This window comes from Neovison vison, chromosome 2 (genome assembly GCF_020171115.1).
Source record: "Neovison vison isolate M4711 chromosome 2, ASM_NN_V1, whole genome shotgun sequence".
NCBI classification, from domain to species: Eukaryota; Metazoa; Chordata; class Mammalia; order Carnivora; family Mustelidae; genus Neogale; species Neogale vison.
In genome coordinates, this window is record NC_058092.1 from 200,366,949 (window position 1) to 200,655,306 (window position 288,358).

At 44.8% G+C, this 288,358-nt stretch overlaps 6 protein-coding genes and 1 pseudogene across 12 annotated transcripts in view; 4 read left to right on the plus strand and 3 right to left on the minus strand.

Moving 5' to 3' along the window:
* Window positions 1-18,777: 18,777 nt before the first annotated feature.
* Window positions 18,778-90,474, minus strand: ERCC6 (ERCC excision repair 6, chromatin remodeling factor). 2 transcript variants are annotated; one of them, XM_044240007.1, is made up of 21 exons: window positions 90,369-90,474; window positions 86,258-86,694; window positions 84,288-84,408; window positions 82,250-82,361; window positions 77,801-78,518; window positions 62,525-62,650; window positions 57,083-57,241; window positions 50,868-51,003; window positions 39,753-39,923; window positions 39,183-39,359; window positions 34,781-34,897; window positions 30,944-31,039; window positions 27,917-28,132; window positions 27,367-27,477; window positions 26,857-26,976; window positions 26,134-26,228; window positions 24,486-24,631; window positions 23,699-24,400; window positions 21,748-21,952; window positions 21,077-21,155; window positions 18,778-19,930 (listed from the first exon to the last, which is right to left on the minus strand). In XM_044240007.1, exons 2-21 carry the CDS (start codon window positions 86,677-86,679, stop codon window positions 19,511-19,513), a joined length of 4,449 nt encoding a protein of 1,482 aa, XP_044095942.1. In that variant the 5' UTR covers window positions 86,680-86,694; window positions 90,369-90,474; the 3' UTR covers window positions 18,778-19,510. The 2 variants fall into 2 exon arrangements, with proteins under 2 accessions (XP_044095942.1, XP_044095943.1); XM_044240008.1 differs by lacking the exon at window positions 62,525-62,650.
* A 37,453-nt stretch (window positions 90,475-127,927) lies between these two features.
* SLC18A3 (solute carrier family 18 member A3) lies at window positions 127,928-129,839 on the plus strand. The gene has a single exon (XM_044236610.1). The coding sequence runs from the start codon at window positions 127,928-127,930 to the stop codon at window positions 129,479-129,481; it is 1,554 nt and encodes a 517-aa protein (XP_044092545.1). The 3' UTR covers window positions 129,482-129,839.
* A 3,886-nt stretch (window positions 129,840-133,725) lies between these two features.
* On the plus strand, window positions 133,726-179,417 carry CHAT (choline O-acetyltransferase). Its single transcript, XM_044236611.1, has 14 exons — window positions 133,726-133,776; window positions 135,937-136,125; window positions 136,887-137,005; window positions 138,454-138,507; window positions 140,157-140,337; window positions 142,357-142,534; window positions 161,302-161,471; window positions 164,124-164,224; window positions 165,122-165,250; window positions 167,803-167,925; window positions 170,754-170,895; window positions 171,023-171,085; window positions 177,265-177,402; window positions 179,148-179,417. The coding sequence occupies exons 1-14, from the start codon at window positions 133,741-133,743 to the stop codon at window positions 179,415-179,417; spliced, it is 1,893 nt and encodes a 630-aa protein (XP_044092546.1). The 5' UTR covers window positions 133,726-133,740.
* Window positions 179,418-183,085: 3,668 nt separating this feature from the next.
* On the plus strand, window positions 183,086-183,421 carry LOC122898954 (annotated as a pseudogene).
* Window positions 183,422-187,292: 3,871 nt separating this feature from the next.
* C2H10orf53 (chromosome 2 C10orf53 homolog) lies at window positions 187,293-197,393 on the plus strand. The gene is made up of 3 exons (XM_044236612.1): window positions 187,293-187,389; window positions 196,528-196,647; window positions 197,329-197,393. Exons 1-3 carry the CDS (start codon window positions 187,293-187,295, stop codon window positions 197,391-197,393), a joined length of 282 nt encoding a protein of 93 aa, XP_044092547.1.
* Window positions 197,394-216,902: 19,509 nt separating this feature from the next.
* OGDHL (oxoglutarate dehydrogenase L) lies at window positions 216,903-243,098 on the minus strand. Of its 3 annotated transcripts, none has more exons than XM_044240010.1 (24): window positions 243,011-243,098; window positions 240,662-240,732; window positions 239,029-239,233; window positions 237,042-237,200; window positions 233,188-233,290; window positions 232,655-232,770; window positions 232,397-232,551; window positions 231,495-231,641; window positions 229,982-230,072; window positions 227,512-227,691; window positions 227,130-227,258; window positions 225,980-226,159; window positions 225,534-225,686; window positions 224,889-224,991; window positions 224,185-224,313; window positions 223,031-223,181; window positions 222,437-222,564; window positions 221,647-221,825; window positions 220,199-220,270; window positions 219,993-220,118; window positions 219,816-219,888; window positions 218,387-218,550; window positions 218,069-218,223; window positions 216,903-217,663 (listed from the first exon to the last, which is right to left on the minus strand). In XM_044240010.1, the coding sequence occupies exons 3-24, from the start codon at window positions 239,230-239,232 to the stop codon at window positions 217,540-217,542; spliced, it is 3,021 nt and encodes a 1,006-aa protein (XP_044095945.1). In that variant the 5' UTR covers window position 239,233; window positions 240,662-240,732; window positions 243,011-243,098; the 3' UTR covers window positions 216,903-217,539. The 3 variants fall into 3 exon arrangements, with proteins under 3 accessions (XP_044095945.1, XP_044095944.1, XP_044095946.1); XM_044240009.1 differs by lacking the exon at window positions 243,011-243,098 and adding an exon at window positions 242,747-242,831; XM_044240011.1 differs by lacking the exon at window positions 240,662-240,732 and having other exon boundaries at window positions 243,011-243,083.
* Window positions 243,099-287,270: 44,172 nt separating this feature from the next.
* PARG (poly(ADP-ribose) glycohydrolase) overlaps window positions 287,271-288,358 on the minus strand; it is a 125,166-nt gene continuing 124,078 nt past the window's right edge. For all 4 annotated transcript variants that reach the window (XM_044240013.1, XM_044240012.1, XM_044240015.1 and 1 more), the window contains exon 18: window positions 287,271-288,358. This exon is cut by the window's right edge and continues 593 nt beyond it. The gene's annotated coding sequence lies outside the window, so the exon portion shown is untranslated.

Genomic DNA, 288,358 nt, shown 5'->3' on the forward strand with positions numbered 1-288,358 from the left:
GTCCCTCCCTAAACATGCTCCCTCTGGCTCAGCTGGGACCAGTACCAAGAAGCAAGCTGTCTCCCAGCCCATCACTGGTGGGTGGCTGCCCAAAGACCCTGCTCACCTGTGACAATGGTTCTCCTCACCTTGCTCCTCTTAAGACTGTTTCCAGGCCACACCCTTTCATAAGGAAACCCTCACAGATAACCTCACCCAGACCTAGTGTGCTACACAAGAGGGACCCCGGAAGTCAGCCTGGACCCCTTCCTGTCCACCCTATCCCCCACCCGACTGCCTCACCGCAAGCTCCAGAGGAAGAGAAACACACTCAGCCTCTCATCTCTTCCCAAGAGCCCAGCGCAGGCCCTACTCACTGCGGGTGGAAGGGGCCTGTTGATGAGGAAACCAAGCAACCATGGGGGCACCTTAAGGTCAGTCTTCTGGGGCCTCTCTTGGCTTCTCCATGCACCATCAGGCCCCATTTGGGAATGTAACCAAACCAACAAGCCCCTGGGCCCTGGGTTTCCCTTACAACCCTCACCACTAGCCCAGCCAAAGTCACGAGACCCAGCCCGGGTGGCACAGGAAGTGGGACTACAGACACCCCATCCCTTCTCCATCCTCCAGGCACACTTGGATGGAGCCCCAAGGGTATGTGACATGGCTCTGAAGCTGTGTTGGGGCCACTCATTCGAGGGAGTCCACGTGTGATTGGAGGAGATGAAAGTTCCTCAGAGCAACTGGGCTCTTTTATCTTTCTTTCATTTTTTAACAAAGCAATACGAATATGTTTTAAAAGTCAAATGCTACTCCAAAGCCAGTCACTAACCAGCTGTACCCTATGCCTTGTCTGGCGTGGGACTACTACACAGGTGTACACATTGTCCTCAAATGCTGGATCCTTCCCTCCCTGTTCTTATTGCATAAGGAGGCATCAAACGTGAAAGCTCCATGTGCAAGGACAGAGCTGGCTGCTTGATGACCATCCTGGGGGTCCCCCACTATTTGGAGTCCCCTCCATCCTGAAGATCCTGAAGAGTGAGGTCTTTTCTCTTGGTCATTCAGTTTTTCCAGAAGAATCTGCCAATTTCCTAAATAGGGGATGAAATCTGGTCGCTGGGATTCTGGGCCCAGGATGGAGAAAGTGGCTTGGCTCTCACCATCTCTACAGGCATCCACTTGATTTCTATCTTGCCAATGTCTCTGTACCCCTACTCTCTGCTGTGCCCACTGCCCAAAGCCCACAACTCCCCCAGTTCACTTCTGTAGAGGATGCACATTCCTGCACTGCCTGGGAAGCAGAAGGGATCTGGCATTTCCAGACTTGGAGGAGATTCTGCTGCATTTAACCTCCAGCAAGCCCTTGGGTCTCTAATTCTGGCTTTCTGGCCTCTTCAGCTTGTTGTCTTCCTCCCCCTTCAGATTTTTTCTGCTAGATTATTGACCTCCTTCGTCTGTATTGTCTTTTTGAAAATATTTTTGGTATTCTCATCTGCTCTTTCCTCTTCTGTTCTCATGCCCTTGTGGACCTACACCATAGTTCAGGCATGAAGGGAGATAGCTGTGACCTCAGCCATACTTTCTAGCTAAAGGGCTCTGGTCAGTTTTCTAAGTTGTTATATTGCTTTGAAGTTTCTTAACTTCTCTGGGCATGAGTAACCACCTTTTAAAGCCAAGAATGATAACTTTTGGCAACTTCAAGATCGCAGACTGCTCAATGACCCAACTGCCTAGGTGTGTGGTGTAGCCAGGATTCAGCTCTGTCTTTGGAACAGCAACTTCTCACTCATTATGGAACAAGGCTTAGGAAATGGCAGCATAAGGCGAAGTTGCTGCACTAATGTTTGATGATGCTGCTGAAAGGAGGCCCTAAAAAGAGGGAAGGAAAGCATGTGCACTCTGCCCCAGCGCTAGGTGAGTCACTTCCCTCCTGTAGCCTCAGCTTCTACATCCTTCCGTTAAGAAGAAATCCTATATGCAGGCTCTAAGGACCAAGAGAGTCTTCTCGATGATGAATGGAGAATGGTGAGTGGAAGTGGATGACAGATGGGGAGTGGAAGTGAATGGAGGTAAATGGAGGTGGATGGTGGTAGATGGGAAATGGAGGTAAATAAAAGTGAGTGGAGGTGGGGAGAGTGGGTGGCTCCGTCGTTAAGTCTCTGCCTTCAGCTCAGGTCATCATCTCAGGGTCCTGGGCTCGAGCCCCACACCAGGCTCCCTGCTCAGCAGGAAGCCTGCTTCTCCCTCTCCCACTCCCCCTGCTTGTGCTCCCTCTCTCGCTGTCTCTCTCTGTGTCAAATAAATAAATCTTTAAAAAAAAAAAAGTGAGTGGAGGTGGATAGTGGTGGATGGTGAGTGGAGGTGAACGATGTGTATCGAATGGAGGTGGATGGTGGGTGGGAAAGGAGGTGGGTGGAGAATGGAGGGGAGCGGCAGATGATGAATGGAGTCTGGGAAGCTCTTTCCCATCTCTGAGCAAATGGAAGACTTTTTCACATTGGTATAATTCTCATATCCACTTTCAAAAGATTTTTTTCTCCATACCATTGGAAAGAGTAGGAATTTGAGGTTGGCTCTCAGATAGCATCCCACTCCTGGAAGATAAGTTCCAAAATAAGTAATCCCCAGAACTTAGCTCTAACCCCTAAATTTAGGTCCTAGGGACCTATCTGGTTGTTACCTTCCAGAATATAAAGAGAGTAGGTGGCTCCCAGAGTGAGGTCCTTAAAGCCTCAGCACCACCCAGGATCTTGTGAAGGAAGCAGATTTTAGGTCCCACCCCAAATCTACTGAATCTGGACTTCCAGAGGTGGGGTCCATTGATTTAGGGAGCCCTCCAGGACATCGCGATGCCCACCCAAGTTCAGAACCACTGTTCTCTAACACTCACACAAATCGTAGAGATCTTGTCAAAATCCAGGTTCTGAGGCCTAAGGCCCTGCGATTCTCACACGCTCCCAGGTGATGCTGATGCTGCTGGCCCAAGGACTTCACTCTGACTCGGAAGGCTCTCAAAAATATAATCTGAGCCATGGATTGAATTATATATTTTCTGGAAGCCACATTTTTAGAAAGTAAAAGGAGAGGGTGCCAGTGTGGCTCCCTCGTTAAGTGTCTGCCTTTGGCTTAGGTCAGGACCCCAGGTCCTGGGATCAAGCTCTGCCTCAGGCTTCCTGCTCACCGGAGAGCTGCTTCTCCCTCTTCTTCTGCTGCTCCCCTTTCCCCTTCTGTTTATGATCTGTCTCTCTCTCAAAAAAATAAATGAAATCTTTGAAAGAAAGGAAGAAGAAAGAAAGAAAGTCAACACTAGAAGTGGTTTATGAGGTGAAGAAAAAAACATATTGAAAATTAGAAATTATAACCAAGTAATGATGACACACAAGCTTAGAAACTATCAGATCCACCAAGGAAGTATTTAAAGGGAAATTTATAATTTTAAATGCATGTATTAAAATACAAGGAAGATTGAAGGATCATGAAACAAGAACCCAGCTCCAGACATTATTAAAGGAATAACAGGCTAAAACTCCAAAACCATAGATGGAAGAAAATGATTTTTAAAAACATGTTCATTTGGGGAAATAAGTAAAATTGAACCTCTACCTCACACTGTACATAAAAATGAATTCCAGGTGGATTAAGTACTTAAATGGTGAAGTGAAATTTTTAGTAGAAAATATAAGTAAACATCTTTCTGAATTTACAGTAGGAAAAGATTTTTTTTAATAGGAGACATCAAGTACTGGCATTAAAATTATGATAAATTTGACCATATCAAACTAAGAATTTATGTTCAATTAACACCTTAAAGAAAGAGCAAAGACAAGTTACACACTGGGAGAGCATATTTGCAACATGGAAAACCTACACCAGATTAGTATCAAGAACCCCTACAGATCAATGAGCAGGACAAACAACCCCATAAAAATGAACAGGAGAAAATGAAGAAGAAAACAGATACTGAGAAATCTACAATAGCATTTGTGAATCAATGATCAAGGGAAAAGCAAATTAAGATTAGGAGGAGAACAGTGCCTGGCTGGCTCAGTTCAAAAGGCATGTGACTCTTGATCTCAGGATTGTGAGTTTGAGCCCCATGTGGGATGTAGAGATTATGTAATAAAACTTAAAAAGAAAGATTAGGGGGAGATTTTACTCATTTGACCCACAAAAACTATGAAGTCAATAGCATCAGCTGTTGAATATGAATCAACAGGATTTGTTATCATTTGCTTGAAGGGGTGATTTTTTTGGAACAACGGGTATAATTGCATTCCTGGTTATGTCCAGTAAAATATGTCCCAGAGATGGTCTTACTCATGGAATACCAGGGAGCATATATCAGAATGCTGATAACGCAAAAACATGGAAAGTACCGAATGCTTTTCAAGAAGTGAATAAATAGATAACTTACAGAATATTCACCAAATGGCGTGTCATACAATTGTGAAAATGGAAGAAGTAGAGCTACATGCAGCAACATGAATGAGACACAGCAGCGTGGTACTGACTTTACAAAACAAGTCCTGGGGGCACCTGGGTGGCTCAGTCGTTTAAGCATCCAACTCTTTTTTTAAATATTTTTAAAAGATTATTTATTTATTTATTTGACAGAGAGAAATCACAAGTAGGCAGAGAGGCAGGCAGAGAGAGAGAGAGAGAGGAGGAAGCAGGCTCCCCACTGGACAGAGAGCCCGATGCGGGACTCGATCCCAGGACCCTGAGATCATGACCTGAGCCGAAGGCAGCGGCTTAACCCACTGAGCCCACCCAGGCACCCTAAGCATCCAACTCTTGATTTTGGCTCAGGTCATGATCTCAGGGTCGGAGATGGAGCCCCATGTTGGGCTCCACACCGAGTGTGAAACCTACTTAAGATTCTCTCTCCCTCCCCCTCTGCCCCTTCCCCTCACCCCCACCACTTGTTCACACTCTGTCTCTGAATAAACAGCTCTCAGAATATCATGTAGTACACAATGCCCTTTATTATATTAAGAATACTGAAAAATAAACAATGTACATTCAGAAATACCCACAAATACAGAAGCAAGGAAATAAAAAGCACAAGATTCAGAACAGTGATAGTTGGAGGAGAAAGCTGAGGGAAGGGGGAGGAATGAATGGGTAGATGTGAACGGTTGTGGGTTGTCCTTTCTCTCATGTTGAACAGTGGGCTCCCACGTGGTTATTGTTACATACATGAGCCAATAAAATGGGCCATGACAGCATAATGATGAGAATCCTGAGCCAAGAATTCTCGCTTATCCCATTCTGAGCACCTGAGGTCCGTTAGAAAGTTAATAACATAGTAATCAAAGAAATAATAGAGAGAATGACAAAACCTAAAAGCTGGTTCTTTGAAGAGACTCATAAAAGACAAATCTCCAGCATGATAGTGAGAAAAAAGAAGGAAAAAACACAAAAACAATCTTGGAAACATAAAGGAACAAAATTACAGACACAGTCAAAATTGAAATAACCATCTGAAAATAAGATAAGTAAGTTTATGCCAATAAATTAGAAAACCTGGATAAAATGAAGCATTTTCTACAGAAATATAAGGAAAGTCATACACCAGATTCATTTATGAACACAGACTATAAAAATAACACTAAATGAATGAAAACGCAGAATAGATTCATATCTATTTCTTTAAGTAGAATTAGTAGTTAAAACTCCTCCATAAATACAGATACATGAAGTGAAACAGGTGGGTTCTTTCGAAATTTCTAGGCACAGATAACTTTATGCAAATTTCTCCAAAATGCTGGAAGAGCAGGAAAACTCTCCTAACTCAACATATGTTCTAAACAAGGATAGTATACAAAAGGGGTGCCTGAGGGGCTCAGTCAGTTAAGTGTCTTCCTTTGTCTCAGGTCATGATCCCAGGGTCCTGGGATCCAGCCCCGTGCATTGGGCCCCCTGCTCAGTGGGGAGCCTGCTTCTCCCTCTTCCTGCTGCTCTACCTGCTTGTGCGCGCTCTCTCTCTCTCTCTCTCTGTCAAATAAATAAACAAAATCTTCAAAAAGAAAAAAAACAGTATGCAAAAGGAAAGTCATACTCCAGATTCATTTATGAACACAGATGCAACTACCCTCGATAAAGCAGAGGCAAATGGAATCTAACAGTATATTCAAAAATAGTAGCAAAGTAGGATTCATCACATGAAAAGATCAAAGAAAGAAATAAAATCATCATCACCTCAATAGATGTAGAAAGAGCATTTGATAACATTTAACACCATTTTTTATTATGATTCTTAGTAAAATCAGTGAAGGAAATTTCCTTAGTCAGCTACCAGAACCTAAAGCAAAAACCATACATAATATTACTACCTTTTAAACAAGGATTAAGAATTTTCTGCTAAGGAGAAAGTAAGAGAACTTAAAGGATAGAACTAATAGGTCTATGTTCATCATCAGTAGCCATCAGGGAGGTTCAAATCAAAACCACATTGAGATACCACCTTATACCAGTTAGAATGGCCAAAATTAACAAGACAGTAAACAACGTGTGTTGGAGAGGATGTGGAGAAAAGGGAACCCTCTTACACTGTTGGTGGGAATGCAAGTTGGTGCAGCCTCTTTGGAGAACAGTGTGGAGATTTCTTAAGAAATTAAAAATAGAGCATCCCCATGACTCTGCAATCGCACTAGTGGGTATTTAGCCCAAAGATACAGATGTCGTGAAAAGAAGGGCCATCTGTACCCCAATGTTCACAGCAGCAATGGCCACAGTCGCCAAACTGTGGAAAGAACCAAGATGCCCTTCAACGGACGATTGGATAAGGAAGATGTGGTCCATACACACTTTGGGGTATTATGCCTCCATCAGAAAGGATGAATACCCAAATTTGTATCAACATGAACGGGACTGGAAGAGATTATGCTGAGTAAAATAAGTCAAGCAGAGAGAGTCAATTATCATATGGTTTCGCTTATTTGTAGAGCATAAGAAATAACATGGAGGACATGGAGAGATGGAGAGAAGTGAGTTGGGGGAAATCGGAGTGGGGAGAAGAACCATGAGAGACTGTGGACTCTGAAAAACAATCTGAGGGTTTTAGAGGGGCGGGGGGTGAGAGGTTGGGTGAGCCTGGTGGTGGGTACTAAAGAGGGCACATATTGTATGGAACACTGGGTGGGGTATATAAACAATGAATTCTGGAACACTGAAAAGAAATTTTAAAAATAAATAAAAATTAAAAAAAAAAAAAGAACTAATAGGTCTAATCAGAGGATTTAATCACCTGACAAATACATTAACAGGTAACAAGAAATGTAAATTGTTAAAAGGTATGAATCCCAATAGCAACAAAATCTGTAGATATCTTTAACTAAATCTAATAAAAGATGTGTACGAATTTTTATTGTTAAAAGTACAAAACTTCATAGTAGGATATAAAGGACCTATAAAAATGGAGTTTGAATAGACTATTCAAATCATAAATATAGCACTTCTCCCTAAAATAATCTATGAATTCCGTGCAATTCTAATTTAAAAACAAACAAGATTTTTCATAGAACCTGAAAAGCTGATCTTAAAGCTCCAATGAGGGAAAAAAAGAAAAGCCAAGCCTGTTCTTAAGACTGAGATAATAGGGCGCCTGGGTGGCTCAGTTGGTTGAGGGACTGCCTTCAGCTCAGGTCAAGATCCTGGACTTCCAGGACCGAGTCCTGCATCGGGCTCCCAGCTCCTTGGGGAGTCTGTTTCTCCCTCTGACCTTCTCCTCTCTCATGCTCTCTCTCACTCATCCTCTCTCAAATAAATAAAAAAATCTTAAAAAAAAAAAAAGACTGAGATGATAGACTCTCCACTTCACATGTCAAATCTTATCATAATACCACAGAAATTGAAACAATATGATAAATATAAATGTCATATATATAAAATCATATACACACACATTGCGTGTGTGTGGGGGGCACAAAACTTGTTGTCTGACAGAGGTAAAATTGTAAGTCAGAGAAGAAATAAATAAATAGTGCTGGGTCAATCAGCTATCTATATGGGAAAAGATAAAATTAGATTCCTAGTTCACATCCTCCACAAAAACAGATTCCTCACATACTGAAAACATGAATATGAAAAATAAAACTTTAAAGGAAACACAGACGATCTTTATGAGACTGGGGAGAGGGAATGATTTCATAAACATAGCACAATACGCTCAAACCATAAATAAAGAGACCGAGGGCTGAAAACTTCTCTGATAAGAGATAAGTTATACAAAGTAAAAACACAAGCTACTCAGAGACAACTTTTGCAACATACAGATAAAAGACTGATATCTAGACTGTGTAAGTCATAAAATCAGTAAAAAAAAAAAATTGGGGGGAGGATGATAGAAATAAGCAAATGATACAAGCAGGCAATTCACAGAAAAGGAACATGATGAACAGCCTTTTGAGCAAATAAAAAAATGTCCAACTTTTCTAATAATCGGAGAAATGAAAATAAAACAATCAGATACAATTTCACTATCTACCCATTTAAAATACATTTTAAATATGTATTCCACTTGACAAGATGAATTCAATGAACATAGGTAAATGTCCACAAACGTAAGGTTTTCACCAACAACTCATTCATAGTAATTCACAACAAAATCCACAACAAAATCATTCATAGTAATTCAACTGCTTTTGCATTTGGCAGTAATGCCAGACAAGTGAATTGGCTGGTGACTAGCAAAAATGACCCCAAGGCCACATAATCATGAGTCTTAGCAACAGAGAAACCCTGAGCACCCAGGTCAGGGCAGGAGGTTGGAGCTGGCCCCATGTGATATTATTTGCCTAACTTTCACTTAGGTCTTTGCTACAACAAATGAAATGTATGTCCTTTAAGTTACCAGAGAAGAAGAGAACAGAACAAATATTAGTTATCACCATTCTGTAACGATGAAATGAAGATATTTCCTGAATGTATAATTAAAAGGAAAAAAGTCTTTAAAAAGAATATTTATCATTTCTATGTGTTCATCATAAAGCTCTATTTCTGAATCTTTTAATGTTTTAATATCAAAGTAAAAACAAATAAATACTTTTTTGAATGTATAAACGTTCTCAAAATCTAACAAGTATTGGTAAGGGTGTAGCTCTCATAAACTGTTGGCAGGAAAGTAAATCAGTATGTTTACAGAGAGCAATTTGTTAGTTCCCAAGATAAGCTAAAAATGTAACCCCACAGCCAGATGCCTGTCAGAGAGAGGCCCTTGCCTTGTGCACAAGGAATCTGGAACAGAGCTATTCACAATATTATTCCTAATAATAGCAAAAATGTCTATCTGTAAGGAATTCGATCACAAGAGATATTATACAGCAGTCAAAATGAACAACCAAAATAATACATTATATGTTAATTTAAAAAAGGTATTGTGGTATAAAAATTTTTTAAAAATGAACAACCAAGAGCAATGCATTACCAACAAGAAACGTTATCTCAAGAGCATACGGTATGTTAAAAAGTAAGTTGCAAAAAATATGCACAGAATGACACTATTCTGTTTAATTTTTTTTCTAAAAATTACTCTATTTAGCATATGGCTAGGTATAGAGTCAAGGAATAAAATGCCTAGAATAATATATGCCAACTTTAGAAGATCAACGTATGTCAACATTAGGTAGCTAGTTACCTCAGGGAGAGGAAGCGAAAAGGAATGGAGATGTTTGGTTCATTTTGTCACTATTATTTCTTTAAGAAAATAGATCAGAAAAAAATTTTGCATAACCTTCATATTTTGAAAGTGGGTCAAAATATCATTTAATTCTGCTCTCATGAAAGAGCATAACTTAAACGGCACTTCATTGAAAACTAGTAACTTAGAAATAGGTGAAATTCAGGGGCCAAAAGCACCTTACAAATGAAGATTTATCCTCAGGAATGAGAAGCTTGAGGGTGGGAGACTGAAATGGCTGAAGAAAGAGATGAGCAGGAAGGCGGGGAGTTACAGGCCTGGAGAGACGGGGAAACAGTTAGAAACCTTACTAAAATATTACGTTCCTGCCTTGACATCTCAGGGTGTTTGAGGTTCCAAGAGGTGGTTATTAAATGAAGGAGGGCACCTCTTTTTAAATGCAAATTAAAAGTATTCTAAAATGTAACTATTATAGAAGTAGGGCTAATGAAAAAGAATTTTAAACCCACTTTGTCCTCTTAAAGGCAGAACAGTTGTTTACATCTTTCCCTGTTCCTTTGTATCTTTACAAGATACAAACTCATTTTACACAGTGTACAATCCTGCATCCTGGTTTCTTAACAGTAAAATGTGTTGTCCCACGGAGGGTGCCGCACGGGGGCGATGTGGGGGGGGGTGCTCTGTGTGCTGCTGGTGTCTCCCAGGGTTTATATTTTCCACCCCTGGATGCCCCAGAGCTCATTCCCTCCCACAGCACCAGCAGCCTGTCCAACCCTAGTGCAGCTTTACAAAGCTGTTTTCCCAGTTTCATTGGTTTTAAACTGGAGCTTTGGTTATTTTGATTACTGATTATGAGCCACTAAAAACCAAAAGGAGATGAGACGGGAACGTGAGAGCATGGGGAAGGAATGGGTGAAGAGAGGGAGAGCAGGTGCTTCAAATTTAAAGTAAAACTTCGTCTTGTGAGATAAGCCAGGAAAGGCTCCCAGGAGCCAGGGAAACCTGGGGCACCTAGGTCCCTTTCAGGGAGATCTTCTCCCACTCCAGGGTGTTAAGGACTCCTGCCATAGAAGCACCCCTCTCTGGCCCAGGGAGGGGGAAGAGAGGGGATGCAGATTAAGTGAATAGCAACAGTTGCAAATGTACAACTTCCTTCCCCAACCCCTTGTCACCCTCCCCCACCCCCCAGGCAGAGGGTTAAACTCTATTTTCCTAGTTTGCATCACTGTGGTCTAGGTTACCGGAGACTGTGGACTATGCCCCTCTCCAGGCCTCCTCCCTCTGCCTGCCCGGTGGGAGTCCCCATGCTGAGGGGGAGTGGCCTGGTCTGCCCTGATTGCTGAGAAAAACAAAAAGAAAGCACATTGGTAGACGTCCTCCTGTCATACCTACAAGGTTAAGGGCACCAAATTCACTGTCCAAAAGAAAATGATAAACGGCGGTGGCCAATAATCAGATACACAGTTTCTCAAACCAGGGTACAGGTTAAAGTGCTGTCCTATCTCCTGCTCCAAAGAAGCAGAGGGTTCTAACAAGCAACTTAGCAGTTCTTGACGGGAACAATACGGATGAGACTGTAGTCAGTTGCAGAGATGCCTTTGTCTTAAACTCGGGGCTATCCGAAGCAATAAGCTAAATTTTAGAAGCTGGGGTCTAGCCTTTTCTTCAAATCCGAAATCCACAACACAGGTAAAGGAAATATGCAGAACAAAGGTTATCTGATCTGAAATCTGAAAACACAAAAGAGGAAATACGCAAAACATAAGGTTGGGTGCAAAGGGTCTGCGGCACTCTTGCTGGGTTGGTCTTGCTAAGGAACACAAGAACTAAGTGGCCACAGGACTACGAAGAATTTCTTCTGTTAAGATGGACTGAGATTACGATGCTGTTACATGCTTCACCTCCAAAATTTCATTTCTTTACTGAAAAATATTTTCCATTTAATCTCGGACTACTTGCTCCGCAAAATGAAATTTTTATTCTCCTGAAATAAAAATTTCAAAATTATATTCCATTAATTTGAGGGTGAAAACATATCCAATCAACTAAGAATATTAGTGATGTTCTTCGCCTGTCGTTCCTTTGTTTGCATTCACTTCATACACTTGTGCCAATGCAGGTATAAAATGTCCCCTTGGTGTGACTGGATCATCAGGAGGTTACCTTCCCGGCCCTCTCTGCATAAATGACGTTCCCAGAGATTTAACAGCAGAGGACACTGAATGCGAAAGTGAAACTCTACTTCTAAAAAAACCTTTCCCACTTGGGCAGTAAATTAAGATTCAGATAAAAAATATGTTCTAAAATTACTCTCATGAATTAAGTGTTAATACATTTAGGTTAAAGAAGTTAAATGAGAGCCATTATATGAAGACTGATCAAATGGTAGACTGAGCATAAATGCTTGACACCCCTTCCAGACAAAATATATATACACATATAAAAACCGTCGTATATAGTTGTAGGATATATATACATAATCAGTATCAGTAAGTGTTGGAAGATGAATAAAGGAGGGCCACTGTGAATCAGAAATCATGAAGCATCCCTGAAGGGAAGACCCCACGGGACGAGAAGGCAAGCTTGGATGGAGAGGTGGTGGCTGCCACGGTGGCAGTTGCTGGGTGTTGAGCCCAGAGGCAGCAGGAGGTCATCGTCTTAGGATCAGCCAGAGGTGGGGCCTTCCCTCCCCCGCCTTTGTCCACTGTCATTGCAGCCATGTGGGCAGGCACTTGGACAGGGCTTTGCCATGCCCTCTGCTAGAAGCAGTGAGGAGAAATGGGGTGCCCTCACACACCTGAGACTTGCTTTGGAACTCTCACCCCCACAGCAGAGCCCAGGTCCCTCCCTCTCCAGGCAGGTTCAGATCAACAAGAGCATCTCTGAGCAGAACCACAGAGGAGCTCACACATATCCATGCAAACATAACTAAGAATCAATCGTCAAAGAGGGAAACCAACATCACAAAAAGGAAGTACGGAAACAACCAGCTGCAGCACTGGAGTTCCCGGAAATGAACTGACTAGAGGAAATGAAAGGAGGTATTAAAGGTAATGAACACACCTGAGGGACGAGAAATCCTACCACACCCCTGACAAAGGAACAGACTATTAGGAAAGAAGGACCAATGACAAGTCTTAGAGACGAACAATATATTGTGAAATTAGAAGAATCACAGGAAGGCATAGACAGAGGAACAGAATGGACACTGTTGAAAAATCAATTCAATGAGCCTAAGGATCAAGCTGAAGCATTCACCCAAAGGCACCAAACCCAGAGCTTTACAAGCATTCTGTCAAAGGTTCACATAACTCCCATATGGTACTAAATCATCTTAGAACAAGGTGAGAAATGTCCCAGCTCATTTTCCAAAAGTAGAATGATGCCCCCCATACACATACACAGAGCACATCAAAAAATGAGAGAAAAAAAAATCTATAGAGCAAATTCTTTTATAAACCAAAGGGTTAAAATAAAAATATTAGCCAGCTGAAGCCAGCAATATATTAAAAGCAAAATATATCGTGACCCAATAGGGATCTCCCACCTCCAACCCAGTAATGAGAACATCCCAGGAATGACTGAATGAGTTGACTCAATAAAAACTAGATCTACTATACCAAACCAATTCAGAACATTAGCAGATTAAAGATTATCTTTAATCTTTAATTAAAGTTATCATCTTAGTAAATGCAGAAAATGCAAATGAAAAATTAAACATTTGTTCTTAATAAAAAATAATTTTCAAGCTAGGAACAGGAATAAAAATTCTTAACTCATTAAAAAGTATCAACCAGGGTGCCTGGGTGGCTCAGTAGGTTAAGCCTCTACCTTCAGCACAGGTCAGGAGCCCAGAGTCCTGGGATTGAGCCCTGTGTTGGGCTCTCTGCTTGGCAGGGAGCCTGCTTCTCCCTCTCCCATTTGGGCTTTCTCTCTCTCTCAAATAAATAAATAAAATCTTAATAAAAATAAAAGCTATCAACCGAAACAGTGCAAATATACTTGACACATGGGAAGTATCCTTGATTCAAGTAGGAACAAGACATAGGTGGCCACACTATTCACCATTCCTGGCTAGCAGAACTAGTAAGTAAGAAAAAAAAAAAAAAGGAGGTAATAGTATTGAAAAGCAAGATACAACCCTGACATTATTTGTAGATGGTATTTAGAGTACCTAGAATATATAATCAGCTGTAAATTAGTAAAATATATCAGCAAGATTGCTAGATACACACCAATATGTAAAATCAACAGAATTCTTATGAACTACAAAACGTCTTTTCTTTTCTTTTTTTTTTTTAAAGATTTTATTTATTTATTTGACAGAGAGAGACCACAAGCAGGCAGAGAGGCAGGCAGAGAGAGAGAGGAGGAAGCAGGCTCCCTGCTGAGCAGAGAGCCCAATGCGGGACTCGATCCCAGGACCCCGAGATCATGACCTGAGCCGAAGGCAGCGGCTTAACCCACTGAGCCACCCAGGCGCCCCAAAACGTCTTTTCTTAATGTCATTTACTATAGCAACGAAAACCATAGGATAATCAGGCATAAATGTAAGATGTGTATGACCTTAGTATAAGTGAAAGATAATAGTGCAATTATGACTTCATAAATGTGTTAAAAATGGAGAAATATCTCCCATTCATAGATAAGAAACTCGAGATCATAAACAGTCCTCCCCAAATAATCTGTATAAATCATTACAATTTTGATAACAAGAATCTAAATGTGGCAACCTGATCCTCAAGTTTACATGGAGTCATGAACTACGGCATCTTTGGAAGATGAGAGGAATCATTCTACCATATGATAAACAATTCTAAGGCTACAATGAATAAAACAGTGGGTTATTAGCAAAGGTAGCTAAGTGGACCAATTTAACAGAATACAGAGCCCAGAAATATTCCCATAATTATATGAAAATTTGATATAATCATAGAGATAGCTTCACAAATCAGAGGGAAAGAATGGGCTTTTTTTTTTTTTAGAGGTGTTAGGAAAAGTAAATATGAATTTACAAGAAAATTTATGAGAAAGTAATCATGACCTCAGATTAGGAAAGGGACTTTTACATAAGGAAACAAAAAAAGGGGAAAGACTGAATTTTACTATACTTACATTTAAAACTTCTGTATGATAAATGACATCATATGCAAAGTAGATACATGGATGTTCTAATTCTCCACATTTTTATGTAAGAAAGATCCCCAACCAAAACTAAAAAACCTTTAAGACCTAAGAATAAGCCTAATATGAAATGTGGCAAGAACTTTATGAAGAAAGTTATTAAAATTTTATCCAAGAATATAAAATACTTTAACTAAGAAAATGAGACCTATCATGATCCTAATGGGAAAAACTATATTAATTTGAAGAAGTCTATTATCGTCAAATCAATGAATACACTAATGCAATCTCAATCAAAAGAGCAACACAATCTTAGTGACGTAATAAACTGATTCTAAGATTTACCTGGAACAGGAAATACACAAGACAGGGGGGGGCAGAGGACCAGAAGGACTAGGAACTTGCCTGTAGATAGCAAAACATAGTACAAAGTCAACAGTGAAGAGTGTGGTTGGCAGAACAGACATCTGGATCCATTGGTCCAGGAATAAGACAACTTAGCATACCATAAACTTGGCATTTCAGATGGGTAGAAAGAATGAGCAGAGAAAAGAATGAAGAATGCAAAATTTCAATAGTAATTGGGGGTGATCACCTTTTCATTTTTGTTTGGGGGGAGGAACCCTATAAGATTTATAACCAATTGTAAAACTAGACAAATGTGATGTGAGCAGGGAATACTCAAGATCTACAAATGGTCAACAAACATGGAAATGTTTGGTTGTCTAAGTAATCAGGGTAACTGAAGTTCAAACAAGGTATTTTCAACCATAAGATTGGTTAAGAACAAAACAAAACCAAAAACTTCCCAAGACTGATTGGTGCTAAGGTTGTGGAGAATGGGTCCTCTTATGGGGGTATAAATGGAAGGAAGCAGTTTCACTACATCAATTGAAACTAAAAATCTGGGGCGCCTGGGTGGCTCAGTGGGTTGAGCCTCTGCCTTGGGCGCCTTGGGCTCAGGTCATGTCAGGGTCCTGGGATGGAGCCCTCTTCTCTCTCTGACTGCCTCTCGGCCTACTTGTGATCTCTCTCTCTCCGTCAAATACATTTAAAGGAAAAAAAAAAAAACACCTAAAAATATCATTCTTTTCAATTACGTGGAATTTAAGAAACAAAACAGATGAAATAGGGGAAGGCAAGGAAAAATAAGGCAAAAACAGGAGGAGGCAAACCATAAGAGACTTAACAAGAGGGAACAAACTGATGAGTGCTGGCGAGGAGGGGCGCGGGAGGATGGGTAACTGGGTGATGGGTATTAAGGAGGACACTTGAAGTAACGGGCAAAGCTGGGTATTATATGCAAATGATGAATCACTGATTTCTACCTCTGAAACTAATGAGACAGTATATGTTAATTAAATTGAATTTAAATTAAAAAAATTTTTTTAAATTTAAAAATCTATGTCATTTTTAATCCAGCAGTTCCATGAAGGTAGAGCTATTAATTGCAAGGAAGAAAAGATGTCTTGCATGTAACATTAAATGAAAAGTTAGCTGCAAAGCAGTAAGGATGACGGGCGCCTGGGTGGCTCAGTGGGTTAAAGCCTCTGCCTTCGGTTCGGGTCATGATCCCAGGGTCCTGGGATAGAGACCGCATCAGGCTCTCTGCTCAGCGGGGAGCCTGCTTCCTCCTCTCTCTCTCTCTCTCTCTCTCTGCCTGCATCTCTGCCTACTTGTGATCTCTGTCCATCAAATAAATAAATACAAAAATTTAAAAAAAGACAAAAAAAAAGCAGTAAGGATGATATAATCTCATCTACGCTAAATCACACCTATAAAACTAAGCTGGTTCTATAATAAAGAGACTCCAAAAGACAGTGGTTTAAGTAAGTCAGCAATTTATTTTGTTCTCAAGTAACAGGTGGAAGGAAAGCAGTTCAAGGCTGGCAGGCCAGCTTCTCCAGCCTCAACACACAAGCTCCACAGCTCCCATATCACTGCTTAAGGTCCCCCAGAATCTCAGCCAGAAGAATATATACCCAATCCCTTATTTAAGGGCCCAATCAGGAAGTTCCATTCACATCCCACTGCCCAGTCACGGGGCCACAATTTAACTGCAAGGGAGGTGGGGAAGCCAAGTCGTCAGCAAAGCAGCCAGGTGTCCTGGCAAAACTCCAGAAATTCGTCAGTAAAGGAAGGGGAAAACACATGACAGCAGCCTTCTCTGCCACATGTATTTGCAAATACATGGAAAAACAACTTGGAATAAATAGACACTAATTGTCTGAAATTGTTTTAACGGTGATAGTACGTTTATGTAGAACTAGGAAGTTTTAAAATTTCACAAAATTTAAAAATCCTTTATTGTTGCTTGATACCAATATAACACATTAAATACATTAAATCTGTCTACATCGTACGAAGCTTTTTAAGTTCCAAAAAGTAGATTCTATCTAAACGAATAAGTTACTCTCTATTGTTAAAAACATTACACTTAGAGTATCTTCCTCTAAGCCCCTCCACCTGGGAGGCCTGATGACCATGCTTATAGATGTCCACACTAAGACACGGGCAGAATGGCAACCTGCCCAAGGTCCCCGCATGCTGGTGGCAGAGCTAAGAACGAGAGTGAGGACCACCCTGCTTTTACTGCATAACTTTTTGATGGCATTTTCTATTTGATGAGAAGGTTACAACTTCTCTCACTCTGGGTGAGCACCTGGGTGGCTCAGTCGGTGAAACACCTGCCTTCGGCTCAGGTCATGATCCCAGGGTACTGGGCAGGTTGTGGTCCCAGAGTCCTGGATCCAGCCCTGCAATGAGCTCCTTGCTCAGTGGGGAGTCTTCCTCTCCCTCTCCCCTGCTCATGCTCTCAATCTCTCTCAAATAAATAAATAACATCCTTTAAAAAAAAAAAAAGATAAACCTCTCACTCAGTAGAGTTCAGATTTCAGAAAGAAAGAGAAAATGAACTGCATTCAATCTGACAATAAGGGGGAAGCTGTTTCCTTACAGGCTAATGATTACAAAAATAAAAATAAAAAAAGAACTTCCCAGAAACAAAAGTCATGAGTTTTGACTCCCTTCTGAGCCAAATTCTCAAGTTTAAGATTTATTGAGCTGTTTAAAAATCCTTTCTATGACTTCCAGATAATGACAGGAGACCGAAGAAAATAATAGAATCTTCTTCCGCTAATACATAAATCACTCTAAAAACAGAGTAAGATGAATAAGCCAGAATGTTTTTAAAGAGCAGCAGAAAATCCTGGTGGGAATCATGACTCTAGGACATCTCCTCGCTACCTCTAGGATTCTTTGGCCCGAGCTATTTAACAAAATCTCCGGAACGGCGGGGTAAAACGCAAATCCTCCAACCAGAGCTGTGTGGAGCCCAGCACAGGCTCTTCCCCACTCCCAAACCCAAACCCCTTCTGTCTGGGTCACGGGCAAGGGCATACAGATATGGACGGAGCTCCTTACGTGCAATATAAACAAGGTGTCAAGAAACGGCATGGGAGGAAGACGAGCAGGATACACGATACGGAGAAAGCAGAGAGGAAAAACCGCCTGCCACAGAGAACACGCCCAAGAAAGAACTCCACTGTGACAGCGCGAGAAATTTAAGTAATGTAATGAATTTAAGAAAACAAGACTTCAGGGCGGAGACGATAAAACAACAGAGAGAGGGAAACAAGAAAATCGAAGCTAAGAAAACAAACTGAGGATCGAAACAACACCATCACAGAACTATAAATGCATAAGCAACAGCCAGAAAACAGCTGAAAACCAAACGTCTAGAACAGGAGCATCGCAGGGAAGGCAAAGAACAAAGAGAGGTGGACACAACTGGATAGAAGATAATACGTAAGGAGAGTGATGGTGTCCGATACAAAGTAATCAGCATCCTTAGAGAAGCAAACAGTAAATAAAATAAAAAAATGCTCCAAGTCCCTTCCCAGCACATAAGCAGAGAGAGGGGGCCACAACAGTGGTCACGACATGGTAACGGTGGCACACTGGCTGTGGTCCGGAGTGACGTTTGGATGCCTGTGTGTTTTTATTTGACTCACTTTTGATTCTGCTTAAGATTTGTGTATTTAAGATAATATATTTTATTTTCCTAAAACCAACAGTCCCCACAGAGGGGAAAAAGACGTCCTTTGCTTTAAGTTAAGCCAATGTAAGCGGAGTACACTACAACCTTCTGCAAGGACAGGCCCCATTATTTATTACTGAGCTATTTCATGCTTTACTAGTGAAAATACCTGCCGATTTACAGTACCTTAAAAGGAAGACTGTTTAAAGGCAATTAATATATTCAAAAGACAATAAGTCTCATTTGTTTATGGGTGGCAAATGATAAATTTAAACATTTAAAAGCTATGCACCAAAAATAAATATCTGTTATCAGATATTGGTGAGCTAATTTATTGAATAGGTCTGACTGAATGTAAGACGTGTTTTTAGCACCAATAAAATGAATTCTTGAGATTTCTTGTCTACAAACATCTAAATGAGTAGTAACGGGCTCTCTGATGGCATCTTTCGGGTGAACAAACAAATGTGATCCAAGCATTAACTGTTAGGTCCCTGATTTTGTAACATAATTCATAGTGCCAAAATAAAAATATCAACCCAAGTATTTTTAAAACTTAAGTTTTAGAGATGAATTTCTTCTTCCTTAAAGTTTTAAATTATGAGGTAGATATCAAAGTAAACATCAGACACAGCCAACTTCTGTTGACGAACATGATTATTAATCATAGGATTAATAATCGGAAATTCCCACTAGGAAATTGAAAGTTTAAAAAGTAATGTTGATCAGCAGTATTCTGGCTTAAGTTTCCAAATTCCTTCACCATTAGAAGTTCTATGAAAAGTGCAAAGATTTCGCAACAGTTCTCGGAAGACACAAGACTGTGAGGCTGATAACTTGGATTCGAACTCCTGCAGTATCTCGCGAGTGCTGGCCTGGCCATCCACGTGGGCCTGAAAAGCGATGAAGTTTCTCATGTCCACCAGCAGGTCATCGTGTTCGGTGGTGGAGGGTGGTGGCGCAGATGCCTCGTGGTGTGTATTTTCACTTTCCAGCCGCTCTGGCAGAATCAGGTGGTTCCTAGCTCTCATTTTAGCCAACAGTGAAGACGAAGAGAGGGCCGCGGGTGAAGACTCTGCATCTTCCATTTTCCCACTGAAGTGCTCGGAAGCATTATCCTTCCCATCCTTTCTCGTGACACCGTCCTGGAGAAAGAACACCACTGCAGTGATGCGCCAGCTTCTAGCTCCTGGTCCCACTACTTCCCCAAAGGCCCTGAGGAGCCACAGACCATAGAGGAACACTCGAGCCCCAGGCAATGAGGCTGACAGCAAAGAATGAGAGAGCATCAAACAGAAAGGGAGGGGCGAGAGACAAGCACCAAAATCCACCCAACATTAAAGAACGTTTCTGGAAAAAACCCAAATCCCCCAAACTACACTTTTCACTTCATCATCATTCTGTGCGGTGAGAGGAGGGAGGGGAGGTTGGGGGCACCGAGCCTCCCTTTGGCGGGAAAGCCAGTTCCAGGAGGCGCGGGTTCTGCAGGCTTCTCCTGCAGGCTTCTCCTGCTCTTACTCCCAAATCCACCCTGACCAAGGCACTGAGGGACAAGGAGCTGTTACACAGCTGCGCTTCCTTCTCCTCACTTTTCAGTCTTTGGACTCTTTCCCTCTTTGCGCCTCATGTGAGTTGCCCTAGAACAACACAAATCTAACTTCTTTCCACATCCCTACGGCCAAAAGAACCTAATATGGGAAGTCAAAGAAGGTTTGCTATTCCAAGTGTGTTCAAGTTAATCTAGAATAGGAGTCTCAACTTGGGAGTCTTCAACTTTTATCAGCAACATAGCCCTTGACTAGAAAAGACCAGAGAGAGCACTGAATGACGGGGTTTGGTCTAATCTTTACTCAGTGAAGCACTCAAGGCATCCGGGGGTTACGGGACCGGGAGAGACGGTTGCAAGGCTCCAGCAGCCAGTACGTTACACACAACATTCAAAGGGCTCTTCTCCACCCTCGTTTTAGAGCGTGGTACTCTCTCGAGCGGGTACCTCACCCCTGGATGGGGCAGGCGGAATGGGCAGCAACTCACACATCACCTATCCCCTGTGTTAATTTTCTCAGGCCCAAACAGATTCTGCTATAGATTTGAGGTTAATACTTGGTCTTTTACAAAGTTGGCTGGTCCTTTTAGCTTCAAATGTAAGTGCTTCATTCTTCGGAGCCTACAACACACACACAGGTGTCATTACGCAAGTGTTCTTCCTCACATCTGACTCAGGTGAAGTTTTCATGGCAACGCAGCCACGTAAGTCTCGGACAAGAGAAGCAGCTAGGCCATCGTATTACCTGGCATTTCTCCTTTGAGCCTGTTGGAGAAGGGTGCTGCACAGAGATGTTGGAATTCCTTTTCTGACCAAATCTACTCCTAAACAAGGAAAAGAATCACAGTAGATAAAACGTTTGCTTTTGTGACTTAGACATGAAAATGCCCTTTTGACAACTTAATCTTTTCCTGGAAAAGTTTTCTTCTGCAAGGTTATTCTTTCATAGCCACTATGCTCATCCCCTTTAATTTTTCTACTTTACCCTCCTAGGAAGTAACTGCTGCATTTCAAGTAAGAACCACTCAATATCTTGTTCAACACAGGATGGAGACTATCCTCAGATTCTAGGTAGGAAGATTATTCTCAACGAATCTACCGAATAGCACAATGGTTACTGACTGCTGAACACTGGCTAACCATCTCATTAAAGTGTAACTGCTATTCTGTTATCTTATTCTTAACATCATCTCTTAAACAAAACAGACCATGTCTCCTTTCCCTGAAACTCAGCTTTGGAAAGCAGGGGACAATGTAAGGCAAAATGTAAGATGATATGTCGTTCCCCGTGTCCTCCAAATCTGGATGACCCCACTCACTGCTCCCTGAGCAATTTTCTACCGCGCCTGCTCTGGCTGTACTCCTAGCCTAGGTGGTCTGGCCTCCTCACGTGCATGGAAGGTAGTCATCTCTTACTTGATTCCTGCTGGCGCACCAGAAATGCCCCGGTGGCCCGTCCAGGTGGGAACACCAGACGCTGCCCCCAGACACCGCTGGCGAGAGAGCCTCAGCGCTTTCAGGGCGTCCTGGGCTACCCGGTTGGCCTCTGCCTCCACCAGCACGTAATCTGGACTGGCTCCGTCCATGATGGCATCGTGTTTCATCACACTGTGCACTCCGACTAGCATAAACAAAGGGAACAGTGACATGTTTCAGTTTGTACACAGTCACATTTTTTCCCTCTGTATAGTCTAGTATGTTGTAGGTAGAGAAAAAACAGTGAACACTTTCAGCTATTTGCCGAGGTGATTCTCATGACCCAGGGACTTTACAAATGCCACTGCCACTCACCTCCATCACCACCCTACAAGGTAGGGACCAGTCGCTATCCCTGCTTTGTAATAACCAAAGTATAATGCCTTTGTCACAACTTCAACATCCCTGCTAGCTGGAAAATTTTAAAGCCTCCTATTAATCAATCAATTCTTTATCGAAAGGAAAAATATAAAAATATAAACCAGAATTATGGAATTTTTAAAAAGTAATGATCATGAAAGTGCTACTTATCAGCAGAACTTAATGTAGGCACCAGTGGAAAATTCACAGCCTTAAATATTTATATATCAATAGAAATGAAAGAATAAAAACAAGTGAATTAAATTTCCAAGTCAAGGGCGCCTGGGTGGCTCAGTGGGTTAAGCCGCTGCCTTTGGCTCAGGTCATGATCTCAGGGTCCTGGGATCGAGTCCCACATCGGGCTCTCTGCTCGGCGGGAAGCCTGCTTCCTCCTCTCTCTCTCTCTCTGCCTGCTTGTGATCTCTCTCTGTCAAATAAATAAATAAAACCTTCAAAAAAAAAAAAAAATTTCCAAGTCAAAGAGTCTTATAAAAGTTCAGCCAAAAAAACCCTCACCAAAACACAACAAAAACAAAAGCACAAGACAGAAAGTAATAAAGATAAAAGCAAAAACTAATGAGGTAGAAAACAACCATAGACCTAATTAATAAACTAAAATGCTGGTTTATGTTTAAAAAAAAAAAAATCACAAAATAGTCAAACCACTAGCTTAACCCGACCAAAAAAGGGGTGGAAGAAATATACAAAATTAGAAATGACAAGGGAGAAACTATCTTGAGACAGGAAGAAATTTTTAAAAAATTATTACAAGAATATTTTCAACGCCTCTGAGCAAATAAACTTGAAAATTAGGCAAAAGAGATCATTTCCTAGAAAAACAGACCAGGAATTATAGAAAAAAAAACAGAAAGTCAACAGTAAACTACCTTACAAAAAAGTTCCAGGCCCAAATGGTTTTTCCTGAAATGCCATATAGAAACCTGGCGCTCCTGCACCCAGAACGACAGACAGTGACCTCTGGGAACTCGGGGCCGTCATGCTGTGAACACAGTGACTGTCAAGGCCCGAACAGGATGACACCCCAGGGATGACGATGCTGTGCAGGACTGCCCGTCCTCCCCTGTTCTGAGCAACTGTTGAGTCTGCTTTCCTGAGTTTTCTCCTCTGACAGGAGCAATCAAGCCTTCCGACTCCCAGGAAGCCTGCCCTGCCTCTCCCCCACGGCTGTTACTTTAATCTGCGGCTGGAAAATCAGGTGAAGACAGCACGCACAGAAACTTCCTATCACTGGTCAGTAGTACAAACCTACTCAGAGCACTGCACCCCTCCTGTGTGTGGCTATAAATCAAGTACTGTTGTGCTCCAGAGTTTCAAATTCCTCTAGGTCTTCAGAAGAGAGAGGTGAATACGATTTTCAAAATGCCGATACATTTCAAATCTGAATTTTAGAAGAACAGATACTTCCAGTCGCGAGCCCACTCTGCCCTGGGAGTCAAGGCTGTGCTGCTAGAAACAGCCTACTCCTCTCCTGTTCCTAGCACACCTGTGACAAAGTCAGCAAGAAGATTACCTGACTTTTTGAAAAGCTTTTCCAAAACATAATCATCATTGCTCTGTTCGCTGGTCTCATTCTCATTTTCACTGTCCCGCTTATGGTACCGCCTTTTCTTCACGAGGTGTGGAATCCGAGTTCCTTCAAACTTAGCATCTCTGCGATGCTTAGAGCTCTTCAGCTTCCGCGCGGGCCTCCCAGGCTGCTCCAGGGGCTCCTCCTCTGGCGCACTATGTTTCGTTTTTGACTTGTGCTTACAAAAATTACCTTCTGATTGCTTTTTCTCCCAAAGAGGCTCTGTCTGAGCCTGGCAGTTTTCTCTCCCGTCAGAAAGACCCTGCTTTTCATTAAAACTTTCCTCACTAGAGACGCCATCCGGTTTGCTGATTCTCAGAGAATCTGGACAATCCCCCTGTCCGTTAATCACGGCCGACTCCTCCAGTCTAGACACTGCGTTTGTCCCCTCTCCAGGCCCATCACTGCCAGGTAGATTCCGAGGTGTTTGGGGGGCATCGTTCAAAGGATCACCTGGATCAGAAGTTACTGCATTTACTTCAGCTCCTGTCGCTGTAGATTTCTCTTCAGTGGATGGGGCCTCATTTGTGGATGCAGCAGAATCAGGAAACTTTTTGCATATTGGAACATCATGGTCTGCTCCAAAGGCTGGTGGAAGTTTTCTTTTTAAATGGAGCTTGGAAGCCTGAACTTCTGAGCCAGTTCCTGTAAAGAGGAAAAACACGCTCAAGTTACATGACATAATTCTTCTGTACTTTATGATTTTAAGTGAAATTATTTTATGTAATACCTGCAAAAATCGCGCTCGTTTCAGTGCTCTGGGAAGGGTCAGGACTCGTTAGAGTGAAGAGCTCATAAAGATCGTTGGACTTGAAAAATCGCCTTTGCTTTGGATCTTTCAGCACTCTGTTTGTCAGAAACTGCTTGAAAATTTGTCTAAAAAGATAAAAATTAAACTGGTATAAAACAATGTTTAGCTGCAGCTCAAAATCCCAGCTATAAAACAACATGAGAGATAGGGTAACTGTAGCTGGACAAATGTGTACATCATCCCCAAGCTTTCCGCCTTAGAAAATTACAATTCAAAGTTCATAAAATATCGGGCGGTCTCCCATGCCTGATGGAATTTAAATTACAAAGAGTATCTTATTATTTATACCCAGTGAGCTTTTTCATCTCCAATGTCACATGTCAGGAATCACCTTGCTACATACAATCACATGACTCGAAGCCTCTCCAAACTGGAAAGAGTTGGATTCTAGGACTCCTGGACCAAGAGTCCCCAGCCCTGCCCTCCTCAGGACCCCTCTGTGATGGGATTCAGGATACTCTCTTACCGGGCCTTTGCGAAGCCTTCCCTGGGAGCCATCTCACCCACCTTCCGCCCACTGATTCACACTGCATGCTAAAGCTCCACATCATCGTCACTCTTGCCCAGACACCCCCACAAAGCAGTTCTGCCCCTTCCCGCACCCCCTCCCACCCTGAGGCGAAAGCACATCTGAGAGGACGCTCTCCCTCACAGGGCACAGCTCGTCTCCTGCCCTCTCAGAATAAGGCCTGGAAGAACACATAACCTATCTGGGAGTGCCCCAGTGCAAGTGGAAAGCAGGGAGCTTCCCTTTAAAAGCTGGGGTGCAGTTCAAGAATAAAGTCCTGGCAGAGGAGGGGGAGAAGCTGGCCGTATCTCCACCCCATTGTTAAAGAGCCCCTTGTCTAAACCCCTACTCGTACAGAGAGATGGAAAAAGAAACAGGTGTCCTGGTCAACCTCCCCCTCGGGGGCATTTGAGCCAAAGACCCATGCTGAACACAACTGCAAAGTGTGTGAAAATTCCAGGACATATTTCAACTTTGTTGCTTCTTAAAATTTTTACAAAAAAGGGCACCTGCATGTCTCAGTGGGTTAAGCCTCTGCCTTCAGCTTCATCTAGCCCCACATCGGGTTCTCTGCTCAGCAGGGAGCCTGCTTCCCACCACCCCCACACCCAGCCTACTCTGTCTCTGCCTACTTGTGATCTCTGTCAAATAAATAAATAAAATCTTTAAAAAAATTTTTTTATGAAAAAAAGATGGTACACTATAGTAGATATGTACATTCTCTTAAAGAGTAATTAAGATGAAGTTGACACACAAGCAGTCCTTGAGGTTTTATAAGGTAGAAGAATGATCAAGTTCAAAGACATTTTTAAAAAACTCAAAATAAGCCGTTTAAGCTTACTTTAGTGAGAAAGAAAAAAATACAAAAATGAAACAACAAAACACCCCCACATATCCTTTAAATTACAGCAACTATTGCTCTAAGATAAGAATACTTTTTTAAAACAATGCATTTAAAAAATTCCCTGCTCAACCCTGGTGGCGTACTTCTATAGCTATACCCTGACCACACGGCAGCCAGGAGAGCTGTCTCCGGTCACAGCCGCCACCTGTACTGACCGGTGGTAAATCTTTTCTTCAATGGTGCCGGCAGTCAGAAGTCTGTACACAGTTACTTGTTTCTTCTGGCCGATCCTCCATGCTCGCTCCCGGGCCTAGAGCAGAGATGCACTTCAACAAGCACCCTTCCCCATGACAAGCGCTCAAGAAAACAAACAGAGCTGGCCGCTTCCTCCCCCTGCCAAAGCCCAAATTCTGCCTAATGCCACTAAATACACCTCAGGCCCATTAAGGAAGATAAAACAGGCAGATGATAAAGAAAGGCTGAGCCACCTCTAGCTGAAAAACAATGTGTGTCTGTAACTTTGCCCTCTCTCTTTGTACCCCAGACACGGTGATGAACGCTGCAGATAAAACTGCTGGCAAGAAGCGCCTGGGTGGCTCAGTGGGTTAAAGCCTCTGCCTTTGGTTCAGGTCATGATCCCAGGGTCTTCGGATCAAGCCCCACGTTGGGCTCTCTACTCAGCGGAGAGCCTGCTTCCCCCTCTGTCTCTCTCTGCCTGCCTCTCTGCCTGCTTGTGATCTCTGTCAAATAAAAAAAATTTTAAAAAAACAAAAAACTGCTGGTGACTCTGCCCACCTGTGAGGCCGAGGGTGCCTTCCTCCTTGCCTAGGACTAGGTTACAACCAAGACAGGGGCTCCGTGAGCAAGCTGACAGGGGCACCAAAGGCCCCTCCCAAGGGCTGGCCACTCAACTGTCTGTCACTCGTACTCCCCTTTACCTGTGTGTCTGTGCTTGGGTTCCAGTCAGGATCGTAGATGATGACTCTGTTTGCCCCCGTCAGGTTGACTCCTATGCCACCCACCCGCGTAGTCAGAAGAAACACAAATATGGATGGGTCCTAGAGTAAGACACACAACACTGAGCACGCAGTTAGGACTAGTTTCAGCTCTTCATCTCTGTCTTTACATATTCCACACACTGAAACCTCCTCCTAATACAAAGGATGGGCTACATCCTAGAGACCGCTGGTCAGTCTAGATGCCATCTCACAACTTCTGCTTTTAATACCAATTATAGTGGCAATAGCTCAGGGGTGGCTTTTCAAGCAGGAATACATTCTTTGTTTACACACACAGAATCCAGCAATGCCCAGGGGTAAAAGCAAAAAGTCCCCCTCTACCTGCCACCCATCCCCAGGGTAAGCAGGGCTCAGGTGGGTGAGGCTGCTCTTCCTTCCTCTGCACAGAGCAGCACTACTGGGTTCTACTGTTCAATTCCCCCGTGTCACCTCATTGTATCTTGTAATCAGTGGCTGTCTTGAAGCAATTGCAGTGGTACCATCCATCTTGAGATAAGAATACTTTTGAGCTCTAAGGAATACTTCAAGGATGTCCAACATCTGTTTGGGAGAGGGGGTGGGGTAAGAGTTTAAAAATCAAATACACACCCTCGGTGAGGTCCACCTTTGTCTAAACAGTCATACCTTCCCACAGGCTTAAATTAAAAGGGGCTTCTTGCTGTGAGGCAGATAAATGTAACTACTACGAGAGTATCTGGTTTTTCCCTATTGTTCATTCTTATAGGCCATCTACCTGAGTTCAGACCCAGACTTGCTCACACCCTAGAACCTCACGGTAAGCCTTTTAAGAAAGCCAACTTCTGGGCACCAACTCTAGAGAAAGATCCAAGCTCCCAGAGAGATTTACAGGCTGCCACCTCAGTATCAGCAGGTGAATTTGCTTTTAGAATCATTATTTTAGATCATAACCCATTTCTTCACAACTGGCTGTAAGTCTTAAAGAACCAAACTGTTTCTTGTACGACGTCTGTATACTCACTTGTCTTGACTGAGAAAATAGCAATACTCGTTGACCCTGCTTGTGCCATATCTTCAACAAGGACTCAACTACTATCATTTTCCCAGAACGTTTCCAGTATCCAAACTGATCTTCTTCTAGTTCATCATCTGGAATACCTTTAGCATTCTTTGGACCTCCAGAAAAGAGATCAGGGTGGTTGCAGATTTTTCTTAGGGCTACAAGTCCAGAGAAAATCTATGGTATAAAAGAATTAGGTGCATTTGGATTATGCCATATAAAATAACATTCACTTGGGAAGGAAGGGAAGGAAACTATCTGATATGTAACACAGATTAAAAAGTAACTCTTGGGGTGCCTGGGTGGCTCAGTGGGTTAAAGCCTCTGCCTTCGGCTCAGATCATGGACCCCGGCTCCTGGAATTGAACCCTGCATCAGGCTTTCTGCTCCGCAGGGAGCCTGTTTCCTCCTCTCTCTCTCTGTCTGCCTCTCTGCCTACTTGTGATCTCTGTCAAATAAATAAGCAAAATCCTAAAAAAAAAAAAAGTAATTCTTGGGGTGCCTGTGTGGCTCAGTTAGTTAAGCATCCATTCCTCATTTAGGCTCAGGTCATGATCTCAGGGTCATGGGAATTAGCCCGCAACAGGCTCTGCACTCAGCATGGCGTCTGCTTGTCTCTCTCCCTCTCCTCCTCCCCCCACCCACTCTCTCTCTCTTTCTAAAATTAATGAATATTTTTAAAAATCTTAAAAAAAAAAAAGGAATTCTTCATCAGCTTCTTAGCTTCCTCCCTATTCACAGCATATTAGGAGCTACAAGAAATCAACCTTCATTCATCTTTTCTTGACAAGGGAAGTTCTCTAGAAACAATAACATTCTATTGGATCAAACATCTACTGGTCATATTTAATTGCTAATGACTTATTTTCTCCTATTAGGAAAAAAAATACATAATTCACAGTATGTAAAAAAATGACTCATCTTTTATGTGAATAAAAAAATGTCAGGGTGCCTGGGTGGCTCGGTGGGTTGAGCCTCTGCCTTCAGCTCAGGTCATGATCTCGGGGTCCTGGGGTCGAGCTCCGCATCATAGCCCTGCATCGGGAAGGGAAGCCTGCTTCCCTTCTCTCTCTGCCTCCCTCCCTCCCTGCCTACTTGTGATCTCTCTCTGTCAAATAAATAAATAAAATCCTTAAAAAAAAAAAATGTCATGCCCATCTAAACTAGGAGAAATCAGGTAAATGACTTAGCAGATGCATTCAAATACTACATTAAGTGGGCGCCTGGGTGGCTCAGTGAGTTGAGCCGCTGCCTTCGGCTCAGGTCATGATCTCAGGGTCCTGGGATTGAGTCCCGCATCGGGCTCTCTGCTCAGCAGGGAGCCTGCTTCCTCCTCTCTCTCTGCCTGCCTCTCTGCCTACTTGTAACCTCTCTCTGTCAAATAAATAAAATCTTAAAAAAAAAAAAAAAAGAAGCACTTCAAATACTACACTAAGTACCCCTCATTAAAGGTTCTGTAGTTAAACATATGCGTCAGAGGTTGAAGTTCCACCTACTTATACAGTAGAATATCAGAAAACATATCTGCATGGGAAACACAAATGGGAAAGATATCGCGGTGGTTCACGCAGCAGAAGAACACAGGAGACTGGGGGTGCCTGCCCTCCAGGCCCCAGCAGGAAGGCATCCTTCACAGCTTTCCAAGTGTGACCCAAATCCACCTCGTAAGTACAAAAGCTCAAGAAGAAAAAGATAAACCATAATTTAAGCCAAGGTAGTTCTACTGGCAAACAACAGTTAAACAAATAATTAAAAATCTGAATAAATCAGGATTATTTCAGAACTCCCATGAAGAGTCATGTGTAACTCCTCTTTCTGCCTCCAGATTGATGCTTCCAGTACAGCGGCCACAAGCCACAGAAAGCCAGTCTAAACTGAAATGTGCTGCAAATGTAAAATAGCCAATTTGGGAGACATAGTTTTAGGAAAAAAAGGGTAAAATACCTCACGAATAATCTAAAATTTTTGATTACATATTAAAAATGACATTTTAGATCAAATTAAATAAAATTCATCACCAAAATTGACTTTACCTGTTCTTATCTTTACCTTTTCGAATGTGTCTGTTAGCACAATTTAGAATCACACATGTGGCTTACATTCAGTATTTACAGGTCAGTGCTAATCTAGATCACCTGAAGCTTCACAACTTGAAGGCACATGAAGATAAGGGCAGATTTAGGAGAGATGAATAAATGTGAATGATGTAAGAACCTCTCATGAGGCCAATCATAGATGAAATAAGAGAAACAGTGAGCTATGGCCAAAAGAACTGAAATGACTTCCTCTGGAAGAAAAAGCATGCAGACATGTTGGGACACAGGCAGCCACAACACCCACACTCATCTCTTTAGCAACCTCTGCGTATGAGCAGGAAGTGTGTTTCAGAGAGTAAGATGCTTGCTACTTAGCTGTACCTCCCATGAGGACAGACCCAAGACTAAGAAGTTTTATATGTCTAGTAAATAAAACACAATTCACACTTTAGGACCCTGAGGCACAAAGAAACTGATTAGTTCATATGGAACTTCAAAGTATATGCTGATTATAAACCCACTACTTATGCTTACTGAACAGACCTTTACCAGCATCTGTTACTGAGTATTGCCAATAACTAAAATGTTATTACTTACACAAACACTTATGATAGTTAATTCTTCCTTCAGGCCCCCGCTAACCCCAGCAGTCCAGGGCCACTTCCCTGTGTTCTGCTCGGAACAGACATCCCTGTAGGACTCAGAGTTACAGACCCTGTACCGAGCACTACTCTTCTGCTAGACCACATGATGTGGGGTTCAAGTGTAATGGTGCTGCAATATAGACAAAAGCAAGTGTGCTCAAATGTAACTGCCCGTTGTCTTACTTCTGCAACAGCTCTGAATTAAGGGATGGTTCACACCCAAGTTTTCCCCAAGAGGAAACTGTGAAACAGGACTAGTACTAGCTTCCTTTCCTCCCCACTTCCCTGCTCTATAATTCATTTCTGACCTGCATATCTCCATTGAGAATTCTGTAAACTTCTTTGGAATCAATAAAATTTTGGTAGACTTTATGTTGCTCCTCTGTAAGACGGCAAAATAAGACCTATGGGGGAGAGGAAAAAAAAAAAACCCAGAGAATTAAAAAAAAAATAATTAAAACATCAACAAAGTTTTCTAATCAAAAAAGCACAACCTATACAATATTAACAATGTACCTCTTTTTTCAAAAAGCCAAAATGGTGCCCCAACCCGAAGCTAAACAAAGACACAGTCACCCCTTCTCATCAGTTCCTCCACTTCTGTCATCCATCAACCTCTTGGTCCCCACCCACTATCCCAAAAGTCCCTAAAGATTGGCTTCCTTCCCAAAACAATGTTCAGGACGAGGTGCACAAGTCCTCCTCCATCATAGCCTCCAAGCGCTCAGACAGCCCATGCGCCCCTCGCTCACACTTCACTTCAGCAAACTTGACCAGGGACCCTACCCTCACTTGACCTGGCCCCTTTCCTAGAGGTCAAAGCACAGGTCCGCGAGTTTACCAGACCTGTCCATCCTTCCAGCCCAGCTTTGCCTGTTATTCCATGCCAGAATGTTCCCTTTCTGCCTCTCAATCCTCCTCTCCTTCTTCATGTTCACTCTATTCCTTGGCTAGTCATAAACCCAAGACATTTTCCTTTAACTACCCCTCTGCCACTTACTACCTCTGCCTTGTAAACTTTCACATGAAGACTGACTCAAACTCCTGCCTTCAGGTCATAATCCCAGGGTCCTGGGATCGAGTTCCTCATCGGGCTCCCCGCTCAACAAGGAGTCTGCCTCCCTCTCCATCTGCCCCTACCAGCACCCCTACCCTGCTCATGCGGTCTCTCTCATACTCTCCCTCCGTTCAAATCAATAAAACTCTTAAAAACAAAACAAGACCAAAAAAATGGACCAAACATCAAAGACAGAAATCAAAGCTATCAGTCATGATTCCCTAGTTTTCACCCCCTAAAGTTTATCTACTTTATCTACCTCACTTTGCTTTCTTTGTTTTGTTTTGTTTTTTAATTTTCAGGGGAACAGCTAGTTTCCTGTTTGGGAACTGGGACAACCCTCTGACCTTCCCACCAGATCTAAAAACCCTCTCCTCTTCCTCTGGACAGTGCTCCACCACCTTACTCTCTCCAAAAACTGAGGGGGGAAAACTCCCTAAAAGGATTATGTGTACTCACAATCCCCAAACCCTCCCCTTCCGTCTCTTCCGGGAAAAGCCTGGAGGGCATACCCACTGAGAAAGTGCTATGAACGAGCTCACTAATGATTTCCCAGCAGCCAGCCACGCCGAGTCCCTAGGCCTCATGCTTCCACTTCCCCCAACTCCTTCCTGCCTTTCTGCCTAGGCCTCCTGTCTTCCCAGCTAGCCCCTCCAGATACCGGCTCCACTGTAACTTCTTTCCTCTCCGTCTTGTGTATGTGCCTCGGGCAACCTCACCCCTGCTCATAACTTCCACACCTTCCTGGCTCTGAGGTCACAAATATATCCCTGCCTAGAACTCTCCTCAGAACCCAAGACCCACCTATAACTGCCTTTTGGGCAGGCAGATGTGCCGTGGACACTTCAAATGACCCGAATCAACTCACAACTATCTCCTCTATGCTCTGTCCTTTGGAAGTGCCGGTCAGCAGATCCATCCCAGCATCTAAACAGGAACCTGGGAAGCACCCACCAGCCCCACACCCTCCAGGGCTCAGGCCCATCCCCTCCAGGCCCTCCCCACCCCGCTGTGGACTCTGGAAGGACTACCTAACTCACCCCTTTGCCTCCACTTTCCTTCCCCTCCAATGCTTTCATATGCTGCCTGAGTCATCTTTTGAAAATATGAATCTGAGTATTTCTAATTCCTCACTTCTTAAATTTGTATTTCAGTCTTTAAATACAATGGCAACAGAGAAAAGCCTTTTCTCTGATAGCCACAAGGTTAACTGAACTAATCATTCAACAGATGCTTAGTGTCTGCAAATCACTGTTTTAGGTGTTGCGTGGCACTTTAAGGTCCCGATCTCAAGGAGATCTAGTCAAGAGTCCCGATCTCAAGGAGATCTAGTCAAGAGCCTAGTGGGATCTTACAACTTCAGTGTGTGGGAAAGCTGGAGGGTGGGGTGAAAAAACGTCCAGGAAGAGGGAACATCACATGCAAATGGAAAGACAAGTGGCACATGTCTGGAAAACAGGAACTGTTTCCAAGCCATTTGTCTTGGATGCCACATGGATTACAAAGAAGAGACGTTCTGGGACCCCATAGTGAAAATAAATTGGTGCAAAGAAGCTAAATCAGGATTCTTGATGGGAAGAGGGCCATGAAGGTGTGTCAGCAGGAAGACGAGCCTGGGAAAACAAAGCCAGCGATGCTGTGCGGTACGGAGTGAGGTGGAGAGCGCCCACGGCTGCAGGCCAGTAAGACCGTCCGACGCTGGCCGCACTACTTTACGAGGATGAGGCGCAAAGTGAGCATGCGAAAAAGGACAAAACAGCACAACAACTGACGGATTTGGATCGGTCACGGCAGAGAGCACTGTGGCCCAAGACACTGGCGGCAAAGGGAGACCTGTCAGGAGATGTGGAGAGATCAAGGGTTGACTTTGGAAATGAGTTTGGGGGGAGGGAAGAGGCGGGGATGAAACCAACCTTGGTGACAGATCTCCGAGACCCTTTATAGTTTCAACACTGAGAATCTACAATGTATTTACTGTTCAGTGTTGAAAAGAGGGTGCAGTCATCTATTGCAGTAACAGAACACTAGGATGGGCTTTAGAAGAATGCCCCTTCTACAACCTGAGTCAGATAACGTCACTCCTTGGCTCCGTCTCTACCTATGAACCGCTTCCTCACTCACAGTAAAATCTGAAGTCTTCACCACGACCAGCAGGCCCTGGTGACGTAGCCAAATAACTGACTTCTCCCTGCAAGTATTCTCATCCTTCTTCCTGCCCTCAGGCCACAACGCCCTCCCTGCTGGTCCTTCGAGGTAACAACACCCTTCTACTTCCATCAACCTGGAATGTTCTTCTAAGAACCCCATGATTTGCTTCCTTTACCTTCTTTAGGACTCTGCTCAAATGTCTGCTTATCAGAGAGGAAACATCTCACTGTCCCTTTTAAGAAGCCCACTTCCGGTGCGCTTGCGTGCCTCAGTGGGTTAAAGCCTCTGCCTTCAGCTCAGGTAATGCATGATCCCAGGGTCCTGGGATCGAGCCCCGCATCAGGCTCTCTGCTTAGCAGGGAGCCTGCTTCCCCCTCTCTCTCTGCCTACTTGTGATCTCTGTCTGTCAAATAAATAAAATAAAATCTTTAAAAAAAAAAAAAAAGCCCACTTCCCCAAATCCTCACCCTATATGCCCTATCCCTGTGACTCTGCTCAGGGTTTCCTCCACATTACTGCTGCCTGCCAGGTGGCATGTGTGTCTGTGACTGTCTCCCCTCCTCAAGAATGAAGGTGAGCCAGGAGAGCAAGCAGTTTCTCTGTTCACTGCTATCTCCCAGGAACAGGCCTGGCACCTCCAATTTATGGCATGAATGAGTTGGGGCTTGAAGAAAATGGGTAAGTTCAAAAGTGCAGCCGCAGGAATCTGTGTGTAAATAGGACAGAGATCACAGCCTGTGAACTAAGGAAGAGTCTTGCTGAGGGCAGGTGCCACAGCAGGCTCACTTGTCCCATACAGGTATATACAGATAGAAACCAGCTTCCCTGAGCACAGCAACCACACCCCTTAGCCTTACCAATTCTGCATGTGAAAAGCAGAATAAACAGACAGGTATACCCACACAGTAGGAGTGGGTTGGTAACTCCTGGATTTACAGACCTGTTCATTTTTATCTGGCAAAGAAAGGCTCATTTTGACATCTGACTTCATTCTCCGCAACAGGTATGGATTTATGGTATCTCGTAAGACACATGCACATTTATAAGCAGTTTTAACCTTTAAAAAGAGAAAAGGGCAAACAATTACTTATGTTTAACAAATGCATTTGTTCTTACTCTCAACTGATTCCAATGTTTAAAAAAAATTTCCAAAGACCTATGGTTATACATAATTGGCTGGAAATGGTTGAAAATAGTTTGGAAAAATTAGGATAAGTTCCATATACTCCAGAAGGTGGTACCTTTCCAAAGGTATCATCAGTTAAAAAAAAACTTATTACTAAAATGTACAACAAAAGAACTGGTAATCTAATCTTGTGTCTAATTCCTCCTCCATACTTTGCTTTAATTATTATTATTATATTGCTAGACCCTACAGTAGAGATTTCTTCGGTTCTCGACTACCCTCTAGGGGAAAAAAACGGCTTTCAAATGAATCTCTGTTTATAATCTTGCATTCTCCTAAAGCTACAAGGGAAGTGCTGCTCTGCAAGACTGAAGATCAAAAGCTAACTCTGGGGGAAAGCTGCAGCTATGGGAGCAACCAGATAATAAGCAGAGATTACTGCCCACTGGGGATTTAGGAGAGTAAGTTCAAGAAAAGCCCTATGATCCCAGAAATGAAAGGTCACTCTAGCCTGAGAAGGAGCATATGGTTCTGTAATGGAGCATAGCCACATGAGATGGGTATTAACTGTATGTAGAAAAACAAAGACCCCCAGCTCTGGAAACACTCCCTCTGCAATTCACTTAACGGCAAACAAAGAATTCAGTAAATTATTGATACTTAAAAAAAAATTCTGAATAGGCTTAACAACCTAGTAAATTACTATTTAACGGAACAAGAAAAATTTTAACCAAAGTCTAACAAAATTAGCTGCAAAATGAATGAAAATAGAAGAGCTTGAATGTAACACATACAGAAAAATTCACATTAAAAAATTAACATAGGGGTGCTTGGGTGGCTCAGTCAGTTAAATGTCTGCCTTTGGCTCAGGTCACGATCCCAGGGTCCTGGGACAGAGCCCCACATTGGGTTCCCTGCTCAGTGGGGAGCCTGCTTCTCCCTTTCCCTTTGTCCCTCCCTGCCCCACTATCTCTTTCTCTTTCTCTCAAATAAATAAATAAAATCTTTTAAAAAAAATAATAGTGAAAAATATTTTTAAAAAACCCTAAGAATACCCTCACTCAAGTACATATACATGTATACACACATATGTGTGTTCACCTTGTGTGTATGTGAGCACGTACAGAGAAAAAAACAGGATTTATTTGGAACAGCAGACAATAACAAATAAGTTCAATTAATCAACAACTTCTAGTTACAGGTAATATCATAACTGTATCATTCAGCCACTGATTACAAATTATCCTTAAGAGGATGATCGGGTACATATTATGGTTTGGAATACAGAGATAATAAATTTCAAAATTTAATGTGATATTACAGTCCCGCCAAGAAGTATACTGTTAAGATTCTTCCTAAAAATATATACAGTATGTTAAGGAAACTATCTCCATATCCCCACCTCTACTCACGTATTTCTCCTCCAGAAGCACGAGTGAGCTAGATGATGATGCTGAAAAACCAGGGCTGGGTTGGTGAGTACCTGGCCGCTCATTCCCACTTTCTCCTGCCTGCCCACCCCTCTGGAGAGTTCTCCTTCCACCACCCCTCCCTGTTCCTGGCCCACTGTGGTGAACTCACAGGGGTCAGACTTCACAGTGGCTGGGGATGGGTCTGTTTTTCACACCCAACTCTCCTTAGAGGAAGAACTGAAACTCTGGAATGTGGTGGGGACAGGAGAGCAAGGAAGACTAAGAAACCCAGTTTTAGCCTTGATGTTCAGCCACATATTCTGTCCAACCTTCCTAGGCAGTCCTGTGCTTCAGGCAGTAATGTGGATTCTAAATTTTTTTCCCATCTGCCTCCCTGTCTCTCTGACCACACCACATGGTAGGGATCCAGAATTGTATTTCTCTTAACTATCACTCCCGACCTCCCAGTGCCATGGAAAATGGAGACCAACTGAACATCTAAGTTTCCTTCCTATTCCTGACAAGGCAGAGTGATATTACTCACCAGTTATGCCTTTTCCAGAGCTGAGAAACCTTACCTTAGGCCAGTCACCAAACCATGGAATCTCAATAAACCCTGAGCAAGAATGAGGAGGTTCTTATCAGTTCTAAAATCTAAGCTTAACATGCAAAGCCAAGAAGCAGGCCATATTCTTGGTAACTAATGTTCTCCCCCCTTACCTTCCTCAGCCCAGCACAGTCATCTCTCTTCCAGGAATCCTTTCTTGACTCCCACAAGCTCTGATATTAGATATCTCCCCTGATCATAGTCCTCATTACCCTGTACTACAATCATCCTACTGGACTGAGAACACAATTCAAGGGAAGGTTCTGGTTGCCAGCCACCTCTCATCATTTTAGCCCCAGCCTGAAACAATAAATAACTGCTGACAGATGATCTTCTTGGGATTCAGTAACTCGTGGCAACCATGGACTTAAAACAAAAAAGCAAATACAAAAACAGCAGCTCTGGAGCCCCTGGGTGGCTCAGTCAGTTAAGCATCTATCTGCCTTCAGCTCAGGTCATGATCTCAGTGTCCTGGGATCAAGCCCCATGTCGGGCTCCCTGCTCAGTCGGGAGCCTGCTTCTCCCTCTGCCTGCCACTCCCCCTGCTCAGGTTCATTTCTGTCTGCCTCACTCTCTCAAATAAATAAAATCTTTAAAAAACAAAAACAAAAAGTTCTGCTCCCAAAGACCTTAAAACCTACAAAGGGAAAACAGGTAAGTACATAGACTTCTAACACAAGGATGTCAAGGAAAAAAGAGAATGTTTAGAGGGTTTCCAAATCTCTCTGTAAAGTGATTTATTAATTCCAAAGGAAGTGGTTAATTCAAAGTTTAGAAATCTGGTAAATACCGCCTCACCCAAGCAATCAGATACTACCAACTGCCACTACCCATGAAGGATAAACCAACAGCACGTGCTAAAGTGAAATACCAAGAAAGACAAGTCACAGAGAGTGGAAGACAAACCCAAAGGGAGGCACATTCTACAAAATACAAGGCCCGTCATCTGGAAAGTCACAAAAGGCAAAACAAAAACAGAGGAAGTGTTGCAGATTAAAGGAAGACTAAAGAGACAAGGAAACTACTGGAAGAATTGACAAAATGTGGATGACTACAGTCTAGACCTCAGAGTTGTATTGTGTTAAATTTCCTCCTGATTTGGATATTTTTACTGTGGTTATATAGGAGGCTGTCCTTGTTCTTAGGAAATACACAACTGAAGGATTTAGAATAAAGGGACATAATGTCTATAACTTGCTCTCAGATGATTCAGGAAAAACAAACAGTATAAATTTGTGTGTATGGGTACACAGACGTAGGGAAGGAAAGATAAAACAAATGTGGCAAAATGTTAGCAGATGCTAATAACTGGTGGATCTAGTAAAAGAGTACAGGAGTTCTTTTTATAATTTTTCCAAATTTTATAATTTCTACCCCATTTCCTTTATCTTAGGGGCCCCCACGTCTTGTTTGTTTAATGGGAAAAGATGCCATTTGGAACTTTTGCTCCCCACCTTCTTTCTCAGAATCACCATCCAAGTCCAGGTTCAGGTCCTCACCACCCTCACCACCCTGACCCCTAACAATTCCCAGAGGTCCCTCAAAGCCAGCCTCATTCCCATCACCACCTGCAGCTTGAGTGGCCCTGGAAGAGCAGCCATCTTTCAGCCTCCCGCTCAGACACCTTCGGTGGCTCTTTGCTGCCTGAGAGCCTCTGCCTCCCTTTCAAAGCCCCCATCTCTGGCACCCACACCTTCCCGGCTACCTCACAAGCATCTCCAGGGCAATCAGGCATGTCTCTTCACTGTGGCCCATGGCCACAAAATATGGCTGTGTTCACACCACTGCCCTGATCTAGAATGCCCTCACTTTTCTTGGTCTGTTTTCCCAGAACTGGGTTAAAGAACATTTAAATGTTGCACTAAGTCCTCTCTGAACAACTCAGTCCTCCCTGGCTTTCCCTTCTCTAAGCTGTTACACTATCTTATAATATACACTAAATTATAGTGTCCAGAACTGATTCATTCTTGTTTTACACTTTCTGACTGGTTCTGAATATATTAGATAATTTTTTTAAACTCATCTGGAAAAACAGGAGCTCTCAAGCAAAAATAATTTTGTGATTTGGGGCAGATACCAGTTTATAAGCTTGGCCATTTCCCTTATATTATGAATGACTTGGCTACAAAGTACAGTATTAAGTAGGAACAGTTTAAATATTAAAACGCCTACAAGTGTTAGCTGCCTACTACATTACCTGCACCGGGGAGGCATTTGAATACCCCCCCATGGTGATGGGGACTGAGAACTGTTCCATGAACACAGGCAATGTGCCTAGCTTTCCTGGGAAGATGAAGTCAAAGAGCGACCACAGCTCCCGGAGGTTATTTTGCATTGGCGAGCCAGACAAGATGATGCGATGAGGGGTGCGGAACTATTTGGGGAAAGAAAACACTTTTTGTTAAATCCATTTTTCAAGAGATGATCACCATCCCTACCCCAAAATATGTCCACACAATCCTGGTTATTTAACATTTTTACATATCACTTTAATCTCCAAAATGTAGACATTTTATGCAATATAGAAAAAATAAAGAGGGAAGAATATTCAAGTTGAACACTAGGAATGAGAGTTGGATTGGATTACATTCAACTGATCCCTACGAGACACAGTCAGTAATGTGAATAATTTGAATTTTTTAAAACCATGATTATGGGCAAGAATAAAGAATTTTCTGCACTAAGAGTCAGTAAGTGTAATACCAGAGTTTATTTTCAATTAAATACTATTGTCCCTGGAAATCTCCCTTGTTATAAAAGCTCATACCTGTTTGCAAGCAAGGGTGACAGCAGCATTTGGATTTCGAATTTTGTGTCCCTCATCCAAGATCACATAGTGCCAGTCATGCCTACTAATGTCATCTTGCATCAGCCGAATGTAGGAGTAAGAAGTGATCAAAATGCCATGACAATGAGCAATATCTCGAATTAGTTTCTCCTAAAATGATGATAAAATGGTAAAACCAGTTTTAAATAAGCTCATTGAAATAAACTAAATGAACATGATTCTTTAAATGGTAATCTTTCAATGATGTAATCTAATGTACTTTTAAAATATGTATACAATCACAATACATACAATTACAACTACATATTATCAGCACTGGAAGTTTATGTTTCATTACTCTGTAAACACTGACTACTAGATCTACTTAAGGAGGAGGGCCCTCAAAAGAAAACTAGAAAAAGTTACAATAAGTAAACACTTAACCAATATTTATTTTTCTAAAATATCCTTTGTGTCAATTCTTGTTAAACTTAAAACAACAAGATAGATGGGAAGTGATTTGTTATTTTAAAACCAGAAAAAGAAAATGCGAGAAAGGCCAGAGAGACCAGAAAGACAAATTCAGGCACTCTACTGATACAGAACATGAATTCCAGGAGGAGAGAATAGAAAAGGATATAAAAACAATGATTTTTTTTTTAAAAGACAGAAAAAAATTCTGAGGAGAAACAGGAGTCTATAGAGCAAAAAGTAATGGAGTGTCAGGGAGAAACACTGAAAAGAGACCTATCGCTAGGAATATATCTACCAGAATTCCAAAAGTAAAGAGAAAATGCTGTAGCTTCTAGTCAGAACAAAACAGAAGATTCCCTTCAGAGGAAAAAGACACCTCTTCTGTTACACTAAACTGTCAGAAAACAAAGAGCCAGACTTTCCATAATTGTAGGGGAAACGCTCTGACCCTGGAATTCTGCACTGATCCAAACTAGCAGTCATGCTTGACAGAAAAAATAAATTCTACCTCCAGACAGACAAAAACAGAAAATAAAGCAGCCAGAGAGGCCAGGTATAGTACATGATATATCCAGCCAGGTGTGGTCACTGAAAGAACACGGTCCCTTTCCAAGGGCAGAAGAAAGTGTGCCGGGAACACACAGCACTCTGCAGAACAGCAGACAGCAGAGCTCCCAGGCCCAGAATGCTCACTGCAGACAGAGCACTCCCAGCAACTCCTTGAAAAAGGACAGAGTCCTTATGAACCCCTGGTTTATGGGGGGAGACTGTAATAATATATCAGGTCACACAGCTGGTAAGTGGAGGAGTCAAGATGTGAACATAGACGGGCAGCTAACTGCAAAGCTAGTATTAACTAAGTATCAGGCAACGTTGTCTCATACCTAACGGTGAAAAAAAAAAAATTTAAGGGTAAATTACATGTAATATTACACCAGTTCTTTCAAATATTACAGGTATCCTCTGCTTTTCCAAAGTTCAGTTGGCTTCTTCGCTGTTACAAAACACATACATTAGTACCCGTTTTTGCCCACCCAAAGAAAGCCAAAGAGGATTTTCACTTTTATAAAAAAGGTGAAAAGCAAAAGCAGCGTTCTGTCTTTGTTGTGCAGTGAGCCTTTATAGAGGCAGCCCACGCCCCGAGCACGAGAGGGGCGCCACCAAGCTCCTTGCCTGAGAACTACACTCAGCATCTGGGCAGCAAGCGCCGTAGCCTTGAACCGGATCTATAAGCATCTATGCATTATCTCGATTTATTTTGTGCATGTTAGTAAGATGTATCCTAAGGTATCAGAAAAGCCTAAGAGAGGTTACTGTTTGGGTAGGTAACGCTCAAGAACTTTTCCATATAAATTAATGGTAAGTGCTTCTTCACTTCAAGCCGTTTCAGGGTACGAAAAGGTTTTGTAGGAATGCTCTACTTTTGGACAGCAAGGAAATCTGTTTTAAAACAGTAAGTAAATGTTTAAACACTGCTTTAAATATTAACTAAACCTTTAAGAATAAATCTAAAATATAAAGAGGGGTATATTTGGGGACGCCTGGGTGGCTCAGTTGGTTAAGTGTCCACCATCGGCTCAGGTCATGATCCCAGGGTCCTGGGACAGATCCCCACGTCAGGCTCCAGCTCAGATGGGAATCTGCTCTCCCTCTGCCCCTTCCCCTGCTTGTGCTCTCTCTCACTCATTCTCTCTCAAATAAATAAATAAAATCTTTTAAAAAGGGGGGTTATATTTTTAAGTGTCACTATAATTCTAGTTTAATATAACAAAATCTTGAATAACAACAGGAGAAATATGTGTACTAAAAATCCCGCCCTGTCCAAGGGTAGAAAGGGGCAGAGATGACAGACACTGTCCACTTTTTAACTGTGAAAGAAAACCACGTTGGATTATATTTGTAAAAAAACAAGCCCATCTACTGACCCACAGCTGCTACTTCCACATGAATACAAGAAAAGAAACAGACTGTGGAACTGTCAAACCACTCTAGGGGGAAAAAGTAATAGAAAATAGAAAAAAAAATCAGGAAAATAGAAAATATAATCGCTGGTTTCAGATGAAATGTACCAGGAGTCTCCACAATGACAGGGTTATTAGCAGCAAGACTTTCCCGTGGGTACACACGGCCCAACCCTCAGACCCAAACAAACCTGGCACTGAAAGCTGAAAATATGGGCATTACCCAAGAAACGCAAACAGAAATGGGGCAGGACTAGAAATACAAATAGCAGACAGAAAGAACTGAACAGAAAAAAAGAGGGATATTTTATATTTTAAAGGAGACCGTGCACACCGGAGAAGGAGCCCCGCACCAAACCCGGGGCGCAAAGCCGTCAGAGCTGTGCTGATGAAGCAGGACATCCACAGCCGGCAGGGGACCCGGCACAGCCTCCCAGAGTCTGACAGACCAGAAGAGAGAAAGTAAGATTAAAGAAAACATGAGGTCAAAAATTAAGATACAAATGATGTGAGCACCACCATCCCCAAGCTCCTTTACATAGTATCAGCAGTTTCAGACCACACAAAGAGTACTCATTCTTTGCGCGGCACTGACTCTAAACTCAGGCGGAACAGTCAGCCAGCGCAACCTGCTAAAAAAAGGAAAATGAGAGAATAAGGTAAAAACAAAACTCAGTGGACCCTAAAAAAACAAAACTGGCAGAACTGAAAAACCATAAAATGAAATAGCCCACTGAAAAAATCAAACAAAACAGACAAAGATCTGTCAAGTCAGCCCAAAGACCAGACTCAGACGCAGAGCATGAGAATGTCGAAAGAGCAGAACGCAGATGGAGACACTACACAAATGTGGCTTCTCTCCACCACCACTAGTAAGCTAATGCCAAAACCCTGAACACTTTGACAGAGGACAACTGTTCAAAAATAATAATAATAATAAAGTACCAAAATAGGCCCAAGAAAAATGAGACAAACCGATCAGACCAATTACTGAAGAACTTGAAAAAGACGGTATATGCTCTTCTCATCAAAAGCCAACCAGACTCAAAGGGTTTCATGAGCAAAGTAGAAATCCATCCCATTGTTTAACCTATCTCAAAATGCAGGAAAAGACAGGACGCATTGAAATGCGTTACTCTAAGGCCAACAGAACCCTGTTTTCAAAACTAACAGGCACAACACACACGTGTACTCCCTAGCAGAGATCCGTTATTTATAAATGAAACCTAGCTGTATATTAACCTAATAAGGCTCATCACAGTAAGAGTGAAATATCAAGAAACCTAACGCAGTAGTTCATGTAATTATAATTAATACAAATTTTTAAAAATTCAACATCTTCAAAAATGATTTTAATATGTTAATAAACTAGGACTGAAATATTTTTTTAACTCAACAGAGTTATAAAAGGGTGTAATAAGAGCCAAAAAAATTTTGAAAGAGAAAAACAAACTGGGAGAAATGACTCTCTCATGTCATAACACACTCAAAACTTCCCAGTTCATAAATCTACGATACCAAGTACACATCAAAGGTTTAACAGGGAGAGCTGTATTATCTACTACTACTTTGACTACTACTTTGCTGTCCTCCTATTCACAGTTTTCAATGCCTGCACAGTCCTACACTGAAGACCACACCTGACTAACCATTTCCCAACTCTGTACCTTATGGTGAATGCACAGTAAAAACCTCAGACCTCAGAGCTTTCCAAAAACACAGACAGGTTTCTCCTGGGACTCACCTCTCTCCCTTTCATCCTGACTACACTGCTTATCCACCACCACCGGCCCCCCACAGCTACCAGTGTGCATGTAGAAAGGTGGGCTGTCCAAAGACACACTGCACCACCTCGATCGCCTCATCCACAAGTCCCGTGATTTTCAGAAGCCAGAGCAGATCCTAAGAGCTCTTCTGTATCTCAATTTTCCATTGAGACTGGGGACAGGCAGCTGCCACCAGCTCTACCCTCATTTTCCCCACCAAGAGAGCAGTGGCTACTAGAACTCATGAAGCAGTTAGGACCCGAGAAGGCAGCAGACTGAAACTGAGAATGTCCATGCCCAACTCCCCTCTAGACCTGGAACTCTGTGCATACACAGAGACAAGAGGGGGATGAAAACAACTACCAATGTTTGGGGCTTCACAACCAAAGAGGATCAAATTACCACCCACGTTTATAAAATGTCTGGGTCATAGACAAGCCCTACAAATGTGGGTCCACTTGTTTGGGACCCTGAACTCCTGTAACTGCTGGACGCCAAGACTCGCCATGGCCATTCCCTTAAACCCTGCCAAGGAATGCTACCCCAAGCTGGATTCTGGATATCACTTCACCACAGGAGAACAAATGAGATGCCAACCCTCTCAAATACACCCCACTGGCACTGTGGTCACCTTCTTCTGCATGTTCAATAAGGACTAAAGTTTACTTGGAAAATTCTACAATGTTAAGCCACAGAAATATACAATTTCTACCATACTCAGAAAGATGTATGATGATGAGTAAAAATCAAAAAGACTTTTATAAGAAGCATAAGAAATTTTTTTAAATGTCCTATTGAAAATGTAACTTCCACTTAACAGCCACTGGGTAAAAAACACCATGTAAGACTTTTTGTTTTCACCTGATTCAATCTCAGAATTCTATAACTGCCTAGACTAGAGTTTCAATAATGGCGAATTGTTGAATATTATGGACGTCTCTATCCAAACACTTAAGACAAATCATCTCGGGCGGTTTCAAATTAAAAGCTTGTAAAATATGTAACCTCTCCTAGTTTTTGCAATTAATAGGGTACATCTGCAATTAGCCTGACTTACTGAATGCAGTGCTGTTGTCATTAAAAGATGTCTGTGAAAGTGCTGCTGTTATTATGGAGGCTCAGGAGACCAATCCCTCCTAGAGGGCAAACAGTGGACTGGTAGAAAACAACAGCCATAAATCACACTGTCAGGCAGCGGGGAGAGCGGAGTGGAGCACAGGCACATGAAGGCCATTCACGGTAAACACAGCACGGCAGCTTCCCAGGCAGGATTTACTGCACCTGTAATTAATTAAAATTTCCTTCAAGCTAAATCTTTAATAAACAAGGATTTGTGCTGACAATGAAGAAAAAAAGGGCTCCAGCAACATAATTTTACAATATACCTCACAGAACAAGCATAGCATCTATCATTTCTTGTATCAGGTGTATACACCGTCTCTGAAGTTAATAGGAATTACATCACTTTGTGTTATAATTTGTGTACTTGGAATTGGTTTGAAATATTTAGGATGCTTGAGGGACCATGTGGCCCTTTTCTACTTTAATTTTTATGTTTTTTCCTGACTCCCTTCCAGCTCTTTAAAAAGCCAAGTCCTTTGACTCTACTGTTGCAGAAAAACGGGCCTTTTTAAAGAACACGTGATTGCAGTTTCATCAAACAGCCATGTTTTCCATGGTTTGTTCTTTAATCACAACTTGTGTTTCGCCAAAAGAACTTTAACATGCTATTTCATTGTTTCCATTTGGGACCAAATGCATCTGGATGTGAGAAAAAAGGTCTAGATGGGAATGCCTGTGAACGTGTTTGATAAAGCAAGTGTGAACCTTCAGTCTAGCGAGTATTTATACTGAATCAGTCAGCAACAGCAGAGCATCTTCTCTTCGGACTACCACAGAAGAATGGGTCTACAACATTCTTTGTTTCTAACAGTAAGAATTACCTGAGTAAATGAATGAGTAAAAGAATTACCTGAGACACTAAGCTTCTCGTGCATACGTATTACCTCAACAACTCTTCACAAAATTACCAAAAATACTCATTTTTTGAGAGACCAATCTAGGCTCAGAGAAGCTAAGTGATTTGCCCAAGGTCACAAAGCTGTAAGATTCAAACCTGGGTCTGGTCATAACAAAAGCCATGCTGCTATTGTTGTGATTCCCTCTAATTGTCATGAGTTTGTCAAAATGAGATAAAACTCCTTACACCAGTTAGAATGGCCAAAATTAACAAAACAGGAAACAACATGTGTTGGAGAGGATGTGGAGAACGGGGAACCCTCTTACACTGTTGGTGGGAATGCAAGTTGGTGCAGCCTCTTTGGAGAACAGTGTGGAGATTCCTCAAGAAATTAAAAATAGAGCTTCCCTACGACCCTGCAATTGCACTCCTGGGTATTTACGCCAAAGATACAGATGTCGTGAAAAGAAGGGCCATCTGTACCCCAATGTTTATAGCAGCAATGGCCACAGTCGCCAAACTATGGAAAGAACCAAGATGCCCTTCAACGGATGAATGGATAAGGAAGATGTGGTCCATATACACTATGGAGTATTATGCCTCCATCAGAAAGGATGAATACCCAACTTTTGTAGCAACGTGGACGGGACTGGAAGAGATTATGCTGAGTGAAATAAGTCAAGCAGAGAGAGTCAATTATCATATGGTTTCACTTATTTGTGGAGCATAACAAATAGCATGGAGGACAAGGGGCGTTAGAGAGGAGTAGGGAATTTGGGTAAATTGGAAGGGGAGGTGAACCATGAGAGACTATGGACTCTGAAAAACAGTCTGAGGGGTTTGAAGTGGCGGGGGGGTGGGAGGTTGGGGTACCAGTTGGTGGGTATTATAGAGGGCACGGCTTGCATGGAGCACTGGGTGTGGTGAAAAAATAATGAATACTGTTTTTCTGAAAATAAATAAATTGGAAAAAAAAACAAAAAAAAACCCTCTTTGAATTATCACAAATATTCCACAGAATTACTGTATCTGCAGGATACAGCAGGGAAAGGTGGGAGAGACAAAGTGACAACTGTTCAAAATATAAGGAAGACAGGGGCGCCTGGGTGGCTCAGTGGGTTAAAGCCTCTGCCTTCGGCTCAGGTCATGATCCCAGGGTCCTGGGATCGAGCCCCACATACGGCTCTCTGCTCAGTGGTGAGCCTGCTTCCCCCTCTCACTCTGCCTGCCTCTCTGCCTACTTGTGATCTCTCTCTCTGTCACATAAATAAAGAAAATCTTAAAAAAAAATTTTTTTTAAAAATATAAGGAAGACATTTCTCATTAAACATCTTCCAGAAAATTGAAAAAGGGGTCCTTAATAATTAAATAAACTTCATAACACAGTAGCTAAAGATGCCACCATCCACTGTGAGTTATAGCATAAGTACCACAAAACTCCCTTCTTTTATTATCTTTTCAGGCATTTTCTCTCCCCAAGAAAATGGCTAGATTTTCAAGGTCAGTCAAAAACACCATATGCATTTTTTGGAGCGCTAACAGCCTCAAATACAATGCAATGCAATGACAATACAAATGCAATGTCATGTTTATAGTTACTAAACAAGTAAGTGTTTATCAACTCACATATCAGGTTTCTCTATGTTAGAAAAAAGGGATCACAAAACATAATGAGAAAAAGAAAAATCTTAGATTCCTAAGAAAGAGATTTCAATTGACCATTAAAAGAAGATCCAGACGACTGAAAATGTCTGTATCTGATTTGATTGTTTGGTTGAAATACCAGCCACATATTTTTCTGCATGGTTGCTGGGTTCACATTTGATAATTCTAAATTACGCTGTCAATCAAAGAGAGTATTAACAAAGATAATACAGGGTCATGTGGTGAGAGGTGGGGAGCTAAAAGGCAATGTAAGGAAGAAGAATGACGGATGCGCTCCATTCAGAAACTGATCATCTGATGCCTGTGCTCTAAATGGAAACTTTGATTTTCAAAATTTTATGTCATATCAGTTACAAAAAATCATTAGGAAAATAAAGGCAATCTACATGAATGATAAGCAGAACAATTCTTGAATCAGTACTTTCAAGTTTTCTAAAGAGAAATTCTCTTTTCTTCCATATTTTCTCCAGCACTGAATGTCCCTATGCCAGAGAGCTGTTATCTGGACAGGCCCGGGGGCACAGAAAGCTCCCCCATGGAGAAAAAGAATCCTAGTTGATAAGGACAGAAAGGAAGTCAGGGGTTAGATGCTGGGTTGGATCAGACACTGAGAGAATATTTGAGATATGAATTTAAAAAATGTATTTAACTCCAATCTAACACATTATCTGCAAGTCAACAGATATGCTGGAGTGGTGACAAAGATCTTCAAGAACAAATATTAAAAGGAATGAAAAAAGGTATCAAATGTCACTTTGGTTTTTTAATCTAGCAGCTGGAATTCTGATCGTGGAAGTGTTACTAACAAGGTCTATGCAAAGGATTTAATGTATTTTCAATATCCTCATCACAAATAATAAACTGATATTAACAATAATAAATAATAAATGATGCAAACAAACATCTTTTTGGTCTTTTGCATAACAACTTACATATTCAGAGATCTGGGATTCTTTATAACGAAAAAGAAACAAGAGGGTTGGGAGCAGTGGTTGGAGAGGGTGGTTGGGTTATGGACATTAGGGACGGTGTGTGCTATGGGGAGTGTTGTGAAGTGTGTAAACCTGGCAATTCAGACCTGTACCCCTGGGGCTAATAATATATTATATATTAATAAAAAAAGAAAAAAAACCTGGTAGAGTTAATTAAGGGTCAGAGGAAAAACACCCGTCTACTGCTTTTCCTCAAAAGTTAAATAAGAAACTTCAAGTTAAGGTCCTTAGCAAACTGTAAATCATCAAACAAAATTATGAAAAATCACATGTATACATGCGCTTGTGTGTGCAAAACAACCTCAGAAGATGGAATCCCTGCAAACAAGTGAAGCGTCTCTTCTCCAAAGCTCTACCCTCCAAACAAGGAAGCAAGGCACCAACAGAGACATTTGGTTTACATGAAGATAGTTTTTCAGGTTATAATAAAAGAGGAAATGTAAGTAAGCTATGATAAAGGTGAAATTGAATATATACCCTTCAGAAGCCCAAAAGAAAATAAAAAGATAAAGAGAACTTATGAAAAATGTGCCTTTTCAAGAGAAACATCAAGTAAGGAATCCTGCTGGATTCTGCAACACAAAACATTACAAAATGTCAACAGATGATGGAAGTGAAAAAAGACATCAAAAACGTTTAATAAAGGTGTCAAAAAGAGGGGCGCCTGGGTGGCTCAGTGGATTAAGCTGCTGACTTCGGCTCAGGTCATGATCTCAGTGTCCTGGGATCGAGCCCCACATCAGGCTCTTTGCTCAGCGGGGAGCCTGCTTCTCTCTCTCTCTGCCTCTCTGCCTACTTGTGATCTCTCTCTCTGTCAGATAAATAAATAAAATCTTTAAAAAAAAAAAAGGTGTCAAAAAGATAGTTACAACCATTTAGTTTGACTAGAAAAACAATCAAAATGGTTATTTTCATGCTGTTAAAAATCACTGTTTTGTTTCGTTTTGATCACAGCATTAACCCTACTTCATCACTTTAACTCAGTTTGTTTTTCATTTATCATTTAAAATTCGGGACAAAGTCACTTGGCTTTAATAGCAGCTAGTATAAGCAGGATTCCACCTCACTGAACTTGAGCTACCCAATTACAGACACTCCTGATTCACTTCTATCGAAAGTTCCACTTACTCATAATCGTGAATAAAATGGGAGTTTGGAGGAAAGGGGTACTGGGTCAAACTCCAGAAACAATGGCGCTCAGGGGCTCACGTGTGTCTAACTCAGTGAGGCAAACATTCAGCAGCTTTTTCAGGCACACTGCTCTTGTGGGGGTAAACAAGGCTCACTCAAGAGCTCCAAAGACTTGGGAAAGAAAGAACTCATAACAAACTACCACTTCATCTCGAAAAAGTAACCTGCAAACCCACAGGGAAGAAGTGTAATTATCAGCTATTCAGCAAACGCTTATGGGCCCTTCACCCAGCTCACAGTCTGGATGGTCAAGGCTGAAAATTTAAAAAGCATAATACAATCTCTTCATGCTATCCATCTGAGCACAAATAAACCTCCTTTTTCATCAGGTGACTAAAACTACAAATAAGTGAAGAAACCCAACTTTCAAAATACAGTGATTAGGCTTGCATGATGACCAAGGATTCAGAGAACACAAAGCAATTTAACTAAAAACAATACAAATTGGGGGCGCCTGGGTGGCTCAGTGGGTTAAGCCTCTGCCTTCGGCTCAGGTCATGATCCCACCGTCTCTGCTCAGCAGGGAGCCTGCTTCCCTTCCTCTCTCTCTGCCTGCCACTCTGCCTACTTGAAACCTCTGTCTGTCAAATAAATAAATAAAATCTTTTAAAAGAAACAACCAAATAAGAAAAACAATACAAATTAAGAAATTCTCATAATTGTAAAGGTTGTTCCTTTGTTCATTAAAAATATGCTGAAAACCATGTTAAATGTATGTACTTACCAATGATGAGTTATTACATTACTTTCCTAAAACTGTAGAAAGCTGCTAATGGCCCAAATCCGACTACTTAACCATTCTGGAAGCCCCCAGTGCATGGTCCCACTCATGCTAGCAGGCTTATGGTGCCCAGTCTGTGCCCAGTTGTGTTTTGTTGGACAACAAACATATCTCAAGGCACTATGAACTGTTAGAATGATAAAGCCTACATTCACGTATTGTTTTGAAAACATACAGCTCTAAATTAAATCAGTAACAGTAAGTTAATGCATAAAAGCACACAGGAACATACACTTGAGAAATACAGGAATCAAAGGAAAAATATGTAAAGTGGAGAAGTTTAAAAGTAAGCAAACCAACAGGTACTGAAGTATTGTAGTGTTACCTTTTTGTGCGCATAGGAGCCAGTTTCGTGTAGAATTGCCACGCGGAATGGAGGCCACCACGTGTGAAATTCCTTCACCCACTGATGCATCACTGTCGTTGGACAGACAATTATAGTCGGACCCAACCCCTTGAACCTGCACCCAAAACATCCAAGAAAACACAACCATGAATGACAGCATATGGACGAGTAACCACCAAAAAAGAAAATAAATAGGAAGGTAACAGCTTGAAATAGAAAAGCCTAGCTGTGGCAATTTATTGATATTTTCTGTAAAGAAAAAGCTGTTTAAGTTAACACCCAGTAAATGAAATTCAGAGTAAAATAAAAGAAAATGAAGCAAAAATTACTTAACAAATTCTAAGTGAGGGAAGGTATTACATAGCTCTTCAAACCTAGGAGAATCTTAGGAGTTTCCACCCACACAATTTCAACCAACCTCCCAGCTGTGGGAAGTAAGCAGGACAGAAGTGCTCTGAAGGTTGGCAGGCCCAAAGGGACGTGGTTACCAGTGGACGTGGCGATGTCTACAATCAGTTTTCGAACTGCCATGGCCTGCTTTCCTGACACCGCATGGCTGGCTTCTCCATAGTGTGTGTGTGTCGGGGGTGGGGGGGAGGGAGGTGATCACAGTGACCACTTCCCCTGGAGAGCCCACACCAAGAGTGCAGCTGCGCTGTTCTTGTGGAAAGCAGCAGAGCACAACACAGCAAGAGTATTAAGGGCAGTCCCCCACTAACCCAGCAGTCCCAAACACACATTGATGGACCAGGATACCCACCGCAGCATTATCTACACTGTGGAAAAAATGGACGCTACCTAAACATCCATGAAGACGAGGGTTGGACAAACCATTCCATTTCTTTAATTCAGCACAAGCTCGTCATTAGGAGCACTGCCTGGGTCTGAATTCCAGCTCTGCCCACATTAACTGCATGATCTTGGGCACATTACTTAACCTCTCTGAACCTCAGCTTCCCATCTTAAAATAGGAATAATAATAGTACTGATTACACAGGACTAAATGAAGATTATTTCAGTTAATACCTATAAAGTGCTCAGAATAACAGTGCCATATAGCAAATATTATAAGGGCTTGTTAAGTAAGATGGAATATCACAGAACCATTAAAATCACTTTTGAAGAATATTTAAAAACCTGGAGAAATGCTCCTAAGAAGTTTTAAAAAACAAAACTTTACAGAAATCACTCCAACTCGCTTTCACAGAGAGCTGGGAGATTGGTCATGGTGGCCACTATCTCAACATCCCTCCCTCCCTCTCCCGCCTTCCTAACAGAGCCACTTTGTGCATGTGTCCCCTCTTCCATCCCACACTTGTACTTGATGGGACTCCGCCCACTGCCTAGCTGCGGCTGAGATGGGAGAAGCAGGAACTCGGGTCATCCACAGCTGTCAGCACACAGTACCCCTTCTCCCCACCCCAGCCTGGTACCACTCACTCTCCCACTTAGGGCCTGGTAAGACCGGTTTCCTTCAGTGTAGGTAAGGAAGGAAGGACTTCCACTGCAGGCTGGAGGAGAGTTTTCTCTCGAGGTCTCTCCATGAACAAGGAAATATCACCCAGTGGCTGCGGGGCATTTGGGCTACAGTGCAAGGACATCTGATACTATAAGGAGAACTGAACTTGGGAGAAAACTGAAGTCTCTGGGTCCCTGATGACAGCACTGAGCTGCAGATCACACTGTGTCTACTGCCCACCTCCTCTGGAGGTTCCTAAGTGTATCACACATTTGGGAATATCTGACTCAGTGTAAGGTTTTTGCCTACTTGCAGCCAAAATATCCTGATACACTGCATACCACAGGTAACTGACTGAACCTGCACCATCCTGCCCTCCTTCCTCCCATTACAGTGGAACAAGTGTCCTTCTTGTGTAATTAATCCGTCTGTCTGTACCTAGGAGCCCACACCCCACTACATCAAGGCTTTAATGTTTGCCCACTGTTCTTGAATAATCTACACACCTTAAACTGGCCTATGACTCTGCTCACCTTTTCAGCCTCACCTGTCTCACTGCCCCCATCCCAACATATGCCTCTGTGGTTCCACACTCCACCTGCCAGCACTGTCTTCAGTCCCTGCAAAGTGCGTATTTCTCTCATGTCTTGGCATTCCCCTTGTCCCTTCTTACCCTTTATCCGAGCTGCCATCTACTTGAGCATTAGCCCCTAGCTTCTCTTAGAGTCTTCCTTTTTCTCTCCAAATGGTTTAAGGATCCTTCCTTGACATGCCCACACTAGTTAGGACCCCATACTAACCCTACCACCATACATGTATCACTTGTATTGTAATTGTGTGTTAGATCCTTTCTAAGCCCCAAGGGTAAGAATGGCTTCTTCTTCAGATGCCTAGACCACAAGACGTAGTTCATGAATACTGGCTTTATTAAATGGAGACATTTTCTTAAAGGTTGTTAGAAAATAATGTTCAAAGAGATTATTTCTGAGTTAGGGAATCATGGGTAATTTTTATTTTTTTGCTACAGCTCAGTAAATTCTGAGCTTAAAAAAATTTTTGTTAAGTCACTCAGAGTAAATCACACAGTGCTTGAAATATTAAGAATAATCTTCCGCACAACTCAAAAATACCTGAGGTTCTAATACAGAAACAAGCCATAACTGAAATGAGGTACCCTTGTATTCCAACGTGTCAAAAAGCCTCTACCCACTTCTAATGCCTCTCACCCTTCAACTACAGCTACTGCCCCAGCCCACTGCTCCATATTAAGGGCTCAAGAAGTAGGGACTACAGTAGCAGACTTTGACACTTCCCAAAGAATTCCCAAGGAGGCCCTGCTCCTCACTAAGGACAGGGCCTGCGCAGGCGCCCCCTCAAGCTCCCTGGGGATGGCATAACTCTGGTCTGGCCCCTTCCATGACAATATTTCTTTCTAAAAGGATTAAATGCACCAGCTTCTTTATACCCTCCACGGGGAACAAGAGTTATTATCAATATGCACTTAGCAGGGATTAGGAAACAACCAATCAAAACCTGTTTAAAATATTTACAAACAAAGTCACTTTCAAATAAGCAAAAATATATATACATGCTTTATTCAGCTACATAACATTTTTTTTTCTTTTTATTACATGCTTTCTGCAAACTACTACACTGATGACTCACACTGTGTCATTTAGAGCCAACACTTTATCCTAGCTGAACACGTATCTGGCATTATGATGCCCTTTCACTGCTGCCATTCTCCCCCTATTAGAAGACTATGGAGGTTTTCACACTGAGTGGAAATCCAGGAGCAGACCTAGATTGTTCCTGAACCACAGGAGGGGCAATCAAATCCATTAACAGTCACATCAACTGAACCACCCTTTTCCAACCCTCAAAACCAGTGAGATGAGCATAAGAAATGGCTAAATGTACTAGAGTGATTAGCATCAATTACCAAACTGGCTAAAATTCCTTTCATCTTTGATTAGCATTGATTATCTAATGAGTTTAGGACAAGCCACTAGCTCCAACGGTCAAATACCTCAATCTACAGGATGGAAATCCTGCTATCCACAGGCTAGGACTTACCAGGAATTACAAAGTAAAATATTAATCTTTGAAAGTTCGTTAATTTTTTCAGGCCACTTTATTTGTAACCAGGAATTTAAAGTCTTGGATATCATTTAGTAAATTACTAACTGAAGTTTGAAAAGTAAATAATTTATTTCATCATGAAATTCAGGGGACCCAGCGTTATAATATGAATAGCCAAGGGAAGAGAAGGCAGTATACACATGATGAACTGGGAGCACAAAAACCAGTATAGACATGTACAGGTACATTGTAATACACTCTCTTTTAAAAACACACATGCAAAACACATTAAAAAACAAAACCAAAAAAACTTCTTTAAAGTGAAGTTTCTTCTTGGTAACCCAGAGACTTAAACCATTTCAATGATCATGGACCACAAAATGCAACACAAGTTAGGGCCCCCAAATCTAAAGCTCACAGGCGTTCAGAGAAATGTAAACAGCCAAAATGAGCCATGTCAGCCCACTGAGAACTTCATTTGACCATTCATCCATCTTTCTTTAGGACATAAACACAGACAAGAACTCCAAGTTCATCTAGTTGCAGAGGTGGACAGGTTATAAAACTGTGAGAAAATTGTGATTACAAAATGCGCTCTGGCACATGGAAGTGGAGGGGACCAAGCTCCCGCAGCACACCTCTATTCATAAAGAACCTGGTTGTTCGGCTGACACAGGACTGCATTCTGGGAAGCCACTTCTACCAGTACTATTTTAATAAAGACAATCTGGGCTATTGTCCAACATGCCACACTATTTCATTATGGAAAAGAGGATATGAGCATTGATGGTTAATTGATTACAGCTGCTGCTCATGATTAGCCCTGCCTTCACTCCTAGTAGGATTGCCACCACTCTGGAGAGCATGTTTTAATTTTTAGATCAAAACTACACTGCAGGGATGACTTGAGTTTTCGTAGGCCCAGAGTAATAGACTCCGCACAAGTTTCATGATAATAGGAAGGGAAGGAAAGATAAGAGATGGGAAATAAGAAAATCCCAGATATCATTTAAGGAAAGAAAGACAGTCCTAGAAACCATCTGGGGCAGCCTGGGGCATTCCAGTTATCCAAAAAGAAAACAAACAAACAAACAAAAAATACCCAGGTAAAGATGCAGAGCCAACCCAATCAAAGGGCTTATGTAGAACAGAGAAAGCACTTTTTAAAATGCTAAACTAATGACACTCATAGATAAGAAAACACTAAACGCTCATTTTCAGCTCTGACTTTTCCCTTGGGCTGGGCTGTTTTCATGGTTCCAAACAAAATATGCAATAGAATTCTAATATTTGAAGGAAAACCTCTGCTTCAATACAATTTCCATGTAATAACAAAAAATATGGCATTTTAAAAACTTCAAATGCTTTTTTCCCTTTCCCCCATCATGTAAAATATTCCCAAAATAGTCTAGAACTTTAAATACTCATGAGAATTGTGATCTTTTAAATTAATGGAAAAGTTAAGGAATAAAAACCGAACACTACTGAAGATCAAAAAAAAAAATTCTTTACTCAATAGTTTATGGTTTGCATTTGGCTCCATACTAAACATTTCTCTGGGGCTAAACCCATGTTATAGGACAGTCACTTTCTGCAGTTGCTGACTTAAGGCACAGCACACTGTTAAAGGTATCTCTAAACCCTGTTTAGTGAGTATCTGAGGTTGCTACAACATAACCATCTGGTAAACATACTGCTGTTTATTCATTAGATAAACCTACTGGAATCCAAGGAGCTCTTAGATTATCTGGGTTCAAGATTAAATAACCTATATAATTCACCTCATATTAGTTTTACCAATGTTGACTTACATAAAGCCGATTTACAGCTTCAATATGGAAATAAAGGCTCACTGTACTTCACGATAAAATACTTCAGTCCAAACATACTGAATTTACACAATCTAAATGCCAATTCTTTCTGAATATCATAGCTTTAATAGTTCAACTAAATTCCTAAAGAGAACAAAGATCACAATCGAAACATAATTTTCCGCAATCATTTAGGCTCTGGCTTTAGGGTTGATATAAAATTCTTGAAGACTAGAGAGGGAGAGAGAAGCATAGCGAGCAGACAATTTCATGTTACAAAAAAAAAAAAAAAAAAAGCCACTACCACTACCTATAAATGCTATCACACATAATGATTATAAAAGAAATTCAGGAGAATGGCTTCTCCAGAGCTCCAACTTTCCCCAGGAAGAGACTTTGTACTTACTGTAATGCTTACCTGGTCTCTTGCCAGAACAAATATTTTAATGTAAAATTTAATAAATGGAACGAAAGGTATTATGCCCAATTTAAAATTCCATATTGTGTAAACTATCGATATTAACATAATTGAGTTTGTAAACAATCCATTTGTAGAAGCTAACCTTAGACACTGTATTGACCCAAAATATCTAGTGGGGCTCATCTGCAAAATGAAGCATCAATGCCTGGAATTCATTAAAAGTGTTACATGTTTAATTTCTCCTGCCCTACAGCTCCATTGTCTCGTAAAAATTTTCCTTTGATGTCCCCCACTAAAAGAATTAAAGGAATATTGTAATTGAAATGTCATCAATAATTCACAAGACCCTCCTCCACAGCAATACATCTGATGAAATATTAATTGAGCTCCACAGACTGACAGTCTGCAGAGGAGCACTTGCCTGTAATTTGAACCACGAGTCCTGATCTTGCTGTAGCTCAGACCTGCCAAGAAGGCAATTATCTGGATGGTCTTGCCCAATCCCATTTCGTCTCCCAGAATTCCTCCTGCCTGCTGGCAGTGCAATTCCCACAGCCACCTAACACCTGTCTGCTGGTACCTACAACAACAAACACCAACAAGAAAGAGAAAATGGCAAATGGTGGATAATACAGATCATAACAGAAAGTACTCATGAATTAATCATTTGGCTAGGTTCTAGTACCAGTCAGAGAAACATGCCGGATGTGTGTTTTACATGAGTATTATATTTATAAGGTCATACATTTTTGATTACCTAGGCATAAAATCACAAATTTTTCTTTATAGAACATGTTAACACATTTCTAATTAAACTGATAGATGGGGTAATTAGGGACTATTTCATTTCTTTTTCAACATTAGAAATAGCGTAGTAAACAAGCATAAATTTATTATCTTTTATTCAGTATCTTTTCAGGAAAAAATCTCGAATATTTTTAGTTATATAAAGTTCCAACATTTTTTCTATGAAAAAGAAGCATTAAGTTTTTCTATCTCAGCAGCATCAAAAAGCAAAAGACAGAACACAATTTACAGCCTATACTGTTGAAAAGTCACTTGACAATTATATTATCCTTTATAGGAAAAATTTAATTGAATTTCAAGGCCATAAACAAGTTTGAATAAAAGGGTTGCTCACAAAATTAGTATATGACAGATGATCTCTCATATTATTAGCAGATGCAAAAAAGAACAGTTTAAAGACTCAACAATACAAAAAGTCTTTTTAATATTTTAAAGCAAAACTTGATTCAGGGGCTTTATCACAGATACAGAAAGACCAGAGCTATTAAAACTTTAAATAAGGAGTACAAGACAAAGAAAAATAGTATGTTCCCCTCTAAAAACAAAGTTGGTATTTCCCTTTCTCCATCAATGGCATATTTAATCTATAATCAAAAAGTGAAGGTAAAAAAAGGAATAATACAAGAAACATTTTGAGAATGAAGGCAAGATAATATCACACAATGATATGAAAATTATACACCAAGTTTAAAAATAAATCTAATGTAAAAAATATTCAAAAGACCATGAAATCTAAAGATTATTTTTTTTCTTCCAAAGAAAATATCAAGGCTGATGAGCTTCCCATCTTAAACACAGGTGGTTTTGGTGCTGGTTTACTGGCCTGATATCTGCTCCAGTCTGTGTGGTATGTCAACCTAAAAATCTCACTGTGAACCCTAGTCCTTGTTGAACTAGTTTTATTTCATCTCTTAATCATGTGTTATAATTAATTTCCCCCAGTAGTTACCCCAGAATCAATTCCAAAAGTTTACCTCTAGCTGTTGCTATTATGACTATATAAGGAAAACTTTGTATAAGAATGTTGCTGCTCAGTGGGTTAAACCTCTACCTTTGGCTCAGGTCATGATCTCAGGGTCCTGGGATCAAGCCCCACATCGGGCTCTCTGCTCAGCAGGTAGCCTGCTTCCCCCCATCTCTCTGCCTGCTGCTCTACCTACTTGTGATCTCTCTGTGCAAATAAATAAATAAAATCTTAAAAAAAAAAAAGAATGTTACTGCTTATTAAGTTTGCTATTATACACACTGGCTATGCATCCTGAAGAAGAGGATTAAAAATCAAAACACAGTAAAGTCTAGTACGGATAAAAGATCATTAAATCGAGGAAGAAGTACAAGTTCTATTAGTACCTGGTATATAATCAGAGAATAATGGTTAACTAACTCCTTAAGACGCCAACTGCTGGGGAAACAAAGGACCTCATGGTTTGGATAGAGCCTCGAAACCACCCTACATAAAGATGAGCAACCCATTTTACAGTTAGGATATGAAAGCAGACAGAGGTTAAGCAACCTGCCCAAAGGTCACACTGTTAGGAAAAAATGAGCAAGCCAGAACTGAAATCCAGAGCTTTTCCTTCCAAAGTGACTCTACTTTGGAGAGAATCTTGACCAGCAGTTCTTGATGGGGAATTATTTTGCTCCCTGGGGGACATAGCACAATCCCTGGAGTCATTTTTGGTCGTTCAAACTGGTAAAGTACAATTGTTTCTAGTAGGTAGAGTCTAGAGATGCTGTTCAACATCCTACAATACAAAGAATAGCCCTCAAAACAAAATAATTATTCTGTCCAAAATGTCAGCTGTGCTGAGGGTGAGAACGCCTGATCTAGACCAAAAGCTGATTGTGAACCACTACACTAGACCAATCTCAGCTGTAGATAATGATATAGTGCAACGAACTGATGTAGGACCAGAAGCACTAAATACTAATCAACCTCCTTTTACTGAAGTGGAGAACAACTATGGGATCAGCTCCTCCAGGCAGAGTAAGGACCAAACTCTCCCAGAGTTTCTCTAGTGTTCCACCACTACAGCACACTGCTTCCCCAACATGGGTCCAATACCTCTTTTTGTTTGGAGCCAATCAACTGAAGGCGGGGAAAATCCAGAGGAGCACTTGAGAAACCATGAAAGGAATAAAAAGTAGCAACCTGCACAGTATCCCAAAGGGAGTTTAGGAGGGCTTTAAGACGGCTGCATCCTATGTGACCCAGGAGAGGCAGTAACAGTGTGATGGGTGTCTCCTCCCCTACAAATGTAATCTCCAAGGGCATATGATTGTGTGTTTATAAAATGATTAACACTAAAGAAATGGTTTAAGGAAAATTATCTACTAAGTGGTCCTATAAGTCACATCACTACACAGAAATTCCCAATAACTGGGGCATTGTGCAAAGATGGCAAAGAGTGGCTCGCTCTTTCTACAGTGGCCGTCGAACTGCATCAGCACACTGGCTGGCAGGTGTGTGTCACTGGAGGAGGAGGTGTTAGGGGGCCTGGGTTTTGGTTTTAGCAGTGCCACTGACTGACTTAGGTTCTGTTGCATTAATTTCCTAATAAATACTGTAAACAATCAAAAGCAGGTTACCGAACACAGTTTTCAGAAAATTTGGAAAGCATATAAAAAATTACTCCTTGTAAAGATTTTTTTTACAAACTACTGTACAATAGTTAAAAAATGACGATACTCTGCTTCCCCCATGAGACTGAAGTACACAAAATAACCACAAATAATTGGTATATCTTGGCATTGTCACACTAACCCAAGATTGCATTTGCTAGTGTGGCTAAATGTAAGGTCAAAGATTGAAGTTTGTCATCTGATTGCTAAATTACACAAATGAATGCATTTGCTGGGCAAACTTTCAACATAGAATTTTAAAAGTTAAACATGACCTTGCAGAAAATAGCACTTAAATGGATAATTGTACCTTCTGACTCCCTTGTGTACAACTATACCCTGTTAATTTAATTCCACAGAGTGCAATAAATACAGCAAAAAATATATCTATGGTTTAACATTAAACTGGCCTGGCTAAATGTTAATCATAAAAGAAAAATGGAAACTTATCAATCCTATTAATTTTTTTCATACCACGAAAGAAAAGGAACAGAAGTTTAATAACACTTATGAAATATTTAAAAACCCATTTTTGAGAAATAAACACAAAATAGTTTCCAGAAACATGTAATTAAGGCTAATTAAAACAAACTGACATGTATTTATATATTTATATAAATACAACTATATAAACAATATATTTTTATATATATACACATATATCTACATAAACTACATATTTATACAACTACATAAATATAACTACACTATAGAGTTAATAGTCAATACGCTGAATCCTATTTACTTTTTTTTTTTTTTTTAATTTATTTGAGAGAGAGAGATCACAAGTAGGCAGAGACGCAGGCAGAGAGAGAGGAGGAAGCAGGCTCCCTGCTGAGCAGAGCCCAATGTGGGGCTCGATCCCAGGACCCTGGGATCACGACCTGAGCCCAAGGCAGAGGCTTAACCCACTGAGCCAGACAGGTGCCCCTCCTATACACTCTTAATAAGCAAAGTTTGGTTCTAATAACTGAAATTTCTTTGGCAGAAAATCTTACACTTATACAACAATGCACATTCAACTTGACTCTTGAGGATACATACCAACTTACTACACATGCAGAAGTATCCATCTTCATTAAATCAATTTAATTTATAATGTGAATATTCCTTTTGCTAGTAAAACACTGATACTATTTGGACTGCTCCTTAACAAGCAATCATTTTAGAGATGATAAAAAGAATTGTCAATAAATGTTGTTTACATACCCTTCCATAATTAATTTTCATTGGGAAGAAGCAATAAACAAAGTAGCCACCTCTCTGGGCTACAAAATGATTTGTCTGCAAAAATTACTAGAGCGATTCAGATTTGAGCTTCTACGTAGGTCAGCTTCTGTCCCGTGATGGCAACGCCGCCAAGATACTTCACGTTTTTAGGATTTCAGCTTTCCTGTATATTTAGCGGGATAAACTAACACTCCCAACTCCTCTTGCCCACCCTACCCTCACTGAGGTAAAAATTAAAACCATAATATAAGCCTTCTGACGGGAAACATAAAAAGCATGTTATTTTTAAATAGACATCTTGCACGAATTTAAGGCATGGCAGACAACCGAATCTATGAAGGAGAATAAGCATAATCGTCTCAAAGAAAGAAGTTAAAACATCCTCCAGCCAATTACCAAGTGATGCTACTAAACGGAAAGTAGCTCTTTAATGGTTTAACTTCCTATGTGCATGCATCAAGAAGTCTTCCTAAAGTATCTTGTTAAGTAAATCCCAGGAGTGATGAGACTGAAGCTGCACCTCAGTATTTTCATTCATCATGGGGGACTGGCCCAGGCCATGCAGGCCAGAGGCATCTATCACACAGCTTCCGGTTATCTAGAACACTCGGCCACTTCACATATGAAATAGTCAGTTTCAAATAACAACTTAATACTGAAGGTGTTTGCCTTGATCTTCTCTTTTGACATTAGAACAAGATCTACATAAAATATTTAGATGCACATTTGGTCAGCTCAAAAGTATTATACCCTTAGGTACAATATAAAACACTCAAACTACTCTCAATAGTTTTTATTTCTACACGGAAGAAAAAAAAACACCCCAATATTGATTTTAATATACAGCTCTTCTGACTTAATTCATCTGACTTAAGAAATTAAGAGGTTTGGTCCCTTAGAATCACTAAGAACAAAAAAATAATTCAGTGTAGATGGCTTTTAAACGTGTTGCTTTAGCCAGCCGAGACAGGTCCACATAGATTCACCAGCTTCCAAACGTGCCCCATGCGCACTTCAGTCAATTTATTATCATCTACTTTTAATGAGCAGCACGTGGCTAAAATTTCATGACAATATCTATATTTGCAATGAATTGCTGCAAGTACCTTAAGGGCCCATAGGTAACTACTGTGTCATATCTAAAATATCAATTTGTACACAATGGCTTGATTACAGATATAAAGGAAAGAACACAGGCACATACTTAAAAAGCTTTTTGAACAGAAAACCCGGCATTTTAAAATCATCAAACTCTGCATCGCTCTCCTCAGAATCATCTTCCAGCTTCAGAGACTTCTCTTTGTCCCGCAGCCTCAGCTTATTCCATCTCCTACCATGAAAATAAAAATCATATTTCCATTACTTTGCTTACAAGACAGATTAAAATATAGTTCTAGATAATGCACAGGAAAAAGAAGGAAATTAGAATGGTCTTTTAGCTTTCTGCTACTGTCATTACCCAAAACACTGATAGTCAAAGAAAAAAAATTCTCTTCTCTTTCCTTCCTTTTCAACTCAATTCTTCTTTGAATTATTACATCTGCTTTAGAAATATTTCTGTAAGGTCCCATTTCATTATCAAAACTACTTGTGCCTCTTTTGACTTTACCCTGAGGGGAAATTTCTCTGCTACTTCCTAAGATATATGAATTTAATTCTAGAAAAGATTCAGTGAAAATTTCAATATAACTAAGTATCTCCAAAATAGCAATATAACAAAAAATAGATGTTATTTATCATTATTATTTCTGTGCTAAAGACATGATAGTCATAGCATAAAACAGCATAGTACCTTGAACATAAAGCAAATTTTGTGTCAAAATTGCTATATATCAGATTAACATACTGTTTACTTAATGGGGGGCATCACCAATATCAAAGGACTAATAAGTAAACAACTTAGAAAAAGATGTGTTCACTAAATAAAATTTAAGTTATAAATTCAGTAATATGATGCTTTTCGGATATAAAATGAGAGTTTACATTTTACAGAGGTGATGCCATGCATGTATACCAGAAGAAACGTCTAAAGATCTGAAAGTCTTAATAAAGACACACTGAGGTTTTGGGGAAGATATAGTCCTTTAAACAGACTAATTCTGCATCCAAATAACTACATAATGGACACCAGTGTCCTCAGTTAATATGTGTGTGTGTGTGTCTGTGTGCTGTGTGTACAACTTACACACACACACACACACACACACACACAAACTCAAGAGCCTCATATTCCATTTACTTCCAAAATAAAAGGATGACCTTTCTCAGTACGCATGCAGCTCACAGTGTGAATTTCACAAAATGGTGGCAATGGAATAAAGAAATACAGATAAATGCCGTCTAAGTAAAAACCTCACAGGAGAGAATGAGAACAGCAACATGTATGAGCAGACCTGTAACGGCCACTAATTACACAAGAACACTGAGAGAATGTGTGGGGGAAGGTAAAATGAGGAAATGGAAGGATCGTGTCATACATGCTGCCAGGTCGGACCAAGGGTGTTTTCCAGGGTCAATGACCATACCTGCACAGAGGCCAAGTACAAGAGCAACAGGCAACCCTATCCGGGTAGCTGCCGGAGGACCTTAAAGCATGTCCTCCAAGAGTCTTGCCTTGAGAATGTCAGCTCTTTACAGGAACAAAAGGAAGGGCTACCTGAGGTCTAACTGTAATCGATAAGGAAGAAGTCGCTGGTGATGGGCAGCTGCTTCTCAGGCTACTAAGAGTCCCTATAAATAAGCACTGTTGGTAATTTCCAGAGAAGAACAGCTAATGTAAGAGGCAGTATATAACCAAGCCTAAGAAAATAGCTGTCATATAACCATGAGATAGTCTTTTTGTATAAAATATTTAATGACCTTTCTGTGCTTAACTTCTAAAGGCAATCTCTTCCTCCCTTTTTTTTTTCCTTAAAAATTATCTCCGTGCAACTGATGAAATGAAGTACCTCTTGGTGGCTATAACTGTCTTTACTATTCTTCTGAGTTTCGTATTATCTACAAATTGAGTTACGTGCGATGGTACACAGCCGTGGTTCTCAACCAGGGGCAGTCTGGCCATCCTGCCCACCCTAGGGTAATCTGACCACGTCTAGAGGCATATTTGGTTGTTACAACAGCTGTGGGGAGGGGGATACGCTACTAGCCTCCAGCAGGTGGAGGCCAGGGATGCTGCTAAACACCCTACAAATGTACAAGCCAGGCCTCCACAACAAAATGTTACCTGCTCTCAGATGTCCACGGTGCCAAGGCTGAAAAACCCTGGTGTGTAAGTAGACCCACTACTGAAACTTAGAAACCAAAATGACGTACATACATTTTCCTGGTGTATATATCTGAATTCTTGCTACCTTCTATCTAATTTAGTAAGCAAGCAATTTCACATAAAAAAATATTCCTCAGTATCCAAACTCCTTACCATCAGAACTCAAAACCAAACATCTGCACAACAAAAGATACTTGTATTTAGCAATTTTATGACTAATACAAAACTCAGAGAAGAATCACAACAACTACCATTATCCGCTTAAAAATACTCCATTTTGCAATTATGCAAAGAAGATTTTACAGGAAGAAAAAGAAAAATACCAGAAGATACTGGTGTTAAGAAGTTTGGCATAAAGTCAGTAAATATTTTGCATAAAGAGTATCACATATTAAACTCCATTGATAGATGATAGCTATTTCCTCAGACTTAGCCAGTAATTCCTTGTGGCTGTTCAATTTCCCACTGCATAACTCTGAGTCAACAAGGTTTCAGCTTCCTCCTTCTCCTCCCTTCTAAAATCTTCAGGCATCATGTCACCACAGAACACAGCACCTAGGAAACCACATAAGCCACTGCAGAAATAATTGCATTCCAGTGCCTTCCGCTTCATAAAGATGAGAAGAAGCCGAACATTTATTCAGTCTGGCTAAAGGATGACTAAAGGTGGTAGGGAAAAATCATTATTGCCTACAACCATCTGTACCACTGTGAAGACAAATCGCCCCAGTAGAATCATATACACATATTAGAGACAGAAAATACCAGGGTTATAAAACCACACGCATATGCGGCTCGGGCTAAGACACCCTTCTGTTATATAAAGCAGTAATTCCTCATGTGGCTTGTAGCCAAAACAGACCTCTGACCACCTAAACAACGCCCACCGAGTGCCGACAGACAAGAAGGACGCCGTGGCAGACCAGGGAGGTGGAAGAGCGCCGGATTCACCTGAATCGAGAGAAACAGATGCCCTTCCCATCCAAGATGCCATCAAGGGTCTTAAAGTTGCTCTCTTTTGTATGCTTAACCGCTTGTCCTGCAGCCTGGGCGGGCTGAGCGATCTGTCTGGCCAGCAGGTGTGAAGAGATCTCTGAGCTCTGAATAAACTGGGTCTGACGCATGGCATCGGCACAAGCCAAAACCCACAAAGCCCATACCCGGATGGTCTAGAATCAAGTCCTGACTGCTCCTTATCAGTTCTTTAACCCTCAGCAAGTCACTCAGCCTCTACGGTACCTACCTTTCCTCACATGTGAGGAGGGGAGAACAATGGCGTGTACTTCCCCAGATTTAGGGAGGATTAAATGAGGTGTCACATGAAAGCACTTAGCATGAGCCTAGACTGTAAGTACTCAACGAATAAACACACTGTTCTGCATAATCACATCTGCTCAGTGAAATCCTCACCCAAGCTCACACATGACCCTCAGAAGCCGGTACTGTTACTCTGTTCCCGAGAAGAGAAGGAAGTGGAAGCAGTATGCGTACAATACAATCTGCCCGCGATAAACCAGTGCACCATAAGGCTTGACAGAATGACCTGAACACGTACATTTGAGCAAAAACCAGGCTTGTGAATCAAATGGATGCTCAGAAAATTGTTATGAATAATGTGATCACTGATCACTGTGAGTAAACACACCTTCCCCTCAGAAGGTTCCTTCCTGCTGGAACACCTCCATTTTAAAATTCTGTAGTAGGTGTGTAAACAGTGAGCTGTCATGAAGTACAGCTGCTTTCAAACTGAGGGCAACAAAAAAACAGATACAGAAAGACTTAAAAATTGGTTGGGGGTGGGTGAAGATTAAGATCTGGACCCCAGAGACTTAAAATCATAAAAATCAGATATGGTCCCAAAATGTCTAAATTCTGTTATTTCAACAAATAAGCTAGAGAATGGATTTTAAAAATGGAAGGGGACAGTCAATATTTATATCCTGGAAAAGAAAGAACAACTTCATATTTTCTGTGCTCTCACTTAAAGACCTCCACACATGTCATCGTCACAGCTGCAGCCACATAAAAGCAAGTGGGCCCGGTGTTCCCTGGCAGCGTCTCTAACTTCACATGCCTGCCATCATCAGCCCACTAGCGACTCCACTGGCAGCAACTTAGAAAAGAACCCAGCAATAAACATAAACTTACCATTCCAATCAGATGCAGGCAGAGAAACTGCTCCCGGCTCAGCTACATTCATGCAAGAACAAGAACCCGGCCCAGGCTGTGGGGCCTGGGGCCAAGACCACAATAATGATCTTGCAGAAGCAACTCAGACCTAGGGCCGGGCCTCGGGTAACAATGCTTGGCATAACCAGTTGAACCATACCAGGAAAAACACTTCCTCCAGGTGCCACGCCACCTTGTCAATGGAAACTTAAGAATACACCTGGCAGCTAGCTGCCACCATTTCAACTTATTTTCAAAGGAAAATTTCCAGAATGCCAAGGATGTTCAAAATACCTAAGTGGGAAACACAGCTAGCTGTCATTATGCCACTGCCTCATGGTTTCCTCCTTCCTGTGCCATCTGTATCTTGTACTGTCCCCAGCCTCCCTCCCACAAACACACACATACATACCCTCCATGGGGTCTTCAGAGCTCTGCTCTGGCAGTGCCTTCAGAGGAGGAAGACTTCTCTGACCAGCCCCAGTAAGGTGACCTGTCCTCCAGGTTCTTCTCAAGCCCTCGGCACCACGGGCATACCTGGTGTTTCTAAACTAGAGCACTCACCAAGTGTTCAGCATCATTTGAAAACCATATCTATCTCCTCCATGAGACCGGGAGCCACATGAGCCCAGAGACTGTTTTGGTCATTCTCATACCTCTAGAGACCAGTACAATGGTTCACCTTAACACAGATACTCAGTAAATGCTGCGTGAATCAAGGAATGAGGTTCAGAACTGATCTGAAGATAAGGAAGATACCAGGGACAGAAGCATGGCTTGAGAATGGTGGAAGTAGGTCATTTAAAAATGGGCTCAAGAATGCACCTGTTCTGTTTCATTTACAGCCTTAGCTCCTGCTGCATTCCTCCTCTTTCCACACATATGTTAAGGTACTACTCTAAGATTAATCCACTGGACAAACATGGTTAAGGACCACAACAAAGAATAAGACATAGCAAGGACAAAATCAGAGAAATTCCCAATTTTATTTAAAAAAAAAAAAAAAAAGAACAAGAGAGGAAGCTCATTATATTGAGTAATAAAAATATTTTAACTTATTTTTAAGTCCTGAGTTTTGTTTTTTGGGTTTTCGAGCAGATTTACTTTGCAACAACACTAGTTTCTACACTCTAGTCCTTGGGAAGAATCAGGAACCCTGAGCTGGGGTCCAAGCTTCCTTAGAACAGGTGTAAAAGGGAGGTTAAAAGATTCAACTTTTTTTTTTAGATTTTATTTATTTATTCGACAGACAGAGATTACAAGTAGGCATAGAGGCAGGCAGGGGCGGGGCGGGGTGGAGGGGGGAAGCAGGCTCCCCGCTGAGAAGAGAGCCGGATGTGGGGCTCTCGATCCCAGGACCCTGAGATCATTACCTGAGCCAAAGGCAGAGGCTTCAACCCACTGAGCCACCCAGACGCCCCTCAACTTTTTTTAAAGAAAGAATTCATCTTCTGACAGAGGTGGAAAAAGTTTAACTAGCCCTAGTGACATTACTAGAAAAGAAATAATGCTTTTGATGGTCCCACCTTCATCTTTTACTTTAATCCACACATGTAATAGTCACAGCTGCAACCAAATAAAATGAAGTATGTTAGTCACTGGGGAGATTTTCTAACTCTGATAGTTTCGCAGACTTCGGTGGCTGCCACTGGAGGAGAACCCAGTAAAAAAACTCAGATTTCAGAGTCCCACTAAGAAGTGAAAACTAGATGTGGGCCGAGAGCTAAATTTCAGGTCTATAAATGGCAAGGGGCGATCTAAACTTTAGAAATAGTCTGCTTCGCTCTCTGACCTTCTCCTTGCTCATGCTCTCTCTCACTGTCTATCTCTCAAATAAATAAATGAATAAAATATTTAAAAAAAAAAAAAAAAGAAATATCATTCAGGGTCACCTCGGTGGCTCAGTGGGTTAAAGCCTCTGCCTTTGGCTCGGGTCATGATCCCAGGGTCCTGGGATAGAGCCCCAAGTTGGGCTCACTGCTCAGCAGGGAGCCTGCTTCCACTTCTCTCCCTCTCTGCCTGCTTGTGATCTCTGTCAAATAAATAAATAAAATCTTAAAAAGAAAAGAAAGAAGTATCATCATTCAACATCATTGCATTTGTCTCCTCGGCCAAGAAAGGAGCCAAATAAGCGGTTCTCACAGCACTACAGGATAATATATGTACTACACCCTTTGGAAACTACTTATTTTTTTTATACTGCATACATGCCAGACCCCATCCCACAACTAATTATTGGCAAATTATACAAAAAGGTAAAACTGAAACATTTTAGTTAATTATAGGTTAAATAGGAATAAAAAATAACAACTGTGAGAACACCAACTGCAATCTTGGGCAGGCAGGAGTCAGATGTAGCCCCCAAGTCTAGAAGGCCCTCGTGCTAGTCCACCCATGCCATCAGCCAAGAGTAAGATTATCACAGACCACTTGGGGAATGATGTCCTGCTCATCTAGGTCAGCAAGGAGTATGGAAATCAAGCCTTACAAGACACAACAGAATAATCCAGAACACTGACCTGAGAACAGAGAACACCTTGAGGAACCCAAGTGTAAGCCTGACTTACACACACTTAGAACCGACCAGCAGGCTAAGAAACTTGAAGAGTGCCCCCTGGGCAGAGGTCTAGTGCCCCCTAGTGCATTCAAAGGAGAAATAATTATTTTATTTCTCCCCAAACTATGGATAATGTGCTCCTATTTGTACAGACATTTTATTACTAAGTGGACTTTATCGTGTTGATAAAAAAATGTGAAAGAGGTAAGAAAAGCCTGACATTAATATAACTTACATATTATAATAGCTAATGATCTGGTTATGCATACTAATACCAACTGTAAACTGCCTTTTACTTTGGAAAGAGGACACCTTTTCGTAAATATCAATATATATGGGCTCTTCTTCATGATTCTCACAGACCCTCTTACTGGCTTGAAGAAATCCTTGTAGCAAATGTTTTAGCTAGTGGGCATGCAAATAAGAATAGCTAGTACTTACTGAGTGCCTGACATATGCCCAATAGCTTAGATATATTATCTTTTACAATCCTCACACGACCCCTGACCAAAGTACTGTTACAATCCCCATTTTGCAGATGAAAAGATGTAGAATATCTCACAGCTACTAGGTAAGACTCTGGCATCTGATTCCATGGCCTGTAATTTCAACTCCTATGTTACATACCACCTCCTAAGTAACATTCACTGCTCTGGACCAGCTGTGTTTTGGGAAATTACACATACAAACACCATACCATATATGTGTGTGTGTGTGTGTGTGTGTGCATGTTTGCATGTGTGTGTGCGTGTGTGTGTGGATGTATTTTTCATTTAGAGTCAGAAAACAAATATTAAGTCATAACAAGAATAGTTACCAATGTTCACTGTGTGCTGGGCACTGTTGTAAGCAATTTACCAGTATTAATTCACTTAATCCTTACAAACCCTATGAGGCAGATACTATTTTTAATCTCTTTTTCACAGCTGAAGTAGGCAGGGAAAGGGTGCAGCAGCCTGGCCAAGATCACCAACATGAAGATTCAAACACAGATAATCGGCCCCCAGAGTCTGTACTCCTGTTACATATCTTGCCTCTCAAAAATATTTTTTCAAACTACCTCAAACCACTTCTTTTCTCATAGTGTGAGCTAAAGAATCAATACTCGCCTCTTTAAGCACCATACAAGGAAAACAACTGTACAAGAGCAAACCAATTTCTAAAGCTTCAATTCAAATTTGTCTCAAAAGATGTCCTTCCCTACCTCAGTACTGCACAGAGCGAGTCAAAACTCATTCTTCACAGCACACCTGCCAACTCTGTCAAGTAACACTAAGTCAGCTTAGCAATTCCTTTCCCTACAAATAACCTGGGCTGAACAAACTCACAGGATACATTTAATAAACAGAAAAAACGGTGCCTATACCAACTCACAAAAGAGGCAAAATACACTGAACAATAAGAACTGTCAATTATCAGTAGCTTCAGGTCATACAGTAATAAAACAAACGTGCCCATTCCAAAGCTCCAAGGAAGTCATACACTGAGCTGCTTGAAATTCAAAAGTGACCTAACTGCTCTGCCTTCATCTTCACATTGCAAGGGCCACCAGGCTCAGAGTCTGGATCTGCACTGTGAGGAAAAAGCCACACACCGCATAGTTAAATCATTCTCAATATGGGGTGAAATTTCAATCTCGGGCTCATTCTCCACTATTGCAATATCCAAGAAAGAAATTCTACAACAGAAGCACAATGAGCACAATTTGATTTTTGAAAATATATTCAAGGCACCAAGCTGGGTATTTAATATTGTTTTCTTTTCTGTAGTGCGGTAGGTTTTCTATTTCAGACAGCTAAGAATCCCTTACAGATTAGTCTAATTTGCTAAATTGAGATACTCAGTGTTTTACTTTTCTTATCTGCCTTTTTATGGTCTATCTGGGTGGACTTAATTGGCACATGTGAGCAGATGAAATACCCTCAGTTAGGAGTCCAGATCTCACAGAGTAAATTAAGACTGATGCACACAATTAGGCGCTGGAGCTGGGAATGAGAGGTGTGTACAGAGCACGAAGCAGAATTAGTCTTCATTTGTGTCTCAGCTTCGTCATTTAAAAGGAGCCAAGATTCTCTCTGAGAGAACTCTGTAAGGGAGTAACTTTTTCTTCTCTCTTTAAAATACAGAATCGGGGGGGGGGGCGGGTTTATTTCCTGAAAAATTAACTCCCAGAAACTGATGATAAGAACAATCTTCAAATCATTAGGTTTCTTGATCAAAGTAGGTTTAGGTTTCTTGATCAAATTTAAACTTCTAATAAATTCAGATTTTAGAGAACAAATGATTTTTTTTAAAAAGTTATAAGCTCTACAATGTAATCTGGCCTTCCTTCCCGAATGTGCTAAATCATCATCCAAGGCAAACAAAGATCCAATTAAAGAATAAATGAGACACTCGCAGTGCAAAGGGAGCCAGCTCTGAGCAAAGAGAAGGCAGCTCTGGGAGGACAATAAGATGGAGACACGCAGCTAGGAGAGTGGTTCTAGGAGGCATGGCCTCCTAGGAACGGGACCCACAAAAAGTGTGGAGGTGGTCCCCATCAAGCGATGGCGGAATCCTGCTGCTGAAGCAACGCTCTTCTCAGTCCACTGTACTGACCAAGCCGATAATCACTCCCACCTACCCCAATCCCCTTCAGACCCCCTCCCCTTCCCCCAGGCTTCTCCATCTATGCTCTCTTGGGCAAATTATGTGAGCTTTCTGGGCTCAGGTTCTAGTTCCTCGGGGTTGTGAGGATTAAACCAGCAAGCCCACTTGACATGAAGCACTGCCAAGTACTATGCATTCAGTGATGCTAGCTATAGTTGTTCTCAGAGAACCTCCTTCCATCCCCCACAGGCCACCCTTGCTCAGGCCATCAAAGCCTCCAAATTTCCAAACCCAAGAGACTTTTTTCAACATTTACCCCACTTGGCTTGAACCCTGTAAGCATCTGAAAACACTGACAGTCTTTCTCTTCTCAGTCTCTTTTTCTTCTTCTCTTCATGTATATACAGCGAAACCCTCCAAACCAGGATCCAACCCACCCCTGGCCATAGGGGCCCAGTGCTCAAGAGGAAGGACAACGGAGATATTGTTTACTCAGATGATTAAGCATTGCAGTGTGAAGACACTGTGTAAGATTTGCATAATGAATGGAGCCATTTAAAGTTAGTCACATAAGATAAAGTAAAATTTTAAAAAGGGGGGCTGAAAAGAAAAATCTTTAAGGTTTAAAGATATTTTATTAAATGGATTAGAATCCAGTTACACCAACAGGCATCATGACTACAGACGCAGGTTAAACAAGATATGACACAAATCCTATCCCCATCCACACATTATCTGTCAAGTCTTCTAGACTCCCTATAATCTCCCCAAGTTCCCATCCAAGGGACTTAGGTTTTTGGTTGTTTCTATCACAGGGAGGTGGAGGCAGCTATGTACTGATTCTTGGCGCCACCTTGTGGTCATATCTAGATATCACACATTCCACCCAATCCCACAAACAGAAGGAAAATGACATTTACACAACTCTGTCCTGGCTTCAAATCCCAGCTCTATCTCTTAACAGTGAGATCACAGGAAAGTTGATCAGCTTGAACAGGACATGATCAAATGCTTGAACCTCTTACTATAACTTTAAAAACTGAAAGATATGTATGCGCAGGATCAAAGCCTGGAATGAAATGTAGACAAATAACAAAAAATAGAGATGTAAGTAGTTATTTCATCTTAATGTTATCATAAGTTCACTATTTAAAAAAAAAAAAAAAAACAAGGAATCATCAGAAGTACAAGGTGGAGAGTGTGGAAAGCCTTCAAACCATTCACAGGGAGCAACTCAAATCGGTTTCAGGCTGTGACCTCTGCAGCTTGGTCCCAAGGACCTGATAATCTGAGAAGACTTAGGCACCACCTACTCAAGAGTCTGTGAAATCTACTGCCACTCGCTGAGGTGGCAGTGGAATGCAGGAGGGGGCAGATTTATTCCAGCAACAATACCAAACTGACTCTGGGCTAGAGTAGGGGAAAAAAGCATTTCATTTTCAAACCCCAACATCCTTACCCATAGTTCTTTCCAACAGTCTCAAGGGCTTCCTCAGAGGGAACACAGTAAGGGCCTGTAATGATAAGGAATGCCACCAACCTCACCTCAGAATCAGCGGGAGCTCAGTCTGTACCCACGCAGTGCCCATCTCCTCCCACCCCTGACCTGCAGCCTCAGACGCTCTAGGCTGAGTCTGGAAGATGCTTTCCAGGTGATTCTGAAGCATATGGTCTGATAGGAAGGAAATGATCTATTACGTACAGCAAGTAGCTGAATGAACTAACCTCAAAGTTCCCCTTCAAGCCCTCCCCTATATAAACAAACTTGTGCAGGGTATATATAAAGATTTTAGAGAAACAAATACAAACTGAATCTGCCAAAAGCCATAACCTCAAAAAAGAAAACAGTATATAAAATCTATTTATACACAACACGTACTTCCCAAACTTGACAGTGCATCAAACCACCTAGAAAAGCTTTTAAATATTACTGCTTGGTAGCCCCATGCTAGCCTTCTTGAATCAGCACCTCCAACGGCAGGGCTCCCAGGTGATTCTGCAGATTCAGGCCATGGCGGGGGAACCTCTGCTTTAGTTTACGCTCACTGCCAAGGAAATACAGCCCATCAGGTTAGCAACTTAAATAATAACGTCTGGCAAACAGAAACAGAAAGAAGAGCTTCAGGGTATGGGTTTAAGTCAAAGGCTAAACACTAGCCCTACTTGTGCCAGCAGGAGACAACATGTATTTGGAAATGCATCCTCTCACTCCGGACGGAACCTGACCTACAGCCCAAGCCTGACCCAAGCAGTGCTGACCGCTGCCAGAGAAGGCCAGAATTGGTGGCATTTTTTGTTGGTGCTGTATCTCAAGATTGGCAAACAGCTGGCATGAAGGCTGCTGCTTCCCCCAGGCCCCCATGCCCATGGCAGAGACCACTAATGGACTGCGCCACTGTTTCCCGAAGAGCCCAAACAGGGTCTGTCCCCCCCCACCCCGAACAGACTGCCACTACCCAAGATGGGAATTGTTCGGCAAGGCGAGGGCCTGTGTCTGGCCTGTCCTGCGGCGGATGGCTTAGAAGCCAGGCATCTGTGCACACCACGGCGACCACCCCACCAATCCAAATGAGAAATAATGTGCCTCCAAAGCAAACAAGTATTTTCCTTCTCAGTAACCTGCACCCTAAGGTCTATTTCAAAATATCTGAACTACTCAATAGACAAAGCCCTGTGCTAGAATGAATCTCCTCCCCAAAATCTTCCGTGTCTGAATTCATTATTCCCTTCACATTGGGCCTACTGGTGCCTGTGTCCCCTAATAAAAGATCACTAATTCCTTTCTGGAAACCCTAGTCCTGGTCCTAAAGCACACATCTGCATTCATACAGCGAGAACAAGGAGGAAACAATGGGAGTTGCTTTCTATCTCATCTGTTAATCAATCAGGAACACTAAGGTAACAAGAACTGCTGATCTTTGATCACCTTGAGGAGAAAGGTGCACCTATGTCTGGTCTTCTAGGCCACCCTGATCTGTTCTGGCTGTACAGACTAGATGAGGTAAGTGACATATAAGTGTTCACCAGGGACACCTAACGCTCCAACACTGAATGTGTGTCATTCCTATTATTTGGCTCCTGGAGCTCCCAGACCCTAGTTTTGTAAAGCAGCAATGTATTTTAAGAAAAGCTGAACCTCACAACTAAAAGCAATACCCTAATTGATACTCTGCTGCTACAAAATGAAAATTAGAAAATCATGGATGTTTTCTAGGCTCTGCATACTAAGGACATGAGTAAGAACCAACAGAGTATGTACTTCTAAGAACTAGCTCATCCGTCCTGGTACGTTATCAGAGGTATGAAAATCAGGGAACACCACTAAGGACACAGACAGCCTCCAAATGCAACTCAGTAAAGAGAAGCAGGATACAAATGTGGAAAGGGAAAAATATATGGGCAGTTTAAAACAATGGGTAACACTTCCAAGACTGTTCTGAGGTCTTGGGCTAAGTCAGAGAAAGTAGGATCCTAAGTGCTATTATCCTATTCCAGAAAAGGTTAAGCTCTAGAGAAGGCTTGATAGGAAATTCCCACTTGGCAACAGCTAAAAACAATGATACATTGGGACTAAGCTAGAGCTAAGGAAAGAACTCTGACGCTCGAGCTGAGAGAATTACGGGGTTAAGATCTCTAGGAATGACTCACTTTCACTTCTAAGCACCACAATGCTCTAAATGAGCATAATAATTAACAGGGCTATAACCAATACAAGAAAGCACCTGGCCTAGGAACATATTCCTAAGTTCTAACCATAAAGGAAAACTCATTTTCTATGTTGCAAACTCTATAGGGCTTTATTCTGATCATCTGTCATCAAACCACTGCTAAAATAAGGGAGCCTGAAGTCTTTTTTGGTTTTGTTTTGCTGTTGTTCGTTACAATTTCAATACGTACACAAAGATCAGCAACAACAAGCAACAAAATAAAAAAGCAACTGGCAGTTCTAAAATGTTCTTAATGCTTCTTAGACCCTGCCTTTTCTTTTACCATCCCCCAAACCATAGAGTACCAAAGGAGATGTCATACAAACATTTCAATGTGTTATCTGCAGTTTAACAGCCTTAATAACTGTAGCCATAAAATTTTAAAAGCTATAGTATTTTGGTGGCAATTAGAGTTATTGATATTTCTGAAATTCAATTGAGATTTTACTGTAACTTCAGCAAAAAACTGGCTTTGATATGGCTTTCGAAGTAACTGTTCTACGGTCTTGAGATTATTAAGAAAAACGTGTTGCCATGAATTTAAACTAAATCCTTATTTAAAATTCAATAAAAATAAACCACTTCTGCTCAAGATACTAATACATTTAAAATAAATATTGAATGAGAAGAAAATACTGTTCCATTTACAATCAATACTTTGAGATTAACACTTTTATTAATTCTACAGTTAGTTAAGAGACTGACAGTGCTCAAGGTTCAAGAGTATTCAGCCATATCCCTCAAACAGCTCTACAGATATTAAATGTGCAAAATAAAGTTGCAATGAGAAGTAACAAATATAAGTCCCTCCTCAACTATGCTACACTGGTCTACCACAGTGTGAGTGTTAACAGTTCTCAAGGACCGGATTCAGGTCACAGGTCCTCAACCTCTTTGTGAAAAGAACTATGCCACATCTGCTTTTAAAAGACTAGGTAATGGGGCGCCTGGGTGGCTCAGTGGGTTAAGCCGCTGCCTTCGGCTCAGGTCATGATCTTAGGGTCCTGGGATCGAGTCCCGCATCGGGCTCTCTGCTCAGCAGGGAGCCTGCTTCCTCCTCTCTCTCTCTGCCTGCCTCTCTGCCTACTTGTAATCTCTCTCTGTCAAATAAATAAATAAAAATCTTAAAAAAAAAAAAAAATAAAAGACTAGGTAATGTATGTGATAGTCTGGGTGTGGGTCATCAGTTCTCAACAGAAGGAAAAAAATTATCAGGACAGTTTGCATTCACGAAGATCAGCAGAAAGCTACAAGAAACATGATAAATGAGGTCTCCCTGCATAGCAAACAAGAAAAAAACTATTGAGGACTGGAAAAAGGCCAGCCCAGGAGCAAATACTTAAAAATGAATCCACTAAACAGATTCCCTTTCCCTTGGACCTTCTTAGTGCTGAGTAAGCTCAAGTGGGAGGCCGGGGAGGGCCGGGGTCATGCTTGGTGGGCACACCAGGTACCTACAGCGTCCAGACCATTTTTCAGGGCTCACAAAAAATATGTGGCAACTGACTTCCCAAAGGAACATGATCACCTTCCCTTTCATCTTATTTGCATCATCTACTGAGTCATGGAAAGAAAAGCCAAAGTCAGTGTCCAGCATCAAAACTGAAAAGTGAAAAGGAAGGGTAAGCGATTGCACGTGAAATGCCTTTCTGGCAGCATGATGGGAGTTTGTAATTCTGCAGGGGACTACCTTCTCAAGACAAGGAAGGAGGGATTTAAGAACACAAGTTTATTCTTTCATATACTAAAGCTTAAATTTCAGCTCCTTTTTGGTAGAAAGTCCTGGACAATTACTTTCCTGCATCAAAAGAAAAAAACCAACCACGCAACATACACGACACAGGCCAGTGTTTTCCTTTTCCTGACCCTCCCTTCGGGGTCCTCTCTGAGTATAAAGGCACACGGCTCTTGCTTCAGTCCTCTGCATGCCTCTGGCCTGGGCCCTTCCCCTAAGCTCTTCTTCTGAGACATGCCCCAAATCTGAACGAAGATACAAAAGTTAGGGGCACTGGGGATTAGCTCCATTGGGGATTCAAGGGCTCTGCTGGTTCAAGGAGGCTAAAGCTGCAGGGATTCCAACCTTTGGATAAATGGGGGCCTAATACATTAAGCCAAACCTAGAATTCTTATTCAATAAACCTGCAGCCTAAGAGAAAGCAAAGAGCACAATCTGTTTACAACCTGCAGACTGACCTTAACCGCTGCTTATAATAATCTTCATCTCCATCATCTCGGCATCTCACTACTTTCCGACTTCTTCCTCCACAGGCAGTTTCTGCTTCTTCCCCAGAACTTGGAAGGAAGTCATCCTCGATCTCCTGCCCTGTGACTTTTTTCTGCCGTTTCCGGTGCTTGAGCACAGGCTTCAGTTCATAGTCCGTGTCCTCTGCCGTCAGCTCGGCCCCCTCGGCCTCTTCCAGCTCCTCCTCCGTGGGCAAGTACTCGGACTCTTCACCCTCAGAGCTGCCCTCCACCTTCGGCCTCACGTCAGACTCCAAAGGTTTCTTTCCTTTTGGCAAGCCCACCTTCCCCTGGAAATGAAGAGCCCTTTTCTGGAGCTTCTTCATGTGCTTTTTCAAGCGCTTATCTGTTTTCGAGAGAACTTTGCTTTGCTCATTTGGTTTGTTTTCGTGGAGTGCTGTGCTCAGTTCCGAAGTGACCGAGGCCGGGGTTTTTCTAGGAGCTCTTTTATTACAAGCTTGCTTCTTCCTTTCAAAAGACAATTTTGCTTGATCTGCCAAATACTTTTCAAAACCCGATGCTTCATTGAGCATTAGTTTTCTAGGCTTTTTCTCCTGTTTCTGAGGGATCTGGGTTCCAAAAGGCGTCATCTGGCCCGTGCGGATGAGCTCTTCCCAAGCGGTCTCCTGGGCAGGCATGAGCATGCTGCCGAGACAGGACGGCCCCGGTTCTGAAAGAGGGATGACAGTGCATTGGGCACTAGCGGAAACCTTTCCAAGAGCACAACACAAATAGTCACTTCTCCAACAAACAGCAACTATGATTAACTCACATTTTTAAAACATACCATGGATGGGGGCACCCGGGTGGCTCAGTCTTTTGGGCCTGCAACTCTTGGTTTCAGCTCAGGTCCTGGTCTCAGGGCTGTGAGATTGAGACCCTCAGCGGGCTCTGCACTCAGTGCAGTCTGCTTTAAGATTCTTTCCTCCCTCCTGCTCCCTCCCCCTCTACTCCACACCCCACTCGCATGTGTGCTCTCTCTCTTAAAAAAATAAAAAAATTTTAAAAAATTAAAACATACCATGGATGTACAAAAGCATATTGTGTATAAAGAAGAGAACAAAATTTATTATAGCATTCATCATGCCAAATTCAGTATACTGAGTCAAAAAGCTGAATCCTCAAAAACTTTTTCTTTTTTCTCTTTTTTTTTAAGATTTTATTTATTTATTTGAGAGAGAGATCACAAGTAGGCAGAGAGGCAGGCAGAGAGAGAGGAGGAAGCAGGCTCCCCACTGGACAGAGAGCCCGATGCCGGGCTCGATCCCAGGACCCTGAGATCATGACCTGAGCCAAAGGCAGAGGCTTAACCCACTAAACCACCCAGCTGCCCCTCTCAATAACTTTTTCTAAAATAATGCATTATAAATATACTCTCTATGCAGCCAGAGACAGACCTACCCATATGTAATGTTCAGACAAATGTGTCTGTTTCCTTATCGAAGAACAGCCCCCAAGGAAGCACTCTCCCAAGTTTCCATGCCACTTCGAGTACCAGGACCCGCACAGACTTAAAATGCAAGAAACAGCAAAACTGCAAATGTTTAAAGAATCAACATGCACCTGAATAGGTAAAAGTTCAGTGTTTGCTCCGCACAATGTGGCTATTTAAATTTAAGTTGAAAACTCAGATTCTCAGACACACTTGCCATATTTCAAGCGCTCGATGAGCCGGGTGGGGCTAAGGACGACCACAAGGGACAGCACAGACAGCACTCCTATCACTGCCAGCAGGTCTACAGGACAGCACTGTTAGATGTGCGCCTGACAGAACGGAGGGTGTAAACGGGAAGTTCGGTCTTAATAACATAAAGTCACCCGGAAATCTCTGAACTTCATCTCCAGCAGCATTACTTTACCCAGAGCTGAAACTCCAACAGAAGTAGGGCTGAGCATGAGGAATTCACATTCCACAATCTACGTTTCTCATGGTGCAGTAACACCACAGCCCGTTCTTCACTAAACTTGCAGTGAAGAAAAATACACATCAGGAAGTGCACAAATGCCAAGTGCACAGCTCAGTGACTTTTCACAAAAAAACACACTGCACACCCATCTCCAGATGGAGAAACAGAACCTGCTAGCACCACCAGATGCATCTGTGATGGCACGTCCCAGTCTCTACCCCACTCCCAGAATAATGACCCACCACAGCTGTCCCTGGCTTTGAGCTTTATGTAAACGGAAATGTTTGTACACTTGTGTCACCTTATTTGGCTCAACATTACATTTGATATTCATCCCCATTCTTGAATATAGCTGCAGTTGCTGGTTTTCACTGTTGTTAGTATTCTATCACATAGCTACACTGTAATTTTTCCATTCCACTGTTAATGGACATTTGGGTAGTTTCCAGATTTTAGTTACTATGAATTACGTTGCTATGAATATTCCAATACACATCCATCAGTAATTTGTGTATACGTAATTCTTTGGGTATGTTAAGCTTTAGCAGAGACTGCCAAATAGTTTTCAAAATGGTCCTATTAATTTTAAGTTCCACCAACAATGTTTGAGAGTTTCGATGGGTCTACATTCTTGGCATCATAGCTATTCTAGTACGTATGCAACCGTACCACTTTGTGGTTGTCATTTGTATTTCCCTACGAACTAAAGGACTAGGGCACCTCTTCATAGATTCGTTGACCTTCTGAATAGTCTCTTTTGAAGAAAATGTTCAGGTCTTTAGCCCTTCCCAAGAGTTCTTTAATACACTCTGGATTCCTGTCCTTCAATTAATACATGTGATGCAAGAATCATCTCCCACTCTTCAGCTTGCCTTTTCACTCTCTCGGTGTTCTCTTTTCAACAGAAGCTGTGAGACAGCTCACTCATCAAACCTTTTCCTTTACCATGAGCATTTTTATGTCTCATTAAGTCTTTGCCCCAAGATCATGAAAATACTTTCCTATGCTGTATTTTAAAAGCCTTGTTTTACCATTCACATTTATATTTAAAATCTATTTTTCATTTATTTCTGTACATGGTGTAAGTGCCCAAGGTTCATTTTACCTTGGTGTGAATGAACCCAGCACTACTTACTGAAAAGATGATACCTCTTCACAGCACTGCACTGCTGTATCTGTCATAAACCAAGTGACCACGCGGGGATGGTTCTGTTTGCTGGTCCCTATATTCTGTCCCACGGGTCTATTTGTCTTTCCTTGTGCCCATACCTCACTGTCTTAATCACTGCAGCTTGATAACAGGTCTCGATATTTTGTTCCTCTTCAAGATGAACTTTTCTTGGCCCAACACATTTTTACATCAATTTCAGAATCAGCTTGTTGATGCCCCTACCCTCACCCTACACTTCCCACCCCAGACTTTCTCCCTCAGAAAAGAAAAACAAACAAAACCACCCACTGAAATGGTCAGAGGGCCAAAAGGAATACCAGGAGAGACTGGGATCCTGGAAGGCACAGAAATATCTGCTGCTAAAGACAGGCCAAGTGAAGCAAGGGTGAAAAGGGGCTTCTGGAATTGGGGAAGCAACCACTAATCCTGGGCAAAGTTTTACCAAGGAAGCAAGAGGAGGTAAAATGCAGTAGAAGGTTTTAGGCAGCCAGACAGGAACAAGAAACACGGCCTCTCAGCAGCAGAAAGCCTTGGTCGCAGGCCCAATAAATTCTGAGAGACTGAAATGTAAAAGTTCATCCAATATTTTTTCTATTGCCTCAATTAATTCTTCATAATAATTCTCCCATGTTACGGAAACAACTTCAGAAACTAGTAGAAAATATCTGCTTGAAAAGCTTAAATGCGAAGAAGCCTTAATCTATATTTCAAATATTAAATGACTGAGCAGCTACCCACAATTTCTAAACACACACCTACACATACACACACACAGACCACAAAGATATTTCATTTCGGAGCTTATGCATTTTCTCAAAACATTCTCCAAAAGACACCCATTCTGGGGAGTAATAAAAACAAAATCGGAGCCATAGTATGATAGCTTTTCTTAAACAAAAGAAGTGATGATGCTTGGAAAGCCTGTCAAATACATCCCAAAAACATATGTAAAATCAAGTCTATGAATGCTGACTGTGATGCTGGGCTTAAAAATGTAATTCAATCAAGAAGTCAGTTGTCTCTACAAAATTAACTACACAAGAATGCTAAGCTCCCTAATTTATTAAACTAATACCAAGAGTACACCAGCAGTCTCTAGTAGATGGAGTTGAACATTTACTTTCATTCTCCAAATACCCCTTATAACTTAAGAGATTTGGTTCTGCAGGTGCAGACAATAAAATCTTCCTCATCCATTTTAACAGTAAGGCAAAGAAAGGGATTTTTCCTGAAACCCCGGCCAGGACTGAGGAGATACCGTCACCGCTACAGGCATCAGGCACCAATTCAAGAACAAGGAGACATTGTTTCCAGTAGCCTCACCTATATCCTCCTCCTCCAAACTGGCATGGTCGACTTCAACTTGTACCTCCGCTCCTCCAAGGATGGCCTGGAGACGTTTTTGTTTTGCTGTGATCTTCTTTAGCTGTTGTTCCTTGAGTGGTAAATATTGAATATAGAAAACAGCAATGAAGTGATTTATTGCTAAATACAAAAGATAAATTTAAAAACTTTAATCAAGGCAAAATAAAACAGAAATTCCTATTATCATAAAGAACTATTATCATAAAGAACCATATTTGAGCCAAAAGACGTAGGACGTAGGCCTGAAAGCATTCCCATCGGGCGGGCAGGCATCCCTGTGCCCACCCACTCTCCTGGCTGGGCAGCCCAGCTTTCTATATGCCTAAGCACTGAAGTTCCTGGGCACTGACACTGCACTAGGAGGTGGAACTGCTCTAGTTAGGTTTCCCCACTGCCCAGTGGGTAAATGACTAAACTTCTGTTTCTGACTTTAGCAACGGACAGGCTATGAGGTCAATAGGCTGTAGGCAGAAGAAACAAACACAACTGTTCAAACACATAAAAAAGCACCTTTGATCATCTACCGTCTTTACAACTGTCCTTTACAGTCTTTTATAGTATTCTACCCAATTACTAGACTTTAAAAGGAATATACATTTGAATATACTCTTTTACCCTACCCACCCCAGACCCCACTTTGTCTTGTCTCCCTCTCTATCACCAGAGCTCAGCTATGCAGCGATTCCTAGGGCCTCTCCAATTAACTAGGCCTATGGTACCTGGTTGTTCTTCCCAAGGTCAAGAATGTTTAAACACCAAATATGAGAGTGCGATGAGGAGAAATGCTGAGTATAAATGTCGTGTTATACTAAACTGCAATTCCTTTTCCTTCAGTTTTCCCTCATTTAATCTCATTTAAACAGCCTTTCTAAAAAGAAACAAACAGAGCCTTTCTCTCTGAATAGTTTATCTCTAACCATCAAAGGGCTATTTTAGAAAGATAGGAATCTACAGCTGACTCAGACTAGTATGTAAAACGGCCCAAACTCTGGTCCTCACTGCTCCTTGAAACCTCAGCCCACCAGAAGTCCAAGGTCAGAGGTCTCTGCACATCCTTTCACATGCTCCCACAAGAGGCCAGATGTCCTCTCTCTGCTTTGGGGAGACCTCAGCTGCTTGAGGCCACTGCTAACTCTGACTTTTGGGCTGCTATTCTGGAGGTAGGTGATAGAAGATGGGACAGTGAAGATAACGGACTGGTGAGTGGAAAACAAAAGGAAGCACTCTAGAGACATCACCAGTTTAAATAAAGTAAATGAAGTTTAAATAAAAGATGCAAGGACTTTACTCGCAGCAGTGGGTCAACTGCCAGCATAAGGACATCTGCTCGTCATTTTGGATGGCAGAAATCAAATGATCAAAACCAGGCATTCCTATCCACTCTGATCTATTTTCAAAAAGCATAAATTCCAAAAAATGTTACAAACCTCAAAAAAACAGTGTCATAAGTAACAGATATTCCCTACCCTGAGGTTGTACAACCCTAAGTGCAGATCCATCAGTGTGTCTGGGTGGTAACCATAATACCTAAGAGTAATGACCCTGAGTATATGTGGGGTGATGGCTGTGGCCATACGAAACACAATAATCAGGACAAGCAGGAGCCAAGCAAAACAAACAAACAAACAAAAAGAAAATTCACACAACACAAGGAGATGGATGTGAGGCCCATATGCCAAACAGGTGCCTAAGCTAGGTAAAAGAAAATGGCACAGCAAGGAAGACTATAATCATCAACATCAACAAGACAGCATGCAAAGCCAGCAAGAGAAACTTCTCTCAAGTATATGTGATGTATGTGTGTATTTTAAAAGATGTTCTTTAACATAAGATATTAAACAGAAACAGCTGAAATATTAAACGTGAAAAAGGAACTCAAAATTTTCTATTATACCTATTTCCTTCACATCTTCTTTTCAGAATACTTCCCAAATATTAAATAAACAGCAATGATGACTTTTTCAAAAACGCAATACTTAATGTTATTTGGAATCACCTTATTATACTTCTGTCGTTTTACTGAATCTAGTTTCCTGTTGATGTCTCTGTTGGTGGCAGCTTGAGGGCTAAGTTGTTCAATAATTTTATTGATTTGCCTTAGGGATGTTGTACATGACCTGAAAAATAAAATAAAATGTCTATTTTCCACTCTGGTAACATTTTTTTGTAGTGTAATGTGAAGACAGAAATGCTACAAAGATGTCATTTTACTTCTTATTAACTGACAGATAAAAGAAACTAAACCAGAATGCATGTTCTTGTTGCCACATACACAACTTGAAGGGTTATTACAAGTTTAAGATAACTGCTAGTATTTTCTTTGATCTGGCTGATTAAAATCAGGCACATTCCCATTTGTAAGCTGTTTCATTCATTCTACATTTTAAGTGTCTACCCAATTCAACAGACTGTGCTAAAACAATGTACAATAATTGTCCTTTTAAATTAAAATAAAATGATATACGTTGTTTGGTTCTTTAAGATTTTAGTTTTTCAGAGCAGTTGTAGCTTCACAGCAAAATCGAGAGGAAGGTACAGAGACTCCGATATAGCTCTTCCCCAAACACACACAAGCTTCCTCATTATCAACTACCCATACATGGGTTTTTAAAGCCCCTTTTGGAAGTAACCCCAAGTCTGGAAAAGTACTAAAAATGATGACACTTTTTTATAAAGTCAGATACCTGTGACAATATTTTTTTTCACAATACTGGAAGACTTGTTTGCTGTAGCATAATATTTTATAGTGTGAAGGGGGGGGAACCAATCTCTAACATGATTCTTCTAAAACAGACACAGTAGAATGTAACTCCCAGTTTTCAAAACACAAATTTAATCTTGACACTTGTATACTTTGCTATTTGTATCCTTTGTGGATATCAGGACTAAAGATGTTATCAATGCAAGTTACTGGCAGTCTAACCACATGTCACCACGGATGTCATGTTCATCCATGAGGTAATTCCTCAGCACTCTGTCACCTAAGCAAGCAGGAGGCACATATCTAAGATCAGATGTGAAAGTATGTTCCTTATCAGGAATCGAGCTCCCGACACCTAGAATACCATAAGTACTCCCGGGTACCTGCCACTCAGGAGGCCAAGAGAACACACCAGGAAGCTGCTGGCAGAAAACATGTCCTTGAAGTTCCAACCGCCATCTGCACCACAGTGTCCCCAGCCAAGGGTAGCCAATAGCTCCTCATTCTTCCGTCCTCTCCCCTTCCCCAGCCATCCCCATCTGAGACTGCACCATTCCTCCCCCCACTCCTTTTCTCTTTCAGGCTTGCCTGACACAGCCTAGAACACTGGCCAAGACAGGGCAGACTGGCAATAGTGAAGAAGCTCCACCGTCGCCTGCCCCACCCTTCCAGCCCAGGTCCAGAGCTGCTTCTCCTCCAACACACAAATGAAGTTTCCATGGGACTTCATCTTTTCTATTGAGTCAAAAGTAGGACAGAAGAAAGGAAAGGCAAGGAGTTGTTTCACATTATTTCTCGAAATGCAAATCTGAAAAATTATCAAAAGACGGACATTGGGTTTAGACACAGGAAACTGAAAAGAAACTAGAGGGCAAGAAAAAAATGTAAGGGGTAAAGGCATGATGTGTTCCTGGTGTCTCAAGTTGCACACATCACACCTTTAGGTACACTTCTCCTGAAAACCATTCTGGGCACATGGTTGTGAGTTCTGGGCTACTCAGAACACTATTTCTCTCTAGGATGTTATGCATAAACAGGTTGTTGTGAGCTGACCTGAGACCCTGACTACCACGTTCAATGTTGCTCCTGCGGGAAAGGACTAAAGCTCATGCACACATGGTCGAGGACTGCCCTAACTGACTCCATCCTCCAAATAAGAGGTTCTATAAATCTCCCATATTTCTGGAATACCATGGCTATTACCTGCATTTCTCCATCACATGTAAACACAAAATCTGCAATCAGAGAAGACAGTCCACACTCACGTGAGGTCATCCAGGACTGATCGGTACTCCTTCTCCGCATCGGCAAGCTGGGCCGCACGGCTGGCCTCATGAATGGCGCTGTCCACTTGCCGAAGCACTCCCTGTTCCAGCACATCTTGGTCATACACATCCACACCCAACCCCTGCAGTTCAAGGGCCTGTGCACTTGGCTCCACCGTCTGTATGTGATGTCTGCTGATGTGCAGCAGGGCCGGCCCTCTCCTCGAAACTTCCGATGAACACCCCTCGACAGAACTGGATGGTCCATTAGCAGAGGAACAAGAGGGGAGGCTTTCCTCCACCTCCATGTGGCCATCCTTCTCTTGCTTGATGGTCATTTCTTGTTTATCATTGACATACTGACTTTGCAAACAGTCTTGCTCCTGAGTTGGACTTGAGTTGGAGATGCTCGCATTTTGCATCCTCTACAAGAATACCTAAAGGGAAAAAAAAAATGTAATAAACCTTTTTGGTTATAAAGAATTGATATTTATATAGTTTCTTAACATCTTTATAATTAAGGAACACTGAATTCTCAAAAGATCAACTAATAATCCTCCAATTAGATAAATTTGAGTTTGCAAGTATTACTTTTCTTAAAAGGGCAAAAGCTATACATCTTCTTGAGTTCTGATAATAAGAAGTATTAACCAAAAAAAGAAAGAAAGAAAAAAAAGACAAGAAGGAAAAAACAGCATCAACAATAAAAGACATTTGGAAAGCCATGTAAGAAAACTGGCACCCTAAGAGTCTTTTCCAAATCAACTGACGTCATTTGACTGCTACTTTCCAAGTTAGCATCTTCACTGCATTGTGGCACAAAAGTTTGATAATACAGTGGCATGATGAACTGTGATACACAAATTTAGTGAAGTAAGCAACAAGCTTCTCTATGAATCTGACTACTAGAAACTTGGCTACTTAATACGCAGAAACTCTGAATGAGACATAGTATCACCACTAAAATCTGGCATCTGAGAAAATTCTCAAAAATTACCCTATTCCAACGTGCAACACAATTTCTTGCCAATCAGGTTGTAAAAAACAGGTTAGGCCTGATTATGTCCAGCAGACAAGGAAGATCCACCCTCACACAATGCAAGAAGCAATATGAATTACTAAAGCTTTTTTGGAAGGCAATTTAACAATATCTATCAAGATTTAAAATGCACATGACCAGATATGTATTCCAAAGAAATACTCACATACATGCAAGGAAGGCTATTCACTGTAGCATATCAACAGTTTAATATAAGCGTATAAGCATTAAGTATTTTCAGTGACACTGATACAAAAGGCTTATAAACTGAAAAGAAACCACAGAGTATGAACACATTTATGTTAGATAAAAAAAAAAAGTCTATCTGCATCTGTGTGTATTAAATGCATTCAAAGTGATCTGGAGAGACACACCAAACCTGCAACCACTGGGGAGGAGGAAGCAGGATAGGGGAGAATAAAGGAAGATTTCACATTTCACTCCACATACTCAGGATCTCCTTCAGTAAAATGTATTCACTATGTTGCCTGTGTAACTCTAATAAATACATTAAAAAGCAACACAATAACCAAGAGACAGCCTTGCTTTTTATTTAACTAAATAAACTAAGGTTTCTTTCACTACCGAAACTTTGTTTATATAAAAATACCAGGAGTTCTCCCAATAAGCCCCAATGATTTCTCATTAAATAAAACCATCTTGGCAGCCAAGCACAAGTACAAAAACACCAGGAACTTAGCACTATCCCTTCCAGAGTAGCTTATTCTCTAGGGGAGGAGAAACATGTCAATAACAACACAGCAGGGTAGGTCTGTAGAAGAGGCACCAACAAGAGGCTGCCTGGAAACAGAGGAAGGGACAATGCTTTGGGTCTGGAGCTAAAGAAACTTATACAAGCTAAGATGTGAACCCCTGATCACTGAAGACTTCTGATACACTGAAGACACCCCATATATCCTGAAGGGAAGTAATGTTCAGAAAGGAGTCTAAGATAACAAGTCCAATGTGGACAACTGAGTCACTGGTGAATTCAGCCATAAAAATAAGAATCTCAGAAAGGAAGCAGATGGGAAACAGAAAGAGGGGCTGGAGAAGAAGACTAATCTGCTAAAAATGTCCTATAGAAGGGAAAAGCTGATGGGGAACAAACCCTGGTGACAGGTGTGGAGGGCCCCCCAAAAACACAGATTGCCAACAATCCCCAAGGCTGTACAATTTGCTCCTTGGGTAATTAACAGTCCAGGGAAATGTCACTGTTGGGAGCTTTCAGAGCAGAAGCAGCAGAAGGACAAAAGCGCATGGGTACAGATGCTGAAGAGAAGAGTAGTTCAAGTAACTGAACTTGGGGTCCTAGCTGGATAGATTAGAAAAAAAGAAGAAGAAGCCAGAAGGTACTAGGATAGGAAGGGAAGGAAGGAGAAAGGGAGACATCAAGAAGCCACTTGGAGAGTGACTATGGACCAAAGGGCCAAGTTTCCTGAGAATGAAAGCTGAAAATCAGGAAGTTTTCATCAGAAACTAAACAGTTTCAGATGTGAAATAAATCATTCATTTAACAAATACTTGATAGTCAATTATACCAGACAGTGTACTAGGTTCTGTCACCATAGAGCTTAGTCTCTTGGGAAAAACATACATTTTAAGAATTATATACATAGGGGCGCCTGGGTGGCTCAGTGGGTTAAGCCGCTGCCTTCAGCTCAGGTCATGATCTCAGGGGCCTGGGATCGAGCCCCACATCGGGCTCTCTGCTCCGCAGGGAGCCTGCTTCCTCCTCTCTCTCTCTGCCTGCCTCTCTGTCTACTTGTAATCTCTCTCTGTCAAGTAAATAAATAAAATCTTTAAAAAAAAAAGAATTATATACACATACACATATTTATACATTTAAACATGTTCATACATAAAATTATACCCACACATGTAATTATGGTAACCGCTATAAAAGTACAGGATTCTTTAGGACAAAGTAACAGAGGAAACTAATTGACAGTGCAGAGTTAGGGATAAGGAGGGAGACCGCTCTGATAATGATACCTGAGCCAGTGTCTGAAGGATGAAAAGGATTAAACAGGACAAAACTGAAACGAACATTTTGCAAAGAAACGTGTAATTTCTAAGGCTGGTAAGAGCTGGTGCACTTGGAAAATGAAAGGATGGAACACAGTGAGAATTTTTTACTTTATACTATGCGCATAACTGAGTTAAAGTTGCTGATAAGGATTCCATTCATTGTATAAATCTTACAGATTATTTTCTAACACTGCAAGGAGCAATCATCTGGAAAAACAGTATCTTCATTGTCCTCCCCTTTGAGCACTGGAACTTCTGTGGGAGGCACTGGATTCTGGTTTGCACTCGGTTGTAAACATGCCTAGCTGGGGAGGGAGTGGGGCATAAGTGAAGATGTAAAGAAGTGAAGATGGAGGAGGGGTAGCCAAGATCACAAAGGACCTGGTAAAACATGAACTTGGATTTCATTCCAATGATTTTGAAGACTTTTAAACTGGGTGATGATGTCATGACCTATTTGAATTTCCTAACAGATCACCTGGGCTACTGTATGGATAACGGACTGGAAGAAACAGTACAAGGAAATGACGGGTGACGCACGGGAGGCAAAACGACTGCAGCTTGGAACAGGCTGAAGATGGATGCTACGTAGGAAATCCGTGTTACAGCATTCGTATACGGACTGCTCAATCCCTTACACAATCCCACTTGACAGTATCAATGCCCAAAGCGCCTGACTTGTATTTACCCCGACGCTTTCTTTCAAGTAACAACTCCAGTTATTTTTTTCATCGAAATCGAACAGGGCCGCGCTGATGCTGCGCTCTGGGCCAACACAAAGCCCAGAAGCTCAAGTTTCCGGGCCGGCCCACTAGCCTGCCGCCGGCCAGAGGCTGGGACCCACCGCCGCCCCAGGTGAGAGCGCTGTGCGTCACTTCCGGCCGCAGGTGCGCGGGCCAGGAAGGCGCGCGCCCGACTCAAGGGCCAGTTCCTGGTCAGCCCCGCGGATGGACTCCCTCAAGGCAGCCAGATGCCCAAGACGAGGCCATAGGCTCCTGGGAGTCCGAGCTCGAAGTTCAGCACGGCCTCCCCAACACTCACCCCAGGGCCCCGCGGCCACCAGTACGGAAACGCAGATGCCACCGACGACCGCAACCGTGGAAGCCGGACCGGGGCAGCCGCGGCGCATGCGTCTTTTGTCCGTAGTAAGCACCGCCTCCAAGCGTGACCTAACCACGGCGCAAGTGCCGGAAGGCCCTGGAAGGGCGTGCGCGGCCACGTGATTGGACGGATGCGTGTAGCCCCGCCTTTCTCTCTGCGTTTTGTGTGTGAGGGTTGTACGGGATGGTGATCCGATGTGTGACTTGGGTCCGGCGTTTCAGTGCTGGTCAAAAAGTACCTCTTCAGGGGCGCCTGGGTGTCTCAGTGGGTTAAGCCTCTGCCTTCGGCTCTGGTCATGATCTTAGGGTCCTGGGATCGAGCCCCACATCGGGCTCTCTGCTCAGCGGGGAGCCTGCTTCCCCCTCTCTCTGCCCGCTTGTGATTTCTCTCTCTCAGTCAAATAAATTAATAATTTTTTAAAAAAGTACCTCTTAAGTAAGACGATCATAAGAATGGAAGGACATGTTTTCAGGAAGAAAGAGAGAGAGGTACTGTGTGCCGTGAACCCCGAAGAAAATAAGCTTGGGGAGGGGAGCCGGCTGGAATGTCCCATTTCAGTCGCCTCTCGCGGCGGGCGTTGTTGCTCGGTCTTGGTCATCTGGCACGGCTGTTCGCACGCAAAGAAGAGGGAGAGGCCTTGTTTGAACCTGTTGCCCCTCCAGCTCCTACACACACATCTGGGCGGGGAGGATGTGTGTGTATAGTGGACCCACTTGAATGCCTTGATTGCACTGGTGAGTCATTTAATACCTGTCCTCACATCAAAGCAGTAAGAAGGATTTGGGGCCAAATGAGAATTTTTGCTTGGAGCGTTTGAAGAAACAAAATATCTATCCACCCCTAGGTTCAGAACGGAGGGAGGAAACTGAGCTACTCCTGAGGAAGGAGTAGCCCACGATAGGTGTCAGCCTTAACCAAAAAGGCAGCTTCTCAGGGCTTCCACTCCCGAAGAGAGTGGATTTTCCAGGGCCAGCGCCGGAAAGTCCTCTGCAAGTAGCAGTGATTGAGGGAAGGGCCTTTGTGTTGGGGGGTGGGGAAAGTTCTGTTTAGTTTGGTTTGGTTTGTTTTTTTAGGAAAGGATCTTTGGTCCTGGGTAGGGAAGTGCCTTCCTCATTTTGAAGCCTGAAGTCAGACAGTAGGAAAAAGGGGCTAGGAAGCTACTTGGTAATAGAAATACCACCCGCCATATCTCTCTTGTTAGCAGCACCAATCTACGTTTGCCTTAAGTCATCCCACATAGAAATGTTTCTTTGTTTTTTTAAAGGAATAAAGGATTCTGGTGATATCCTGAGTACAATAATTGTGAACAGAAAGACATTGGTAAGATACTAGTTTTAATGCTTGAATGTGAAAGCTGTTTCTCCCAGATATACAGTGCTTTCCAACCATTTTGAAAATGAGGTCCTGGGGCCGGTGGGTGGCTCAGTGGGTTAAGCCTCTGCCTTCTGCTCAGGTCATGATCTCAGGGTCCTGGGATCCAGCCCCGCATTGGCATCATCAGACTCTCTGCTCAGCAGGGAGCCTGCTTCCTCCCTTCTCTCTCTACCTGCCTCTCTGCCTACTTGCCATCTCTTTCTCTCTCTGTCAAATAAATAAATAAAATCTTTAAAAAGAATGTAAGAAAGAAAATGAGGTCCCCTTTTTAATGTGCACTATTTTGGTGAGTGCCTGTGTGTCAATTAGAATTTGGACAGGAGGCAGGTGGTACACTCTTAAGTAGTTGAGGAGAAATAACAACTTTTTTTTTTTAAGATTTTATTTATTTATTTGACAAACAGAGGTTACAAGTAGGCAGAGAGAGAGGAAGGGAAGCAGGCTCCCTGCTGAGCAGAAAGCCGGATATGGGGCTCGATGCGGGACTCTATCCCAGGACCCTGGGATCATGACCTGAGCCGAAGGCAGAGGCTTTAACCCACTGAGCCACCCAGGTGCCCCAAGAATTAACAACTTTTATAAAGGTGTGGGCAGGATTAGGAAAACAACTCAGATAGCACAGTATACCCGGGCCTAGCGAGACTTTAGGAGATGTTCCCATATATTATGAGCTGGATTGCATCCCTCCAAATTCAGTTGAAATCCTAACCCCAGTACCTCAAATGGGACTATATTTGGATATAGGATCTCTAAAGACACTAAAAATCTTTTATTAAGTTAAAATGAGGTTATCGGGGCAGGCTCTAACCCAGTATAACTGGTATCCTTATAAGAAGAGGAGATTAGGGCATGGACATGCACAGAGGAAAGACCATGTGAAGACACGCAGAAACAACAGCCATCTACAATTCAAGAAGAAAGGCCCCAGAAGAGACCAGCCCTGCCAGCCCTGGGTCTCAGAGTCTCCAGATTGTGAGAAAATGCATTTCTGTTTTTTAAGCCATCCAGTCTGTAGTACTATGTTATGGCAGAACTAACAAGTGAATACACCATCCCTGGGCATGAAAGGGTCTTCACGGGAAGACATAGGTTCAGAAGAGAACAATTGAATGGAAAAGACCAGTTGAAATGTACCAACCCATGGTCACTCATTGGGAGGGAACTGGGAAATCCATACCCTAAACTCACTACCCTTTTCATTATTTCATCTGTGGCTGCCTCCCATTGGTCAAAACCTACTGACTGCCAGAGGGTCATGCAACCTGTCGGTGCCATTCTGTATAGATCAGCCTCGTTGAGCACAGGGTAGGGTTGAGAGAGATGGAGAGTAGGTTTGGAGCACCAAACTGGAAAGATGCATCATTACCCCACATGATTGTAATTATCCTTTTAGTATCCCTTTAATTTAGAGAAGGCATCATGAAACAGTCACTATTAATTCAGTAAAGCTTTTTAGATGAATTTGTATTTAGCTAATTAAAGGCTCTGTGTACTTTAAGCCAAGTTTCTCCTGACTTCTGTTGCCTGAGAGTAGTAATAAGGTCACATTAGCAGCAACAGCTCAGATTTTGATGATTCCTGTGCCCACCTGAATACTCAGGATCCTTCTTTTCACCCATGCCCTTATGAATGGAATTTAGTGCCCTTATAAAAGAGGCCCCAGAGAGATCCTTCCCCCCTTCTGCCATGTGAAGACACAGCAAAAAGATGGCAGTCCGTGAACCAGGAAGTCAGCTCTCACCAGACACCGAATCTGACAGCATCTTGACCTCATATCCCAGCCTCCAGGACTATGAGCAATACATTTCTGTTGTTTTTAAGCCTCCAGTTCTGTAGTAGTTTGTTATCAGCCTGAACGGGTTAAGATAGACTATAAGAAGTGGTGGAGGTTTTAGTAACTTACTTATTGTAGTCATTTACAAACTTAGGTGTCTGAATGTCAACCAAAACCTTTCTCCTTTCCCCCTACATCCATTCAGTCCCCAAATTCCACTGGTTCTGCCTCCCCTAGATTATACGTCTATCCCATCTTCCCTATCCCCTCTGTTCAATTCTCTTGACTGTTGCAGCCAGTCTCCTAGCCCAGTCTTGCTCCCTACACAGGCACTTGGGTGGGGATTTCAGACCCTTCTAATCCTGTCTCTTCTCTGCCTCAGACCCATCCCTGCAAGATAAAATTTGAGGTATTTAACATGTTATCCAAGCCATTTTATTATCCTGCCCAATCTGATTTTCTGCACTCTGGATGCCTATGCCCAAGATTGAAGGAACTATTTACTATTCTATTTGTGATGGGCTGCCATCAGCTTGGACTGGCTAGCAAGTCTGTTATGTGTACCTTTTTTCAACTGTCTCATTTTTCTCAAGCTGCCATAACAGAAATATTATGCACTGGGCGGGTTAAACAACAGTTACTTATTTTCTTACTGTTCTAGAGGCTGGGAAGTCCAACGCAATCCCAGTGAGGACTCTTTACTGGGCTTGCAGATGGCTACCTGCTCACTGTCTTCACTTGGTGGAGAGGGAGTTCTGGTGTCTCTCTTTTTTTTTTTTTTTAAAGATTTATTTATTTACTTGAACGAGATAGAGAGCATGAGGTGGTGGGGGTAGGAGGTAGAGGAAGAGAGGCTCGCTCCCAGGACTCCGAGATCATGACCTGAGCCAAAGGCAAACAGTTAACCAACTGAACCACCCAGGTGATCCTGTCTCTTTCTTTTCTTATAAGCGCAGCAGTTCAGGACCCTCCCAACTCTTAAGATCTTATTTACCTTAAATACCTCATAAAGGCTCTATCTCTAAATCTCGTCACATTATGGTTAGGGCTCCAGGGTGCCTGGGTGGCTCAGAGGGTTAAGCCTCTGCCTTCGACTCAGGTCATGATCTCAGGGTCCTGGGATTGAGTCCGGCATCTTGGGCTCTCTGCTCAGCAGGGAGCCTGCTTCCTCCTCTTTCTGCCTCTTTGCCTACTTGTGATCTCTGTGTCAAATAAATAAATAAATAAATAAATAAATAAGGGTTAGGGCTCCAGCATGTGAATCAGTAGCCTCACATTGGGAACTTGAAATTGGGGGTTGTGGGATTTACACTACCCAAATAGAAAAAATCTCCAAACCAGGGTTTTTGGTAGGAGGGGGGCCGTTTTATTTTTTCCCAGCATATCCCTACTTCTTATTGTCAGGCCTCTGTGATTTTGCACCATGGGTCTCTCTGCCTGTAATTCTCTCACCCATTCCAAAGTTTCTTTTTCTGAAGCTTTCCCTGACCCTCTAAACAGAATTAGGCCTTCACAGCTTCTCTGCATCCCAAGCCAATATTTTCAATATCCCTACTGTGGCACTTCCTTCTTTTGGATTTTAATGCATTTTACGTAACAAGCCCTTTTATAGCCCTCACTGTGTACCAGGTTTTGTCCTGCTTTACAAATATTAACTCATTTAAATATGACCAGAATTGTCATTGTGCCTTTACTTTCTATGTAGTGTTCCATGTAAGAAACTCTCTCCCTACCCTTACAAAACAGAACAACTAAGCTGATTCTCACTTTTCAAAACTTCAGGGTAGTGGCAATGCCCCAAATTGATTCCCCATTTCCCATAAACATGAAAAAACTAATTAAAAAAGCAAACAAACAATAGAGATATACTAGAAGTGGATTGAACACTGTGCAAAATTGATAAAGCTAAAAATAGGGGTAAATGCATATTTAAAATTATGTCAGCAACCACTACAAAAAAGTGTTAAAAATATTTTGAATAAATGAATAATAATTATAAAAGCAATGATATATGACAGTGGTTAGATAATTCCACTGGAACCTACATGTATATCTGTGTGTTTATGTGCTTGTGTGTCAACAGTAGGGGAATACAGTGTGGAGATGAGGAACAGTCTTCCTACTTTTTGGTCATGTCTCCACCATGGCCTTCTGTGCCTTTAACTTTCTTAGTCTCACTCTTTCATACAGTCTATCCAACTTTGTCTTTACCCTGACTTTTTCTCAAATCCCTCCAGGATTAATTTTGGGCACTGCCTTTTTCCCCTAATCTTTTAGGGTCATTTCAATAAACTTCAACTAACACCTTGCTCACCGAAGCTGATACATAAAAGAAAAGAACAAGAAATCTTGTCATATGCAACAATATGGATGGATGGACCTGGAGGGTGTTTTGCTAAGTGAAATAAGACAGAAAAAGTCAAATACCATATGATTTAATTTATAAAATAAAATACCTTAAAAAAAAACATGAACAAGCAAAACAAACAAATAAAAAAAATAACAGAGCCAGACTTATAAATACAAAGAGTAAACTGGTGGTTGCTAGAAAGGAGGGGAGCAGGGGATGGATCAAATAAGTGAAGTGATTAAGAAGTACAAACTTCGAGTAATAAAATGTCACAAGGATGCAAAGTATAATGACCTAATATGGTCAACAATATTGTAGTAATTTTGTACAGCGACAGACAGATGGTAACTGCACTTAAAGTGGTGAGCATTTCATAAGGTACAGAATTGTCAAATCACAATGTGGTACCACTGAAACTAATATTGTATGTCAACAACACTTCAATTAAAATTTTTTAACAAAATAAATGAATAAATAAGTAGGAAAGAAGAAGAAAACATACGCATGAGCAAAGCTCTGCTCAAACTTCAGGGGAAAGTACAGGTTACTCTCAATGCACCCTGATTTTAGCAGACTCTGCTATCTCAGGGTGGTAGTACCCAGACCCATGGTAGTAGTACCCAGCATGGTAACTGACATCTGCGCTTGTACATTAAGGAGATTTTGAAGGGAACCATGGTGATACTGAACATAGGAGAAGGAAATTTACTGCTGACCTAGTCTCTGTATGAGTGGAAACTGATTCAGAGTATAAACATAAAGAAGAATTTAGCAAGAGTAAGAATAACCTGAGGATGAGGACATGTTCACAGGGTAACTAATTCCAGATGAAATCTGCAGAAAGAAAGTGGAATCACGTGATCTTGAATGCTGTACAATGTGGAGCGATTCCACTTGTTTGTTGGAGCAGCCACCTCGCAAAGAAGGCTATTCAACAAATGGCCACTAGAGAAAGCAGAGCACCAGCGCATGGGTTTGGTTAATTTCATTTCAGCAGATACATTCTATCCAGCGGCTACTATCCTCCCCTGTCCTGATGGATGTGGGGGACACAGAGGCCAACAAGGCAGACAAGGTCCATGCACTCATGAGACTTTCATTCTAGCGAAGGTGGAGGGGTGACAATAAATGTGTGAAGCAAATAAAAAGATAAAGTAATAAATGCTATTCAGGAAAATAAAACAAGATTACAGGTTGGAGAGTACCTGGAATGCCTCTTTAGTGGGTATAAAGTAGCGTCCTAATAGGGGGCATTTTGACTGCAATCTGAATGAGAAAAGATCACTATCTGAGGGTCAGGTGGGAGAGCATTTTCAGCAGCAAGCAGTAGTGCGAAGAGGATCAGACTGGCACAAACTTGACAAGTTTTAAGACTAGAAATTGGGCCACTGTGACTGAAGCCAAGGTAGCCAGGGGCCGGGTACCTGGAGTTCTGTAAGCTAGGCATGGAACTTAGCTTTTATTCCAGGTACAAATCAAATCCATTGGAGGATTTTAAGTAAGGAAGTGGTAAATAAATACATTTACATTTTAAAATATTATTTTGGCATAAGGAAAGTCATATAGATCAATGGACTAGAATCAAGAGTCCAGTAAACCCATATATCTATAGTCACTTGATTTACAACACGTGCCAAGACCATTCAATAGAGAAAGAATAGTCTCTCCAACAAATGGTGGTGGGAAATGAGATACTCATTTGCAAAAGAATGACATTGGAATTTACCTCACACCATATGCAGAGATTAACTCAAAGGGAGTGAAGAACTAAAGGTAAGACTAAAACTATAAAACTCTTAGAAGAAAATTTAGGAGTAAATCTTCATGACCTTGGATTTGGCATTGGATTCTTAGATATGACAGCAAAAATACAGCAACAATAAAAAGAAAAAAAGATCAATTGCTTCTTCATCAAAATTTAAAACTTCCATGCATCAAAGAGCATTATCTACAAAGTGAAAAGACAACCCACAGAATAGGAGAAAGTATTTGCAAATCATTTTTTATGAAGGACTAGAATACAGAATATATAAAGAACTCTTCCAAATCAGCAACAAAAAGAACAATCAATTAAAAATGGGCAAAGCATCTGAATAAACATTTCTAAAAATATATATATATATAAATGGCAAAAAAACACATGAAAGGCATGAAAAGATGTTCAGCATCATTAGTCTTTTCAGAAATGCAAACCAAAAACACTTTAATTAGTATTTGCCAAGGCCTGCGGGAAAGGGGAGTTGGAGAGTAATTGCTAGAGTACAGGTTATCTTTTTGGGGTGATAAAATGTTCTGGAATTAGTGATAATGGTTGCACAATGTTGTGAATATCCTTAAAACAAAACACTGGCTATTGCACTTTAAAAAAGTGAATTTTATGATATGTGAATGATATCTCAATAAAACAATTTTTAAATAAGATCTAATACATTAGGGCTTGAATTCTTGTTTTGGAAATCTTGTGACAGCTGCCATTTAAATAAGTCAAAGGGACATTAGATAAATTCTAGATGTGTGAGTGAGGTCATCCTAGAGCATTCAGTCCCATGTGAGACCTGGGCCTTTAGCTGACTTCAGGGATCAGCAAAGCTGACCCAGACCAGAGAAATTCCTCACTGACCCACAGAATTGTGAGAGCCAATAAATATTGACTGTGTTAAGCACTGTGTTTTCAAGTACCGTGTTATATAGCAAAACCTAACTGATCTGGAAGATGACCCAGGAGGCTGTCACAATGCTCAGTGCCAGAGACAGGGAAGACAACAAGGGGGCTCCCTCCTTAGGAGTCGCCGTACCAGAGAGGACCCAGGTCACCGCACTGTTGCGTGGAGCAAACACATCCCTAGGGACTCCAAAGGCTGCACAGAGGACTGACATTTAAAGCAGATGCAGGAATGAGCCAGCAAAAATAGAGCCACTCCTCACCCACCGTGAGCAAGTGATCCTTCAGTGGGACTCTTCCTGGCACTGCCTGATGAGTACAGACACCTGGGGCTTAGAGTTCGGGAGAAAGGGAGGCCACGTGCTTTCCTCTACCAGAAGCCCACTGCTTCTGAAGACCTGGGCCGAGAATCCTAACACTCCAAGAACCTGAATATTTACCTGAAAAGACACAAAGGTTTTAACCCTACGTTAGAATATTAGCCCAGTGTGACCTGGGTGATCTTGTCTAGCAAGAGACCAACTTTTCTTTCTCCCCGCTTTCACGAACAGAAGAAGAAACTGAGAAAGCAAAGTTGATAGTAATGGTTATCAGACAGGGGGTGGAGGGGTCACATTTGTACATTGCTAGGTTAAAACTGCTCAATTCACCCTGTTACCTTTTTTCACTCATTTTTCTCCCCCTAATGTTTGATGTTAGCCACGTGCCTGATCTCGGGAAGCAGAGGAATAAACATCGGAGTCTTTGCTCATGTCCTTCTCCTTTGTGATGATGGATATTCTAGGAGTCCTCCATGATTTAATTCAATTCAGCCCTTTAATAAAACTCTCCTGACCCCTGTCTTCCATCTGCAGGAAATTCTCCTTGCTCTTCATCCTCAATTCCAGCGCAGCATTCCCAGTCAGCTTTGCAATTGGCTGGGGCAGTGTCCATTTCCCGAGATCTCAGTTGCTCCCACAACCTTGACCCTTTCCCTCCAGCGACACAGGATGCCACTCCCAGCCTTGTCCTCTCCTACACACAGGACTGTCAGGGACTGCAGGTAGAGACAGGCCACTCCCTCAAGGAGCAGCAGCCCCTCGGGGACTGCAGATATCAGAGCCAACAGCTGTGCTCAGGTTGTATGAGGTGGCGAAGCTTCCAAAACACGCCTCCTCTAGCCTGGCAGAGCCCCTACCCACAATCCACCTCACTTCTGTGAGGTCTGTGTTTAGAGACCCACAGATTCCTCAAGATGCTTTTTAAGACTTCCTGCTCTTGGCTGGCAAATTGTTAATCAGTTTGTGGCAGCATAAATAAAATTAGAGGGTTTAATTAAAACTAATGAATGAGTGAGCGGAGACCAGCCTGGCCACTTTGCTCTATGAGCCTCGGAGCAGTAAATAATGAAAGTGTCACACCGCGAGTGATGGGTTTTAGCAGAAGTGTAGGGCCAGCAAAAAGGAAGCCACAGAGAGCTCCTCCCCCCGGGTGCAATTTGCAAGTTGGTGCAATCCCCATTTTAGTGTGTCTTATTAACTAATTCTGCAGAAACTGCTCCAGTTTTCTGGCCTTTCAAAAAAAAAACCAAAGGAAAAACAAAGTAACACTCTGGAGGCCCATTGTCTCCATATCCTTGGCATGCTTTCACAGGTCACTCCTTAATATCTTGGTCCTCATGTTGAGGACCAGGGAGCACAATGGTGAGCAGGGGGAACTACAGGCATTTCTTGGACAGGGATCTGGAATTCTGACATTCTCGGTGGGTAGGGCATAAAAGGGAGAATCGTCCTAAATCCATTTGACCTTCAATTGCTTCCCTAGAGATGTATGTAGATTTAAAAACAAAAATAAAAACAACCCCCCCTACAAAAACCCACCTGTTTATAATTATTTGGGCTTATGCCTGAGCTCCATGTAAACATGAAGTCCCTTTTGCACAATTTTACCAAGGACATGCAACTACCATGCGGGCAAGGGAAACTGGGACTTTGCTTGATGGCATTTTAAAAGTCACATCCCCAGTGGCAACACCCCTCTTAGTAGCCACATCTCGAGTATAACACCTGCATCTGTTCTCTCTGTCGCTTGTCACTTCTAAGGTGATTCCACATACAGGGACAAGCATGTTACTAGTATGTATTTCATTTGCACGCGAGTGTGGGTCTGCCTGGATATTTACATGTTGAAATGAATATGATTTTATAATGAATTACTTCCCTTTTGTTTTACTCAGGTAGAACCTTATGCCAATTAAAAAAAATAACTGTGTGTAGGGGGTGTGAAGAAATATTTGTCATAGAAACGGGTGGGTTGGATCATATGAGTGCGAAAACCACAGCTCGTGCCAACATGTGAATGTAAAGATTGTTGAGAGGGTTTTGGAGAACAAGCTCTCCCACTGCTCCTTCTGTTCCCTGTCCCCACCATCTCAGCAGGTCTGATTCAAGTTTGCGGGGACTTCCAGAAGCCGTTTCCAAGCCCCTGGAGCATCACATCAGCCTGGACAAGCTGTGCCTGGTCTAAACCCTCCATCCAGCTGGCTGCCATGCTGAGTCTGTCCCCAGCTCTCTGCTCACACTGTACACCCACTCCAGTTCCTGCGAGTCTTGGGCAAGGCCAGGAGTGTTCCTTACTTGGTTTTCCTTACTTTTCCACTCACTACTATGTCCAGGGGTTTGGGGCTATGAAGGTGGGGATCCCAGACCTGGCCTGGACACCGGGACAATGTGTCCTCCTGACTGGGACACAGGGGCACTACCTTTGGCCTTTTCCCCCAGGATGCAACACTAGGTGTGATTTACTATCTTGCGGGGTGGGGGGAAGGGAGGGCAGCTGTTTCAGAAACTTCTCCTTGGCCTTCCCTGTTGCAGTAGCTCTTACTCTATAGGCCAAGAGACCACTGTGGGCATTCCATCGATCACCAAGTATGTGCCTCCCAGTGATCCACTTGGGGGCGGGGGAAATAACCACAGGGTGGGTCTGTGAGTCCTTCCACAAAAATTGTTAGCTCAGTGAACAGGTTCTCCTTTGTCCAATGTGTAATGACCGAGTCATATAGGGGCACAGAGGGTAGCCTCCATGCCACAGCTCCAAGCATCTACGGACGGCCAGCCCAGCCCCAGGACTCTCAGGGGGTTAGTTCTGCCTTTCTTGCAACTGCATTTCCAGCTGAACTGCCTGCCTCCCTGCACCCAGCCCCACTTCCCTCACTTCCACACTGCGTGGTTACCCAGAGCACTTCCCAGTAAACGTCCTCTGCCTGAGAGTTGTGTCCCCAGGGACCAAGACCTGAAACAGTCGGATTCCGGAGTGGTTCAAGGAAGCGGACTCTAAAATGGGATCTTACAGGCTGCCAAGGAGGGCCCCATAACTGGATTAGGAGGAGCAGACAGCCCCTAGCATGTGAAGACAGCGCAGTTATTAAAACTTACACCAGTCATGCACTGGAATGGGTCAGGGGGGAAAGGATATTACAGGAGCCACATCTCAGGCTTCTGAGAAGTTCAAGAGAAGTAATGGTCATAAAGGCAATGAAATTGGCTTGCTTTTTTTTTTTTTTTCCATAAAAAAAGAGCCCTGGGGCGCCTTGGTGGCTCAGTGGGTTGAAGCCTCTGCCTTCAGCTCAGGTCATGATCCCAGGGTCTCTGCTCAGCAGGGAGCCTGCTTTCCTTCCTCTCTCTCTGCCTGCCTCTCCGCCTACTTGTAATCTCTGTCTGCCAAATTAATTAATTAATTTAAAAAAAAAAAAAAAGAGCCCAATGCTGGGCTCGATCCCAGGACCCTGGGATCATGACCTGAACTGAAAGCAGAGGCTTTAACCCACCGAGCCACCCAGGTGCCCCTGAAATTGGCATTTACTAGGTGCTCAGATCACATATGAACTCGGTGGCCCACAATTAAGCATTCAGTCTCTACGAAGAACCAGTAACCGGCCCAGTATTGTCTCTCGAAAGGAGAGTAGTTACCTGTGGAGAATGGCAGGGCTTTGTCCCCAAGGGCCTGCATTTCAATTCCTCTCCAGGGACCTACCAAAGTCTCCAAACCACATTCCTCTCTGCCACGGACATTTCAATTAAAGACTGGATTTTAAGAAACAATAAGTAAGTGTGGGGCTTGGGTTTTTTCCATTTGAGTAACAGCTTCTTCCATGCTCCATAAATAACACTTTAAAAATACAGCATGGTGCTTTATCAGTGTGGACACGGATCCCACTGTGTTACGAGGCCCTGAAGGCAGGGACAGAAAGAACCCATTATACCTCCATACCCTCCCTGCCTAACAAAACGCATCTGTTTGGTTTTTATGAGATGGATGGGAGGCTGGCCCATGGGCTCTGGAAGGGGTCTGCCAGGGTTTCCTTTTACCACCTGGCTCTAGCACACTCTTCTTAGATTGGAGCAGTGGTTCTCAAAGTGTGGCATGAGGCACACCTGCATCAGCATCATGGATGTGGTCATTAAAGGCAGATTCCCGGGCTCCCTTCAGACTGCTGGAACTGGGATTCCCAGGCCTGTCTCCCAGCCTTGGCACCTGCCACTTGCTGAGTGGCAGCCTCTGGAGTTCCAGACTAGGGAGGCATTTCTGGTTTCTCAGTGAAACCTCTATCCTTCCTTCTCATCCTCACTAATACTCTCCCACATTTGGCTCTTTCCTTTCCTTACATGTGCCTCCACCTCCTGGTTATGTCCCTCCTCTCACACCAGAATTACTGCTGTGAAGTCCAGTGGTAATATTTTTCATAAAGTCCCATTGCTTCATATTACCCACTCAAGAAATGCGGTATTTTGTTTGCAACTGGCTGTTCTAGCCAGAGTCGGTACAGAACCGATACAGGTGGGGACCGACCAAAGGTGCAGAAATTGGGAAAGGTCCCAAGATAAATCCCAACTTAACAAAACAATACTCAAGAAAAGAATGCAAAAACCTCTCGGACAATTCATGCCTTGAAATCACGGCTCTAATTTACAATTTTTAAATCCTTATTGGGGGGACGCCTGGGTGGCTCAGTTGGTTGGACGACTGCCTTCGGCTCAGGGCGTGATCCTGGAGTCCCAGGATCGAGTCCCACATCAGGCTCCCAGCTCCATGGGGAGTCTGCTTCGCTCTCTGACCTTCTCCTCGCTCATGCTCTCTCTCACACTCTCTCTCTCTCAAATAAATAAATAAAATCTTTAAAAAAAAAAAATCCTTATTGGGGATGCGAGTTGGGAATCACAGCCCATGTGGCATGTGTTGTTTTCTCACTGAAAGGGGCATTGAGGCCTTTGGTCCAGGGCAGAAAATGCCAGGCTCAGCAAGATTCCAAAGTGAAAGCAATTTGGAAATGGTTTGGAGATCAATTCCCTGCCCAAATGATCCAAACAAACCCAAACTAGAGTGTTTTTTACACAAATGATTAGAAATGAAAGCAAAAATTTCGTCAAAGCAAAGGTGTGCATGCAACATATTGGCCCCTTGGTGTCCTTTGAAGGAAATTAATGTGGAAGGCCAAGGAGATGGAGTCTGCAGTATGCAATGCTCCCGAGACCTGCCTGTGATTTTGTTCCTAGTGTAGCAGAAATAAATGCTCCCAGCAAACCTTCAGGGAGAAATAAGACATGTGCATAAGTAAGATTAATCAGTAAAGCTACCGTCGACCTAATGAGTCATCTTTGGCATCATAAAACTTGAAAAATACAAGGTTGTAGTCTGTCCGATCTGTGCGTGCTCAGAAGAAGCAAAATGCAGGCTGCCCAGGTGCCCAGCTCTAGGCACTCTTGGGGGCATTAGGCCTCACAGAGCAGAAGAAACAGAAACATGGCTGCATTGGGGGTTTATGGAGCTACTGTAGGGCTGTTTCTGTGGAGACCTGGGGTGGGGTTCTGGGGTAGAGAAAATCGAAGGTATGGGGGCTAATGCACCTTTTGCATTTTGAACTGCTATTCAAATGCAGTTCCCAGGGACTTGGTTTCCATCCAAATACACCACACACCACGATTTCCTGGGAGGCAGCAGCCCCTCCTGGGAAATTGGGGAGAGGAGGGCCACAGAACATGGCCAGGACAAGACCTCCATGGGGCAGGACTTCAAAAATTTCCAGATCCCACAGAGAAGTGTTTGGTGTGGCCTTATGTCTACCAAGCTGCCTATTCTCCATTCCCATTTGTCATCCAATCCTCATGGCAGCCGCCACCTAGAATTAACCCTTCTTCTGAGCTATGCACCCACATCTGCTCACACACATCCTTGACTTCCCTTGGGCCTGAAAATCACTTTGTGTCTCTCTTCGCAGCTCTGATTATCCCCAGACTCAATCAGGGAAAGGCTGAAGGTCATGTGCAGTCCTTATATATCACGGTCCCTTTTGGAAGGCAGTCTGTGCCTTAGGTATCCCACTCCTGCCACCCTTAGCCATCAAAATACCAAACCTCCTCCTTAGGGAATCATGGATGCATGGCAAGCCAGACCATGGCCTATTGACTATATACTCCCCAGATATGTCCCAGGCTTGAAAGCTTTCTTTAAACACCCAAAAAACTGAAATGCTCCCTCCCTCTGTTGACTGATTCCATGTCGATGGTGGACAACATATCCCGATCAGTCCTAGAGAGTCCTTCGTGGTTAGAGCCTGAAGGAACAGCCAGGTCCCAGAATGCCTGGGTGGCTCCATCAGTAAAGTGTCTGCCTTTGGCTTAGGTCATGACCCCAGGGTCCTGGAATCAAGTTCCACATGAGGCTTCCTGCTCAGCTGGTAGCCTGCTTCTCCCTCTGCTTCCCTCTTCCCCTGCTTGTGCATGCTCTCTCTCGTGGGCTCTCTCTCAAATGAATAAATAAAATATTTTTTTAAAGGAAAGGAAAAGAAAAGAAATGAAAAAAGAACAGCCTGTCCCCTCTGCTGTCACCATGCACAGCCAGTCTCTGTGGGAGCAGTGTCCAACTTGCAGGAATCAGAGCACCTCGTGCCAGCACTGGCATCTGACCAGCATCTAGACCTCTCCAGTCCTCCACACACAGTGCTGGTCCTGCGCTGCATGGCCAGATGCCTGGCTTACTCCACAAGACTCAGCTGCAGCACTCGGTGTTCTGGGCACACAGCACCACTGCCCTCATCTCAAGTGGCTGATCCCAGAAGTCCTTGGCGAGGGCATCAGATCTGGCCCACTTTTCTGGGCAAGTGCACACTCCCCGCCATGCATGCACCTAGAGGAGAGTTTTCTGGGACCCTTCCTCATGACAGCCATTGAATATATGGAAAGGCACAATCTTTGAGGCCATGTGGCAACAGGCTTGTCCTGGTGTCCTGGATCAGCCCCTGATATGCATCCTGGGAAGTGAGTCAGCATCTCAGAGCCTTGGTTTCCTCATCTTTTATTCATTCAGTGATTCCGGTTCCTGCTGTGCTCCTGCCCTGTTCTAGGCACTGAGGAGACAGCAGCAAGTAACAAAGATATGACCCTGCTCACCTGGAACTGAAGAGAGAGGTCTGAAGTAGAAACAGAAGTTTGGAAGTCTTCAGGACGTAGATGACAGATGAAGCCATGAGATCAGACAAGAACAGCACTTTGTGTCTATAGGACCCACGTCATGGGACAAAACAGTACAGTACATGCAAAATTCCTTATGTGCCAGGCATGGGAGGGCCACCTCTCACCATTAAAAGGCCTATTGTTGTCTACCTCCCAGGCCTACAGCTCTCATGAGGCTCTTGTGGGCCACTCTGTCCCAAATTGCCAGTAATTTTATAAATAGAAGAGCAATGACAGCACTGTTCCCACAGGAAATCCACTAGAAATTGTAGTGAATATTGGGTAACGAAAAACTTTCCAAGGAATGGACCCAGAAGGATTACATAAGAGAGGAGAATGGAAAGAGGAATGAAGAGTGTGTAAACATTGCCAATGTTGCAGAAAACAAGCTTTGCCAAAGAGAGAGGAAAGGATGATTCTAAACCTCATTAAGACACTGGGACCAAACATTTAGTCTTGATTGCACACTGGTTGCTGAAACAGACTATCTATAAAGGAGCTGGGTTGACAAGAGATGTGAGTAAATTTTGGGCATTTTGGAACAGAGCATGCAATCTGAAACTACTATTTCAAAAGGTAAAATAACCCAGTTATTTCCAAACATCCCTATTGTTTCTCCATGTCTTGAGCAAACCGTAAGAAAAGGCTCACAACAACAACCATGAGCTTTAAGTACTTGACTCGTGTGTGTGTGTGTGTGTGTGTGTGTGAGAGAGAGAGAGAGAGAGAGAAATGCACAGAAAGAGTTAAATAAGGGAGTAAATTAACCTATTTTTAAAAAAGATTATTTTATTTATTTGAGAGCGAGAGAACAAATCATGTGAGAATACGAGTAAGAGCGGGGCAGAGGGCGTGGGAAAAGCAGACTCCTCACTGAGCAGGGAGCCCAACATGAGGCTTGACCCCAGGACCCTGGGATCATGAACTGAGCTGAAGGCAGAGGCTTAACTGAGCCACCCAGGTGCCTCTAAATTAACCTTTTGAAAATCATATTTCTATGTTAAATACTGTGTAAAATGTTTCTACTTAAATTTTTCTCCCCTCTTTCACCATCTCTCTCTCTCTCTCCCTCTCTCTCCTGCTCTTTCTCTCTTTCTCAAAGTACTATTGGATTTTAAAATTTGACATTACAGATACAACTCTGTCTGGCTAAACAAGGTCCTACATTGTGTTCCCTATACTAAGTAAAAAGAAAGCAGAAGTAAATAGTGCAGATTATTTTGGATTCTCATAGACCCCCAGATGGCCCCAGTATCTGGTCTGTTTAAATGAGCTAAGCCCAGGGACACCTGGCTGGCTCAGCTGGAAGAGCATGAGACTCTTGATCTTGGGGTTGTGAGTCTGAGCTCCATGTTGGTTTTAGAGATTACTAAAAAAATTAAATAAATAAAACCTTTTTAAAAAAAATTAAAAATAAAAGAGCCAAGGCCAAAGATGAGAATCAGTCACTTGTTTTCTACCTCTTGCTGATACTAACCTAACTGCCACTCTGGGAGGAAGCACAGAGGTGCCCACAGAGAAGCACCACAGTTCTGTGCCCACATCAGCACTTCACACAGACATTATGCTTGTGGCCTTGCTCCTTTGCCTTGCTTCTTTGTTAAATACCACAGAGCTTTCTGGTTCTCACGCCCATGCCAGCTCTCTGACTGGGTCTGCGTTGTTTTTTTCTCTGCCATTACACTGGACTCTAGTGACTGTCCAGTGTCCTCTAGCCTCTCTAGTCTTTGATTCTCAGCTTTTTCACCCTGTGCTGGTTCTCAGCTCAGTTAGACCATGTTCTGCTTTTAGTCAACCAATTATTATTGTATTGTTATTATTATTATTGTTGTATTATGTATACACAACACAGCATCCACCCACCCACCTGTCCATCTAGTGAGCATTTATTGATCACCTTCTCTGTTTCAGATCCTATACTTGATGCTGAGAAGTCAGTAATAATGAGAAAGTAATAATAACACAAAACCAGATTTTGAGAGGGAGTAATAAGGACCATGTTTACCGCCCCCCCCCACACACATGGAACAACCAAAAATCCAGTCAAAATACATGAAACAATGGATTTCGACATATTGGACACCAGGCAATGAAATACAGAGATGGAAAAAAATCAAGATGAGCCCGAAGATTGCCTCAGCTTTCCACCTTGAGAGCATTTCCAGGCTGTAATACAAACAGGAAGAACTGAAACAGAACCAGAAGACTCTCTGATTTGAGAACATGGAGCTGAGAGTCTAGGATAACAAAGACAACTAATGTTTAGAGGGCAGAATACCAGAAAGGAGTGAGGACTATGGAGACTTACAGACTTACAAAGAGTCTCCCTTGAGTATTTAGCAGAGTATCAACCAGCATGATTATATAAAAAAAATTACCTAGGTCAGGGGAAAGAGCCATCTAAAAAGATTAGAGGTAATAATGCCTATGCTCACACAATGACTGGACTACGCCTGCTTCGACCAGACAGACTGGAAATCTTCATAATTCACAATAGAAGTACTCAGGAAAGTCTTGTCTCATAATGCCAAACAATCAACCCAAGACTGGGTACTTCTCCAGACCCACCAAACAAATTATAAGTCAAACTTAAAGAATCAAACTGTCTCTGAGTAAATTATACTGCATCCCAGAACAAAGCACAGGAAGATTTTAATAATAAAACATATTCAGCAACCAGCAAGGCAAACTCATAATATCTGACATTCAAAGATTACCAGGCATTCAAAGTAGCAGGAAAATAAGTTTCATAATGAGGATAAGGAACTTATAAAAGGACCCAAGTTAAATTCCTGAGATGAAAACTGCAATGTATAAGATGAAAAATACAATGGATAAGATTAATGGCAGAATATAAATTGTAAGAAAAAAGATTAGTGAACTTGTAAACAAAAACTATCCAAACAGAAATAGAGAAAAATGAATTTTTAAAATGAACTGAGCATCAGTGAGTTATAGGACAACTTTAAGCAACCTTATCTGTGCGTGATTAGAGTCCCTGAAAGAGGGCGGGAGCACAAAACATTTGAAAAATAATGGCTGAAAAGTTTCCAAACTTGGTGAAAACAATGAACTCACAGATCCATGAAGCTTACCAAACCCCATGCGTAAGATACATGAAGAAAATTACGCCAAGGCTTATCGTAATCAAATTGCTCAAAACCAGTGTGAAAGAATCTTAAAAGCAGTCAGAAGGGAAAAAAATATCATGTACAAAGGATAAAAGATAGAGAAGACTGAAGATTTCTCTTTGGAACTGTTGCAAGCAGGAGCACAGTGGAGCAATATCTTTAAAGTACAGATAGGGAAAAAAATCAATCTAGATTTTCATACCCAGCACAAACATCTTTCAAAGACAAAGATGAAGTAAAGACTTTTTCTGACATAGGGAAGCTTAAAGGATGTATCAGGAGTAGATCTGCAATATAAGTAATGTTCAAGGAAATCTTTCAAACAGAAATAAAATAATACCAGATAGAAATCTGAATCTATCAGGGTGCCTCAGGTCATGATCTTAGAGTCATGAGATCAAGTCCTGCCTTGGGGGCTCTGCACCAGGCATGGAGCCTGCTTGGGATTCTCTCTCTCCCTCTGCCTCTGCCACTCCCCCTCCCCCCATGTTTTTGCTTCTTTCTCATAAATAAATAAATAAAAATAATTTAAAATTAAAAAAAAGAAGTCTGGATCTATACAAAGAAACAATGTCATAAAAAGTAATTATATGGGTAAGTGTGTAAGACTTTTTTTTTATTATTTAAGCCGATTTAAAAGATAACATAGTTTAAACAGAAATGTTGATAATGTATTACAGTAATTACAGCATATATAAAGTATATGACAAGAGCACAAAGCCTAAGAGAGAGAGAGTAAGTACACTGTTACAAGGTTCTTTATCCTATATGTCAAGGTTTCTCAATGACTTCAATAATGACATTTTGTACCAGGTAATGTTTCACACTGAGAGACAGTCCTGTGCACTGAAGGATTTTTAGCAGCATCCCTGTCTTCTACCCACTAAAGGCCCCTAGTGTCTAGACATTGCCAACTGTCCTCTAGAGCACAAAATTACCCCCAGTTCAAAACCAGTGTTCTATGTGAAATGCTTTACTATGACTCAAAGGTAGACCATGATGATTTAAAGATATATGCTAAAAGCCCTAGAGCAGCTACTAAAATCACAAAACAAAGACCTAATAGGCCAACAGAGAATATAAAACTGAATATTAGAAAACATTCAATCCGAAGAAAATATGAAAAGACTTAAAATGGAACAAAGAAAGGATACACAGAAAACAAACCATAAGATGATAGACTTGAAATTAACCATATAAAGGAATCACATAAAATGTACATGGGTTAAACATCCAATCAGAAAACAGAAATTATCAGACTGGATGGAAAAGCACTACCAAAACTACATGCTACAAGAAATGTACCTAAAGTATAAAGACAGAAATAGATTAAACATCACGGTAGAAAAAAACACATGCCAAGATAACACTTGTCAAAAGAAAGCTACAGAAATTCAGAAATATAGCTTTCAAAAGAAACCTATATCAACATCAGACCAAGGACACTTCAGAGCAAAAATATCAGGGATGGAGAAAGTCACTTTATAAAGATAAAGGGACCAATTTATCAAGAAAACAAAAAATCATAAACATTTATGACCCTAATAAAAGAGCTTCCAAATACATGGAATAAAACCAATAGAACTTCATTGAGAAATAAATAAATAAATAATAGATAAATCCACATTATATTCAGAAATTTCAATACTCTTCCTTCAGTAATTATAGAACATGGGCACCTGGGTGACTCAGTTGGTTAAGTGTCTGACTTCAGCACAGGTCATGATCTCGGGATCCTGGGATCAAGTCCTCATCAGTCTCCCCACTCAACAGGGTGTCTCCTTACCCCTCTCCCTCTGCCCCTTCCCCTACTCATGCTCTCTCTCTCAGATAAATAAATAAAAATCTTTTTAAAAATAATTCTATAGCAAGCAGACAGAAAAACCAGCAAAGACAGTAGACTTAAACATTCTCAGCCAACTTGACCTAGTTGACATTTATAGAATGCTCCCCAGCAAAGTATTCATTCTTGTCCAGTGCTCATGAACATTTGCCAAGACATTCTGGTTTATAAAATAAGTCTCAATATTCAATCTCATTCCAGTGTAATAATCATATTTCTGAAGTCATTCAATTTAAACCTACCTTCTACCTTAGTCCCTACCTGTTCCAGACTGGAAACTTCCAGGGAGCCTGGAAGATAAGGTAGGTATAAAGAACATATCTTCAATACCTCTTTGTTCTGCTCCCACTACCACCAACGGCTAGACTGTGTTGAACCAGGAGGAACAGATGATTAACAAAAGGCACAAAATCCCTGGTCATCTAGTAAATGTGGGCCCTGGATACCAGATGTATAGTTGCTAATGTGTTCTCTCACTCAGGGATGGCGTAGGTTCATTGGTGGTCCCTTTTGGGGGAGAATCATCCTCTTAAGAGCTCAATAGTGGTGTGTGGAGAATAGTGGCAAAAAAGAAAGAAAGAAAGAAAGACAGACAGACAGACTGGAGCCTTGGAATCAAGGAAAGTAGCTCACTCTTACCTTCCCACAGACCGCAACCCAGATGGGACAGGGACCCAGATTCAATTATGAAACTAGGGCATTCATTGTCAAAGTGTGGTCCCAAACCAACAGCTTCAGCATCACCTGGGAATTTGTTAGAAATTAAATTTTGGAGTATATAACAGACAAAAGTAGAAACTCGGAGAGTGGGGCTCAAGTCTGGACTCAGGGAAATCAGACACAATTCTCTCAAACTGCAGTAGCTTCCCCTTCCTGGATGCTCAAAGAACAACCCATGTTCCCCGCATCTGAGCACCTAGCCCGCAGCTTCTGAGCATGGCTAGGATTCGGACCATGGTAGATCCAATATGAGACTAAGGGCTCTCGGTCACTAAGTAACAGTGCTTCCTGTCCCTTGTCCCTAAGCAAGGCATGCCAAGACCTTTATGTGTCTTCTGAAAGGAAAGTGGTCTATGAATCTTCTCTGAGGGAGGAGGACATGTATCTTCTGTTTCAAGCAGATGTTTGAGAGCCCCTTTCTTTAACAACCCTACTTGTTTAAAACTCAGTTTGAATGAGTTATATATCATAAAGACATAATTCATTTTTTAAAACTTATTGGCTTACTCTTTTGATATGTTTCTTAAATAAATTGGGGGAAAGAACTTGTTTTTTTATGCCTAAATAGAACCAAGGAGATATGTTATAGCTGTCTCTGTGGACCTATAATTTTGCCCCAGAGAGGGTGATGTTGGTCAGAACAATCCCCACCTTTTTCTGCCCAGTTGTCCTTAGAGGGGCTTGACTAAGAAAACAAGAAAAGCTAATAGGTCCCTCCACCCCATCCCATTGCCAGGCAAACCCCTATAGACCAGGGCCACATGTGTAGAAGTTCTCTAAATCTCAGCCATTCCAGCTGATAACTCCTAGATGTTACATGGTGCTGTATACATCTGGGCACACAGGAGTGAAAACCTCAGACGACAGTTGGTGTCCAGGTGATGAGCTGTTTCCATTTTAGGAAGGATGAAGCATCAGAGTATAGTCTGGCCTGGATAAAGACAGATGCAGCCCAGGTCTTTGCAGACCCTAAAAATACCTATGACATGCCAGGGCTTTACAGACCTTATGTTACTAAATTTTCAGGAAATGGAATATCAGTAACCCACTCAGGATCACACCAACAAGTAGCGGATCCTAAACTCAAATCTGGGTCTTTCAATTCTGATGGTTTCAAATGTCTTGGTTCATCCTAGAAAGAGATCATTTCATAATCCTGAAATTACCCAGACAAAGCAGGACATTTTGACTCTGCCCATTTAACTTCAGCCACATTTTGACCAAATTTCCTGAAAGGGTGGGGGACTTGTGAAAAACAGTCAACACAAAAATACAGTAGGTATAAAAGCATAGACAAAAATTTTAATTGATTAAGTAACAGATTAACCCTCTCCTAAAGAAAATTCATGGAGGTAGTTATGTTGGGGAAATTAGACATGGATTATTAAAATACAGTGGATAAGTAAAATCTTCATTGAGGACTTTACAAGGACAAGAGTTCATCCCCTTGAAGATACTTTCAGAGAAATCAACATTAATACCAAGAGCCAGGGCGCCGGTGGGGCTCAGTTGATTGAGTGACTGTCTTCAGCTCAGGTCACGATACTGGAGCCTTGGAATTGGGTCCCACATCGGGCTCCCTGTTGAGCAGGGGGTCTGCTTCTCCCTCTGACCTTCCCCCTCTCATGTTCACTCTCTCTCATTCTCTCCTCTCTCTCAAATAAATAAGTGAAATCTTAACAAACAAACAAACCAAGAGCCAGATGAATGGACGCATAATGGACACCTCAGAGAAGAGCATGTCATTCTCAAGAGTAACCAGACGGTGGCAGCAAAGACCAGTAACAGAGTCAAACCAGCCCGCGGCTCTCTAGGGAGGGTGTCAGAACCAGCAGCCCACTCAGGAAAAGTATAAGGTAATCTCAGGCAAGGGCAAACAAAGACCTGCTGGGAATTAAAAAAAAAAACAAAAAACAAAAACAGATTCCCAGACTCACTGAATCAGAAACTGTGGGACCCAAAACCCTGTGTGCTAACACGCCCTCTGGGCAATGCTGATGCCCATTCAGGAAACTGTGCGGCCAAACACAAGTCAGCTTTCCCCTTTTTGTGTGACCTCCTGGAGCATCCATTCCAGGGAGAGGAGACAGACAGTAAACACAATCTATGCGCATGAGGATTCACACTGGAAAAGAAGAAAAGCAGCCAAGGGGGATAAGAAGTGCGGGGAGAAATTTAGGCAAGGTGGTCTGGAAAGGCTTCGTTCACAAACGCAGATCAGAGGGAGATGAGGGAATGAGATGTGCAGAGGGATTATTTTCCAAGCAGTGGGTGGAACTCATGCAAAGAGCGGATCAGCTGTGCGGAGGACCTGCCGAGCAGCTGGGATGGTTGTGTCTAGACCATAGGGCCCGGAGGCCACTGGGAGGACACGGTGCTGATGTCTAATCTTCAGAGGGCAATAATGAAACAGAGGATGTGGCTCCCCTATGAGATTGTTGGTTTTTAAAGATAAAAACTGGTTGCTGTCAGGTTGGAAAGAGGCACTTCGCTGTGGGAATGGAATCGGGAATCATGCTTTTAGAAAGCCGTTTGACTTCATGTATTAAAAGATGTAAAAATGGTCCTACCACTTGGACCCATCATTCTACATCTGGAATTGTATCCTTTAAAAAAGGGGGGGGGTTCTTATTTTGTTCCTTTCAATTAGCCATTCATTCCACATCTGGAACTGCATTCTTAAAAAAAAAAATAGGGATTCTTATTTTGTTCCTTTCAGTTAACCACAGAAAGGTAGTTGGTTCCCAGGGCCTTGGCACAGAGCCACTCCAACCCCAGGGTTTTGCACTCCTGCATGTCCCCCCCATGCCCAGTACCCCCCCAACCCCCCACCTGCAGGTCCTACCTCTGGGTGTAGCCTCTGTCTTTTCCTCCCTGGACAGCACTGGTCAGTATGTGCCTCTCTCCCCAGCCCTCTGGCCTGGGGAAGCCCATTTACACTCCACCCCCAGCTCAGGAATGAGTTCTCTTCCTCTCCCCAAAATGCCCAGGACTGCTCCTACAACAGGTGCTTCTCTCCATCCCTCCTACAAGGGTCTGAAGCTGGGCCAGTTGGACAGGATCAGAGGGGACAACTTGGGCATCTCTTATTCCCACCACAAGTAGAAGGTCTTATCTGGTGGTCCTCCATGTGGGGTACAGACTGGACCTTTTCTGAGCCCTTCTAGAGCTCACTGGATCCCATGTCTCAATAGGGATGGCCAAGGAGGGCTACTCAGGGCAATGCTTGGCCCTGCTGTTTTCTCTTTCTGGCCACTAGAGGAAAGACAGAGGCTTTCTGAGCCCATCAGCCCTGCAGATTAACTCACAGGGAGGCTGGAATTGGCTCAGTATCTGAGGAGTCAGAGAAAAAGTACATTACTTCAGGTCAAGTAATCTTCTATCAGATGGCATCTGAGAAGTTCAGGAGAGGACATGGCACCTGTCCTCCTGTCATTTGTTCATTTACAACCCCACAGACTGTTCACTCTTTGTTAGTTTGGCCAGGCCTGGAGCTTGCTGATAGTTGAACTCTCTGCTCGGGCCTCCTAGCCCAGGGGACACAGGCATGGTCCTTATGAGGGATGCGTGCACGTATCATCAAGAATCAGCTTGAAATGGGACACCTGGCGGGTACAGTCAGCTGGGCATCTGACTCTTGGTTTCGGCTCAGGTCATGATTTCAGGGTCGTGATCTCAGGGTCGTAGGATGGAGCCCCACTCTTGGGCTCTCCACTAGGTGTGGAGTCTTCCTGGGATTCTCTCTCCCTCTCTCTCTGCCCCTCTCGCTTGTGCTCTCTCTGTCTATCTCTCTCTTGTACGTGTGCACAAATAAATAAATAAATCTTTTTTTTTTTTTTTAAGAATTAGTTTGAAACCAGCATTTAACTAGAATCTTAATTATCTGAGAAAACAATGTTCTGGCTGGTCTTCCTGATTCTCAGAGTTGATCATGTTTTCTGAACTGAGAGTGCCCCCACTCATCTCCCCACAGTTGGCACCCCATCTGCCCAGTCCCCCACACACCTGTGGGCAGAGAGGAGAAGCCACGTCTGCATTCACACCTGCAGCTACAAAGTCTCTGTGCCCCTGTCCATGTCACCATCAGGAGCTTCAGGACTAGTCAGGGGATCCCCTCTCCCAGGCAGGCAATCCTGAGTCAGATCTCACTGTAGAATTGGACACATGTAGTTAGTATGATCAGAGGGTAGGTCACTTAGAAGTGTCCCTGGCCACCCGCCCATACCTCATAGGACCATTTCTTTCCATCAAGATATAGGTTTTTCCCTCCAGAACCTCCCATGACATCACCAGAAGTTTGAGGGTTGGAATACACAACTTTCCATCCCAAACTTGTTCTCTCCTGGGGACCTTCTCTAGGGGCCTCAACTTGCCACGTGGCCACTAAGCAGGCCTCTGAGTTTCTTCAGATGTGTCTTAATATCTTCACACCTCAACAATGAGAAGTCACAACTCTGGTCCCTTTTCTCCCTGCAAACACATCCAGAAAAAGCCACTTTTTATTCATTTTTCCACACGTGTCAGACACAGAGCCAGGTCCTGGGGACACACTGATGACAGATCTGAGGGAAGCATGGTTCCTGTCTATGAAGCATTGGCCAACATCAACTTGCCCAACTTCCCATCCCTCCGCTACCTCGTCCCAGCCTCACTTGCTGAGTGCGGACCCCAGGTGAGGAAAGGATCCCAATGCCCCTCATTCTGGCACAAGTTCACTGTCCTTTCCCTCCCGGAGGTGCAAGAACAGCAGTCAGACCAGAGTCACCTGGAAGCTGCAGCCTAACCTCAGGGGGAGATAAGGCACCAGCTCTTTTCTTTCCTGTTGGCCCTTTCCCAAGGGTGTGCAGGGAGCTGGAAGCCTCCCCTGCACGGGGCTCAGTCTGACCTCCTATCTACCAAATCACCCTGCCCCGCAAGCCCCCAGCAAAGCCACATTTGTGCAAGTTGTGAGCATGGGCTCTGGGACCACCTGCCTGGGTTCAAACCCCGGCTCTTGCTTCCTAGCTGTGTGATGTGCTTTTTTTGGTCTCTATCTCATCAGATATAAAATGGAAAAGAATAGCAGTGTAATATGACGATGTTGTTGTGAGGAATGAGGGAGGTGGTACAAGCTTTTCAACCCACAGGTTACCAACTATTTGCTGGTTATAAACCCAAATTAGTGGGTTGTGATCAGCATCTAATGTAACTATAGTAGAAATGGGAGTATGCCTCACTTGGGATAGGTCAGTATACACATATCTCTATGTGCGTGTGGAAGAAGCCATTCCCCAATTTTTTTTTTCCTGTGAGATCCCGTTGTGGGCTCAGGAGATGTTAGATGGATTAAATACAGGCCAAGATGGGGAGAAGACATGCAACCAAACCCTAGAATCCCTCTTGCAGTGCTAGGGGTAAGGTATGGGTACGTGGGCCATGATGCTCCCCCATAGTTAGCAACTCATTGTGTTGGGAAAGACAAGATAGCCAACAGTGGGCTAGGCATGGCAGGACCCAGGTGTCCTGGGCAGGCAGCCAGGTGCCTATGGCATGGAGTGCTAAGAGAAGCAGCATGAGGAGGAGCTGGGGACATACATCGAAGGCTTTGAAAGCCATGGTTAGCTTATGAACCTGGCCCTGGGCATGGGAACTTAAAGCTGAGCTTGTAAGGGCACTGGGTGGCTCAGTTGGTTAAGCATCTGACTCTTGATTTCAGCTCCAGTCATGACCTCAGGGTCATGAGATCGAGCACCACGTCAGTCTCCACACTCAGTGCAGAGTCTGCTTGATGTCGTCCCTCTCCCTCTGCTCCACCCCCCACCCCACTCATGCTCTCTAATTCTCTCTAAAATCAATCAATCAAGCAAGCAATTAAATCAATTTAAAAAATAAAATAAAGCTGAGCTTGTGAACTTGACCCTAGGCAATGGGAATTTAAAGCAAGAGGATGACTGACTTAACAAATATCTATTAAGTGCCTACTGTGGGGGAAGATTTATGTTTTTAAAAAGTTGGCTGTGGGGAGTCAGGAGCTGAGGGAATCAACCAAGAGGCTACAGTAATAGTCCTGGCAAGAGAGAATAAGGACAGAGGTCAGAATGTCTAAAGAAAGAGGAAATCCATCCTCTGTCCCCGGGGCTGGATGGTCCCCAACACCCAGAAGAGGATGGCAGCCATGACCCTCCCCCTGTGGGGGAGAGCAGAGTTTTGAAGACCGCAGAGAAATTCCACAAGCCTCCAGAGGACGGAAGCCACATGGCCAAATGGATAAACTCACGGACATGAATCAGACAGCCAGGTGACCTCGGCACATTACTCAACCCACTACACTGCCAATTTATAAAATGAGGCCCAGAAGAAGACTTAGCTCATAGGAATTTTATGAGATTGAAAGCTAATAATGGTAAAAGCCTTTCACGGTGTCTGGCACAGGACCTGCGCTGGGGCTGCTTGCTGGCCTCTCTCTTACATCATAGACATGCCCGGAGAAGGCACTGGCAGGTAGCCTGGAAAAGGACAAACTTCTGGCCTCTCAGACACAAATTGGGGGAACTGAGATGACTCTGTAGTGTCCCTGTCCCCTCCAGGCCCATGTTTGAAACTCAGACCCATCCATCCACAGTTACTTGGAAGCTGAGGGCAGTAAGCAGGAGGACCAGCCTTCTTACCTGAGGGGGCCCTCTCCTTGCATCTCCACCATCTACAGCTGGCACCCTTCTGAGAAGGAGTCTATTTTCAGAGCCTTCAAGATAGATGATCTTGAACCCATGATGACACTATCCAAGCACAGAGGATTTCCATTGTTCGCAGGGGAGATGGTCAGTACACATACCCATTCAGACAATTCACTTCCAGACAAGCATCTCCCTTGGATTTGCACTGAGCCCTTCTAAGTGCAGAGACTGTGCTAGGTGCTGGGGATGTACTGATCACATGCCTGGTGTCGCATGCATTCTGGAACAGTCCTCTGCCCTCGCTCTGTGCAGGACTCTGAGATTTCTCTGCCCTAATCTTATACTTTTCAAGTCTGAAAATGGGAGTGGTTCTGACTGATCAGTGCTTGCTTTTCTGATCAAGACAAGCCTCTAAAAACAAAAAGGGTTGGCTGGCAACCTTCATCTAGCTTCCTGATTTTCCCAACCTAGCCAGCTCTGACTGTAAAATGTAGCATTTCCCTTAATATCTTTTTGTCCATCCAACTAGTCAATCAGGGGAGCTTTTTGGCTAGGCTGCAGTGGCAATGTGTCTTAAGGCCAATCTCTTTTCTGGCTCTCCCCAGGGTACATCTAGGGCCCTTTTTCAGGTACACTTTAGCTTTCCTCTAAGTGTCCCTCTGTCTGCTCCAGGTTCAACAAGATTTTGGCAAAATGAGGAAGCCCTATTCTTTTCCAAAATTGACATACAGACTAATTCTTCTTTGCATGGTCATCTACTGGGGTGTTGTATACCAGGCACTGAGTGCAACCCACCTTCCTCAGACCCTACCCTCTGGTAGAAGAAAGAGACACATGACTCACCTTTGCAACAATGTGACAAATACAGGGATAGAGACATGGTCTTGGCACAACACAGAGAGCAATCAGTTTTATTTGAGGAGTAGGACAAAGAGACTTGATTTGACCACAAAAGACATGTTGGAGTCATCTAGGCAGACAGGAGGGGGGATAATTAACAGCAGCAACCACTTACTTCACGAGGAATCTCATTGCAAACCCTGGGAGGCATTGTCCATGTACCCATAGTATAGATATTATTAGTAATGTTTGGAGAGGTTAAGCAACTTGCCAAGAAGGGACAACTGTATGCTTTTAAATGTCAGAAGCTAGATCCAGAGCATTTAAGAAAATGTACCCAAAGTTAAACTGATAGAAATTGATGGAATCAGCAATCAAATCTGGGTATTACATTGAGGCCACAGAGGTAGATGGATTAGAAACACCCTGTTACATCAAGCTAAAGAATTTGGAGTCTCTCCCATTGATGATGAAGAGGCTCTGAAGGGTTTTAACTGATGTTGCAACTTCACATCCACTCCAATCTATCCTGCCCACTATGCATAAACCATAAATTCTAGCAGTAAAGATATAACAGTGATTTTTATTCACAATGGACATGTCCAGGGAAAATATATTTGCTTTAATGAAGTTATTCTATTTAATAATGATATTGTATATAATGAACATTCCTACAACTCAGGAAAGAAAGAACAAACAACCTCATAGAAAAATGGGGAAAGAAAGTAACAGGCAATTTATGAAAAAGGAAACGCAATTGGCCCACAAACACAAGAGAAGGTATTCGGCCAATAAAATATCTAATTAAAATAATATTGAATGCAATTTTTCTCCCAACAGATTGACAAAGGGGAAAAAGGCAGAAAAGAAAAAGTGTTGCTAGGGTATTGGAAACGTGTACCCTTAATTACTACTTACAGGGGTACACATTTATGCAGCTACTTTGGAGGGCAATTTGGAAATTTCTTTCAAAATTCAAAATGTTCACAGATTGCTGGGATCAACCAAGGTGCTGGGAAGCACCTTCTCCCGGGAAAGCACCTCAACCCAAGCGCATGGAGAGCCATTGTGGCGTTACCATGTCTAAACATCAGAAACAACTCAAATGTCTCTTGTGAGGAACTCACTGTGAACACTAGGGCATGTTTATAACAAAAAAAATACCACACATCAGCTAAGAAAATTGATCTATTTCTTTATGGACTAAAGTGGATATATTCTTGAATGGAAAAGGAGAGAACTGCAGAATGACACATGTATAACAACCTTAAAGTTTAAATATAGATATTAAAACACAAAGGCTGCTTAGTTACATTTTATATGGATTCATAGGTATGCCTGGAAAAGGGTTTGGAAAGCTCTTGGAAAATACATGTAAAAACAGTAACAGCGGTAGCTTCTGAGAGGAGGCAGAGGGGCCAGGGCTGGGGACCAAAACTAATAATCATCATGTTCTAATTTCTATGAGCGTGTCTGTAAGCAATTTTTATTCATGTATACCTCCATGATTTTCATTTTAGTAAATGTAGAGATAGATTTAAAAGCCAGTGACATATCCATTCCTATGCAAAGTGCTGTGACGGATGCTCTGAAGGCATGACAAGCAGATCTTGTTAACAGACACACTAGGCAGATAATGCCTTCAAGGAGCTCTCAGGCTGGCAGGGGGGAGCAGGTCCAATACGGTGTGAGACAAATTCCTGAAGAGGAGTAGAAAAATGCTGTAGTGGTCATGATAGGGGGAGGGGAGGGCGCTCACAATATTTTAGGAATCAGGGAAGCATTTATGGTAACAAAGGAAAGGCCAGGCATGGGCTGAGAGAATTTCAGGTTCCGAGGTGCAGAGATGGGAGCTCCAGGGGTCTGTTAGGGAAGACAAGGAAGACAGGAAAAGTTGGGGACTCATTGTGGAAAGCCACAACACTGGAAGAAGAAGCTGGACAGCAGCAGGGTGCCCTGCGAGGTCTGTAATCATGTGGGAACTTGCCTGAAGCTTTACAATAAAGAAGTTTGGCATCCATGCAAGAATTGGCCAGGTCTGGAAGCAAGGGACAAGCTTGGGAGGTGATTGGCTGTCCCAGTGTGAGGGAAGATTAGATTTTTTTTCCAATTTATTTATTTTCAGAAAAACAGTATTCATTATTTTTTCACCACACCCAGTGCTCCATGCAAGCCATGCCCTCTATAATACCCACCACCTGGTACCCCAACCTCCCACCCCCCGCCACTTCAAACCCCTCAGACTGTTTTTCAGAGTCCATAGTCTCTCATGGAAGATTAGATTTAAGGGAAGACTAGGGGTCTGGGCAGGGATGGTCTCAATGGAGGAGGGAGATGAAATTCATTGGATTGAGAAACTCATTGGATTGGGATGTGGAGAGTGGAGGGAGCATAAGCCAAGTGATTTTGAGGCCCTGCTTCCACTTCATGAGAAGTGTTGGGAGTCAGAAGAAAAGCAGGTAAGAGCAGCTTCTACTTTGAGAGCTGTAGAGGGGTTCCGAGGCCTGCCCACAGGATGAACTTCGGCCCCCTTACTCCCCCACTGAAGCCCAGCTATGCAGTGTGCATGACAGGTCTGAGTCCTAAGGACGCGCTACCCAAGGGCAAGCAGGCAGGCACGTAGCCCTTCTGGCTTCCAGCCACCAGACTCACAGGCTTCCAGGAAAAGCTGACAGGGGCTGCTCTGTTCCTTTGAATCTGAGAATATGTGACTGAGGAAGCCTAAGTTAATTAAGTGATTCTGAGGCCCTGAGGAAGCACACAGGGTGAGTAGTGAGACCAGGGTAAATGGCACCCCCTCCCCCAGTACTGGAATCCAAAGAGGCATCTGAGCTTCATTGGAATTAAGCCTGCACTTAAGTGCTTCCAGGGAGACAAAGAAATCATAAATCAGGAATAGGTGCCCCGCCCACAGGCTGCCACCACTGCTATCAACATGCTTCTCTATAGTAACATGGTCATTTCTAGTCTCTGAGAACAGATGTCTCAGTGAAGCAACAAATGGCATGGCCCTGGAATTAACATGATCCACAACCTCCCAGAAAAGAGTCCAGGATGAGCTGATGCCTTCTTCCAAAGCAGCACCCACATGTACAACTCTCTCCAGATCCATTCAGGCATACACACACCATACATCCCTCAGGCACATGTGCAGGAAGGTTCTCCTTCCACACCCTCCTCAAGCTCCCACATACCAGGACTCCCCATCGGCAACAAGCAACACTAGGACCCCAGTCCAAGCTTGAGGAAAGGGCTTTGTTCTAGAAGATGGAGGCCACTGCTGTATCCAGTGGATAAAATGAGAAAAGTTGTCATCAGGGAATCACCAAGCTGTCTCTGTCCATACGAAATAATAATTAAGCTCCTATTAAGTATCAGACATTAAGCTAGATTACTTTCAAGGAAGTCGACTTATGATCTTCAGCCCTCCTGGAGGAGGATGGCATAGTGGTTGAGAGCTGGGTGTTGGGGCCAGGTAGTCTGCATTTGAATCCTGTCTCCACCATCTATGAGCTCTCTGACAGCCGATAAATTACTGTCCCTCGGTGTCCTTGTCTGTAAGAAGGTAATATGAAGGTTGGTATAAGGATGAAATGAGTTAATGTTTGTAAGATGCTTAGAACAGTGCCTAGAACATCATAAGCACTTCTATGTGCTTAAAAATAAATCCCTTCCTTTTACCTTTTGACTTACCTGGAGAGCAGATATGTACTCTGTAGCAACAGTTTCTATACCTATTTGAGAAAGCAGAGAAGAAAATGTTGCCATTTTCTCCAATATGATTAGATGGGAAGTTCTCTTCTTCCTGCAAGTCACTCTCAGATAGAGAAGTCTCTGGAAAGGAATTTAACAAGAGTTCTGTTGAAGAGGAAGCCACAGACACAGGAAAACAGGAGGGACAGGGTCCCCGCATAAAGCTGGTTGGCCAGCTGCGAAGCTGTGGCCAGTACCTTGGACAGCTCCCCACAGGCCAGCTCAGGAGCTGGGATTGTTCCCCGTTCTGCCGAGGTTCAAGCCCTAGCTTTTTGCTGAGGGAGGGGGTCCTTAATTCCCTGCGACTCCTGTCCCCTGGTCCTTGGAACTCTGACTGGTGGGATAGAAGACTGCCTTCTGAGCTAGAAGTTGGAGGGTGGGGAGTTTAATGTCCCAAAAGCTTCCTTAGGGAGGCAGCCAAGAAATCTTCCTCCTCTCACCAATCTTCATCTGTCCCTCTACCTTATTCTGCTAAGGTGTGGCCACCTTACAGATGGACAAGCAGAGGCATACTGAAGCACAGGAAACAGGAAGTTCATGAAGACCACAAGATGGGTCCCGCAACCTTAGTTTAAATCCAGGCCCTACTGTTGGGATCTCAGGCAAGTGACCTGGTTTCTCTATGCCCAGATTCTTCATCAGTAAGACAAAGGAAAAAACACCTACGCTGTGCCAGGATTGAGTGAGATTAAATGAAACAGCACACATAACACCACTGGCATAGAGTGCTTAATAAATGAGTCTGTTTCCTGCCATTGGAGAATGGAGGGCTGAAGGGTTGAGCAAGATCTCAGAGATAACTTGGCTCCATGCTCAAGAACAGTTATGAATTATGAGGGCTAGCAGGCTGGGAGAGATGTCTGCACCTTGAAGTCCCTGGAAAAGTTTCTTTTCTCTAAAATTCCACTAAATTCTTCAGCCACTAGACAGAAAAACATCTGCTTTAAATTCCCCCCCTCTTTTAAGATCAGACAGGGCAAACAATATATGCATATAAAATGATTGCTCTATAGGCTGGAAGACTGCCTCTCTAAAGGTCTTACAATGAGAGAGTCAGAAGAGCCCAGAGGTCTGTGCTGGGAAGCAGGAACTGAAGTACTGTATTAAGAATATGCAGATTATGATGTGTTGAAAGAGGAAGCATAAACCACCCACACAGAGGTGGCAGTAACCTCCCAACCCCAGGATCCAAGCTCCCATTCTGGGAAAGTGAAACCCATGGGGTCACTTCAATTGAAGATGCAGGTTTTTTTTTTTAAAGATTTTATTTATTTATTTGACAGAGAGAAATCACAAGTAGATGGAGAGGCAGGCAGAGAGAGAGAGAGGGAAGCAGGCTCCCCGCCAAGCAGAGAGCCCAATGCGGGACTCGATCCCAGGACCCTGAGATCATGACCTGAGCTGAAGGCAGCGGCTCAACCCACTGAGCCACCCAGGTGCCCCTGAAGATGCAGTTTTAATACAACTGTACAAAGGAGGCAGAGTCACAGATTTACAGATCCCAGAAGAGAGGGAGCGGGGGATGGGGGGAAGATCAGGGTGGGGGAGGCGGGGAGAGGGCTGCAATAAACAGGGGAAGGGCAGTCCTCTGGTTCTCTGTTCCAGGTCAACAGGGAGCAGTAGACAGCAGGGTAGCAAACACTACTTATAAGGTGGTTGAGGTGGAGGTCACCGATATTTTGTGGGCTTAACTCTAAGTAGTTATTTTTAAAGGTGCCCCAGGAAAAGCAAAATGGGAACTTGGGTCAGAAATCCTAAACTCAGGGTGCCTGGGTGGCTCAGTAGGTTAAGCATCTGGTTTTGGCTCAGGTCATCATCTGAGGGTCCTGGGATCCCCCAGGCATGCTTAGCAGGGAGTCTGAGTTCCATGCTTAGCAGGAGAGTCTGTTTCTCCTTCTCCCTCTGCCCCTTGCCCCCTCACCGCCTCATACATACATACATACATATACATATATATATATATATATGTGTGTGTGTGTGTGTGTGTGTGTGTATAGATATCTATATACACATCTATCTATCTATTTATATATATCCTAAACTCAAGTCCTTATCTAAATGTCCAGACTCTGGGTGTGTGTGAGGCTGTCAAACTGCAAAAGGCCTAGGCAGACCCTGAGAAAAACAAAAGTTGTTTTTCTTGGAAGTTGTTTTCCTCATCACAAAGTTTAAAACTCAAATGACTGAAAAGCGTGGCAGGTGACATAAATGTGCAAAGTAGTTGGAGGGATGCTGTGGTAAACTGAAAAGTGTAAGCTGACTCAAGGCCTTCGAATAAAATTAAAAATAATTCTGTCACCCCGAAGAGCCCTTCTCCAGTACCCACCTCCCCAGGGAATGCAGTGAAGGGGGTCCTTCCTCACCTTTTACTTAATAGAGACAAAGGCTGGAGACTGAGAGAGGCTGCAACTTGCCAAAGGTTGGTCAGAGCCAGATCGGTCTCCATACCAGGCTCCTTCCCTGTCTCAGGCAGAGAGCAGGTTGCCCAGGACACAGCGGGCACCGGGAGCTCCTTAAATGGAAGAGTTTCTCCTGTTCTTCCCTGGGGTGCTTAGTGGGAGAGGTGGGCAGATTAAACAACAGGTACCAAAGCCGCTGTCTCTCACCCTGACACACTGGTCTCTATCACCTCATCCCACAGCATCTCAAAGACAGAAGCCAACATGCCAATGCCCTTGGACCTCCCACAAGCTATGACAAAGTCTGGAATCACAACGCCCGCCTAACCACAGGGACTAGCCAGGAAGCCAAGATGCCCCTGTACCTTTTACCTGCTCTTCACAAGACCTGCTACCGTGAAAGGAAGATAAAAGAACATGCTTTACAGAGAGTGGCGACAACAGCAAGCACTTACATCACTCTTCCTATGCTATGGGCCAGGTGCCCTCAGCACCACGTACTCTCGCCCTCAGCACCAGATACTCTTGTCACCCCGTTTTACAAATAAAGAAACTGGAGGACAAAGAGGTGAAGTAAGTCTCTGGCACCCTAACGAGTAAGCAGCGGAGCTGGGAGCCACTTCAGACGTCTGTCTCTTAAGCCCAAGTTCCGCACACTGCATCACCCGGGCCGAGCTTGGGGTGGGGAGCACGGTAGAGAAAGAAGCTGGATCTAGAGCTAGTGTGCTTTTGAGACCAGAAGAATGGGAAAATTCCTCTCTGACTCTGGAAAAGGCCAACTGTAATCTCAGCAACACGGGTCTCCCAATCTCAGAGCCTTTCTCCTGCCAGCCTCGGACTGGAGCACGGACTCGGTGTGCCATCCAGAGTCATGGTTCTTTGGGGGGACACGTTAGGCCCAGGTCTCAGCCAGGGCGGCTCAGCCAGTCTGCAGAGAATGGGGCGTCTGGGCGGTGCGGCCCTCTCAGAAGGTGAGCCTCCCTTGAGCCTCGGATGGGAGCAAAGCTGCTGGCTGGGTCCTGCTGTGGGAGTGGGCGCGGCGCCCACTCGGGCTTTCTTACAGTTGCAAGAGAGGACCCCGGCCATGTCACTGCTAGAATCCACCTGGGACTTGGAGGCAGCATTGGTGATTCGAGGGGGGAGGGGAGTAGGCAGGGGAGGGGGGAAGGAAGGGGGCGGGACCTCGCTGAAGCGGCGGGAGGGCTTTTCGAGTGCTGGAACGCCTGGGAGGAGTTACAGTGGGGAGGGGGTCAGGAGGAGCGAAAGGAGAGGAGGCGGAGCTGGGGGACCCGGACAGTTTAAACTGAAAGGGGGAGTACCGGCAGGGAGAAGGTGGCGAAGCAGCACGGGTGGGTGGGAGGGGCAGAGCTGCTATTCGGGGCCCTTGGTGGGAGCGAGGCGACTTCTCCCCTCTATCCCCAGAAGCTCATAGTCCGGAATTCTCTGCTGTGACATTCTCCCGAAGGGCCGGTCTGTCGGAACCCGGCCCAGCAATCTCTGCGTCTCCCCCTCCCTTCCCGGGGGTGGAAGGGGCCAGGGGGTGGGGCCAGAGAAAGGGTTGGGGTATCCCAGCCGGCCCCCCACCAATCGCCGCCCCACGTTTCAGCTGCGAGAACTGATGGACGCAGGCACCGCTCACCTCGGGGGCTCTTTGCAGGCTATGCGCCGAGATCCAGGCTGAGGCGGAGATCTGGAGCCCTCGGCGCCCTCCTCTCCAGCGGGGCGGGTGGGGAGCGGCCGCTGAGCGACCCTCTGGGGAGGGAGAAAGAGCGGGCGCAAAGCCCGCGGGTCCTAGAACAGGGCGGGGGCGGGGGGAACAGACAGCCCTCTCCTCCCACAGCGCATCCATCCTCAGAGGCTTGACCAGGACTCTCTTCTCACCAAGACCCCTTTCTAGGGTTTCCAGTCCTGGCGCATCTGGGAAGGGGACCCCTGCCCGGCCGCGCCCCGCCCCCCGGCCCCCGCCCCGCCGACGTCGCATTAGCATGAGCGACGCAAGTGGCCCGGGCACCACTCGGGGGCCGAGACTCGCCGCGTCACAGCCCCGAGTGGAAAGGGAAAAAAGAGGAGGCGGCGGAGGAGGAGGCAAGAGCCGACGCGAGGGGAGGGGAGAGCGGCTGCTGGGCGAGCGAGCCGGCGGGCGGGCGGCAGCAGCATGCCCCTCGGCCCGCGCGGGCGGCTTTTCAACGCTTCGGGGACGGTGCCCGGGGAGCCGGAGGTGCAGCGTGCTCAGTCTCTAGCCCTGGCCCCTCGGCGCGCCCGCCTTCCCTGACCGCCCCTGATTCCAGCAGCGGCGGGTCCCGGCTCGGCTCCAAACAGCCGCGGCGTCTCGAGGGGCAGGGTCTTTGCCTTTCCCGGGACACATGAGCCCTGCAGCCACCTGAGATACAGGGGGCGCTGCGCTGCGCCGCGCGGACCGCGCCGGCGAAGTTCGGTGCCGTGGTCTCTGCACTGCAGGGCGCCCGAGCCCGGCCCCGGCGGAGGCGTCCTCGAAGAGCGGCGGAGTAGAGGCGATGGAACCCGCGGCGCCGGTGGGCCCGGCCAGGGCGGCAGCCATCAAGCTGTCGGAGGCGATGGGCGCCGTGCTGCAGGATCCCCGGCGGCAGCGGCGCCTGGTGCTGGTCATCGTGTGCATAGCGCTGTTCCTGGACAACATGCTGTACATGGTCATCGTGCCCATCGTGCCCGACTATATTGCACACATGCAGAAGGCCGGCAGAAACACCCCGAGCACCGAAGCATCCACCCTGCAGCCGTCCACTCCAGCCAATGGCGGTGCCAACATGGGCAACACTTCAGAGTCCCCGAAGGCAGAGACAGAGAGTGAGGACGTGAAGATCGGGGTGCTGTTTGCCTCTAAAGCCATCCTGCAGCTGCTGGTGAACCCCCTGAGCGGGCCCTTTATTGACCGCATGAGCTACGACGTGCCGCTGCTTATTGGCCTGGGCGTCTTGTTCGCCTCCACCTTGCTGTTCGCATTCGCGGAAGACTACGCTACGCTCTTCGCTGCGCGCAGCCTGCAGGGCCTGGGCTCGGCCTTTGCGGACACGTCTGGCATTGCCATGATCGCCGACAAGTATCCGGAGGAGCCGGAGCGCAGCCGCGCGTTGGGCGTGGCGCTGGCCTTTATCAGCTTTGGAAGTCTGGTGGCGCCACCCTTCGGGGGCTTCCTCTACGAGTTCGCGGGCAAGCACGTGCCCTTTCTGGTGCTCGCCGCTGTTTCGCTGTTCGACGCACTGTTGCTGCTGGTGGTGGCCAAGCCCTTCTCAGCTGCGACGCGGGCGCGGGCCAACCTGCCGGTGGGCACACCCATCCACCGCCTCATGCTGGACCCTTACATCGCCGTGGTGGCCGGGGCGCTGACCACCTGTAACATCCCCCTCGCCTTCCTCGAGCCTACCATCGCCACGTGGATGGAGCACACGATGGCGGCGTCTGAATGGGAGACGGGCATGGCCTGGCTGCCAGCCTTTGTGCCGCATGTGCTAGGAGTCTACCTCACCGTGCGCCTGGCGGCGCGCTACCCACACCTGCAGTGGCTGTACGGAGCCCTCGGGCTCGCAGTGATCGGAGCCAGCTCCTGCGTGGTGCCTGCCTGCCGCTCCTTCGCACCACTAGTGGTCTCGCTCTGCGGCCTCTGCTTCGGCATTGCGCTAGTTGACACGGCACTGCTGCCCACGCTCGCCTTTCTCGTGGACGTGCGCCACGTCTCCGTCTACGGCAGCGTCTATGCTATCGCCGACATCTCCTATTCCGTGGCCTATGCGCTCGGGCCCATAGTGGCGGGCCACATAGTGCACTCGCTTGGTTTTGCGCAACTTAGCCTTGGCATGGGCCTGGCCAACCTGCTCTACGCGCCCGTCCTGCTGCTGCTGCGCAACGTGGGCCTCCTGAGGCGCTCCCGCTCGGAACGCGATGTGCTCCTGGACGAGCCACCCCAGGGTCTGTATGACGCTGTGCGCCTGCGTGAGCGCCCGGTGTCTGACCCCGACGGCGCACCTCAAAGCCCTTCGGGCCCCTTTGACGAGTGTGAGGACGTCTACAACAATTACTACACCCGCAGCTAGCAGTCCCGCTACTCCTCCAGGCCACCCACCCACTCCCCCCCCCCTCCCTGGGTCAAGGTGGCTACTTTGTTAGAGCACTGGCCAGCTCAGGCTGAGGGCCCGCCCCTTCCAAAGAGTATTCCACAGCCTCGCGCGTCTTGACTTCCCTGTCGGGATCCCCTCCTATGACCCCTTTCTGTGCCTCCCTCCCTCTCGTCCAGTGGGGCGTAGAGCACGGAGGCACGCGATGCCATACGGTCCTGCAGAGATAAAGAGGTGCGAGAGGCGCCACCTCGGGGCTCCCCTGTGTAGAACCGTGCGTCTGTCTCTTTCCTTCCGTTTCTCTCAGTGCCAAGTTGGCCCCCTGCACCGCGGTGCTTCCGGCCCGAATCAATAAACTATATCTGTTCGAGACCGAGTCTCTTTACTGATGAGGGTGGGCGGCCGGGCAGAGGGCCGGGGCAGAGGGGAGGGTGAGCGGGGTCTAGCCCTAATCCAGGTCTAGCCTGACAAGCTCTGGGGAAGCCTGTGGCAGAGGAGATATACGAAAAAAATCAAATTCAGCAAAGGCTCCCATACACCCTGTAGCACACGACTCCCTTCAGCCCGCGGCAGCCCCTTCCTTCCAGCCCCAAAGCAGCGCCCCAGGGCGCCGCCCGGGGGAGCCTGAGGACCCGCACCCTCCGGGTACGCTAGGCCCCGCCCCTTGAGGACACTCCCTGTGTCAGCCTTGGAGCTCTGAAGCGCCGGGCGTGGGCTCCCTTCGAGCCCGGCATCCCCGCCCGCCGCGGCTCCGGCGGCTCCGGTGAGGAGTAGTGGCGGAGCTGTTCCGGACAGAGGTCTCAGTCAAGTGTGTTCGATAGAGAGCTAGGCTCTACCCTTCGAGGAGCGCGGAACAGTTGGTGTGTCTGCTGTGTCCTGCCTGTGCGGGTCTGAGTCATGACTGAAGAGGGTGCCAATGTAGGAGTGGTGCCAACCTCCCACCCTCTTTACCCCCACCCTTACCCCGGACTTGGGGGAAGCATCTGGCCAAGGCTGTCCGAAGTCTCCCCACCTGCAGGCCGCGGGTTTGCAGGCCACTCCCAGTCCTGGAGCCTGCGGCCTGATGAAGGCCGAAGAGCCCTCCAGTTCTGGCATAGAGGGGCAGCGGAGTTGGGGTATGCCTGTGTATTAAACAATGCTTGTAAGCGTCTTCACTGCTGGTGCGTGCATGTCTGTCCCCAGTCTGCGTGTTGGGCTGTGTGTGTGGGTTTGTCTGGGCAGGGTCTGTCTTTGTGGATCTGTCTGTGTGTGTTGGTGTGTAAGGATCTATATCTGGGGTGGGGGTGGGGGAGGAGTGCTTTGTCTGGGAGGAGTGTCTGCCTCTGGCTGCGTGGTCTTTAAGCATCCCAGGTCTGTAATCTCCACTCCCTCCCCCCCAGCCCCCGCCCCATAGTGCCAGCAAGGATGGAGTGGAAATAGAAAAGGACGGAGAACCTGCAGTGATCAAGAAACAGGGTTGTTATTATTATTATTATTTTCTTTATCATTTTGAAAGGAGTTGTAGTTTGATTTGAGCCTGGCCTAGACGGCGGAGAGGGCCCAGATTTCCCCGGACCCAACCCTCTCCAGGGTTGTGCGGACGCCGCCGGGGCTAGCGTAATGGATTTGGGGGAGCTCCTGGACTGGGGAAGGCTGGTCAGGGGACCAGTGGGCATGGGTGGGAAAATCTCGGGCCTGGATTCCGCCGCCCTGACACAAACTCGTCCGGGAAGCCGTCCGAGCCGGGGCAGGGGTCCCGGAGGTGGGATCGCTGCAGGCGGCGGCGGGGGTGGGGGCGAGGATTGAGAGCGAGAGAGACGGGGTGGGGCTGAGGGAGGGAGGGAAAAGGAAAGAGGGGAGGGAGGAGGAACAGGGGGAGGGAGATCACAGGCGCGGCCGGTCCGCCGGCAGCCAGTAGGGAGGCCGCGGGGACCCGGCGACGTCGGAGTCTCTACCGCGGACAGAGGCCCCCACCGCCGTACTGCTGACGCGCCCCTGGATCCCTTCCGGCTCATACTCCCGCCCCTAGTCTTGCCTGGTGCGGTGGACCTGCGGCCAACGCCGCAGAACCGAGGAGGGCAGGTGAGAGGGGCTGGGCTGGAGGAGCGCGGCGCGGGGAACAGAGCGCAGGGAGCCGAGGGCGGTGGAGGAAGGCTCCGTCTAGGGAAGGCGCGGGGATCTAGAGGCGCCAGGATCCAAGGGATTTTCCCGAGTCCTGAACCGAAGCGGCCGTCGGGGAACCGCCGGGGACTGTTGGATTCCACGGCTCTGGCGCTTGCGCACGGAGAGTGGAGGTCGGCGGACCGGGAGGGAGCAGGACCATGAGAAGTTAGGGGGAAAGGGCTGGGAGAGGCTTGACCGTCAGGCTCCGCGGCTCCACGTGCGTATCCTCGCTTCTCTATTCTCCTGATACCCGTGTGCTAAATGCCGAGGTCTGCACTTTCTGTGCCCAGCCATGGCGTTGCCGGGGCTCATTCGGACCCCCTTTGAATTGCGGGTGCGCCCGCGACCCTCGCGGAGGCGGGAGGTGCGGAGCAGCCGCAGGTGGCAAGTGTGAGCTGGGTCCCAGGGAGTCCCTAGAGAGCAGGGACCGCCTGTGTTGCGGGGGCGGAGCTGGGATTGGGCGCCAGGGGCAGAGCAGAGACCCTCTCCTGGCAGCCTTTGGAAGCTAGGCTGGTGGCAGCATGCATTGGAGGCACCAAGTAAAGATAGACAGAAAGATATGCGTTCGGACAGACATACGCCTCTTAATTGCCGGCCCATAGGCCAGGGAGGAAAAGCAGCCGGGAGGACACCAGGCCTCCCACTTAGTCCCCAGGAAGCCATCCCTTTCCAGTCTCACACCTGTCAAAGATACAGGGTTTCCAGCTGCAAAAGGGCCTTTACCAACTGGACCTTGCCATTACCGTCCTTTCAGAACTCTGCAGCCCTGCAGGACCCTAACTTGGATGCCCGCTGCTTCCATTTTGCAGGGTGTCGGGGCAGCTACCATGCTATTCAACAGCTCTGGGAGCCACCTAGACCAGAGCATCCTGGCACAGAGTTAGTGTGGGTTCTCTATTCTCTGCCTAGTGCTGCCAGACAGCCCCAGGCTCACCCATTCCTGAGCCTTTTTCATCCATCTTTCTGAATGCTCTGTCCTTGGGTCATCTGTGCCTGGAGCCTAGCCCCCATCTGTGCTGTGCTTGCTTGGGGTGGGGGATCACATGAGCTAAACATCAGTTTTAGGCTCTTAGGAGAGAATAGAGGATGGGTAAGTGAAAAATCATGGGTGTGTGGCTCTGAAGCTCTGCTTAGGGGGGTCGCTAAGGGTAGAGGATGGTCTTAAAAATGGGCCTTTGCCCCTGTTGTCCTGGGTCACTTCTACTGTAAATAAAATATTATCCATTTTTCATCAAGCTGAGTCAGGTGGCCCCTAGGGCCGGGACTGCCCAGCTGCCCTGTACCGTCTCCCTGAGCATTCTCATGCCACCCACACTAGGAGCCTACAAACCAGAGACTGGTTGCCTAAGTCACGGTCCAACCAGCAGACTCCAGGACCCTCCACCACAATCCCTGCCTTGGCCACAGGCCAGGCTCCCTAGTTGGTCCAGAGTGCGTCCTGGAGCCCACAGCTTTAGAGGACCTGTATTCATTTATGCACACATTCACGCATGCGTGCATTCCTTTTATTCAGCTACCCAGCCCTGATCCTACTCCATGCTCATCACCCAGCTGGGTCCCAGAGATGAAGCACTGAACACAACAGGAGAAGCTAACAGTCTACTAGGAGAGATTTTAATCAGCAAAACATTTATCTGTTGGATCTCAGGCAGGAATAAAGCGAGTACACTGCCAATGACCCCTTGTGATTTGGAGTGAGCCTGCCCAAACTTGCTCTTTCCCACTCTGGCCTGGGGTGGTCAGTTGAGCCTGGGGGACAGTCTTATGGAACAGATGTCAGCTAAAGGCTTGCTGTAGACCTCTCTCTATCCCATCTGGGGACTCAGAAAGGACACTGTGGTAAGGGGTGCTGGTCTGGAAGTTGGGAGGTTGGGACTAGGTCTATATGGAGGCCTGGTGTAATTGGGCCCCACATCCAGCTGTGGTCTCCTCCCAGGGAGGGATGGAATATCGGGATCTGGGAGGTGAAGGGTCCGTGGCAGTTCTTTGTGGCTTCTGTATTGATGCCTCCCTGCTTCTTGGTCCCCAGGTCTGCACCTCTGCTTCCCCAGCCAGGAGTCACCACGATGCCCATACTGGAAAAAGTTCCCCAAAAGATGGCAGCAAAAACTCCCAGCACTGAGGAGGAGCCTGTGAGTGACTTTTGGAGTCCTGTCCCTTATCCCCACTCTCCCCCACTCACCTATCCTTGCTTCCAGAATAGTCCTGTATGGGACTGGCCCTGAGCACTTGCCTGGCGACCAGCCCTGCCCTCTGCTGGGCATGAAGCCCAGGCTGCAGTCCTGCCCTGAGCCTGGGAGAGCCTGGAGGGGTGGGGAGTGGCTTCAGGGGGTGCTGAAGAATTGCTGACAGCCATGCTTCCTAACTCCCAAGGCCAGGAAGAGCCCTTGACCCGGGTCAGGTACTCTATTCCCAAGGCTTTTCCCTCTCCCCAAGTTTCACTTGCAAAGGCTTTGAGCCCAGTGGAGTTGCCTTAGGCTAAGACTGAACTCTAAGCCTTATCACATCTGAGTCCCGGCTGCTGTCCCTAGTTCAGTCCTGGAGGCTTAGGCACAATCTTCCCCACTGGCTGAAGGCAGTGCCACCCCTCCTTAGGCAGGCATCCTCCCTCCCCACATTCCTAAGTGGTGGAGGAGCCCATCTAATCTGCAGGTCATTGAGGTGTTGGCCCCTTGGCAACATTTGTCTTCGTGCCATGTCTTTCCCTGGGGCTTTATTTGGAACCCTAATCAGAACTTCTTGGCTTCTCCCCATAAAATTGCTCACCACACTGTCCTGACTGTTACAGCTGACAGACAGCTCTGTTGCTGAACATGCCATGGCCTGTTCCTCGCACTGGCCTGAGGCTTCCTTGAGAGCAGCCCTTCTTTCTCCATTGTTCCTAAGTCCAGTCCAGGGCCTGGCTCACATGCACTGCCCATGAAATGTGTACTGACTTGAGGCCCTAGTGTCCAAATTAGTGTCCTCATTGGTACATGTCCCTATCCAGGAAGCCCAGGATAGTCTGGGAAGGAGCCCCACAGGGCTGAGGCATGTGAACCAAGATTTCCTGCCTTATCCCATTTTACCCACCACCGATTCCTCATGACTGAGTCCCAGCACCCTGTCAGAGCCCTGAGGAAGGGTGGCCTGATTCTAGCAGGGGCTCCAGTCAGGCCTGCTGATACTCTTGGCAAGACCACCAGCTGGACTGGGCTTTCTGCAGGTGCCTGCCCACTTGCCCACCATAGACCCCAAGAGAAGGAAGAGGGAACCAGAGCAGCTGGGTGAGGGGTAGGCATGGCTCTCTTGAAGTGGGCTGAGCAGCCTAGAATGCTGCCCAGAGCACCCTCTCCTCAAGCATTCTCTGGGATAGGAGCAGCCTACAGTTAGCACTGACACCCTCCTCCCTCCCCCAGGGCAGTGAGCTCTCAAGACTGGATCAGGCAGGCAAAGACTCCCATTCATTCATCAGCACAGGCTCCACACGTGGTCCCTGTCTGCCCAGGGCAGCTCTGGGGAGGGCTCCAGCCCAGGCAGCAGCAGGACCAGAGCACAGGCAAGCTTTCAGTGGGTCCCTTTACTCCACAGCCTGCCCCCACCACCCCAAAGGGAAAAACCCGGAAAGAAGGTGGCCCCCTACCACCAACTTTGTGAACTCAAATCGGCACTATGAAAAGTCGTGGTTTCTGGCTGTGACTAGCTCAGTGAGGAAGAAGGAAAAGGAAGGGATAGAAAAAGGAGCCAATCTCTCCTTCAGTGTTATACCCTTTGGGTCCAGAGATGAACTAGCTTCTGAAGCCCCAGCTGGGAACAATTCCTAAATTAATGGTGACCAGTAGCCAATATGAATAACGGATCTCTTTTTACCTTACACCCATTCTTTATGGTTTAAAAGCACTCTCATGTAGGATCTGTTTGATCTGATAAGAGGTAGAAGCCATTACCCCCATTTTACAGGGGAGTGCACTGAGGCACAGAGGTGAGGGGGTTTGCTTATGATCACACAACTTGTCAGCATCAGGTTCAATGCATGAACCCAGGTCTGTCTGCTGCCAACATCAAGGTCTTTTCCTCTACACTTTATCCCCTCCTGGGGGCAGGCCTGCGATATTAGAAAAAACAAACAGAAGATTTCTGAGGTCAGAATTCCGCTGAGCTGGGTCCTAGAAATAGGCAAGACCCAAGATGGGGAACAAGGATAGGAACAGATGGAGACACACTCCAGGGACCAACCTGGGGACAGGCATAGTCTTATAGACCCCACATAAGATCCGGCATAACAAATGCCTGTCAACTCTCTCTTCTAGGAGTTGCCCAAACTTCCAGTGCCCCCCCTGCAGCAGACCCTCGCCACTTACCTGCGATGCATGCAGCATCTGGTACCTGAGGAACAGTTTAGAAGGAGTCAAGCCATTGTGCAGCGGTTTGGGGCCCCGGGTGGCCTTGGGGAGACCCTTCAGCAAAAGCTCCTAGAACGACAGAAGAAGACAGCCAATTGGGTAAGAGTTGTTGAGAGGGGGCGGACTGCAGAGAGGGGGCAACGCAGACAAGGGAACCACAGGGTGGGGGGCAGGGAACAGATGTGGAGACGGGTTTGGATGAGGGGCAGGTAGGAAACAAAGATGGGACAGATGGGGGGATAGGGAAGAGAGGAGAAACAAGGGGACAGCAAGGGCAAAAATGAGAGACAGACAGGATGTGGGATGGGAGATAGGGATGGGGATCAAGAGGGGCAGATGGGAATAGAGATGAGGTGATGGGGAGAGAGAGGGTATAGAGGACAGATGGGGAAAGGGATGGGGACAGGTGGGGCCACAGGGGATATAAATGGGGCAGTAGGGAAAGACAGGGTACGGAAATGGAGACAGATGGGGGACAAGTATGGCAGATAGAGATGTGGCAGCAGAAGGTAGGAGTAAGTTCAAGGAAGCAAAGAAGGGGAAAAATCAGAAACAGGACACACATAAGGATAGGCAGGGTACAAGGATGAAGTACCAAACACCCAGAATAGGAAATTGGGATGGAAGAGAGGGAAGGGATGGGGCAACGATGGAGGTCAGTCATGGGGGACTGGAGAGCACACAGGCCCCAGCAGGTAACTGGGGCTCAGGGTGTATTTGTGGAACGAAGGAATGAAGCACGTGATCCAACAAAGTGTCCCAGTCATTCCTTGGGGCTGCCAGGATGGGATGGGTGCTCTCCACAGGCAAGGTGACCTTGTGCAGAGGGGTAATGGCGCCGCTCCTGTTCTCCCCAACAGGTGTCTGAGTACTGGCTGAATGACATGTATCTCAATAACCGCCTGGCCTTGCCCGTGAACTCCAGCCCAGCTGTGATCTTCGCCCGGCAGCACTTCCCGGACACGAACGACCAGCTGAGGTGAGGCCACCATGCTCCTGGGCTCACAGCTGGAGAGTCTGCCTGGAGCCCAGCCCCAGGACCAGGAAGGAAAGGTGGAGGCTTGTGCCCTGGCTGAGCTCTCTAAGGCCCAAAGCGCCCAAGACAGAGGCCGTCTGGGCCACGGGTCCAGGAAGTAGGTTAGATGAGGCTGCTCTGTGAGGGACGAACACAAGGTCTTCCTCAGAACATATTTATTTGGGATGCAGTGGACAGTAGTGGAGGCCATGGTTGCCCCACCCCCTGGTGTTTCGATGGCATTCTTGCCCTGGCTGAGGCCCTGGAAGGAGGTGTGTACCCTCTGACCCCACCAGGACTTGAGGCTTACACTTGGCCCTAGGACACACTGCCCCAGGCTGTCTGAGAGGAGCTCTGCTGAGCCCCCACCAGCCCTGAGCTCCAAACAGAGGCTCCGAGGGGGTGGAAACGGTTCCTTCCTGCCAGCTGCCACCACAAGAGCCTCTACCATCTGCTGTAATTTCAGGGCTCACTGAACCACTGGAACGGCCTCTGGGCCCACCGATGTTGCTGGGGGTGGGGCGGGGTAGGCGAGCATTTGCACAGGGATGTGGCTGGGAGGAAGGGCCTCTGGACAGGAGTGGCTTGGAGCCACACCCAATGTGGCCCAGCATGGCCACGCTTCAGAGAGGAAAAAAAAAAAAAAAAAAAAAACCAACCAACAAACAAAAGAGGCAGGGCCTACCTGGGCCTACAGGCAAGGCTCAGCGATGCTCAGAAGATCCCCCACCCCTTCCTTCCCCACCAGGACTAGCCCCACTGAGCTGCTGGCCAGGCAGCCTGTAGCCCAGACCTCCGGGGAAGGGGCGGTACGGGGCAGAAGAAAGTATGCCGATAGATGGACGAACAGCTTCTGAAAACAGTTCTCAAACTGCATCCAAGGGGGCATTTTCTTCCTGATGCAATCAAGCCAGGGTCCTCATGCATGGACAGTTGAGATGACACAGTCCTGCGGCACGATCTCTGATGATGTCCCCCCCCACCCCGCCTTCCAGCACCCCCTTCCATTTTCATTACCACTAAGGGGACCAAATTATTGACTTTCCCCCAGGAAACTGGATTTCCCCAAAGCTGGGTTCCTGGCCTAGTCTAGGCCCAGCACCGTCCTTTCCTAGGGAGAAGCCTATCCCTGACCATCCGGCCTTCTCCTGCCTACTCTGCGGCCCCTCCCAGCTTCCTCTCCCTCCTCCTCCTCATTCACCTTCAAGGATCCTCTCCTCCCCGTTATCCGTTACCCCCACAGGACCATTTTAATCCAAGGCTTTTGAAGGACTGGCAGTGTGATGGCAGCTTGGGGAAGGGGTCCTTGAGCTTGAGAGGTGGGGTGTGGAGTGGAAGGAATGGAAGGTTGGATAGTGGGAAGGAGCCTGGGCCCCTAAGAGGAGAACCTCAGGCCTGCTCTCTCTCTGCAGGTTTGCAGCCAACCTCATCTCTGGTGTGCTCCACTACAAGACCCTGCTGGACAGGTAGGATGGGGCCAGCCTGGGGAGGGCCGTGCCCTGATTTAACACAGCCTGCTGAGTCATGTGTCTCCTTGCCACACTAGCCAAGGAGCTCCCAGAGGGCAGAGACCTTGTCTTTTCCAGCTCTGTGCTCCCGGCTCCTGTCATAGAGCAGGTGCATTACCACCCTCCTCCACCCCCCATCCCAACTCCTCTAGCATCAGAATAACATTTACCCCGGCTGACCTGAACATTAATGGGTCCTTTTCCTAGGGTGAGCCCTGTCCCATCATAATCTCTTTAGGTTGCACTCCCCCACACACCCACATTGTTATGTGCATCAGGAATTTAGGGAATCCAGGAGAAGGCAGAGAAGGAGTCCTGGGAGCGGGAGCCAGGAGATGGTGGGTTCAGCCTTGTTAGTTGCCAGCTGGGGGAATGGTCTCCCCACACTGAGCCCATGCACCTGGCTTCAACCTCACTGGTTTCCTCCCCAGCTTGGACACTTGTTCCCAAGTGATCCGTGGTGAAGGACCAATGTATTTTTTAATTTTATAAAATGTAAAACACTACAAAAATGAATCTTCAGAACAATGGTATAAAGGTACAAAATACACAACCATGTATTTTATTTTTATTTTAGACTTGACAAAAAATTCCACTGTCAAATTGCTATAATAAAAGTTTCTGAGAGCTCCCACTGACTCCCACAGTTCAGTGCGGTGCCTGTACTTCAAGCAGCAGGGGCATGGGACACCCCACCCTCCCTCTGCCCCAGCTTACCCTCGGGGCTCAGCTCACATGGCTGGTCCTTGTCACCCTGAAACCCTCCCATTTATCAGCTCATTGCTTGTTGTTTATGCTTTACCTACACAGCCCAGGACCTGTGCCCCATTAGAACAGGACACTCACGTTTTGTTTGCCACTATAACCCCAGATCCCAGAAAGGTGCCTGGCACAAAAGAGTGCTCAATTTGTTGCCTGAAAGGGAGGAGGGAAGGAGAGAGGGTGAAGAGACAGAGAGAGAAGGAAGAGGAGGATGGAAAGGAAGTGGAGGACGGAGGGAGGAGGGAAGGAAAGATGGAAGAGAAAGAAAGATGGAAGAGAAGGAAAGAAGGGGAGATAGAGAAAGGAGGAGAGGGGAAAGAGGGATGGAGGAAGGAAGGAGAGAGATAAAGGGAGGAGGGGAGGAGGAGGGGGAGGAAGTGGTGGACGAGAGGCCAAGGGAGGGAATCAAGAGGGACGCAAGATGTGTTGAGACCACAGGAGAAGGAGGACTTTCTACCATGAACTCAGAGAAGGCTTCTGGAAGAGGTGATGCAAGAGTAGGCTCTTGAAGGGGTGGAAGGAGTTTTCCAAACAAATTCGTTGAGCACAGGGGTGGGGTGAAGGCAGGCTAAGCAAAGATCAGCACAAGAGAAGGCATGAGGACTGAAACGCAAGTTCTGTACATGTAGTGCCCGAGGCAGGGGTGAAGGAGACAGTCAGAGGTTTCAGAAAACCCCAAGGGTCTCTCCATGGGCCATGGAAATAGGGCACCCCACTACTTCAAAGAGTGGGGAATCCAGCTCCTTGATGGCCATCCTAATGCAGTTCTGGTTTTTGTGCCCTGCCTTGCCGAATCGAGTCAAATAGCACCAATTCCAATCCCTTCCTCCCTCCCTGCTCTCCAGCCACTCCATCCCCACCGACTGTGCCAAGGGCCAGCTGTCAGGGCAGCCACTCTGTATGAAGCAATACTATGGGCTCTTCTCCTCCTACCGGCTCCCTGGCCACACCCAGGACACACTGGTGGCCCAGAAGAGCAGTGTCATGCCTGAGCCAGAGCACGTCATCGTGGCCTGCTGCAACCAGGTAAGTGGTCCTCTCTGCTGCAGCCTTTCCAGCTGGGGAGGGCACAGGAGTACCAGTCTGACTTCACCAAGGGTGCTCAGCCTTCTCTCGGAGGCACACAGTGAGCTAGGACAGAGTAGGTTCTCTTGACTCCTAGTCAGTCCCACTTCTCTCCCTTGAGTTGGATTTTAAGAACGAGGAGAGTCATCGATTGAGAATGACTTCCATGGGCTCCCATTTTGGCCCTGACCAGCCAGGTTGGCTGGTCTGGATGGACGGTGGGGCCCTCATGAGACCCAGCAGGGCCTCAGCCACTCCTCATGAATCACCCAGGCAGTGGCCTTCCTGGAGACCATATGCAGACAGATGGACAGCTTTACAGACTGACTGTCCAGACCTCCATGTCTAGGCTATAAGCTTGCCACTTACATGCATTCATCCTGCCTGATTCCATAGTGACTCGCAGAAGGGCTTGGAAGCCCATCTGACAGAAGAGCTGAGCAGCCTGTCCAAGGCTGAGAAGGCCTCGGAGACCTGGCCAGTGGCCCCTGCTTATGCCCCATCTCCTAGTAACTCACGACTTCACACTGGCTTCCGGGAGCCCACAATGGCCCATGAGGACCAAGGGGACAGGCTGAGCATAAGGACCCTTGGCCCCTTACCAGTGCCTACCAGGCTATCTATAGATTCTATGCTGAGCCTCCCCCTAATTATTTCATCTGACAAAAAGCTATTTTAGGATTTTTTGGTTTTGGATTTTTGTGGGGTTTTTTGGTGTGGGTTTGTTTTTGGTTTTGGGGTTGTTTTTTTTGTTGTTGTTGTTTATTTGCTTTGGTTTGGTTTTTGGGTTTTGGTGGGTTTTTTGTTTGGTGTTGTTGGTTTTTGGTGTGTTTTCTTTGTTTTTTCATTTGTTATTGTTGTTTTTTCTAAAACCCAAGTCTAACGCCTACCCAGACATCCCCCAACTATTCCTGCTACCACGTTTTCTCTTGGGCTCCCCTGACATTTGCAGTCATTGATAGGAGCTCAGGGAAAGTCCGCCATCCTAGGTTGGCTCTTCCCACCAGAAGCCCACCTGGGAGTTTGGCCACAAACAAGAACTTTTCTCCATCTTCATTAAAACATCAAACTAGAATTTCCCAGCCCCCACATGCTGCAGTATTCATCCATTCCAGAAAAGCCCTCAGGGCCCCTGCCCTGGACCAGGCCATGCGTATTCTACTCAGGGCACGAGACCAGGTTCTCATACCAACTGGCAGAAAAGGGATCACAACTTGGGGCTGGAATAAGACCTTTCATGAAGCCCAAGACTTCAGCTTCAGAGTTACTAAATGATAGCTCACACACCTCCCTCGGAACACACGCATGCACACATGTATATGTACACATATAGGGATAGAACTTATGCATGTTGTTTTTCATTTTAATCTTCCTCTGCATATTATTTGATGACTTGCCTTTTTTTTCTCTGCTTCCGTTGTGTTTGAGATCTGTCCCTGTAGCCGTATCTAGAGCTAGTTCTTTCCCATTAACTGCTGAGTGGACGTGCACTAGACAAATGCGCTACATTTGACTTAGCTGTCCCCCTACTGGAAAACACCTGGGCACCATCTACCATGTTGTTATTGCAAATATGGCTTATATGCACACTCCTTCACTTATCTTCGAGGCGCAAGAGTATATGTTTCTCCAAGCCTTAGTCTAAAATATGCATATAGAGGAGTAATTGCTGAATCATACAGAACACACATTTTTAGTTTGGACAGACACTGCCCTCCAACAGCAATGGTGCAAATTTATACCTGATTCCCCACACGAAGTAAGAACCACAGAAGGAAGTTTTATTTGAGCTAAGTTTAATCTGCCTTCTTTGATTTGGGGAAGCTTGGAGTCCAGCATTGCTGACAGCATTGGCTGGGTCCCCAACTTGTGACTGGGCCCGAGTATCCCCCACCTGGGCTCACGTGTGAAGGCTCAGTGAAGTCCCTTCGCCTTGGGCTGGCTGCCCTGAGTGACGTGTTTGACCTGTTTCCCCCACAGTTCTTTGTCTTGGATGTTGTCATTAATTTCCGCCGTCTCAGTGAGGGGGATCTGTTCACTCAGTTGAGAAAGATAGTCAAAATGGCTTCCAACGAGGATGAACGCTTGCCTCCAATCGGCCTGCTGACGTCAGAAGGGAGGAGCGAGTGGGCTGAGGCCAGGACGGTCCTCGTGAAAGGTTAGCAGCAGTGCCCAGTGCGTCTCCACGCTCATCTCATCCTCATGCCCATTGGCTTTCCTTCCTCCAGGGTCGGGCACCATGCCTCATCCCCATTTGCCATAGCATGGAGAGCTCAGGCCTCCCTCCATCTCAGGACCCGACAGCACGTGGGCTGAGGCACCCGGGGGCTGACAGCACCTTTTGTACCCTCATATTTCATCCGGCAATGTTCTAGCTTCCTGGATGATTAGCGCTGAAATCCGGGGATGTCTGGGAATATTGAGGGAGGGAAGGTTTTGAGCTGGAGGAAGGCTGGCTACAATTAAGCAGTTGTGATTTACTGGTGGGCAGGGATGGTACCCATTTTGAGGGTCTGAGTCACTGGCAGAGCTGTCACATGGAGATATAGGATAGAGCCCAGCTCTGGGAGGGTGGTTCACTGCCTCGGTCCTGGAACTTTTTATCTTCAGGCTGACCTATCCTTCTGGCTGGTTGCTGCTCTTAGAAAGGTTTCTAAGCATTCCCATAAGAAAGCTGATAATAGGGGCATCTGGGTGGCTCAGTGGGTTAAAGCCTCTGCCTTCGGCTCAGGTCATGATCCCAGGGTCCTGGGATCGAGCCCCGCATCGAGCCCCGCATCGAGCCCCCCCATCGGGCTCTCTGCTCAGCAGGAAGCCTGCTTCTTCCTCTCTCTCTCTCTCTCTCTCTGTCTGCCTCTCTGCCTACTTGTGATCTCTGTCTGTCAAATAAATAAATTTTAAAAAAAAAAGCTAGTAATAGTCTTAAAAATTTTAAGTCATCCTTCTGGAAACTCATTTTCAAATCCAAAGCCAGTCCTATTCCCAGGAATTGGATGCAGTGCTTTCCCTCCTTGCCTAATTAGAGAGTCCAGGATAAGAGGGAAGGCTTCTGTGGAACTCCATGTGCATCTCGGGCTCTCGTTCAGCCAGGTGTCCATTCCGACTCCCCTGAGTGTCTGTCAGCTGAGGATCTGGGTGAGGCTTGGAAAGTTAGGAGGCAGAGGCAGAGAGGAGGAAGCCCCTGCCCCCGAGGAGCCCACTGGACAGGGGAAAGGAAGGCATGGGGTAGGGGTGGGGGGCACAGATTAAAGTACACAGTGATGCAGCAGCCACCCATGTAAAGCAATAGAGACAGCAGGTTCAAAAAAAAAGTGCTCTAGGACTTCAGCGAGAGGAGGGGGCCTTCCCGCTTGGGAGGCCTGTGAAAGGCTTTGTTGGAAGAGGTGGGACTCAGCTCAGGTGTCACTGCCTCAGGCCCCCTAGGGCATCCCCCACTCAGCACACTCTGTCATCTTGTCCTGCTGTCTTATACTAATTGCCCTTGTCACTCTCTGAAGTCAGCTTCTCATTTGTTTATGCATGCTGATTACCTGCCTCCCTTCCCTAGTCTCTGAGGAGAACAGGGGCCTTATCTGTTTGGATTAACTTTTTAATCTGCTGTGCCAAACACAGTGGGGCCCCAGTTATATCTGTTAAATAAAAGAGCGGAGGGTTAAGAATGATAGCAGGCCCCAGACTTGTTGCCTCCCTACCAGTTAATGATTTTTCATTCAACCATGGGGCACCTGCGGAATGCTCAGTCCTAAATCGGGGGCTGCACGGGCCACAGGAGGGTGTGAAAGCCGAACCCGTCCTCACAGACCTAACCACCAAGTTGGAAAATTAATAACTTCTCATTGGAAAGTGAGTTAATTCCCTCAGGAGACCATGGTGTAATCAAATCCCACTCCTCTCCCCTCCAGGGACAGAGACAGGCATCAGACAATCCCCTCCGCTTCCAATACTGTTTCCACTTTATTAGCAGACCAAGCTACCTCCCTGCAGGACTGACCGGGATTGCCTTGAGGTTTAAGTGCTTGGGCTGTGCTAATCGGAATTAATTTGTTAATGGCACTTGATCTGGCTTTCTGAATGGAAGTGCTGTTTCTGAGGGCAGTGTGACAGAGAGGAGGGGCCTACAGGCTTTCTCTTCAGAGATCTGATTATTGTGGTTGGCACTGACTGTGTCATTGGCACAGCAGGAAACCGACCCTCCAGAGTCCTCCTCCCCAGAGCAGCCCCAGCCTACAGAGAGGAGACCATTTAGGAAAGGATTTCACTATAGATGTGAAAGATGGCAGCAACTTGGACGAGGCTGGAAAGTAAAGATGAAAGACATGAGTGGGGTCCAGATACATTGCAAAAGAGAAGTGACAAGGAGGAATAGAAAAGTGAGAGAGATTCCTAGATTTTTTTAAAAAGATTTTATTTATTTGACAGAGAGTGGTCACAGGTAGGCAGAGAGGCAAGCAGAGAGAGAGGAGGAAGCAGTCTCCCTGCAGAGCAGAGAGCCTGATGTGGGACTCGATCCCAGGACCCTGAGATCATGACCTGAGCTGAAGGCAGAGACTTAACCCACTGTGCCACCCAGGTGCCCCAGATTCCTAGATTCTTGATTCGAGCATCCTAAATGGTGATTTCCCAAGCAGGTTGGTGAAGTGACTATAGAATGAAGTCCTTTCTAAGTATGTCAGGTTTGAGATGCCTTGAGTCATCTAAGTGGAGATGTCAAATTAGATCTATGTGTCTGGAGCTCAAGAGAGAGGTCAGTACGGAGACATAAATTTGAGAGCCATCAGCACATAAGTGATATTTAAAGTCATGGACCTGGGTGAGATCATCTAGAAACAACAGAATGGGTCCTTGGAGGTCAGGTAGGGAAAGATGCAAAGCGGATTGAGAAAGAGCAGCCTATGAAGTCAGGAGCAAACCAGGAGATGAGTCATGAAGATCCAAAGGGAAAGAGGAAGTGGCCAGCCACTTGGAATGCTGCTCAGAGCTCAAGGAAGAGCTGGACAGAGAGGAGACTCAGAGCTTGGCAACACTAAGTTATCAGTGACTTTCACCAAGACCAGACACAGGAGTAGGAAGGATGAATGATTGTATGCTAATAGGTGCGATCCAACAGCAGGAAGAAATTGTTGATGGGACTGTCGATGAGTAGGATCAGTTAAGCGTGGATGACTCTTTTCAGGTATTTTGGTATTAAAAGAGCAGGAAAATGAGGCAGTTGATGGGAGAGGATGGGAGTCAAGGGAAGTGTCGAGCCAGAGAGGCAAGTGCATGGTTGTATGCAGACAAGTCTATGGAAGTACTGCAATAGGAGAAATTATTAATGAAGACAGAGGAGATGAATGGAGGCATGGGATTCTTACAAAAGCAAAAGGAAATGCAAGCCAAAGAATAAGAGGCCTTTGGTTGGTATGGGGAAAACTGAAACCTGGGCATGTGGTTGTCGTGGTGGGAACGTGAGGAGGTTCCTGACTGATGGCTTCTGGTCTCAGATCAGCAGAGCAATGGCCATGAGCCGAGAGAGGCGCCAGTGGCATTCTGAAGACAAAAGAGAACACAAGAAATAGCCCCTTGGAAAACTTGAGATTTATGGACTCTGTTGAGCTCATGTTTAAGGGCTTTGGGGTCATATGTTTTAGGAGAAATTAATTAGCTTTGTTTTACAATTTGTTGCCTCAGGTTCAGGCAAAGAGAAGGTGGGTCACCAGGTTCGGCCTTGGTTGGGAACATAACCGAGGGAGAGAAGGTGAAGGTATGGCAAGGAATTGGTTATAGTGTTGGGATTTGAAAGGGGGAGACCGAGGGTCTGAGAGAGGAGGGTGCGTGTGGGCTGGGTCCTCCACACAGACTGCAGGAATGAGGGCTGGAGTGGTGATGGGGAGGAAGAAGGTGAACCGGGTGCCCAGACTTGCATGATGGGGAGTTGTGAGGACATCAGGGGAATGCAGCAACATGGGGGCAGTGACGATGGGGATGGGAAGGTGGAAGTCTAAGAGCTGTGGCTTCAAAGGAAAAGCAGGGAGGAGCTGCACAGGCGTAGGGACAGGGAGAAGAATACCACCGACCCCACCAGACCCCCATGGTGCATGAGTGTGAAGGAAAATAGTCTCCTGGAGACGTCACAGGAAGTGTGTCCCTCAAGTGTGTCCCTCAGGGGGTGCCCCCCCCCCGGTGAGGCAGGTGAACAGAATACTCTCAAAGAGATTAGCAGTGCAAGGAGACCCACCATCACTACTCAGACATCATGAAATGTTCGCGAAGGGGGAAAGCTGCGGAGGGTAAGGGATGAGTCCATGCAGAGGACACTAGAGCAGCAGGGCATGGGAGTGCCAGCCAAAGACCCAGGGATGGTGGGCCTCATCGTATACAATGCTCCCAAATCCTCAGCCTCTGGGAAGGTACTCTCCTGCTTCCAGGTGTGGTTGTGGGGGCTGGGCTAGGGCCCAGGTAGGTGTCGTCTGGCAGGAGCTTTCTTGACCAAGTTGAGCTCCTGTTGACCCGTTGGAGGTCTGGACCGAGACATCTGAGCTCAGACAAAATCTGAATTCTCATAGGGTCCACTGAGAACCAGTGGGACAATTGATTTTATCCATGCTTTCTCCCTAGAGAGACCGTCCCTGATTCTTCACTCTGTTCCCCAATCAAAACAGCTCCCTTCATCGGCCCACCGGCTCCCCAGCCTGACCCGGGAGGGTGGAGCTCACAGGACAGTGGACCAGCTGTCTGCCGTAAAACCCAGGCTCCCCCCTTCACCTAGTGCTCCCCCCACCCCCTGTGGCCCCAGCACTGCTCACATAGAGCTCTCTGAGAATGTGGTGCAGGACAGGTGAGTGTATTATTGTCTCTATCTGCAGCCTCATCATCCACAGCCAACACAGAATAGGATCTTGGAGGTCCAAGGGCTCAGAGATCTGGCAGGACCATCACTGATCCCCGCCCAGAAGCCTGTGGTCTTGTTGGGGAGACCCGGAATAAACAGAATTATCAGGACAAGAGTGGACAGGATAAAACCAAAGGAGTGTCTCCAACAGGAGTCCTGAGGGAATTTGGGGATCTTATCCCCTGTGCTTGTCATAGCTTAGGAGGGCTTCCTGTGTCAAGTAGAACATGAGGCTAAGCCCAGGTGGGTTGAGCTGACAGGGGCTGGCTAACAAATCAGGGTCATATGGAGAACCCCTAAACTAAAGATTCTGGGGTCGCAGGGATTTTCCAGTGGGATAGGGATGAGGCCAAGAAATCGGTATTTTTTTTTTTAAGATTTTATTTATTTGACAGAGAGAGAGACACAGTGAGAGAGGGAACACAAGCAGGGGGAATGGGAGAGAGAGAATAAGGCTTCCTACCAAGCAGGGAGCCTGATGTGGGGCTCAATCCCAGGACCCTGAGGGATCATGACCTGAGCCAAAGGCAGGCACTTAACCACTGAGCCACCCAGGTGCCCCAGGAATCTGTATTTTTAAAGCACCTTCATGGTCAGCCCAGGTTGAAACCAACTTAAGCAGATATTAAATTAGCAGCTACTGTGCATGGAGGTCTCCCGTGATGCTGGCCTTACCCAGGGCCCTTTCTGTCCCTTGTTGCTATGAGTCTTCAGCAGAGCCCGTGAGGTGGGGATTCAGCCCCACAAAACATAGGCGGCTCCGTCTCCAGCAGATTGAGCTAGTCTTCACCCTTGGAGGTGGTCAGTGACGGAATGAGGACATCTTTGTCTCCCAAGCCCAAGATCCTCAGGGCTCGCAGGCAGGGAGGGATTTGAGGCCTCAGGAAGGGAATCCGTAACTTCGCAGGACCTCCCTCCCTGCAGAGCCTCGAAACTGTGGCCTTCCTGAACCCAGGAGGACCAACACTGTTATCCTGGTCTGCAAATTTAATTAGATATTCGGCCCTGAGTCTGGAAGACTACAGAGCTTGTCAATTTGTAGGAAAAGAATAGCCAGCTCAGAGAGCCGGCACCCCCAACCCCCACCCGGAGCCTGCTGGCTTTCCTGGGTGCTGCGTGGAGATCCTGGGAGCTGACTTCAGGCAGATGCTTGTGTTTACACAGCACCGTAAATATTTATCCCCAGCAGCCAATTAGAGCTGAGCCACTGCCTTCAAGGAGGGAGCTGACAGAAGGCGGCTGTGTCTGGAGAAGGCCTTGGTCATGGTTTACAAGAACCGCTCGGGATGGGCATTTTGCTACTTAAATATTGTCATCCAGAGATAGGCAAGTCTGCTGATTTTAAAACCAATTACACATTAGCAATAACAGCCTCTCTGATTTAATTGGCCCAGAAATACCTCCCAGGCTCCTGAGGCTGAATGCTGTTTTCTTTCCTCCGGGGTGGGGGTTGGGGAGGGTGGGAGGCATTTCTGGGGCCATTGTCTGCCTCCCACAGTGGAAGTATGAAGATTCCGGTGTTTGAGGGCCTCCAGACAGGGAGAGCCACGTGGCCTGTGGCAAGAGACCTGGGCTTGCCCTGGCCCTCCTCCCGGGGCCCTGGAGCTGGCTTCTAGGCTAGGACATGGAGGTGGTCGCCTTGCCCAGTGGCTAGGACCAAGGGGGTGCAGAGGGGCTGCAAAGCAGGTGGTCTGGTCCCTGGGGCACCAAGGCTGTTCACTAAAGGATTAACTCTTAATTAGATTTGGGGAAATACTGTGGGGATGGTTTGTCCGAGGCTCACAGCCTCACTGGAAAAATCTGATAAACTGCACATGGGCACCTGTTGAATGTGTTCTGTCAGTGACAGTGACCCGTGGCCTCAGACTGAATGGCCTGGACTCCTTGCCTTGGAACCCTAACCCTTATTAACTCTGAGCCGCTCCTTTGCGTCCCCTGGGCTTCTCAGAGGCTACACACTCCTAGTGTGCACTCTTATGTTTCATTTCTCCCCCATGACCCTCTCTCTGGCCCTCACTTTCCATTTTATGATATTTGGGGTTCAAAGTGAGTGGGAGGTGGGTCTTTTTGTTTGTTTTGCTTTGCTTTGTTTCATTTTTATCTCCTGCCCTTCTCCACTCACCACCCCTCCCCTAATTCTGCAAGTATGCTAGCTCTTTAAATCTGTCTTTGTGGGTGTTTCAAACCCAGAAGAAAGAGCAATGCTTAGTTCTTGAAGGTGGTTTTTTTTTTTTAATTAAGTTAAACTTATTTGGGGATAACTGTAGGTGCACACACCCTTACAAGAAATAGTCTCCCCCATATCCGTTTTCTCCTAGTGCTAACATCTTGTAAAACTCCAGTACAACATCACAATATTGACATTGATGCAGCCTACAAACAGATTATTCCCATCCTCCCAAGGACCCCTCTTATTGTTTTTCATAGCCACACCGATGTCCATTCCAACCCCATCTCTCCTTAATCCCTGGCAACCAGGAATCTGTCTTCATTTCTGTAATATTATTGCTTTAAGAATGTTGTATAAATGGAATCATATGGTGTATAACCTTCTGAGCCTGACTTTCTTTTTTTTCACTTGACATAATTCTCTGAAGATTAATCCACATTGTCCCATATGTCAATAGTTCATTCCTTTTTATACCTTGGTATAGGTGATATCATTCATCCATTGAAGGACACCTGAGTTATTCCTATTTTTTGGCTATTACAAATAAAGCTACTATAAACATTATATTTATATGTTTTTGTGTGAGCATAAGTTTTCATTTTAGGAAAAATTTCAGGAGTAGAATTGATATCTGCATGTTTAGTTTCTAAAGAAACTGCTAAAATGTTTTCCAGATTGGTTGTACCACTTTATATTCCCATCAGATGTAGTTTCTCTGCAACTTTGCCAGCATTTGGTGTTGTCACTATTTCTTAATTTTGCCTTTTTCAGCAGTGTGTAGTGATATCTTACTGTAGTTTTAACTTACATTTTTCTAGTGACTAATGATGTTGAGTATTTTTTCATATGCTAATTTTCCATCTTCAGATCCGCTTTGGTGAAATGTCATTTCCCGTCTTTTGCTCATTTTCTAATTAGATTGTTTGGGTTTGGGTTTTAGGGTTTGTCGTTGTTGTTGTTTTACTGTGAATTCTGAGAGTTGTTTATATATTCTTTACTAGCCCTTTCTTGGCTATGTGGTTCTATATTTCCTCCCAATCTGTAACTTACAGTTTCATCTTTTTAACATGGTGTTTCACTGAGTAAATGTTATCAGTTTTGTTGAAGTCCAATTTGTCAGTTTTTCCGTTGATGAATCATGCATTTGATGTCAAGTCTAGAAATTCTTTGCCTTGCCTTAGATCCCCCAAATTTTCTCCTATATTTTTTCCAAAAGTTGATATTATATTGGTACATTTAAGTTTATGATCTATTTTTTAATTAAATTGTTTATAAGGTGTGAGGATTTATAGTCAGGCTTTCTTTCTTTTTTTATTTAATTTTAATTTTAATTTTGATCTTATTTATTTATTTTGCTTATAGCTGTCCAACAGCTCCAGCAATGTTTGCTGAAAAGGACATCCTTTCTACACTGAATTACTTTCATGCCTTTGTCAAAATCAGTTAGGAATTTTTATTTGAGTCCATTTTGAGGTTTTCTATTCTCCTCCATTGATCTCTGTGCTCCTCTATCTGCCAATACCACATAATCTTGGGTATGTAGCTCTAAGTCTTGAAATTGAATATACTGGTTCCTTCAAGTTTATTCTTCTCCAAAATTATTTTAGCTATTCTAATTTTCATATAAATTTTAGACTAATCTTGTCTATACCTACAAAAAGTTTTGCTGAGAGTTTGATGGCAGCAGTCTTAAACCCGTGTATCAGTTTGGGGAGAATTGACATATGCACCATGTTGAGACTTCCTATGCCTGAACACAACATCTCTCCATTTACTTAGTTCTTCTTTGATTTCTTTTATTGGTGTTCTGTAGTTTCAGCATACAAGCCTTGTACATTTTTGTTACATACACTGAAGTGTTTCAGTGTTTTGCATCATTGTAAGTGGTATTATATTTTTAATTTTGGTGTTCATGTCCTTGTCCCTGGTGTACAGAAATACAATTGATTTTTGTATGTTTATCTTGTATCTTGCAAACTTGCTGAACGCATTAATTCATTCTAGGATGTTTGGGGTGGGGCTTTGGTTTGTTTAGGTTTTGTTTTGTTTTTTTTGGTATATTTCTTAGAATTTCTACACAAACAATCATGTCATGTGAAAGTAGGGATTTTTTTCCCTTCTGATCTGTATCCCTTTTAATTCCCTTTTATTGCCTTATCGCACTGGGCAGAACTTCTGGTACTATGTTGGATAACAGTAGTACGAGTGGATATCCTTTCTTTTTCCTGACCTTAGGGAAAAGGCATGTGATCTTTCACCTTTAAAATGATGTTAACTATAGCCCTTTTCGCAGACGTTCTTTATGAAGTTGAGGAAGTTCCCCTCTATTTTTATTTTTCTGGGATTTTGTCATGAATAGATATTAAATTTTAGGAGTATTGTCAAATATTTTTATTGCATCAATTGATATAATCATGATTTTTCTATAACCTGTTAATATGGTGGATTATACAGGTTGATTTTCAGCCTTGCATTCCTATAATAAGCCCCACTTTGTATATAATTCTTTTTACTTATATATTGTTCAATATTTTTGTATCTATATTCATACATTCATGAGGATTATTGGCCTATAGCTGGTTGGGTGTTGTGGCTTTTCTTCTTCTTTGTACTGTTTTCATCTTATTTTGGTATAAGGATAACACTCGATTCATAAAATGAATTGGGAAATATTCTTAACCTCTTAAGTTATCTGAAAGGAATTGTATTGTTGTGTTTTAGTTCTTCCTTAAATATTTGGTACAACTCTCCAGTGAAAACTTCTGGGCCCAGAAATTTCTTATTCTGGAATTTAAAACTTATAAATTCAATTTTCTTAATAGTTATAGGTCTATCCAAATTCTTTCTTATTTTTTCCTTTTGTTTTTATTTATTTGACAAAGAGAGATCACAAGTAGGCAGAGAGGCAGGCAGAGAGAGGGGAAGCAGGCTCCATGCTGAGCTGAAAGCCCAATGCGGGACTCGATCCCAGCACCCTGAGATCACGACCTGAGCTGAAGGCAGAGGCTTAACCCACTGAGCCACCCAGGTGCCCCCAAATTATTTCTTTTATATATGGTGCATTGTGGTAGTTTATAATTCTCAAGAGATCACTCCATTTCATCTAAATTGTCAAATTTATGTCTGTAGAGTTGTTCGTAGTATTTCTTTATAATCCTTTTGATGTCTGCAGGGTCTGTAGTTCTAACCCTCATTTCATCCCTGATAGTGTTCTATCTTTTCCTCGCTCTCTCTCTCTTGCAAGTCTTGCTAGAAATTTGATTGATCCTCTAAAGGAACCAAATTTCTTTTTGTTGTTTTTGTTGGTTTTTTTTTCCCAATTCTGTTGGTTTCTGATTCTTGTTATTTCCTAACTCTTGATTGCTTTTTGTTTATTGTGCTGCTCTTTTTCTAGACTCTTCAGGTAAGAGCTAATAGAATTCATTCAAGACTTTTCTTCTTATCTATATAAGCATTTGTGCTATACAATTCCTTCTCAACAGTGGTCTAGCTGTGACTCACAAATCTGGATAAGGTGTGTTTTTATTTTCACTCATTGCAATGTTTTTTTCTTAATTTCCCTTAAGACTTCCTCCTTTACCCATGGATTCTTTGGAAGAGTATTGTTTGGTTTCCAAATGTTTAGAACTTTTCTTGTTTTTTATTTTTATTTTGATTTCATACATTAGAAAATACATTTTGTATGATTTCAGTTCTCTTCAATATATTTGAGGATGTTTTATGGCCTAGAATATGCCCTGGCATATATATTCTATGGGCACTTGAAAAGAATGTGCATTCTGCTGTTGTTGGATGGAATGTTCTATAAATGTCAATTAGATTGATTGATGGTGTTGTTGAGCTTTTCTATATCCTTGCTGACTTTCTGTCTAGTTGTTCTATCAGTTATCAAGAAAAGGGTGTTTAAGTCCTCAAGTATAATTGTGGATTTGTCTACTCTCCCTTCACTAGCTTCTCTAGTGGTTTCCATAGGTATTACTTTATATATATAATTTATCACTGTCTATAGTTATTGAAATTTTGCCAGTTCTAGTGAAATGTAGAAAGTTTACCACCCTTTACATCCCTTTACTCTCCCATGTTTATAATATACTTGTCTTAATTATTTCCACTAATATAAATTTAGTGCCACATCAGGCAGTGTTACAGTTTTATTTCAACAGTGAAACATAATTTTTAAAAACTCAAAAAGAGGAGCCCTGGGTGGCTAAGTGGGTTAAGCCTCTGCCTTCGGCTCAGGTCATGATCTCAGAGTTCTGGGATCGAGTCCTGCATCGGGCTCTCTGCTCATCAGGAAGCCTGCTTCCCCTCTCCCCCTCTGCCTGCCTCTCTGCCTACTTGTGATCTCTCTCTCTCAAATAAATAAATAATCTTAAAAAAAAACTCAAGAAGAGAATGAAAATTTATTTACTAAAATATTTACTCTCTCTATTATTCTTCCTTCTTGATGTTTCAATGTTCCTTTCTTTATATAACTTCCTTTTTTGAAGGGGGAAATTCCTCTAGCTTTTCTTTTAGGGCAGGTCTGCTGGGGATAAGTTCTTTTAGTTTTTCTTCATCTAAAAATGTTTTGATTTCCCTTTCTTTCCTGAGGGATATTTTTGCCAGATATAAAATTTGTGGTTGACAGTTCTTTTCTCTCCCTACTTGAAAAAGTTTGTGTCAACCTTCATGGTTTCTGATGAGAAATACACCATAATTTGAATTGTTTTTTTCCTCTAGAGATAAAGCATCATTTCTTTCTCTCTGCTTTTAAGATTTTTCCCTTTGTCTTTAGTTTTCAGAAGTTTGACTATGATAATGTCTTGATGTGGATTTATTTTAATTTATCCTGTGTGGAACTAACTGAATCTTGAATCTTTAGGTTTGTGTCTTTTGCCAAATTTAGAAAGTTTTGGGCCATTATTTCTCTGAGTACTTTCCTGCTCTGCTCTTTCTTTCTGTCCTTCTGGGACTCCAGTGATATGATTGTTAGATCTTTTGTCCCACAGCTTTTTCAGTTTTATAATGATTAATTTTAAAATATTTTTCACCTAATTCTAACATTCCTGTCACATCAGTGCTGGGCATCTACTGTCTTTTTTCATTCAAGTTGAGAATTTCCTGGTTCTTAATGTGATAAGTGATTTTCTGTTGAAACCTGGATGTGTTGAGACTCTGGATGTTATTTAAAATTTATGTTGTAGCTGACTTTCTGACATCACTCCAGCAGGAGCAGGGTGGGTGCTACCTTATTATAGCCGGGTGGAGGTACAAGTCCAGGTTTCTCATGAGGCCTATATTGAAAACCCAGGGAAGGATGCTTCTTACTACTGGTAGTGAGAGTGGGAATTCAAGGTCCCCACATGTTCTCTACTGATGCTATCTGGAGGAATTGAGGTGGTGGTTACTATCCAAAGGAGATGAATGTTCCAGCTTCTCCCTGAGAGCATGTCTCTTCTGACCCATCAGAGGTTGAGATGCTTCATTACAGATGGGTTATGGTAGAAGTCTAGGCTCTCCACTCTGCCTTTGCTGGCATGGAGGAAGGTCATTATCTAAAGGTTTCCTGTGTTGCTAGTCTTTCTCTTCCCTGGTCCTTTGACTAAAGAAAGCAGGCTTTTGCTGGATTTTTGTTTGTTTGTTTACATTGGTTTGTGTTTTATGTTACTGGCTGTTTGAGCTCCAAGTCTGGGAAATTTTACATAAAACCGAAAACCCAGTGTAATCATTTTTTAGGACTACTGTAACATAACCCCACAGACTGAGTGGCTTAACCAACAGAAATTTATTTCTCACCATTCTGGCAGCTAGAAGTCCAAGGTCAAGCTGCTGGCAGAGTTAGTTTCTCCTGAGGTCTTTCTCTGTGGCTTGCAGATAATCGCTGTCTTACTGCATCCTCCAGTGGTCTTTTCTCTGTGTGCACACATTGCTGGTGTCTCTTCCTCTTCTTATAAGGATAATGGTCATATTGGTTTAGAACTCCACACTTATGACCTCATTAGACCTTAATTACCTCTTTAAATGCCTCATTTTAAAATATAGTCATATTGAGGGTTAAAGCTTCAACGTATGAACTTCAGGGTGGAGGGGACACAATTCAGTCCAGTACACCAGGAATTCACCATCATGTTGTTCCTTGGGTCCTAGCTCCTCTCTCTCCATCTCTCAGAATCTTCTTATGTTTGTTTTAAATATAATGTCCAGGACTTTTAGTGGAAGGAATAGGGAAAATTCCACTTTATTTTCCTGGAAGCAGAAGACCCTCCCTCTTGAGCTCTTTAAAGAAACTTTTGTGGGGCACCTGGCTGGCTCAGTGGGTTAAATCCTCTACCTTCAGCTCAGGTCATGATTCTAGGGTCCAGGGATCGAGCCCCAGGTCGGGCTCTCTGCTCAGCAGGGAGTCTGCTTCCACTTCTGTCTGCCTGCTTGTGATCTCTGTCTGTTAAATAAATAAAAATCTTAAAAAAGAGAGAGAGAGAGAGACTTTTGTAATTCAAGTAAAAGCTGTTCTGATTTGCAAGAGGCAGGTTTCACTGGGCAAGAAATATTTTTGTGGAAATTTCCATAGCCTCTGGAAACTGGGAACTGAGAGCATAAAGATTATTCTATAAGCTATAAAGTAGAGAAGAACATGGGATGCATGCTGGCAGAGTTCTATCCCAAGAGCAGATACAATCCCTTTTTCTGAGGAAGAAAAATCCTCAGATGAGATTGACAGAGGTTGAAAAGCTCTAAGCCTCAGAAGAGGAGCCTAGTGCTCTATCTTCGCAGACCTTGTGAGGCAGAAAAGTAGGAATCTTACCAGAGTCAACCTCCCTCCCAGGGGGATAGACCAGAGAAGGCAAGTGTCCAAGACAGAGCTCTGTGTGTGTGTGTGTGTGTGTTTATGTGTGTGTGTGAGTGTTTATGTGTGTGTGTGCTGGGTAGAGGTGTTGGGGAGCAGCACCTGATTTCTGAAGCCCTTCAAAAGACAGAGGCGCTCTGTTCCTTTCATCTTGTTCACCTTAGTCACAGTCTATAAGCTTTCAGCCTCTAACAGAAGCTCCAGGGTCCTCCAAGGCCTCGTGGTCTCTGGAATTTCTGCATCACCGAAGCTGTCAGCTCCCCAGGCGTAGGTGGTCGAGCAAGCTCCTCCTATTACTCACCTCCCACTTCTCACTATTAAGCAGGGCTCCTTGAGGAAGATTGATTTACCACATTAAACGAGCCCCCATGTGCTCGATGAGAATGTCACAAGACAAACGGCTCCTGCCGCGTGCCTCCAGCCCCCCACCCTCTGTTTCCATTATACTGGGGCCAGAGTCCTGGTGGATGAATTTGGGTGTAGTTCATTTTCTGCCTTACACGATAAACTTGTCAGCCTTTGACCGATCAGCTACTCATATGCAGGGAGTTCATTTGCAAGGCCACCTGGCATCTCGGCTCGGCTGTCCTGCTCCCATTTCGCCCTGTCTAATGAGCCAGGACCTGGGTATTGTAGGTTGGCGCTGAGTTCTGGGGCCTTGCACAACCTGCCTGTGATGGTGATGGCTCAGTCCCTCCCCAGGAGTCCCGTGCTTTTGCCTGGAGGCGTCTGGGCACTGAGACCTGAGGAGCCATCCTTGTTTGCTGTCAGCTTCGTGTTGTCCATCTGGGAAGGAGTGTGCCAGGCCTCCTCTCTCTTGCCCCGAGGATGTGTTAGGCTTACTCCCCAGCATCCTGGCTAGACAGGCCTGTCCACTCCACATTGGCCTTAGGGCTGTTTCTAAGGAAATTTTGGTATAGGCAGATGCCCAGCCTGGGCTTTCAGAGCTCACTGAGACATGGCCAACAGGGCCTAGATGAGTAGCTCTGGGGCTGCCCATGGTCCCTTAATTGGCCTCCAGACCAACACCCTCCCCAGGCTGCTAGGCAGCCTAGACTCTGCTCTGACCACATCAACCCCTGTCCAAGATCCTTTGGTGGCTGTTTGTTGTTGCTAGATGAAGGCCATTCACAGCCCTTGATGATCTGTTCCCAACCTGGGCACTGGGGTTGCATGCTGGGGATCAAGTCTAGCTCCCTCAGTTTACTGGATGACCTTAAGCAAGACATTTAACATCTCTGTGAACAGGGATGATAAAAACGCCCATCTCATGTTCATTAGTATGAGGACTTAGGTTTATGTTGAGCACATAGTAGGTGCTCAACAAATGTTCACTAATAGCATCACTTCACTGCATTCTTCAGCCTCACCTAAATCCTACATGCCTTCACCTACAATCTGGGGGTGAACTGCAGCCTGGGGAGGCCTGCTCACCCACATTCCACCCACAAACCTGGGTGTCTGCACCCCAGCCTTCAGAACATTTTCCAGCACTGTTATCTCCCTCCTGACAGGCTTCCCCCTTCTTCTCTGCCTATTTGAATCTGACCACAGTATGGCCAAGGCCTTCCCATGCTCTGAAGTCACCAGTCAGCCTGAAATCCCAAACGAACTCCCAGAACAGCACACAGGGCAGGACCACTCCCCAGAGCCATAGGTGGGGACTTCTATAGAGCAGACAGGGGCAGGACTGGGAGCCTTGCAAAGGGTAAGGAATCCCTTCCCTATCTCCATCCCCTCCCAACCTCTCACCATTCCCCCATCCCATAAGGGTCCATATCCCAAAGGTGGTGGTTTTCTGATCCTCAAGCCAACTGGGCTCCTCCAGGTTCCTTCTCTGAGCTGCATACACAGATCTCTGCCTCACCTGTCCATGTACACTTGAGTCCACTGCCAGCCATGGACACTTTCCTGTGCCCACCTGCACTGGAGACCCAGCCTCCACCCTCTGCGAGCTCACAGACATGGGGGAGGAGACTAGGTCAGAGCTTCTGGGGTTGGACTGGCACTGACTGCTTGAAGCATGGGGAAGTCTGCAGTCAGTAGCTGGGTCATGTGTGGTAGGGCATGCACAATGTCGTAGGAGACAACAGGTGTAGTGAACAGCCTAGTGAACAGAGCAGAGGTGCTTTGTCTGCACTGAGGAGCAGCCGCCATTCTCTGGGTGTGAGTTCTGGAGGGCAGGCACTCTGTCTGGGCTGTTGCCACCCATGCCAGGCCTAGGTCCAGCCGCATTAAAAGGATCAGAGAGCTTGGGAGAGGTTTATGAGTGAAACTCTGATAGGCAGAGTAGGAGAAGGTCCCCTATCCAGGAGACACCCTATGCATTCAGGGGATGTGACCCTCGAGGGGCAGCATGGTAAGCCACGGAGCCCAAAGGGCCATGTTTAAACTCAACCTCATAGAAGTCATTTCAGGTTGAAGATGGTAACACAGTGACTGCCGCACCCTTCGGGGCAGAGGGAAGGGGAATTTCTCCAGAGCTTCAACTGGGTTACCTTTACCTCTAGATCCTCAGGGCATGACCGAAAGTCTTGGAGATGATCAGATTCCAGGAAAGCCCAAGAAGCCATGCAAAAGATAAGGAGTCATCCTGGCCCCTTCGGGATCAAGAGGGGTCCTGAAAGCATGGTACTCTCCAAACCCTCATTCTACACAGGAAGTGGGGAAAAGGTGACCCAAGAATGGGCTGGCTTGCTGGTCATTCTGCTTCTCAGACTGGAAGGCTTGCTGTGAGAGGGATTTGCAAGAAGTGGGAGGAAGGGGATGGGTGGAGACTGGAGACTGTCTTCCTTGAGACTGTATACAGACGCCTCTCATGAGCTGGAGAAATCACGTCGGCAGAGCAGTGATCGTCACAGGTGACCTTAGCATCCGTGTGCCTACCTTATGTTGAAGAGGCCCAGGGGAGAGTCTTGGGGACTTCTCCACTCAAGCCTGACTGTACTGGAAGAGGGAAGTCACCACATGTCCCAGGGAGGGTCAAGGTGAGGCCAAGAGCAGGGAGGAACAGACAGGACCCCTGGGTCCCTAGCTAGACAAAGAGAAGGACAGGCTCCCACTGGCAACGTCAGACTGTGTATGGACTCAGCCGCCCACTGACTAGGGAAGGTCCCATTGTGCCTGGCTTCAACCCACAGGCAGGACCTGGCTGGTAAACGGAGACCACACTGGCTCCCACACATTCCCTGGACTTCAGGAAAGCAGATTTCAGGCGGCTATGAGAGGTGATGGGCATAATTTTTGGCTTGAGGCTCCAGAAGAAGAGAAACCTCCAGAACCAGGGGCTCTGACTCAGCAGTAAGTGGGATCCCAGTAGTGAGGGAAAGGGCAGGAGCAGAGAGGTATGTGTGCCTGGGCTTGGACTGACTACAGGAAATAGAAGGGCCAGCACTCAGGACCAGAACCTGCCCCACTGCCTGTCTTGATGGGGCAAAAAGGAACAGGGACTGTCATCTTGTGCAGGGGCTCCTTAGCCCGCAGAATGTTTCTCTCTGACAAACACCTCCTGGACAGGGACCTTGGATTTCAATACCTACAGGGACCAAGGGGGCTGAATGAATGAGAGGACTATGGTAAAACAAGGGTGCGGTTTCTCAGCTCCAGCTGATTCTTGCAGTGTGAGAATGTGAACCCAAACTCACTAGATGGTATAAGTTAAGATTAGATTTGGCCTCATGACAGAAAACCCAAAATAACAGTGGTTTAAAAAAAAACAGAGGTCTCCCTTTCTCTCTTGTATACCAGAAGTAAGCCATGAGAGCTGATAAGTAGTGGTTAGGATTCTTCCATCACTGCAAGGGTGTGGTGCATAGCCATATGATCCGAAAAGGAGGCTAGAGGTCCAGCCATCACATCAGTGCTCCGAGCAGTAGATAGAGGAAGGTGGGAAGAGGGGCAAAGAGCACATGCTGGTTACCTTTAAAGAAGTCTCTTGGAAGCTCTCATATAGGGTTTCTAAATTTTATTGGCAGAATTAAATGTGTGTTCTCCTCTAACTATAAGTGAGGCTGGGCAACGCACCTTTAGTTCTGGCCCTCCATGTGCCAAGCTAAAACCAGGCACTCTGTGACTAAAGGGAGAATGGATATTGCCGTACACAGCCAGCAGCCTCTGCCCCACAGTGTCCCCTTGCCTCCAAATACTTTGCACCCCATATTCCATGCATAGGATACTCTGGAGCTTGGGGGGTGAGGTAACCCTGCCCCTCATCCTGTTACAGCTTTCCAGCCCAAAAGTCTGGATAGAGGATGTGGTGGAAATGGAGGGGGCTGTCCGGGGAGAGCCCATCCCGCTGACCCAGCTCTGTTTGGGGAAGAATCTTATGCCCAATGTCCCCCACGGAGCAATCAAGCTGCTTGGTGACACGTCTCCTGCACAACTCAGTGGCTTCTAGCCTATTTGTCCTGACGAGTTCCACATGCCTGAATTGGCCTCAGTGGGCTCACCGGGGTATGGCTTTGGGGCAGACCGCCTGGCCCTTCCATCTGCGCTCTTCATTGAAATAACCGCTGAGGCGGGGAGGGGCAGGGACAGCAACACCTAGACTGGGTGAAATTGACAGATTTTTAATGTTCAGCAACTAATGTTTGAGAATTTTAGTTTGGAAAAAACAAACAGACCTATGGGCCAGATGTGGCTCTCAAGCAGCGCAGTGCGGGGGCAGGGTACTGTTCGATGCAGGAATTGGGGCTCCTCCCCTGGCAAGGCTGGTCTGGGGGTCTAATGTCCATGGAGAAGGCCCCGCATGAACCCCCTTCGTCCTGGTGGGCAGTTCCAATGACCACCTGTCTGGAGGCAGATCTGGCCACAGCTGGAGTGTCGGTGGGACTCCTGCAGACCCCTGAGTGGGAGCCGGTTGCTGGGATTAGCACAGGCGCTCAGGAGAGTCTAGCTGACCGCCACGGCCCACCCCCTGGAGTCGGGCGAGGAGTCAGGACCGGTTCAAGGGCTGGGTGTCCGTGGGTGTCTGCCTGTGGCGCGTGGGGCTCAGCAGAGGGGCCCTCAGACCTGGGGTCCGGAGGATAGGGATTAAGGCCTTATTTGCCCGGCCTGCAGACTCCACCAACCGGGACGCACTGGATATGATTGAACGCTGCATCTGTCTTGTGTGCCTGGATGCCCCGGCGGGCGTGGAGCTCAGCGACACCAACAGGGCTCTTCAGCTCCTTCACGGCGGAGGCTGCAGCCAGAATGGGGCGAACCGCTGGTATGACAAATCCCTGCAGGTGAGCCTCCCCCGCGGCAGAGCCAGGGCCGAGCCAGCAGATGCGCACACCTGCCGGGCTCACACGCTGGCCTGTGCTGCCCAGGATGCCGCGTCTGGGGCCGGGGGGAGCCGAAGGCACTGGAAACGTGCCACTGGTATCAGCCCCTGGGACTGGTCACACCCCTTCCCGAGAGCCAGTGACCAAACCCAACTCCAGCTCCCAACCTTCCTGCAGCCTGGGCCAGGTGTGCAGGACCTCAGGGTCAGACCTGGAGCTCACTCCCACTCTCCAAGCACACACTGTAAGGTGGGGTATCCCGGGGGCCTCCTGAACATAACCTCAATGCATCCAGCAAGAATCATGGCTGATGCCCAGAAGTGCCAGTTTTTCTGAATCTCCATCACTCTTGTCCGACTCTTTCGACATACCTCCCTCCAACTCTGAGAAGTAGGACAGCCCAGCATCTCCACAGAAGAAAAGCCATAAAATGAAATAATGCAATTCCTATGTTTTTCATTCACGTGACATCAACCCAGAAAAAAGATGCTCACTTTAGCCCGGAGAGAAATGCTCATGCAGGTGCAGATGAAGTTCGAGTTTGGGCCCCTTCATTCCTGTTTCTCCAGCCTTTTCTCTCCGGTGTGTCAATCCTGAATCGATCCTTGTTTGTTTTTAAAGCCCCCCACCTTACTTTCACAATGACCATATTAAATAGCCAGCGATTACTATGCTTTGGGCTAACATCGGCTCCCACAGATAAGCATTGCTGGGCAACATTTCATTTTTCTCTTTCTCTGGCCTCTATGTTCTGCAGGTTATCCTTTTTATTGGTTTGCATATTGATTCTGCTGTTTCTGATGAGTTCACTTGCTGCTGCGCTGGCCGTTTTATCCTCCACCAGTGGTGCTAATGGCTTGTAATCTTTCATGGAGCAGCTGTGGGAATGTAATGATATAATGGATGTAGGGGACCAGAAACATAGGAAGCCTCGGTAGTGGTTTTAAAAAAGCACTGTTTTCCTCCCTTTTGTTTTAGTGGCAAGGACAGAAAAGCATTAATGCACAAGTGGGCACAGTCTTCTCCTCCTGCCCCACAGGGGTGATTGTGCCCACCGCTGGGTGCTGTTCACGGGCAAGACAGATGATCAGATGACCTGGAGAAGCCAAACAGGCTCCAGGGACCTGAGCTGAGCGATCAAGAGCTAGAAGGAAGCAGGAGACAGAGAAGCAGGGGACACTGGGGAGAAAAGAAAAGACTGCAAGGGATGAGTTTTGAGAAAGACTCTGTGGGGAGGTTGTTGGAAGAATGGGAGTAGAGATTCGGGCCACTGGCTCTAGGTGAGGGCTGGGGGAAAGACAGGAGGAGAGTCAGCTCACATGTGTTATAGTGCCTCAGAAGGGCATCAGAAAACTGCCAATAATTGTTTGTTCATTTGCTTGTGGATGGGGGACCAGATGGGATGCTGTGCTGAGCCGGGCTGTGGGCAGCCTCACCTCATCTGGGTTACACGTCAACAATCAAATCTCATTCTTCTCCTTCTTTTTTCCCAGCACCTCTGTACATGCCGAGCATGTCCTTTGTCCACGTCAGCTAAGTACAGCCTTAGCAAACTCCTTACAGTCCCTGGGGACCTTTCCTAAACCTTCTCTCTGATCCTCCCAGCCATCCTGTGCACTGGGCTTTATGGGATCCATTTTCTTTTTTTTTTAAAGATTTTATTTATTTATTTGACAGAGAGAAATCACAAGTAGATGGAGAGGCAGGCAGAGAGAGAGAGAGAGGGGGAAGCAGGCTCCCCGCTGAGCATAGAGCCCGACGCGGGACTCGATCCCAGGACCCCGAGATCATGACCTGAGCCGAAGGCAGTGGCTTAACCCACTGAGCCACCCAGGTGCCCCTATGGGATCCATTTTCAATGGTAGCAAACTGAAGCCAGGAGCTGAAATATCCTGTCGAAGGTCTCCCAGCTGGCAGGTGGCTGTGGCAGACCTGGAACCCCGGTCCCTGGCTCGAAGCCCAGACAGCGGTTCATGGAACACCCTTAGAACACCTTTCCTTCACTCCCACCCGGAAACAACTATTTCTCTATAGGATCTGCCCACAATCCAAAACGGATCGTTATCTTTCTTTCACTCATTCAACAGAAGTGTTGAGCACCTACTATGGGGTAGACATGGGTCTAGATTCTGGGAAGAAAACCAGGGGGGCCAAACACACAGGCCCCATTTAGACCGATACTCACGCGAAGCTGTAAAGGATTGTGGCCCTGTTGCACACTGTACGATGGGGTGGGGGAACACAGGGCTTAACAGAAGCCAAAGGAACTTGCCCATGACCTAAGGAAAGAGCGCAGGGCTTCAGGACAGACGGTTAGGAATCACCGGGCTGCTTCAACTGGGGAACCTTGGGCTCTACCCTCACTGCCCAGAGCATTTCTGGGAAGGAGGTCACCTAATAGAGCTGTCTCGAGGCCCCCATATTCTCAGGTCATGGCAATTTCATACAACATTCCTTTTGGGACATTATGTGCTTTTGTGTCCTTGGAGGAGGGTTCCCCCTCCCCGCCCCCCGCGCCGGAGAGGCCAGGGAGACCCAGCCTGGAGCCCAGGGACTAATTTGAGATGCAGACCCTACCTGAGGTCCGCTCACCTCTCTCCCTCCTTATCACAGTTCGTGGTGGGCCGCGATGGCACATGCGGCGTCGTGTGCGAGCACTCCCCGTTTGATGGAATCGTCCTGGTGCAGTGCACGGAGCATCTGCTCAAGCACATGTGAGTCTGGGCGCACTCTCCCCCCCCCATCCCCTCACCCTGCTACCCCCGCCACAGCCACGGGAGCCAACACCAGACTGCCAAGGCACGGCCGGGCTCGGCCATGAAAAATTTGGGTGGCCACCGGGGGGCTGCATTAGTCTGGAAAGTGTCTTAGCGAAGGATGGATTCGGAAACCAGCTTGAGCTCAGACACTTTATCTGCCACGGACAGTGGGGGCAGGCTGGGCATCAGGAGAAGCTTGGCCAAGAATTCTTAGCCAAAAAGGAACATCTGCTTTGGCCCAAGGAACCCAGACCAATATCTAGTGCTTATTCTGAGTCAGGCCTCTGCCGACTGTTGACCCAACAGAGGGGACGGGGGAGGTCTCTGAGCTGTACCTCCTTCCACCCCGGGAGCTGGACCTTTCTCCCTAGCTTCCGGGCTGGCCGGACTGAGTGCTTGCCTATCCCTTAAACACCCCGAGTTCCTTCCTCCATTCACAGCTTGCTCCTTCTGTCCCTCCAGAATCTTCTCCCTGAATCAAAGTTCTAAATCTCTTCCATGATTTGGGCGCTCTTTAGAATCCCTAAAAGCGCAAAGCAACCCTCACAAACAAACAACACAGTTTGCTTCTTCAGTTTCTCTCCGAGTGTTTCCCAAGTGTTAGTGGAGCGGAAGAACGTGAAAAGAAATAGGCTCTGGAGTTGGGCGGAACTGGCGGGAATCCAGGCTCTGCCACGTGCTTGTTTGGGTGGCTTCGGGGACTGAGCGTCAGTCTGTTCATCTGTGCCGGGGGCCCAGGGCAACTCACACCCCCTGAGGCTCCAGCAGCTAGGATGCCCACAGAGGGCGAGGCCAGCTGCCCGCAGTCCTCAGCTCCCAGGGCCGCAGGCCATCACCTGTCTGTGCCTGCAGGGTGAAGAGCAGCAAGAAGCTGGTCCGAGCAGACTCTGTCAGCGAGCTCCCAGCCCCCAGGAGGCTGCGTTGGAAGTGCTCCCCGGAAATCCAAGGCCTCTTAGCCTCGTCAGCGGAAAAACTTCAACGGTAGAAAGCCCAAGCCTCTTTTAGGGCGATGCTCTGATGTCACCCCGTATCCACTCTCATCCCAACCCCCTCTACCCAGGACGATGAGGCCCCTTGGAAGTTTAAGACCCCAGGTCTTCTGCCTCCCCGCCCCCCGCCTCCGCCCCCGGCCCACCCCTTCAGGGAAATGTAGTCAAACTAAAGGGGAGTTATAACTCTTGAGGAAATAACCTTGCTCAAGTCTCCATCATTTCCATAAAATGCAAACATGGAGCTATTTTTTCACAGGTTTCACCTGACTGAGCTGAGTCAAGGGGGGGAAATTATCCCTCTGCTTTGACTGGTGGGGGGGGGGAGTAATAAACAACTGGTTTGAATAGGTCATTTGAATCCAAGCTACTTCAATTTGCTTGAATTTACACTACAATGTGACAAGGGGACCTTTCTCCCCAAGGGGAGAGAGGCAGTTTGGTCCCTAACGGGACACAGGCAGGAGGGCCGGGATGGGGGTGGGCCTCTGTGCCCCCAACCCCTCACTGGCGCAGTGCCAAGTTGTGGAGGGAGCTGCAGGCTGGCAACTAAATCGGCCTCTTGGTTTTTCATTCCCTCATTCAGTAAGTGAGCATTATTCATTCATTCATTCATCAAACATATGAATGCGCCAGTACGTGGAAAGGCTGCGGACACATAAATGAATATGCCATGGAGCCTGCCATCCACACTTCAGTGGAGGAAGTAGACCCCAGACCAAAACATGTGTGATGCAAGTGCCCAAACTGGAGAAAGGCATACAGGCCTGAACCCACAGAGGACACAGCAGTGGAATTCTACCAGGAGATAGTGGAAGGGCTTTGCAACAATGAGTCTTAAAGGATGGATAGGAGTTCGTGGTGCAGGCAGCTGGAGAAGAGGCAGAAAGGCAGCTTGTTTGAGCTTGTACATAGAAGATTTATAGAAGATGCAGGCTGGTTTGGAAACCAGCAAGTGAGAGAACGGCCAGAACTGAGGCACTAAAGGGAAGTTGAGGTCACATTTTGAAGAGCTTTGCTGTTCTTGTGTTATGGGGCCTGGATGCTATTGTGCGGTGGGGAGGAGCTCTTGGAGGGTTTGGAGCAGGAGTTTCAGGGAGCCAGTGAGGAAGATGCAGTGAGCAGGACAGATCATGGCCAAGCTTGGAGGGGAGGGAGGACGAGTCCACCACAAGCTGGTCTGGGGGCTGACTGGCTGACGCGGGAGAGTAGAAGAGGCCTCGGGTGTTCATCCACAAAAGATGCTGGGAGCTCAACTGTAGGGGGTGTTCTTGGGATAAGCAGGCCTCTAGGAGAGCCAGTGAGTTGGTGGGCTGACATCCTTGGGTGGAGAAAGGTGCCCACTCACTTTCAGAGGTCTGAGTGGTGCCTCCAAATTCTCTTTCCAGAGGTGGGGAGCCAGGAGAGGTCTGAGTGTGGGAAAGCAGGAGGACCCTCGAGGGTTCCGAGCTGCCTACAGAAGGGAGCAGGGTCTGAGTGGGCAGGGCCCAAGCAACAGGCTTGCAGGTGACTGTGTGACCATGCGCTCAGCCTGTCGAGAGACAGCTAGCTAACTGGCTGGACCCTGGTCCCCAGAACCTGGTCCCCAGAACCTGGCACGGCCCCACCGCGAGGCGAGAAGGCAGAGAGCATCTGAAGCCTGCAGCAGTGTAATTGGAGGGTGGAGGTTGCCTCCCCAGGGCTCTGCATTCACATACAGCCTGTGGACAGACCGTGTGGACCCCGCCAGACATTGCTGCATGGACAATCAGCCCAAACCCCAAGCTCATTGTGAAGGAGGGTACTGGTCCATACTGGTGAGGGAATGAATGCTCAAAGGCCTCAGTGTAGAGTCAGGGAATCTACCCGTTACTCTGACCATGGCTCGTGGGCAGTAAAGAGCCGGATGTGTCACAGGAGGCTCAGCAATCATTTCTGGGTAAGACGGGTTTACAGTCGAGCAGCCCTTGCTGTGGTGACCGGGACCCCCAGGGAGGCCCCAGGCATTTCTTCTCATAGCACAACAGGGAGGAGTCTCTGTGAGGAGACATGGCTTCCAGCCATCGGAGAAACGGGTTTTTCCTTGGGCAAAGGCGGTGTGCCAGGTCTGGGAGAATGGCCAGGGTGCCAGAAGAATCTGAGGTTGTGGGACACGCATTCCCAAACAGGTCAGATGAATGACTTCTTTCAGGCCCACTTCTGCAGGCAATGGGTTCCAGGGTTTTGTTTGTGGGCAGTGTTGTCCCTGCGCATGCAAATGTCTCTTGCCCCCACGCCCCATGCCCTTCCCTGCAGCCAGGTCCCCTCCCCGACCACCAGAACAGGGCCACTGCCCTACCCGGCCAAGCCTCCCCTTCAGCTCAGGGAACACTGGTCTGACATGCCCTCTGCCACTTCCTCATGTCAAGTTTTGTCTCTGACACCCGATGCGTTCCCAGTGGGCAAGGACCATGTCCTCCACCTCCAGAGTCCTGGGTCGTAGACCAAGCTTGAGCCACTCAGTTAGACTTCGTAGTCTGTGCATTCTGTTTTGCATGCAATAGGGCCTCTTCTTTTCTCCCACAGAATAGTAAAGAATCTTGACTTCATTGTGTATAAGTTTGACGTCTTTGGGAAAACATTCATTAAGAAGCAGAAATGCAGTCCTGATGCTTTCATCCAGGTGGCCCTCCAGCTGGCCTTCTACAGGTAAGCAAAGCCTGACAGCGGAACAACTCGGCCCGGGTGGGCTGCCCGACAAGCTGCTCTAGACTCCGGAGTCTAGAAGCATCCTGGAGAGAGGAATGACTTTCTGTGGGCTGAGAAACTGGGAGGAGCAGGGCAGGCTGCAAGGAAAGAGGAGCCGCCTGAACCGGGATTCAGAGTCTGAATCCAATCTCAGAAATGAGAAGGAAGGACATCATAGTCAGGAAGTTGCCTGAGCAAAGGCCCAGGGGCTGCCCTCCTCCTGCCCTCACGTGGGCCCCTATAGCTCTGCCCTCTTCCCTGATAAGGACATGCAGCCAGCACCCCCTCCATGGGTCCAGTCCAAGAATGCGAACTCATCCTTGGTTCGTCCCTGTCTCTCCTCTCCCACCCGGGACACCCCATGTCCGTCCTCCAGAAGTCTCTCAGACCTACCCTCTGTCTTCCATCTCCATGGCCGCCGGCCCCTCCCCGGTCATCTTGTGCTTGCATAGCGGCAGCAAGCTCCCAGGGGGCTCTGCTTCCCACTCCCATCTTCACAAATCATCAACTTTGAAATATGCAAATAAGCTTCCATCACTTACCACCTTGAACCCTCCCCATGGCTTCCCACCATGTTTAGAACAAAGTCCAGGTTTTGAAAGGCTTCTTGTGAACTCACTTCTCCTGGGCCCCTCCTCCCAAGCTCTCTCCCTCCTCTGGCCCTTTGCTCCCCCTGTGTCTCGCACCCCCAGCCTGCTGCCACCACCCCTCTTCACACGCCTGCTCCTCCCCTCCACCCAGGTCTCTGCCCAGGTGTCCGCCCTCAGAGGCCTTCCCTGACCCCCTTACCTCAAGTAGCCACCTCAGACCCCTTCACCATCCAACTCTCCAGCCTATCATATTGTGTTCTCTTTCATGGCAGTCATTGTTCATGTGGGCTGCCTTGTTCACTGATTTGTCAGTTTTGTTTTCTAGACTGTCTCCCCCAAGCATGACACTCTGCATGTCTCACACACCTGGCCCAGAGTAGGCCTCAAGGGCTGAGTCACAGACGTGAGAAGACACTACGGGAGTATTAACTGGGGGTGGCACAGTCAGGTCGGGTTTAGAGAAATCTCGTGGTAGCTCTGTGTTGGGGAAGGAGAGAAAGTAGAGAGCAAGGGTTGAAAACAGGGCAGGGAGGCCAATGGGTCTTTTATAGGAGGCTAAACTAAAATGCAAAGTAGACCAACCTCAAGACAAGGCTGGCTCCTGTTGGTTCCAGTGTTCCCAGAGCAACTGGCACAGGACCCCACCAGTACCTGCTTTTATTTTGCAATATACAGGGGGAGCAGGGGACATAAAGTGACCTTGCAATAAAGCCAGGGGAAGGAGGTCTCACTAACGAGCAGACAGCTCCCCTGTGGACACAGCATCCCAGATCCTAGTGTCCTCCCGAGGGGCCATAACTCACAGGGAGAGGAAATGGCTTCAGCCACTCTGGGCACTGACTCCGTGGGGAAGGCTGACGTCATCCCAGGTGAGGTCTGTGCTCATCGTGGGGACCCAGAGACCTCGCTGACACTGAGCCGTGCTAGGACCTGGTGTCTGGAACCACTGTCGCCATTCTGATACTGGCAGGTGGCTGGGATGGGCCATGAGACAGGGAGCATTTCAGTTCGAGGGCTAGGAGGGGCTGGCCGGCCCTGCACACAGCCTCCTCTATCCTCAACTGATCCTTGTGGCACTGGATGTGGCCAGCAGTGGACATGGCCGGAGGCTGCTGGGCTCAGTGAACAGCCAAAATAGGATCTGCTTCCCATGGAGAACATTCTTCAGCGTCTAAGCCATAACCAAAAAAATGTTTTTACTCTGCCCCTAGATTCAGCAAAGCCTGAAGATGCCTAGATGGGGGTTGATCAGTGACTAGCCAGTGATGGCATCTACTTTTGTGCTGGGCATGGTGTCTGCTGCCAGGGACCGTAGAGATACTGGAAATGAGCTCACTGCCAGAGTCCTTCCTACCTGGGGTAATGAGACAGAAGTGTCCAGAAAGTTTATTCACCTTCTCACCAAGTTACAACGCCAAGCCCTGTGCTGAATCAGACTTGGTCTTCCTCTTAGTAGAGCTCCCTCAGCACAGAAGATACACACTCTGACAAGGCCAGCATGCAGGCCCATGACTTTTGTCCCCTTATCAAGGCCCCTCTGTGATTCTGAGTCTTCCTCCTTCCCACCTCCTCCAACACCAAAGACTTTGCTAACAGGTGAGAAAAACATGTGCCAGCCAGATGTGCAAGCCTCGGAGTGCTCACGGAGTGGTTCGTGTGCCTAAGGAAAGGACTTTCCCTGGCTGGGGCTGGGAGAGGCATAGCCATGGCACCCATGGGTCTGTTGGAAACTCAGCTGCCCCCGGACAGGCAGGCCTGGGCTGCAGCCTCCTCCCTGCCTCAATCCATAGGTCATACTTGAATTGTTCTAAATAAAACAGTATTCCCTCAAGGATATGAATGATTTATCACATAGTTATTCCATTCTGTGCTATTAATCAAACACTCATCAGGTCTCGAAGAAAATTCTAGGTTTCCCACCAGATGGAGGTTTTTTGAAAAGTTACCCGACACTTCTCTATTTTATATCCACACAGTGTCACCGGTGGATGAAGGCATACACAGCTCTTCCTATTAGCGACTCCCCGACACTCATCTTTGGGAAATCTCCCCGAGAATTCTATTAACATTAAAATGAAATACTGTGCCCAGTAGAGTCAGGGCTGTAAACATAAAGCCTGCAGATGCTATTTTTCTTCCAGCATTTATGGTTTCCTGAGACGGCGACAGCGTTTGCCATTCATCTTCCATCTTCTGCAGGCTCCACAGGAGACTCGTGGCCACCTACGAGAGCGCGTCCATTCGCCGGTTCCAGGAGGGCCGCGTGGACAACATTCGCTCAGCCACTCCGGAGGCGCTGAGTTTTGTGAAGGCCGTCACTGACCACAAGGCTGCCATGCCAGTAAGTCCTACTCCGCCTGAGGAGAACCCCAGGAGCCTCCTGTCGTCCAACTCTCGGGGACAGCCAGGTCCTTTCACTTGCTGGTCCCTGAGTAGCCCTTCGAGCCCCATCTCTGGTCTGTTGACAGGATTCAGAGAAGCTGCTACTTCTGAAGGATGCCATCCGAGCCCAGACCGAGTACACAGTCATGGTGAGTGACACGGTGCCTCTTCTCGGGGGAACTCATGACCGTGGGCCCAAAAGCTGGTCCTGCAGGCACTGGGCCACGGCACAGGACCTGTGTGAGAGCCGAGCCACCAGCCACCCAGTGGCTTGGCTGATGCCATGCCTCTCAGCCTTTTTCTTATTTTTAGTACCTGGGTAACACAGCACTCATTTTCACTTGGATTTTACAAGAATACCATGAATGATCTCTGAAAGAACAATAATGGTAATAATAGCACCAAATACATATAGTACTTTACAGTTTATACAACAAGAAAAGTCAAATGTGAGAGATGGCGGCCAAGCCTGGCCCACTATGGTGGCTTGGGCACCTTGTATCACTGCTGGTGGGATGGTACTTATTCCCACCTAGAGCTAGTTTTGCTTTCTTATTTTCTATTTATATCTCCTATGAGTAAAATGTTTTTGCTGAAAATTAATAGTGAAATTAGAATTTTATTTATTTTTACTTTTTTTTTTAAAGCGAGATAGCAGGGGAGGAGGGACAGAGGGAGAGGGAGAGGGAGGGAGAGAATCTTAAGCAGGGTCCATGTTCAGCATGGAACCTGGCATAAGGCTCCATCTCATGACCCTGAGATCATGACCAAAGCTGAAATCTAGAGTAAGATGCTTAACCCACTCGACCACCCAGGTACCCCAAGTCAAAATTATTTTTTTTGTTAAGATTTTATTTACTTATATGAGAGAGAGAGAAGAATTAGAGAGAGAGAACACGAGAGGGGAGAGGTCAGAGGAAAAAGCAGACTCCTCACTGAGCAGGGAGCCTGACGTGGGACTCGATCCTGGGACTCCAGGATCATGACCTTAGCTGAGAGCAGTTGCTTAACTGACTGAGCCACCCAGGCGCCCCTAAATCAAAATTCTAAAGGAAATGTTCTCTTAGTTTAAGGAAGTCGTTTATTTTCTAGCATGGCAGAGCCATCATTTGCATATAAATAACAGAGAATAAGCTACTACTTGGACAGGTGATCAATATATCAGTTGAAATTTACTCTGATATACAGTCTTTGAAGGAGCATAGATCCTGTGACAAGGGCTTGACCAAATTTCACTCTATATACTTGAAAGCAAGTACAATGCTTATCTGGGTTTTAGAATGAGCCAATGTAGACTTCTTTCCACTCAGTTACCAGGTCCTAAATTCATCTGAAGAGTTAAATGTTCATTCTGTTTGGGGAAAATCAAGCTCACACTCATGTATTCAGTGGGTATTTTTGGTCTTCTTGCTTAATGCCAGACAAGGTGCTGGGTGGGAGGAAATAAAAGGTGAAGTCCACAACCCCTGTCCTTAGTGAGTTTACTGAGTAGCTGAGAGGAAAATCCCTTAAATGATAAATCTCATCTCATGTGAAAAGAATCCTCAGGAAGTAGGAGAGAGCATGGAGGGGCAAGCTAGTTCCTCATCTTGGGAAAGCCAGGAAGACTTCCCAGAAGTGATGCTTGATATGAGACTTGAAGGATGAAGAGATGCTTGTCAGGTGGACATAGAAGGGAAAAATAGTCCCAGAAGGGAAGAGTATGTGCAAAGGTAAAGAATCTTGAGAGAATAAGACACATTGGAGGAAAGGCAAATAGTTCAGTGTATGTTTGCGAAGAACAGAGGCACAGGAGAGGTTATGAGGTGGGATTTTTCAGTCACAAAGTTTATTCCAGTGGCCAGGTAGGAGGAGGACTGGTTGGAGCATGGGTGGTCTGCCAACATTCAGTGACACTAATTAGGAACCTATATAATATTTAGGTAGAGCTGAGCTAAGGACTGACATAGGGCAGGGGCAGCGGATTGAATAGGTGGACACCAACTTCTGCTTAGCCATGGTAGACACAAAGGTTAACTGTTACTCCCTCTGAAATCCTCAGAAATATCAGCAAAGGCAGTTTTTTTTTAAGCCATGAGTATACTAGGCAAAGAGAGTGGGGAAAAAAAACAGCAAAGTTTTCACGTTGGAAAATAGAACAGATGGCCAGTGACTTAGCAAACCAGGGGAAGCTAAAACCCAGGTGAACAGTAAGGGAGACCCAGGAACCCACTGAATTGTAATCACAGAATGGCTCAGGCATTGGAGGCACCCACCAGAAGTACAGGGGTGTGTGTAGGGCTGAAAAGAAGAGGGTTGGCTGATTATCTCTATAAGAAAGAATCAGACCCTCAGTTCCCTTCCACCACCCCATGCAGTTAGGTGACTACCCTTTCTCAATGGTAAGCTAGAAGCTTAGCCTCTGGAGAAGCTGAAGACCGAAGACTCTAGATCTGGGGACACCAGGTAGAGCTCAGGGAGGGTTAATCAGATTAAACATGGCAATTAATCAAAGTCTACCTACTCAGCTCCAGGTTCATTGGGAAGTACTTTTATTACATGATACTTTTATTAGCATGATATTCTAGAATTTCTCTGTGGTGAAACTGACCAGGCCAAGAGAAGAAACTCACAGACACTGACGGCTGGGGTGCCCAGAGAAAGAGCCCAGCCAGCTCACCTCCCAGTAAAGGATACCAGAGGGCAAGCACAGGCTTACCCTTGTATCTTCTTATCATTCTTTCAGTGCTTTATTCTGAAATATAAGTAAGTAGCCATTAATCATCAGACGTCGAGGAAAGCCACTAACATAAGACACAAAAGCCAGTAGAAATGTTTTTGTGTAATTTTAAAATTTTTGGTTAATTTTTAAAAATAAGAAGAGAAACTTCAAAGAAATGAAAACAATGAAGAAGCAGGAGAACATGTTTTAAAACTGTAATTGAGGTCCTCCAAAAGATAATGAATTTATTGCATCCATTAATAAGAACACAAAACTGAAAAAAATCTTTTGGGGGCAATAAAAATAATTCTGGGGGAAATATGGTAGAAAAAATGCAATGGAAGGATTAGGAGATAAAGCTGAAATAATCTTCCCCAAATATCAACAAAACAAGAAATGAAATATGGACAGAAAAAAGGCTCATTATGTGAGAAACAATATCCCAAGTAAAACATATCCAGAAAGAGAAAATGGGGGTAAAGGGGAACAACAACAAAATAATTCAGGAAAACTTCTCAGAATTGAAGGACGTGAACTTCCATATTGGGAGAGCCCACCATGTATTTGCATGAGAGATGAAAAGATTCATACCAAGGAAATTTCACAACACAAAGATCAAAGAGAAGATCGTAAAATCTCTCAGTGGGAGAGAGGGAAAAAAAATATGAAGATCAGGAATAAAAGTGTAATTGAACTTCCCAACAATATCACCGGAAGGTGGAAGATAATGGAGCAATGCCTTCAAATTCTGAGGGGAAATTATTTTTAATGTATATTTCATACCCAGCTAAACTATGATCAACTTTGTAGAAGAAAGACGTTTTCAGACAGACAAGTTCTCAAAAGCTTTACTTTTTAAGCTTTCTTTCTTGTCAAACTACTGGAGGATTTAGACTACTAAAGTCAGAGATAAAACATAAAAGACATCATAGGCTCCAACAATCAGAAGATTCAGCACAAGAAAGTGAGAAAGACGGTGACAGTAAAAGGAGGTCCCAAGTCGACAGCTGTTCAGCAGACACAGAAACAATCAGCCCATAGAGAATCCAGAAGAGTGGGTGCCTGGGTGGTTCAGTCAGTTAAGCAGCTGCCTTTGGCTCAGGTCCTGACCCCAGGGTTCTGGGATCAAGTCCCACCTCGGGCTCCCTTGCCAGTCACTCTCCCAGCTTGTGCTCCCGCTCGCTCGCTCTCTCTGTTAAATAAATAAAATCATTTTTAAAAAATAGAGAAGCAAGAAGTGAGAGATGGAATGAAATTGATAAATTATCTGATTTAGTTGACTGTACTAAGAAAAGTTTTACACTTCTGGCTGAGAGTTTAGGAATCAATTAGTTATAGATCTCTAGAAAGCTAAGCAAATGGGGAAAATCGTAATTCAATCATTTAAAAATTGTCCATACCGAGGAAAACAAAAGATGAATAAGAAAGGAAATCTGATCATAATACAGCCTGAGACTCAGATGGGAATACTTGTATAATTTAAATCATGTCAGCACTGACTCCTGATCAAACAGTGAGGAGTTAAAAGCAGCTCTGTTGAGAGGATGGGAGAATGGAAGACTGTCTGGAGAGCAGGAGTATGAAAGAGCCAAAGGTTCGTCTTCTATCGCACGAAGACATAGATAAAGCTGAAAAAGGTAGTGAATGCATTCTAAGACTGTTATTTAGCACTAAGACAATTAAATAGCCAAACTGGTTGCCTCTGTGGAGTGGGAATCAGACCTGGCAAAGAGACAGACGCCTTCAGCTTCTCCGGGGTTTTAAGCTATATAAATATATAGCTTTGGTCATAATTGATTTATGGAAGATTTAGAAAAATATCCTCTAAAGCATGGCTCTAGGGTTCAGCTCTGTTAACTATTTTATGTTGATGGGAACAGCTAAATAAAAGAGAGGGGGTTGGGAAGGGGAGAACTATGAAAATCTGTTGTGGTGGATCTGGAGCCTGGCTGGCTGTGTGGTGCTGGGTCAGGGTCAGGGGGAAGAAGCAAGGAGAGCTACAGCTCTGTGGCAGCTGTATTGGGCCACGGTAGCGAGAAAGGACATCCCAGTGGAGGAGTCGTCGTGGTCCAGACCCTCCCACACAAACTCTCACAGCACCTTAGGCTCTCCCTTCACAGCATGCACATCCCCAGTGCCCAGCAGCCTTGGGCACATAGTGGGAGCTCAAGTAAGTTTCCCCGAATGGATGAAAGACTGAACGATGAATCGTGTTACTCATGATGACTCGTGGCCTTAATCCAAACACTCCGTTCAGTCAGCCTTGGTTGCCGCCGTGAGCTGGAGGGGGTGAGGACTAGAGGCTGGCTGCCGCACAGAGCAGCGGCTTCCACAGTCTACACGAGTCTGCGATTTGACAGAGGAACCAGCAGCACACTCACTGCATAGACGGGCTCAGAGTCCTTCCCCTCTGTCCTAGCGGGGCACGTCCAAAGTGAGCTGTGGTTATAGAACATCTTTCCAGCCTATAATTAGGTGCATCTGAAGAGACTGGGGCCTATGACTCATCTTTATTCATTCATTCTTCACTGAAAAAGAACAGCTGTCAAATCCCAAAACGTGCCTTGTAAACTTGAACGAAGTTCATTGTGATGGACTTTTCCTCCTATCTGGGGCTTTAACAGCTAAGCAGCCGTCTTACCTAAGTGTGAACCTCCCAAGATTTACACTTACCCCAGTGTGAACGCACTCCTATAGGCCAGAGATGGCCCCCAAGTCTCCACCACTCCTAAAACTAACCCCAAATGAACATGTAATCCAAGTAAAACCAGTGTGCGTGCTACATATGCAGCCTCAAGTGGGGAGGAGAGGAAATGGGTACGCAGGCCCCACTGCTCCACTTCCAGCTAGACCACCTCCAAGCTCTGCCTACATAGACATCCTAGAGTCCCCACTGCTCTGATCTTAACCTTTGATAAGAGTTCAAGTATCTTGTAATAAAAAGGGAAAAAAATCTTTCTTCATTCAACAAGCTTTCCCCCTGTAAACATCAGCTGAGCCTCTAAGATGTCTAGTTCCTGTCTCAGAATGATTTCTTAGGCTGTAAATCCAGTTTATTTGAACCGATTCTGAGCCCATGAAATAGCAACCAAGATTTAAGAACAGGCCTTAATGTCCTCTATCCCTCATTCCCTGGACTCTGGCTGGGGGATAAAGTGTTTGTTGCAGTGAGTGTCTGCCCAGTGATAGCCTGGGGCACCGCTCTCCATGCCCCAACAGGACCCAGCACCCATCCCTGCCCCCCAGTCTCCTCCCCTACTCAAGAAAGTACTAGAGATGCCCGGCCCACCCCTTCCAATTAGAAGGGTCATAGGCAGTGTGTCGGCAATGACCCTGCTGGGGTTGAGAAGCAGGGGATACTCAGACTCACAGACCTTTAACTCAGGCATGCTCACATTAGAACCCAGCCCGCTCCGGACTCGCCCTGTGCACGTAAGAAGGGTCCGAGGAACACGAGCTGAGCGGTAGAGTGGTCAGCCCTGGGTGGCCACCCACATACGTGCACAGCAAGCACCAGGTCAGCATAAGCCAGGACCCTTGCAATGGCCATTGGCATTGTGGACTAGAGAAGGGGGAGGGTTTGGGAGCCCCTGTCTCATTTCCTGTTCTTTGCCCCCAACTACCCAGGCCATAACAGGGATGGCCATCGACAACCACTTGCTGGCGCTGCGGGAGCTAGCTCGGGACACGTGCAAGGAGCTGCCCGAGATGTTCACAGATGAAACATACCTGACCAGCAACCGGTTCGTCCTCTCAACCAGCCAGGTACGGTGTGGCTGTCACCCAAGGGGCCACTTAGTGTAACCAGTGAGCTTTCTAAAAGGCCAGTTAGCATAAACCAGTGACCTCAGCCCACTAGCTAGAGTCAGACAAGTCCCAGAGGAGCTTCTCACAGGCTGCATGCCCTTTGGCAAAGTGACCTAAATGCTCAGAGTACTGATTTCCCCACTAAGTGGTTGTAATCATGGACGCCCCCCTAGCAGAGGTGTCCTGAATGGGAACTGGTGCTCTAGCCCTGAGCTTACCAGCATTCAATCTGTTACCTGTGGGGTGGTGTTCCACCGTGACGGCCACAGGCTCTGAAGCCCAACAGGTCTAGAGCTAAGTCCCGGTTCAGCTAGAAGCAACAGTTTGGGTAGAAAGCCTAGCCCAGTGGCTGGCGTGGAACAGGCACTCCAAACAGGTCACGGTCATTATTGTAAAGGGCTATGAGACCAACTGCAGACGATCAGTGGCCAGCCCAGCATCTCCCAAGCCTGTTCTGTTGGAGGACCACTGTGACAAAGACAGAATACAGTCTACTGGAGAAGGACAGCAGTTGAGGAAAGAAAAGGACCCCCAAACGTCAGTTGACTAAGACTCTGCCTCATCTGCTAAAGGCAATGAGAGGGGCTGATCAAGTTGTGTTTGAGGATAAAAGCCCACTCAGTAATTTGATTCTGTCATGACAGCGGTGAGCTCGCAGACGCGAATCAGCGAGGGCAGGCCACAACAACATAAATTCTTCAGGAAACTATCCACGGGCCAAAAAGTGCTTTGGAATGGTTTTACGGCCTTCAGCTGTTGCACGGCAAATTTATCTGACAATGAGGTGACTCTATTAGCAAGACTAATGGTTTGTTCTGCCCCATTAAAACGGCCGGTGTCACTTCTGAAGGCCTGACTACACAGCGCCTAAAACCTTGGGTTTAAAAACAATCCCCAGCCTGCAACTCCCCGAGAATGTGTTCTAGTTTTCCCCGTATGACCAGCTAAGACAATGAATTTGGGGGCGGGGGGGGGTGGTTTGGTGTTTTTTCTTTCTCCCAACTGACAATGAACATGTATGGCGGGAATGCCTTCGGAGACACATTTTCCTGATTTGTGATCCTAATTACAAAACCTCAGCACTCTGAATTCAAAATGTGTTAGGTGCCTAACTAAAATGCCAGTCGATGGCAGTCTCTGAAATGCCCAGCGCTGGGTAATTGCGCATGGCGGGGGGCTATGGGGAGAAAAGAAGACCAGCCAGGCAATACTGACAGTAATTAAGGATGTGGGGAAAATCGACAGAGAAGACAGGCCAGATTTCCTTCCGTTCATAAATTACTCCCTCTGGGAAGCCATCTAACTATGGGGTGCCACCAGGGTGCCATTGAGGAAATTACCCTGATTGCCTCGGTGCCTCATACAGCCCCCAAAGGTGAAGGGGAGACTCAGCCTGAGACCCAGCACAGGTCACTCTGGGAGATTTTGACTTCATAAGTTGAGCAGATTTCCCACCAGGGAGTGGCTTATGGACCCTCTTCTTTCCATATCGTGCAGTTAGATGGGTTTGTTTTTATGACTCTGGCTGTAGCCATCCATGCTGAAGCTATTGGATCATTTGGTTAATTCAGTCAAACACCCAGGTGGAAAATGGAGAAGTAAATATCCCGTCGAGGCCTCAGGGTTGCTGAAACACCCTGTATTCTAGCAAGGTCACAGGTTACTTTTCAGACCAGTGGCTTCTGACCTGTCCTCTCCTCCAGGTGCCCACAACCATGGAGATGTTTTGCTGCTATGGCCCCGTGGTGCCGGACGGCTACGGGGCCTGCTACAACCCCCAGCCAGAGAATATCCTTTTCTGCATCTCCAGCTTTCACGGCTGCAAGGAAACCTCTTCTACCAAGTTTGCGAAAGCAGTGGAAGAGAGCCTCCTTGAAATGAGGGACCTGTGCAGTCCGCCACAGTCTACAGGGGGCAAGCCACTGGCGCCACAAGAAAAAGCAACAAGGCCCATTCAGGGGCACCAACCTTGACTCCTGCCGCTAGGTTTCACCTCCCCAAACCCAGCATTCTGCTGCCTCTAGACCCTGCCAAACCCCAGCTCCCAACCCTCTCCCCCTAGCTTTCGGTAGCTCCCCTGTCCTCAGGGCCCAACAGACCACACAGAGGCATCACGCAAAGCAAGAGTATGAAGAGGAAAGTGTCCCTCTTCATGGGGATTGTCCTTATTTGCCAAACTGCCCTCTGGCCTGTGCACTGGGAAGTAAGTCTGGCCTGGCTCTGAGGTGGCCTTGGTGAGGTGTGCAAATCTACACCACCTTCCCTCCACGGCCGCAGAAGCGTAATGGTGGTGTTTACTTCTCCAACGGGACCTAATGTGTCCAGGGGAGGTTTTGCCCAACAAGAGAATGTGTCACTCTATTACATGCAGCAGATCTACAAGTGTCATAAAGAAGGAGGCTAACTCCAGGTCAATACCTCTTTTCTTCTGGGAGGAGTAGGGGACATTGTTTTCTGATTCGAAGCAGTGTGACCATGACCTCCTCCAGGGTGGCTTGCACTGAGCCATACAGGGCTGTAAACACCCCTTCCCTACACACACACACACACACACACATCCAGTTAATTTAAAATACAGTGACGCAGGCCCCCAAACACATTTCTCCTTTCATCTCCCGCGGGCAGCCTTCCGTTGAGTTTGGGAAAATCTGAGAAGGGAAAAAGAATCATCCGCCATTGCACTGACCTTAGGCTGCTCGGCCCCCGGGGCATCAGTGATAGTCCAGGAGGAGGAAACAACCCAGTCCCCCCCAAGCAGCAGGGTTGGTGGGAGGACCAGTCCATTCTCTCAAGAATCCTGCCTCTCGTATTTTTTTTCTGGTGGCTTCCCCACTGCCCTTTCTATAAGGAATCATACCCGTTATAGGTGATCTGCCTTCTAGAGGAGAAGTGAAAGGGTTGCTTTGGGGATTTTTCTGTCATTGTTATTTTTGTTTTGTTTTATTCATTCTTAAGAGAGGCTTTTAAGAAAACCATTGTGACATTAATTTCAGAAAATGATCTCAGTGGCCCAAGCAGGTAGAGGATGTTATCTAAGTCTTGTAACGAAACCCCATGTGGAGGAGCACAGAGCAGGGCTTTGCCTAGCCTGGCGGGGGGGTGGGGGGAGCAAGTTTGAGCAGACAGGTGGTGGGGACCAGGGCCAGGAGGAGGGAAGGGCTATGTCCAGAGTCAGCCCTGATGGAGGGACAGACCGTGCACAGAGCCAAAGTTAAGTTTGTCCTGAGAGGCTGTCATCATGAAGGAGATAGGAGAGGCACTTCCCACTGGGGAATATTTTTATGGTAAATCTAAAAAGGCAAGGGAGTGGGAAAGTAAGCAGAAAATCAAAACTGCAGGTAAATGAGGCAGTCTCTGTTCAGAGGAGGAACAGAGCTCAGTGCTAGAGAGATCTGCGGTGCAACCATGAAGGGGAGTCCTGGCCCCTCACTACACTCCCATTGTGCTCTGGGCTGGGGACCCTGTGCAGGTACCTCTTGCCCACTAGGCAAGTTTCTGCACTTTGACCTCTATGGATGGCAGGGCTGAGATGGGTTCTGCTGGCATTATGACCTTTGCTCAGCTCTCTGAAAACATAAACAGGACCAAGCAGTAAATGCTTTGAGCCCGGGTTTTAGACGGAGGATTTCTGTTGGATGATCTGCAATATTCTGCACAACCCTTCAGAGTCATCAGTCTGTAGGTCCATACTGCTTCCACAGACATCCACCTTCCTGCTACCCTAGGAAAGTTGCAGCTCAAGTGTCCTGGGAATATCTGGGGAAATGCTGTCTCCCTGCTCTAATTTGACCCAAAGCCACTTGTCTGTTCTCACCAAATGACCACAGTACAGATCTGAGTTCTCTGCTGGTTTCCTTCCATGGATTTCTGGGCAGGCAGAGAGCACTGATTTGGGGATCAGGCAACCCCACTGACCTTAACCAAGAGACTTAAATGCCCAGAGACTCAATTCTTTCTATCATCAAATGGGGACAAGAATGTCCTGACTTGCAAGGCTGTGAGGATTGTAGAGCACGTATGTAAAGGGTCTTGCAAAAGCAGGTGGACACTGGTGTCCTCTGTCATGATGATGTTACCCCAGTGGGCAATGTTCAGATGAATTTGCTTCAAACTTTTCACACTGATTTTAAAGAACCAAACTTACATCTATCATTCTCTGCACAAAAGGAAAGGAAACTGACTCTGCACATTCAGATATCAACCATGCACTGTGAGGGCTTCAAGAAGTGGGGGATTGTGGACATTTGGCAGGAGGGAACACCTCCTCTTTCTGAGGAAGAATCTGGAAGCTGGTCTTCCCCCTCCAAGAACAAGTGGAGGCGCTGAGACTTTATGCAAAGGCAATGCTGAGCCATGGCCATGGGCATCTCTGGGGGATCCTGGTAATGGAGACTGTTCCAAGTGTCCCCAAAGAGATGGAAAATGAAACATGGAGACAGTCACTGTGGGGGAGTGATGCATAATAAACATGCTTGTGGCCACCTTACGATACCGCTAAGTTGCCAAGATATATAAAGTTGACATTTGAGTTCTATTTTTATAAAATTGTTCTAGATTTATGGCAATATATACGTGTGTATTATAGCCTTTCGATTTTAAGTTAAAGTTTTGTGCTTTGAAGAAATATGTATGACTAAAGAACTGTATATTGAAAGCACTATATTCAAAATATTTAAAGACCGTAAGTCCGTATTCAATAAATACCAATAATACCAAGAAAGACGGTGTTAGCTATTGTTTCTAAACAGAAATGGTATTCAAATTTTGTTATAAGTTCTGTGAACTGGGTCAACGATCTGTTTGGCTTTGTCTGAGGTCAGCAGCAGTGGTGGACGTCTGAAAGATACAGGGTCCAGGAGAGAAAGGGAGGCAGGAACTTAGTCTCTCCTAGTGTGTGGCATGGGGAAAGGGTGAAGGGCAGAGGGGTGAAGGGCAGAGAGGCTTCACGGGCTTTTTGTGATCATGTTGGCAGAAATCTGGGTGTAGAGATGGGTGTCTGCACATAAGCCTGCACCAACATGCATAGACAGAACGGAGTGAAGGGAAAAGCACCAGGCTCAGAGATGGGATGACTGGATGATAAATCCTGTTCTATCTCCAACTCCGGGGATTGATATGTTTAACATTAGAAAAGAATAAAAATACAGGGAAGGTACATGTAGTTCAGGAAGAAGAGATTAGAGAGAATGAGGGAAAGCACTATTCAAAGAGGAAATCATTAGGAATATTCCAGAATCAAAGAAATATGTTATTCTAAAATTCTTGGGTCAAAGAAGAAATAATAATGGAAATTTAGAAATACTTTGATCAGAATGATAATAAAGATACCTTATATCAAAACCTCTGGGATACAGCAAAATTGATGCCTTGAGGAGAATTTTAACCTTAAAATACATCAGAAAAGAAGCAAGACTGAAAATCGATGAGCTAAGTGTAACTTACAAAGTAAGAAAAAGAGTCAGGCCCTAAACTTAAGGAAAGTAGAAGAAACAGTAAAGTCAAAAAGTAACAAAGGTAGGACAACTATCAATGAAGGATAAAACAAAGTTAAAGAGAAGTTAAACAAAAGAAAATTGGGTTCTTTGACCATGCATTCAATGGAGGGTGGGGAGCCAAGCCACGATCAGAGCAATGTGTGGTACACATTGGCCTGACCATTGCCTCTGCAGGATTTGCAGACCATTATGGCTGGCAAGCCATGAAACATATGAAGCCTCAAGTAAAACAAGTTTTTCAAAATCTACTAAAATCTGCCTCCAGTGGTGGCATTTTAGAGATGTGTTTGAACCCAAAATGATAAAACAAGAAGCAGCATAATATGAGGTGTAGATGCAAACCTACAGCCAATAAAGGAAAAATAAGAGATATTCACCAATGAACTATGCTTTTAAATCACCCAGACAAGGGAAGATCTCCTTATAGAGCAGCCCAGATCCATGAAGCTAAAGATTTACAAGAAGGTCAAGCTAAAAAATGAAGAAAGTGTGTCATGAATTTTAAGTTCTTGTTAGTTTAGGTGTATGAGTGCCAGCTTTTAATGATAAAATGCCTCAAAGCTACAAATTAAGAAATGATTTAGCACAGGCTTTCAAGCAAAGCCTGGGTATAAGCTTCTTCTTTAAATATGATTATTTTAAATCAGCTTATAGACTAGTTGGAGTTTTAACACTCAGAAATTAAGGGTAAATACATACGGTTTGAATAGAAATAGTGTTCATTATTCATTTAGCAAATAATTTGTTACCTATGTCAAGGCAAAATGAATACAACAATCATTGGCTTTCAAGGAGCACCCAATCTAATGGGATATTGATAAAGTCATAATTAAAATACAATGTGATAAATATCTTTTTAAAGTTGGTTCTTTAAAAAGAATAACAAAATAGACAAATCTCTGGTAAAACCAATAAAAAGAGAAATTCAGAAATAATATAATGAATAAAAGGTAGATACTACTGCAGTAGACACTATAATGATAACCAGAAAATATATCAACTACTTAATGCCAGTAAATTTGAGAATTAGATAAAAATCCTTAAGAAAATATAACTCTCTAAAACTAATGAGAGATATTAAATAAAATTTCTGGACAACCTTATAAATCTTAAATGAACTGAAGCCATAGTTTAAAATCTTCCCACTTAAAAAAATCTAAATCAAACAGTAGCAAACAAACTCTAACAGTATATAAAAAAGATAATATACCCATGGCCAAGTCAGGTTTATCCAAGTATGCAAGGTAGTTTAATATCAGATAATGAGCACTGTGATGTATGGAAGTGTTGAATCACTATATTGTACACCTGAAATATGACACTGTATGTTAATCAACTGAAATTAAAGTAAAAACTTTAATTTATTTAAAAAACTTTAAAACAAGAAAAATTTTAATTTATTTAAAAAACTTTAAAACAAGAAAATAGCTAAATGTCATTTACTCATGAACAGCTTAAAGAATAAAAATATAGGCTCACTCTAATAGATCATTAAAATGTATTCAGTGAAATTCAACAGTTATTCATAATTTTTAAAAAAAAACCCATTGCAAAAGGAAGTAAAAAAGAAATTAGCTTGATATTAACATTTACATAAAACATACAATATACATCATTGCAAATAGGGAAATGTAGAATAAAGTGAGGATATGCATTATTTCCACTTCTATTCATCATTTCACTACAGGTTCTAGCTTGTGCAATAAAATAAGGAGAAAAGGAAAGAAAGGCTTAATAAAAGAAAAAACCTATCATTGTTTGCAGACAGTGTGATTTTCTGTACTGAGAGGTTTGAAGTGGTGGGGGGGTGGGAGGTTGGGGTACCAGGTGGTGGGTATTATAGAGGGCACGGCTTGCATGGAGCACTGGGTGTGGTGAAAAAATAATGAATACTGTTTTTCTGAAAATAAATAAATTGGAAAAAAATCTGTAAACAAATTAACAAATCAATTAAAAAGATCAAGGTTGCTTGTATAAAATCAATATACAAAAGTCAATTTTATTTTATATACCACAACAAACAATAAAATCACAATACAAAATACATGATTTATAATAAAACCTAGGAATAAATCTAACAAAAGACATGAAGATCTATACACAGATAATCATATTATAATTATAATACAGATATTAATGTATGGAAAGACACTGAAGAAGATCTAAATAAAGGAGAGATATTTCAAGATAATGAATATGAAGGCCTTAGAAAGATGTTAATTCTCCCCAGATTGATCTCTAGATTCAATGCAGCTCCAGCAAAACTCTCAACAGGGAATCCTTTGCCTCTGGTAATGGTAGACTAGTTAATTCAAATGAAGCTTCCTACAGAAGACATTTTTAAATATCTGGCATATACATATATATTTTTAAAGATAGATTTATTTACTTATTTATTTGAGAGAGAGAGACAGGAAGCAGGGGAAGAGGGAAGGAAAGAATCTCAAGCAGGCTCCCCACTGAGCATGGAGCCCAACATGGGGCTTGATCCCACGACCCTGAGATTACGACCTGAGCCAAAACCAAGAAGCAGATGCTTAACCAACTGAGCCACTCCTGGTATATATATATTTTATATATATATTCTTAAAATCATAGAAGAGCTCACTAGATCAAGATCAGGGAGAGGATGAGAGTAAGCAAGCATAGCACTGGAGGTGCTTTTACTCTGGGGCTATTTAGGGATCCTTGAATAGGCAGCCTAGAAGATGAGATGCAATTTTTGAGTCTTTGCAGTGTTAGGCATACAAAAAATTGGAGTCCAACAATACCCAGGGGGAATCCTGGCTAGCTACCACATTCTTTGGGGCAGGAATGAGGATAAAATATAAACGAACCAACCTCCACATGTCCTACGGCCCAGTTTCAAGCCATCTGGATGGCTCAGATAATCTCAAACCCTGAAATTGTATGAAGGGATCCTGGGTTGCTGGTGTTATTAGGAACTGGCAAGCAGTGAGTGTGGGGGGAGTCTTCTATAGAGAAAGGTAACATCACCCTTGGCCTCAAATTGTTCCTACAAATAATTTTTCTAATACAATGTCCAGTACACAATTAAAGTAAACCAAGAACTCTAGACAAGATAAGCAGACACCAGCAGAAACAACAACAGAAACAGACATGTGGGGTCTATAGACTATAAAGTATTTTTACTATGATCGAGAATAACCTCAAACCTAAAAAAACTTGGCAAGAAACTGAAAACTATAAAAGGTGATACAGCAGATTTGAAAAAAGATCAAACTGAAATTCTAGAGTTATAAAAATAAATAACTGAAAAAAACAACCATATTGATTAATTTAATAGCAATTAAGACAAGGTTACAGAGAAAATTAGCAAACTGGATTACATGTAAAAATGAGTGAGTATATGCACACATATATTCATATAATGCAAAAGAAGAATGAAAAGAGAAAAACACAGAAGGAAGAGACATAAAGAATACAGTCCCAGTTAAATATATTTAGCTAGGGGCGTCTGGGTGGCTCAGTGGGTTAAAGCCTCTGCCTTCGGCTCAGGTCATGATCCCAGGGTCCTAGGATCCAATGCCACATCGGGCTCTCTGCTCAGCCGGAGGTCTGCTTCCCTTATGATCTATCTGTCAAATAATAAATAAAATCTTAAAAAAAAATATATATATATATATATATATGTATATGTATTTAACTGATGTCCCTGAAAAGTGAGAAAATGGAACCAGAAGCAATATGAGAAGAGATAAGGACTCCCATTTTTCCAAAAACAGGTGAAGGACTTAAATTCAGTTTCAAGAATCTCAAAAAATCCTAGGCAAGATAAACAAAAAGAAACCTATAGACAGGCACCTTACAAGAGTTTCCTGTCCCTCCGACACCCCTGGCTTGCCTGGGAAGGTTACTTGGCCTCTTCTGAGCCTCAGCTTTGTAAATACAAAGTACAAAACACAACCTACTTCATAAGGCTGGTAAAATGATTAAATAAGATAATATACGGAACGTGCCTAGCACGTGACCTGACACATACGTTCTGGAACTGGCTATAAATGTTGGCTACTGTCGGTATTTATCATTAACACTTGCCACACGGGGCAGAAGTCCCCCGTTTACCTGGCAGTCAGGTAAGAGAAAGCAAGTTACACCACAACTCTCTCGCACCCCGGAGGCGGTGGTGTAGATACCCAGAAAGGGACAGTGCTCATCCCGGCAGCCACACACAGGTACCCGGCACAGGCCTGGGGGCAAGGATCCTCAGGTCCCGCCCCTACCCGCGCTGGCCCCGCCCACCCTCCCGCGTGGCCACACCCGCTCCCAAGAGTCCGCCCAGCAGTTGCCTAGCAGTGAGTGTTGCGTTTCAGCGGGAGCCAGCGGGCTGCCATGCCGAAGGACGCGGTAGTCATCATTCGCTATGGGCCGTACAGTGCAGTCGGCCTATCTGTGGAGTACCGCACCTTCCGTCTAGAGGGCCTACAAGGTGGGCAGCGAGAGCCAGAGGCCACCCAACTGCATGTGCCCAGGTCCACCCCGGCCTCTGAACACCCGTGCAGGCTGTGCCCTCTGCCTATTCCTCCTCCCTTCCTCAGACCCAGACCAAGCGCCATACCTCTGGAAAAGTCTTCGCACTGGGGACCAGGCAGTTCACACAAGTTATTTGGATAGGAGGGATTATATACCCTGCTTTACACATTGGGAAACTGAAGATCAGGAACGTTAATTGACTTGGCCAAGGTCAGATGGCTGGAAAATGGTGGAGAGGCTATGCCTTCAGCATTCAATCACGTGACAAAACTTTTCTGAGCACCTGGTGTGTGCTGGACACTCTTCCAGGTACCGGCGTCACACTGGTGAACAAGATAGATGTCCTTAAAGTGCCTTTCCCATGGTTGACTGCTAGTTGACCGTTGAGCCCCGGCCTCCAACAGAGGAACATAAGCATAGCGGGACCCACCACTGGTCATAATTGGAGGGGAGGGGGGGATCTGGAAAAGTTTATTCACTAAACTCTACTTGAGTTGAGCTTTAAAGAGTAAGGAGCAATTAACCAGTTAAAAAGAAAAAGAGTGCCGTACAGAGGAGCTGCAGAGGCTGGCAGCATGGACAAATGATGCGTTTGTTGAACTGTTGAGGGGATGAAGCTGGAGAGGCCGACAGGCGCAGATCTGTGTGAAAGTTGCAGGCGGGGGTTGAAACTGTGGCTGCCCTGAGGAGAACAGATCAGAGGGGGCCAAGAATGGAAGCAGAGACAAGTCAAGAGGCTTTGGGGTGGTCCAGGGAGAGATGAGAGTAGCTTGGATTAGGACGGTCACTTTAAGGTCTGAGTCATGGACTTGGGGACAACATACAGAATGAGAAAATAGTCCAGGACTGAGCCTTCAGTGCTTTAAAATCCTCTATAATGTCCCAACAAAACCTCCTCGCCAACTTTCTCTCTCAGGCTTCAAGAGGATCCTTGTCTGTCTCGACAGCCTTTTGCCTGGACAGCCCCGCATTTTTCATTTGCCCGCGCGTTGCCCATGCCTTTTCCACTCCAAGTTCTGCATTAGGTGAAACAGAGACAAGGGCTTGCCTGTCCCTGAAGTAGACCCCAGACAGGCGGCAGAGACAAACACAGGAATTTGCAAACAAGATGTGCTCTGCTCCCTTTAGACACAGGAACCCGGACCCACACAGGGGACAGGGGCTGCTGGGGAGGAGGTGGGGACAAGGGCAAGTTAAGAGGCCACAAAGCTTTCTTACCACTTTCAAGTTGCCTTTGTCTTGACTCAGCCTTTACTCTTTCGCCAACTTTGACTATTTTCTAAAGTTCTGACAAAGTGGGTTCTCACAGTTTCTGGTGGTTTGTTAACTTCTCTGTGGAGGAATGGGCGTTTGGAGTGCCTACTCTGCCATTTTGCTAGTGTCTACAGATCCTTTTTAATTACATTTCTTGCTGCTGCCATAATCAGCATGACTGTATAGAGTTCAACTAGATCAATTACATACCAAGAATTATATTAAAGGGGAATGCATACATAAGCACTTGTTATAATGTACAATTTACAAGTATTGATGCTGGGGGGGCTTCCCGTATAGTTGGCACACAAATCCCATTGACTTGACTGGTCACTTCTGGTCACTTGTCTCCTACCTGCATTCTTGGCACTGCTGATAGAGCAGAGATTAAGCACAAGGACTCTGAAGTCCAACCAATCTCATTTTGAATTTGTCTCCACCATTTAGTAGCTGTGTGACCAAAGTCAAGATAAGTTATTTTACCTTTCTGAGCCTCAGTTTACCCACTGATAAAATGGGAGCTGATCACTACCTGACTAATGTGAGATTCCAATGGGAAAATGCACACAGTCGTGAATACCATTCCTGCACATAATAAATGCTCAACAAGCATTAGTTCTTATTACTCCAGAGCAGGCGGATTACTAGGACGGGGAGGAGGGCACAGCTTGGGACATGCTGGGGAGGAGCAGCAAGCCACTGGGTCCAGCTAGAGGATGTTACACAACGAGAGAGGCAGGCCTGTTTTACCCTGGATCACAGGAGCAGCAACATTTCCTGAGTGAAGAATGATGAGATTAAGGATGTGCCTTAAGAGGCCAATTCCTGAAAGAAGAGATTTAGGGAGAGGAAATGAGAGAAGACAATTATTAAGAAAAATTAAGAGATTAGAAATTAAGTTCTGAGGTTCAGGGGAAAGATAAAAAAGACTATTTAACTACTAAAGATGACTTGAGCCAGAAGTAGTTGTGGCTTTTTTTTTTTTTAAGATTTTATTTGTTCGTTTATTTATTTATTTATTTATTTGACAGAGAGAGAGAGAGAGAGAGAGAGAGAGAGAGGGCGCACAAGGAGGAGTGGGAGAAGGAGAGCAGGCTCTGCCACGCAGGGACCCTGACACGGGGCTCCATCCCAAGACCTGGGATCACAACCCAAGCCAAAGGCTCGGCCAAATGAGTCCCGCAGGTGCCTCAGTAGTTGTGACTGTAAATAACATCTCTCTGTTAATGGCTCCCAAACTTATCTCTCCAATCAGGCCCTCTCATTGTCATTGGGATGGTCTGTAGTCATCTCAGACTGACATGTGCAAAGTCTCTAAACTGGCCTCTTCATACCCAGACCACCCCAGTCCCTCCTGCATTCTCTACATTTCAATGCACACAGCTCCCTTCTTTCAGTTACTCAGGCCAAAAGTTCATAGGCATCTTTCTTTTTTTTTTCTTTCTTTCTTTTAAATATTTAAATTAAATTTAGTTAACATATAGTGTATTACTATTTTCAGACGTAGAAGTCAGTGATTCATCAGTTGTGTATAACACCCAGTGCTTGTCACATCACGTGCCTGCCTTAATGCCCGTCACCCAGTTACCCCATCCCTCTACACCCCTCCCCTCCAGCAACCCTGTTTGTTTCCTACAGTTAAGAGTCTAATGGTTTGCCTTCCTGGTTTTTTTTCTTTTTTTTTTAAGATTTTATTTATTTATTTATTTGTCAGAGAGGAAGAGAGAGACACAAGCAGGCAGAGAGGCAGGCAGAGGCGGAGAGAGAAGCAGGCTCCCTGCTGAGCAAGGAGCCCGATGTGGGACTCGATCCCAGGACCCTGGGATCATGACCTGAGAAGAAGGTAGCAGCTTAATCCACTGAGCCACCCAGGCATCCCTGCCTTCCTGTTTTTATCTTATTTTATCCTTCCCTATTTTATCCTTTCCTTCCCCTATGTTTATCTGTTTTGTTTTTTTAAATTCCACGTATGAGTGAAATCATACGGTGTTTGTCTTTTCTGACTTATTTGCTTAGTGTAACACCCTCTTGTTCCAGCCGTGTCATTGCAAATGGCAAGAGTTCATTTTTTTTTTTTTAAGATTTTATTTATTTGACAGAGAGAGCAAGAGAGCGCAAGCGGGGTTGGTTGGGGGAGCTGCAGAGGGAGAGGGAGAAACAAGCTCCCCACTGAGCAGGGAGCCTGATGTAGAGGTCGATCCCACACCCCTGAGATCATAACCTGAGCTGAAACCAAGAGTCAAACACTCAACTGACTGAGCCACTCAGGCGCCCCTGTGACGGGTACATGTTAGGGGTTGATAAACATGAGGTAAAATAAACCTGAATGGAGGGGCGCCTGGATGGCTCAGTGGGTTAGGCCTCTGCCTTCTGCTCAGGTTATGATCTCAAGGTCCTGGGATTGAGCCCCACATCGGGCTCTCTGCTCAGCAGGGAGCCTGCTTCCACCCCACTCCCCGTCTGCCTCTCTGCCATAAAAATAGACAAATTATGATCTCGCTCTCTGTCAAATAAATAAATAAAATCTTAAAAAAAAAAACCTGAATGGAACTGAACACTGGACCCACAGGAAGTGAAACTTGGGGAGAAAACAAGGAAAGACAGAACTGGCGGGCAGCAGGACCTTGGCAGTGGCCCCTCAAGTGGTGCAGAGGTAGGAGAGAACCCAGAGGCAAAGGAGGCCAGTGAGGTGAGGATTTCAAGAAGAAAATGGCTAAGGAGCAACAAACTGTAAAGTAGGAGTCATTTCTAGAAAAAGATGAATTCATGGTTGATGAAGGACATAGAATAAAGTGTTCTCACGGACTTGCGACAAGAAGGTAAAATGGCAAAGAAATTAGAGGGCAACTTGATTGTGTCTTAAAACTTAACCATGTACTGTAGAACCCAGCTCTTCTATTGCTCAGTCCCATATATATATATATATGTATGTGTATGTGTATATATATGTATGTACATATATATATACGTAAATATATATTTATATTTACATATATATATATGTACATACATTATACACTTTTACATATATATATACACACGTACATGTACACAGAGGTGTGCCCAGGAATGTTTTCTGCAGTGTTCTTGCTGATAGTGAAGATTTGAGAACAACCGGCCAAAGGACTGGCTTGAGACTGCAGTCTATCCATCCCATGAAATGCGGTGCAGCCGATCCGTGTATATCGATAGGGCTGGATAACCACGACACAGCAGTGAAGGAATAACGTGTGTTCCTGAATTCCACCCACACTGTGATCCCATTTCTACTGAAAGTGTCAGAGTGGGGAGAGAGACGAATATGGGTAATTTAGCAGTTTTGTCCCATAATTTCAAGGTTTTTAAAACATTATGGGCCTGCATTACATTTATAAGCTGACAAAATTTTAGAGTTTAAAATAGTTTGGGTTATTATTTTTTTTAACCAGCAAAAGCATTTTATTTATTTATTTATTTAAAGATGTTCTTTATTTTTGCAAGAGAGAGAGAACTAGCACGAGGTGGGCGGGTGGCCGAGGGAGAAGCAAACCCTTTGCTGAGGAGGGAGCCCCATGCGGGGCTTCATCCCAGGACCCCAAGATCATGACCTGAGCTGAAAGCAGATGCTTTACCAGTGGAACCACCCAGGTGCCCCAAAAATGTATTTTAAAGAAGTAAGTAAGGAGATAAGTGAGACCGGCCATCTGCTAAGAGGGGCGGGGAGAACTGAGTGCGTCCCAGAGTGTGTTGATGGTTCCCCACCTCTGAGAGCACAGGGTCAAGAGAAGATGGACTGAAGCCTCCATCTGCAGGAGGCAGGAAAGCAGGGAGAGATGAGGAAGCCAAGTGCACAAACAGCTCTTCCCACAGCAGGGGAGGAGAAGGAATATCTCAAGAAGATCAAGGGGAGAATTTTTATGGTTAAAGGAGAAGAACATTGCAAGCTACCCGCAGGTGGTTGATTTTTAAAGTTAGTTTGTGTATTCTGAATGATAATTCGTATAATGCCAGCAGCCAACATTTCCTGAGGGCTGGCGACAAAAGCCAGGGTGCTAACAGAAGCAAAACAGGAAGGGTCTGCTCCCCACTCCCCCATCCCCCTCTCCCTCCACCACTTTAGAGTCAATACTAACATCAGACCAAGCACAGGTCCTCCTCTGTAAAATCTGCATCTGAATTCTGTACACTTCTTGGAAAATCATAGCCCTTTAGCATGTCCGGAAGCCCTGCTGGCTTTGGAAATATGCCTGACCTTTCCTACACTCACTTTCCTGCCTTAAGAAATCTGAACATTTTTGTTCATTCCCTATTACCCACAAATTCTAATCGCTCAGCAAAAGTGTCTCTACTGTGGCCTCAATATTGATGAAATTAAGCTATCTAATGTTTAACAAGTCCGAAGTAATTCCCCGGCCATCGTTGCTCCTTGTCCATTGTCCCAAATGAGGTCTGCCAAACGACCTGCTGAAAGGAAGGAAAAGGAATTGAAACCGACCCAGAAAGCTAGGATCTGCCCTTATTCAGCTAAGACGCTCTCTGTGCCATTCTCGTATCCCTAGCTGCACACAAGCTGCACACCGTAATGGTCATCAGCCTTGCAACTGTGCTGAGCGGAGGAGGGGGAGATGCCTGTCTGTTCGCTGTGACTTCCTAACTAGCTGTGTTTCAGTCACTCCCAGATGGTGCACAATTCCGCCAGCGTGGAGAAAAGGGAGGCTTTTCCGTGTCCCTTCAGTTTACCCAGATCCCCCTTGAAGAATGAGGTGCCACTTCAAAGAGGCAGGCGTTCTGCGGGTGGCCTTACAGCTTCTGGTTGATTTATGCTGGAGTTTAGCCACTGCCTTTGGAAAGACTTTGTTGCATGGAGTATATTTATCTGACCTTTCTTTGAATAGACAACCCCATAGCAGCTCGTAGGAAAAAATGGGGCCTCCATGTAGCGAGGTGGCATTTGGGTGAGCTGCGGGGATTCTGGTGCTTCTCCAAGTTTGATCCCTTAAGCCTGCGCTGACCACCCTGCAGCTGGGCTCAGCCCATCATGGACGGATGAGAAGGGGCCGGCATCTTGAGAGTGAATGTATGATGTGGAATCCGAGGTGGTTCATCGCTTTCATAAGAAGCAGACTTAGGTCGCTCAGTGCCCTAAAGAGTCATTGGAGGTACCCAGCACCATTACGCCGAGCTTGTTTATTTAACAAGCTGTTCTAACACTGGGCACCTGGTGGGCTTGGGAGGTGGGGAGCCAACTGGGTGGCTCAGTTGGTTAAGCAGCTGCCTTCAGCTCAGGTCATGGTCCCAGGGTCCTGGGATCGAGTCCCACATCGGGCTCCTTGCTCAGCGGGGAGCCTGCTTCCCCCTCTGCCTCTGCCTGCCATTCTGTCTGCCTGTGCTCGCTCTCTCCCCCTCTCTCTCTCTGATAAATGAATAAAATCTAAAAAAAAAAATATTCCCCATTCGCAAAGATGGGTATTTTACAGTGAGGGAGACCTGTGCCCTTAAAGGCCCGGAGAGCCCACGCTTTGTGAACCATATAGAAGGTGATGTGAAGGGCGATATATTCAGAAGATTTCTTCCTGTTGGGCTTCATGGCTCAGGTGCCATTATTTGGCACCACTGATTTGCACAGGGTAGGTCATTTGTTGCATCCAATCCTGTCTCTTAGGAGACACTCTGTCATGAAAGAGTCCTGCTATTCTCATAAAGCAAACCCCAAACCCAGAATCTCCATGAGACTCAGTCAGATGGGGCCCTGCCCTGTGGGAAAGTAAAGCACCATGGCGGGCTGCCGGGTGCACACCTTCTTGGGGGCTCCTTCTGCAGAGCCCCTCCACACTCTACTGCAGTCACAGAGGGCAGCTCCCCACAGAACCCGTGCCTCCTCCTCTCCAGAACCCCCACGCCTTAGGGAGTGGGTGTTGTGTGTAAGTAGGATAGAGGCAACACCTTGTCTCCAGAGATCGGGTAGGAGTGGAGAAGCTGATGTTCCTGATTTCTTCCCATCAAGTTGAAGTCCATTTCCCAAGAGCATTTTCTGACAATGCAAAGCCAAGGTCCTGGAAGCCAAATTGCCTCCGACCTACTCCCTTGCAGCTTTTTCCTCTAGGGCTACACGTCCCCACTCCTGATGGGGTGCTGCTGGAAGAATGTCTGATCCCCAGATCTAATGGCCATCCCAAACTGCACGGACCACTTCATTTAAACAAGTCATTGGTCCAAGCAGAGTGCCTTCCTCCAAAGACATTTAAGACAGGACACTGAAATAGGATACAATAACATAAATATGCCAGAGAAAAAGATGCTGGTGTTCTGTAGAAAGAGGCGTTAGCTGATGCCGGGTCAATTAGGGCCACCACTTGGGGGCCTGAGGAGAGCGATCTTGTTAATGGAGATCCTCACTGAGTTACTCTCTGAAGTTCCTTTCCAGAAGTGAAATTAAAATCACGCAATTAAAATGTTCACAGTCGGGGTTGGATGTTCTTGAACTGATTGAAAGATGAAGAAGTGGACATGCCAACATTTGGAAACAGCAATTGTCTCTGTAATTAAATGCAATTAACTGACGTAACTGTCTGCTTTTCTGCATGTAAGACGGATTGAGATTCTAAGACTTTAAAAAAAAAAAAAAAGAATCTTCCTCTGATTCCTCTTCTCATCCTAACCAAAATCCTCACCAACATATGAAGACCACTATAGATGGCGGCTTAGCCCACTGACTCTACCACCAAGGTTACGGGATGAACATATTATTAAGAAAACTGAGGAGAGACGTGTTAGAGAAAACCGAGCTCTGTGACGGTCAATGCACATCATTTCTCCTAAATGCATATATTCTTGGATTTCCACAATGGAGGCAAGACCTAAAACTGTTCCACAGCTGATCTCTAGGGAAGTGATAACCAGAAGCGGCTTCCAAAATATAGCTCATTAACTTAAAAAATAAAAAGGGCATTTTGTTTCTTATTATTAAAGAAAATCTGGAAAATTCTGAAAGTATAAAGAGAAAGAGGTTTCACATACTATTACCAAAGATATATACCACTATATTTCTTTTCCTATTACATATACATATTTAATTAGTATTGAATATACATTTTCATAGATACTATATATGTATGTGTGTGTGTATATACCTACATATATATATATATATCCTGATTGTTTACCTATGTCAGAAATATTTTTCTTGCTATTTAAAAAATTCATAAACATCTTTTGAAGTGTTTGAATAAAATCTCATCATAAGGACCTGCTTGACCATCCTCTTCCGATTAGGACAATAGGTTATTCAAAGTATTTTCTGTTGTAACGCTGCAGAAAGGAACATCTTGCTACAAAAGTCTGCCTGTATTTCTTGGTTTTTTCCTGAGGAAGCTTTCCTATAAGTGCAATTTCCCAGGCCAGAGTTTAATTCATTCTGTCATTCTACATTTTCTTGAGGCTTTTGAGGCTTTTGACGTGTACTGCCATATTTCCTCCAGAAAGGTGACCAGTTTATATTTCCACCCGCAGGATAAGAAGTGGGTCCTGCTTCTTCCAACAATGCTTCCAACATTGAGTATCATCTCTATAAGAAACATTTAAAAACCTTTCCTAGAGACATCTCATATCTTCATGCACCCTATGTGTCTGGGGCAAATTGTGACCGACCGACCCCTGAACTGCTCAGGTCCCTGGCTGCACTTCCCAGCAAAGGTGAGGGCACACCTGGGCCAGCACCAGCTGGGTACCCACCAGCACAGCTGAGTTAAGCCAGGAACAGCTGGAGAACAAGCCAGCTGCTGCCATCCATGAGGACAGCTGCATATCAGGTTAATCTAGAGCTTGTCCCCATGTCACTCACACCCCTCTCCATCTTTTGCAGCTGTGTTGACCAGAGATGGACACAAGGTCATCCTAGAGAAGATAGAAGACTGGAATGTGGTGGAACTCATGGTGAACGAAGAAATTGTCTTCCACTGTAACATCCAAGACTTGGAGTTCGGTAGGTCCTTCAGCACTGCTCCCAGCCAGTACTTTGCCTTCCCGGAAGCATGCTTGATTTCAAGTGCAAGTGGCCAGTGGTTATACCCAGATTCAAGTTGGTTTTTTTTCTGCGTCCTAAATTCTTACTCAAAACGCTGTATTCTGTGTTACGTGTATGAGCACATCCTAAAGGATACAGAGATAAGTGCTCTATGCCCTGGGCTTCTTCCCAGAATCCTGGAAACATAGGAGGGACCGAATGAAAAATGAAATGTTAGCCCTAGATTTCAAATGGGAATTTAGGGATAAGAGGTTTTGGGGTTTTCTTTTTCTTTTCACGTTTTAACTATGTGTGTTTTATTATGATTTGCCTCCAAAACAGTTTCTGTTCCATTTGACTCTTCTACCCAGGCTTGCTAAGAAAATGAGAGTCCGTACGCCAGCCGTGCATGGCGTTATTAGTGAGGTTCTAGGGACCTCTTGGCCCTGGAGAGCTTCCCGCCGGGCAGACTAGCATCACGATCCTACACTCTGCTCAGAAATAAAAGCTTGTGCAATCCACTCATACTCTGTTAAAGGCTAGTTAACAATTGATGTGCCTGTGTACTTTGAGACATGACCTCTAGTGGAAGCCGTTGTCTTCTATGACATGACATCGTATAGAAAACTGGCCAAGAGAAAATTACATCTATTTCCCCAGGAGGTGATGGCAAACTAGACCCTCTGTGTGAAGAGGCCAGGATAGCCGTCCTAAATGCCTACTGATCTCCTCGTCCGAACGGGCTCTGAAGTCAAGAGAACAGCAGCTACCTCTGGCCCTTCTGTGCAGCAAAAAAGCAGCCTGAGCCTTTGAAGGCTCTCGAAATCCCAGGTAAGGCCAGCCTGTCCTTCAGCCTGCCCCACACAGGGTCCCTCACCTGGTTGCAAGGAAGCAGGGCCCACAAAAATAATAAAACATCATTTGCAGCATCTTTCAGTCTCAACCCACAGGGAGAGCCCTCCAATATCAATCGGGTCCACATTGAGCTGAAGGAAATAATAAAATGCAGCCTAATAACAAAACGCCATCCCATCCTAATAACACAGAGTTTGCCAGAAGCATCTAAGATTCCATTCTATAGTGAGTAAAGAGCTAGGAACAGGTGAAATTAAAGATTGGGCGGAAACGGGAGCAGGGAGGGAGAACTGGGGCTCCTGAAAATCTGAACCGAAAGTAATGTCGGTATTTGGAAACCCAGCCATTTCTGCAGGCTGATTTCTTGGCCCCAAGGCAATCCTATTTTAAACGTTCATATATGAGTACCTGAAGTCAAATCATCAGTTATTCTTTAGAACAAGAAAATTATCTGGCTTCTTTTGCATTCGCCAGTCCAACGAGCAGCTCTGGAGAGAGCCCAGAAGAGCACAGGGCAGAAGGGTCATGTGGCTCCTTTTCCGTCTGGGGAAAAACACAGCCCTGCAGAGTTAAGGAAGGATTTTAGTTACAGGCAGTGTAGAAACCAGCCATGCCTACAGGATTTTCTTTGTACTTTCAGGTCGCAGACACCCAACTATAGCCCACGTTTGCAGCTATAGAGAAATGCAGATATTGATCTGATGACATTAAATGTGAGGTCATGGTAAAAAAGCATCACACCTTGGAGGAGAACTAGGAGAAAGAGGGCTCCTTCACAGAAGACTCGGGACACCCTGGTGAAAGAGAAGAGCTTTCAGGCTTCCACAGGCCATCGGCTGGCTCAGAACACAACCCAACCCCCCTCCCCCACCAGGCAGCTACCGGGCTCCCTGTGGCTTCCCGGCACCCGGGGAGCCCTGCTTTCCATCCCTCCCAGTGGCCTCAAGCCCCTGCAACCCAGAACTTCAAAAGCATCTGGGAGGTGATGAAACCACTTGGGCAAGTTCTCTCTCGCATGTGAGGAGATGGGGGATGTAAGTTTCATTTTCAGCCCGAGCTTCGCTTACCAGGTTTCATTCAGAGATTACCATCACTTAGGACTCTGGAAATATTTAATCATCCTCACTGAGAACCTGAGGCTAAAAAACTTTCTTTCTGGTGTCTGGTGCCAGTTACCTTCAATGTAGTCCCTCTTTCTCAACGACCAGTTTAAGTTATTATAGACGTAGCATTCTGCTTTCATAGGAACATTTTACTCCATGAGAAATACATTTCCATTATAGTAAAATGAAAAAAGATAGGTGAGGATAAAATAAAAATTTGATAATGTTTTGTCATATTTCAATTTGGGTTTCTTTTATTTATGGCTGATTATTAAGAGATAGATGTATAGAGAAATTGATTTCACTAATTTCGGATCACATTGTATGTAACCAATTATGTATTTTTTTAACTTAATATTTTGTGTTGACCCCCTTCCTGTGTGATTAAAACACTTATCCAAGCATTATTCTTCTTTTTTTTTTAAGATTTTATTTATTTGTCACAGAGAGAGAGAGAGCACAAACAGGGGGAGCAGCAGGGGGAGAAGCAGGCTTCCGCAGAGCAGGGAGCCCAATGCGGGATTCGATCCCAGGACTCTGGGATCATGACCTGAGCTGAAGGCAGGTGCTTAACCAACTAAGCCACCCAGGTGTCCGTTGTCTAAGCACTCTATCATGAATCAGGAAATTCTTCCTCCTTGAACAATGATTCCTACTTTCATTGCCATAACTTTTTCTGCTAAGAAATAAAATTGCAAGCTTTCCCATCTGCATTCGATGCAGTAACTTCAGCTCCAAGGACTATGGCCCCTTCTCGGGCTCTGCAGCCCCTATGTTGAGCAAGAGCTCCACCAGGCAGCGGCCTTGCCCTCCCCTGACACGCCCCAACCCAGCCCATCTTTGTGCCCTCAAAGCTGCACCCCCCAACCTGCTCTCCTTCCCTCCCTGACCAGAGCAGAAGGGCAGGTAAGGCAAGATTGTACACAATAGTAAGATAAACTCGAGTGCACAAAGTTTCTGGGAAATGCCTGTGCCCAGGATGCTGTGCTCCAGTTTCAACGAGTTAAATGAGGTATGAATCAGCATTACCAGAAAAAGTCACAGAGTTACCTCTGGGTAGTCGGCCTGGGGGGGGAGCGGGGGCGGTTGGAGATGGCAGCAGGACTTCCATTTCTTCCATACTGTAGATGTTTTCAGTGATGGAATTTCTACTTTGTGTTGAGTGTGTATGTGTTGGGCTTAAGGGTGCTTTTCTTTTCCTTCTTTTTTTTAAAGATTTTTTAAAAATTTTATTTGAGAGAGAGAGAGAGAGATATCACAAGTAGGCAGAGAGGCAGGCAGGGGGCGGGGGGTTGTGGGGGAAGCAGGCTCCCCGCTGAGCAGAGAGCTGGATGCAAGGCTCAATCCCAGGACACTGGGATCATGACCTGAGCTGAAGGCAAAGGCTTTAACCCACTGAGCCACCTGGGAGCCCCGAGGATGCTTTTCAAATAAACATTTAAAATAAAATCAGGCACCTGGGTGGCTCAATTGGTTAAGTGTCTGCCTTCAGCTTAGGTCTTGATCTCAGGGGCCCCGGGTCAGGCTCCCTGCTCAGTGGGGAGTGTGCTTCTCTCTCTCCCTCTGCTCCTCCTTCCAGCCCCTTCTCTTCCTCTCTCCCTCTCAAATAAATAAAAAATCAAGAATTTGAGGGGCACCTGGGTGGCTCAGTGGGTTGGGCCTCAGCCTTCGGTTCGGGTCATGGTCTTGGGGTCCTGGGATCGAGCCCTGCATCGGACTCTCTGCTCAGCGGGGAGCCTGCTTCCCCTTCTCTCTCTCTGCCTTCCTCTCTGCCTACTTGTGATCTCTCTCTCTCTCAAATAAATAAATAGAATTTTTTTTAAAAATCAAGAATTTGATGTAGAGGTCATCTGTCCATATAACCTAGCACTTTTCTGTCATTGATTAAGCAGAGCTTTCTCTTTGGAAATGTAATCATTTTTCAGTCAAAGAAATGTGCCCAAATGCTTCTTCATCATCCTCTGTCTTATGTCTTCTTGAACATCTGTCTCCTTGCAAAGAAACAGGAAACATGGCCTGCTCCTGATTGAAGGCAAAAGCCCTCTGTGCTTCAACAAGCTAGACATCCAGGTGCCTTTTAATGCTTTTAAAATGTCACTTAATTAGCTCATATTTTAAGTTTATTAAGATGCCGGATCAATTTCATTGTGTGGCATGAGAATGTAGAAAGAAAGTGTCTCTTTAGAGGGGTCATCTTTCCTATCTTCTAATAAAATTAGAAACATACCCTCTAACTCATTAGCTATTTGAAGTGAAATTCAGACTCTCTAAGCTTGTTTCTTCTAGTTTTAAAATGCAAAAAGAATGAAGTTTGTAGGAGCCTCCCTGGCCTTGCTGCCTGGGGACCTGGCTGGCTATCCTTGCTCTCTTGATGGTTTCACCCTTAAAACCTTGACAAACCATACGGGACAAGTACATATCGAAAACTGTGTGAAAAATCAGTTCCCAAGGTGAGCTGCCAGGACATTTGAGCAGTGAGTATGGGGGAGAGGGGCACCCATAGGACCCTGCACAACTCGTTAGCAAAGTGTCCTCCCACAGACACCTACCCCGAAGGAATACTAAGGTTTGATGCACAAATCCCCCGTGCTTTGGGGGAGAATATCTCGGGGGACGTGTGGACACCCTATGGGGAACATGCTTCCGGGAGAAATACACGGGTGACCAAATCCAGGTGAAAGGCAAGCAAACACTGGCCCAGGTGGCTCGCATAAAGCCTAGAGAAATGTCCTTCCCAAATCGTCTGAACATTTCAAGGAAAAGAGTCGATCTATGGTTATTTGGTTATACACTTCAGTCCTGGCGGGGAGCTGATGTCCTAAAAGGAAGAGAGTCCTGAATTCTCCTTCGTGGGGGCCACAGGTCACTCCCCAGCCCGCGGAGGCCACAGTCGGGACAGCACAGGCTGAGTGGCTCTAAGAAGGTAAAAAGAAACAAGAGGGCTAATGGCAGCATGGCGACCTCAGGCTGTGGAGGTGAGAGGGATGCTGTGGGGGGTGAGGGCTGGAAGGGCCAGAGGTGCCCACGCTGTGCAGGACAGGCAGGCCCCTTGGGATCAATGTTCCAAGTTTACCAGGAGTGGAAATCTAGATTTTTTTTTTTAAAGATTTTATTTATTTGACAGACAGAGATCAGAAGTAGGCAGAGAGGCAGGCAGAGAGAGGGGGGGAGGCAGGGTCCCCACTGAGCAGAGAGCCTGATGCGGGGCTTATTCCCAGGACCTGAGATCATTACCTTAGCTGAAGACAGAGGCTTAACCCACTGAGCCACCCAGGTGCCCCGGAAATCTTGATTTTTATTTGAAACTTTTGGTTTTAAAGCACGGGCTTGATTTTTTGAAAAACACAGTGCCAACCAAAAAGCAGTAAGCAAAACTGAGACTACCACATCAGGTCCATTTGCAGGATAATCACCGGTTCCTGGTTGCCTGAAACCCCACCAGTTTATACCTTCAGTCTGGCTGTCATTTTCCCCATAAGGGATGAGGTCACCCTTCACAAGAGGCCCACGGCCCTCCAGTCCCAGTGAAACAGCTTGACCCTGCTATTTGATTATGCAAATGAAAAGCAAAGACTCTGTTTGCTGATCTCTGAAATGAAGACATTTGACAAGCTGAGCTCCTAAAAAGCCTTATTGTTCTCTGTGATTGGGCACAAGGGGACCCAGCTGTAGGCAGTGCTGCTTCCTCCACATCACATTTCCTGTTGGGAAATGCTCCTTCTCTAAGTGAGGTAGGTATTAGACTCTAGAGGCCTGCATGATTATGGATGGGCCTTTTTGAAAGTATGGGTTCCTGTTTGAGTGGCTGTTCAGAAGAGGACAAGAGTGGAGACCCAGAAGCCTAAGGGGAATGGTAAGTCCCAACCATTGCTTCCCATGAGAGTATTAGGTCCAGCTGTATTACTCAAGCCCACAATATATAATATTTAGGACCAAAACCTTCTGACTGCTTAAAGGAGTGCTCTGATGTTTGTATTCTCTGATGTTCTCCTATGCTCTGATTTAATGAGTCTGGGATGGGCCCCAGGAGTCTGCATTTTAACACATTAGTCTATTGATTCCAGGGCACAAAAGCCAACTGCTCTCTGAGAAATGTGGGACTGGGGTGTTAGGGAAAGACCACATCCCTACAGGGAGAGGAGGGTTCCCCCTTGAAGAGAATGGAGTTGCCCTCCTTCAGTCATGCCATGCAGGGATAGGAAGACAGGTGAGATGGAATGTTTCCTCCCTCTGAGCCTCTCAGATTCCAAAGAGACTTGGGAATCCTCCTGGGGTGTGAGAGAAGCTAGCCTCTGGAGCACGAAGGCAGGTTGGGGGTTAAACTGGGAAGCTTGCTGTGGCTGGTACTCCATGAATGTGACCAATGATCCCAGAGCCTCCAGCGAGCTCTTGACATCTGCGCTGTGATGTGTGGAGAGGAATCGATTCTTCTTCTCAGTCTGTGTCTACTCTTGGGCTGCAGGGAGGCTTAAAGAGGGAAGGGCATATCCCCCAAGGTGTGTATAGCAGCAGCAGAGGCCTTGGAAGGCAGTGGCCTTGGAACATGCTGGAGGTGACTCCCTATGGAAAAAAGAGCAGTGTGGGAGACCATTGGGGTGCATCCTCCCATCACTCCTGTCCAGAGAAGGGGGCACATTGAAGGGCGCTTGTCCTTAGCCACACAGGAAGACACTTCTGAGCAAACTTGGCCTTTTATTGCTAACAGTTCAGTTGTACCCAGGAACCAAGAAGAGTCGGGCAGCATTTGGGTTATGCATACAAAAAGAAATTAAAAATAAAAATGACTTGCCCTTCTCTATGTATATCTGTTTATTAAAGACACACACTTCTATTAGTGGCTCTTTTATCTTGGATAAAAATCAATCCAGGTGCCCCTCCCTTGGCAGAAGCGGCAGACTCCAGCTCAGGGCAGCAGACAGCAGCCCCTCTGAGGACAGAGGAGGAGGGCTGACTAAGGCTGGGTCAGATTTCGGCCTTGTTCAAACTGCAGACACCTTCTGTGGAGACAAGGTGGTACCCTGACCCTCCTATGGGGGGAGGAGCCTGCGGTCAGGTGAAGCTCTGTCATTGACATGACATGTCCTATATGGGGAAGACTAGGTGGGGAGAACTCCAGCTGGAAATCTTGTACAAAGTGCCTCTTTCTCCATTAACTTTCATTTTAAACCTAAAATTATATTTCTGAACTACAATCATTATTTATTCCAAGTTGCACCCCAAATTCATATGGTTTCTCACACCTTTTAAGTCCTACCACGGACCTAGACCTTAGCCCATACACGCCCAACCTGGTTACCTACATTTCTCACAGTTCTCGAACATACACCACGCCTTTTTTGTTCCTGCTGTTTTCATGCTTTTTTCTCCTCCTGAAGTGCTCAGGCTGTGTACTCTGGCTGAAAAAATGTCGTTGCCTAACCTTCAGGTCCCACTTACCCAACCAACCCTGCTCGAAGCCTTCCCTGGCCTCTCCCCTGTCTGGCCTGAGGCACTGGGTACAGCCTCACCAGTGGCTCCTGCCGTGAGGTGCTCTCTGCTGAGGAGGCTTGCTGCTTTCCCCACACCTCTGCGGGAGGAGCTCCTCCGTCCAGACTCTCTTCTTGCCGGTGAGCTCCTGATGAGTGGAATCAAGCTCGGCAACACATCGAAGAAAAACCCAAAGTAACAGTGGTTGAAACCAGTGAGAAGCCAGAAGAAGTGGTGGTTAATGTTAGGAGTCAACTTGGCGGGATACAGGGTCCCCCGATATTTGCTTAAATGTTATTTCGAGGGTGTCTGTGAGGGTGTTTCTGGTTGAGATTAACACTGGAATCTGCTGACTGCCCCCATGTACGTGGGCCTCATCCCATCTCTGAAGGCCTGACTAGAACAGAAGGCAGGGTGAAGGAGAATGCACCCCTCGCCCCCTTAATTCTTTGACCTGGGACATCAGTCTTGGGCGGCAATTCAGTTAGAACTCACTGCTCTGGTTCTCCTGGTTCTCAGGCCTCCGCACTAGACGGAACTACACCACCAGCTTTCCCAGGTCTTCAGTTTGCAGAGAGCAGACCGTGGGACTTCTCGGCCTCCCTAAACCTGGGAGCCAATCCCCTAGAACACATTTTTCTGAGGGGGCACCTGGGTGGCTCAGTCATTAAGCGTCCGCCTTCAACTTAGGAGGTCCTGGGATTGAGCCCTGACTCAGGCTCTCTGCTCAGCAGGGAGCCTGCTTCTCCTTCTCCCAATTCCCCTGCTTGTGTTCCCTCTCTTGCTGTCTCTTTCTGTGTGTCATAAAAATCTTTAAAAAATAATAATAATACATTTCCCCCCCTCTCTAATATATATATAGATCATGAGCATACATACACTACATATATATATATATACACACACACACGTCCCTATACACAAATATTATAAAAATATAATTGTGTGTGTGTGTGTGTGTGTGTATATAAATACACAAATGCATATATATCTCCTCTTGGTCCTGTGTCTCTGGAGAAGCCTGACTAATACAGCAGTCCAAGCTGTGGTTGCCCCTCCAGAGACCCGAACTCCATCGACTTCATCATCCCAACATCTTAACATCAAGCCTCCTGTAGCTACCAGGTCATGCAGCAGGCAGCCAGAAAGAGAAGGGGCCAAGAAGAGGGGTTTTCCCCTGCCTGAGCAGGGAGCCCAACCACACGGGGCTCCATCTCAGGACCCTAGGATCATGACTTGAGCTGAAGGCAGACTCGCTTACAGACTACACCGACCGAGCCATCCAGGTGCCCCTCCCCTTCCTTTTAAGAAGAATTCTCAGAAGCTTCACAGGATCCTTCATTCACATGGCCAAACCTTGCTGCAAAAGGAACAGGGAAATAGGGATGTTCAGCCAAGCAGTAGCATGCTCTAGAACATCTTATTATTAAAAAGACAGAATAACTAATGTAAGGCCTCAGCCACACGTGGGCACAAAGCCACACGCACACAGGATGTCTGCTAGATGCATTAAAGGCGACTCAGTCATCCTGGGAGGCTCATCATGACAGGTCTTGTGATAAGCTGAGTGTCATAGTTCTGGGAATATTTCTAGGAAGTTCAAAAGCTCTCTCCTCGTATCTCCTACCTCCTACTAGAGGCTACTGGCAGACTCATCATAAAACATCAACTCTCCCTAAAGTAATCTATAAATGTCATGTTAAATTAAATTAAAATGCCAACAGGCCTTTTTAGAAACAAGAACTGATTATAAAGTTTATATTGAAATATTAAAAAATCAGTAGTGAAAAATAGAATAGAAATCTGAAATGGACAAACAGAGGAATGTAGGGTATGAGAAAGGGCTTTTCCAATCAGTGGAGAAAAAGAGTGTTTCTTCTAGAATTGTTGTAGACAACTGGGTGGCCATCTGGACAAAATCTGGTTTCCTATTCAGCTTTATCTAGAATAAATTCCAGGCAGATCCATTATTTAAATGTAGTAAATAAAATCACAAACTTGTAATATTTTTTTAAGCTTGTAATCAAGAAGGCCTTTTTAAGTGTGACTCAAAACCCAAAGACAGAGAAGCACACAAAAGATAAATTCAACTCCATAAGAACAAAAACAATTTTGTGGTTTTTAAAAAAATGCAAACAACACTGAAGTTAAAATACAGGTAGTGAGAAGTATTTTCAACTTGTATCTTCAGTTTAAACAGAGCTTCCACAAATCAATGAGAAAAAAGACCAGAAACCCAACAGAGAAGGGCGCCTGGGTGGCTCAGTGGGTTGAGCCTCTGCCTTCGGCCCAGGTCATGATCTCAGGGTCCTGGGATCAAGCCCTGCATCGGGCTCTCTGCTCAGCAGGGCACCTGCTTCCCCCACTCTCTCACTGCCTGCCTCTCTGCCCACTTGTGGTCTCTCTCTCTCTGTCAAATAAATAAATAAAATCTTAAAAAAAAGAAAGAAAGAAAGAAACCCAATAGAGAAAAGGCAAAGGACACAGAGAGACAATTCACAGAAAAGGAAATACATAGGGTCCTTAAGCATGGGAAAAGATATCTAACCTCACTTATTAGATTCTTCTGATCCAAAAGATACACATTCACACATATGAATTTCTACATGTACGAAAATTCTTTACAGGATGGCTTATCATAACAACATGTCCACTCACAAGGGACAGATTCGATAAACCACACACTTCATTCATAGAATGGAGTCCTGTGTGTCCTAGAAGAAGACAGATCTTTGGAATACTGTAATGGAAGGATTGCCAACATACATTGTTTAAGTAAAAAAATCATGGAACGTATGACTCAGAAAAGTATATATACTATGCTACAATTTGTGAAAAAAGAGAAAGAACCTATGTATAAACGTATATATACACACACGTACATAAACATGTGCATAGAACACCAAGAAGCAGGAGGTAGCTACGTCTAGATTGGGAGGCCTGGGGTAGCAGAAGGACAGCAGTGAAAGGGAGACCTTTTCATCACACAGCCTTTTTACCTATTAAATTTGTATTTAAATTTAAATTTGTATATATGATATTACCTACTCAAAAATAGAAATTTTTTCAAAAATTGCCTTTTAAAAAATAAAGCATTTAGGTTTGGATTAACAGAGAAGCCAGAGCCTAGCACAGCAGAGGGTCATGGGAGACATGAAAAACAAGAATTAACCGGAAGAAAACAAATCAACTGAAAGGCCCTAAAGAGAGAATTCAGGATATGGAGAAAGACCCAAAAGTTCATTCCCTTAAGAAATAGTGCTTGGACAACTGGATAGCCACACGCAAAAGAATGAGATTTGATCCTAACCTCATACCATATACAAAAATTACCTCAAAATGGATGAAAGACCTGTATGTGAGAGCTGAAATCATAAAACTCCTAGAAGTAAACATAGGGGTGAATCTTTATGACCTGCATATGGCAATGGTTTCTTAGATATGATACCAAAAGCACAAGCAGCTAAAGAAAAAAATAAATAAATTGGACTTCATCAAAATTAAAAACTTTTTTCTTTCAAAGGATACCATCAAGAAAGTAAAAAGACAGTCTACAGACTAGGAGAACATTTTTTTTAAATCATAAACCTGTTAAAGGATTTGTATCTAGAATACATAAAGAATTCTTATAACTCAATAACAAAAAGACAAACCAATTTTTAAATGGGCAGAGAATTTGAGTAGACAGTTCTTCAAAGAAGATACACAAATGGCTGACAGCACATGGAAAGATACTCATCGTTAGTAATCAAGGAAATGCAAATCAAAACCACAGTGAGATATCATTCACTTCCATTAGGACAGCTATTATCAAAAAGTCAAGGGGCGCCTGGGTGGCTCAGTCAGTTAAGTGTCTGCCTTGGGCTCGGGTCATGATCCTGGGGTCCTGGGATGGAGAAATGAAAACATATGTTTTTTGTATTTTACAGCACAAAAAGTTGTACATGAATGTTCGTAGCATATTTATGTATCATAACCAAAAGTTAGAAAGAATCCAAATATCCATCAGCTTATAAACAGATAAACAAGACGTGGTGTGTCCAGACAATGCAATATTGTTCAGCCATAAAAAGGAATGAAGTGCTGTTACACACTAAGATGTAGATAAACTTTGAAAACCTTATGCTACGTGAAGAACGTCAATTATAAACAACCACATCACATATGATTCCATTCCTATGAACTGTCCCAGAAAGCAACTAGAGAGATAGAAAGTACAGTAGTGGCCGCAGAGGGCAGCAGGGTGGGATATTGTATGGAGTTTCTTTGACATAATGAAAATATTCTGTAATCAATTGTGATAATGGCTATCCAGGTCAATGAACAAACTGAAAACCATTGAATTATACACCTTAAATGAGTGAATTGTATGACACGTGTCATACGTGTCTTCATCACATGTCTGCACTCCCAAGGCTCTTCTCTGTCCCCTCTGGCCTGGCACATCCTCCTCCTCCTTCCCCCCCAACTCCAACTCATACATCCATAAAACTGTTGCCAGAAAAAGGTCAATTGTCTCTTTCCTCCAAACTATTTGAATAATTTTTAAAAAGAACAAGACACTGTATACATCTACCTATAAGGCTCGTCTTGCAAAGATGTGCATATCGTATGGACTCGTGTGAACTCATGTGGACAATTGTGCCATGTGTGCACAATGTGCATACACACACTTGCACAAGGACAAGTACGTCAGGACCTTTCACCAGGTTTCCCTGAGAAACGTAAATAGGAGGGAAAGTTTCCCTTTTACCTTATATACTTCTATGTTGTTTGAATTTTTTACAATGAGCACTTGCTATTTTGTTAGTAAACAATATAAAGAAGAAAAGGCAAAAAAGTGAGCTCCTTTACAGCCCTACACAGTAAGTATTGTCTCTTACTGGGTGGGAAGACCGAGTCCCAGCAGAGGTGAGGGCTCTCTTACACAGGCGAGAGGTGGCCCCGCCTGGGTGCAGAGAGCTCACCCATAGGACCCCGAGCCTAAACAATCCACCTCCACCCCCTCGTTGCTGGAATGGACCTCATGCTATTGCTGTATTTTTCCCCAAACAGGCCTCCTGGGAGTCGACTTCCACAACAGTGGTTGACAACACTAACCTAGTGAAAGGGCCCATGTGAAATTAACCAGGTTTGTGCAACACACTTCAAAGTTCACCAAAATTAAGCGAGAGCCTAAGTAACACCAAAGGAGAGATTCAGAGCAGCTGGTGATCAGGCTCCAAGGCTTGACTGATTCTTGTCTTTAAAATGTTCCAGTCATTTAAATACTCATTAGGAATTCAGCATCACTGGGGAACTGTATTAAATGAGCTAAAAGAGCTAAATACCACAATTCACAGTGGAAAAATATCCAAACTACTTGTTGATTGTTGTATTTTCTGAAGCAAGCCCCGGAGTGGCACCAAAGCCAGGCAGCCCCCTGGCATTTAAATCGTGTGTGCCTTCTCAGAAGGAGAGACGTCTATTTTCCCTTGTTCTGAAAAATGTTTCCAAGGCATCTAATAGTAGCTCAGTGGTTTTCTGTAGAAATTTAAAAAAAAAAAACTTGCCTTGGCAAAAAGTGCTTATTAGGACACAGGACTGGTTGCTGACAATTTCTTAGCATCTCCTTTTGGGGATCAGCTGGAGAAAACTGTCTCCCTAGGTTCTAGGTGTCTGGAAAATCTCTGGAACTGTGGGGCCGAGGAGACTTGGCTCTCCCCTGTGTGGGGAATAGTGGCTTTTCACTTCTGCTGCCTCCCTGCCCCCTTCCTCCAGTTAATAGCTCTGTTGTTTGAGGAACCCACTTTTCCCCTGCCCTTAGCCTGTGGGGTCCAACTGGGATGCCCCTCTTTCCTCTGCAGCATCTGAAACTCAAGGCCAGCTAATCAGAGCACAGCACCCCCAGACCACAGGGACTGCCTTTTCTTAGGTCAGAGTGAGTTTGGATCCCTATCACTTGGAACCAAAATGGTGTTCACCAGCTCAGCCACCAAACACAACAGTGGGTGCTCGGAAAAAGAGCCAAGGGTATAGCAGCTAAGAGCATCTGGGGAATCTGTGTCACCTCTCACGCAGGCCCTGGTGCAGCTCCCTGCAGCTCCCGGCACACGCCCCTCCAGTGTGGGACTTGGCCTTCCCACCTCTGCAACAGCTGACTCGTCACTCACTTTATCTTCCTCTTAGGGCACTCCCAAATAAACCCACTCACCCAGGGGGGACCATGCGCACAGTAGAATTAATGGAAGCTTTCCTAGGAAAGAGGGGAAGGCTTCTGTCACGTACCCCACAGCAATGACTTCAGAAGTCTTCATCATGTGTCTGCACTCCCCAAGGCTCTTCTCTGTCCCCTCTGGCCTGGCACATCCTCCTCCTCCTTCCCCGCCAACTCCCAAGGGCTCTGCAACCTACCCCCTACAGAAGCAAACACTTTTCTATTTTTCTCAGGCGGCAAACTCCTCCAGGCAAACAAGGACTTCCAGGCAAACAAGGACCGTAGGACTTGAGGCTTCGCTGTGGTACCTGTTTTAAGAGAGGAAACCATACGGTGCTCATCGTGGATGTTAATGAGCTCTCAGCAACCTGGGAGCTAATGAGACTTGCTATCCAGATTTTTTAAAACAGTATTTCACAGGGTGAGGGAACTTGCTCCTGGCCACGAGGCTGGCAGGGGGCAGAGTTGGGCCTCAAACCCACTCCGCCTGTGCAATCCGGATGAGGCTAAGTGGCTGGTGTTGTCAAGCCGGGTGCTGACGGACAAGGGAGACAGGCAATGGAGGGGTCCAAGAATGCTCGGCTCTGCTTCATTAAATGAGAAGGTGTCCAAACATGTTAGGGCTTTGGGCAAAGGTACAGCAATATGTGTGGTGGCATTTTTCCTGAGAAAAATGATTGTAACATTGATATATTTGGGAAAATTGCACGTTTCTCAATTTGTTGTTCAGTGTGTCACCGTGAATGTGGCTATTTTCCAGACAGCCTGACTTGCTCATAACATGAGTTATGCCCGCCCCGGCATGTAGACTCACAGCACGGATGGCCCTTTTGTTGTTTAAAGCGCACGTTTCAATCGGCTGTGAGATCCTAGCAAAAGCTCGCCCCCCCCAACCCCCAGCTGGGCAGCCCTCTCCAGGGCACTGGCTTCCCCCAACTTCAGGGACAGCCTTATTTCCAAATCTCCTTTTGACTGTAGAGTCCTCTGCACAACTCGCTGGGTTGTCCAGACACTTAGAACGGGCCTTCAAGGGAAGGGGTTGGGGGTCCCTCCTGGTTATAGATCCCCCCCACTGTCCCAGCTCTGACCGGGCCCCAAGTGGTTGCTGTGTAAATTAAATCTCCCCTTGCAACAACAAAAAGAAGTGTCCCCCAATCCCGTCCCTGAACAAGACAACCTTGGGAACACAGGTTGGAGAAAATGCTTTGCAGGTTGGTCAGATAGAAACATGTGTACCATTTTACAGACTTGGAGCACAGAAAAAAGAAAACATGGCTTTTTTTTTTTTTTTCTTTTTGTCAGCAACACCATAGGCAGAGTTCAGTTTGGAAGTTCAGAGTCTGGGTGTGAATACCAGCCTCCTCTCAGGAGCTGTACGGACGAAAAATAACTCAACCTCACAGTCCTCGGTTTTTTCATTGAGAAAATGGGAGAGGTAATACCGCCTTCCTGATCGGACTGGTATGAGGATAAAAATGAAAGAAAGACTCTAAGGAGCAGAGGGATCCTAGCACGCTGATAAGCCATCAGCCATACTGACAAGCCATCAGTAAATGTGAGGTCTTACTATTCCTTATTATGATCCTGAGTGTCTATTTTTGTTCAAGGGACATATATTCTTTTCCCATCAAGAAAAAGATGAAGTATGGTTTTTAAGATCCTCTGAAACAAAGCAGCAGCATCTGTTTTCTTCGGCTTTTCTTTTGGGCCCAGTGATTCTGAGAAGGCAGTGGCTGCAGGGTGTTTTCATTTTGCACTTCAGCTGGAAATAAAGGCGACAGGCAGCATGGAAGGCGGACAATTTGTAACACAGTTCGACTCTGGCCTCTGATGTTTGAGAATTCCTGCTTATGGCAAAATTTCCCTGGGGTATTCAAAATGAAAACAGCTCACAGTATCTCCTCTCACTCCCCACGTATGGAGGAAACCTAGTGAGCCCTGCTGGCCCCACACTGACCGACCTGGTCAGACATTAAACAAGCACCACAGACTGAGCTCTCTTAGGTGCTCTCCCTGCACTGTCTTAAGGTTCAGTCAAGGGTATGAAAATGCACTTGAGTCCGGAGGCAGTGTGATTCAGTGGCTCAGGATAAGAATACCAGACCCCAACCAACTGCATGCAGTTCCTAGCTATGTGACCTCTGGGGTCCTGTCACATTTTTAGATATGGTGAACAATGCTCCTATGAACATGGGTGTATGAATAGCTCCTTGAGACCCTGATTTCATTCTTTTGAGTATATACCCAGAAATGGAATTACTAGATCATACGGCAATTCTATTTTAAATTTTTTGAGGAACTGCCATACTGTTTTCACAATGGCTATACCATTTTACATTCCTACCAAAAATGCACACGGGTTTTAATTTCCCCACATCCCTGTCAACACTTGTTATTTTCTTTTTTTCTTTTAAAGATTTATGTATTTGGAGGGGGGTGCAGTGGGAGAGGGAGAGAGAGTCTTAAGCTGACTCTGTGCCAAGCACACAGCTGAGCATGGGGCTTGAACTCACCACCCTGAGGTCAAAACCTGAGCTGAAACCAAGAGTCAGACTTTCAACCAGCTGTGTCCCCCAGGCACCCCTTTCTTTTTTTAATGATAGCCATTCTAGTGAGTGTGAAATGATGTCTGTTGTAGTTTTGCTTTGCATTTTGATCAATAATTTTATGCTAGTAAGTTCAACAACTTGGTGAAATGGACAAATTCTTTAAAAGACCTTTAAAAGACTCTGCTAGGATTGTCATAACAAAGTACCAAGACTGGATATCTTAAACAATATAAGTTTATTTTTCCATAACTCTGGAGGCTAGAAGTCCAAGATCAAGAAATCAGCAGGGTTGGTTTCTTCTGAGGCCTCTCTCCTTGGCCTATAGATGGTCACCTTTTCCCAATGTCTTCACATGGTCTTTCTCTATACCTGTGTCCTCTCTTTTATTTATTTGAGAGAGAGAGAGAGAGAGAGTGTGTGTGTGTGTGTGTGTGTGTGTGCGCGCAAGCAGGAGGAACAGAGAGAGAAGGAGAGAGAATCCCAAGCAGACTCCCAGCTGAACTGGAGCCCTATGTGGGTCTTGATCCCAGGACTCTGAGATCACCACCTGAGCTGAAACCAAGAGTGGGTCGTTCAACCAACTGTGCCACCTAGGCACCCCCTAATCTCCTCTTCTTATAAAGACACCAGTTATATTTGATTGGGGCCCACCCTAATGTCTCATTTTCACTTAATTATCTCATCAAAGTCCAGATCTCTCAATATAGTCCCATTCTGAAATATCAAGGGTTATGACTTCAACATTTTAATTTGTAGGGAACACAATTTAGCTCATAAAAAACTACCAAAGCTCACTCAAGAGAAAAGAGATAATGTGAGTAGCCCTAAATTTATTAAAGAAATTGAATTCATGGGCTGTCTAGGTGGCTCAGTTGGTTTCGCACCCAGCTCTTGGTTTCTGCTCAGGTCATGATCTCAGGGTCATGAGATGGCACCCCACATCAGGCTCTGTTCTCAGTGCAGTGTCTGCTTGGGGTTCTCTCTCTCTCCTTCTACCTCTCCCCCTCCTCCTCTCCCTTCTCCCAAATAAATGAAATCCGTAGTTTAAACCTTTCCACAAAAACAAAAACAAAAGAACTTCAAGCCCAAGTGTCTTCACTGGTTAATTCTACTCAAGTATTTAAGGAAGAATTAATGCTATACCTACACAATCTCATCCAGAAAACAAGAGATGATGGAACACTGATATTAAAACCTGACAAAGACACTACAAGAAAGAAAGCTGCAGAACTATATCCCTCAAAAGCACAGATACAAAAATCATAAACCAAAATTTTAGCAAATCAAGTCCATCAGTATGTAAATAGGTAACATACCCTGGGAAAATGGGCTTATTCCAGGAATACATAGTTGACTTAATATTCAAAAGTCAATCAATCTACCATATTAACAGATTAAGAAAAAAGTTATACGATCTTTCAATAAATGAGGGAAGAATTGCAAAAGTCCTATATCCCTCCCTTATAAAAACTCTCAGCAAACCAGAATAGAAGAAATTTTGCTGACCTGATAAAAAGTACCCAAGAAAATATTTTTATTAACATCATGCTTAATGATGAAAGACTAAATGCTTTCTTTCTAAGAACAGGAATAAGCACATTCTTACAACTTCTATTCAACATATTATAGGAGGCCCTAGCCAGTGCAATAAGGCAAGAAAAATAAATGAAATGTGTAAATATTACAAAGGAAGATATAAGACTCTATTTGCAGATGACATGATTATCTTTGTAAAAATCCAAGATCTATTTTTAAAAGCCACTAGAACTAATAAGCATAATCACATCATATAAAAATAAATTGTATTGCAATATAAACAATGAAAAAGTACAAATCAAAAAACTCTAATAGCATTTTTGATGGCTAAAAAAATTTCACAGATAAACTTAATTATGTATATAATATTATTTACACTGAAAAACTACAGAATATTGCTGAGTAAAATATAAAGATATAAATAAATGGAACATAGATATAGAACATATTTATGGATTGGGAGGTTTTTTCCTAAAACTGATACACACATTTGACAGAATCCCATTCAAAATCCCAGCAGAATTCCAGTATAGTCTATAACAAGCCCAAATTAGGTAGTGTTCTTTGTTCTTCCTTTTCAGTGTTCTTTGGACTAAGTATTTACATATAAATTTTAGAATCAACTTGTCAATTTCCACAAAACTGTTTAATTTGGGTGGGGATTGTACAGAATATAGACTGATTTGGGTAGAACTGATTCTTAACAATATTAAAATTTCTAATCTATGAACATAGTAGAACTCTCAATTTATTAGATCTACTTTAATTATCAGTAGTATACATTAAGTCTTACTTTTCATATTCTTGATGCTATGTAATTGACTATACATAGAAAAAGTTGCAAAGTTAATTCAATGAATAAAGGACAGTCTTTTTTAAGATGATACAGGATCAGTTGGGTATCATATAGAAAATACTAAAGCTTGACCCTTATTTCATACCACCTGCAAAGTAATTCAAAATGTGTGTTTATAGACTTAAATTTAAAACTATGGTCTAGGGATTCCTGGGTGGCTCAGTTGGTTAAGTGGCTGCTTTGGGCTCAGGTCATGATCCCAGGGTCCTGGGATCGAGGCCCATATCCTGCTCCCTGCTCAGGGGAGAGCCTGCTTCTCCCTCTCCCTCTGCCTGCTGCTCTGCCTACCCGTGCTCTCTCTCTCTCTCTCAAATAAATAAATAAAATCTATTTTAAAAAATAAATAAAAATAAAACCATGGTCTAAGAGAAAATCTTTGTGACATTAGGTTAAAGAACAATTTTTTATAGTACATAAAAGTATGCAATATCAGCCATAGACTGATGATATTTGTAAAACATGTATCTGATAAAGGACTTGTATCCAAAATCCTATAAGGATTTGGATAACACAACTTGATAACAGGGAGCAAACAATTCATTTTTTAATGAAATTGTTTTTGTTATACCTGTACATTTGCATGCAGTTGTAAGAAATAGATCTTGTGTAGCCTTTATCCAGTTTCCACAATGATAACATCTTGCACAACTATAGCATAACATCACAGCCACAACTCTGACATTGTACTGTCCAAGAACATTTCCATCACAAGACTCCCCCGTATTTTCTCCTCCTGGGACCCCTATCCCATGCGAGTCAGAACTGTGGGATCTATGCGTATCCCATGTCTCTTTAAAGCATTCTTTTAAATACGTCTTTGTTCATTGTTCTACATTCTTTGGAGAATTCCTTGGCCTTATCTCCAAATGTAATATTTTGCATTTCAGCTGTGTCCCTTCCGCTATTCAGAACATCTACTGAAGTCATCATGGCAATATTTGGTATTTCCTAAATATCTAAATAGTCATTTTTTTAAAATAGGCTGTTACTGCTTCATAGTAGCAATATCCTCCTTGCCCTCTGAAGTTATTACAGTTCATGTAAAGCTTGTGTTTGTTCCACGAGTGCCATTTTACTTCCCAGAATTGGCTCTTATGTTTATGGAGTTTGGACCCCTTGTCTCGAGAAGCTGGCTTTCCTCAGTTCAGGATCTCGGCAGCTGGTCTTCATCAGCCTTTGCACAGTCTTTCTACACTGAGAGTGAGGAAGGGGCAACGTGTGCTACAGGTGGACACCCAACCATTCACCTCCGGAGGATGAAGGCTCTCTGCTCAGCCCAACTGAGCCTCCTCCAGAAAGCCTTCCTTGACTCTCACAACCCTCTCAACTTACCTCCAATATAAGTCTTTTGCCTAGGCCCCAGCATCTAGCACAGAGAAAGTACTCAAAGAAGCGATAAATGAATAAAAGCTTAGTAGAAAGCAAGACATCCTTCCTCTGCCGCACCTTCCCAGCATCTTTGTGGGGAAGCAAAACCAACAAAAGGCTGAAGAGTGGACATGCCAACAGATTGTTGGCAAACACTGCCTAGGGCACAAAAAGAAATCTGTCCAGTGGAGGCAGATATTTTACCCTCTACATGTTCAGTCTTTTTTCTTCCTCCCCATTCCTTATCCTCTCTAAACCATATGCCTCTTCCCCAAGTTTACAACATGAAATGAAAACAGAAAACCTCTCTTAAGCATTTTTTTATTTCTCTGTTATTTGGTTTCTACTTTGGTACACATGAGCTGCGGCTATATTTCACACAGAAGCTGACATATCTCATTATGACACGCCCCATAAAACAGAGCACATATAAATCACCTGGCAGGGTTTTGCTTCACCTGGCTGTTATTGCTGAAATCTTTATTTCTAAGAGCACAAAAGGGAACATTCCTTGAATCTACAGATGAATGGGACAGGGTAAGCAGCAACCAAATCTGCTGGGATGGGGGAGAGGGACCAAAGACATGGGCTCCCGCGTGGCCATCTGCAGAGACATGAACAGCACTGATGGAGAAGCCAAACAAAAATTTCAGAAAGACCAGGGCCAGTGGGGAAACACACCCGAACGACAGCCCATCTATCAGACCCCTCTGGCTTGCTCAGTCCTAATAGATTCTGACATAAACACGATAACCCAGGTGGTGTAATACCAAAGCCGGCACACCTACTCTTTGGCCTGAATCACTTACATGAGTATTGTTTTATCCTGGAGCTCTAGACGGCCCCTCCCCTGGGCAGAAGCACCATCCATCCCTCTCCATGACAGCCCCCATCGTGTCCCCAGCCAGTGCCACAGCAAGAGCCAGCTGGGCCCTGCCAACTCTAAAATGTCTTGCCCTCAAAAGCCTGGAGATTAAAGGCAGTATCCAGAAACTTCTTCAGAGAAACCAGGTGAGTGTTCCTATTTCCTGTGGCCGGTGCGGCCGCTGGGTCACGGCCAACGTACCTGGGGGAGAAGAGACAAGTTAAGCAGAGGTCTGGGCCCAGCCCAGCCACTACCCCAGGACTGCATCAGGTCTAATCCCGATCACCACCCTGCTGTAGAGACGAAGAGCCGGAGGCTCCAAGAGGCCAAGTGTCTGGCCTAAGATCAAAGGAGGTTCTCTCATACAGCTCTGGCTGCAGAACTAAAAACAAAGGTTTACTCTCCATAAGGCAGAACTGACGGGGTCCCTGATCTGGCATTAACAATCACAGGACCAGCAATGACTATGGGACCCATCCCCTCAATTTCCAACCTGGTCCAGAGAAGGGCAGTGGCCAACAGGGCAGGTAGAGCCAGGATGAGGCCTCATGCCCCAGAGTCCCTTGGGCCCAGAGGAGGCAAGGGGCACCACAGCCAGCCTTGTACCATATGGGGCGCGCCCGGCTCAGGATGGTCATGAAGCGCGGGTTGATGTAGTCATAGTAGCCCATGTTCTTGTGCTCCTCCTGGCACCACACCAGCTCTGCGCCTGGGTACTTCTCCGCCTCTCGCTTGATCAAGTCGAAGGGGAACGGAGAGATCTGGGGCAGGCAGGGAGACAGCAGAGTACACCAGGGGAGGGCAGCAGCCTCAGCACCCCTGGTGAGGCTGAGCCCTGCCCCTCACGGGCATGCCTCCCAAAGCTGGGGGGCCGCTGATCTGACCCCGTCCATTACCCTGCCTGGGCGAGGGGTTAGGCTGCACCTGTTCCAGGCGGGTGATGGCCACTTGCTCCTCCAGGCCCTGGCTGCTGCGCTCTTTCACCAGGTCATAGTACACCTTTCCAGTGCAGAAGATGAGCCGCCGAACCCGCTCCGGGGCCCGCGCCGCAGCCCCGTCCTCAGGAATCACCCGCAGGAAGCTGGTCCCTGGAGGTCCGACAGGGCACAGACAGCCTGAGAACCAGGCCTCCATTCCTGCCGCCCCACAAGTCTCTCCCTGGTCCCTGAGACTAACCCCAGGTTTGGATCTGTGGCTGCCATGGCCACCTCTGAGCCAGTCTATGGAGCAGTGGACTGATGACACCCTGAGATGGGCTGGAGTCAAGGGCACAGCCCTGGGAACATTAACATGTAAGGCTGCAGGCTGGGGGTGCGGGTGGGCACGTATGCTGGGGAGGGCCCCTGGGGGGGACAGAGAAGGTGGCATCAAGTCCACATCTGATGGCATCGATGTCTGTCCCAAACCTGCTCCCCATCCAGTCACGCCTCCCTCCTGCATGCACTCCAGCCACTGCACCACCACGCTAGAAGGTGAGCAGCTGTCTGGGAGGCTGTTGCACATTTGTCCCTCCCTCCCTCAGCCCTGCAGCCAAGCCCCCCCCCCTCGAACATTTTTCCTTCCTGCACGCACACCACATGCCAGTCATTCTGGTGTCCCCCAATCTCAGGCGAGGACACTGAGGCACAGAGGGAAAGCAGTTGCCCGTCTCCAGCAGAGGAAAGTGAGCACCAGATGCTCAGGTACGGCGGTCCGCAAAGCCAATGCCAGGGGTCTGAACTGCTGGCTCAGTCACCCGCCCACAACTGAGGGGATGCCCAAACATATACAGGTGAAAAACACCTGTCCACCATGCCAAGTCCCTTTCTGGCCAAAACCTGCCATCTCCCTCTACTACTTAGGATTGTTTTCCAAGATGACTCTGCTCTGGCGAGCCTCAGGGCCCCACCTCAGCCCCTCCCTCAGCCTCCCCTGCATCACATCTCAATTCTAACCCCTGATCCTTCAGATGCTTTACCTGACCCTCAACTTTCAGGTAAAGGGGTCTGAAAACTCCTGGAGGGACACTGGGTCCCCAGGGCCAGCAATGTCTATTTGGCTCAGGAGTAAAACAAAACAAAACTGACTCCATGAATGATATGCAGTGCCCTGCCCTCTTAGCTAGGCCCACACCAGGCATCCCCCCTCAGCTCCCCCAGCACAGCCGGGGGCCCGGCTGCTTGGCCCAGGTGAGCCTGCCCAGACCATGTCGGGTGGCTACCACACGAACCTCCCAACCTGACCACTGATGGAGACTGAGCCAGGAGCCACTACAGAGGCACAAGCAGAGGCGAGGACAAGAGTCCCAGGAGCAGAGAACCATGGGCCACTAGGATCCCCCTTGGCCACCTCCCCAGTAGACTTGGGCACTTACCAGATACCATTTGGTCGAAGCTGGACTTGGCCTCTGGGTGCCGCAACAGAGATTTTGGTGTGAAGATGATCAGCTGGAAGGGAAACATGTGCCCAGCTGCCGGCAGCCCCACCTGGCCAGAGGTCCCGTCCCCAGGGCCTGGCACAGTCATGGCTGTGAGCAAGGCGGGCAGCTCACCGGCTTACGAAAGGGCAGCAGGACCTGGCGGCGCAGCACGTGAAAGTAGTTGGCCGGCGTGGAGCAGTTGACCACAATCCAGTTGCAGTCGTAGAGCTGGCTGACTTCGAAGTCCTCCGTGAACACCTGGGGGGCCAGGGTATGGCTGGGAGCTGGCCCACCTGCGGCACCCGTGCCCTGGCCCAGGGAGGGAGCACAGCACTTACAGGGTAGGCATCGGAGTCATCGTTGCTCATCTGCAGGAACCTCTCAGGCCTTGCTGAGGAGTGCTCTGGGCCCTGAAAGCAAGTGCCGATGGCATGGACTGGCCTAAGTGTGGGGACCCAGGGCACAGGGGAAAATCTGGGTGGCTTCCTAGAGGAGATGTCCTCTCTCTCTGGAGCCCAAACCACAGTAAAGAACATCTTCAGAGGACGGTCTGGTCAGAGCCAGCACTTGTGAACATGTGTGGGACAGGAAGAACAGGTAAAAAGGCCAAGGTGAGATGCTTCTTCCAGAATGTTCTAGAATGGGCAGTTGCCATTTAGTGAGTACCCACTGTGTGTCAGGCAGGGTTTTATGGGCTCCATACACGTTATTCACTAATTCTGAAAGCAGCCCCATGGTGTAGACATGTTTTCTCACTTTACAGATGAAGTTGAGTGGCAAAGAGATTAAGAACAACCCCATGGTCACTCAGCCACAAGGGGCAGATGCGAACCCATGACTGACTCCTACTCCTGCCCTCGCCCACGTGGGTGCCTCTGCTCCATGAGGCAGCAAGACGACCCCACACTGGCCTCCAGGGTGGCTCCCCGAGGGACCGGGGTGATCTGTCCCACAGCCCACAGATTCCAGTCAGGCCATCCCAGCCTCCCCACCCAGCCTGGCTCCTGCTCCACCCTGGACCTTTCCAGCTACGAGCCCAGGGCAGGTCACTCCCCTTCTTTCCTCATGTATGCAATGGGAAACAGGACTGACCGCCCAGCCCAGGTGTGAGACTTCCACAGGATGACGCTGGGCGTGTAAGACGCTCAGCACCATGCATCCTGGCTGCGACAGTACCATCAGTCCCTGACTGGATGACCAGGCCACGCAGAACAGGCCCTCGGGGACACGCACCGCAGCCCAGCCATCCAGGGTGGGGAAGGCCTTGCCCCAGGTCACAGAGCCAGGTTAGAGGCCGCACGCGCCCTGCTCCTTGCTGCCCTGCAGCCCGCACGGCCCCACACGTCCCCTACCTAGTTGGGCTGCACCCCGCCCCAAGCTGTCTGGAGGGCTCTGCTCCTGCCCTCCGTCCTCCCTCTGCGCCACCACTCAGGAGTAGACCACCGCACGGCACTACTACACAGCATCACGTTCAGGTCCCAGCTTCTACTTCTCTGTCTCAGTTTCCCTCATGTGGAAAGCGGGAACAAGAGTTACTGCATTTGCTGTCGGGACTAGAAGAGTTTGTGCAAAGGGTGTGAAAGAGCACGAGGCCCAGAGCAAACCCTCAGACGTGTGGGCCAATGAGAGCAGCGCTGCAGACACGTGCGCCACCCTGGGCAGACCCGTATGCTCCAGGGGCCTGGAAGGAAAACACCCCCTAAGCCTGCAAGCAGCCAAGGGCCCACCCACTCTCTCCCAGGCACGCCAGAGCCTTCCGGGCCCCCAGCCACCACGTGGCCCTCACCATGCCCTCCATGCCGTGGGGCAGCAGCAGCACGATGCCGTTGTGCCGCACCCACTTGGCCTGGCCGGTGCTGATGAACTGGTCGATGATGCACTGGGCTGTGTTGTGGAAGTCACCAAACTGAGCCTCCCAGAGGACCAGGGCATTGGGGCTGGCCATGGCATAGCCCAACTCAAAGCCTAAACAGAAGACACAGAGACAGAGCCCGCCGCACACTGTCACCAAGTGGCAGTGACTCCAGTCAAAATCAGCACTTGCTCTTAACTCTCCCTGCCCCCACCCATCCTTCCCAGCAGGCCAGAAAAAGCCAGGGGACTCCTTGGGGCCCAAAGGCCAGAATCTCCCTTCCTGGCAGCTCATAATGTGCCCAGAGATGCCACCCTCAGCCCTAACCTTACATATGGCCAGCTTCAGCCTTATCTAGACAAGAAGCCAAGTCCAAAGATATCCTAGGGAAGCATCAGGAGTCATCTGCCAAGAAGAATCCCTCCAAAATATGTGTAGTGCAGCAAAGGGGAAGGAACAGGACGGGGGCTGCCCTCTGCAGGGTTCCTGCTTCTCAGACGAGGCAGTAAAGGAGGAAGCAGGCTAGTTAAAGGTCAAGCCAGGGAGGAAAGAGTACAGGAGACACAGTCCTGGGAGCCCAGAGCCTCAGGAGGGACTCTTAAGATAGGACAGCTGGGTGGTCAAGGTCAAAATAATAAAGACAGGACAGCCTGGGGTCCAAGACCCTCTCTGGTCCCCAGGTATCACAGGGCCCGCCTGACCTGCAGGACGAGTTCTGACCCACCCAGGACTCCATATTCTGAGAGGGAGCTGTTGCACACAGTGTAGGGGGCCTGGTCAGGCCAAAGGTGGTTCATGGGGACACATGTCCTCCGGTCAACTTCCTGGTCATGGAGAACGTGGTGCCGGTGACTGGAGAGAGACAGATGGGGAAGGGATGGAAGGCAGGTGGATTACCACCTGTTCACCCAGAGCAGGTGGGACAGGTAGCAGGAGGCAGGCAAGCCTCTGTCACTGTGCCAGGAAACCTGACAGAATTCCAGAGGATGGTGACACCAAGAAGGCCCTGGGAAGCCAGAGCAATCTGGTCTCTCCTCCAGGTAGCCTCCCTTCCCAGTGGAAGGGGTCAGAGAGGCGGCCAAGCAGCCCTCTGATGGCTTGACCCAAGAGCGGGGCCTGGAGAGGCTGACGGGGTTGGTTACCTGTGACTACCCCAGCCAGATAAGGGCTCCCCAGACACCGTCCAGGAAAAGGAGGAAGAGCCAGCTCCGTCCAGAGACCCCACACACAGAGAGCTCTCAGCAACCCCGTGGGTCAGTGAGGACAAGGCTAATGCCCGTGGGGCCCCAGGACCCAGAGACCACTCTCCCACCCTCACCTGAACGTGCCCCGCTCCACGTCCTGCCCGCTAAGCCGCACGTGGATGCCCTCCTTGAGCAGGGAGCCGAAGGCCATGTACTCCGCCAGCGCCCAGTCCACCGTCCGTGTCTTGGTCATGTCCGCACGGCTCCGGAGGATTCGAGAAAGGCCTGCAGGAATGAGCAGCCACGCTGAGGGATGCAGGGGCTCAGCCACCACAGCTGGGACAGCCGTAGCACCAGGGCCCTAACCTGGTATGTATGCACTCAGTATACACCCCTCACACAGAGCAGGGCCCTGGCAGGCCACAGGAGACCCAGCACTGGGCAGCCCTCCTCTGGCACCCCCACTCCACAAGCAGGACTGAACTTCTGGCCACCAACCTCCCTCCCTTCGGGAAGAAAGAACAGCCATCAGTAAGTGAGCGTCTGCCACGTGCCGACACCATGTGCACTGAGCCAGGAACATTCCTCATCGGCCACCCGCCACAGAGTGCTGCTGACTGTCCCCAGTCTCCAGATGAGGACACTGGGGCTCAGAAGAGGGAACTGATTTACACACAACCACACCACTATAAAGGTGTCTGGGTTTGAGCCCAGGCAACCGCCCTAGAGGGGCTCCTGCTGGCCCTACACCTGTACCAGCCCGAGGTGACGGGCAGACAGAGCTGGCACCCCAAGACACCTGGGCCACCATGCACTTTGTGCAGGAATCCCACAGGCTGGTCAGAGCATATGCAGGCATCCCACAACACCACGGGGGCCTCCAGGCCATCCAGCTGAGAGGCTGGGCCAGCAACCACCTGCTAGGCTAGGTTCACTCAGGAGCGGCAGCCTGCCCCTTCTGAGCATTCCAGAACCAACCAGCCCCTCCATGGAAGCCCTTGCTTCTCTGCTCTCCTTCTGTCTGACCCACGGACCACCCCAGCAAAGGCACTGTGGAAATCCTCGGGGCCCGACATAAGCCTCCATCACTACCACCCAGCAGCGGGCATGACTTCCACATCTGCCCACCCTGACAGGAACTACTCTCACAGGCACCTCACAAGAGTGCCAGAGGCTCCAAGAGCTCAGCTGACCGGCCAAGCACCAGGCAGGGACGCAAACCCAGCTCCCCTGACCCCTGAGCACCATCTCCTGCAGGGGCCGTGCCGGTGCCTGCCCACAGTCTCACCAGTGTGGATCTTAAAGTCCTCCACGGGCACAGAGCTAGCCACCTCGCCGATGTGGGTCAGGATATCCTCGGGAATGCCTGTGGCTGGGCACGTCATGCTCTTGGGCTCCCCGTCCACATTGAAGAAGCCTGCGAGGGCAGAGACTCTGTGTGCTTTTGGGTCGAGGTCAGGTCTCTGATCCCCTTGTCAGCCCGCCTTCCCAGGACTCAGGGGCCCTGCTCTTCCTTAACCCCACCTGCGCTCAAACCCTGACCCACCCTCAGGACCCGTGACAGCTGACAGCCGCAGCTCCGTCTCCAACACCTACCCAACAGCTTCTCCCGAGTGCCTGTGGGGGCTGCTTCCTGGGCCCAGGGTCACTGCCATCTAGCTCCAACACATGAAGGCCCTCTGAGCATCCCTTCCCCAGGCTCCCTCCACTTTAGTGTGCACCTGCCTTGGCTCAGCCCTCCTTTTCCAGAGGACAGCTGGTTGGATATGCTCCCAGGCCAAAGGCACCTCTCCTCTATCCTGGCCACCCCCGCCTGCAGCAATCACCCCCCCCCCCCCCACTGAAAGCCTCAGGAGTCTCAGGGATGGAGCGTGCAGCCTCTGGGCTGGGCCCTGACTGCCCTCACCCAGGACCACTGCAGTCCTGGTCCCACGCCCAGGTGAGTCACTCTCAGCCACACACCACTCCCTCACCGGGCCAGGGGAAACTCACCAGGCCAGGGGGAGTCCAGCCAGTGCTTTATATGCAGGATCTTTTTATCCTTGGACCTGCCATATGCCTCTTCACAGATCCGGTCATATTTGGCGATTTCCTCCTGAAATTAGGGTAAGTGCAAGGATTGAGGCAATGATGGCCTGGATAGCCAGAGGTTCGATCAACCTGGACTCGTAAGCCCTGGTCCCCTTCGCTGCATTCTAGAACTGTCTTTCTGCTGGCCTGCAGGGACCCTGTGGCCAGGGGCTAAAGTATCAGAGTTGAAGGGGATCCCTCCTGCTCAGCAAGGGACTTGGAGGAAGCTCAGAAAAGACTCACAGCGCTTGCTCTCAGAGCTCCCTTAAAGCAGGAGGACCAACGCATCCATAGATAAATGTGGGGACAAACCCAGCTCAGGGCTGCCTCCTGCAGGAAGCCTTCCTGGATTCCTGCCTGAAGCAGAGCTTCCCTCACTGGCAAGCATTCACTGGCCCACCAGGCTGTAAATGTCTTTAGCTCTCTGTCCCCCTTGACAACGACAAGCTGCAAGGACAAAGACCATATTGGCTACTTCTTGAAATCACTGCCAATGTCAGCAACTACTCCAGGATTCCAGCTCTGCCAGAGGCTTATCTCAGGCGTCCATGCAGCCTGCCTGCCCACCTCGAACTCCTGCAGGGTGACTGTGCCCTCAGCAATGAGCTTGTCTGCGTACTTCTTCAGCACAGGCACCTGTCTGTGGATCTGTTTGTACATGAGCGGCTGTGTGAACATGGGCTCGTCCATCTCATTGTGGCCACGCCGACGGTAACAGACCTGTACGGACAGTGTGAGGAGGGGCTCACACATGCAGGCCTAGTCACTGCACAAGGAGGAGGCGGGCATGGTTGGGGGTGGCTGGCAGAACACACCCTTCCAGGCCCTTAAAAGCCCCCAACTACCATGTACCACTGAAAGCCCCACCTCCAATTCAAGCCTTTGCACAGACTCTCTCAGTGGCAGTAAACCTTCCAGCCAGGAAGCACTCCCAGCCCTCGGTGCCCACAACACCACAGATGCAGCCCAGTAGGTCACGTACACCCCCACCTTGGTCCCAGCCCCAAACCCACCAAGTCCACCACAACGTCTTTGTTGAATGTGTTCCTCCACTCGGCTGCCACACTGCAGACGTATATCACGGCCTCTGGGTCATCGGCGTTCACGTGGAAGATAGGCGCGTTGACCACACGGGCCACGTCGGTGGGGTACGGTGAAGAGCGGGCCATGCGGGGGTCTGTGGTGAAGCCAATCTGCAGGAGTGGACAGCACCTCTGCAGAGCTACACAGGCACCGCCCGCTGGGAGACGAGTGGGTCCAGGAATTCGGGGGGATCTCTGCCTTGAGGTTAGGTGTGACCAGGAGGGACATGGCACAGGAAGGGTAAGAGTAAAGGGCCCCTCAATCGGGCACCGCAGCAGATCCTACAGCGATGGCAGCAACACCAAGGAAACCCTGCCTGTGCTTTTGTCCTACATTTCATACAGTGGAAGAGCGCAGGCCTAGCTCGCTGCCAGGCCCCACAGTGGCTATGCGTGCAGTGCTAAGCCGAGTGCTCAATTCCCCAAAGCCTCAGTTTCCTTGTCTGGTAAAAGGGCTCATTAAATAACACTTCACAGGGTTATTCTATGAAAAGTAAGTGACTTAATGCAAATAAGGCAATTAACTTTACAGGCTCAGAAGAGCTATTAGTGAGCACAGCAGCCAGAAGAGCAAAGGCCTGTGACAGCTGTGCTCCCAGACTCACTGGTTCCCAGAGAGTTAAAAGGAGCATCTAGTTTCCTGTCCTGCCTGTGTGCATTTACATGTACTGTATACATACAGACACACACCAATTTCACAGACCAGGCTGGGGAGAGCAGGGATCCTGCCTGAAGTCATGCACTAAGAAGTGGCAGAGTGGTGGGATTAAAGCCAGGATCATCTTGGGGCACCCGGGTGGCTCAGCCGGTTAAGTGTCCAACTCTTGGTCTTGGCTCAGGTCACGATCTCGGGGTCCTAAGATCAAGCCTCACATCAGGCTTCACACTCAGCACAGTGTCTGCTTGTCCCTCTCCCTCTGCTCCACATCCCCACTTGCTCTCATGCACTCTCTTGAATAAATAAAATCTTAAAACAAAACAAAACAAAACTGGGATCATCTCAGACTTCCTGCAGAAGTGGTACCTGGAATTCAGGAAAGGGGGACACTGAAGAGAACCGTCAGGCAGCCCAGGTCCTCACCTGGTTGTTGACAACCACATGCACAGTACCATTGGTGGTGTAAGAGGGCAGGTCACTCAGGTGGAAGGTCTCGTACACCACACCTTGGCCAGCGAAGGCAGCATCCCCATGAACCAGGATGGACATGACCTGCGGGGCAGGATGTGAGACAGGAGGAATCTGAGGCTGGGCAGCCCAGCTCTGTGTCCTACAGCGCAAAGATCCAAGCCCTATTTGTCAGAAGCCAGTACTCAGAGCCCAGGCCTCATAGCCCACCCCTAACAGTTCAGTTCCTCAGGGACCAGCCCTCAGAGACTATTACTCTCTCAGAGTTCAGCCCTCAGAGCCCATTCCTCAGATCCAGCCCCTTAGGGTACACCCCTTAGCAACCAGGTGGGTTCACCTTCTTGCCCTGGGCATCCCCTCGGTAGAACTGTTCTGCCTTCGTCTTTCCCTGCACCACAGGGTCCACGGCTTCCAGGTGGGAGGGGTTGGCCACGAGGGACAAAGTGATATTTCTGTTGGTGACCCGGTTGATCCTCTCATGGTACATGCCGAGGTGGTATTTGACATCTCCGGAGCCCTGAAGGTGGAGGCAGGCACTGATGACACAGCCCTCTCACCGCAGACAGGCAGACAAGTAGACATGCAAGCCCATTGCAGGGCTGGGACATTCCCTGAATTCTGCTCCCTGGGAAGGCTGTGCTATTCCTGACCCACACCCTCTTCCTGCCCTCACACTCCCACACACTACCCCTCCCTGAGAAAGGCAGGCACGTTCCCCTGGGCCTTGGCTCAAGAGGCCAGACAAGCTCCCTCATCAGAGCCCCTCTGCATTACCAACTACCATCCCAGAGTTAACGACAGGGCAAGCAGAGAAATGAAGGTGCTGTTAAGAAAAGAGGCATGGCCTCTGGGCAAATATTGGAGCTGCACCTTACCTGAGTCCTTACACCAAATAACAAATACTGTACACACAACAGGTGAACCCCTAGTATAGCAGAGAAATCATATATCTTGTGATCTTGGAGTAGGGAAAGCCCTTCCAAACAACGTACAGAGCTCAGAAGGCATAAAAGATAAGGCAGCTAAAATTTAATAAACCTGCCAGGGCGGGGGGGTGGTGGTGGAAGCAAATCCATGCACAGTGTTAGGGGGGAAAGAATCAAGCTGAGAAAATATATATAAGACAACTGCAGGCAAAGAGCTAACACCCTCAATATACAAGATACTATTATAAATCAGCAAGACAAAGCCCCAAATCCCATAGAAAAATGAGCAAAAGCCAGGAAGAGGAATTTACAGAAAAAGAAATATACGTGGCTTAAAAACATGTGAAAAGATACTCAACTTAGTAACAAAGAAATATGTTAAAATACAAGCATTTTTGCATCTATCATATTGACAAAGCCAGAAAGATCTGACAGAGTAAGTGAGGACAAGGGCCTGGGACCCTCACGCACACTGGGGGTGGGCTCACTGATGTCTTGAAGCTCTCTGGGGGGGAAGTCACTCTGGCCACTGCCCTCTCAGACACCATTCAACGATGTACTCGCACACGTGTGAAAAGAAACTCATTCAGCAGCCTAACCGCCATCAACTGGCAAGGCGAACCCCCACAGTGTGCTCACAGCTCGGGGGTCCCCCGTGCACTGCACGAGGCAGCGACAGCTCATTAAGGGAAAGCAGCAAGGTGCCCAGTGCTGTCAGAGACTGCTCCCCCAGCCTTTTGCAAACAGGACTGCACCAGACAGCTGTGTGTGTGTGTGTACCTGTGTGGAACACTGGTGGAAGTACACACCTTAACACAAACATACACCAGCCACAGAGGAGCCTTCAAAGAGCAGGAGAGGGGCAGGGTCTCATGAGGGAAACACTCTCATCGAGTCTACTTTTTTTTAAATAGTGTTCATATTTCTTTTCTGATTAAAAAAAAAATAGTAAATCCTTCTGTAAAAAATATCCTTTGACCAGACTTTTCAGTTTATACATGTCACCTCTGTGATTCCTCACCACCATCCTGGGGGCAGGGGTTTTCATCTTCATTTTACAGAAGAACAAATCAAGTCCAGGGGAGATGAAGGTGACTTCAGAGCGAGTGCGCTGATCTCTGAGAAGCCAAATGAACGGCATCTTGGGGAGATTCTGGGTTGGAAGCCAGCAGATGCGGATTTAGTCCCTGCTCTGCCTAATGTATGGGATGACCTTGGAGCGGCCAGTTGATGTGGTTCACTTTAACAAACCAAGCCCCTGTACTGGATGCTGGAGGTTCAGGGACAAGGTCCCTGCCTCATCCTGTCACCAGCCTGGAGAGAGGAAAAAAGATACACACACACGTGCACAGGCTGGAGAACGCCAGAAGAGAGACAGTACAGAGAGGAAGGCCATCTGCATTCAGGCCTAGCGTGAGTGATCGCATCAGGGTGGTAGGTGTGCTTAACATATGTGCAGACCAGGAGCCGGGGTGTGAGCAGAGAAATGTTCCCTCTGCTCCTCAGCGGGCACAGGAAGCTGTCCTGGGAAAATATATGAGTAAAGAGACCCTTCTGGACTGGTACACAGGACCTTTCAAACAGAGTCAGACCACACAGCCAAAATAAATGCCTTTAGGCCCTCCCCAGCACCTCTCCGGGCCTTAGCTTCCCTAGCTGAAAATAAAGACACTGGTCCGGACTACCTGAGGGCTCTCCCAACTGTCAGAGATCACAGTACTCACTCTAAAACACCTTAGGGACCTCACACAAACACACCCATTTTCTTCCCACCTTCCTACATATCCATCCATCTCCAGGTCTGTTTGAGCCTAGATGCTTCTGGTCCAGCCCCTCCCTAGTTCACCTCCCACATAAATGGGACCAGGGCTCAGCACCTACCTCATCTGCCGCCTCCAGCTTGGGGTCAAACTGGCAGAAGATCTGCTCCAGGTCCTTGCGAATCACGTTGGCCAGCACATTCAGCCTGCCCCTGGAGCCACAGGTGGTAGGACTCTCATCTGGCACAGAGGCCACCTCCCCGGTAGGCCCTAGCATCCCCCACATGCCTGCCCACCTGGGCTATCAGAATTAGCATGGGTGGGCAGGGGAACCCTCTGAGTACGAGGCCCAGCCTCTCATCCATCTCAATCTACAAGGCTTATGAGTGATTCTAGCTGGCCAGCTCCCCCAGAAACCCCTATACATCTCACTCCGACTGTGGAGGCCCTCATAAGCAGAAGCCACCCAGCCTCATGGCCACTCAGCGTCATGGCAGGATATACACGCCCCCACTCCTGCCACCCACCCCTACCTCCCTGCTGCACCCCATCTCCCTCCCCCCACCCACCCCCATAACCCAGAAGTGGAGCCTAACCCAGTACCTCAACCCCAACCTGCTAACACATCACAGCTGCTCATACATGACTCCCAGCTCAGCCAGCAGTGTGTTGCCACAGGACGGGAAGAGGGGATTTGACTGATTCTAAGGTCAGAAGTTACTGGGGGACCTGTCCAGGGGACCTGAAGTCTAAAGGTAGGGGCAGGAAAGCAGCCAGAGACTCTCTAGTCCAGCCTGGACTTCCCATCAGGAGACAGTTCATTCAAGGGTGGGCACCAGGCTGATCAGGGCACAGGGGAGGACTCAGAGCTCACCCCGTACCCCACCAGCAGACACCAGCCCCAGGCTCCTTGCAGGCCAGCCCACAGGTTGGGGACCCTCTCACATTGCACCTGGATGCCTAGACACCCCTCATGTTAGTACAGTCCAGGACTGGCCCACCCGTGAGCAGATGGAAACGATCATAGGAAATGCTGGGGCTCTGTTCAGGGACTGCTCAGCATGTCCTCTTCCACCCCATTCCCCAAGACTCCTGGCCACCCTGACTCGGGCCCCAGGCTGTCTGCTTCACTAGTCCTCAGGCTCCAGCTCAGAGGCTAATGCCCAGCTGCCGGGCCAGCCTTCCAAGTCCATGTGCAGTCAGCTTGTAGCTAGGGGGAAAAGCCCTCAGCTCACCTCCACAGACCCCTTGTCCAGGGGATGCCAACCCAAGGCCATCTGCCCAGACCCGGCCCTCATTTTCCTGGGACACACCCTTCCACAGGAACCTCGAAAGGAATGATACACCACTTTTCTGAAATTTTGACCCTCCTGAGGACAGTGGCAACATGGGAGAGAGAAACAGAGTCTGAGCAAACACAGGGAGTCCCTGCCTCCTTGTGCCCTTGGCCAAGTGCCTAACTCTTTGTGATGAGCAGGTTCTAGGGCCCAAGGACTGAGAACTTTTTAGGCCATCCACCTCTCCCCGCCAGGTTCCACCAAAACTCCTGCTCTGATTTTCATCCCCTCCCTTTCACCTCTTTCTGCTGGACCTGGAGAACAGACAGGCTGTGGAGGAGCAGAAAGGGGGCCCACCTGTGTGGCATCCCCAGGATGACATTCTCGATCCCCATCTCACTGGATTTGTCAATGATGGTCTTGAGGGCAGGGATCATGACCTCACAGCCTTCTAGGCCAAATCGCTTCTCGGAGGACCACTTCCGGGCCAGGAAGTCTTCAAATCTGCTTGGGGAGAGGAGAAGGGAAAGGATGGAGAGAATGGGGCTCACAGGGGCTATTCATGAGGGCCAGAGTTGGGTGCCTGGGACAGAGGAAGTGGCAAAGTCACCTCCTTCTGCATCATCAGGACCTGCCACCAACATCCGCCAATAAGGAGCATAGGTCAGAGGGAGGCTGGGCATCCTCCCAGCCCAAGCAAAGACCTCTGCCTGCACCCAAAACCATCTCTCACCTTCTCTCCCCCACCCCCAGCTCCTAGACCACCATCCAGCACACACACACTACACAGGGCTCCCTCTCCATGCTCCAAAGACCCCTGCACCACTCAACTCATATTCCAGCCTACACTTCCTCCAGGGATCCTTTCTGCACCCGGCAGCTGAGCCCATGCTCTTGAGGGCCCTGCAGCCCAGTGTACCCAGCTTCAGATGGCCAGCGGGCAGAGGCAGGGGGCGCCCCGCCTGCAGGGAGGTGCTGCGACACTCGCTCCATGGAGGGAAAGCTCCTTATCCAAACATTCCCACAGCCACTTTCTGCCCCTCTGCCCCTGCTGTCATATGCTCCTGGAGCCTATCCCTGCCCACCTGCCCCCCGTGCTCCTCTTATGGGCTTCCCCGAGGCCAGGGGACGAGGCCCACCCAGTCCTGACTTCCCCTGCCAGTGATCCAGTTTCTTAGCCAGGGACTGGGACGTCTCGAAGAGCCTGGAGCAGCCCCTCCAAACACCACAGCCACCCAGGGCAGGGCTGTGGGTCTGACCTCATGGAGCGCACCAGCCGGGCCAGCAGGGTCCGCTTCTCCTCACTGGAGAACTGCATCACGCCAGGCGTCTCAAACTTCTGCCGGATCCACTGGCACTGCTCCACGTCATTGATGAACATGAACTCCAGGCCGATGTGCTGGCAGTAGGTAGTCTGAGGGAACAGGCAGGGACTCCACAAGGAGCCAGCAGGAGGGGCAACTGTTCCGAAAAGGCAGCACCCGCCCTCCCTCTAGTAGGCTCCAGAAAGAGCTCACCTCCAGGCGTCGAATGATCTCCCGCAGAGAGAGGGTATGTTCAGACCCCCCGATGAAGGTGGTCGTGGGCAGCTGGAACTCCTTATCTAGGTCAGCTTCCCGCAGGTCATAGAAGGCTGATGAGGCACACACACAGCCCAGGCAGCAGAGGGGAGGGGAGGGGGTTCAGCCTGAGTGGGGCCTAGCAGGACCCCCGAAACTTCCAACAGTGTCCCTGGTGTTCTCCCCACCAGTTCGGGGCTTAAAGCTCAAGGACCCTATCCACAGGATCCAGGGAGGGCGAAGGTCAGAGGCCAGCCTCTACCACAAGGTGGGGGGGGCGCTGGGATGAGTCTCTGAGGTTGCTGAACATGGTGTACCAGCTAGGGATGATGGGGAGACGGTACAGGGAGGTAGATGGGCAAAGGGCAGAAGAAAGCCTCTAGGGCTGGCTGCTGAGCCCCAAGCTCCAGAGACAAGTCAGTTCCAGAGCCCCTCACTGGGCTACAGGTACCAGCTGGCTCTGGAGCTGCCAGAGAGACAAGAACTCTCACCCAATTTATCGATGGTTGTGATTAAATCTGAGGGCACAAAGGAGTCCAGATCCGCATCCAGAATGCCCAGGGGGTCCAGCTGGGCCACATGGTGCCCCCGGATCTGGGAGAAAGGGAAAAAGGTTGGGGCCAGGCTGAGACACAGATGGACAGACCCTCACCAAAAGCCACATTCTGGGCCCTGGCCCCTCATCTCCCACTTTAGAATCTCAACCTTCCACCTGTCTCCAGCACCTGGCCACTGCACAATTGCCCAAGCCTCAGGCACTAAGGCGGCCTCAACAGGCAGCTTTTGAAAATAAGGATGCATATGCAAAAGGATTAATTATAGTAGTACTGACAGTCACAAAATTCTAGAAATTTCCCAAATGTCCATCAGTAGAAGACTGGCATATGAATATGGGAAACCCAGACAAGGAAGTACGATAGAGCTGCTTCGAGTAGTAAAAAAGGTCCCTTTCGGCTACAATGAGGTCATCTCCACACAATACCGTTAAGCGAAAAAGCAAACTGCAGAAAAGGATGTGTGGCAAACTTGCCATTATCTAAGAAAGAAGAGATTCGAGAAAATATACACATTTGCACTTATCTGTATATATGTAAATAAATATATGCATTAGACAAATACATCATAAAACAAGAAAAACTTGTGGAAAAGGACAAAATAGGGTAGAATGCCAGGGCTAGAGGCTAGACTTTTAAGAATATATTTCGCTTCGAAGATTTGATTTGGGAATCTTGTGAATATTTTATACCACTATAATATAAAACAAAATTAAGTTTTAAAAATTAAAACAAAAACAAGTGAATTCACACATCCATTTTGTCACATAACTACACAATCGACTAACAGAATATCCCCGAAAGGCAAATAGAATTCCAGAAAAAAAATATTACAAATTCATTTCAATTACCAATCAGTAGTGGTTGTATTAAGAGTTATATCATAAAACTGTAGTGTACAGACTGTGGGAAAATCAAGTGAGTCACGGTATTGATGTCTTTGGGAACCTCTACTTTTGGCTTCTTTAAAAGACAGTGACGTAAGATTAATGAAGAGAAGAAAAAACCCCAAGTCCTGCATCTGAAGTACACGGAGGCATCAGAATAAACCCATAAATGTGTTATCTTAAAAAAAAAAAAAAGTACATAGTTCCTGGCTCTAACCACTAAAAGGGCCCAGAAGTCACGACCAGAGCACAGCAGGGACACTCCCAGCATTCCCTGAAGAGCTGGCTCGTCCAGGATGGGGCAGAAATGCACAAGACAAGCTCGGAGCGTCCCCTCAGACCAGAAAGCAAAGGGGTACTCCAACTACTGGGGAAGGGAATTAAGGACACAACTGGACAATGGAAAGGATGGTGTCTGTAACAGATTAAACTTACCACATAGGTTTAAATTCATACATTCATATCATACTAAAAGGAGAAAAATCTTCCTGGACCATCTTTGGAGGACACCTAACACTTTCGAAAATCAGCCAATAAAAAGAAAAATCAAGCACTGATCTTGCCTTTCCTGTACCCTTTGCAGCTTAGGATACATGGGGTTAACAATGGAAGTTTCTCCTGATGGAAACATTTCAGGTAATAAACAAAGAAAGGTAGAAACGGAGTATGATCACCCTTTTTACCACTCCTAATGAATTAATGTGTCCGGGAAATAATTATCCAGAGCTGCCAACTGATGAAGTACCCATCACCACCAGGAAGCTGATTTTGAAACAAAAAAATCAAATCTATATTGGATAAAGCTTCTAGATGTAATTACCAATTTACAGAAATTACACAGGACAAAGGGACAGATGAAGTGACACCATGGGGATGCAATCAGCAAAATCCAGACTCAGAAAAACTCTACAGCACAAACAACCTGGTTTCTTACACACACACACAAACACTCACACACACACAATAAATAAATAAGTGAATGAATGAATGAATGACAAGAAAAACACACACAGAGAAAAACCAGAGAGGTATCTGGAGAGCACGAGAGACTTAAGAACCACATCAGCTTATCACAACCTACGGCTTTATTTGGATCCTGATTCATTCAAGCAGTAAAATCGAAAGACAAACAACGTAAATACCAACCGGGTATCTGATGCCCCTAGGATTATTGTTAACATTGTTAGGGGTGATGGCGCTATCATGGCACATTTTGAAAGAGCCTTTACCTACAGAAATACATGCTGAAACGTTCGATGAATGAAATGGTATGTCTGGGATAGGCTTCAACATAATCATTGGCCAACAGGTGAGGGCCCGAGGTGGTAACAGAGGATTAGAGACTGACACTGTAATATGGGTGGGATTTGCTATACAATTGAGCACCGTCTGTCGGCAGGAACTCCCTCACATCAGGCACAGCCTTTGGCAGACTTCTACCCCATAAAAACACAGTAACAGGCCAGAATTCAGACACTGCCCCGTTGGAAGGACTCTCCCGGGGCATCGTCTTGGCTAAAGAACAAAGAGCCCCGAAAGAGCTGGAAACTGTGCTGAGAGGACAAGGCCCTGCTACCTTGTACTTAACATGGAGTTTTCTGTTCTTTGTTCTTGGTTTTCAAAGGAAATGGTTAGATCATTTTCTGACTCATTCAGCCAAGAGGAACAATTATTACTTCTTTTGCTTGCAGGTGGCCTGTAATCCACAGGTCCTTAGGCCAGCAGAGTGGCCCAGCCCTGCTCTGCGTCACTGGTACCCAGGAAGTGCAGCTGCCCAGCCCCCCTCCCCCCACCCAGAGTGCCTCACTCAGAGGCAAGGCACCATTTCCATTGGCTAAGGCCTCCCCCTCCCCTGGCTCCTGTGGAGGCTTGCTGCTCCTTCCCAGGGAGTCTCTGCCAAGGGCCCCGGAATGCCCTTGCCCCTCCTTCTGCAGGTCTGCCTGACAAGTTGCTCTTAGGAAATACTTTCTGCCACTAATTCCCAGAGAGATCCCAAATGATTACACTTGTTAGGGAGGAAAAACCCAGAGCGGCCTCTCCAATTAGTCCTGTTCGGTCAAGACCAAGACTATGGCACCTCATCAAGATGCTTTGTCAGAGCAGGGGCCCAGCCTGGGGAGCCCGCAGGGGAGAGCCGAAGTCCCCAGAACAGAGCAGCCGGTAGAGAAGGAGCTGTTTCCTCAAATATCCATGTAGAGTGAGGCATCATTATAAACCTGAAAGTAAACCCTAAGTAAGCACCTGCTGTGTATCAGTCCCAGTCCTCCTGGAATGCTCAGTCAAGAAAACAGATACGGGGGCGCCTGGGTGGCTCAGTGGGTTAAGCCGCTGCCTTCGGCTCAGGTCATGATCTCAGGGTCCTGGGATCGAGTCCCACATTGGGCTCTCTGCTCGGCAGGGAGCCTGCTTCCCTCTCTCTCTCTCTGCCTGCCTCTCCATCTACTTGTGATTTCTCTCTGTCAAATAAATAAATAAAATCTTAAAAAAAAAAAAAAAAGATTTCAGTGGATCCTGCTAAAAAAAAAAAAAGAAAAGAAAAGAAAACAGACAGGAACAGGGTCAATCTACTCAATTTCTAAATCTTTAGCTAGACTGATTACTAAGTAAATCCTGTAGGTGCGGGGGGCATACAGGTGTGTGAGACAGACAGCGGGGCATACAGGTGAGTGAGACAGCACTCCACAAGAAAGACCAGACCAAACACCAGGGCGTGGTTAGTGATATGGACAGTTACATGACAACGAGTCATGGGAAGAACGAGAGCCACCCGACAGGACGTCAGGACGCAGAGAAAGGCTCTCCAGAGGAGATGACTGGAGCTAAGTCAGCCCCCTTCCCATCAGCACCTGGCCACACGCCAGAAGCCAGGCCCGCCTCCCTACCTGGGCCCTCCCCGCCACTCACCTGGTAGGCCCGGATCAGAGACTGCACAGCCAGATGGTCTTCTACCAGCTTGCTGGTCTCAGTCCGACTGGAGACTGCCGGCCTGCTCTCAGGGAACCGCGGCTGAGCCGGATCCCAGGCGCCTTCCTCACTGGCTTTTCGGAAGAAGCTGTCCCAGGACTGGGCAGAAGTAGAAAGAAGAAAATGGTCAAGTCAGGGCCTGGGAGGAGTGGGAGGTGGCCCTGCCTGGGGGATTCAAGGGGTGTTGGGTGTTCCTTCACCACTATAGCTCTTAGGACCTTCCCAGGACCCTGCCGAGACCTCTTGTAATAGCACAGGATCCCCCAACCCCAAGCCCAGATCTCTTCAGCTTGGAAGGGTGCTGGGGGAAGGCTCTCACTTGTGACCCAGGGGTCTCAGGTGTGAAAGCGGCTGGGGAACATGCCCTCACACACTGTGGGTTGGCAACCAGGCCCTCAACATCTTCAATGAATGTACCTTCTGAACCGGCAATTCTGTTTCAGTAATTTCTACAGATGTACTTGTGTGCCTGGATGTACGTGTGAGGATGTTCCCTATGAGACTGTTTATAAAAATGACAACATAAAAAAAAAATCTAAAAACATGTGGCTGCCTCTGTCAGCAAAGCATGTGACTCTTGATCTTAGGTTGTAGGTTTGAGCCCCATGTTGGGTACAGAGACTACTTGCAAATAAAAATAAATCAAAAATAAAATTTTAAAAAGAATCTAAGTGGTGGCCAGTAGGAAACAGGTTAAATAAATGATGGTACATTTCGATTCTGGGCAATTATGCGGCCTTAAAAAAAAAAAGGTGAATTTATTACTATGGATGTAGAACATCACCAAGATATGTCACTGCAAAGTGAACCAAGCAGAAGGGGACGTGACTGAGACCATTTGTGTGGAAGCCAAAAGCAAACATGCACATACTCAAACAGCTCCGTGTTCCAGAAGAACACAGAAGTGTTTTCTTCTCCACACCCTCATCTGAGAGAAGCCAGTGGCACAAGTCTTTTGGAAAGCAATTTGGCAATGCCCATAAAAATGGTATCATGGAGCCTTCTGTGACCAACTTTGGGGAACTGATCCCGCAGAGAGCGGCGCACACCCAAGATGACGAATGGACTAAGTGATGCCCTGTGGCATCGGCGGCGACAGCCAGGGACTGGAAATGAGTGAGCTGTCTGTCAGGGGGGACAGGGGTTCTACAGCCATGCCAGGGAACACTACACAACCGGAGAAAAGAACACTGAGCCCCTTGAGGCACTGACACGGGAAATTTCGACCATGTATGCTGAGAAAAGAGTGCCCGGCCGTTGCGTAAAGGGGTGAACTGAGTTATGTTTGCAATACATTTACTTACGGAAACTCTGAAAGGATACAGAAGAAACTAAGAATAAACTGGGGGACAGACAGGCGGGCACTGAGCAGATCGGGGATGGATCGGGTGGGTGACTTTTCATTGTGTAAGCCCACACTTTCAGGTTTTGAGTCATGTTATTACCTTCCTCTGAGGGTGCGTGAAGACGAGGGAGAGCAGCTTCACTTCTCAATCCTCGTTCTGTCATCTGATTTTGTGGTTTTTTGTTTTTTTTTTTTTTTACAGTCAGGAGGTATTTATTTTATCAGCTCAGTACCTGTGTCAACACTTTTGGCCCTAACTACCCAACAAAGAGCCTCCTGGGCACAGCACCCCATGACAAGGGGGCAGGGGTGGGTCTTGGACCACGTGTGGCTGAGCAGGACAGGATCGGGGCTTCCCAGGCCAGACTACCACCGACTGGCTGGGTCAGTAACGGGACAGCAACAGACCCTCCTCACCCAACACAAGGACAAGGCTTTTATGAACGGGAACGCTGGAGGAGCTGAGAGGCAAAGGAACCTGCCCAGATCACAGGACAGGCAAGCTGCTTCTCCCCAGGACCCCCTCCACAGCCTGGCTCTAGAAGGTTCCCTCCTGCATGGCAGACAGGTAGGGGTGCCGACCTTGTGGACGCTCTGGGGGTTTTCCAACCAGGCGAAGTACATCTCCTCCATGTAACTGGAGCTGCCTCCACGTTTGCTGCTTGGGAAGGTAGCCGGTGGCCCAGAAGACCTGCTTCGCCAGCCGAACATCTGGACATCATGTGGGGCCAGGAGCCTGGAGGCCTGCGCCCCAAGCCGGGAGGGCAGCAGTCTCAGCTGACTCATTCTGGACAAGGGCAATGAGGGAGAGGCATAAACCACAGGACTGGAACAAATGCTCTGGCACCCACTACTCGCTCCTCTGGCTTTTGTTGGTTCTACGGGGCAGGTGGCCCCAGGCTAGCACCGATGGGATAGAAGAGACTAGGACAGGTGGCCAGCCCTCCTGGGGTCACTGCTTAGTGGGAGCTCCCAGCTCAGTCAACTTCACCAACAGCTATTCAACATCCCTGAGCCCCAATCCTGCTGTGCCCCACTCACTCCAGCCCACACTCCCTCGCTGCTGTCCCCCTAAGCCTGAGAGAGAGATAAGTACCTCACCCAGGCGCTGGCTCAGGAAGCATTCAGTCCAGGACCCGGAGCCCACTCAGAGGGTCCCAGGGTATGTGCGGGCACTACACCCAAGAAAGAATGGGCCATGCAGCTGGCCACCCTGGAACTCGAGCAAGGGAGTCCTGGGGCGGGGTGGGGAGGTTGCTGGCATGTGCCATGCCTGGCCAGGAAAGAGCCTGAAGAAAGGGGTCTGGCCGCACTATCTCAGGAAGCCTATGGCACTGCCAAGTCTCTGGTCCCTGTCACCAGAAGCGAACAGTGTCTTCCTCTGACTGCAAAACCAGCCCAGAAAGCCAATGATAGGCCTTAATGACCCCACTTCCTAGTGGGGAAAACAGAGGCTCAGAGAAGGGCAGGGGAAATATCGAGAGGCAGATCAGAAGCCAGCCCATGCCCAGCTCTCCCCAGCTCCCAGCCAGAGCCACCCTCTCTGGCTCTCCTACCCTGCCCATAGTTTACACTCAGAACCAACAGCACTCAGGATAACCAACAGCTCAGGGGATCCGTACAGGCTGGAGAGGATGGAGAACCTGTAGCTCATCTCAACCCTTTGCCAGGAAAAACTCCTGAATAATCAGTTTTAAACACTAGCTTCCTCCACCCCCTCCCTCATCAGAGGACAGTTTTGAGGGCCTGAGAGCCTCCTCCAATCCTGGCAAGCCCTGGGGCTCCCTAGCCAGGACAGACTAGAGTTGACAGGCCCCACTAAGGCCACTTCCTCCTATGCAGGATATGTAAAGTAGGACCTCTGTTCCCCTACCCCACCTCCACAACTGTGAGCAAAGCCCCCTCCTCTGCTCCAGCCCAGCATGGCCTGGACACAGAACAGCTTCCCTTGAATCCTCATTAACACCCTTCTGCCCAGAGAATCCTAGCCTTTGAGTAGGGCGCAGGACCAAAGCCACCCCACCAGAGGCCACGCAAGCATGCCTTCTGGGGCATAAGTGGCTCCCAGGTCCTACCTGGCCCTGAGCCAACACACCTAGACAAGGCTCCCCCACTCTATCCCTGCCCTTTAGCTTAACCAAGTCCCCAAAACTATCTGCCTGGCCTTCTACAAGCCTTTCCAGCCTACTTCCTCCCCCTTTCCCTCTGAACTCACATGAAGCAAAGAGAAGGGGGTGGTCTTCTCAAGGAAGGAAGAGTAGGCTCCTCCAGGAAGCCAGCAGAAATCTAAACAGAGCAAATTAAAAAGCAAAAGTATAGTCCAGTGAAGTGAGGCAGAGGGTGGGTTCAGCTGGAACCTAAGCCCACAGTAACCCCAAGCTTCTCATGCTCAGCCCTGAAGCCCAGCCCCACCAGCCAATGATTCCAGGCTCCACAGCAAGGGCCCCTAGGGGCTCAATCTCCCTGGAAGGCCTGGGCTCTGGGGTCAGAGTGCCAGGGTCCCAACCCCTACTCTACCTCTGACTGTCCCTAGACAAATACAAGTACAGGGCTGACTGGGCCCAAGTGACCATAGGCAATGAGGGAGAGACACAAGACATACTGGCCTAGGACATCAAAAGAATGGAAAGAAGCCAGGAAGTTCTATCATCCCATTCTAAAGCAAAGGAAACTGGACACTAAGACCATTCATTGCAGGAATAAAAGAGCACACGGTCTGTGAGCACTGACTCTGGGGCAGGCACTGTGTTCACTCACCCCCGTAACAATCTCATGTGATGGGCACTTAGAGTAGCCCCACCTTATAAAAAGGAAACTGAGGCACAAAGTGAGAAGGTGGCGAGTGATGGGGCTCTGTGTGGCTCCAGAGCCTGTGCTCTCCTCACTGCAGAGTCAAAATGTAAACCCAGATTTCCCTTAACCACATGCACTTTCCAACAGCCACAGCCAAAAGTGAACTCTCTACCCGCAACCGCACCCACCCCCACCCCCACAGGGGAACAGGATGGCTCGGGTAGCAGTGACCAAGCCTGGCTGTGTCCAGTGGCCCTAGTGCAGGAACACTGTGTTTTACAAACACTGAATGGTCTGGAGCGGCTATTGGACACTGCTATGGCCTTCACCCAGGCTGGCAGGAGGAAAGCCAGCTGGCCACCCCTGCCCCCATTCCGGCAGGGCTTAAGGACCCAAGAGCCCTGGAGGGGTGGAAACAGAATCAACCCCAGCCAGAGCCCAAGCCAGCCCTGCCACATCCTGCCCATACAGGCAAAGGCAGTAGCAAAGAGTTAAGAGTCAGGCATCCTGTGAACCCCCTGCCCAGGCAAGTCCCTGGTGGACAAATAGGTAGGTTGCTCTGGGCAGCTCTTGGGAGTCACCTTTCTATGGACAAAGTTAGTACTATCCCCACCCCCACCCCCACAACCATAGACGTGCTATCCAGGAACCCTCCCACACACAAGGCCCTGTCCAGGCTGCCCTGGTGTGGACTGCCCTCCCCTATGTCCACTGCAGAGATGAGTTAAGATAGATCCAAAGAGGGGAAGGCCCTCCCCAATACCTTGAAGCCAGGCAGCAATGGAGGCTGGATTCACACTGCTGCAGGTGTACTCTAGGCCCACATTCTGAGATCTGGGTGGGCTTTTCTCAGGAATAAAACCAACTCTAGTTGGCTGAACCCAAAAGAAGGCAGACTCCAAGGTAAGGAGCAGGGCAGGGAGGGGTGTGCTTATTTCACTGGCAGAGACAGAGGGCCTGAGCTAAAGCTCAGAGGTTATAAAAAGTACAAAGGTAACCGGGACCTGTTCCAAGAGCCTAGGGCATGTGTAAGGAGTTGCAGGGGGAGAGGCTGCAAGGGCGGGCTTGGGCCCCTAGGTGGAGGGGGAGGGGGTCAGAGTGGGACCCTTAGAGTGTGGTTGATGCCACTGCACCCCGCTGCACCTTCCCCTCTCCCCAACATCTCCCTGGGGATGAGAGAAGCACTTCGCAGGCTGGCGCGACATCTGGCCCATCCTGCCTCTCTCATGGCCTCAGTTCTCTCATCTGTAAGCAGAGACCGTAGTTAAAGCAGTCTAGAAGGGCCCGCCCCCAAGAGGTCCCGAGACTTGAAAAACTGCCTATGTGTCCCACCAGGTACATAACGCGGGACCCTCTCCATCACCAGCTCCGCAGCTGTCCGCAGGCCAGCGCTTCGAGAGGATGAGGAAAAGCAGCCCGCACCGCCCCCCCCCAAGGCCACAAAAGGCAGCCTGGTCATTCTGTGGTCTTCGGGCTGGAGAACCCACGCTGAAGCCCGAAACCCCACCGTTCACAAGGCTCTCCTTCACGCAAAACACTGCATTCACAGGGTCGAACTTGCGCGAACCGCTGAGGGTCCTTGAAGAGGCCGCGACCAAACAAGGGCGGAGCCAAGGTCACGCTCACTCCCCCACCCCCGCCACCGCCGACGGGGCCCTGCTCAGGACCCCGGATAGCGGCTCCCTAGGACCCGAGAGCAGAGGGACCGTCCCCGAGAAGGCAGGAATAGAGGAGTTGCATAGACCCGGAGTGGCGAGGCCGCCGCGCTCACCGGGCCGGCGGGTCCGCGCAGCAGCGCAGTCCAAGAAGCCGCAAGTCAGGGGCTGCGCGCAGGGGGTGCTCGGCTTGCCCAGCCAATTACCTGGGTCACATGACGCGGCAGCGCCGGCCGCTCGAGAGCGCGCGCCCGGGAGACTCCGCGCGTCGTGACGTCTCTGTGTACGCCCCGCCCCTTCACCAGCCGGCGCTGTCCGCGGTGCTGACAGCCCAGGCAAGCCCGAAGTCTCCCGGGCCCGGGAAGAGTGAAGATCCCAAAGACCACAGGGTGAGAAAACTCCGTATGACTGGAACACCTGCTGTGGCTCTGAGCCCCTGAATTCCAATGTACTCAAACGAACACTAAGGAAAATGTCCTAGAAAATAACCAGTCATTTGTGTGCATGGAAGGATAGTTTCCGTTTTATTTCCTGTAAAACTGCATGCTATTAAAATTAAAAATAGAGCTTCCCTATGACCCTGCAATTGCACTCCTGGGTATTTACCCCAAAGATACAGATGTCGTGAAAAGAAGGGCCATCTGTACCCCAATGTTTATAGCAGCAATGGCCACAGTCGCCAAACTATGGAAAGAACCAAGATGCCCTTCAATGGATGAATGGATAAGGAAGATGTGGTCCATATACACTATGGAGTATTATGCCTCCATCAGAAAGGATGAATACCCAACTTTTGTAGCAACATGGACGGGACTGGAAGAGATTATGCTGAGTGAAATAAGTCAAGCAGAGAGAGTCAATTATCATATGGTTTCACTTATTTGTGGAGCATAACAAATAGCATGGAGGACAAGGGGCGTTAGAGAGGAGTAGGGAATTTGGGCAAATTGGAAGGGGAGTTGAACCATGAGAGACTATGGACTCTGAAAAACAGTCTGAGGGGTTTGAAGTGGCGGGGGGGTGGGAGGTTGGGGTACCAGGTGGTGGGTATTATAGAGGGCATGGCTTGCATGGAGCACTGGGTGTGGTGAAAAAATAATGAATACTGTTTTTCTGAAAATAAATAATTGGAAAAATATATATATATATATAAAGTATCGTTGACTTAGGGTTGTTTTGAAGAAAAGAGATAATGCATATAAAGTGGTTACCGTAAAGCCTGATACACCTTTTACCCTTCCATTGTGCCAGTGATGGAGACCTAGATTGCCTTCACCTCCCTGTTGCCACAAAAAAATGCTGCAATGAACATCTTCCTACATATTCTCTTATGAACCTGTGTGAAATTTTCTCTGTAATATATAAGCAGAAGTTGAATTGCTCGGTCATGGTTTTGTGTATACTTAACAACTCAGCAGCGTCACATTGTTGTTCAATTCTAGATTCTCAGTAGGAGTGCAAGAGGACTTTTAAGTCCTTACATTCCAGCCAACATTTGGCAGCACCCAGCTTTACAACTTTTCCCAGAATAACAGATGCAACATCATATAGTTGTTTTCAGCTGCACTTCCCTGAATATCAGTGATTTGCATTTCACATTTTCTGTTAGTTTTGAGGGTTTCCTGTTGTATTTCTCTGGGGTTTTGTTCTTGTTTATACACAGGAGTTTGTTGTGTTGGTGGTTCAACTACCATCAACTCTTCCATGGATTTTTTTTTAGATTTTATTTATTTATTTGACAGAGAGAAATCACAAGTAGGCAGAGAAGCAGGCAAAGAGAGAGGGGGAAGCAGGCTCCCTACTGAGCAAAGAGCCCAATCTGAACTGGATCCCAGGACCCTGAGATCATGACCTGAGCTGAAGGCAGAGGCTTAACCCACTGAGCCTCCCAGGTGCCCCTCTCCCATGGATTATTGGCAAAGCCCCCCTCTCATTTCTTCTACACTCGCACTCCTGAATTTACTCTCAACACAGAAGAATTTTCCTTGTAAAACACCAAATCATGTTGCTCTCTGCTCAAAACCGTCAAATGACCTCCCATTTTACTAGAAGTAAAAATCAAAATCCTTAGATTTGCTCATAAGGCCCATATGTCATCTCAGTTACCATGGGCATGTTACAATGTTTAATGTAGAAAATTGGAAAACTACAAAAAAATATGATGTAATAGTTTTTCTGTTAACTAAAAGCACACGGTCATGAAACTACACTATACTTTTCACAAGTATACATTTAAATATATATAAAACACATGAATATGGTTGCCAGTTGTGGGATATAGATATGAGGTAATTAACTGATTGCCCATACCAATACTGATAAGATACCATGAATGGAGGAATATGATTAATTCTACCCTCTACATCTGAAGGTCCCACAAAAGTTGTTTATTTGGAGATATTTTAAGGTCCATATGGCCAAAGACCATACCTGTTCAATTTACTATTAAATCCCTAGCACATAGCACAGTGCCCAACTCATAGTATGTTTTCAGCAAATATCTGTTGGATGAATAAATGAATGAAAAAATGGACACTTAATCTGGATCCTGAATGATAAGGAAGAATTTATCTGCTACAGAAGGTCAGGGTTCATTGAGATTTCTTTAATCAAAAGCATTAGAAAATTACCTGGAAGGCTTATTCCAAAAGGGAGTTGATAGGAAGGTTGTCAATTCATAGATTCAAAGGAAAACTCGGGAGTTAGTCTCAGGAAACAGGGCTGAGCCAGAAATGGACTATCTCTTCAAGGCTGTTATGATGTTCAAAACTCAAATTCCCGGAGCAAAGAAGCAAAAAGATCTGGTCTGGCCTGAAGTGGGGGATCGAGGCTGGAGGTGACTCATCTGAAACACATGTGGGTTAAGAAACAAAAGCAGATAGTTATTGGGATGCTGGTACCACAAGAAATAGGAGTGGGTGCTGGGGAGGAAAAATCAACACATGTGCACTGATGACCTTTAGCAGGAAAGCGCCTGTACAAAGTTATATGTATACCTATACAGAGTTATATGAAGGACTAGGGGGATTAGAACTGCCTACATGTATGCAAGACTGGTGGCCTAGGCCAGTGAAACTGTTTTTGTTTGTTTGTTTTTTTTTAAAGATTTTATTTATTTATTTGAGAGGGAAAGAGAGTGCAAACAGGGGGAGGAGCAATGGGAGAGGGAAAAGCAGACTCCCCGCTGAGCAGGGAGTCTGATGTGGGGCTCCATTCCAGGACCCTGAGATCATGACCTGAGCTGAAAGCAGACACTTAACCAACTGAGCCCCCCAGACCCCTCAGAACTAGTCTTTACACCATATGTCAAGGAGTTTGGACTCTCCAGTATGCCATGGGACACCACCAACATTTTAAGCTGTGAAGGACATGTTGGATTTTATTTTTACCAAGCTTTCTCTGGCAACTGGAGAGAGGATAGAGTGGTAAAAATTGAGAGTGAAAATATATCCAGGTGAGAGACAATAATGCACTCTCAGTAGAGAGAGAGAAAAAAGGATACAGATGTGAGAAACATTTAAGAATTGGTTCTGCAGGGCTTAGTAGTTAATGAAGCTTGAGTGGTGGGGGCAATGATAACTCACTGATTTCTGGCTTTGGAGAGGTGTTGGGGGCAGGGAATGGAACCTCTGAATAAACTGGGAAACAGAAGGAGATGCAGGTTGGGGAGAGTAACAGAAAATTTATAGGTTGGGTCTACCAATAAGCTACTTAAGAAAGAGTGTGGGGGCACCTGAGTGGCTCAGTGGGTTAAAGTCTCTGCCTTCCGCTCAGGTCGTGATCTCAGGGTCCTGGGATTGAGCCCCACATCGGGTTCTCTGCTCCACAAGCAAGAAGCCTTCTTCTCATCTCTCTCTGCCTGTCTCTCTGCCTACTGATCTCTCTCTATCAAATAAATAAATAAAATCTTAAAAAAAAAAAAGAAAGAAAGAAAGAGTGTGATGTAGAGCAACAGGCAGGAACAAAACCCCAGGAAATCAAAGGTCTCCACAGTTTCCCATTTGCCCACAGTGGTCTTTAGAGTTCATGAGAGAAAAACAAAGAGCCATGAAGGGAGAGAAAACCATGCTATGGAGGGAAGCTGAGTCACCAAAGGGGCTGGGTGGGGCAGCCAAGAACAGAAGGCACTGCTGAGGAAGACTGCAGGGCTGCCAGGTCTTCCAGCCTAATTGATGTTCTGCTAATTACACTGATTAAAGCAAACATTGGGACAATCAAGGCTCCCATGAGGATAGCTGCCATTCTCAGAAGACTGAGAAGCTTTGAGGCATGGCCACAGTTTGGTAAACATTTTTACAAAATTGTGTACTGTGACTACTATACAAAATACACATTTACAAAAACATTAAATAGATCCATGAGAATATAGTTCTGCAATTAACTTCTTTTTTCCCTCTTGTCTTAAAGATCTTTGTTTTAATCTCAGTATGTGTGGGACCACCTCGTTCATTTTAATGGATATATTGCATTCAACGTAGGTGGGTATAATGGTTGTATTTAACTTCTCTCTCATTGAATGAACATTTACATTGTTTTTTTTTAAAGATATATTTATTCATTTTAGAGAGAGAGCATGCATGGGGAGGAGGAACAGAGGGAGAGGGAAAAGGAGAGAAGCAGACTCCCCACTGAGAGGGAGCCCCACATGGGGCTCCATCTCACGACCATGAAATCATGAGAAGACCAAGACCTGAGCTGAAATCAAGAGTCAGATGCTTAACCGACTGAGCCACCAAGGAACCCCAACATTTTCTTTGCTTTTGACATTTACAGAAATAAAAGTCCTTTTACATATATCCTTTATCATATGTGCAACTTTTTTGGTAACGTTGGTTCCTAGAAGTTTAACGCTGGACTAAAAGATATGCATGTTTTACATTTTAATAGGTACTGTCTTCAGTAACACCATTCTAATTTGTTTGCCATTAGCATTTGAGAGTTCCTACTTCCTTACTAACTTCCTACTTCCTTCCTAACAAGACTCGTTATTATCAGTGTTTTTAATATGTGTCCATCTGATAGACGAAAAAACAGCACTTTGTTTTAGTTTGCATGAAACTGATAAGTAAGGTTGAAAATCTTCTTGTATGTTGATAATTTTGTATTCCTTTCCTATGAATTTCCTATTCATGTTTTGTCCATTTTTCTATTGAATTGTTTACATTTTTTATTGATTCAATAAGCTCTGTATATATATTCTGAATAAGAATTCTTTGCAGGTTTTAAATGTTGTAAATATTTATTTCTATTCCTCTGTCACTTGTCTTTTAACTTTGTCTACAGATGCTTTAGTCATATGGTAATTTATGCTTGTCATGGCTTGAATTGTATCCCCTCTTCCCCCGCCAAAATTAATACTTTGGTGTCCTAATCCCCAGTACCTTGTAATGTAATCTGATTTGGAGATAAGTTTGCCAAAGAGGTAATCAAGTTAAAATGGGCTCTAATCCAATATGACTGGTGTCCGTGTACGAAGAGAAAATTTGGACACAGTCATTTGCGCACACACACGGAACATCATATGAGAACAGAGGGAGAAAACAGCTATCTGCAAGCCAAGGAAAGAAGCCTCAGAAGATATCAACCCGGATAACAACTTGATCTTGGATTTCTGGCCTCCAGAACTATGAAAAAATAAGTACATTTCTGTTGTATAAACCTCCATTCCGTGATACTTTGTTATGGTGGCCTGAGAAAATGAATGAAGTGCTATTGTTGGTGGCCCCATTCTTGATTTGAGAACCACTCAGAACTCCAGGGTTTTCCCTCAATTCCGTCTTCTAGGGCAGAACTCTTTCTATTCTCATGCAGGGTAGGAATGGCCCCATTTTACCCTCTCTGTTCCTCCCCACTAAAGTCTGCTTACAGTTTGAGTACATCTCTTTTGTTCTTTTCCTCTCCCATCTTTTCCTCCCCATCCCATCCATTAAATTCCTCTCCATCCCACCATTATATTATTATTTTGAAGAGAGCTATCAAAGGGGACAGGTCATCAGCACGAGGCAAATACTGTTAGCTTCTGGGCAGATTTTAATCCTCACTTTTTTTTTTTTTAAAGATTTATTTATTTGACAGAGAGAGACACAGCGAGAGAGGGAACACAAGCAGGGGGAGTGGGAGAGGGAAAAGCAGGCTTCCAGCTGCGGAGCAGGGAGCCCGATTACAGCGCTCCATCCCAGGACCCTGGGATCATGACCTGAGCTGAAGGCAGTTGCTTAACCAACCGAGCCACCCGGGTGCCTCTATCCTCACCTTTTTAAATGTATTTTTACACATACAGTTGAGATCATACTTCACTTACTTAGGATAACTAAAGCATTCCCTCATGTGATCAGATATTTATAAACCTCACTTTAATGACTGCAAGTATATAATAATATAATTTTTTTTTGTGCTTCCTACAGTACCATATTTTTTTTTTAAATTTCAATGAGTCATTCTCTGTGGCCTCTGGCCAGACCTCACACTGTTTGCTTTGTTTGCCACTGTGATTACTGCTCCCAATAGAGAGCTGGGTTAGATGGTTAGATTTCAATCTTTACATTTAAGAGACCAAAAAACTGACATTTGCAGAGGTCACTTATAAACAACTACATAAGTGAAGGCAGAGTGTATCTGTGTATCAATGAAGAAATATCAGAGTAGAACTCTTGAGACTGCCAGTTCTAGTCTCAATACCCATTTAATGGAGCTGGCAGCTGAGAACCCACTGAGATTCTGATATTTGCCCAGGATCACAGAACATGGCCAGGGGCAGAGGCTGGACCTCCTCCCTCTTCATCTTGGCTCTTTCTATGAGCCAGTCTATCTTTCACATGCTTCACACCCTCCGCTAGAGAGGGCCCAACCCAGAAGGCACCAGGCTGTTGAGAACTTCTCTGGACAAGCCTCAGCCCCAAAGGAGTCCCACCTCCCACTTCTCCATACTCTTTCTCTTTAGTGCTTGGGGGGTGGGGACCTATGCATGAAAGAAAGCTTCATTAATTCAGGTCCCAATAGCTTCGAATAAGTCTATCATCCTTTAATTTTAAGATATGTTCAAATTAAGCTTAATCTATGCACGCAATTGTTCTAAAGCAAATTGATTCAATTCAGAGATATGGATAGGAGACATTTTTAGTCTTAAACTTCTTATTTTGAGATGCTTGCAAATTCGCTTATAGTTGTAAGAAATAATTCAGAGAGATCCTGTGTACTCTTTACCCAGTTTCTCCTAGTGGTAATATCTTGCAAACCTATAGTACAATATCACAACCAGGATACTGACAATGATACAGTCAAGATACAATATATTTCCATAACAGGAGAATCCCTCATGATGCCCGTAACTACATTTGATGAGGTCACTTTTTTCTTTTTTAATTTTAGCCTTTCCAATGGCTCTGTAATGATATTATGGCTTTACTTTGCATTTCCCTGATGGCTAATGAACATCTTTTCAGTGCTTGCTTGCCAACTCACTCATCATCAGTGAATTGTGTCTTTTATCCCCTTTTCTAATTGGATGCTTTTTTTTTTTTAAACAATTGAGCTTTGAGAGTTCTTTTTATAGTCTAGATACTAGTATACTAGTCATTGGTCAGCCCTGTGATTTGCAAATATTTCTCCCAGTCTACAGCTTGTCTTTTCATCTTCTTAACAGGGTCTTACACTGGACAAAGTTTTCAATTCTGGTGGAGTCCAGTTTTTTAATTTTATGGTTCATATTTTTGGCTTCAGGTCTAAGAATTTTTTTGCCTAGCCCTGGATTCTTAAGAGTTTCTTTTTTTTTCCCAAAAAGTCTTTTATTTTTATAATTATATTTAAGCTCATCATCTATTTTGAGTTAACTTTTGTGTAAGGTGTGAGACAGGTTGAGATTCTTGTTTGTTTGTTTGTTTGTTTGTTTTGCCTATAGAAAGGCAATTGCTCCAGCATAATATGCTGAAAACGCAATCCTTCTGATATAGCGCGGCCAGGTCTGAGAACCCAGAAGGGTTCCCACAGGACCAGTCAAGAGGGTCCTTGGCTTTGCACAGAGTAGAAATAAAATTCAAACTGAGAGAAAGTGAGAGCAGTTTATTGAATGGCATCAGTGACAGAGTATAACCGACAGAGTATCTGGGAGACTCAGAAAGGGAAGGAGAGAGAATCTCATCTTTGGTTGGGGTTTGGAGGATTACTGAGATGGTGTCTTGGTATAGGTGCCCTCTCAAGCATCCAGGAACTGGTCAAAATAAGGACAAGTGCTCAGGTGTCCTCCATAAGTCACTCATGCCTGGAACTGGGGGTTTTGGCATCGAGGTGTCTGGAGTTGGTGGTCTGGGCATGACAACCTTGCCCAGCCACTCCTTTGGTGTTATCTATAATGCTACAGGACCCCAAAGAAATCATTAACTCCTTAACCTTGACGAGGAGGACATACACAATCTATCATATAAGGCAGGTATAAGGCAAGGGTGCAGGTCCTAGCAAAAGTAGAAGCAGGAAAAGGAGCAAACGCAGTGCTTTTTGGGGTCCCTTCAGTTTCCCTATCTCACTTCCTCCATTGAATTACTTCTGCACGTTTGTCAAAACTCAATTGGACATATTTGTGTGGCTTTATTTCTGCACTAGCTTGATTGAGATATAATTTGTATACCATACAATTCACCAATTTAAAATGATTCTTAGTATATTTCCAGAGTTGGGAATAAGGCATCATCGCAGTCAATTTGTGAACATTTTATCACCCCAAAAAGGAATTAAAAGGGGAACTTTTACCACCTTAAGAAAAACAAGTTGTAGGGGTACCTGGGTGGCTCAGTCCTTAACCGACTGCCTTTGGCTCAGCTCGGGTCATGATCTCAGGGTCCTAGGATCCAGCCCTGCATTGCATTGGCCAGGGGGAGGAGGGGGTCCCTGCTCAGCGAGAAGCCTGCTTTTTCCTCTCCCATTGCCCCTGCTTGTGTTCTCTCTCTTGCTGTGTCTCTCTGTCAAATAAATAAATACAATGTTTAAAAAAGAAAAGAAAAGCTAGTTGTTCCAAAACATAAAGCATTAAAAATTATCTGCATGTGCCCAGAGTGGAGAACAGGCCTTCTCTGATAAAGCTGTGATGTAACATTAGTCTGGGCACAAGCCTGGAGTGGTCAGCTCCACAGGAAGGCCCCAGAAACACTTCAACTAGTTCCACACAGTCATAGCTGCCTCCCACAGGTTTCCACTGCCTGTGGCATGGGGCCTTAGCTCCCAACCTCCTGAGGACAGGCCAGTCTTCATCCCTGGAAGATGGAACCCCTTCTGCTAAGCCTCTGCTTCAAGTCTGCCTCCAGCTGATGCTTTACATTCTGTACCTGGCCAGGGGGAGCAGACAGGGAGAGGGCAGTGACTCCGGGTTCTGTTCGGAGCAGCAGGGTTCTGATGCAAGTACAGCCTCCAACCTCCCCGGCAGCAGCTGATGCCTCCCCCCCTCCCCCAGCAAGACCCCAGGGGAGGTCACAGCCAGGCACTGGAATGAAAGAAGCAACAATCCTTGTTCTCTCTCCAGGCTGGGGCACCTGCTGCAGGGTCCTTACAGGCACCTGCGCGTCAGAGGCTGCTCCTCTGTGTCGTCTTCAGTAAGTGAAGCGTTCCTCTGAGGAGTCCTGAGGCAGTCCCCTCCTTGAGAGTCCAGAGCCGCGGGTGGGGGGGGGGGGCGGGAGCAGGTGGCCGATCACCACCACCACCAGCGTCTTCCTTTCTTGCCACTCCGGAGTGGACTACGCGTGGCAGGCATCCGCTGGTGAACCACTGTTGTCCCAGAGGAGCACTTGGATGCTTGCCTGCGTGAGGCCTCGGGCGGGCTCGGTGATATCAGTAGTGGAACTGGGAGCTCAGGGAAGCCCTCACTGGGTAGGGTGAGCAGGGGTGGGGAAGTGAGAGGGCCTTTGGGCTGGAGCCCTGAACCACAAGTAAGGCTTACAGGCTTTGCAAGGGGTGGACGCGGGCAGAAGCCGCGGGAAGGAAAGCCCCAAGGACGCGACCTTGCCTGACTGTTTAAGGGATGCGGGGTCCTTTCCTAGAGTGGGAAGAGGTAGAGGAAGGAGGGGAGGCTGCAAAGGCCGGTTGGGGGCAGACATCCTCCCCCCACGTGTGAGTACAGAGACGCGATCCACAGACACAGCAAGCGAGCGGAGCAGCGGGAAGCTGGGCGGGAACTCCGCGCGGCCGGGGCTGCTCTCTGGGGCCGGCCTCGGGCCCCCCCTGCTGGTGACGCCCCGCAGTGCGCTCGGACCTCCGGAGCTTTGCACCCCGCGGTGTCCCTACGTCTACCGACTAGCTGAAGAGACCTTTACCCGCTTTCGCGCCACCGGCTCTTCGGCGTCCGAGCTTCACGCCAGCCAGGAGCGTCGGGCGAGAACGCCGCCTCCCAGGAGGCTCTGAGCCTGCGAGCCGCAGTTACTGCAGGCGCTGCCCTCATCAGCCTCAGATCGCGCGCCTGCCTGAGCCTGCCTGAGCCTCACCCCCCACCTCGCCCACCACTCGCCCCCTAACTTGCCCCCCACCGCGCCCCCCATTCGCCCTGAGCTGGAGCCCGCAGCGTGTTCAGAGGTGGGGCCAGGAAGCCGCCGACCATGTGTTGAAATGGGCGCCTGGGAGGCAGCAGCCTTGTGCCTAACTCTGATGGGCTTTCTCGGGGAGTATCGGGGAAGATCCCGCCCAGGCCCCTGATGCGGGAAGACACTGCCTGCGCTGTAAGAAAGCCACATTTCTCTTAAGAGGGACCCGAGTTTCCCTTAAAATGGAGACAGGCAGCTTGAAATCCCACACACCATATGAGCCCTTGTGTATGAGAACCCTCCAGGCAGAGCCAGGTAGCCTGACCCCCACGCTTGCCCCCTTTGGGCCTGGGGAAGAGGACAGATGCATCAGAGGTGTCCAGGACAGGAAGGAAAGAATGGAGTGAAGGGCAAAGGTCTGGAGGGCAAGCAAGGGTCAGACAAGTCTGGGGAGGGGCGAGAGGAGGGGGCAGGGTGGCTCTCGATGACCCAGCATCCAATGGAATGGAGACATCAACCAGGCCCAATGAAGGGCCTCAAATGTTCTACCTAACATTCGAGGCCACAGTATAGCATAGGGAATAGAGTCAATAATACTGTAATACGTTGTGTAGTAACAGATGGTAACTACACTTAACATGTAAGTATGGGGTATGTCTAGAGCTGTCCATTCACTACGTTGTACACCTGAAACTAATACAACATTGTATGTTAACTGTACTTCACTAAAATGAAAACAAAACACAAAGCTCCGTGGAGCCGCTTCAGGGTTTAAGTAGGGGATATGGTTAGATTTTATTTTAGAAAGTCATTCTGAGGGGTGGTGGAAGGACTGGTAGGAAACAAGCCAGAGGCAAGGAGGGAGCCCCTCAGTGGAGGCCTGTATGAACTGCCAGTGTGCCAGCCCCTCCTGGGGAAGGCGCCCCTAGCACTGTAACCGGTAGGTGGGATAGTTTGGTGGTGGGGCCTGAGGGAGAAAGTCAAGGGTGTAGTCCAGGTCCTCAGGTGTGCCCAAGACTGCTCATGCCTCTCAGAAAAGGGATTACCATCGTTCAGGAAACCCTGCTTTTTGCAGAGCTGGGCCTTATTATCACTTGAGGCCAAGAGAATTTTGTTTCCTCACTGCCCTTGGAGAACTACTGTGAGCTCAAGAGGAGAGACACAGGCAACCCTGCTTTTATTGATGGTTCTGAGGTGGTTTCAGGACATAGGTCATTCTCAGCAGGTTCAGGAAGAGCCTGCAGCCACGAATATTCAGAGAAGACAGGACAGAGACTTAACGAATAAAAGGAAAGGAAAAAACACGGAGGTGATTAACAAATCAGATAAAGCAGAAACTCTTAACTGAGTTGTTTTTTAGAGCCAAGATTTTTTTAAATTGCAGTGCCGATACCTGCTCATTATAGAAACATTTAAAAGCACCAGAAAAAGGTAAGAGGAAAAACATTCATATTCTCCCACTCAAACTCTCACTCAGTTGAGTTTATTATTTAGTGTTTTCCTTCCTTTCTTCCTTAGTTTTCAAACTTTTAACATAGTTGTTATATTGTTTTCTTAACTCACAGAATGCCTTTTTACTTAAGAATATCAAAAGTACTTCTCAGTATGTAACAAATTTTCCTGGCTCATCTTAAACATTGCAGCATTGAACAAATCACACTAATCCGGGCATGCCAGATTCAGCCTTATCCCTGAGCCCTGAATTCCAATGGCTCTACAAATTATGAATGCAAGTGCCATTTGCTTTACTTGCTTTTACATTATAAGAGAAGTTAAGAAACCTAGCTTTCTGACTCATTTTTTTTTGTTTAGATTTTTTTAAAGTAATCTCTACACCCAACAAGGGGCTTGAACTCACAATCCCAACATCAAGAGTTGCGTGCTTCACCAACTGTTCTAGCCAGCCCTCATTTCCTGACTCTTATTAATCCATTTTTTGTTTTCCTGAAAAATATTTAGGCAACTCTAAGCACAGTGAGTTAGAAATTATAGCAGTATAGTTAACTTCTAGTGGAAGCAAGGAGAAAGTATAGGCTGAGGTTAGTTCATAAGATTGGGATAGTCTTGGGGCACCTGGGTGGCTCAGTGGGTTAAGCCTCTGCCTTTGGCTCAGGTCATGATCTTGGGGTCCTGAGATCAAGCCCCACATCAGGCTTTCTGCTCTGCAGGGAACCTGCTTCTCCCTGTCTCTCTGCCTACTTGTTATCTCTGTCTGTCAAATAAATAAATAAAATCTTTAAAAAAAATTGGGATAGTCTCTTGTATTACATGAAGCATGTGAGCTCTAGAATGGCCTTAGGGAATAATCAATGCTATTTTTGGTTGGGGTCAGATTGATTTCATAAGGAAGAAATGAGCTATTGAAACATAGTCACATAGAAACATTGTGTCATTATTTAAACTCCACCGCCCAAAAGAGTTTTCAACATATTCTCAGTGTTTGACCGGGGAGGGGAAAGTAGATATTTGTCATTCTTCACACTGTGAATTACAGCTAGAAAGAGGGTCTCTGCTAACCTTAAAGGAAACCTTAGGGAACAGGCCTTAAGTTTCAAGCTCAGAGACCAAGGAACAGGAATGCTCAACATCTTCTAGGAATTGGGCTCCATCGTCACGCCCTTTCTCTTCAGGTTGGGGATCTACAAACCAGAGACATCAGCATCATACCGAATCAGGATCTATCAGGATCTATATCAGGTATTCCTGGGGGCGGGGGCACTTGGGTGGCTCATTAGGTTGAGAGTCCAACTCTTGATTTGGCTCAGGTCATGATCTCAGGGTTGTGAGATTGGACCCCACATCAGGTTCTACACTGGGTGTGGAGCCTGCCTGCGATTCTCTTCCTCTTCCCCTCCCCCTGCTTGCATGCTCTCTCTCTCTCTCTCTGGCCCTCAGAAAGAAAGAAAGAAAAAAGAGCAGGCAACCCTGGGGCACCTGGGTGGCTCAGTCAGTTAAGCATCTGCCTTGTGATTTCAACTCAGGTCATAATGTCAGCATTGTGATATCAAGCTCCAGGGTGGGCTCTGTGCTCAGTGGGGAGTCTGCTTGAAATTTTCTCTCTCCCTATCCCTCTGCCCCTTCCCCCCACTGCGTATGTGCACACACACTCTCTCTCTAAAATAATAAATAAATAAATCTTTAAACAACATCCCCAAGTGATATGCACATTAAATTTGAGAAGCGCTCCTCTCTGTAACATCAAGAATCCTTCAGCTTGGGGCGCCTGGGTGGCTCAGTGGGTTAAAGCCTCTGTCTTCGGCTCAGGTCATGATCCCAGGGTCATGGGGTCAAGCCCCGCATCGGGCTCTCTGCTCAGCAGGGAGCCTGCTTCCTCCTCTCTCTCTGCCTGCCTCTCTGCCTACTTGTGATCTCTGTCTGTCAAATAAATAAATAAAATATTTAAAAAAAAAAAAGAATCCTTCAGCTCTTTTCTTCAGAAAAGATATGACTATATGTTCAGGAACTCCAATCTTTAGGAATATCTTTTCTTTTTCTTCTTTTCGGGAGGCAATTATTTTTCTCCCAAGTGCCAATGAGGAGTGTTTTCTACTATGATATTTATGGAAGATCCTGCAGGAATATGAACTATAAGGGACTTGCCTGTGTGTGATTCACAGACAGACCATGTCTTCTCAGGAAGGTTTGCAATGTACTTTTAGTATATACATTTTTTTAAAAGATTTTATTTATTTGAGAAATAAGAGAGGGAAAGAGAGAGAATCACTAGTGGGGGGGTGCAGAGGAAGAGGGAGAAGCAGACTCCCTTTTGAGCAAGGAGCCCCATATGGGGCTTAATCCCCAGACCCCAAGATCATGACCTGAGCTGAAGGCAGACACCCAACTGACTGAGCCACCCAGGTGCCCCTTTAGTATATATATACATTTTTAAAGTTTTTATTACTGTTAAGTAATTTGGCCAGCTCTATTCCTTTTCTTTGGCTTATCATCTTTCCATGGTCATATCGTGCATCAGACCCCAACTTAGAGAAAGGGACCAGGCGCTGCTAGCGGTGCGCAATCCCCTTGGTGGTGGTATAGCTGAAGAAACAAACCTCTGGGAGACCGATGAACTGTGCTCTTTATTCCTTGGTAGTTTAGGAGGTGCTGAACTCATCACATCCAAACTGTTAGAAGCCCACTCCTTTGCCACAGTCAGTGTGTTACTGCTTTATGATAGAGGAAAAACCATGATCCAGGGGGTGACTGAGGACTGAAATGTACACTGCAGATCTGCCGCCAAGTCATCTGGTCAACTCGCAATCTCCAGTGTGTAAATTGTGTGATAAAATGACCCAATAGGACAGTATTCGGTGGGCCTAGGGAGTAGGATAAACAGTTGGTAAGATACTACTTTTAGTCATTAAGATCTGAACACTTCTGGAGGCACCTGGGTGTCACAGTTGGCTAAGTGTCCAACTCTTGGTTCCAGCTCAGGTTGCAATCTCAGGGTCAAGAGATGGAGCTCTGCATTGGGCTCAATGCTCAGTGGGGAGACGGCTTGGGATTCTGTCTCTCTCACCCTCTGTACCTCTCCTCCATGTTCCCTTGGGTGCGTGCACACACACACACACACACACACACACTCTAAAATTAATATATAAATCTATAAAATCTATATAAATATCTATATTTATATACAAATATATAAATATATAAATCTTTGAAAAAATATCTGAACACTTCTGTTGTAAATGGGCGACAGATGTACAATGGCTTTTGCTTTGGTAAATTATAGTTTCCTTGGCTGTTTCTGAGTATTTGCAGAAAGAATACTGTATCTTAGCTGCTTCTGAACACTAACACCACTTTACAAGGTAACATGAGTCATGATGAAAGAGACCCAAAAAGGGAAAACAGGATTTAACAGGATTTAATAAACTAGTCTCTGGGTCAGAGCTTAATAATGTTCTTCTCGAAAGAGGTGAGCTAAGTCTGCAGCCAGACATTAGTCAGTGAGTATCAAAGAGGTCTGCATGCAAAATGTGAGTGCCAACTGAATATATTAAGGCTCTCCTTTTCCTGACAAGTGAATTTTCACTTTCCTGAGACTGCACTGTGTGCCAGAGATACTGTACTGGGGACAGTGAGCATCTTATGATCCCTCCCCTCAAGAGGCTTACAGTCTGTGCTGCAGAAACAGATAAGTAAATAGGAAATTGTGACCCAGCATAAGTCATGTCTGATGGCAAGTGCAGGGCTGGAAGTCAGAGATAAGAAAAGTTAAAGCTGGTATAATATGAGTCAAGAGGAAGAATAACAGAAACCTTGAGTAAATAGTGATGCACCTGGAACCAAGAAAGAAAGGAGGGAAGGAAGGAAGGAGATATATATATATAGAGAGAGAGAGAGGGAGGAAGGAAGGAAGGAAGGAAGAAAAAGAAGCTTGCAGAAGCCAAAAGGGGCCCCAGAGTCCCCCAGACACAGGAAGTGTATTACAGGTAGCTGGCACTTCCTATCAGGTTCAGGGGTCCTCTTTTCTGGTCCTGGCTTACATGCTCTCTCTGCCTGGTTTTTCTGGGGTCAATTTCCCTATTTGATGATAGGGTTAGACCAGATTATCTCTGCTATTTCTTTCCAGGAGGAACATCGTACAACTGATTGATATTTTAAAGTTGTTAAGAACTATATAATCTCAAATCCTCACTGCAAGTCATCTCCGTCTATAGATGGTATCACTTTATTATATAATTTAGTTTTGCTTACTATAATCCATTGTACCTATCAGACTACAAAAGTATATAAAAAAAGAAGAAGAAGAAGAAGAAGAAAGAAAGAAAAAGACAAGCCAGTGAGAAAAGGAAAGAGAGAATGGCTTAGGGAGCTGACCTGTTTGAAAAATAGGAGACCCTTTTCATTCCCGAGTGCTCAGCCTGCAAAGGGAACCCCAAACTACCCTGGGATGGGATACATGAGGGCCACTCATCCTTCACAAACTTTATTCTTCTTCCACCAACCTCAGAGTATGTGTAAAACTAGGATACTCATTAGTTCACTGGAACCTAATGATGATGAAATCCAAGCCCACCTTAGCCACACTCACATGACATGAAGTGTATGAAGTGAGATTGAGCACTGGAATCCCCAAGACACTCAGCAAGAGAAGTTGCAACCCCTTTCTCTTAATAAAAGCTAAAGGACATTGGGGAGGGTATGTGCTTTTGGGTAAATTGGAAGGGGAGGTGAACCATGAGAGACTACGGACTCTGAAAAACAATCTGAGGGGTTTGAAGTGGCGGGGGGGAGGTTGGGGTACCAGGTGGTGGGTATTATAGAGGGCACGGCTTGCATGAAGCACTGGGTGTGGTGAAAAAAAATAATGAATACTGTTTTTCTGAAAATAAATAAATTGGAAGGAAAAAAAAAAGCTAAAGGACCACATGGTTTGTAACTTTTCTTTAAGTATCTATTTCCTCAGTTAAAAAGCAATCAATAGCCCACATCAGCCCTAAAAATAAAAACACCAAAAATAAAATACCTGCAATAAGGAAGAAAAAGTGCAGTAACTTAAAAACCTATGTAATGGTTATAAAGATGGCGGAGGGGAAGCTGATGTTAGTAAGTATGACAGGGGAGGAGTCACTATTATTCAAAAAATATTCAGGGTTTTACTGTTGGCTCTGTGTTTAGTCAGTGCTGGGCACTCAGAGATGAAATAGCCAGTCACTGTCTTGCTAAAGCAGAAAGAAGAGACAGACAGATACACACAAACAAGAACAAAACCTTGTGCTGAGAATTCTGTATTCTTACCAAAGTGTTGCCAGGGGTCAGCAGCATCAGTGTCTCCTGAGAGGTGGTTAGAAACACACAGACTTTGTCTCTAGAATCAGAATCGGCATTTTAATACGAACGGCAAAGTTTTAGAAGCACTGCTCTGTATAGTGAGGGGCTGTGGGTACCATGCAGTTGGAAGAAGGGCTGACTCTGCCTGAGAGAGTTTAGAGAAGACTTCCCCAAGAAAGTCACTTTGGGGCTGGCTCTGCAAAGATGAATGGAACTTACTGGTTTAAAAAGAGAGGAAGGAAATTCCAACGAAAAGAAGGGTCAGGATGAAAGGGTAGCCTAAGAGAGATAGATGAAGCCAAATTGGAAACAGGCTAGAAGATGATTTTGAAGATACTTTTCCCCCATACGAAGGAATTTATGGGTTTTTTTGTTTGTTTGTTTGTTTCTTAAGGATGAAATCAAGCAAGGACGGAGAACATTCTCCAGGCACCATACTGATGTTTAATCAATGGCAGAGTGTTCAATGCACATTAGAGGTACTGATGACCTTGTTCACAGTGAAAATATATTTTCAGGGGGGAAAAAATCAGAACAGACTAGTGCCCTCCAGGTTTGCTCAGAGAGAATGAGAGTCCATGAATTTCAAGCGAAACAGAAAAGAAAATTTCTATCCAAGGACTTTTTTTTCCCCCTGAAGGCAATAAAGGCAGGGAAATTATCAATTCCTCTAAATGGTATTAAACTGAAACACGATGCCAAGGGACTGCAAATTAATTATTCTTAGAGGCAAAGTAGCAACAGTTTAATCTTTTATACAACCTCATGAAAAGCCAAAGTATATAGAGAATACTTGCCTCACTTCGGCTGAAACTTAGTTCTAGCTCAGGACTCAAAGTCTGGTGTTCTGATAAGGATGGCCAATCAATGAGCCATCATTGATTGAAGGGAGATGTTGAATCATTGCCCATGATCTTGTGATTACCATCCCTATGCAGGTCCAGACTTTCCTTCATTTTCCAACTGAATGGATCTCCTCAATAATGAGCCAGAGAAAGCCACAGTGCTTTTTTCTTTTTTTTTTTTTTTTTAAGATTTTATTTATTTACTTGACAGAGAGATCACAAGTAGGCAGAGAGGCCGGCAGAGAGAAGTAGAAGCAGGCTCCCCGCTGAGCAAAGAGCCCAAAGTGGGGCTTGATCCCAGGACCCCAAGATAATGACCCGCCTAAGGCAGAGGCTCAACCCACTGAGCCACCCAAGTGCCCCAGCTATGGGGCTTTTAAAAGTGGTGGAAGACTTTTGTCCTACTCTCTATAATAATGGTTATTGATTTCTTAACTGTCCTTTGTGGAATAAGAGGACATAACTGTCTTGTGTGGAATAAGACAGTGTGTCAGATCGAGCGTGGATAATTCAGACTGCTCCCACTTTTAGAGAGAAACTTGTCCTGGCATTTGAAAGTGACTTATTGTGGTACAAGTCCTTGGGCCATTGGGATTGCTAATTGGAGGGTAAAGTGTGTGAGAAGTGAAAAGCAGAGCATGAGTAGGTAGAACAAAATCATTCTGCAATGTGTACAACTGGCTAAAAAGGTGGGGTGGGGGGTGCTTCTAGTCCAAGCACCCACTAAATGCTGTCACTAAATGAATGCTCCACAGTGGTCACCTTTAATTTAATTCCATAGCCCTACAAGATAGCTGTCATTAGCCCTTATTTCAGATGAGGAACCTGAGGCTCCGTGAATTTGGTTAAGGCCTCACAGCTGGGATGTGCAGGGCTGGGATTCAAATCTAGGTCAGACTTATTGTTGACGATCCCTCAGCACCCCTGTCTTCCCGGAGTGCACTGCACTGTCACTCAGAATTCTGTCCCTGAGAGCCTGCCAGTTTGCTGCCAGTTCATCTAGCCTTCAGAAAATTCACCAAAACAGAACAACAGACAAGAACCACATGGATGAAGATGTTATTGAAAAGTGACCATTAAATCATATAAAATTTGTAAAATATATATAATCTATCTAATAATGATTGCTTCAATCCAAAAATTCACTTTACAAAAGGCTTCAGCATAGATTTTACATATCCAGTGTCTACATACACTGAAGACAATCTCTTTACAGATACTGAGTTTATAGTTTTCCCAGAACACAATTTTCACGTGCAGATGAATGAATATTTCACATAAATGCAAACTTACCCATTTACTTGGTTCCTTGAGATACTAGTAATAGTAAATCAATAAGCATCTATCTATCACTTTTTCCCTGCTAAATATGCTGTGCTAAATCCTGGGAGAGAAACACTCAGGCACACAGATCTGCTCATGAGCTCATGTGTGTGAGAGTGAGCCCCAGGTGGGTCTCTGCTCCCAGGAGGGGAGACAAATCAAGCAAATGCAGGATTAAGTCTAAGAGGTTTTTGTTTGTTTGTTTGTTAGTGTTAGTGACAATAGGGAGAAAAATAGAGAGAAGGAGAGAAAGGTTTTACCAAACTGAAAAGTATTCAGATGATACCTGTTATAGAGACTTGGAACGAAGTAATGGAATCAGGTTCAGGAGGGTTAGGGAAAGCTTTGCAGAGACAATTCTTGTTCCTGGGTTTAGAAGGGAGATAAATGTTGAAAGGCAAAAAGTGAATGTCCTTATCAGGCCCAAACAAAAATATAAAGAAAGATGGTATTTAGGGAAGAGTAAGGGGACTGATTTGAATTTGAAGAAACATGTGCAAATGGACTAAGGACTGTTAAAAGAAGTTAAAACAGTTAAAAGACCATTAAATTGGAAAAGGTAAGCTGGAACCAAATTATGAAGAAAGGCTTGAAAGACCCATGCAGTCTCTGGTGGCTCTTATAAGGTGTGGAAGCCACAAAAGATTTTCAATCCAATTAAAACCCTTCCTTTTAGTAACTGGCACTGAGACAACAGGGTATCAACAAGCAAAAAAGTGAAGTTGACTCCCCTACTTCACACCACGAGGAAAAATTAACTCAAAATGGATCACAGAACTAAATGTAAATGACAAAATTCTTAGAAGAATACACAGGAGTAAATCTTTGCGATCTTGGGTTAAGCAATTATTTCTTAGGTACAACATCAGAAGTACAAATGATAAAAGAAAACTGATAAACTGAACTTAATAAAAACAATTTCAATTTTACACCTCAAAGAACACCATTAAAAAATGGAAAAGAAGACCACAGACTATATATAGCTACATATAGCTATATGTATGTCATATAGCTAAAGACAGACTGAAAATTGAAATATTAAAAAGAAAAACCAACTCTGACAACTCAATAAAAATTTTTTTTACTTTAAAAATGGGCAAAACATTTGAATATTGAATATTTTTTCAAGCAGACATATGAAGGGATGGTAAGTACCTAAATAGATATTCAGCATCACTGGTCATTAGAGAACTGCAAATCAAAACCACCACAGTGAGATACCACACACACACACTAAGATGTCTACAATAAAAAGAAAATTGGGGTGCCTCAGTGGCATGGTCAGTTAAGCATCAGACTCTTGACTTTGGCTCAGGTCATGATCTCATGTATGTGAGTGAGCCCCAGGTGGGTCTCTGCTCTCAGTGTAGGGAGTCTGCTTGAGATGCTCTCTGTCTATCTCTTCCCCTCCCCGCCAACATGCACCCTCTCTTTCTCTAAAATAAATAAATAATAAAATCTTTTAAAAATGTCTTTTAAAAGTCAATAACAAGTGTTGGTGACCACGTTGAAAAATGGAATTTCCACACACTGATGATGGGAATGTAAAACAGTGTAGGCATGATGGATGATGGAAAACCGTTTGGCTGTTCCTCAAAATGTTAACCATTGAGTTACCATTGGCTCTGAAATTCCTTTGTTAGAAAAATTCTCCAACAGGGAAAAAAATGTTCCTACAAACACTTAAATGTGAGTGTTCATAGCAGCATTATTCACAATAGCCAGAATAGTGGAAACAACCCAAACGCCCACCAACTGGTGAAAAGAGAAATAAAATGCGGTATATACATACAATGGAATATCATTCGAACATGAAAGGGAAATAAGAACTATGCATGCTACAGCATAAATGATCCTCAAAAATACAATGCACAATAAAGAAGCCAGACATAAAAGATCATATATTATATGATTCCATTTATATGAAATGTCCAGAAAAGTCATATACCTAGAGACAGAAGGCTAGAGGTGAGTGTGAGGATTCATGAAGTCATAAAATTTCTTTTGGAGTGATGAAAATATTCTAAAAATTAGATTGTGGTTATGGTGTACACTTCTGTAAATATACTAAAAATCACTGAAGTATACTCTTAAAACAGGTGAATTGTATGGTATGTAAATTATACCTCCATAAAGTTATTTTATAAAAAAAAAACTATCCTTCATTCGTTCTTTTCTCCCTTCCCTCCCTTATCCTACCTTTCTTTTCTTCCCTTCCCTTCCTTTCTTTTTCTATATTCCTTACTCCTTGGCTAAACTCTTAAGCACAGGAAAGCATTTAAACTACAAATGTTCAGCAAGCATCCATGCTAGTGCTGTTCTGGTCAATAAACTGAATATTTCTAGCTCCCCTGAGGGTTCTCCTATATGTAGGACCTCTTCTCAATCATCACTCTCCCTTCACATCTAAATAACGCCATTCTAGCTTTTATGATAACAACTTTCTCACTTTTCTTTATAGTTTTTAACAACAAGTATGTACTCCTGAAATACGTGACAACAGTTTTGCTTATTTTTGAAATTGATACAGATACAAATATTCATAACTTGTGTGTAATTTGTGCCTGGTTTCTTTCATTCAACATAATGTTTGTAAGAACAGAATACAGATATAGAGTCACAAATCTTCACCAATTGTTGATGAAGTGACCAGTGAGTAGAGTGAATGAAGTAAGGGTTAAGGTTCTTTTTTTGTATGTAGATATTAATTTCTTTCAATCACTTGTTGAAAATACTTCTACGTATAAAAATTAGCTTGAAATGGATATAGACCTTTGTGTAAAACCTAAAATTCCAAAACTTTTAGAAGAAAACATAGGAGAAAAATCTTTGTAAATGTTGGTCAGACAAAATATTCCTAGATAGGACAGAAAAACACAAACTATTAAAGTATTTTTAATAAATTGTATTCTGTTATATCTTAAAACTGGTCTTTGAAAGCACTATTAAGGAAGTGAAAAAACAAGTCACCAACTGGAAGGAAATATTTCCAAAATACATATCTGATTAAAAAAAAGTTATATTCAGAATACATAAAGAATTCTCAAAATTCAATAATAATACCAAGCAGTATGGCTAAAATTAAGAACCCTGACATAACCAAGTGTTGGTAAGTATGCAGAGCAAATGCCACTCTCAGATATTGCTGGTAGGAGGACAAACTAGCACAGATACTTTGGAAAACAGTATGGTGCTTTTTTTTATAAAGTTGAACACACATTTACTATAGACCAGTGATCACATTCCTAGGGATATGCCCAAAAGAAATGAAAATACATATCCACACAAAATCCAAATGTTTATAGGAACCTTTCTCATAACCACCCACCTGGGAAACAACCCAGTTTCACCAACTAGAGAATGAATATACAAATATGGTACCTCCAAACAAGGGACTTCTACTCATGAATAAGAAGGAATGAGTACTATACACACGCCACAACATGGATGAACCTCAAGAACATACTGAGTGAAAGATGTCAGATAAAAAAGGCTCTATAACAAAGGATTACATCTCTTTCTGGAAAAAGTAAAACTATAGGATCAGAAGTCAGATTAGGGTTTTCCAGGGGCTGCAGTGAAATTAGGGGATTGACTTCAAGGGATTAAGGAGGACTTGTGGGGTCACTAAAATATTCTATATATCCTTCTAATATTCTCTTGATTATGGTGGCAGTTACACAATTATGTACATTTGTCAAAACATTCACCTCTAAAACTTTTTAGGGTGAATTTTATACCTCAAGAAACTTAACTTTAAAAAAAAAATTCATCCAAGTTGTTTTGTGTAGGTATCGTTCCTAAATTATTGCTCTGGATGATGATGATGATGATGATGTTTAATATTGCCATTGTATGAGTATACAATTTATTTTATTATTGATGGGCACTGAAGCATTTTTATAATTTAGGGGCAACACAAATAACTGTGCTGTGGATATTCCTTTAGCCAAATCTACCTCCCAGGTGTATGTGCTTACAATTCTGTTGAGTAAATACTTAGGAGTAGCATGTTGGTCATGAGGTATGCTAGCTTCAGCTTTACTAGAAAACACCAAACTCACTTTATGAAGTGACTGTAACAATTTACACTCTCACCAGTGAAGGAGAGTGTCCCTTATTGGACATTCTTGCCAGCAATTGGTACTGTTAGGTTTTTTTCTTCTGAATAGCCAATGTAATGGATGTGTAATGATATCTCATGGTGGTTTTAGGTTTGCATTTCCCTGATGACCAATGGTGTTTAGCACTTTTCCTTAAGTTTATTGGCCATTTTTATTTCCCCTTTATTGCCTGTAGGGAGTTTTTTGCTCATTTTTCTACTGGAGTTTGTCAGTCTTTCTCTTACTGATTTGTTTCATAGTCTGTGTCTTTGTTGACAATATGAGCTGCAAACATCTATTCAGGGGCTTGTTCTTTCACATGTAATAGGTGTCTTTTGATAAAGATAAGCCTATAACTTAAATGTAATTCAACTTCATTCTCTTTCATTAAGTTTGTTGCTTTTTAAAGAAGTTTTCTTCTAATCTGAGGTCAAAAAGATACTATCTTTTCCTGAATTCTAAAGGCTTCATAATTTTGACTTTCATATTGGTACTTAAAATCTACCTTAAATTGATTCTTTCTGTATCATGTAAGGTAAGGGTTAAGATTAGTTTTTATCCATATATCTATTCCAAGGACCACTTACTCAAAAAAACCAACTTTTTTTCCCTTTGCCTATAAACCAAGTACCCATGTGCATATATGCCTGGGTTGTTGCATATATAAAACTATTTTTCTATAGCATTAATTCTTGAAAGACAGATTGGCTAGATATAAAGTTGTTTCTGTTTGCTCATTTACACTTAGAGTGGTCTACCTTTTTGTGACTTAGGTGAACTCTGAGTTTATTTTTAAATACTGCTCCATTCATAACTTGCTTTGTATGTTTTCTTTTGGGAGGTTTGATATGAGTCTAATTCCCTTGTTCTCAAATTTGCTTGTTCTTTCCAGACCTGGAGGCTCTAAAAACATCTCATTTTAAAGTCTAACATGTTTACTAAAATTTAACTTAGAGAAGATCATTGTTAAGTCAATTTTATATGGTACCAGGTGGGCCTTTTCCATATGTTAATTCAAGCTTTAATTTATCTCTGGAAAGTTTTCTTGGATTATAGCTTCAAATATTAGTCCTGTTCCCCTTTTGTTGTTGTTGTTTTTCTCCTTCAAGGATTCCTAATATGTGTACTTGGAATTTTTTGACCTGTCTTCTATTTAAACCATCTTCTCTATGATCTTTTTTTACTTTCTTAAATTTTAAATGTTCTTAGTTATAGTATATCATTACAGAAAGCCAGCAAATCATGGGAAAAGATAGGAAGAGAAGAAAAGAACAGAGCAGAACTATAAAAACAACCATAAAATAAATAAGAAAATGGCAGTAAGTACATAAATAAAATAATTACTTTGAATGTAATTGGACTAAATTCTCCAATCAAAAGTCACAGGGTGAGAGAATGAATAAAAGCAAGACTTATCTATATGTTGCCTACAAGAGACTCAATTCAGACCCGAAGACACATGTAGATTGAAAGTGAAGGACAGAAATGCATTTATCATGTATATGAAGTGAAAGAAAGCCAGGGTAGCAATACCTTGGACAAAATAAACTTTAAAACAAATAGTGTAGCAAGTGACAGAGAAGGATACTACATAATCATAAAAGGAACAATCCAACAAAAAGATATAACAATTGCAAATATCTATGCACCCAAAATGGAGCACCCAAATACATAAAGCAGCTAATAATAAACCTGAAGGAAGTAATTGGTGATAATACAATAATAGTAGGGGAACTTAACACTTTAATCAACAAATAGATCATCCAAATAAAATCAGAAAGGAAACGTGACTTTGAATGACACATTGGACCAGATGGATCTATCAGATATATTCAGAACATTCCATCCTAAACCAGCGGAATACACATTCTTTTAAGTGTATATGGAACATTCATTGAACAGAATAAATCATATGTTACATCACAAAATAAATCTCAACAAATTCAAGAAGATTGAAGTCAAACTATGCATCTTTTCTAACCACAACATTATGAAACTAGAAATCAACAACATGAAAAAATCTGAAAAGCACATAAATACATGGAGGTTAAATAACATGCCACTAAACAATGAGTGGGTAAACCTAGAAATCAAACAGGATATTAAAAAAATACATGGCGAGAAATGAAAATGAAAATACAATGGTCCAAAATCTTTAGGATGCTATGAAAGCTGTTCTAAGAGGGACATTTATAGCAATACAGGCCTACATCAAGAAGAAAGAAAAATCACATACAACCTAACCTTACACCTAAAGGAGCTAGAAAAAGAACAAATAAAACCCAAAACCAGTAGAAGGAAGGAAATAATAAAGATTAGAGCAGAAATGAAATAGAAACTAAACAACAACAATAACCAATAGACAGATCAATGAAACCAAGAACTGGTTCTTTGAGAAGAGCAACAAAATTGATAAAACTTTAGCCAGACCCATAAAAGAAAGGAGAAAGTTAGAGACAGAGACAGAGCTCAAATAAACAAAATCAGAATTGAGAAAGGAAAAATAACAGCTGATACCACAGAAATACAAAGGATTATAAGAGAATATTATGAAAAACTATATACTGACAAATTGGACAACCTAGAAGAAATGGATAAATTCCTAGAAACTTAAGACCTCCAAAACTGGACTTGGAAAGAAGCAGAAAATCTGAACAGACCAATTACCAGCAAGGAAATTGACTCAGTAATAAAAAAACTCCCAACAAACAAAAGTCCAGGACCAGATGGCTTCACAGAAAAATTCTACCAATCATTTAGAGAAGAGCTAATACCTATTCTTCTCAACTATTCCAAAAAATAGAAAAGGAAGGTAAGCTTCCAAATTCATTCTATGAGGCCAGCATTACCCTGATACCAAAAATAAAGACACTACAAAAAAAAGAGAACTACAGGTAGGTATCTCTGATGAACTTAGATGCAAAAATCAACAAGATATTAATAAACTGAACACACCAGTACATTAAAAAAATCCTTCACCACAATCAAGTGGGATTTATTCCTGGATACACATGGGTGGTTCAGTATTCATAAATCAATCAATGTGATACATCATAGCAATCAGAGAAAGGCTAAAAACCACATGATTATCTCAATAGATGCATAAAAAGCATTTGACAAAGTACATTCATTCAGAGTACAAACATCCATTCATGATAACTCTCAACAAAGGAGGCTTACAGGGAATGTACCTCAAAATAATAAAGGCCATATATGAAAAACCCACAGTGAACATCATATTCAATGGGGAAAAACTGAGAGTTTCCCCCTAAGGTCAGAAACAAGACAAAGATGTCCATTCTCACCACTTTACTGGAAGTCCTAGCCACAGCAACTGGACATCAGAAAAGAAAAGAAAAGGCATCCAAAGTGGTAAGGAAGAACTCAACCTTTCATTATTTGCAGATGACATGTTACTATATACAGAAAACCCAAAAGACTTTACCAAAAAACTACCAGAACTGATAAATGAATTAAGTAAGGTGGCAGGATACAAACTCATACACAAATCAGTAGCATTTCTGCATATAAATAGTGAAGTAGAAGAAAAACAAAAAAACAACTCTACTTACAATTGCACCAAAAATAATAAAATACCAAGTTATAAGCTTAACCAAGGAGGTAAAATCCCTGTACTCTGAAAACTATATAACACTGATGAAAGAAATTGAATACAACACAAACAAATGGAAAGATATTCCATGTTTATGGATTGGAAGAATAAATATTGTTAAAATACCCATACCACCCAAAATAATATACAGATTTAATGCAACCCCTATCAAAATATCAACAGCATTTTTTACAGAATGAGAACAAATAATCCTAAAATTTGTATGGAACCACAAAAAACTTTGAATATACAAAGCAATCTTGAAAAAGAGCAAAACTTAAGTATTATAATCCCAGATATTCCAGATATCAAGATATACTACAAAGTAGTAATCAAAACAATATGTTACTGGGGGCACCTGGGTGGCTCATTTGGTTAAGCATCTGCCTTTGGCTCAGGTCATAATTTCAGGTCTTGGGATGGAGCCCCATGTCCTGTTCCCCACTCAGTGGGGCATCTTCTTGTCCCTCTGCCCCTCCCCCTGCTCGTGTTCACATTTCTCTCTCTCAAATAAATAAATAAAGTCCTTTTAAAAAACCCAGTATTGTACTGGAATAAAAATAGACACATTGGTCAACAGAACAGAGAGCTCAGAAATAAATTCACGATTATATGGTCAATAATCTATGGTAAGAGAGGCAAGAATATGCAGTGGGAAAAAGACAGTCTCTTTAACAAATGGGAAAACTGGAAAGCTACATGCAAAAGAATAAAACTGGATCACTTTTTCGCACCATACACAAAAATAAATTCAAAATAAATTAAATGTGAGACCTAAATGTGAAACTCGAAACCATAAAAATCCTAGAAAGGAGGACAGGCAGTAGTTTCTCTGATATTGGTCATAGCAGCATCCTTCTAGATATGTTTCCTGAGGCAATGGAAATAAAAGCAAAAATAAACTATTAGGACTACATCAAAATAAAAAGCTTCTGCATGGCAAAGGAAACAATCAACAAAACTAGACAGCCTACTGAATGGGAGAAGATATTTGCAAGTGACATATCCAATAAACGGTTAGTCCCAAAATATATAAAGAACTTATACAACTCAATACCAAAATCATCATCATCATCATCAACATCATCATCATCATCCAATTAAAAATAGGCAGAAGAGGGGTGCCTGGGTGGCTCAGTGGGTTAAGCCTCTGCCTTCAGCTCAGGTCATGATCCCAGGGTCCTAGGATCGAGCCCTGCATCGGGCTCTCTGCTCAGCGGGGAGCCTGCTTCCCTCTCTCTCTTTCTGCTTGCCTCTCTGCCTACTTGTGATCTCTCTCTCTCTGTTCAATAAATAAATAAAATCTTTAAAAAAATAGGCAGAAGACATGAATAGACATTTCTCCAAATAAGATATCCAGATGGCCAACAGATAGATGAAAAGATATCCAACATCACTCATCATAAAAGAAATGCAGATTAAAACCACAATGAGGTATCACCTCACAATTGTCTTGAACAGCTAAAATAAAAAACACAACAAATGACAAGTATGGTGAAAATGTGGAGAAAAAGGAAACTTTGTGCATTGTTGGTGGGAATGGAAAACTGGTGTGGCCACTGTGGAAAACAGTATGGAGGTGCCTTAAAAAGTTAAAAATAGAATTACCATATGATCCAGTCATTCATTATTTACCCAAAGAATATGAAAAACACTAATTCAGAGGGATATATATACCCCTATGTTTATTGCAGCATTATTTACAATAGCAAAAATATGGAAACAACCCAAGGGGTGATCGATAGATGAATGGATATAGAAGATATGATATATACACAATGGAATATTTCTCAGTCATAGAAAGAATGAAATCTTGACATTGGATGTCAATGGATGTCCAACAATATGGATGGGTCCTGTATTGTATGTTTTGGGGGGGTCCGTGCTCAGTGGGGAGTCTGCTTAAGGATTCTCTTGCTCTCTCCCTCTGCTCCTGCCCCCCAATCACTCTCTCTCTCTGTAATAAATAATCTTAAAAAAAAAAAGAAAATCTTTAAAATATATATAAATAAATAAATAAGCTTCATGGTTTTATCCATCTTAAATGAAGTATTATATATGTCGTGAGATAAGGGTTAATGTTCATTTTCCCCCCATAATGCATAGCCAATTATTACAGTAATGTTTGATGAAAAACTTTCTTTTTCCCATTGTAGCTTTCAGTCAACTTTGTTGAATCTCAAACTACCATATAAATTAAGGGTCTATTTCTGGCTATCTAGACTGTTCCATTGGTCTATTTTTTTATCTTTATTATAGTATCAAACTTCGATTCCTGTAATGCTATAATAACTTTTGAAATCGAGTAGTTAATTCCTCCAATTTCATTTTTCTTCATCTTTGTTTTGTACATTCCAGGTTTTTTTTTTTGCATATCTACAATTTAGAATCAGTTTGTTATTTTCTACAATATGTTTGGGGGATTTTCGTTAGTATTATATGAGAGGTGATGGGGAGGAAAGAGTCCCATACACTGTAATGTCCTTTCCCTTTATAGTGCTCTTTGATCTGCTAAGACAGTATTTCAGAATTTAAAAATTTTAAGTGGCCTCAATGATATGTAATTCACATACCATATAATTCCCCCATTTAAACTGTACAATTCAGTGGTTGCTACAATATTCACAGATAAATGCAACTATCACCACAATTTGAGAACATTTTTATCACCTCAAGAAGAAACCAAGTATTGCTATCATCCTGTTATTTTTCCACTCCTTGTCCTCAGCTGTAAGCAACAACTAAGTGACCTTCTGTCCTTATAGATATTCCTATTTTGGATCATCTCATTAATGGAATATTAGGGGTCTTCTGTGATTTCTTTCACTTGACATAATGTTTCCATATATCATTATGTAGCAATATCACCACTTCATTTCTTTTTATGGCTAATAAAATTTATTGTATAGAATATACTACATTGTGTTAATCTCATCATTCATTGATGGATGATGGGACTGTTGTAAATAATGCTGCTATAAATATTCATGTACAAGTTACTGTGTGAACATGTGTTTTTACTTCTCTTCATCTATTCCCTAGAATAGAATCCTGTGTCATACAGTGACCTTCTGTTTAATTGTTTGAGGAACTGACAGACTGTTTTCCACAGTGGCTGGCCTATTTTTACATTACTAGCTACGGAGTGCCAGGGTGCCAATTTCTCCACAGCCTCACCAACCACTGTTATGTGACTTTTCAATTCTAGCCATCCTACTGGGTGTGAAGTGGTATCTCATTGTGGTTTTGATTTGCACTTTCTTGATGACTAATGATGTTGAGCATTGTTTCATGTGCTTGTTTGCCATTTTTGTATCTTCTTGGGAGAAATGTCACTCAGATCCTTTGCCCATTTTTAAACTGGATCATTTTTCTTGTTATTATTGTGTTGTAAGAGTTATTTGTATATTCTAGATATAAATTCCCTTATCAGATATGATTTGCAAAAATTTTCTTGCATTCAATGAGTTGCCTTTTCACTTTTTCGATAGTGTCTTTTGAAACTCAGAAGTTTTAAATCTTGATGATGTCCAACCTGTATTTTTCTTTTACAGTTTGTACTTTTGGGGTCATATTTAAGAATCCTTCATCAAGGGGCACCTGGGTGGCTCAGTGGATTAAGCCGCTGCCTTCGGCTCAGGTCATGATCTCAGTGTCCTGGGATCGAGCCCTGTATCAGGCTTTCTGCTCAGCGGGGAGCCTGCTTCCCCCTCTGTCTCTGCCTGCCTCTCTGCCTACTTGTGATCTCTCTCTGTCAAAAAAAAAAAATCCTTCATCAAATCCAAGGTCATGAAGAATTTTTTATTTTTACTTCTTTATTGTGGTAAAATATACATTATTTCAACCTTTTTAAGTGTATGTTTCAGTGGCATTAAGTATATTCACATTGTTGTGCCACCATCACCACAATCCACCTGCAAACTTTTTCATCATTCCAAACAAACTGTCCGCATTAAATAATAACTCTTTCTTCCCCCCTCCCCTAGTCCCTGGTAAGCATTTCTACTTTCAGTCTGCATGCATTTGACTACACTATGTACCTCATATAAGTAGAATCATACAATACTTGTTCTTTTTATCTGGCTTGTTCCACTTAGCATAATGTCCTCAAGGATAATCCATGCTATAAGCATACATCACAATTTCCTTATTTTTAAAAGCTAGACAATATTCCAATGTATGCATATACATTTTGTTGATCAACTCATCTCTTAAACATTTGGGTTATTTCCACCTTTTGGCTATTTTGAATAATGCTACTATGAACACTATTGTACAAATATTTGTTCAAGTGCCCACTTTCAATCCTTTTGTGTCTAAACACCAAAGTAGAATTGCTGGATCAAATGACAAAGCAATGTTTACTTTTACCTAATGTTTTCATTAGGAGTTACTCCTATATTTTCTTCTCAGTTTCATAGTTTTCACTTTTATGTTTAGGTCTTTCATCCACTTTGAGTGAATTTGCATTTATTGTGTGAGGTAAGGTTCTAACTTCATTCTTTTACATGTTGTCCCATGACTATTGTTGAAAAGGCTTTATTTCCCCACTGAATGGTGTTGGCACCCTTGCAAAGAATTGGTTGACCACAGATGTATAAGATTATTTCTGGACTTCCTATCCATTACATTGATCTATATATCTGTTTTGGTGTTAGTAAGTTTTAAAACTGGAAATGTGAGATCCCTGACTTTACTCATGATTTTTCGGGATTGTTTTGGCTATTCTGATTCCCTTGAAATTCGGTGTGAATTAGAATCAGCTCATCAATTTGTATAAAGAAGTCAGCTGAGATTCTGATACGGATTACACTGAATCTATAGATCAGTTTGGGGATACTGCTATCTTAACAATATTGAGTCTTCTGATCCATGAACATGGGCTTATCTTTGCCATTAAAGATTTTTGTTTTGTTTTTAAAGATTTTATTTATTTATTTGAAAGAGTGAACACAAGGAGAGGAGCAGGGGGAGAGGGACAAGCAGACTGCGCCGAGTTCAGAGCCCAATCCCACATTCCCAAGATCACGACCTGAGCCGAAATCAAGAGTCAGACATTCAACCAACTGAGCCACCCAGGAGTCCCGGTGGTTAGTTTTACGTAAGTATTCATTTAATCTTTTTACTTACTATAGGTCTATTCAGATGGTTGGTTTCTAGCTAGAGTCAGTTTCAGTAGTTTGTGTCTTTAAGTAGTTTGTGTGCCACAACACTCCAAAACACATCCCCCTTTTCAGTTTGTTGGCAAATAGTTGCTCATAGCATTCCTTTATAATCCTTACATCTCTAAGATTGGTAGTACTGTCACACTTTCATTTCTGATTCTAGTAAGTTGAGGCTTCTCTTTTGCCCTTGTCACCAGTTACACTGATCTGTACAAAGAGCCACATTTTTGTTTCAGATTTTTTTTTCTTTTCTTTTCTTTTTTTTTTTAAAGATTTTATTTATTTATTTGACAGAGAGAGATCACAAGTAGGCAGAGAGGCAGGCAGAGAGAGAGGAAGGGAAGCAGGCTCCCCGCCAAGCAGAGAGCCGGATGCGGGGCTCGATCCCAGTACCCTGAGATCATGACCTGAGCCGAAGGCAGTGGCTTAACCCACTGAGCCACCCAGGTGCCCCTTGTTTCAGATTTTTATTGTTTTTCTATTGTTACATTTTTCCTGCTCTAATTTTTCCTATTTTCTCCAGTGTCTTAAGGTTGAAGGTTAGATTACTGATTTGAGATCTTCCCCCCAATACTCCCCACCCTGTAGTATAGACATTTATAGATACAGATTTGTCTTTAAGCACTGTTTTGGTTGCATACTGTAAGTTTTGGTATGTTGTGCCTTGATTTTTATCCAGTGCTAAATATTTTCTGATTTTCCATTTGATTTCTTCTTTGACCTATTGGCTATTTAGGGTCACTAAATCCTAAAGAATATATACACATATGTTTCCATTGATATTTCCATACTTTACTCATGAAATTTTTAACATGCATATTAAACATTCATGTGTAACAATGTCATAACATCACTTTAAAAATGTAAGAATATCAGAACATTATTTCTGATCACTTTCCTCCAAAATTCCATGCTATTGTTATCCAGTATTTTTACTTTCATCCTTGTTTTTTTTTTCAATTTATTTATTTTCAGAAAAACATTATTCATTATTTTTTCACCACACCCAGTGCTCCATGCAAGCCGTGTCCTCTATAATACCCACCACCTGGTACCCCAACCTCCCCCCCCCCCGCCACTTCAAACCCCTCATCCTTGTTTTTAACATCACAAATTAGGCATCAATGTTGTTCTTGTTATACAAAATTTTTTAAAACCATATTTATATATACATTACTGTTTTATCACTCTTCCTAAAGTGTATCCTTTAAGAATTTGATTTAGTGAGCATGATAACAGAAACTCTTAATTTTTGTTTTATCTCAAAATGTCTATTTTCATTCTTGAAAGATGGTCAGCTTATTTAACAGTTACTTTTTAAGCATTTATAGATATTATTTCATGAATTTTTATACATTTATTTTACTCATTATTATATAATTATAATTATTTGAAATGAATAAAAATCAATATACCAAACTCTTTGTAATTATTATAAATTATGGTATTTCATTAATTTTATTTCTTACAGAGTATCACTCTTTTCTATGTTCCTGTTTTAAGATCTGTTTTTAGTTTTTTTTTATTTGGCAGTTTCACTCTGATGTGTTTAGGTATTTTATCGGTCTTAGAAAAGTCATCAAATATTGCCTTTGCTCTGTTTTCCCAAATCTTTTCTGGGACTCTAATTCCATTTACTTTAGATCTCAATCTGCCCTCTGCTTCTTTTTTTTTTTTTTTTTTTTTTTTTTTTGCCCTCTGCTTCTAATTATTTTAAATTTAAATTGTCTTTCCAACATAAAAAATCTTCATTGTTTCCACGTGGTCCATAGCTTGGGAAAGTGTTTGGGGAGTGTAGAAGCAAATGCTCTGGTGACAGGAACATTAGTTCAAGTGGAATCTCGAAGGCCAGGGCCTGAAGCAGTGCCCCTTGAGGGCCATTGAATTCAGGAGGTCTCTAATCATGCTTGAGAGTGAGTCTTCCAAAGAGATACTACCCAAGCCTGTCCCATGGAGAGTGGTTAGGTGGAAGCCCATTTTCTTGTTGAGTTTCGTGTCGTTTTAGAAAGTAGTTTTTCAGGAATTCACAGATATAAGGGACTGTACTGGCAGAGCCCAGAAAAAGCAGATCCAGTAGGGCTAGCTTCAGTTTCTTTTCTAGAACCATGCAGTCCTCCAAGGCATTCAACACATATTCTGACTCATATTGAGATGACTCCTATTCTCAAAGAAGCCACAGTCAACACACTGGTTTTGCATGGAGGCAGTTGGTGCTTTGTGTTTCTGCCTTTCCAACTTGCAGATAACACACAACTTGTAATGTCACACTATTTCAGTTAAAATAATAGCACAGAGTGAGTGAGGTGTTAGAGGTTTACAAATGCAGGTTGGCCAGGAAGTGGATAGTGGCCTTGGCCTCGTCCCAGTCTGAAGGATCTGGTGCCTTTTTGGGATACAAGGCATTGGCCACAAATACAGTGTTATTAGTGCTATTATTCTATTCTTTCGCTAGTACCTCACTGTTTTGCTTACTGTACTTAAATATTAAGACTTAAAATCAGGTCATGTCAGTCCGCTGATCTTGTTCTTCTTGTACATGTGTTAGTTACTCTTAGTCTTCTGCCTTTCCATATAAACTTTGGAATCAGTTGTCTATATCCAAAAATAACTTGGCTAGGATTTTGATTGAGATTCTATTGAATCTATAGATCAAGTTATGTCATCTTAAATGCAGTCTTCTTATCCATGAACATGGAATATCTCTCCTTTTATTTAGATTGTCTTTATTTCATCCAAGTTCTGTAGTTTTCCTCAGATCTTGTACATACTTTGAAACATAAACCTAAGTATTTCATTTTGGGAGCGCTAGTAGAAATGGTATGGTCTTAATTTCACATTCCAATGGTTTATTGCTGGTATATAGCAAAGCAACTGATATTTGTATATTAATATTCTATCCTGCAATCTGTATATTAACTTTCTATCCTGCAACCTACCCTGCAAGTTTTTTAGTGCCAGGTTTTCTCTCTCTCTTTCTGTGTATGTGTGAGAGAGAGAAAGAGAGAGAGAGGTTGGTTGTTCTGTCATTGGGATTTCCTACATAGATAATCGTGTTATGGGGAACTAATCAAATATATATATATTTACTGCCACATTGCATTATCTAGAACTTCCAGGATGATGTGGAATACAAGCAGTGAGAAGAGAGATCCTTGCTCTGTTCCTGATCTTAGCAAGAAAGTTCCTCAACATTACATACACTATTAACTGTGTATTTTTGTTGTTGTATCAAGTTAAGTTCCCCTGTATTGAGAATGTTCATCTGGAATGTGTCTTGGGTTTTGTCCAATGCTTTTCATGCATCTATTGATATGACCAAATGACTTTTCTTCTTTAACATGTTCATGTGATAGATTACATTAATTAAACCAGGCTTGCAAACCTGGGATAAATCTCACCTGGTCATGGTCTAATTTTTTATGGCTGAATTCCATTTGCTAATACTTTGAGAATTTTTGCACCTATATTCATGAAGGATATTTGTTTTTAATTCTGTTTTGTTTTTACTGTTTTTGTGTCAAGGTAATAAAACGAATTGGGGAGTTTCCCACTCTACTTCCAGGAAGATATTATATAGGCTTTTTTTTTTTAAGATTTTATTTATTTATTTGACAGAGAGGAAGATAGTGAGAACAGGAACACAAGCAAGGGAAGTCGGAGAAAGAAGGGAGGCTTCCTGCTGAGCAGGCAGCCCAATGAAGGGCTCAATCTTATGACCCCGGGATCATGAACTGAGCCACAGGCAGATGCTTAACAACTGAGCCACCCAAGCCCCCTTAGGCATGGTGTTAATTCGTCCTTAAACAGTTGGTAGAATTCTCTAGTGAAACCATCTGGACCTTAAGATTGCTTTGTTAGAGGTATAAAATTACAAAATCACATCCCTTAATAGTTAATATAGTTACTCAAATAATGTATTTCATATTGGATGTGTTCTAGTAGTTTGTATTTTTTGAGGAACCGTTCCATTTAAGCTAAGTTGTCAAATATATGTGTAGATTGTTTGCAGTGTTCTATTATTATTAACCTTTTAATGTCTGCTGGATCTGTAGTGATAGCCCTTATTTCATTCTTCGTATTAGTAATTTGAGTTTTTTCATGTTCAGTTTTGTGAGAGGATTGTCAATTTTAATGATCATTTCAAAAAACCAGCTCTTTGTTTCATCTGAGTTTCTCTATTGATTTTTGTTTTCATATTTCATTCAATTCTGCTCTATTAATTTTTGCATTCTGCTTGAGTTTATGTTGTTTTCCCTTAATTTCTTGGAGCTTAGATTGATTTGAAATCTTTCCCTTTTCCTAATGTATGCATTTAGTGACTTGAATTTCATACCAGTACTGCTTTAGATGTGTCCCACAAATTCTGATTCATTTTTATTTTCATTCAGTGCAACATATTTATATTTTTCTTTTTCAATTTCCCTTGAGACCTGAATCCATGGATCATGTAGAAATGTGTTTAGTTTCTAAGTGTTTGGAATTTTTCCTTTGATCTTTGTTAATGATTTCTAATTGATTTCATTGCATCAGAAGACACATTTTCTCTGATCAGTACTTTTAAACTTCTTGAGGTTTGATTTATGGCCTAGGAATGTTCTTTGTATATGTTCCACAGGCACTTGAAAAGATGTTCTATCTGTGTCATTTAAATCTTGATTGATGGAATAATGCAGTTGAATTCTCTTTCTTTGCTGGTTTTCATTCAGATTTTTGTATCAACTGCCAAAGTCACTGACTATATTATAGATTTGTCAATTTCTCTTCATTTCTTTAAAAAAATATATTTATGAGAAAGAGAGCTGGGGAGGGCTGTGGGTGGACAGAAGGAAAGGGAGAGAATCCCAAGCAGACTCCCTCTGAGTGTAGAGTCCAACATAGGGCTTGATTCCATGACCTGGAGATCATGACCTGAGTTGAAAGCAGATGCCAAACCGACTGAGCCACCCAGGTGCCCCTTTTTCATACATTTTGTGCATAAATGTTCAAGATTGCAGTCTTCTTGGTGGATTGGCATTTTTATCATTATGTAATAGCCCACTCTGTCCCTTATATTCTTTCCTCTAAAGTCAACTTTGCATTAATATAGCCACATGTGCTTTCTTTTGATTGTTTGCAAGGTGTGTCTTATATTCCATCCTTTTAACTTTCAACCTACCTGTATCATGTGAAGCCAGTTTCTTATAGACAGCACATCATTCATATTGTTGCGTCATATACTTTTTTAACCACTATGCCAATCTTGTTTATATTTAATGCCTTTATAGTTAATGTAACATGACATATTAGTGTTTTAAGTCTGCCATTATTTTTGTTTGTTTTTATTTTCTGGTAGTTCTCTATGTTTAACTTCTTTTTTTTTCCTTTTCCTGCCTATCTGTAGGTTAATGGAACGCTTTTTAAAAATTCCATTTTGATATATCCATACTGTTATTGAGTGGTCTTTTTTTTTTTTTAAGATTTTATTTATTTATTTGACAGAGACTGCAAGTAGGGAGAGAGGCAGGCAGAGAGAGGTGGGGAGAAGCAGGCTCCCTGCTAAGCAGAGAGCTCCATGCTGGGCTCGATCCCAGAACCCTGAGATCATGACCTGAGTGGCAGGCAGACGCTTAACCCACTGAGCCATCCAGGCGCTCCACTACAAATACATAACTTACCCAAGTTTATTGGTGTCACCGTTTTACCAGTTTGAGGTAACTACAGAACTTTATACTTCTTTACCCTTCCATTTCTAATTGTCTTTTTTTTTTTTTTAAAGATTTTATTTATTTGTATGAGACAGAGAGATAGAGAGAGAGATAGCATGAGCTGGGGGAGAGGGAGAGGAAGAGGGAGAAGCAGATTCCCCAGTGAGCAGGGAGCTGGATGCCAGGTTGGATCCTATGACCCAGAGATTATGACCTGAGCTGAAGGCAGACACTTAACCATTTGAGCCACCCTGGCACCCCAATTGTCTTAATTATTCTACCTACATTGAAAATCACAATGGGTATGTTTTTTGTTTTGCTTTAACAAATCTGAGAAAACTTAAGAAAAGTGTTCTAAAAAAAAAAAAAGTATGTTCTACTTATCCATATTTTTACTTTCTGTTCTTCCTGATGTTCCAAGATCCTTCTTTTATCATTTCCCTTTTGTTTTAAGAACTTCCTTTAGTCCTTTTTTGACAGCAGATCTGCTGGAGATAAATTCTCTTAGTTTACCTTCATCTGAGAATGTCTTGGTTTCTCCTTCATTATTGTAGCATATTTTTATTGGATATAGAATTCTGCACTGACAGTTCCTTTCTTTCAGTACTTAAAAGTGTTGTGCAACTTCCTTCTGGCTTTTGTTGTGCCTTGTGAGAAATTCATCGTCATTTGAATTGTGTATGTCTTAACACTATGTGTCATTTGTTGCTGTTTTCAAGAATTTTTTCCTTTGGTTTTCAGACATTTCAGGCATTCAGACTATGATGTGTTTTGGTGTGGATTTGGGGTTTAATCCTGTTTGGAGTTCACTGAGCTTCTGGATCTATAGCAAAACTTGGGATGTTTTTAGAAATTATTTCTTCAAAAAATTTTTTCAGCCCCTACCTTCTTCATCTTCTTTCTGGAACTACAATGTTGTGAATGTTAGATCATTTGTTATAGTCTCAAATGTCCCTGAGGCTCTATTATTTTCAGTCTATTTTCTGTTGTTCAGATTGGCTAATTTCTACAGCTATAAAATCAAATTCACAGAACCTTCCCTCTATTCTGCTGCTGAGCTTGTCCATGGAGTGTTTTCTTTTTTAAGTTTTTTATTTTTTGGTTCTAGAATTTCCATTTGGTTTTTCTTATATCTTCTATTTCCTTGTTGCAACTTTATATTTCCTTGCAGATACTTTTTCATTTATATCAAGAGCATTTATATTAATTTGTTAGAGCATTTTTAAGACAGCTGCTCAAAATCCTTACCAGAAAATCTAAAGATTTATCTTATTTATTTTAGAAAGATAGTATGAACAGGGGCAGGGGCAGAGGCAGAGGATCTCAAGCAGACTTTGCACTGAGTGCAGAGCCTGATGCAGAGCTCAGTCTCATGACCCTGGAATCATGACCTGAGCTGAAATCAAGAGTCAGATGCTGAACCAACTGAGCTACTCAGGCACCGCTTTACCAGAAAACTCTAAAATCTCTATGATTTTAGTGCTGCAGTTGTCTTTTGCCATTCAGTTTGAGATCTTCCTGGTCCTCTGAATGATAAGTGATAGAGTTCACTGAACGTTGAACATTCTGGACATCAGGAGACTCTGGATCTCATTAAATCTTGTTTTAGCATTCCTCTCTGATATCTATTGTAGCTGGCGTCTGTACTACTTCAGTTGGGGGGCAAGATACTGCCTCATTACAGCCAGGTGAAGGTGAAGTTCAGGTTCTCCTCTCTGCTTTGAATGACATACAAGAGGAGAGAGCTTCTTTTGCACTGCTGGAGTTGGAGTTCAGGTTCCATCATAGGCTATGGTGACAGTTCTGGCTTGGAAGGGGAACACCTCATTACCCTTCCCCTTGTATTCTCCACTGACAATGCAGGATGGTGGATGAAGTGTGTGAGTGGCCTCAGTTCTGTGGAGCCATGATAAAAAGTCTTGACTCTGTGAGGCTATTTGATCCACTTAATGTAAAGGGGGAAAGGCACCTAAAAGCAAAGGGGAAAGAACCTTGATACAACCCAACATAATTGAGGCACTTTGTTATAACCTGGAAAGGATAGAAGTCTAAGTTCTACACATTATTGTTGCTGGTGTTGGCTTAGTTTTTCTGTGGTGTTTGGCTAGAGTAGAGCAGTTATTACATAAAAGTTTTCAGTCTTGTTAGGCTGCCTCTTTCCTGATCCTTTAGCTAGAGAGAATAGGCTTTTCTTGCCCCTTTACCTGCACTAAAAACATCCAGGTTGCTGCCTTCTCCTATAATCAATATGGAATATATGAGGGAACAAGACATTCCAGGGAACTCACCACTAGATTGTTCCTTGATTCCAGACTGCCTTAGCCAATCTGCCTTCTCTTCCACCTTTTAGATTCTTACATCTGTTTTAGAGCAAGTGAGATTGGCTATGAATTGGTAATGTTGAAGATGGATGATGTATGCATAGAAGTTCATTACTCTATTTTATTTTTGTGTATTCTGCAGTTCTCCTTAAAAAGAAAGACATTTCCTGAGCACCCAGTTTAAGCTGTATTACAGTCTTTTGTCTGTGCTCTCCAACCTAGTCTATTTTGGTCCTAATTACAGCTCCGAAGCTTAAAATTGACCAGCACAGAGCTGGCATTCAAACTGCCATGCTTCCTCAAATATAAATGCCACAGATGATAAAATACCTTTATGTATTATTTTAAAAAGTACCACAAGGGCACCTGGGCAGCTCCATCAGTTGAGCATCAGACTCCTGATTTCAGCTCAGGTCATGATCCCTCGGGGTCATTAAATCAAGTCCCGCACAGGGCTTTGTGCTCAGTGTAGTCTGCTTGAGATTCTCTCTTTCCCTCTCCTTGTGCCCCTCCCACTTCACACTATCTCTCTCTAAAATAAATAAATAAATAAATAAAATCTTAAAAAAAAAAAAAAAAGATTTCATATGGAGAGAGAGAGCATACACAAGCAGGGGGTGGGGGGTGGGGGCAGCAGGCAGAGGGAGAAGTAGGCTCTCCACTGGGCAGACAGCCTGATGTGGGGTTCAATCCCAGGACCCCGGGATCATGACCTGAGCCAAAGGCACAGACTTGACTGACCGAGCCAGCCAGGAGCCCCAGTAAAAAAAAGAATCTTAAGAAAAAAAATGAAATTATGGCCCAGATGGCACAGCATCAATTTTTAGAATTCAATATTTGAATTTCAAATACTATAATGTGGAAAAAGTTCATTTTATAATTAACAAAATATGGTATTTGTAGAATAAATGATACTCTATGAGGTCAAGATCATGATGAAAATGTGTCACAAGTATTCAAGATCACTTTTTAAAATAAGTTTATAGGCTACTGTTACAAACCTTAACAGAAAATACAACATTCTGACATAATGGTCTCTACCATTTTACCACAAGGACCCCTTTTGTTATTTTATCCTTGATGTCATCATATTTTGAAATATTTTGGTATGAAGTAAAATTCAGTTGTTAAGCTGATTTTCTTCATTCTTCATAGATTAAATATGCAGTATTCAAATGGAGGCAATATAATTTCAGCTAAAATAAAAGCTGACCTTTTATCTACCCTACATGGACTCACTACAAGGAAAAGTACATTTCCATCAGGAAATCTATTTTTTAGCTTCCAGTGCTACTTTCTCAGAATCCAGGAACCATCCAAGAACCAGGGGAATCAACATGGCAGGAATCAAGAGGCACTTGATGCCAGCTCCCACATTAAGTCAAGAAAGGGCATGAAGGTAACCCATCTTAATGTTACATTTTAAGTCAACCCATTTGTTTACACAACTCTCCAACAGAGGAAATCATGTAAGGGAGTTCAACATTGTGGTAAACTGATACGGTGCAACTGCCTATTCAAGTTTCCAAATTGACGACATAAAAATTCAATTATTTTTTCTAGGTTCAATAGGAACAGAGTAGTGAAAAGAAAATACTACTTATGGAGTTTTAGATCACTTACCCTCTCTATTTAAAACTGAGTACAGAGGACAAGTCATTCATCTTTGTATCCCTGAGCAGAAAGTTCAGTGGATACCAAGGAAGATACCTGTGTCAATGAATATGTGAATGGATGGAAGGATAGTGGTCCTCAGAACCTTCAAGACATCTTCCCTGTCCCTGTTTTGAGCTCTCTTGGAAGATGGAAATTAGGAAAAGGGAGTGAATACCAGGACACATGGTCTTAGGAACCTGGCCAGGATGAAAAACTAATACAGCCAGAATTCTCCATATTTTTGGAAAGTTCCTCGTGACAGTGACCATCTCTATGTGCTTAACACCTGATGTGGAATAACAAATCTACACGTAAAAACTTTCACCAAATGCCTAGGACACACTCTGTAGACTGAAAATAAGAGCATTCATATGAACATCTCAAAACTGGCATAGATTACTTGAGAAAAAAGAGGTTGGGACCAGAATTTCTTTATTCTAGTCCTACAAAAAATCATGTAAACACTAGCACAGACCTCTCCTTATCCCCAAGTTCAAAATCATCATGAGATCGTAGTCCTACTTTTAAAATAAACAGTTAGGAAAAAAAAAACCAATTATCAGGTAAACATAGCAGTTTTGGTTGTCTTGTATGGGAAACTTTCTGCTCTGGAGGCTTAGCAGATCTGTGTGGGAATTCGATGAGGAGAGACAGAGGGCATTCTGTCACAGGCACAAAAAACAGCAGTGGGTCAGTGGATTTTAGCAGTTTGTTCCAATAAGTATCAACTGGGACTCCCCTTCCAGCCCCCAAACAATAACAGGATTAAATATCTGAACTCAAGTGCCAGCAATGGCTGGTCTTTCTCTTACTTCCAAAAACAAAGGATTGGGGCAGATCCACAAGGTTAAACGAAGAAAGTACAGGCCTTCTAAATTGTATTATCTTTAAAGCAGACATACTAGGATTTAGGTTTTCCTTACATCAGAAAAAAGTCATGAACATGCAGCTACACAGACTGGAAAAGACAGGAAATAAACAAACAAACAGGTGAGAATCCATACACAACTGCTTCTCTTCCCGTTGAAGTTTTAAAGAACGCAACCCAGCTACTTCTTTGCTCCATCATATTCTTGCATTGGGACAGCTTAATCAATATTTGGTGCCAAAGCAATAAATATTTGTTAAATACCCGGAATGGCAGTCATGAAGCCTGGTTAGATCTCCTTTTCAATCTCCCCTTTAAGTACCAATTTGGGTCTGCCTGCCCTTAATGTCCCTTCAACCAGCAAGAAAAAAATAATTCTCCCAGAGGTATTTTAATATACCCCACTGATAATCAGTCATTCATTATGAAGAATAACTTATAGTAGGAACTTGGTAGAGAACAACAGTGTCAGAGCCTTTGTTCTATCAGTTCTTCTCTAGCAATGACAGAGTAAGTTTCCTTTCACAATGAACTTCTGGAAGTTTAGATGGTATTCCCTCACGTCTGGGCATCGGTTAGCCCATTGGAAAAGTGTGCTAAAATATGAAGAGCCACTAGAATAGTACCTAATATACAGTGGATGCTCCATAAATGTTTCCTGGTCAATTATAACAGCTGACATTTATTGAGCACCAACTATGGGCCAGACCCTATAAGCACTTCTTTATATATAGTATTTCCTAGTAAGTGCTAATAGCCTGTTTTCTAGATGAGTTAAATAAGGCTCAGAAATTCAGTTTATTTAGAGAATTAGCAAGGAATGTGGCTAGCACTTGAACCCAGTTTGTCTGATTTAAAATCTCATATCCTTTCTATTACTCCACATTGCTTCCTTCAACTGTTATGGCATTTGAGTGAGCTAGACAGAAAGTGTAAACCAAGTGAGCTAATTAATCACCTACGAATTCTAAACTAAAATATTGCTTCATGCCTCAACAGATCAAAGGAGGGAGGGTAAACAACATGAAATGAAACAATAAACCCCTAATGGAAGGGAATAAGATGCTGTTAAATGTTTTAGAACAAACAACTGTTAATTAGATGTCTGATTTTATTCCTATTTTTACAGAGGGCATTCCTACTGCCTCAAAAGATGGACATTATTTCTTTTTACATTCCATCTGATTAAACTGTCCCCATCCTGGAAGGTACTGGGACAAAGTAGGTGTTTTTATTCTTGGAAAACCCTCAAAAGAGAGAGGCACTCAGGTAGATGGCCCAGTCACTAAGCCTCTTCAGCACCAACAGTTAGGTCTTTGCTTCTATGTTCTGGAATATTAGGCTGGGTGGTCTACTTACCTGGATTTAATGATTTCTCTACCACACGAACCATCCTATATTGTTCATGTAATGTTTTAAAGAACTGTTCACTTAGTCTTGGAGCCGGGTAAGTGGAAAAGATATGGAAACAGAAAAAAGATATGAAATAGAACCATGAATGCTTAACCAAAGCTTAGAATGGGTTGGTACAGAAGGAAAAGACTTTAATATTAGTAGAAATAAAGCCAGACACCTTGGATTTAGAGAGATAATTAAAAATCGTAGTCACTAAGGTAAAGAACTTGGTCAATGACAAATGGGTGTCATCAAGTGCCAAATTCCATTAACCTCTCAATCTCAACACAAAAAAAGAGATGCAAACATTGGCCATGGTCCCTTTTTTCCCTGCCAATACTGACACAAGGAGTTTGGATCATCTACCAAAATTTCTTATTAGTAGGATTTGACCTCCAATAGCATTTTCTGACAGTTGACTCTAAACTAGAGCTTCAACAGTATAGCTAAGGATTATTTTAGAAATATGAATAAATGCTTCACAATTAAACTCTACTCTCAATGCAGCATCAGCTTTCATTTTTAACCTCCAAAAGACACTATGTTTGATGAGAGTTTAATGGACATAATTATAAATAAATGATTCTAAACAGAGCCCTTGATTAAGCCTAAACCTAATCATTTTCCATAACTCCAGTTTTATTTGATTTTATGTGCTTGCACACAGACACACTTAAAGAACATATATTTATATATAAAATATAGATGATATGGGAGTTTCTGACAAATGATTTGTTAATGGAGATTTATTAACTATAACCTTTGAATACCAGAGAAACTTCAATATGTACAAATCAGCATAAGTTCCCAGTTCCTAAACTTTGGTTATATGAATATGCCTCAAGCACCATAGAACAAACAATAATTTTAATTTGAAAAGAAAAAAATACTCAAGAAAAGAAAAACCCTGCAACTCTCTTGTATCTTTTCTTCTTTTTAAAACACCATCTGGGAAACTCTTTTATTGTACATTTCCTTCCATCTTAGTTTCCAAAAACGGTATTAATAAAAATTGATCAGGGAAGAAAGGACTGACAAACCACTGTAGATCAAGGTGATATCTCAAAAGAACTATATCTGGATATTATTCTGTCTGAATTACAAAATTGTTTTAACCTAGGGGATGTGTATTATGTAACATGTATGAAAAAAATCCTCAACTCTTCATTTTCAAAATTCAAAAACTCAAACACAATCATAACAAGGGTTGGG

What these genes read in the sequence shown, in the direction of transcription:
- ERCC6 (XM_044240007.1), bottom strand. Translation starts at nt 86,679, where the DNA reads ATGCAAAATGCGAGCATCTCCAACTCAAGTCCAACTCAGGAGCAAGAC. An exon ending in TCACCCTTGCTTGCAAACAG is followed by an intron (nt 39,360 to 39,752) that starts GTATGAGCTTTT and finishes TTCCCCAAATAG; the next exon opens with TTCCGCACCCCTCATCGCAT. An exon ending in TGATTACAAGATACAATGAG is followed by an intron (nt 26,977 to 27,366) that starts GTGACACGGGGG and finishes GTCTTACTCTAG; the next exon opens with GACCCATCCATATTTGTGTT.
- CHAT (XM_044236611.1), top strand. Translation starts at nt 133,741, where the DNA reads ATGGCAGCAAAAACTCCCAGCACTGAGGAGGAGCCT. An exon ending in AGAAGAAGACAGCCAATTGG is followed by an intron (nt 136,126 to 136,886) that starts GTAAGAGTTGTT and finishes TCTCCCCAACAG; the next exon opens with GTGTCTGAGTACTGGCTGAA. An exon ending in GACACGAACGACCAGCTGAG is followed by an intron (nt 137,006 to 138,453) that starts GTGAGGCCACCA and finishes CTCTCTCTGCAG; the next exon opens with GTTTGCAGCCAACCTCATCT.
- SLC18A3 (XM_044236610.1), top strand. Translation starts at nt 127,928, where the DNA reads ATGGAACCCGCGGCGCCGGTGGGCCCGGCCAGGGCGGCAGCCATCAAG.
- OGDHL (XM_044240010.1), bottom strand. Translation starts at nt 239,232, where the DNA reads ATGAGTCAGCTGAGACTGCTGCCCTCCCGGCTTGGGGCGCAGGCCTCC. An exon ending in ACCCCCAGAGCGTCCACAAG is followed by an intron (nt 237,201 to 239,028) that starts GTCGGCACCCCT and finishes ACTTCTGCCCAG; the next exon opens with TCCTGGGACAGCTTCTTCCG. An exon ending in CGGCTGGTGCGCTCCATGAG is followed by an intron (nt 231,642 to 232,396) that starts GTCAGACCCACA and finishes CTCCCCAAGCAG; the next exon opens with ATTTGAAGACTTCCTGGCCC.
- C2H10orf53 (XM_044236612.1), top strand. Translation starts at nt 187,293, where the DNA reads ATGCCGAAGGACGCGGTAGTCATCATTCGCTATGGGCCGTACAGTGCA. An exon ending in CCGTCTAGAGGGCCTACAAG is followed by an intron (nt 187,390 to 196,527) that starts GTGGGCAGCGAG and finishes CATCTTTTGCAG; the next exon opens with CTGTGTTGACCAGAGATGGA. An exon ending in CATCCAAGACTTGGAGTTCG is followed by an intron (nt 196,648 to 197,328) that starts GTAGGTCCTTCA and finishes CTATTTCCCCAG; the next exon opens with GAGGTGATGGCAAACTAGAC.